Below are 288,358 nucleotides of genomic sequence, written 5' to 3' on the forward strand. Positions count from 1 at the left end.
GAATGTGCCTATCCAGACGCACGGGAAAATTAAAAATGTACCCCCGGCTAACACATTGGGTAGCAAGCCTCCGAGAGATTCTCCTACCAAGGCCAAAATCCCATCTGATAACCGAGGAACACTGACACAGCATCCGGTTCAACCAGGGGGCAAATCTGTTGTATCTCCCCCAACCCTTAGCGTGACTGGTCCCTCCTCGGAGTTGCAGACATCCTCCAACCATAAAAAAGTGAGCAATCAGCCAGCAAAGGGTCCTAATGGCTTGGATGCAAACCCAACATCAACTTCTTCCTCGAATAAGTCTCAGAATTCAGGGGCAAGGCCGGCCCGTTTCAAGACAATCAATTTACCACCTGAAGTCTCCCCCTTTGTGGTTGTCTTGACGGGCTTACCCCCACTGAAGGAGGGAAGAAGAGAAACCTTCACTGAACTGAGAAATAAATGTGCCCAGGGGCTCCAGTTGCACAAACCTCTACCTGTTCATATGAGTGGTGAAATCCTCACAGTGCGCAGAGGTGACTGGGTGGGTAGGAACACTAAGACCATAGCAGGGGATGTTATTACTGTCAAATTTAGGGACATAGGGGCGGTGAATTATATATGTAATGCACCCTCTTGTGAACCTCCTACCCAAATTAATTCTTTTCCCCTGTCCTATTTTCTACCTATGCCCCCAAGACAAAATCCTCCTAGATTTGGCTTTCCAACTACTAGAGGGTACACGCATGTTCCACATCATATCACTCACCAGTGGCAGCAACCATGGCTTGGTCCACCTCCTCCATTTGACCCTTTTCTTTCCCAGTTTGCCCACTGGAATAGATTCTGCGCACTGGACGAAGTTGACTGACTTAATTCTGACGAAGCTTCCTCCGCACACCTTGGTATTAATAGAGGTGAGGAGGAGGCCTCCCTGGTCACATCCCACCCCTTACGCCCTAACCTCCCAGTTGTGGTGGGTACCAGCCTGACCAAGTCAACGCCCCCAGTTCTAGATGCAGTAAGCACAGCTCCCTGTAATCCTAGAGACACCAACGGTACTGGAGGAGAAATCACTAAGGACAAAATAAAAATTCTTAGTTGGAACCTCCCGGGGATTTACAGGAAACTAGGTCTGCCTGAGTGGAGCGATTTGGTTGAAGCACACAAGATATGTGTGTTTCAGGAGACCTGGAGCATTGAACCACTCTATCGAGTTGGGTTTGTCACCTATTTTGTTCCAGCAGCAAAACCCAGGCAAGGGAAGGGGCGTCCCTCGGGGGGGCTAATTATTTGGGTAAGTGTCTCCTTAATTGCCGGATTACCTCTAAGCAGACAAATAACCCAGACATCTTGGGTATTTCCCTGTCTAACCACTGTAGGGGCCTGACTTTAGATCTCTACAACGTCTATGCTAGAGGCACTAAGAATGGGTGCACCTCGTCTGTGATTTCTGACCTTGAAGTGCAACTTAGGGATTTCAAAGAAGCTGACCACACCATAGTAGCAGGCGATTTTAATTGCACTTTTAAGCCACTTCCACTGGATGGAATTCCTGACCTAGGCGAGGAAGACAGCAGATGGGGTATCCCTACACTCTCCATCCCCCCGATCAAACGGTGGACTCGTAGTGCAGTGCAGTTAAATGCACTGACCTTGGAGTTTGGGCTAAGAGCCACCAATGGCCGTACATCTTCTGACCGGACGGGCGCCCCAACGTTCAACAGGGTTGGTCATACCTCAAGGATTGACTACATCCTGCTGGACTTGGGGCTCTGGGGATCGGTCGATGATATGGTAATTACTCCGACTGTGGAGAGCGACCACAATTCGCTCTCCTTAACCATCACGAACCCTTGGTCTAATGGAACACTCTTGGCATCATCTAAATGTAGACAAAAGGAGACCGTCTCCTCTTGTGGGAGACGCCTAAAGTGGAACAAAGTTGCCTGCAATGCTGACAAACTTTCTACTATAGAAGAGGTCCTTATATCCTCACTAGCTGAGATCGATGCCATTGACTTAGCCACGGTAGTCGATAGGGAAACACCCATTTTCGAGGCAGCTGTCAAGACTATAGGAGAAGTCTTTTGGGTAGAGAGCACTACGGGGAAGAATATGCCCCAGAACAAACCTAAAGGGGCACATGATTGGTACACTGTAGCATGCAGGAAAGCCAAGACTAGACTAATCGAGGCTGTCAAGGGCAAGTCCCAAACCCTTATACAGATAGCCAGGAAAGAACATAAGAGAACACTGGGGCTAGCAAAAAAGGAGTGGGAGGAGGCCTACTGGTTTACCCTTAAAGAAGCCAGCACCAAGAAAGATCCCAAATGGTTTTGGGATACTATAAGAGCCCGTAATAGGCCTGATAGTGACCTGATAACTTGTAGCATCCCTAGTCAAGCGTGGGTTCAACACTTTTCAAAGCTATACATCCGTCAAGATGATCATATTATTTCTACTGTTTCTTGTGATCCTGATGGAGGGCTGGAGGCTCCACTATTGTCCCCCCTAACCTGGGTCATTCAGCCTAACGACTTTGACTTTACAATTAAGGAAGTGGACTATGCTATAAGCACCATTATTCCCCAAAAGGCGGCTGGTCTGGACGGCATTCCCGGTGACCTCTTGAAATCTGATACCACGAAATGGGGGAAACTGATCCACTCCCTGCTTGTTGCCATCTGTAGGGGCGCCCTATACCCTCCTCATGGAAAAGGGCTGAGGTGGTCCCTATTTATAAAAAAGGCCCCAGAGACGACCCATCTAATTATAGGCCCATCAGCCTGTTAGACATTAGCCAAAAAGTAGTCGGCAAAGTCTTGTTGGTCAGGATCTTAAACTGGATAGAGGAAAACAAAATCCTCCCTGACTACCAGGCGGGCTTCAGAGTGGGCACCGGGACAGTCTAACAAGCTTTTAGACTCATGATGGTGTACTGGAAAGTTGTGGTCATAGGCAAGGGCAGTCTTTATCTAGCGTTCATCGACTTAAAGACTGCCTTTGACCTTGTACCCAGGGAGACCCTCTGGACTGTACTGGCTGATATGGGGTTGCCTCACTACTTGTTATCCCTACTCGTGAGGCTGCATCAAGATAATTTTGCCCAGGTTAGGTGGGGCCCTGGGGGGGAAAAAACAAATAGTATCCCGGTTGAGAGAGGTGTCCGCCAGGGATGTGTGCTAGCTCCCACCCTTTTCTCCCTCTACATCAATGGGGTGGTTGAGCATCTCCGGAAATATCCCTCTGATGAACCATCCCTGGCTGGCGAACGTATACCAACCCTCCTCTTCGCGGATGACACGCTTTTAATTTCTAAAACCCCCACAGGACTCCAAAGGCTCCTTGACAACTTCCAATCCTTTTGCACCAAACGCGGCTTGGTAATCAACACAAGCAAAACTAAATACCTTGTGTTGAACCCTCCCAAAAAACAAGCCCGCCCTCCTACCCTGAATGCTGAACTCTTGGAGAGGGTAGAAGTTTTCGATTATCTTGGGATACGCCTTTCTCACAAAATGGATTGGACTCCCCACCTGGACAAAATGCTGCTATCGCACAAAAGGATCACAGGAGCTCTTCTGAAAGAACAACGCTCCTGTACAATAAGACCAATAGCTACTGTTCTAGAGATCTATTCGGCTAAAGGGGTCAGCTCTGCCCTCTATGGGGCTGAACTCTGGGGGTCATCTATTACTGACGCCTTGCCTGGATCAGAGAGGAAATTTTGTAGAGCGATTATGTCTCTCCCGCAAGGCACCCCCACTGTTCCCCTAATGTTGGATCTAGGTTGCCGCACAATTGACGACCTTGCTAAATTTCGTCCACTTCTGCTATGGGCACGCCTGTGGCGTGTGGAGGAACTTAGCAGATATGTGCATGGTCTAGCAGAAATTATGTCACTACCAGGGTGGCACAAAATTAAATGGCTAAAGGACATGAAGCTGTTGTTAGCAAATTTGGGCTTGAACGAAGCATGGGTAAATAGAACTTCACCCCTGAAGCTAGTTCTTAAGAAACTCTATTGGGACTGGATCCTATCCCGGAGGAATACCAGCTCCACTATGGGCAGACTCACGGAGGACTTCCTGAAGTTTAAAGACCAACTCAAACGGGAAGTGTATCTTGATATCATTGAAAAACCTTTTGACAGGGCCTTGTATTTTAAATTTCGAATAGGAACTCTTCCCCTCTATTCTTTTATTTCACGCTGGAAATCTCGTGCACAAACCATAGAGCCTTGCCCTGCATGCCTAGACAAACCAGAGACACTGGCACACTTCATGTTTGAGTGCAGAGAATACACAATACCCAGGAGGATTTGGCTCAAAAACTTATGTCGGCAACTGGGCACCAGGAGCCACGCGGCCGCAATCAGGATACTAATGTCCGACAGCCGTGCATCCTACGTTTGTGCTATAGCCAAATTTTTATCATTGGCTTGGTCCATTCGAGCCAAAAGGCTAAAACTCTCTGTTTAATTCTATTTTTAACCTACTGTTTGATTGAACTTTTTTACCTATTGCTTGCTAACTGGAAAAACCAAAACATCAAATGGACTAAAAAAATTTAATATTGATTGTCCAAATCTTCCAACATAACGATTACCTATCGCACTGTCTTGACAAAACTTTTTTAATACTCCATTTTCCTGCCGAATGCTTATGCTTGCTTTTAACTGCTTTTAATTGCTCTAATTGTTGCACTGCGATCATTGTCTTGCTTTTATGATAAATGTTTTATCGAAATAAAGCCTTTTTGACTTGACTTGACTTGACTTGACAGTACCCCAAACTTTTAGCAAAAGACGATGGAGTGGCTGCTGGTCTGAGATCACTGGGCCTGAAGTTATTGCTTCATTAATTAATCCCATATTTAAGTAGAACGATTTCCATTCCATTGTGTCTGCATTCTGCTTGAACTGGTTAGTTGCTATCCAATTTTCAACAAATCTTAAAGTGCTTTGAAATTTAAATATAACAATCAGAAGTGTTGTCCATATGAAAGAGGAGTTGTGACTCATACACATAGTTATAGACCCTGCATCCAAAAGTTGAAAGCACCTCGATTAAGGATTCCAAATACAAGTTAAGAACAAGTAATATGAGATGGGTGTCAAAAAATTGAGTATGTGTACTAGAGAAACAGTGGGATGGCACAAATGCATTTCCGTAAGAAAGTGTTCTGTGGATGAGAGTGCAATAGGCCACGATAGCACATTAAGGGATGGAAAGCATAAGATTGGGACAGGTTTTCACTGGAAGATTGCTAAACCCAAGAAATACCACAACAGCATAAGTGGTATGTGTTTTTATTAGGTCGAGCATTCAAGTCCTTTTGTACATACTTTAGTATATATACTTATATGTGTATTTACTTTGTGGGCTCTGGAGATCAGCCCTAGGACTTGTCTGCTTCCACTTAGGGCAGTGTTCTTCAATCTGTGGGGTGCGCCCCCTGGGGGAGCGCGACACCATCCCCGGGGGTCGCGCACTCCACCGACGGTAAAACCTTTGTTTACCACTACCGCTATTTCTTCAGCCCTTTTAAATGTGACCTTTGGATTAGGGCATCTGCTCACCTAAGATAAGTCTGTTCACTTTCGGTTTGACCGCACAGGAGCCTCCGTGCCTTCCACTTCAGCTGAGGCCTTTCAGGGGTGAGAGGGGGAATGATGCTCATACAAGTCAGCTGAGAGTATCTTATTTAAACTACTTTTTGGATGTACATTGTCTGCCCACGAAGCACACATCAGATCCTGTGACATAACGGGGTTCTGCTGATACTATTTAGCACTGGTCCCGACAGTCCTAGAAGTTAATTGGACCTCAAACTAATATATAATAAATGCAGAACTGAAAATAACTCTCAGATGGGGCACAGTACAAAGGGGAACTCGTACAGATCCTGAGCTATGTGCGGAGAGCCAAGGACAGCTCTCGGGTAGGGCAGGCTGTTGAGGACAAGCGCTGCACTCCTGGAGTTGTGTGCACAGAGCTCGTGTGGGTTGTTTAAGGCAGGCGCTGCACTCCTGGAGTTCTGTGCGCAGAGATGATGCGGGCAGTTGGGGACAGGCGCTGCATTCCTGGAGATGTGTGCACAGAGCTGGTGTGGGCTGTTAAGGACAGGCACTGCACTCCTGGAGTTGTGTGCGCAGAGCTGGTGTGGGCTGTTGAAGGAAGATGCTGCACTCCTGGAGTTCTGTGCCCAGAGATGATGTGGGCAGTTGGGGACAGGCGCTGCACTCCTGGAGATGTTTGCACAGAGCTGGTGTGGGCTGTTGAGGACAGGCACTGCACTCCTGGAGTTGTGTGCGCAGAGCTGGTGTGGGCTGTTGAAGGAAGATGCTGCACTCCTGGAGTTGTGTGCGCAGAGCTGATGCGGGCTGTTGAGGACAGGCGCTGTACTCCTGGAGTTGTGTGCACAGAGATGGAGCGGGCTGTTAAAGACAGGTGCTGCACTCCTGGAGTTGTGTGCGCAGAGATGGTGCGGGCTGTTGAGGACAGGCGCTGCATTCCTGGAGTTGTATGCGCAGAGATGATGCGGGCTGTTGAGGAAAGGCGCTGCACTCCTCAAGTTGTGTGCACAGAGCTGGTGTGGGCTGTTGAAGGCAGGTGCAGCACTCCTGGAGTTGTGTGCACAGAGCTGGTGTGGGCTGTTGAGGATAGGTGCTGCACTCCTTGAGTTGTGTGCACAGAGCTGGTGTGGGCTGTTGAGGACAGGCGCTGCACTCCTGGAGTTGTGTGCGCAGAGCTGGTGCGGGCTGTTGAGGACAGGTGCTGCACTCTTCGAGTTGTGTGCACAGAGCTGGTGTGGGCTGTTGAGGACAGGCGCTGCACTCCTGGAGTTGTGTGCGCAGAGATGGTGCGGGCTGTTGAGGACAGGTGCTGCACTCCTGGAGTTGTGTGCGCAGAGATGGTACGGGTTGTTGAGGACAGACGCTGCACTCCTGGAGTTGTGTGCACAGAGATGATGCGGGCAGTTGAGGACAGGCGCTGCACTCCTGGAGATGTGTGCACAGAGCTGGTGTGGGCTGTTGTGGACAGGCACTGCACTCCTGGAGTTGTGTGCGGAGAGCTGGTGTGGGCTGTTGAAGGAAGATGCTGCACTCCTGGAGTTGTGTGCGCAGAGCTGGTGCGGACTGTTGAGGACAGGCGCTGCACTCCTGAAGTTGTGTGCACAGAGATGGTGCAGGCTGTTGAGGACAGGTGCTGCACTCCTGGAGTTGTGTGCGCAGAGATGGTGCGGGCTGTTGAGGACAGGCGCTGCATTCCTGGAGTTGTATGCGCAGAGATGATGTGGGCTGTTGAGGAAAGGCGCTGCACTCCTCATGTTGTGTGCACAGAGCTGGTGTGGGCTGTTGAAGGCAGGTGCTGCACTCCTGGAGTTTTGTGCACAGAGCTGGTGTGGGCTGTTGAGGACAGGTGCTGCACTTCTCGAGTTGTGTGCACAGAGCTGGTGTAGGCTGTTGAGGACAGGCACTGCACTCCTGGAGTTGTGTGCGCAGAGCTGGTGCGGGCTGTTGAGGACAGGTGCTGCACTCCTCGAGTTGTGTGCACAGAGCTGGTGTGGGCTGTTGAGGACAGGCACTGCACTCCTGGAGTTGTGTGCACAGAGATGGTGCGGGCTGTTGAGGACAGGTGCTGCACTCCTGGAGTTGTGTGTGCAGAGATGGTGCGGGCTGTTGAGGACAGGCGCTGTACTCCTGGAGTTGTGTGCGCAGAGATGGTGCGGGCTGTTGAGGACCGGCGCTGCACTCCTGGAGTTCTGAGCACAGAGCTGGTGTAGGCTGCGGAAGGCAGGTGCTGCACTCCTCGAGTTGTGTGCACAGAGCTGGTGTGGGCTGCTGAAGGCAGGTGCTGCACTCCTCGAATTGTTTGTGCAGGGCTGGGTCAGTCTGTTGAGGACAGGCGCTGCACTTCTCGAGTTGTTTGTGCAGGGCTGGGTCAGTCTGTTGAGGACAGCTGCTGCACTATGCTTAATGTCTTGTCTTTCCATACTCAATTTGACTTTTAACTGGGGAATCAGGTTCCAGAAATGTTGCTGGATATGGCCTGGGATGTGCGGACGACGGTCGATTTATGTAGTGTACCAGGTTCCATAAATTTTGTCAGGTGGTGGGGGGCCCGACATCTAAAAAAATTCAGCTGGGGGCCTCAACCTAAAAAAGTTTGAAGACCTCTGTTCAACTGCCTATATGTAACTGTCTTTATAGAAAATGACCAGCAGAGGGCAGTAAAATACCAGAATTGCTTTCTGCTGAGAGACTTTATTTTTTAAAATGTTTCTAGCAACTGGCTCTATTTAACTTTCTTGATAGAAAATGACCAGCAGAGGTTAGTAAAATACCAGAATCACTTTAGCATTCTCTAAATTCCAGTCCACGAGCACCCTTTGACAATAATAATGTTTTCAAATCTTGTATTTTCAGCGATATGACCATCGAAAAAAATTAAAAAATTAAAAACCCAACTCTTCCCTGAAAAATAACTTCCCAGCACTGTCTCAGCAGTCTCCTTTTTCTTACAGCGCCGTGATATCCCACGGGATGAGTGTTGCGCTTTACAAATACAAAAAAAAAATTTAAACAAAATAAATCGAAGGCCCTGCTTTTTTTATATTAAAAACAGAGCTTTGGACAAAACCATTTCCAGCTGAAAGGCGAATATTTCTCTCTGTGGGCTCCCACACCTGGCATATCACACAGTTTGGTGCTTATTTTGCCTCCATGTTTAAGAACAGTAGATGTTTCAGCACTCAGGCTAATGTGCTGCATAGCTAAATACATATAAGGTCCCAAAGGCGAGACCAAATGCATGGGAAATGCTTGTTAAAAACGTCTGTGCATAAATCAAAGGATCAATGGCTCCATGCACATGCATGGCAGAGGACATGCTTGATCCATTTGACAAGATTATGCAGGAAATGAAAGGTAAGCTTTATGGTTGCTGCAATAAGTATCTGTTCTCTCTCATGTAAAGTTTCGCTGTTCCCTTAACCTTTGGAACCTTGCAGTAACAACCCTGATGCATGTTAAGTGTTTGTGTGTGCAATGAATATGTTGCACCTATTATGTGGTAGGACTCTATGTGTAGTATGAGGACTGGATCAGTGGGATCCATTTGGATGACCCTGGCATATTTATATGATTCAAGATAGAGAACAGCTTCACCAGACAGTGAAAAATGATTGCCTGCATTCCTCTGACAGAAGGATGGAGATCCAGACACTACAGTGAGGAGGATGGTGACAGGGCTTCATTTAGAAATTCAATGAGAGACTAGATAGCAAAAGACTGCTGAATAGGTCTTTCTGAACACTGCTGTTAGGTCTGACAGCGTTAGGGTAGTCTTCCCCCAAACATTTTGCCTTTCCCTCCACATTTTGCAAAAATTCGTACCACTACTAAGCAGTGCTAAAGTGTTTGTGCCCCTTGCCCTAAAACATGGTAACATTGACTTACACCTGATTGGCATCTTTGATTTACTTATATATCCCTGGTGAAGTGGTGTACAATAAAGCAAGGACCTGTAAATTAAATGGTAACAGTTGACCTGCAGCACGTATTATGCCACCCACTTAAGCAGCCCCTTCAAACATGTCCCAGGCCTGTCATTGCAGCCTGTATGCTCTTTTAAACTACCAATTCAACTTGGCAATAGAGCCACCTTGCCTGAGGTAGCCACTAGGGCAGGGTGCAGTATAAATAAAAGTCTGACCATGTACTTTTACTTTTACATGTTCTGGTAGTGAAAAATGTCTACATTTGTTTTTTCACTACTGCCTATCCCTCCCATTGAGTTGCCTTATTACATTTAACAGTTGCTAAAAGATTTCGTGTTTGGTCCCTGAGAAGTTGTAATAAAAAATCCTCTTTCATGGTAAAGTCAAATTTTACGTTACAATTTTGAAACTTTTAGAACTTTTAGAAAGTTAGCATTTTCCTGCCCTAACTATTTGATACCGGCAGCCTGTCCCTGGGTCACATAATTGAGTGCAGTTGGCAGATAGACTTTGTTTATTCCTCCCAGACAGCCACACAATAGAGGGTTAGATGTTCATGGATGTGCCATCAACTGGCATGATGGGGGTGGAGCTGGGAAACTGAATAGCCTGTGCTGTGCCGTCAGATAAAGGTTTATGCTGTCAACTTGGAGCCAGGGCACAGGAGCCAGGAAACTTCAAGCACTTCGAAGGGAATTCTGTAAAAATCTCTCCTGCGTCAAAGGAGGCACCAGGCAATAAGTTAGGACCCTCTGACCCACTTTTGAAAAGACCCCTGAACCTGTGGAAGACTCAGATGGAGTGCTGTGCTGCTCTTTAAGAAGGACTGGTGCTCTGCTACCCTATTGCCCTGCATCCCTGCTGTCATTCTGCCCTGCTGATTTGGCAAGAAGGACTGGACCTGCACCTTGAACCTAGGACCCTCAGAGTGACTCCAAGGGCTGATTGCTGGAATCCTGGTCAGAGCCTCAGAGACAGTAGGGGCTCCAACAACATTGAACCGAGCACCTGGGCTAGGGGCTTTGAGTCATAACACCCATGTGGTACCACCCCCTCTTCAACGGGGGATCCTGAAACGCTTGGGCAACCAGGATTTAAGGTCATTTTTTCACCGGGCCTAACTGGGTCCCTGTATCTGGCTAGTGCTCACCGCAGTCAGTCTCAACTTGTGACTTTGTCCCAGTTCTGCGTGTCAAAGCACATTCAAAGCAGCTCCTCAGGGTCTGTAAGCCATTTTATATAAAATCATGTAAACTTGAGCACCCTGAAGGTGTTGAAGCGGTTTACATGAGCGCTAGTTACACTACAAAAGATCAGATAGAGTTTTGGGGGCATTATTGTAGATCAGGAACTCAGTTTTACAAAATCGCTAGTTGTATTTCACAAGGACAGACTAATTGTATTGTTTTTAGGTACACGGAGATTAAGTGATGCCAATGCCATCCCTGTTTCTTCATTATTTCCTCGTAACCTGGCACATGGGAGTATTTTGTTGTTTCTATGTTCAGTGCTCCTTATCCTAGGGGCTGGGACAGAGGTCGGGCCGGGGGCTTCCTGTTGAACAGATGATGTGAGCAGTGTTTTCAATTGAAAACTCTGAAGAAGGGTGCCTGGTGAATAGAGACTAGGCGAAGGAGGGATGTGACGTCTCTGCCACTGGAAAGTACTTCACTGCTTAATTAGGCCTAGACTAGGCAGTGCATGTGCTTTCTCTTCAGGGCATGTTGTTTCACTCAGTGGGCTTCTAGTCCTCCCTTTGCCTTTTTATATGTCTTTTCCATTGTCATTAAAAAATGCTTGCTTGCTTGTGGTAATCCTTCCTCTTTAGCTCTCCTTTTGTGTTTAGTTTCCTCCAACAGAGCACCGCCCAATTACTGTTCACAATACTCATCTGTGTTTATGTGTTGATTTGGGGGACTATTGTTTTCCTTCATTCCTGCTTGTGCCACCGTTTGCCCCTCTTCAGTGGTTCAGCTTCGGCACCCGTCACTTAATTTCTCAGATCGGTTCAAATACTGAGGTAAAATGTAATCATGTGCGTAAAATCCGTTCCGTTCGCGGAATTTGCGAATTTTTGACAAATTCGCGTTCCACGAATTGTGCGAATTTGTAAAAAAATTCGCAATTCGCAAGCTTGCGGATTTTTTTGCTTGGTCGCGAGACTTTTTGTCCGCGAGCACACAAAAACAGACACGACCACGCAATTGCACAACGCGAGCATGCAACTAGCCCATGTATGACTGCATGGGTAACCTCGCGGTAGCCGCGCTGAAAAAATCCCGCGAACATGCAAAAAGCCCCGAAAACACGCAAAAAGCCTCGCGAACACGCAAAAAGCCCCGCGAACACGCAAAATAAACAAATTTCGCAAATTAGCGGATTTCGCGGACCGCAAATTTGCTTTCACGTGAATTTGCGTACCGCGAATTCCCAATTTTCGCTCATACTTAGTAAAATGTCAAATGCTTCAGACGGTGTTTTTTCAAATCACCTCTTTAATTTTCATTGACTTCAAAGTATGAGGATTTCCCCCAAATCTCTCCCGCCTCACTGCTTGTTGTTTTAGTGAGCCTCAGTCACTGGACCTTCAGCAGCCATGCCTTGCAGCACAGTTAAGGGCTAGGCTTTAGTAACTCCTGTCACATTTTCTCTGGTGCTTATTTATATAATGTGAACTCAAGCAACTCGAAGGAGCTTCTTACATGAGCACTAGTTACATTACACGATGGCAGATCAATTTTTGGCAGCATTTGTATAGAGCACAAACTCCCTGAATGGGCATGCCAATGCCTCCTTCTTCTGCAGCCTCAGGTGGCAGATCGCGTTAGGAGCCCCTGATCTGCCTCCAGCAGGGTCAGAAGACCCTCTAGGCACAGGGATTATTCCTATTTTTTAATATGTAGGGATGAGGGCTGACCAGAATGGGCATGCCAATCCCCCCGCCCCAAAGAATTGCCACAGTCTTTCTGCCCCTTCAGGGGAGCAGATGGGGAATTAGCCCCTTTTCTGCCCCCTAAGGGGGCAGAAAGCCCACTATGCATCAGGGATTATTTTTTCTAAAGTTCAGGGGTGGGGGCTGCCCAGAATAGGTATGCCAATGCCCCTACCCCCCCCAAAAAAGAAATGCCACAGTATTTCTGCCCCCCCCCCAGGAGGCAGATGGGGGCAGTAGCCCACTAGACACTAGGATTTTTTTAATACTTATGGTTGGGGGCTGCCCAGAATGGGCATGCCAATGCCTTTACCCCAAAAACAATTGCCACACCCTTTCTGCCCCCCAGGAGGCAGGTGGGGGCTATGGGCCATTATCTGCCCTCCCCAGGAGGTGTACTAGGCACTAGGGATTTTTTTTTAAAGTTCAGGGGTGGGGGCTGCCCAGAATGGACATGCCAATACCCCCACCCCCCAAACAAAATATTACCACAGCCTTTCTGCCCCCAGTAGGCATGTGATGTATTCCTATAGGTTCTGAATCGATCCCCCTATTCCTGACCCTATTCTGGTTAAGCAAACTAACAAGTTAACTAAGTAGTCAGCCCATGAGACAGAAAACCCCCATGATGCAGATACCGTTATCTGACGCAGTCACACTACGGCACAGGAACGTGTTATCTGATTAAGTCATAACGCTTGCGATCTAATTAGACAAGCGATATTCCCCCAGCCCCTGATAAGGCATACGGAGTTGTCATAAAAAATCAAACCTATGACAACCTGGGCAAAACCGTGCGGCCATTGTTTTGATTTCACCGAGAACTTCAGTAAAAGAATGTGCTAACGAGCAAGTCGTATGACATCCTTACTGACGTGTCTATGTCCATCCTTACGTCAATCTCGGCACCTTAAAGGTATAAATATTACCGATATTGCCCTATGCAAACACACGCGTGGTGACGAGACGGAGCAGCCATACTTGCCGAAGCGAAGAGCAGAGCAGACCCCGCTGGCGCAGCCCCGCCTTTCTGACGCGCTGAGAGAAGCTGCTTTCTCCTGCCGAGAAATCCAGCACCGGCGTTTCTGGGTAGCCCTCGCAGGCAGCCTGGAATATCGAGACGAGAGATACCATCCCTCATTCAACCTAGATTCCAGGTACAGAACTGAATAACCCCTCACAGAGAATTCTTTAGTTATTCACTTGGCAAAAACAAACTTAACTTAAACTGTAACTTTCTATTCCCGCCCACGTATTAGACTTAGGTCAGGTACACGGGGTAGGCGTATTTAGAAACACCAGTTGAGTACGTTTAGTCAAATGTATATGTGTATGTAATATATTTTATTCATTTTAAACATCTTATGGCTTAGAAACCATGTCAATGTTTTTACAGTATTATTTTATACTATTGCTTTTAATGTATGCACTTTACTTAACTATAAGTATTGCAATAATATCGATCCATTTCTCTTGTATGAGAAAAGAGACTGATCAATAAATAACACCCTTTTATTGAACACGCCCGTCTCTTCCTTTTCTCTACATTCTGATGAGACTAAGAATGCACGTACTGACTGAGTAAAATAAATTGCCTTTTGTTCACACGACTCTCGAGATATACTCTTGATTAGGGGAGAGCAAAGTTGTCATGTTCTATGGTTGTCAGAAACTAAATCCCTTCTTGTCTAATCAGGGAAGTTAAGTCCTCCTTGAACATTCGAGAAAGTTTCTAGTGAACTCTGAGCTAAGCTGGCAAACCCAAAACTTTAAGTCTAGTATCGACAGTAGTAGACCTAGTTAACGTCTGGTCTAGGCCTTTACTGCTGTAGGTATTATTCCAATGCGCAGAGCCTATTGGGATGATAGGAACTACACTACATGGCGCCCAACGCGTTTGGAAAGGGCGATAAAACTAACGTAAGACATTTAGAGTAACTCAGTCGTGCTTTCTCATTCAGACCCCTTTTCCCAAATACTCCAAAGACGTCTGGAGTGGGTGAAAGGTTATATCCGCCAGACCTTGCAGGAGGGAACTCCTATGTATGGTTCTTGGTACAAATCAACGTTGAAGGATACACGGTTCCAAAATATTGTGCATCTAATCTTTGTTTCCATAAGAAACCTGATCTGCAAACAAACAAAATAACCATTCTGTCGGTAAAATGTCAGACAATGAGGATGAAAGAGAGGCAGTTAGATTAGCAACTGAACTCGCAGCAGCTGATGCTACCATGCAAGACGCAGACCCGGATATAATACTCATCCCGGTCATTAAAAGAAAATCTATAACTTTAAAACTTATAGAAAATGGACTGACACCTAGAGGTGGTACAGTCATATTCATAATTGAGGCACACGAATATCGGCAGACAGAGGTATACTATTCATGGATACATTTTCCAGCAGCAAATCCTGTAACAAAGTACTTCCACTATTACAAAATAGAGGAACCTCCTGAAACGTACACTCCTTTCGAGGAGGTGGAAGTACCACTCAAATTTCAAGAGCATTTGCTCTTATTTGATGGCGCCCTAAAACATAATAATCACATCACCAGGCTCGGTCCTTTAGGTAGACCAGGAGCAATGTGGCCGGTCCTAGCCGGATACACACCACATCCAGACATCGATGGGATGTCTGCACCAAACCTTTTAACACAGCTAAAACAACTAATAAAAATACACAGACAATTAGTCCAATATGTGATGCGGACTTCAACAATTCAGCCAGCGATTAAACTCCCACAGCTGACCCCTCACCAGGGGAACACAAATAAAATTACACCACAGAACATCCAGTCCTGCCTAGGTAAAGTACCGGCTAAACGGGAACAAATACCATTCTGGCTAGCGCAGAAAATCACCCAAATAGAGGCGGTGTTTCCAGACACCACCCCGCTAGAAAAGCACAGGATTCTGACTATCTGTCTTCCAATGGGAATCGCACCACACATTGAGGACTGTGACACTTGGGGTACAGTCTTTGCTTCCATCTACACAAAAACGCACGGTGTTCCATCCATTTCGGTAATACCAGATGTGCTAAAACAAATTCAAGATGAATATGGTCATGAACCCGCTTTAACTCTTGGTATGAAATTACTAATAGACTTCAAGCAGGTCTCGGCTATATTATTAGCCAACATAAAGGGAGAAGCAGCAAACGTGGCGATCCGCCAGAGGTTAAAAGAGACAGATATAGCAGACCAACCAGCTGAAATTGCCAGAATCATAGAAAAATCCTATGAGGAACTAGGTAGAGATAGTTTAGGTGGAATACCAGTAAAACCGCAACTAATTGAAAGTCCTGAAAAAATATTTTTTAATAATAATTCTACATCACCAAAAAAGAACTGGGATGGAAACAAACAATCCAATCCTAAAGAAAAGAAATTCCAGTCCCGAGGAAGGTCTCCTAGGCGAAGAGAAAAATCTCCGAACCAAAGACACAGGTCACCCCAGAGTGACCCCTCTGGGAAAAGATATAACCTTAGAAATTAGGATAATATTAAAAAGCCTGATAGATATCAAGACATTGATACACGTCCCTCTCAATCTTTTCAGACTTCCTCGCAGAAATCGGAAAGAAGAGGACGATCAGAACAAAGAGAAGAGCACACCAAGTCCAAAGACAAGGAACCTGCTCAGCTAAAAAAGAAATTACAATTTCCAAAAAAGAAGGTAGCCAGTATCAAGGTAGTTAACAATGCCGAGAATACTGAGGACACAACTGAAAAACGGAGAATGGGCTCAGACAATGCTAGACAGCGCAGCAGAAGTGAGCATAGCTCGCAAAGTCCTTATGAATCATCTGGAGACAGTGGACACGAATGAATATCTTCAAGTGGAAACTGCGGACACCAGAGTTAGCAAACCTCACAAAATATACGAAATAACATTGCGTATAGAGGGAGATAAGACTAGGAAAATAAGGGGACTATTTTGGGATAATCTCTCCAAGGGCTATGATATCCTTCTAGCTGAAAAAGACTGGCCACCAGAGTTTGTCAGGGAGTGCCCTCATGGCGAAGAAGTAATTATGCCTGCCTTCTCAAATCAAATTCCAATTCATAAAAAATACACACTTGCCAGAAAGTGGGCAGTAGCTCTAGCTCCTGCTTTATATAAAAATCACGTGGGATGGGATGAGGACTCTCCTCCTCACAAAATCCAGTTAAAATCACAACCTACTGCACAAAGGCAGTACCCAATTAAGCAAGAAGCTAAAAAACAGGTAAATGAAATACTAGATCAGCTAGAATACCAGGGGGTGATTGAAACTTGCACCTCACAAATGAACAACCCTTTGTTTCCGGTCTCCAAACCAGACAATTCATATCGTCTAGTTTTGGATTACCGACACCTTAACACATGTTGCAAAACTTTTGCAGTGCAAAACTCACATAGTGCTGCACTAATGAATAACATAGTGCGCAAAAAATACAAAACAACATTAGACATCTCTAATGGATTCTTTTGTCAAAACATAGCACCAGAGAGCAGATATTTAACTGCATCCTCAATAAATGGCACTCAAAAACAATTCTGTCGGTTAGCCCAGGGGTACAAGAACAGCCCGGGAGTATTCTCAGCGAGAGTAACAGAATTACTACAAATATATGATGATGAAGCATTATCTTATGTCGATGACATTTACTTAACAGATGATGACTTGGAGACTCACTTGAAAAGAGTGAACACCATAATACTTGGGTTCGCTGCAGAGGGTTACAAATTCAACTTTAAAAAATCCAGAATTGCCCATCTGACAGTCCTGTTCTTAGGATATGAATTATCAAGTGAAGGCAAAAGCCTGGCTGACAATTTCCTAGAGAAATGTGCCGTAATCCAAGCACCTAGAACACTAAAAAACCTACAGTCGATTCTAGGCTTCCTAAATTTCGGAAGAACATACATTGCAAATTACGCAGAAAGGGTCAAACCCCTTTATGATCTGATAAAACCAGATTTTAAAAGATCCAATTGGACTCAAATACACACAGAAATTTTGAGATCCCTACAAACAGACATGCTAATTAAAACAAAATTAGAAACACGTGATAACACACGCAATCTTGTGATTCGAGTCATCCCAGGGAGATGCGGATTCACATACCTGACCTCTAATGAGGGAGAAAAGGTACCAATTGCATTCAAATCACACTTGTACACTAAGGCTGAAATGAAATTCAGCCCAACGGAAAAAATTCTTACCGCAACACAGACAGCTATAGCAAAAGAACGAGCCCTGGCACAAGGTAAACGAATAATAATCGTGACACCAATACCAGCCCTAGAGGCGGTAACAAAGGCAAGCATTCCAAATGCTAAAGCACTCCATCCGAGATGGATACAATGGGCTAATTCTCTTGCTGCAACAGACGTGGCGTACGAATTTGATCCTTACTTAAAAACACAAGAATTTCTCCAATATGAATTTGAATGTCCTCCGCCGACCGAAATTCTGCCTCTAGACCACTACGGCTGTATAATATATACAGACGGATCAGCACAACCCGCAGTGGGGGGTAAGCAAGCTTACAGTGCTGCGTGCGCGATCGTTAAAGGTCACTGGCACGAAGGAAAATTTAAACCAGCAATCACTAAAACACAATCTTTAGGAGATTGTACAGCTCAGCGAGCTGAACTACTGGCGTTCAAGATGGCGCTTGAAAATACCGATCGAGAATTCCCCACACTCATAGTGTGCGATTCGTATTATTGCGTTCAGTCCTACAATGAATACTTGCAGATCTGGCTTCAGAATGGTTTCAAGGATGCGAAAGGTGGCACAATCAAGCATAAAATGCTCTGGGAACAAGTAGTTCTTTTACAAAAAGAACTACCAAAGACTCACGTGATACATACGCTGAGTCATCAACGTGATGGCGTCCACGTTGCAGGGAATTCATTGGCTGATGAGGCCGCGAAGGCAGCTGTGCAAACGGCTTCCGTAGCTGCCATCACCCGGTCAAAAACAAAAATAGACAGCGAAATATTACAAGCTGTCAGCGCTTCAGAAAAGGATCCGATAGAAACACTCCCGAAAGGCTTTCCAGTAAAATACTCATACATAACTGATGCAAACAATGTTCCTTTTGCTCGAATCCCTGGAGTGGGGGATAGGGCAATTCCAAACATGGAACATAGGTTAGGACTAATATTAGCGGCACACGAAGGGCTTGCTTCCATCCATGCTGGCGTCTCAGCCACAGTATCATTATTAAAACAGAGATACTGGTGGCCACAAATGAGAAGACAAACAAGGAACTATGTTCTAGAATGTGAAATATGTCAAAAAATGAAAGTATCAACGGTGAGACGTCCAGCGCAGACGCCCCTCCTAATCTCGGATAAACCATTAGCCTGTGTTTATCTAGATCACTGCGGTCCCTTACAAAGGGACGGTAACTATAAATATATCTTGGTCGCAGTGGATTCATGCACGAGATTCATATGGATGTGGCCCCAGCGAACGGCTGACGCCAGAACTGTTATAAAAGATTTGCGAGTCTTTATCGGCACATACGCAATTGGCATGCTGCATTCGGACCACGGTCCTGCTTTTAGCTCTAGAGCTTATAAGGAGGCCATGGTCAGCATGGGCGTGGCATTGCGGTACTCTTGTCCATTTCACCCTGAGGGGAACGGAATTGTTGAAAGAAAAAACCGTGACATAAAGCAATCTATAACGGCAAAGGTATTAGGTTCGGGAGCTGGGTGGGTCAAACATCTAATAAGTGTCCAACGTAGTCTAAATAACTTGCCAAGAAATTCTCTGAAGGGATTCAGTGAGTACGAATTATTATTTGGAACTAGGATGTTGATCTCTGACATTGATAGTCAGACTTCAGTGGTAGGAGAAAAAAGCTTTGATATCAAAGACCGTTTGGCTATTTTGCAGGACTTAAACAAAACAAGAAAAGACCTGAGCAACATAAAGTTGAAACAACAGAAAACAACCACTGAAGAACCACCACCTGTCCCAGCAAGACCTGTCTGGATTCCAAAAGTCGGGGATCTAGTCAGGGAAAAGATCGCGGTAAAGAAGGAATTTGGGCCTTCTTACAGAAAAGTAGTTCCTGTCTTGTCTATCAACGGGACAAGATCAGTTGTACTACCGCCACTTGCTGGAAAAAAGGAGAACCGAGTTGTATCCATCGACCTGGTAAAACCACAACATGTGGCCGATAACAAACAGTAGGCCAAGTGGACTCCCAATAAGTAGCAGAACACCAAGGTTTGCTACCAGTACAGAGGTCCTAACGAAGAGGCTCATCACATTCGAAACGCCTACAGAAGAACAACAAGGACTATGCAGCAATGCAATAGAACTCAGACCTCTGAAAACCCAAATAAAAACATTTAGCAGAGACACACCAATCTATAATGAAGTACCAAGTGAAAATGCAAGAAACAGAAATCCTGAACCAATTGGAACAATTGACAGAACTGCATCCGGCTACTTCATAAACTTCGATGATTCCTCTGAGGGCTTCAGTGAATCAAAGACACAGCCATCATCAAAAACCTTTAAAGATAAAGCTAAAGAACTTTTGAAACAACTGAAAGAAACATATCTGATTTCCCCATGGATTGAATTTTGGGTTGGTTTTGGTGCATTTATCCTCATACTTTGGCTCATCATGGTACTTACTTTGGGACGCTTCATTGAGGGAAAATATGCAAAAATGGACACAGCAAGTCAGAAAATCAACTTGATCCTCAAACCACACACATCTTCACACATCGAGAAAAGAGAACTTTCTTCAGTCAACTTCACAGCCAATCCGATACCGGGTGGGGTAGCCTGGGACAACACTGACTATGAAATTTATGGTCCGGTCGAAATCCTGAAATATCCACACCAAATTAAGATCTCCTTGAGTGACTTTGTAAAACCAAGCTCATTTGCTGATGATTGGGACTTCGAAAGCATTAATAATATGATGTCTGACTTAGTAATGTCTGCTAAATTTACCAAACATGATTATTTGCAGGGTTCTACAAATTATGATAGTATGTACTGTTATAACCACTATGGTAACCATTTTTTTACATAGATCTGCACAACCTAGAAATGTTTTAAATTATAATCAATGGGAACATTGTGCAACCCCTCCAAAAGGAAGCTCAAGGACCTTCTATGACAAATATTCATACTTTTCAGGTTTTAACACAAGTAATGCTGAAGCATTCTATTTTAAATTGTCAAACACGACAGGGACAAAGACCATGATAACCAACACAAAATTGATATATTCAGACTCATTCTTTGAAAAAATGAATACTTTTGGTTTTGATTATTGGGACAAAAATGTTGAATTGAAAAGTGTCTGGGGTACAAAAGAATGGCAAGTGCAGGGTATAGAATCTATGTTTAGAGCCTGCATGATCCCAGAACAAATGATATTTTTAAATGACACTGTTCAACAAACCACCTGTCTTGGCCTAGCCAAAATCAAAGACTTAAATAAACCGTCTATTCCAAAGCCAACAATGTTCAGCAATAGCTCTACAGATGAAGAGATAGACGAAAATTATGTATTAAACCAAAACAGAACACATCCTGATTGGAAACAGTGGTTGATCTGGCCCACAGATACAAATAACTGTCAAGATAGATTCCTGAACAAAACACAGGGGTTCAAAATGACCAGGCCAGACCCTAGATATCCCCAAAGACATCACCCAGGGATAATAACCACCTACAGTGTGGGCAAATTATGCCTTCAATGGCTACAAACTTCCACACTGGCAGAAATTAAACAACACCTAACTTTACTTACTGATGGTGCTGACTTGCGTGATTTCATAATGGGACCACGCAAACAGCGTCAAAAACGTTTCATAGCAGCCTCTGTATATGCAGCATACAATGAGGCCTGGAAGGTTACTCAAATTGAAACAGCAGAGAGAATACGGGAAATTGACCGAATTAATTTGGAAAAATCACTTTCTGTAGTGGACAATGGGTTAATGACTCTGTCCTCCAGAATTTTTTCTTTGGACAGCATTGTGTCTTCAGCAATCGACATATTGTCGCAAGACTTACTGTTATTACAACACGGTCAGTCACAATTGCGCTCTATTGTACAGCTTGGCTGGACGTTACAAAATCTGCGTTCAGGCTATGTGCCTTGGCGTTTAATCAACACAACGTCACTATTCCAAATCTTTAACCTTACTGATAGACAAATCAGTATGGTACAATCTTGAGCATTGAAAAACTCGAAAGATTACCAGTGACAATGTCAGAACGACCTGTCAGTGAATGGATAATACATGGGATAATAAATATTCCAATCTCAACCTTCAGGTTTCAATACTGCCAAAAATATATACAGGCTGGCATGTACGAGAAATTGGGAAAGGGGTACCTTAAAACAACATGGAACCTGCCCTATTCACATGCATGTGTCAGTAATAAAGGACAGAAAGTGTTTCTTAGTGGCAACAATTGTGCGATGTCACTAAGTGGCACACTTCTGTGTAACGGAATTAGTTTGCATGGAGCCTGTGAAGGGAATTCATACAACCTTTCATGTCACCAGCAAGGCGCACCTGCAACAGAAATAGAACCATTCTTTCAAAGACTCTATAATGGGAGTTACATTCTAATTGTAGACCGCAGATGTTGTAGTCTTATGCCCGGGACTCCTTATCTAGTAACTACGACTGCGAAGGTCAAGTGCTGTGGACGCTCATTGTTCCCCAGCTCCTTTCCAGACAGGGAGGCAAGGGCATGGCCCAATTTGAAAATTACTTCTATTCGAATAGATACTTTAAGCAGAATGAAAACAGTGCTTCTTCAGACGCCTACAAGGCTCACGTCATCAAAAGAAACGTATGATCTACAAGTCGCAAGGACGACTGCAGAGATGCATTCATTGTTATCAACTAATTCCCCCATACATTTCGCGGAAATTCTAAACGAAATCTTAAATATTTCTGATACCAATGGGGTCTCAAAGGTATTTAAGACAGTATTTTTGATGGCATTAACACCATTCATAGCCATACTGGGTATTTTTCCAGATTTCGTCCATTCGATTTTTGGCGGACTTCCACTGATCTTGGGACTAATTGCAGGAATCCTATTCTTAGTCCTTATTTTTCGGTATGGCAACCCATGTCACAGACCAAACTCTTGCGACAAGGGAAGAAACAATCCTAGCCATTGGATACCGGGACCGGATATCAAAAATCCTGGGACTCTCCCGGCTTAGAGACCTGAACATGACTTGGTTTCTATCATTTCGACCAATGTGGCAAAGATGTGTTTTACCTGTATTAAGGTGTCTGCTATGCGGAGAAGAATGCGTGTTAGACACTTGTCTGACGCTACAATCGGATGCGCCAATGGATGCAGAAACATTGTTGGGCCCGATCAAGGTTCATGCTTTGTGCTGCCCTCAAAGGCTACCAATCCTGATGACGGCATTCGTGGAAGCTTCACCACTACGATTGATGGGTAGTGAAGTTCAAGATGAAAGCAGCATCGACCAGGTACGACCTTCTGTCAGCAATACGAATCAGAATGTCAATGGAGACAATCATGCGCACGAATGCATGATTACACCTATATCCGAGTTAGTGGAACTTTCCCAAGAAGCTGTTGACAGTTTTTTCGAAAGCCTAAATGATATGATGTTCTCACCAGAGCAGAAATAGAGACTTTTGAACAAGCTCGCACACGGCGTTCCCTGAATTCGGCCTTCAACTTTAAAAATAAAGTCACATGAACAAATTTCCCTCCAGTTCACGGACAGCAATTTTTCAGCAGCCCCAAAATATTTTTGCATATTTTTCGGGACACTATCTTCTGCTTAAAGTAAGAACTATTCTTAAAGAACTAAGGTTTCTAAATTTTAGATAGCTTATAGATATAGCTTATAGACATTACCTGCCCGCTGGTATGTTCGTAAATATTTTAAATATTTTATTCTGTGATGGAATGGTCTCGAACTTTTTTTTTTTTCTTCTGTATTAAGAGCCATTTCATGTGTAATTCTCATATACAAAATAGCAATAATGTATACAAATGCGATTACTTTGGCATTATTCTACAGCTTGGGTGCATACAATACATATGACTGCAATTTTTCCGTATATTTGAAAATTTCGAAATGCATTTATGTATTTTGGGGTGGTAAGGTATACACTATACTCTGTAGTATGTTGTACTATGTTATACTATGCATAGATTAGTAAATATGACCATAGTTAGCGTGGAGTGGGTGTGATGTATTCCTATAGGTTCTGAATCGATCCCCCTATTCCTGACCCTATTCTGGTTAAGCAAACTAACAAGTTAACTAAGTAGTCAGCCCATGAGACAGAAAACCCCCATGATGCAGATACCGTTATCTGACGCAGTCACACTACGGCACAGGAACGTGTTATCTGATTAAGTCATAACGCTTGCGATCTAATTAGACAAGCGATATTCCTCCAGCCCCTGATAAGGCATACGGAGTTCTCATAACAAATCAAACCTATGACAACCTGGGCAAAACCCTGCGGCCATTGTTTTGATTTCACCGAGAACTTCAGTAAAAGAATGTGCTAACGAGCAAGTCGTATGACATCCTTATTGACGTATCTATGTCCATCCTTACGTCAATCTCGGCACCTTAAAGGTATAAATATTACCGATATTGCCCTATGCAAACACACGCGTGGTGACGAGACGGAGCAGCCATACTTGCCGAAGCGAAGAGCAGAGCAGACCCCGCTGGCGCAGCCCCGCCTTTCTGACGCGCTGAGAGAAGCTGCTTTCTCCTGCCGAGAAATCCAGCACCCGCGTTTCTGGGTAGCCCTCGCAGGCAGCCTGGAATATCGAGACCAGAGACGAGAGATACCATCCCTCATTCAACCTAGATTCCAGGTACAGAACTGAATAACTGAATAACCCCTCACAGAGAATTCTTTAGTTATTCACTTGGCAAAAACAAACTTAACTTAAACTGTAACTGTAACTTTCTATTCCCGCCCACGTATTAGACTTAGGTCAGGTACACGGGGTAGGCGTATTTAGAAACACCAGTTGAGTACGTTTAGTCAAATGTATATGTGTATGTAATATATTTTATTCATTTTAAACATCTTATGGCTTAGAAACCATATCAATGTTTTTACAGTATTATTTTATACTATTGCTTTTAATGTATGCACTTTACTTAACTATACGTATTGCAATAATATCGATCCATTTCTCTTGTATGAGAAAAGAGACTGATCAATAAATAACACCCTTTTATTGAAAACGCCCGTCTCTTCCTTTTCTCTACATTCTGATGAGACTAAGAATGCACGTACTGACTGAGTAAAATAAATTGCCTTTTGTTCACACGACTCTCGAGATATACTCTTGATTAGGGGAGAGCAAAGTTGTCATGTTCTATGGTTGTCAGAAACTAAATCCCTTCTTGTCTAATCAGGGAAGTTAAGTCCTCCTTGAACATTCGAGAAAGTTTCTAGTGAACTCTGAGCTAAGCTGGCAAACCCAAAACTTTAAGTCTAGTATCGACAGTAGTAGACCTAGTTAACGTCTGGTCTAGGCCTTTACTGCTGTAGGTATTATTCCAATGCGCAGAGCCTATTGGGATGATAGGAACTACACTACAGGCAGATGGGGACATTAGCCCCTGATATACCCCCACTGGGGGGCAGAGAGGCCACTAGGCACCAGGGGTTAGAGCTGCCCAGACTGGGCAAACCAATGCCCCAATGCCACTCAACAATTACCACAGTCTTTCTGCCCCCCTTGGGGATATATCAGGGAAATAGCCCTCCGTCCTCCCCCTCCCAGGGCAGCAGAAAGCCCACTAGACACTGACCTTTTTTGAGCAAATGTGCCTACCTGTTTATTTTGGGCCCTAGGGCAGTCGGCACCTAGGGAAACCCACTAAACCTCTACATTTTTTAAATTTAGACATCCAGGCAAATCTGGTATGGGGCGACTTGTGTGACTCTCACCAGGTCTGTTACCCAGGATCCCTTGCAAACCTCAAACATTGTAAAAAGCAAAACAAAACATTTTTCTCATTTCTGTAATGGAAAGTTCTGGAATCTGCAGGGAACCACAAACCTCCACCCACCCAGCATTTCCCCAAGCCTCCTTATTAAAATCGCTCCTCACTTGTGTGGTTAGGCTTATTGCCCATGACAGGATATGGCCTAAAACGCAACTTGGACACATCACATTTTTGCACAGAAAACGGACAGTTTTTTTTGCAATGTGCCTAGATGTGGATTTTGGGCTCTAGTTCAACCGGCACTGAAGGAAACCTAGCAAACCTGTACATTTTTGGAAACTAGACATCCTGGGGAATCCAGTATGTGTAGCTCTCACTGGGTTCTGTTACCTCAAACTTTGGGAATAAAAATACATTTTCCTCACATTTCTGTGATGGAATGTTCTGTTATCTAAGGGGAGCTACAAACTTCCACAAACCCAGCATAACCCATAGTCTCCTGATAGAAATGGTACCTCACTTGTGTGAGTAGGCCTAGTGCCCGTGACAGGAAACATCTCAAAATATACTGTGGAGACTTCAAAATTATCGATAACAAAAATACCTTATTTTGCAAAGGAGTCACCTGTATGTTTGATCTCGGGCTCGGCGGCCCTCTAGGGAAACCTACCAATCCCAGACATTTCCAAAAACTAAACACCAAGGGGAGTCTAAGGAGGTGTCACTTGCGTAGATTCCCCCAAATTTTCCTACCCAGATTCCCCTGCAAACCCCAAATTTAGCTGAAAAAAATGTGAGAAAAATTTGATTTATTTAGCTAAATTTGAGGTTGCAGGGGATTCTGGGTCTGCAAAACTTTTAGTGGCAGATTTACAAGAAACTGTGCCAGCCTGTGATACCCTTGCTCCACCGTGGATGTGCCATTTTTACAATACAGTGCACTATGGCACAAGGATTGACAGATGTGTCAGAAATTCTGACGCATCTGTTGGCCCAAAAGTCACACATTACTAGAGTTGAGTTGCAAGCACGACGCAACTCCAGCAAAGCTTGTTGAGGCCTATACTTATTGTACTGCTCGAAGCAGGCATAATATTTTGACGCAGTAGCGTTTCAGAAGTGGCGGCGTGAAATCTTGTAGATTTCACTGTGTCACTTTTATTAGGCTTTCCTGCGTGGGACTGCCCACCCTGCATACATCATTCGTGATGAGGTATATTGTAACGCTGGACTTTACAACGTGGCGCACCATCATAGATGCATCACATTGTAAATTGGCCGCATTGCTTACGTCGCCACTGGGTCTCAAAAGTGATGCAACAGGGGCGCAAAAGTATTGCAAGAGGCTTGTAAGCTGCCCCTAAATGCGCACTACAGCTCTGGAGCTGTGGAGGATCACAACCTTCCTACTACAACATGTTACATGTTAGAAATTTCTGAAGGAAGGGTTGTGGCCTGAAGGACTTGCAGAATCTAAACTGCAGTGCTAAAAAAAAAAACATTTGTGATTTCAGTTTCAAGGCTACCTGGCAAGAAGGGGAATGTGCCTCAACATTTGTGTGTTGGGTTTATGGAGAATATGGGGGGAGCTAGTTGAGATAAACATAGGGCTATAATGCCAAAAATGCAGGTTTCAGTGTGGTCCTTAAGGTTTTTTTGGGATATGGCCAGCTGTCAAGCTATCCTTATATTAACCACCACACATGGCAGGCCATGATAGCAAAATGTGGACTAGGTAAACACACTAAAGGCCATTGGAATTAGGAATGCAATCTTTCAGTTGTCTCACCTCCATATCACCTAGATAAGTAGCACACAATCTCCCAGGTTGCCAGTTACCAGCCTGGCCTATGGTGAGAGTGCCAGGGGTTAATCAAAAGTTTAGGGACATAGTTATCATAGTGGACTCTCCAGCCTCCCATCCCAGGTCTTGTGGTAAGCAAGGGAGGACAGGCTTTAAAACTTTGGTTTGGCCTCTGGTCATCTTGGGCTGGCTGGGGGCTTCCACATAGGAAAGGCAGCAGCAGGGAAGGCCATCAAAGCTTTAGCAGAGCCTTTTGGGTCAGCCTAACAACATTCTGGATATAAGGTCTGCCTAGGGTCCACAGAGATCCAGGTCCAACAAATGTTCAGTGAGCTGCCGAACAGCTCCAGGTTCTATGTTCGAAGAAAAGATGTGGTGCAGAGGTCCATTGCATTCTTGAAATGTAATTGTCCCGAAAATATATTTTCCCTTCAATCAATGAATTAGTAATCTTATAAAGTGCATCTTCCCACCGTGAGGGTCTCAAAGCACTTTAGGTGCCGTAATCTAAATTAAAAGGTGAGGGTAGACCTTTTAGCGGGCTGCACTGGTGGGACCAGGTTGCCAGCAAAGATAAATAGAGATGTAGAAGATGGGCATTAGGTAGTTACCTGTGGGCAGCTCTCACCTTCTGTCTTGCAACTGCGTTTCTTACATATATAAGTAAATGGATGCTCCCAAATATGGACAACCCTAATGGCAGGTGCATTGGTACTGTTTCTCAGCATTTACAACCCAGACTCATACTAATGTCCATGAAAAGGTTATGTCAGCAAAGACCAACATTTTTAAAACATATGTACTTTCAAATAAAGTAAATAAATACAAAATCTCTGCACTTAATTTATATAATGAGGCCAATGGGCAACTACTATGTGTGCTTGTGTGCAAACCAAAATGAAGAATAAGCAGCCGCTATTCAGGGGCTGTTGAGAGGGACTTTAGGGGACATCCCCTTGGGACTACAGGGGGGCAGGGACTATTCAAAGTTATCCCCATTTCATCTTGATGCATGCCTCAGGTGCCATAAGTCCTTGTTCAAGAAAGAAAACTTTACACCCCAAACCCAGTTTGGCAGTAAAACCCACCCGTACTTGGTGTACATCGGACCCCTCACAGGCCTGGGCTTGGTGCCACTGCACCGACTCTGTATTGTGAAAGCTGCCCCCTGATTATGGTACCCCAACCCAGATGTGATAATTATTGTATATCTGATACACCAAGCTAAAAAATGTAACAGATGCACTAAGTCTCTCTTTTCCCATGTTAAGCTTTAAAATGGTGACTAGCATCCAAATATTCATGTGCATTTCCTGGTATTTTATGGACGTTTTCCCTTAGGGAAATATTGCCATGTTTTACTTACCAATATCTACCTGTGGAAAATATTGGGGACAGACTTTATTATGCACAATAATAACTCTGGGCCAGATGTAGGATCCTTTTTTGCGTCCGCAAACTGGAGATCCTCCCGTTTGTGACCCTAAAGTAAGGGTAATGGCATGTACAAATGCTATTTTGTGAAACACTGACTCGCAAAATAGCGTTTGCGACTCTCGCTGTTAGGAAGGGGCGTCCTTTCCTAATAGCGAGCCACCATGCCATGTGCTATTGTTTTGCAACCGCATTTGAGGCCGCAAAATACTTTTACTTTAGTTTAGTAAGAAACTTTGTTTTGAGAAAAACAGAACTGGACAATTCTACTGGAGCATAGCTGGTCTTTTCTTTGTTTGAATGACATTTGTAACAGGGAGGACCTGGCCTGGCAATTCAGGCTGGACTTTTCCCATTGTGTTCAGGGCCAAGACTGATTTGCATATGGCTGGGTTCAAACTGGAATGGCATGGGCAGCACAAAAACAATGGATTTAGGCCCAGATATATATACATATAAATATATGACATTGTTCTGCATTCTGTCCATCAATTGCAATTGTTCTTTTTGCACATGTAACAGTGGCAACCATTTTGAAAGTAGGTAGTGTAACAGAATTGCAACATGAAATCTCTAACATACACTAAAGCAGCGAATGTTCAGAGAAACATGAAACACATAATAACATGAAAACACCCTCTTTCCTTTCCAACTCACATACAATCGATATCCCTTGTCCATATCATGAATGATAAGATAGAAATTACTTTATTGGTTATACATTACAATTGTTAGACCTCATCCAGTTGCACTGCCATCAGGCACACGCTGCACAAGGTAGGTGCCTGTAGTCATATTACTGCATGTAATTATTATCACCTCTGTGCAGCACCTATTTTAGAAAACCAGACCATGTGTGAAAGCACTATCACTGCTCCTAGGCCCTGTGCACACATATTGTCTTGTGCAGCTGCAGATCTCCTCCCATCAGATGTCCTTTGTCTCTATGCACGTCACTTCACAGCTCACCGGAGCAGCTCGGCTCAGCCTGTCATGAACTGGTCAATCAGAAGAGCCTACTGGAAGGCTGGATTGTGACACATTAGAAAAGCAAGTTTCATAACTTCTTTTCTGTAATAGTTATAATAAATGTAGCATTGGCATGGTGTTGGTTTTATAATAACTATTCTTTTAAGTCTTTAAATTACACTTTTTGCTCACTCCTGTCAATAGTTATACTTTATTAAAGTATTCCCATGTTAGCCCATGGACCCAATGTCCTACAATGGAGAAAAATTGACTTGGCAGTTATTCCCAGAGCGGGGCATATAAAACATAGTTTAAAATGTCCCTACTTATTTTTACATGGATAACTACCCTGGGGGCACCTAGGGTAGACACAAGGGATGATTTAGATGCAAATAATAAGGTAGTTAAAGATTTTGAAAGTACCTTTAATTCCAAAATCAAATTTGTATATGAATTCATTTTAGAAAAAGCCTCTAAAGCAGATCTGCCTTTAAAATGACAGCAGACAACACAGCAGTGCACACTTATGTTATGGTATGTTATCTATATATATAAAAGCGAATGTATGTCTGTCTGTTTGTCCTTTATGCATTACTACACCATTGATCCGATCAGCATGAAACTTTGGGAAGTTGTGGAGTACACTCCCGCGAAGGTTTCTGGCAAAAATAAAAAATAAATTGGTAAAAGTTGTTGAGTACACTCACGCAAAGGTTTCTGGGGAAAAAATAAAAATTGTTAAATATCGGCCCCCTTGCCCCCAGGGCCCTCATAAACTTTCCAATACTGAACGTTTACAAGGACAATCGCTGCAAGTGTGTGGACTAGATTTGGAGAATCCGTGCTTCTCACATGGACAACTGTATGTGGCCAGCTCTCGCGGCGGAAAGCCTTCTGATTTGTTCGTGTACGCACCAGACGGAAAAACAAAAAATACAGTGTATCCACAATAAGTTTCAATAAAAATGACACAATGTAAATTGAATGTTATCATAACAAGTTTCCTTAAATTTCCTTTCTTCTGAGATCGCAGCAACGCTCGACGGGTAAGCTAGAATGTTATAAAAAGACTTCTATTGTGCACAAATACTCTCGAGTGCCCTGGCGTAAGTGAACTGTGGTGGAGCGGGCAAGAACGATTTAAATGAGCTGACTAAAAATATGAGTTTTTAATTGTTTTAAAAAGTCAGAAATCCTAGGTATGCTGTAACTCCACAGGGAGAGAACTCCAAGCAACTGCTGCTTTGACAGAAAGGGACTGACCCCCCCAGACATGAGCTGCGAAACCTCGGAATGACCATCTGACTTTGAGAGGCAGATCGCAGGGCTCGGCTGGGTGCATACAGGGCAAAGCACCTCCTAAGATACACAGGCCCTTGGCCGTGGAGGGCCCTGTGAGATAAGGTAAGGGCTTTGAATTGCACCCGCTGGACCACAGGAAGCCAGTGCAGATCCTGCAAATGCTGCTGAACACTAGATCTCCTGGAGGTGTCAAACAGAAGTCTAGCTGCGGCGTTCTGTATGATTTAAAGTTTTTTTTTTAAATAGCCGGGAATGCCAATAAACAAAGCATTGGCATAATCAAGGCGGGAAAGGATAAGGGCACGGGCTACCATTTTTTTAGCCTCTCTTGGGAGCAGGGAAAAAAACCTTCTTAAGGCCTTAAAGTTGCCAAAGCAGACTCCGTTGAGTTTTTTAACATGATCTGAAAACCGGAGATCTTCACCAAACCACACCCCTAAGTTCTTTTGCCGGGCCTCCCTCTGAATTAGGGCAAGGGAAATCTGGAGAACACAAAGATTCTCTGAAGGCCGGGGGAAACCGGCCATACAGGAGTACCTCCGACTTGTCCTCATTGCACTTCAATTGGGCATGTGCAAGCCAGTGGAATACGGACACAAGGCACATCTGGGAGATATTAGTGTCCAGATCAGAGCTCTTCCAGATAAATAGCAACTGGGTGTCGTCCGCATAAGCTATAATTTTTACTCCCAGCTCCTCCACTAGAAAAATCAAGGGGGTCAGATATATGTTCAAAAGCAAAGGCCTCAATGTGTAGCTCTGAGGGACCCCCGTTGAGAGTTTCCTGACCGAGGACGAAAAAGGGAGACATCCAGACCTGCTGAGTGCGTTCGTACAGGAAGGATTTTATCCAATCCTTATGTGCATTACATCTTCTGGGCATCCCAATCTACATGCCCTACCATACACTAGGGACCTACAAGTAGGCTGTCAGTACCAATTGTAATTATACCTAATTATGTTGTACTTTTGATCAGAGTACATGCCCTGGGTCTGGTAGGCAGAGGCCAGGGCACAATCAGAGTCAGAAAACCAGCACCCAGCAGACAAAATGGGTCCAATAACATGGCGGGACGCTGCAAAAAGCCATGGTTTCTTACAGGACTGCTGCTGCGCACTGCATCCTCAACGCAGGACCCGTCATGTCATTGGAAATCCAGCCTCACAATGCATCCTTGATGTGGGATTTTGCATTGCAGCTCCATGGAACAGTTGCAGCGTGGCAAATACTCATCGTAGGACTTTATATTACTCCTCAGTAAATGCTTAGAACGCTGCTGTGCAAAGAATTGTCAGCGCAGGATCATGCATCTCAGTGGTGAACCACTTCTGTGCAATGCATCCTCAGTGCTCCATTGTGGTCAATCCGAACATGTGAGTTTGTCCTAGTTCAGTGTGACCAGATATCCACAGTTGGTGATTTTTGTAATTCAGCCCTATACTTACTGAAATCTTTAAAATTACACATTTCAGGTTCTACCAATTGATTTTTTGCTCTTTTGGCGATAAATAATGTATTAAATGTTACTCTATGTTTCTAAATTGGTGTGTGATTTTTCTTGTGTTGTGTTTTCACTTTATTAATAATTGAACTGCTGCAGAAAAACTTTACAAATTTCTTCTAAGTTAAGCCTGACAGCTTTTGCGCCAAGCTACCAAAGTGTTAAGCACAGGTTAATTTGAGGTTTACTTGTTTTTCACCTTGACAAGAATTGTGGTTGCTGTTTGAATAGGGTTTCACCCCACTCAACTAGTAACTCAATTTCCTACAACTGTGATTGAAATTTTCGAATAGATGACTCCAACCCTCAGTTCGAGATTAAGTTCCATCCAAGTAAGTGCAACAAGGACAGGGACTGTGCCAAGTTTACACAGTGCAAATACCATCCTTCTCTTCAAGAGCTATCACTTGTGCCATCAGTCACTCCAGTTGCTGCCTTGATAACATGAAGTGCTAAGTTCTGCAAAATTCAAGGTGTAGTCAAGACACAGCAACTACCACTTGGCTTCAGCCATTTTTAGTACTCATCTCACCACCTTCTATGGTCAAATTACTGCTGGATAGACCGAGGGGCCTGCCTGAGCTGTTCAGAGACTACATTGGAATTTGACCAAAGGCAAGATGCCCAAAACTAATTCTCATCTCAGGAAGGGTGTGTCAGTATACATAATACATCACCCTAATAATTGAAGCTGTTAGTAGAGAGAAGTACATTACATCAGGACAGCCTGTAATTTCAATAATGTAGTGGGTGGAATGATAGTTGAGAGGCCTGAGAGTTGCGCCCAATCACTGACCAGTGGAAAATAACGAGACTGCTACATCAGCGTTTGTCTCCTCATGAGGTGCTCAGGCAGGACCTCCCCTCCATGCAACTGAATAAATACAATGGCCAGATAATCAGATGTGGAGAAGGCCTGAAGAACTGCTCAAACCCTGATCTTCTGGACTGCCCAGCTCCAACCTTCCTCCAACACCATGCAGATGTTCCTCGCCGCCGTCATCTTTCTTGCTTTTGTGATCACTGGAGGTGAGACCTCAGAAGCTTCTCTATACTTTTTAATTGCCCTTGTAGAATTCAGGATCACATAGTCCAAAACACAAACTTTAAGGCCTTCTGCCAGAAAACAACTCTGACAGGAGCACCAAGAAAAGGCACAACAGTCCATGCTTACGACATGTACCAGAGTGTTAAAAACCCGACAAATGAAGTACATGCCAACTCATCCTAGCAACACTCGACAAATGGGCAGGAGACCATTTTCCTGTGTATGTTTGATGATGAGAATGCCCTGAGAATAAATTCAATTAGTGTGAAATAATGGGGATAGAGCAGTTTCGTGCACAAGGTATTTCATCTAATAGAGTCTGTGTGGGTACAGGCAAATGAGGGGGTAAGTACAAAAACAGTACTTTAATTAACTAATTGCTTTCCAACTTTTAACACTGATGTTTTTTAAAAGGCATTTACTTCTAATAATCATGCATCTGAACTAACTGACCGTTTTCCATGTTTGCTGATTTATTTGACCTATTTACAGAAAGAAAAAATGTTCTCTGCATGTTTATAACTATAAAAATGGCACAAATGAAAATTAGGCTTATAAAAGGCTAGCTCCTAGGCCTTTCAGTGGCTGTGCAGTTTCACTGGATGGAAAACATGGGACCTTTACACCCGATTGTCAGACTGACGCCTACAATTGTCATTCAAATGTTTTTTCCCATCACTTTAGACATAATTATTAATTCACCTTTTCTAAGTCAGGTGTCATCCATGCCCAACTATATGGTACCTCCTTTGCAGTGTTAGTCTATTTGTTATCACACTGTCTGAGCTTTTGGCGCTTTACAAAAGAACTAAAAATGAACAAATAAATGAATAAATAATGCATTGTAAATGGCTACTTAATTAAACCGCTTACGGTTATTCTGGTGAAATTGTACATAACAGGACAAAAGAATACAAGTTAATTGTTTTGCACAGAACAAAACGTAAATGTTGACGAATGCATAGAAAATGGTAAAAAATGAATGCAGGTGGAATTTTCAGAAAATTCAAAAACATTGAATGGGGACTCTAATCAGCAGCTAACCAGCAGGCCCTGAGCAGAGTGAAACTCCAGGTAGTGGCAAAAAATCTTTTTCAAGCTATGCAGAGTTCCACGAGCAGCGGAGTGTGTTACCTCGGGCTGCTCGCACTGATTTTTAGCTCCGGGTGTTTGTCCCACGCTGTTAAATTGTGAACCGCATCACGTGCAATGCAAGAGATCACTGCTTCTTTCTGCAGGTGTAGTAGAAGTTCTACTCAAGGGGCAGCTTCCTCAACACAAACAGATGGTTTCTCAACGCGAGAATTGAGAAATCTTGCTGGTAAGCGGTCTTGCAATGGATTTTCCTTGCTCGCCAAAGTACTGTTGGCGAGCGAGAAAAAAACTCTGCTCTAGGTACAGCCCTCAAACAGAGCGGAGTTCAACGCCCAGGCCGACTAATCAGATTGAAAGAGGATATATATTGTAGCTTGAACCTGGATTGTCAGTCTGAAATTTGCACAGTAAATGTGGATGACAATGAAACACAAAGCAAACAGGATGAGGTAATGATCTTCACTCTAATCTGAAGGTGACTGTAGAAAGTCGGTGCTCATAGTCTGGAAGTGATTGTAGAATGTGGGTGTTCATAGTCTGAAGGTGATTGTAGAATGTGAGTGGGCCCTCTGAAAAGAACTCTAGGTGATATTTAACACACCGGATGAATAACAATTCCACGGGGCATGTTATTTATCGTGTGGGAAAGTTGGTGGGGAATAATATATGGGTTTTGGTGTTTTTACTCACCAAAACCCGCATGATACAGTAAATATTGTATACTTTTCCCCTGTTAAATTTTGGCAAGTTTGACCAGCTGAAAATGTAACAAAGGTTGGGGTATTTAACACATTCGATAATTATCAGCTGTGTTAAATAACTACCAACTTGTAATTGCAACCAATGTGTGAACAGGGTTTACGTGCTATAAAAAACCGAAACATGATGTAATTGAACTGTCAATGTACCTCTCATCATCAGTGCTAAGAGCAGTCTAATATACTAAGTAACTTCCAGGCAAATGGTATACTTTGTTAATCATGAAAATTGATACAGCCACCAAAGTGAGTTTGTAGCAGGGAGGAGCACTTTACCCAACAGCAGAGATTACTTTCAAATTCTGGACACAGCCCCTATTTCAGACCTCCAATCGTTGGTGGTGTCGATAAACTTTGAGAAGTCCTTCAAAATTATTAGCTGGACATACCTGTTTGCGCTGTTTTAGAGAAAAAGCTATAAAATGGAATCATGCGGCAAGAGAGGGACAAATTATGCAGCAGGGTTGAGTAAATTATGCAGCAAATAAAGGCAAACTATGTGGCACAATGAAGCACATGTTGTAATAAAACTTGTGAAACACTCTCTGGGCATTGGTTGCACCTCATTAGTAACAGTTTGACACCAAAATATAGTAATAAGCACCAGAAAGGTGACCAGTCCAGCTTTGCAAAGAGCCTTTCACTGCGAGTCAACATGTGTCATCCCATTTTTAGTAACTTTTGAACCAATTGAGGTAGAAACAAATCTTTTTTAATGACAATCTGCAGAATATGAGGCAGATGAAGGATTTTGTAGCAAATGCAGAAAATCTATAAGTATGGGAAAAGTGCCTCAGCCGCACAATTACATAATTCCTGTGGCAATCATACGATGATGTTATGCACGGAATACATATAATAGAAGGTGTTGGAAATTGGGCTATTAATTGTGTGGCCATTACAAGTAATAGGTCCACAATCGTCCTAACCTCATTGTAGCACTTAACTCTTACAGGGTAGCAAAGCAGAGAAGTTTAAGGCCTACTGTAGGCTTTTAAGCATCAATCACTGGCACGCAGTAATAACACTGAATAAATCATTGTTCACTCAGTACTTTTTTCTTCAGAAAAATGAGAAGTGCATTTATTACGCACACACACACTACTAAATGCTACGCAATAATTTACAAATGTGTAAAGTGGCAGATGGAACATTCAATATATTATATTGTGTAACCACTGGTGACCTCGTAGAGGGGTCGCCCAAACATACCAAGTGAGTTGTATCATACCTTTAGCAGCGATCATTGTCAATATTGCAGTGATCAACAAAGCATTTTGCATCATTATAGTAAACCTATACAATATATGAAATCATGATGGTGAACCTATAACCAATAAAAACGGAAAACAGGGAGTCCTATTTAAAATGCATGATAGCATTTAAATGATACACAAGTGCTTCTCAGCTCTCACGCAGGAGAACATTGTTGGACAGTGTGTGCGAGGACCCAATGAAGAATTAGCAAAACCAGCAAATAGAAAGAAGCATCAAGTAAAAAACAAACATTTGCAATGCAATAGGTCTCGAATTTCTGAGAGTTTGAGCAATTGGCATTGTAAATGACATTGCCTTTTTATTTATGTGTTTTGAAAACTTTCAGGCAATGCGTAAACAGGCCCATTGTACTTCTAGTCGTCGCTCACGAGAAGCAAGACTGGCAGTAATTGTGCCTCTTTTACTGCCAGCTTTGCTTCTCGTAAGCAAGGACTAAAACTAGCACAGGCTAATAGTAAGTAAGTAAGGGACTGAGTGATGATGAAGCCAACCGATAGTAAACAATGGGTGGACTGAAAGCAAATAAAATGTATGTGTACAGTCCATGGATGGAAAGATTCTGAGGCGCCTGCATCGTGATGGCAGTCAGTGGAGCCCTAGTCAAAGGAAGAAAGAACATTTGGTAGCAGGCTTTCAAATCTTCATAGAAAAAAATGGAGCAAGCATTTAGCACAGGGTGAGTAAAATCACAACACAGGAAACATTTAATTTAGACTTTATCACTCTCACTTAGCAATATATATGCCAAACCTAAATCCTCACATTCACATGCATGATTATGAATATGACTTGTTACTAGGCGAGTCAAAGCATTGCATGGCATTCCAACGCAACAGCGGTGTTACCATGCAATGCCATTACTACGTAAGTCATTACATCGACTTGCAGTACATGGTGCGCTCACTTTAGAAATATATAATTTACTATTCCAACTCCAGCCTACGAAACAGTAGGGAAAGTGTTGGAATAGTAAACTATACTATTTCTAATGTTACCACACCATCTACTGCAAGTTGATGTAATAACTTGAGTAGTAATGACATTGTGTGCTAACAACGCAGTTGTTGTAACGACCACATTGTAATGGCATAGTGGTGTAATCACCTCGATGTAAATGTTCTTTCTCATGATTATTACTAATTAAAACCTGGCACAAGAGCAGCACTACAAGCATGAAATTGATGATTCGAAAACAATCAACTGGAATGAAATATATTAGGTCAAAGAGTGCCAAATGAACACCAAGACAAATTAGGAAACAAATTATTCAATTCCTCACAAAAATCAGGAGGTAAAAAGGCCAATTCATGTTTTGTGTTGGAAAAATGCATTCCAATCACCTATACAGTTTTATCTAACTAAAGACCGTAAATTCAAATGCTATTTTTTAAACAATGTATATGTTTACATCAGTTTACAGTGGGTATACACCAAAATTAATTGCTGTGTGAGGAATTTTCAACTTCTTTTGGGGTGTGAAATAGCAATGCCAATCTCAGTGTGGTGAGGCCATTCTTTATTGGAAAAAAAAACTAATAATAAAAAGAGATGTAAATGGGTGGAAGTGACGAAAGCAGCTTGTAGCGGCAGGGATGGCACAGCGGGAACATTACTCAATTAACCAGATCCAGTGAGGTGACCGCCACCCGCAAGGCCAGCACTCTCTGGAAGTGTGCTTGTGATAATAGAGTCATCAAAAAAACCACAATGAATGAGGAAACTGAGAATTCAGAGTTCTAAGGAGGTTAGAGCCCTAAATGAATGAATCAATCAATCAAACATATTTGTAGAGCGTGCTACTCACCCGCTAGGGTCACAAGGCGCTGGGAGGGGGGGCAGCCGCTACTACTCGAACAGCCAGGTCTTGAGTTGTTTCCTGAAGGAGAGATGGTCCTGGGTCAGCCGTAGGTGGGTGGGGAGGGAGTTCCATGTCTTGGCCGCCAGGTAGGAGAAGGATCTTCCTCTGGTGGTGGCTCTGCGAATTTGTGGGACGGTGGCGAGGGCGAGGCTGGTGGAACGGAGCTGGCAGCTGTGTGTGTAGAATGTGAGGCGGTTGTTGAGGTATTTGGGGCCCATTTCATAGAGAGCCTTGTGTGTGTGGGTGAGGAGTCTGAACGTGATCCTCTTGCTGACGGGGAGCCAATGCAGGTCTCTCAGATGGGCGGAGATGTGGCCGTGACGGGGGATGTCCAGGATGAGTCGTGCAGAAGCGTTCTGTATGCGCTGGAGTCTTTTCTGTAGTTTGGCTGTGGTTCCAGCGCAGAGGGTGCTCCCGTAGTCCAGTCGGCTGGTGATGAGGGCCAGGGTGACCATCGTTCTGGTTACGGTGGGGATCCACCGGAATATCTTTCAGAGCATGCGCAGGGTGTTGAAACAAGATGACAAGACGGCGTTTACTTGTTTGGTCATCGTGAGGGAGGAGTCCAGGATGAAGCCCAGGTTGCATGCATGGTCCGTGGGCTTGGGGGCAGTGCCCACTGCAGGGGGCCACCAGGAGTCGTCCCAGGCAGAGGGGGATGGTCCCAGGATGAGGACTTCCGTCTTGTCTGAGTTCAGTTTCAGACGGTTGAGCTTCATCCATTCCGCAACGTCTTTCATTCCTTCCTGGAGGCTGGCTCTGGCGGGGTTGTTGGTGAGGGAGAGGATCAGCTGGGTGTCGTCAGCGTAGGAAATGATGTTTAGGTTGTGTTGCCATGCGAGGGGGCTCATGTAGACGTTGAAGAGGGTGGGGCTGAGTGAGGATCCTTGAGGAACGCCGCGGATGACTTCGGTGGCCGCGGATCGGAAGGGGGGGAGGCGGACTCTCTGGGTTCTTCCAGAGAGGAACGAGATGTGTGTAAATGTAGGTGTACTTATATAGCGCAAACCTGTCACCCAAAGGGCATCCTGGCGCTTGCTTAGGGAACCCGTCCTGGTATTCCCCTGTGAGAAACCCCGGCAGGGTGTCCACAAGGTGAAAGCCAGGCATCCCGCCGCGAGGGGCCGTAGTGGAGATTAAGCAAGCTATTGCCCAGAGTTGCAGAGTGTGACCCCGTGATTCGAGTAGGCACCGGAGCGAGAATTGTCGAGTCGGTGGAATTTTGAGCCCGAGACCCGCCGAGGTGGGGAATCGAACCCTGGTCCACGGTTGATCTCAGCTTCCGGGTCTGCCGCCTCTAACCACTGAGCCACGCTTCTCCACCAGATGGTCCACTCCAGGGCCTTACCTTGGATTCCGGTGTTGCTGAGGCACTGTATTAGTGTGCGGTGGCACACGGTGTCGAAAGCTGCTGAGAGGTCCAGGAGGATGAGGGCAGCTTTTTCCCCATTGTCGAGCAGGGACCTGATGCCGTCGGTAGCTGCGATGAGGGCGGTCTCGGTGCTGTGGTTTGCTCGGAACCCGGACTGCGAGGGGTCGAGGGATCCATTTGTGTCGAGGAAGGCGGAGAGTTGTTTGTTGACGGTCTTCTCGATGACTTTGGCAGGAAAAGGAAAGAGCGAGATGGGCGGAAGTTCTTGAAGTCCGTGGGTTCCGCGGTGGGTTTCTTCTGGAGGGCGCTGAGCTCGGCATGTTTCCAGCTCTCCGGGAAGTTGGCAGATGTGAAGGAGCTGTTAATGATGTCCCGGAGTTGGGGTGCGATGATGGAGTCGGCTTTGTTGAAGATGTCGTGTGGGCAGGGGTCGGTTGGGGAGCCCGAGAGGATGGTGTTCATCATGCGGGTGGTGTCTTTGGTGCTGACCGGGGTCCAGGTGCAGAGGGTGGTGGTGGGGGGCGCTGGTTCCAGGCCCGGACTGGCCATAGCGGGCACCGGGCAATCCCCAGGTGCACCGCAAGGGTGGGGGCCGGTTTTGAGCCCCTGGGGTCCGATTTTGTTACAGGGCCGTTTTTGCAGCATAGCTGTAAAATCGGCTGTGCAACAAAATCCACCAAAAACCGGCCCTAGCAAAGCGCTCAGCGGCACCACCACCCCCCCACGAGTGGTGAGGGGGCCGGCCGAACACTTTGCCAGGGCCGGTTTTCGTTCCTAGTCCGGCACTGGCTGGTTCGGTGGTTGGGTGCGTGGTCTGTGCGCCGAAGCTGTTGTGTATGTGGGCGATCTTGCGGTAGAAGATCAAGGCGAGTGAGTCGCAGAGGTCTTGCGAGGGTTTGATGTCATTGTTTCATGGTGCTGGGGTTGGAGAGCTCTTTAACGATGCTGAAGAGTTCATTGCTGTTGTGGGTGTTGTTGTCTAGTCGTTCTCTGAATGTTGTCCTTTTGGTGATTCGGATCAGCTGGTGGTGTTTGCGGATGACGTTCTTGAGGGCTGTCATGTTTTCTGTTGACTGTTCGTGGCGCCAGGCTTTCTTGAGGGTACGACAGGATTGCTTGGAGTTTTTGAGGTCGTTGGTGAACCATGAGGCTTTCTTGCTGCCGGGTCTGCTGGGAGGATTCTTCAGCGGTGCAAGGTCATTGGTGCAGTTGGTGAGCACTGTGTGAGGTTCTGGGCTGCTTCGTTGGGGTCCGTCGTGTTGGTGGGAGGGTTCTGGCTAAGGGAGGTGGTGAGCTGGTCTGCCTTTATCTTGCTCCAGTTTCTTCGCGGAGCCTGTTGCGGCTGGTGGTGGGTCGTGGTTCTCCTGAAGTTGAAATGGACGCAGCTGTGATCTGTCCATTGTAGTCCGGTGGAGTGGCTGAAGGAGATGTGCTTGCAGGAGGAGAAGTCGGGGTCAAGCGTGTGGCCGGCATAGTGGGTGGGGGTGTTCACCAGTTGCTTGAGTCCGAGGTTGTCGAGGTTGTCCAGCAGGGTGGTGGTGTTGTTGTCGTTGTTGTTTTCCAGGTAGAAGTTGAGGTCCCCTAGGAGGATGTAGTCTGAGGAGGTGAGGGCATGTGGTAAAGTGGGAGGAGCTGGGAGGCAGGAGCGGGGCGGCGAATGGGAAGGGAGTACCGAAGTAAAAGGGGAAGGGCCGCAGGGGAGCAGCGGCAGGGAGCGGGGGGGGAGAACAGAGCGGTAAACGGTGGCGAGGGGGCAAGTCACGAATACAGAAAATACAGCGACAAATACAGGCACAGAGAAACCAAAAACACAAGGGGGCAAATCACGAATACAGTAAATGCAGCAAAAAATACAGGCACAGAGAAACCAAAAACAAAGCCCAGAATACTCAGCAACAGGGCAGTGGCGAACTCGCGGCAGTAGGGGGAAGCCTGGGAACACTCACGGGGAGTCGCGCAGTGCGAGGAGCGACCGGCCCTGAATCAGGGTCAATGAATCAGATCCAGGTGACTGAGGAGGGCGAAGATGAGTCAGCCCTGATATAACCTGCTCCCACATATTAAATCAGTGCTGGGGGATGGGGGAAGAGGCATGAAATGTAACAAGGCTGAGTTCCACTTGGTTTTCAAAACATTCTATGAATAGAACTTCAAACAGGTTAACTAACATCATGCTAAGAAATGTTACATTGGTTGAAAAGAAAAAAACTGCTAGAGGCTTTCATGAGTATTGCACCGGAGCTGCCTCACGGTTTGCTGCAGTAACTACCTCATACAAAACTCCTTCGCATAAAGAGAGACTTCAATACTGACCTGCAAGACTAGTCGTGTTCCCCTCCTTTCCATGCATGCAGCCACCAAATGTAGAACTGCAATGGCCACCAAAGATGGACAGCTTCCATTCTAGGAGCGATGATAATTTACTCCTAAAACCCTCGTTTCAAGAAGAAAAAAACCTCTGAGAGAGCATTCTCCGGAGTAGCACCAAGAATATGGAACTCGCTTCCTCCCTTCATCAGAAAAACCTCCTCTACTCCTTTGTTCAAAAAAGAAGCAAAATCATTCCTTATGTGCAAATTCCTCCCGTAAACTATCACATGGACCATTCCAGGTCTACATCCTTAAACTTGCCTCTTCTATCTCTCTAAGGACACCTTCGCTGCTCATGACCCATTGCTCAGAAATACTCTCATGTCTGCGACCCTCTGAACTTTGTAAAATTTTCTGATTTTATGTATGCTATATTTTGCTAATTGTTTCTATTTGTACTGTGCCCTCATTGTAAAGCGCTCTGATACCCTACCCTGGGTCTGGTCCTCGCTATAGAAAACTCTAAAAATGAAATAAATAAAATAAAATCATCAAAATAAAAGTAATTTTTGACATACACGACCTAACAAATGAAGATTACCCCAAGACCTCTATAGCTCTAGGAAAAACAGGTCAGGGAGAGTCTCTGTGTTTGTGTTTTAAAAGCAGTTAGCTGTGGCAATCCTTGGCGTGTGAGCTAAATCACCGGTCTTTGCCGCCAGCTCCTCAGCTTTAAGGTGAGGGCATTGTAAACCAGCAGCAGATCCTTCTGTCTCCATCCACCTGGCTCAGCTGGGAGGCAAGTGCAAGCTGGAGCCCTGTGACTGATTAAAAAGCAGTGAGAGGGATATCAGATAGAGTGGGGTGGAGGAGCAGGGGAAAAGACATGAGAATGAAAGCAAAACAGGCATGGCGTTCGGGAAAATGGTGCCACTGTTAGAAAGAGCTCATACCTGCAGTTCTCGGCAGAGAAGAGAGCCACTCCACATTTGGGGCATCTGCGAGGAGCAGGCACAGACAGAAGTGCCCCCTACTCTGAGGAAGGCTGCAGCACAACCCTCCTTCTTGTCCGCCTGGCTCCACAGCTCTCCTGTGAGGCAGGTGAGGCTGGAGCCTGCTGACTGATGGGGAGGGAGAGTTGAGAAAGTAGGATGGAGAAGCAGGTAAAATACACAACAATGTAAGCAAAATCAGTGCAGCACTTGTGAAACAGGAGCATCACTGATAACTTATGCTCACAAATATTAAAAAATACACAACAACAAAAGCAAAACCAGCACAGCGCTCTGAAACGGGTGCAGAGCTGATAAAGTATGCTCACAAATATTTTAAATTACACAACAATGAAAGAAAAACCATTGTAGCGCTTGTGGAACGGGTGCAGCGCTGATAATGTATGCTCACTATTATTTTAAAACAAGCAGGGTGCAGGGCGGTAGGGAAGTGCACGGAACGGAACAGGCACCTTCCAAATGCCTCTGATGATGAGCAGGAAATAAATGCTGTAAGTTTTAGCTAGGAAGTGAAAAGTGTGCCTGTAACAACAGTTAGGAGAAACTCATTTAAGAAAATAGTGCTCACAGACCTTAACTGAAACATACTGAGTGACTACACAAGTAAAAATGCCAGTCGTCATGGGAGGTTACAAAAGCAATAAAGATGGTACTAAGGCGGGACTACTAAGCCTATTCCTGAATCAAAAGCAACCATTTAGAATGGACAGCTACAGGAGCCAATTGAAAATATCAGCAGAAAATGGGCGGAGCTTCAAGTCCATACCTAAATACAGCATGTCTCGAAGAGAAAGCGCAAACACTGCCTACGCCAGACCATAAAAAGTGCAAAAGTAATGCGTGTCTCCAATTCCTATCAATTACTTGCCTGATTAAAAAAGCCTGTTACTTGCAATATAGTGTATGAAACATCATTGCTTTACAATATAATATTGAATAAAAGGTTACCCAGATTGCACTAACACTTTAAAGCACAATATAGCTTGTAAGTGATGTTTGACTGTTCACAGGAAACGTGTAATCATTAGCTGGAGTGCACAAAGACACAGGGGTAATTAAACAGTCAACAAATAGAAAGCAGTATTTAGAGAAATAAGTATGTTAGTTGTGCATTTCACAAGACCCTGCCATAACTTGCCAGCAATAGATTCATTGGTTAAAAAACAAAAGTACTCAGTGGGTGCCATGTCCCCATTGCCTTACAATGGCTTGCATGATTATTAAAACCTATTGCTCATACTGGAGTGTATTAAACATCATTACCATGGCATATAGTATTGATTTAAAGGTTTCCCATATTGCACTGACAGTTTAAAGCGCATGGTAGCACATAAGAGAAGTTTGAGTACTTGTCTGTTCCCAGGCAGGATGAAGTCATTAGCCGGAGTGTGCAAAGACACAAGGGTAAGTAAACCAAGTCAACAAATAGAAAGCAATATCAAGACTGAAAAGTGCATTAGTTCCACATTTCCCCAGTGCCTGCCAGTCCCTTACTGGCAGTGAGTTAATTGGTGAAAGAGTACTCAGCAGGTGCCACACAAACATGGAGTGGTTTATTGCTACTGGGGCCATCCTCAGCTTCTGAGGTCAAGGCAATTTCACTGAGTGACAGAGGTGGTCCTTAGCTTATCTTCCCTTTATGCTGGCATGCCTTGGCTCTCTTGCTCACTCTCAATATTATTGTTAGCTGCCAGTTTTCCTTCCACTTAATTGAGGTATCTCTCAATGAGTCAATTTAGCTGCAAGTCCTCCGGGGCAAAGCATGTCATGACTGCATGTCTACATGATTAAATTCCTCTTTGATTAAAGAGAGCTTTTAGCATTGCTCTGTGGTCACTTAGTAGTTCTGTGCTCACCCTGCTCAGCACAGCCGACAGCTGGTCATGGCTGGATGATGCTTTCAAGGTGGTAAATGGAATAACTAGGGCAATGCACAAATACGATAGTGCAGATACTTCTCTTTGTCTGCTTTGGTGAACCCTGTGAGAGGGTACGGTTGAGATGATGTTGTAAAAGCAACTATGAGCTCTGGTTGCCAGTGTTGCTTTATCCTCTAATAATTAAGTCTGCGTTATGGTCTTAGTTGCGAGGGTTTTCAAGCTTGCATGAGTAACAAACATTTCCCACAGGTAGCCAGGAGAGTTGTCTCTGGTTATTAATTATATCATAAGGTGGGAGTTCAAGGTGTTCAATTGTGCCCTCTTTATGCTATGCCAGCATTTTATATATGCACTCCTTCTGGTGTGTGTCTGCTTCTGCATTAAAACAACATAGAAATTCACTGAAAAAAACAAAGGTTACAAGGAAATTATAGTTAGGAAATAGCTTTGAAAAAATATACTTTCACTGAAAAAAACAGAGGTTACAGAGGTGTTATTGTTAGGAAATAGTATTAAAAAACACTAGAAATTCACAAAAAACGAAAGTTACAGGGACGTTATTGTTAGGTTCAGATTTTTAAAAAAACACAAAACAATGGAAATTCAGCAGATATAGTTATCTCAAGTAACTATGGGGCATATTAGCAAGAACCTTGTTAAAATTATCACAGTTTTAGAGGCAGGAAACTGCCTCTAAAAGCGATAATGGGCTTGCTAATAGTGGAATTCTATGATGCATATTAGCCAACCCATTATCGCCATTTTAGCGGCAGTTTCCTGCTGCTAAAACGACAATAATTTTAACGAGGTTCTTGCTAATATTCCCCTATAACTATTGCCCCAAGGTAACTATAACTCACGGCCTCACCATGCAGTGCTAACTTACTTATAGGAAACAACAGAAAAGGCAGTGGTTATAGAATACTTGGTCAGCACCTCGCTCGCAGTTTAATTTCTGCGCTGTTAATTGATGAGTGTCATTTTGGTGTGCTCTTGTTGGGCACCATGCCATTAATCAGTGTCCTCTCCTGTAGACGAGAGGGGAAAACCCTTCTCAAATACAACCTAACTTCCAAAGTTCTATTGATGCATTGCTGTCCAACTGGGATTTATTAAAATCTTATTGACTACTAAGTCAAACCTATTACATGTTAATGGTTGTGCTCTGTTAAAAAAACTTTCTAACTTACTTATATATTAGATTACTCCATTGTGTAGTTCCAATAGAGACCTATACACGATCTGGGTGTTCGAACGACATATACTGTAGGTTTGGTATCAGACTGATTCTAAACATCCTCACTGGGTATTTTGGCCTTCTGTATCAGCCAGCTCACATTGCCACTAGAATCTCCTCTTATCAAGGAGAGAATAGTTCTTCGTAACCTTCAAACATGACAACCCTGATCCTTCAGACCGTGGAAACAGTACTTTTCACTCAGTCACTCGTGCTCACCTGGTTTCAGAGAGATACACAGAATAAATGGTCTGGACGTTTTTTCAATACGCATTTATCGAACAGTTTTTATTCTAGTGTAAAATAGATGAGCTGCAACAACCACTAGACAGTAATGGATATAAATAATTAGAAGCACTATGAAAGTAAAAGGAGAGTTCTACCATCTTGCAATAATCATGAATACATACGAGTATACAAAATACATGATAATACAAGGGCGTACTCTTATGATGCCTCCCTAACTAGGTGTACCTAAATGTACCTAGCATGTGTGTAGGTATTGAACCAAGCATCCCTCTAGGATAAAGTTAACCCCCTTATCTGGATTGAGAGACTGTGGGACCCCATCCTGGTGTCGGGTTGGACTCCCTGCAAGGAATGTTAGGCCACTGCGAGCTGCAGCGTCTGCATGCAGGAACTTCAGCAGCTTTGGTCAGTGTGTTGGCAGGGAAGTCCTGGTCTCCTCTCCCTGTCTTAGCAAGATGTGATGTATATATACCCGTTGGTCTCCCTGGGAGTTCTACCTCACTGTATTACTTTGTCAGATTTAGGATGATGTTGTGAATGAACTTTGTGCATAGATATAATACAGGAGATGGTAGTCCTGCTGTGCTTCCAAGAATCCTCCTACATAATGTATGAGGCTTTTACCAGGGAAAATCCTGCATTATGTATGCAGTGTTGTCTCTAGGTAAAAGGTCAGTCCCTATGAACCGTTATGTATGTAATATATGGGAAAATATACGTGAAGAGTTATGATGTTACCTGAGCCTATATTAGGGTACCTATATGGAATATAACAACTCCTGACATCTTTTACAACATCATTGATAATTTCTCTGAAACACTTTAATTGAAAATATTGGTGAAAAAACTGTGCATGGAAGGGCGCGAGTTCAAGGTACCTTTGGGTAAGAGTTACAGTTACAGGGGGGGCATGGTCTGGCCACCCAGGAAGATGGCTGCCTGAACGCTGAGCTCCATTGCAGGTGGAACTTCGGACTGAGACGGCACTCTCCTCAACGCGCCTAGGACCTTGGCACCAATGTTTTTATTCAGCGGAATGTGGGGGTGGCGTCTGCGCTGATTTTTGCAAGTCTTTGTACTTGCTAGGTGCCCGTATTCACCGCTGCAGTGTTCTCCTCACGAGACGCGTGCTCGGCCTTTTCAGTCAGGCGAATCCCCGGCTCTGGCGTAGCTGGTGCGCGCCTTCCTAGATTTGTATAAGGCATTTATCATCGCGAGCGCAATTGGATATGTCTCGTTCTTTGGCTTTCACCACTCATTACATCCTGGTAACGCCTTTCATTAATCTATTTGCACATTAATGTGTCGCTCATGGCCAGCTTCTACAAGTCTCTCTGGAGCTTCCACAAAATACCTTCTGCCAGCAACTCTTAAACATAGAATTGTTTCCTCAGCATGCATGCCTTCTTTGGAGCTTCAATTTACCACAATAAATTAATGCTTCTCCTGTACTATTTATTAACTGTGGTACTCATGGTGTCTCCTGCAATGCTCCATTAACCTCTGATACTACTGATTCTTGTCCTGAGGTGACTTTTCCGGACTATTTTCACTCATTATTTCTGCAATATATTGATAAGAACATTTATTTGTGACGCATCTCCCATGTTATCTTCTCATGTGGTTTTTTCCTTAGCTAATGTGCAATATACCAACAGATACTTAGTCTCTACAAAGTGAATGCACATTATTTCTGCATTTATGTGATAAATACTCCTGCGTGTGACTTGAAGGTTTCTTTTTTGATCCTGTCGCATTTTAATGTTTATTAATATTGTTCTCTTGACTTCTTTCAACTACACATTTTGTCAGATTTAGTTAATATTATTATTCTGTCAAGAGGACTAGCGCTACTACAATCAAGATTCTCTCAATATATGGCAGTTAATTTCCAAATGCCTAATCAAAAAAGTGAGCACGAAACTTTCAAGCAACCTCTCTTTGCAGAAGTTCTCAAACAACCACAAAGTGTTTCGACGGAAGGTCCCGCCTCATCAATGTCTACTCCGTCTTCGGCCACCTCCTCTGCACTGACAGGACAAACTATGGATCATATTTTACAAGGGATATCAACTATCAGTTGTCGCTTGACAGATATGGACAATAATATCTCTTCTCTCACAACTGAGGCCACGTCCATTCGAGCAGAAATTACACAATTTAACACCAAGACGGATGAACTAGATCAACGCTTATCAGTGGTAGAATCCAAACTTTATTCCACACAAACCAAGGATCAGGATTTCTTGTTTCTTCGCAGTAAGCTAGTTGTTTTAGAAGACTGAAGTAGACGAGGCAATGTCAGTTTTTTTGGTTTTCCAGAAAAGATTGAAGGCCAGAATGCCAAACCATTCTTATTCAATGTCCTCCCTAAATTTCCGGGCATCACCTTCAGTCCACCGCTTTAAATCCAATGTGCTCATCGAATCGGTGCCCCACATACTGCCTCAGATTCTCAACCACGACCCCTTATTGCTTGCTGTAGGAGAATAGGATCTGCTTACTATGGTTATGGTTACCCCCCACTTTTTGCTGGTGTTTCACTGATTTGTCGACTTAAGTCAGGCTGGGGCCCTGCTAACCAGGACTCCAGCCTAGCTGCTTCTTCTCTAAATTGATTGCATGTACTTTAGGTACCCTTTAGATTGGTTACTGGGTTACCCTTGTGAGTCCCTAATATATATGGCACCCTAGGTACCCAGGGCATAGGTACCCCAGAAGCCTACCAGGGGCTGAAGCATGCATTATGCCACCCCTGGGAAGCCTTCAAAATGGCACCACAGGTTTGCTACTGCAGCCTGGGTAAAGTGGTGCTTGCACCACTTACTGAGACATAGGCTACCTATATCTACCTTAAATACAGACACATATAAACCTATATGTCACTCCTAGGGCAGGCCTTGACAATCCTGAAGGCAGAGTCCTTGGTTTTGTGTGAGAGGGTGCACAAGCATGAGCTTAGCCCCTCTGCATCTTTTGGAATCACTTCTCTGTAGCTGTTCTGTGATACAGCCTTACCATATACTCGTAAGTGCTTTATAACCTTGTGGTAAATGCTAACTTTGGAATGGCTGCATCAAAGCATGTCGTGTTTGTTGTCAAACACTTTGGAATCCTGCCCCTCGCCAGTCCTGGTGGCGGGGGTAGAATTCCACCCTTCTAGAGGGAGAAGACATGTACACACTTACCTGACCAGTAATAGTTTAAAAGAACCCCAGCATCACAAAATGGATGCTGCTCCCACAGACACGAGTCTGACCTCCTGCTGCTGGACGAAACTCTGGCAGGAGAGACCTGGACAATAGGTTTCTTGTTAAAAGGAGGTGTAACCACCTTCCCCCGACAGGATTTAGTGTATTGGGGCTGGGCGGGTGCAATCAGGGAATGCTTTTCAGACAGTGCTGGGGGCACACTTGGTGTCCCTGTGCATACCCCAGTTCAAACCGGTTGCAAGGGGCACCCAGCCAGTGATCTGGCACAAAACTGGACAAAGGGGAAGGGGTGTAACCACCCCCTCCCCAGGTCCTCCCATAGGTGGGACCTTAGAGTAAGTCCAACCCCTAAACTTAGTATAAGTATAGGAACCCAGGGGCACATTATCAGGGGGGTTTATCTCCGCTTTTTTGACTTTAAAAACCAAGAAAGCGGAGATAAAATGATCTCCCTATTACCTAGCTGTCGCTAACACCAGTTAGCGACAGCTAGTAGGAGATAGCGACCATCTTGGGCCCCACTTTGCATGTCAGTGATATTTATCTCTAATGACATGCAAAGTGGGTGTGCCAAGATGTTAGTGACTGGAAACAGTGGCTAACATCGCTATCGCCTATTACCAACTATTGGAGATATTCGCGCTAAGCGCGAATATCTCCAAAAGCTAACACCTGCCCTGAGCAGTTCTTAGCCATGTTATCCAATGGGAGGTGGATAACATGGCTAAGAGCATTAGCTCGATAATGCATGAATATCGCTGACTTTTCAGCGATATTCATGCATTGCGGCCATTTTTTATCGCATTTGCGATAAATCTTGGTAATACCAAGGTTTATCTGCGATAAAAATCGCCGCAGCTCAGCGGTACATTTTTGTCTCTAACCAAGCAATAGCGATAATTATCGCTATTGCTTGGTAATAAGCCCCCCGTCCTTTAGATTACCCTGGACGAAACTCTGCAACATATATTCCACATTCTATTTTGACTAGAAGACGCAAGGATCTACCTTGGGGTCAAGGAGTGACTCCCCTGTTCAAACAGGCACCAAAGTTGCATCTTGCTGGTCTGCATCTCCAAGGCTCCCGCTGGATCCCGAAGGATTTGTGACACAGGACATGGACTTCCAGACATCTTCGAGGCCGACACAAGATCACAGCAAAGCTGAGTCCTGTAGCCATCACGAGAGACGTGGGACCGGAACTCCTGGACACCGTGCACATTTGCTAGTGCCCCTACTTATCAAGCTTTCCTGGACTTCTGCATTGGGCTACTTGTAGTCCAAGCCCTCAGCACCATCTGCACTGAAGATTGTGGGCCTACACTCCACGAAGGTTTCGTGGGCCCGCTTCTAGCATTTCTGCTTGAGGACCCTTTGTGATCCCCGATCCGTCAACTGGTGGGTCCCCACGAAGGTAACTCCTTTGTTTCTTGGGCTTCCCTGATTGCTCCAGACGTGCCCTGAATCCTCTTCAAAGGGTGAGTCCCTCTGACCTTGCTGCTCTGCTACGAAGCCAATCTTTGCATTCTGCATGGGTTGCTGTTGCCAAGACTTATTGGGTCCAAACAGGATATCACCACCGCAGCACTCAACATCCAATGTGGAACAGCTTGAATCCAGCTCCTGGTTGTTGTAAATGCCTCCTGGTCCTCATGGCTGAAGAGTCAAGCTTCACCTTCTTCACCGGAAATCACCCGACATCGGTGGGCATCTTCTTGTTGCCTCCCAGGTCACTGGCAAGTGACCCAGACTCTGTCCCCTCTGCTGTCAAGTGTCCGGATGGATCCACCCTTGGATCCATCCGGACACTTTCACCTGGTCGCCTGCAGCACTTCTTTTCAGCTCGCCATAGGAAACAACGACGAAACCCGACACAATAAGCCACTTATGCCGCCGGCTTCCCTGGGTGAGGTAACACGAGTACTTTGGTGCTCCTGTGGGTCTTGACTCTTGAACTGACGAGTTCTCAAGGGGTTTACTCCTAGTCCACTCCTAAGTGTCCCTAACCTTTAAAATTCTAATTGTAACTTTCTCCATATAAGTCAATAGTGATTCGCTACTGTGTTTAGACACTGCATGCGTCCCCCGTGGGTCTCCTGCATCCCTACCTTGGGTGGTTCCTGGTTGCCCCAGTGGTTCTACAGGCTCTAGGACGTGTCTCTATGACTGTAGTGGTTGTTATACGGTTTGTGAGGCCCCTAGGGCTAAATGTAAATGTATACTGGTCTAATTTACTGAATGCTAAATAGGTTTACTGTGTTTACTTTGCCTCTAGCCTCATAAAGATACTACAGGGATGTGTTTAGATTAAATACATATATTTTATATACATACCTGGTGTGGTTCTCCTTTCATTTCGTCATTCACAAGATTATAGACTGGTAAAACACGCTGCTTTACATTCCTTCAAGACTTAGCCTTAAGGCTGCTCTCCACAGCTACCACTAGGACAGCGTTCTATATAGGTTGTCTTTAAACCTACCATCAATAGGGTCATTTGGACTTGTGCAAGGTGCCCACTAGAATAGTGGACAGCATATGCCAGACCAACTTCTCACAGTTGCTTCTTGAGGCATGAACAAGTACGACAAATACTAATGGCAGCACGCTCACAATGTTCATATATCTACACTGGCCATGAAATCCGCATTACAGCTCATTTTTCGCTAAAAACTAATGAATGGAGGAATGCTTTTCTCTATGAGGCCACAGTTGGGGAGATTGGACATCAAATATGGTTTGTTTGACCCTGCCCGTTTTCGCATCACCAAAAATGACAGATCCTGAAGACCTACAACATTTTATAGATGAACAACGCATTCAGGACATGGATGTACAGTATGCTCCTAATGATCAGTCTTCTCTTGACTCTCAACATCTTACACAGCCATCAGATTTACGGCGACATAACACTAGTGAAGTTCATCCTTGAGGCAGAGATGTAGAACGATCAATTCGAGGCCATGAAGACAAAATCTCTGCTCTTCAGTCCGTTTCTACCTTCACACAAGATTCACATAAGGACAAGTCCCGTCTTCCCTTAAAATCTGCATCGGAGGAAGAATGACTTTCATAATATTCATATTTCGTTATAGATATGTCTGGTAGCTTATATCCTCCAGATAACTCTTTTCTTGAGCTACACGTTGGAGTTTTACTCTTTGGTCTTATCCACATACTTTTTTCTCAACTTAGAATGATTATAGGATTATCTACTACCTGTCATTTATTGTAGAGCATTATTGGATTTTGCCTTGCGAAATATTTATTCTATTTAATATTTAGTGCTTTGATTTATTGTTTAATTTTCTACATGCAATGTATTTACTCCTCTTTACGGTTTTAGAGCCATAGTGCTTTTAATGTATCCTTATATGTCTTATTAGCCTTGGTCTTTTCACTTTAAAAAAAAAAAGTTTATAATATTATTTTTGATACAAACATATTTATTACTTGTATCTTATTTAATGCTATAACGTATTAGTCATGTGTTCAATATTAAGTACTTTCACATTAATGAATTCATATATCTTTCTAAATTTTACCTTTATACTATATTCTATATGATAGATTATATATAGGTAGAATTGCATATATATTTCAATATGTATATTTATGTATTCAATTAGCCTTTATCTCTTCCTTCAACAGTCATTATAATACATGGCTCTTTACATCTTTGTTTGGCGCACTTTGCTCTTTAGATCTTTACTTTATTTTTCTATACTGAACTGCCAAGCCATGTCTTCCTTGGAGCAGAATCAAGCATCCTAGGACCGGTTTCTGGCTATCAGCCGTCTTCAGCCAGGATAGCTTGACTCCAGTGGTGTGGAGAGCACCACTGGAGTCAAGCACTGGCTTAGCAGTTCGGGCTGGACTGTTCCCATGGGGCACAGGGTCAAGACTGATTTGCATATGGCTGGGCTCAAACTGGAAAGGCATGGTGAGCAAAAAAAAGATGGATTCAGGCCCAGATCTCTGTACTGGGGGTGAATGTATTACATTGCTTTGCATTCTGTCCATCACCTTGTGGAAAAGTAAATTTTGCCATGTTTTGTGTCTCTACGTGTCATCCATCATATGTTATGTGTACATGACCAATATGCATATGTTATTCCCCATGTCCGATTCAGGACGCAATTACAGTTGTGTCCTCCTCTAGTATGCCAGTTTCCAGTCCTCATGAGTAATATGAGTATCAGGCCTATGTAAAGCTACTTTGCCACGTTTCCCAGTGTGCACGTTATTTCATTATAAAGTCCCCGTTTCTAGGCCTCAAAAGGGCCTGGACACCAGATTCAGCTCCTGTCTCCTGAAGCCTCGCTGAGGAGCGATACAGCCCCCACCTGTATCCTCGACCCTTCACTTACTTCCTGCCTCGCAGTGCCCGGTGCAGCTTGGCTCTGCCTCTGAGTCTGCCAAGACTATGTTATGATTCCAGTTATCAGTTCAGTCCTCCTTCTCTGCATTCCTAAGCTACTGAACTGCATCAATAGTTTCCGTCATTGTCTAGCCTATTCGGCCCCATGTTAGGAGAAATACTGTATTTAATGGTCATTTAATATTCTTCATCACGCACTACATGTAGAATAAATGCATGCTCTAGTCTTAGAGTCAGTTAGCTTTTCCCCTCATGACTTCTAGTTTATATCAACATGTTCCCTAAACATCAGATACTAGATAGGGTTTAGGTACATGTCGCTCCGACCCTCCAGACTTTAGTCTCTGCTCCTAGCACAGAGTTCATAGCCCCCAGCTTCTCCTAGTAACACGTCATTGCCAGTTTGCGCGCACCACCAGGTTAGAGGCCCCGGCTCCTTAGGTAGCCCCCTCCAATGTTTCCGCCCATTTATGACATATTCTGTTACGTTTGCATCACATGTCTATGTATACGCCCTGTTACACCTCCTTCTCACTCTTATCTTTCGCGACTGCTACGCGTCACGCCTTCTGCTCCACCCACTGCTACGCCTACTGCAATGTAATGCTATGTGTTTGCGTTATGTATATATGCTCATGTATTGTTATTAAAAGTCAGCGCGCTCATCCCAGACCCAGCCCCAGCAGCTGCTGGGCCCTGTCATCCTATTCCTATGCAGGTTGTCCTGTTCCTGTCCTTATGCTGTAATAAACCTGCAAAACTCCTACTACCTCGAATCTTGACTCTTATTTATTGAGCTATCTGTTATGATATATGTCTAGTCAAAAATAGGGTATTATTTATTTATTTACCACATAATGGCGCCCGAATAGGGACTTGCCCTTTCCCCACGCGTCGGTGAAGCCACGCCGACCCCCTGACCCTCTGCAGTCGTGACGGAACTCTTCTGCGCAGTGGCAGATATTTCTGCTCAAGTATCCCTCAGGCCCACGGAGGAGACGGAGGAGGCGGTCCAGCATCCAGACGAGACGGTGGAGGAACGCGGCGAGTCCCGACCAGAGCCCAAGCCAAGAGTCCAAGGTCCGAGGTATCCGGAGGTCCACCCGTAATTGAAGTCCGAAGTTCGTCGTCATCGTCGTAGCAGTCCAGTCCAGTCCGAGGCCTTCCGTTCTTGCTGCCCGGTGAGTACCGTTACTGGGGTGGTATCTAGACAGGGTCAATTTAATTGACTCTGGTCTGTGGGTTGGTGGTACACAGTCCCACAAACGAAGTGTCCACTTCGGTGGATGCGGGTCCTGACGTGTCTCTTTAAGAGACCGGTAAGTTTCGTACTGTTTCAGCAGTGCATCTAGTTTCTGTTCTAGTCAGTTCTGTTCTCGAGAAATTTCAAGTATTTTCAGGTGGTATTCTGTTCGAACTGTTATTCATAATGTTCTTCATGTATTTTAATGTTGTGGTATGAGTGCGACGTGATTTCGTGTTTTCATTGTGTATTGTATTATGTCCAGATTATAGTCCAGTCATGCCGCTCTTCTCAAAATTACGTCAGTTAAAAACTAGAAAGGGTCTGCTGGAAGCAGCAGTTCCCGTCCCGCCCAGGGACAGTCCAGGTCACTTTATGTATCAGAAGCATGGCATAAGCGCCATATTGTATCTAGATTTATGGGTAGAGTATACCAAACAGTTAGAAGAAAAGTATAGATGGCCCGTATCGGGTACATGGGATGCCGAATGCATCATGCGAGTAGAAGAAGCATTATGGAAAAAGAAAGCCAGACAGTCACAGAAAGATGCCATCGAGTTATGGCGTAAAGAAGCTCATAAAAGAACCGAAAAAGAAATCAGAAAGACAGAACTAAGTAGAGAATCCCAAGAACGAGCCCAAGAAAGAGAATTAATCGAGATAGGTGAACGAGTTAGAACTGAGCAATCAGACAGACAGAGGAATGCCCTCATTAAGGGTATGTATCCTCTTCTTGCTGAGGGCTTGCCAAAAGCGACCCCAGAGGCATCCAGTAATTTCCCGCCACCATTAGTTCCGACCAAGCTACGTCACAAACCGACCGCAGCTGATATTTTTATTTCGTCCTATCTGGACGACACAGTCCCCGAATATGCAAATCCTGTTCGCGCTCCGCCAGTCCCTGTAAATCAGGTAATTCCTGCTCCTCCAGACACCGGGGTGCCCTTAACAGCCCCCCCGGGTCAGCCCGCCATACAAGTCCAGCCCACGTTACAATTACCCACCCTGCCAGGACGGAAAGCATCAGTTGATGATTCTAGTTTAGGGGCCGCAGGAGGAGGTCTTCCTCAAACCCCGCCGCCATACAAGCGTTTATCAGCACTCGAATTACATGCTCAAGCATCACAGCGTACTCCTAAAAGTAATAAGTCTGTTGCAGAGATCAGGCAAACCCTTGGCGAATGTGTCTATGACCCAGTTCCAGGCGAGTTTAATATGGTTTTATATTCCGTACGCGTAAGGAGAGTGACCGAGTATCTAGTCACCCTGCCGAATATGAAAGAAGATCTAGACAGGATATATCGTTTTATCCGAACAGGGGATGACCCACAAAGTATTAGTGATGCCATGTCTCAAAGGAAAGCCGAGATTCAGCGCATGATATTAAAGTTCTTAATTAACTGTCTAATAAGAGAACAGGATTACCCGTCTAAAGACCCGGAAGAAATGAAAACTCTAACAAAGTGGAGTGATAATATAGCCGAAGGAAAGCACAACACCATTGGTGCCATGGAAAGTATGTACAAGAAAATCCGTAGAGAGATAATAAAGATACACGAACAGCGTAAAGCAGCACAAGTAAGCGAGAAAGAAAGTACCTCCGATCCCGAAGAGGAAGACGACGAGAATACCGCCAGAATAGCGTATGTAGGAAAATCTAGATTTCCAGATCGCCATTTACGTCTAGAACACAAGTCAATTTTCCATCATCCAGCACCAGAACAAGGTTCCCTAGAACAAGTATTCCAAGCTACCGATCACATTCTGAAATCACGAATCGGTTATAGTGAGTTAAGTACTATGCATGAACAAGAACTAGTCCGATCAGCAGTCAGATGGATTACTGATTCTACCACTTTTCCAGACGAAATAGTGGCACAAATGTTTCTGAAAATGCCCCCAGCCGAGCAACGACTGGTGGGTATGTATATGATTCAGCACCTCATTACACTGTATGAGGGTCAACATTCTGATCCAGGCCCGTTACATGATATCCTGAACGAGTTACTCCAGTATAGATGGAGAGGTCTAGGTACCGATTTAATTAGTGTCATTTTAGAACAACGTCATAAATATAGAACATTCTTAAACCCGCATTTTGTTCATGTCTCCCCCCCAGAAAGTAAATCATTCTACATAGACAGACAGAATCCGTTACGAGAAGTCCACCCAGTCAGAGGAGCGGGTGGCGAAATGCAGCGAGTGTTTGTATACACTCCGATCACAAAGATGGAACTCCTCGAAATGAAGAAATTAATTCCCTGTCATGACAAAGATCCAGCAGGGTTCCATAGAGAATTAAAAGACATGCTCCGTATGGGAGAATACACGTACCCAGATATCATTAAAATGTTAAAGGTCCTGTTGCCCGCAGGGGTGTATGAAAAGCTAAAGGAAAAAGAATGGGAGGTGGGAGAGAAAAAGATAGATTGGGCAGTCCTAGAAGCAGAAGATAAGATACGTGTACCAGGTACTGGTCTTGGAGAGAAATGTAAAGAATTACCAGAATTATTAATTCAAGTTTTACCCAGATTATTAACAACGAGAAAAGAAGACTGGGATGCAATCTCAGCCTGTAAACAGAAACAAGAAGAAGACATTAGTGATTTTTATTCTAGGTTTGAAAAGTGCTTTAGTATCAACAGTGGTCTCAAGACAAGTAGTGAGTCATACCCTCACCTTTTTGTTACTAAATTAGTTGAGAATTCAAGCCCACAAGTTAAAAACCGAGTTTTGAAAGTCGAAAGCACCTGGCAAGCTAATACTCCGTCCCAGATGCTCCAGATGCTCCAGTATCACCAGAATAGAATCAGGGAAGAGCAAGAACACGAGAGAAAACGTATGAAAGACACGAAAATGAAAGTGCTAGTTGCACAATCTGTTCCTCAAGACAGTCAGAAGAGGGGTCCGAATCAAGCCAGTCATCCTGCAGCTCCCGTTAAAGGGAATTGCAATTATTGTAAACAGCCAGGTCATTTTATAAATGAGTGTGCAGTTCTGAAACACAACATAGCTACTGGTAAGACTAAAGAAAGACCACGTCCGCCTAGACAAGAACAAGTTTCACAGATTCCTCAGCCACAGAATGCACAACAGACAGTTACAGTACCGCAGCCTATTGCTGCAACCCAGCATGTTACATCGCAGATGTACCAGTATGCACAGTCTGAGTATCCAGAGTACCAGCCATATTCATGAAACAGCCTAGAGAGGGAGGTAGGCTTGCCTCTCATCGAGATACCTGTAGATCAAGAAGGTCCCTATGTTCACAGTCAAGTATTAGGGAAAGACAGAAAGTTTTTGATTGATACAGGGGCAAGTAGGACCACAATTAGTCATGCCGAAGTTCCAGGGGCTCCGCTCTCAGGCTCAAGAAATGTTTCCCTTGGATTTTCAGGAAAGCCTATCGTTAATGAGATTTCAAAGCCAGTCACTCTAGAAGTAGGTCCATTGTCCCGCACTACTGATCTGTTACTTACTAAGTCATGTCCAGAAAATCTATTAGGCATTAAGACACTGAAAGAGTTAGGTGCAGTTATATGTTGTTCCCCGGAGGGAATACGTCTGTTCCTACGTGACTTTAAGGGTCACTATGTATTACGAGATTTTGATTCCAGACTGTCTAAAGTTCCGCAGCATTTATGGGCGCAAGGTCCAACTGATGTAGGTTACATGCAAATCACACCCCATCGTGTGACTCTCAAACCAGGTGTAGTGTTACCACGAATCAGGCAGTATAGATTGCCACCTGAGGCTGTAGCAGCCTTATCCAAAATTATAGACGAGCTCATGGCTCAAGGAGTAGTTGTAGAAACTGACTCCAATGTATGTAATTCTCCGATCATTCCAGTCATGAAACGTACTGATCCAAATGCACTCCCAGTATATCGATTAGTGATTGATTTACGGGAACTTAATAAATGTATTATTCCGCAGTACCCAGTTGTCCCAGATATCTCTTCCCTGTTAACTGCTATTGATTCCGAAGCCACGTTCTTTACTGTCATAGACCTCAAGAACGCATTTTTTAGTGTTCCCATCCATCCAGACAGCCAGTTTCTTTTCGGATTTTGTTTAAATGGAAGGAGCTATATGTTTACACGAGCTCCTCAAGGTTTCACAGAAAGCCCTAGTATTTATAGTCAAGCACTTAAGAGACAACTAGATAATATTCACATGCCAACTGACACTGCCCTGCTCCAGTATGTCGATGATCTACTGATCACAGCCCGTTCTGAACGTGACTGCGAGCGAGCGTCACTGACGGTTCTGTATTTCCTAGCCGAGATGGGGCACAAGGTGTCCCCTTCGAAGCTTCAATTCTGTGTCCAGCAAGTGGTCTACTTAGGACACTTACTGTCCAAGAGGGGTAGGCAGTTGACACCAGACCGTATCCAGTTAATAGTGAGTCTTCCTCAGCCCAGGACCCAGAAGGAGGTACGTGCCTTTATCGGCCTTACTTCTTATTGCAGACAATGGATTCCTCAGTATGCATTTCTAGCCAAGCCACTGATACAGTTAACGACACAGGAGGCAGCCGTATCGACTGTTCTCCCTTGGACATCTGAACATACACTTAGTTTCAACGAGTTAAAGAAAGCCCTATGCCAAGCTCCAGTTCTAGCTACACCGAACTACAGTAAGCCTTTTACACTTTTCGTTACTGAACGTGAAGGTACAGCATTATCTGTTCTTACACAAGATCAAGCAGGACAATACAAGCCCTGTGCTTATTTTTCGAGCACACTAGATCCAGTCGCCCAGGCTCTGCCTGCGTGCCTCAAGTCAGTTGCAGCCACAGCACTAGCTATCAAACAAAGTGATTCCATAGTTTTAGGACACTCCTTGACAGTACAAGTCCCACACTCCGTGGAAGTTCTTTTAAACCGAACACAAACACAGCACTTGACAATTGCACGTTTAACAGGTTATGAATTGACACTGTTCCAGCCACACATAGATATTAGACGCTGCAACATCCTGAATCCTGCTACACTGTTACCATCAGTTAGTTCAAATCCTGCCACACACGACTGTGTGGAAGTAGTCAACATTACGACAAAGCCAAGACAAGACCTGACAGACATTCCGTTACCAGATCCTGACCTGACACTTTATGTGGATGGTTCATGTATGAGAACTAGTACAGGAGAACTAGTCGCCGCGTATGCAGTGACTACTGACACCGAAGTTATTGAGACACACCGTATTGATACCCTGTCCGCTCAAGCAGCAGAGCTAGTTGCTCTGACACAAGCCTGTATACACGCCAAGAACCTGAAAGTTAATGTTTACACAGATTCACGTTACGCATTTGGAGTTGTACACGACTTTGGAGTGCTCTGGCAGGAGAGAGGTTTCATGACTTCTCATGGAACCAAGATTCAGCATGGTTTCCTTATCCAAGCTCTGTTAGATGCAATACATTTACCGACATCTATCGCTATTATGAAATGCAAAGCACATACGAAAGTCACTGACATTATTTCTCAAGGTAATGATCTAGCAGATCGCACAGCCAAGCTTACAGCACAGACTCTAGACAGTCCAGTTAACATGACACACACTCCAGATCTGACTACATGTATGACAGTTAAGGACCCTACTCAAGATGTCATAGATATCCAGTTACATGCTACTCCCGATGAAACCAAGAAGTGGTCTGAACAAGGAGGGGTCCAGACAGATCAAGGATGGGTGACGAAGGGTAGGACCGCATGGTTTCTCCCCGACTCTATGGTTCAAGTCATCATTAATACCGCACATAGTCCAGCACATTTAGGAGAAAAAGCTATGTTAGACAGTATCCAGAACATTTGGTTCAACAAGCATTTACGAGCTGCAGCCAAGCAGAAAGTCCGTACCTGTATGATATGTTGTCAGTTTAATCCAGGTAAAAGTGTCCCGGTGGAACAAGGTGGTTTCCAGCCTCCTGACCACCCTTTTGAGGTCCTCCAGATGGATTATATTCAGATGGAGCGATGTCGAGGTTTCAAGTATGTCCTTGTAGTTGTATGCGCTTTGTCCAGATGGACAGAAGCATATCCAGTCCCAGATTACACAGCCGCGACCACTGCCAAGCAGTTGGTTCGTGAGTTTTTCCCTCGATATGGACTCCCTAGAGTCGTATATTCTGATAACGGTCAGCCATTCTCATCTGAATTGATGAAGCACGTTTCCCTGTTGTTAGGGTACCAGTGGAAGTTTCATTGTGTACGCCATCCTGAAGCAGCCGGTCTAGTCGAGAGACATAATCAGACTCTGAAAATTCGAATTGCCAAAATATGTAAAGATAAGGGTGTGGACTGGCTAGTAGCTCTGCCAGTTGCTTTGTTTTATATGCGCATGGTCGCACATTCCAGATCAGGTCTGTCCCCGTATGAGGTCGTATTCGGCCGCCCCCCTAACATGTGGGGTACTCCTAGACCCCGAAGTATTACTGATGTTTCATGTAATATGCTGACAGATTACCTAGCTTCCTTGATGTCTGCCCTCAACTCATGTCGTTCACAGGTTGCCGCCGCATTTCCAGACAATACCGAGGTGGCACCGCATGAAATCGTTCCAGGTTCGATGGTGCTCGTACGCAACTTTGACAGATCAAGTCCGCTGGAGCCACGTTGGAAGGAGCCCCGTCAGGTCCTCCTCACCACCCGTACAGCTGTGAAATTGGAAGGACGCCGCGGCTGGGTGCACCTTTCGCACGTCAAGAAATTCTACGGATTGAAACCGGTCTCTAAGAACATTTCCCAGGATATCAAGACTTGTCAAAACATTGTTTCTAAGGACTGTCCCGCAAATGACATTGACACAACCCCTCCCCTGTTAGAGAAAACTCCGCAACAGGAGTATAAACAGAAATTAAGGTCTAGTAAAATAAGTCAGCCAGTTTGATTGTCTAAGTCCTCCCCTAGGTGAAACGGTTAGACTGTTTCTGACATGTATAAAATAGACCCCCATAGTGAGAGAGTCAGTCAAAACTCAATCCGATGTATCGTTTTTCTAAGTTTCATATTATTTCTCAGCCTTTTGATTTCCTGCACTAGTTACGCATTTTTCCTGTGTTTTCCAGTTCCTCATGTAAATAAGCCTTCTAATGTTACAGTAGAACACACGTTTAGTGATCTGCCTCCTCACGAATATTCATACCGCCTCGCTATGCGTAACAATACATTTATCCGCATGTTGCATTATTCACATCAAACCAGCAATGCCACTAATTGTTGGGTGTGTGGTCGACTCCCCCCTTTCCAGACGTCAAAGGGAGTTCTGCCACTTTTTCCTTATCCTTTTTCACATAATGGTTCGTGTGGAGCATGGTCCACGTTAACGTCATCCTTAACAGATATGTCTTTTCTTAACAGCACATGTTTCCCAGACAAGCAAGGTTTCCCCCACAGAACAGGTTTAGATCCAGAAAATGAAGTGTATAATTTAGGTAACTATTCTTCGAATTTCATGGTCCTGAATGTTCAGTCTGATACTACTCCAGACTCACCTGCTATTTCAGTATTACCAGTCAAAGGCGAATTATGTGTCCGTAATTATGGTTCTGTACACGTAGGACATAGTGATTGTACTACTATTATCCAGTATAGTGACAGTGGGAAATCTATTTTTAAAGCTTCACGTCATTCTTATTTTGTTTGTGGTCAAACTGCATATGTTCGTCTGCCCCTCGATTGGGAGGGAACCTGTTACATTGCCTTCCTACTGCCACCTGTTTTCCTAGCCCCACCTGACTACCATAGGAATTCCTTCCTAGTACATACTAGACACAAGAGAAACCTCCCGATTGTCGATTATACTGAAACTGCTGCAGAGCAATTCATTGATATTGATAAAGGTGTTTTCCCTTATTTAGGTACAGTTGTAAACAGTAAGCTAATCCGTAGGTTAACAAGAACCCTTGAAGCTGTAGTAGATGAGACTGCCTCCGCTCTAGGTAACTTAACCGAAGAACAATCCTCTATGAGAATTGTTGTGCTCCAGAATCGTCTCGTCCTTGACGTCATACTGGCCGATAGGGGCGGGGCCTGTAGAGTCATCGGATCCAGTTGTTGCATTTTCATTCCAAATAACGCGCCGTCTGTTTATTCAGCTATAACCAGACTTCATGAAATTGCCCATCTATTACACCAGGATCCAGGCACCTGGACATGGTCCGGTTGGTTCTGGAATATAATTTCCGCCTGGGGATGGAAAGTCCTGTCCTTCCTAGGTATTGCAGCAGCGATCATATTCAGCTGCTGCCTCTGTATACAATGTGGCCCTGCGATTTGCGGCATGTGTGCTACCTCTTGTATTCCTAGTCCCAAGCCCCGTTCTAAATCCCGTTCCAAGACAATTCGAGATGAACAAATGGTACTGTATGAAATGATAGATGGTATCATGAATATTGATGTTTCCTGATGGAAACGTAGTGACAAGGAGGGAATGTGGAAAAGTAAATTTTGCCATGTTTTGTGTCTCTACGTGTCATCCATCATATGTTATGTGTACATGACCAATATGCATATGTTATTCCCCATGTCCGATTCAGGACGCAATTACAGTTGTGTCCTCCTCTAGTATGCCAGTTTCCAGTCCTCATGAGTAATATGAGTATCAGGCCTATGTAAAGCTACTTTGCCACGTTTCCCAGTGTGCACGTTATTTCATTATAAAGTCCCCGTTTCTAGGCCTCAAAAGGGCCTGGACACCAGATTCAGCTCCTGTCTCCTGAAGCCTCGCTGAGGAGCGATACAGCCCCCACCTGTATCCTCGACCCTTCACTTACTTCCTGCCTCGCAGTGCCCGGTGCAGCTTGGCTCTGCCTCTGAGTCTGCCAAGACTATGTTATGATTCCAGTTATCAGTTCAGTCCTCCTTCTCTGCATTCCTAAGCTACTGAACTGCATCAATAGTTTCCGTCATTGTCTAGCCTATTCGGCCCCATGTTAGGAGAAATACTGTATTTAATGGTCATTTAATATTCTTCATCACGCACTACATGTAGAATAAATGCATGCTCTAGTCTTAGAGTCAGTTAGCTTTTCCCCTCATGACTTCTAGTTTATATCAACATGTTCCCTAAACATCAGATACTAGATAGGGTTTAGGTACATGTCGCTCCGACCCTCCAGACTTTAGTCTCTGCTCCTAGCACAGAGTTCATAGCCCCCAGCTTCTCCTAGTAACACGTCATTGCCAGTTTGCGCGCACCACCAGGTTAGAGGCCCCGGCTCCTTAGGTAGCCCCCTCCAATGTTTCCGCCCATTTATGACATATTCTGTTACGTTTGCATCACATGTCTATGTATACGCCCTGTTACACCTCCTTCTCACTCTTATCTTTCGCGACTGCTACGCGTCACGCCTTCTGCTCCACCCACTGCTACGCCTACTGCAATGTAATGCTATGTGTTTGCGTTATGTATATATGCTCATGTATTGTTATTAAAAGTCAGCGCGCTCATCCCAGACCCAGCCCCAGCAGCTGCTGGGCCCTGTCATCCTATTCCTATGCAGGTTGTCCTGTTCCTGTCCTTATGCTGTAATAAACCTGCAAAACTCCTACTACCTCGAATCTTGACTCTTATTTATTGAGCTATCTGTTATGATATATGTCTAGTCAAAAATAGGGTATTATTTATTTATTTACCACAACCTGTTGGTTTGCATTTGTCACCCCGAGAGGGACGGGTATGCTCAGACGTGAGTCCCGTGCTTTCCATGCCACTGGAATCAAGCTATCCAGGCTGAAGAGGGCTGAAAGCCTGAAACCGGTCCTTGGATGCTTGTTTCCAGTCCAGGGAGGACCTGGCTTAGCAGTTCGGGCTGGACTGTTCCCATGGGGCACAGGGTTAAGACTGATTTGCCTATGGCTGGGTTCAAACTGGAAAGGCATGGTGAGCAAAAAAACGATGGATTTAGGCCCAGATGTCTGTATTGGGGTGAATGTATGACATTGTTTTGCATTCTGTCCATCACCTTTTGTTTTGCATTTGTCACCCAGAGTGGGACGGGTATGCTCAGACGTGAGTCCCGTGCTCTCCATGCCACTGGAATCAAGCTATCCAGGCTGAAGAGGGCTGAAAGCCCGAAACCGGTCCTTGGATGCTTGTTTCCAGTCCAGGGAGGACGTTGTTTTGCAGGACCTTGTAAGAAGTCCCTTAAATCAATGCCATCTTTAAGTAAAGATAAGTGTTGTTTAACCTCTGTAAGCGTAGATTTTTGTAGCCACTCAACGCACAGTTTTCCTACACTGTATGTTGTTACTATCCCTGGATGTTGTCTCTGGATATATCTTGGATCTGGCCTACTTACTGTAAACCCTTGTGTCTTATTCAAGAATCTATCTTGACAGTTATTCATGTCTGTGGGCTAGATTAACCATTTTTTCCAATCTGAATCTGTTCTGGTTTTTTTTATCCGCAGCACGATTGTAGGGTTCAGCTTCGAGGAAGATGGGGTACCGTAACAATATCAACCACGAGGGATAATCACAAGGATCAATGTCACATCCGTGAGTGTCTCTGGGATGATTACTCCCTCTATGCTCTCCATTCCGACCAGTTGCCAGCATGTGTAATTAGCAAGTGTTGCCCCTCGAGAGCTCAAAGAAAATTGAAAGTGGATAATACACCAAGAATCAAACGATAAAAACCCAGCCTACCCCCCCCCCCCCAACTCCCTCTCCCACCCCCCTCCCAAGTGGTGGTGTTGCAATACAATACAGTTTCGACCGTATGATGTTCCTCAGAGTTGGAATAGATGAAGGGCCCTGAGTGTGGGAGGGCAAACCGCCGATGGCAGGCCCTTCGAGAGGAAAGAAACCAAAGGGCCCCATCGGAATTCAAAGTTCTTAAAGTCCTCTCGGGATATATCAGACATGCGTTCTAAGCTCATCAGTTGCCACAGGCGGGAGTGCCACAGGGACAACGCCGGTGCTTCCCTCTTCTTCCACGCCGCCGCTATAGCCAGCTTGGCAGCTCCCAGACCTAGCCACATAATTCTCTTATCGGCCCTAGTTTGATGTTCTAGCATAGGGTCTCTAATGCCAAGTAGGGCCTCTGTCAATGAAGTCGGGACGGGGTACCCCAGGATGGTTTTCCTCTGTGCCAGGATCTCTTCCCAGAATGGCCTAATGGAGGGGCAGTCCCACCAGATGTGTTGGAAGTCTCCCAAAAGGCCACACCCTCTCCAACATCGATCTGATGTGCCTGGAAAGATTCTAGCTAATTTGGACGGGTATATGTACCAGTCCATCATTACTTTCAAATGGGCTTCTCTAAGAGCTGTGGACTGATTGAACTTAAAGATGTCTGTCCACAGATGGGTCCATTCTTCCTCTGAAATGTCGCACTGGGCCATCCCCTCCCACCAAGACATATATCGTGGACGAGGGGTAATCTCTGTGGAGAGTAAGAGCTTGTATAGAGCTGAAATAGCACCCTTCATGGACGTAGTTTTAATGAGGAGTGATTCAAACGTGGTGAGAGGTCTGGTGGCACCCTCCCTGATTCGTGGGCCGAGAACCTAGTGCAGCAGCTGTGCGTGATGGTATCGCTCATGGTCCCCCACCCCATAATCTTTTTTGCAGTTCTCAAATGTAAGGGGGTCATAGTTGTGGAATAAGTGTGTCAGTGCGAGACAACCTCCTTCCCTCCAAGCATTGAACGGCCCCTCTAGAAGCACGGGAGGAAATGAAGAGGAGAAGTGGATAGGTGTGAATGGTGAGGGGAAAGACGTCCAACCCTCCCATATCGTTCTACCTGCTATACTGCGGTCCATGTGGAGCCAATGTTTCTCTGATTCCTTTTGCGTCCATTCGACCAGTATTCGCAGTTGGGCCCCCTTATAATAGAGTCTAAGATCAGGGAGTCCTGCTCCCCCCTCCCTCTGTGGACGTCGGAGCATGGAAAAGGAGAAACGGGCCCGCCCTCCCTGCCAAATAAATCGCAGGATCATTGTTTTCATGCGTCTAAAAAAATCCTCTTCTAGTTCTATGGGGAGCGCCTGAAATAGGTATAGCAGTTTGGGGAGAAGTGTCATCTTTATAGCATGGATGCGTCCCGACCAGGAGAAAAAGAGCGGCTTCCACCTCGTCAGTTCTGTTTGAATGCGGGAGAGAATAGGAGGAAAATTGGCTGCATACAGTGTCTCTATCTTTGGTGTCAGATGCACCCCTAGGTATTGTATGGAAGAGGGCGCCCACGCCAAAGGCGTTAGTGATCGGAGTTGCAAGGTTTCTGCGTGCGAGAGGGTAAGGTTCAGTATATAAGACTTATCCAGATTGATCCTGAAGCCTGCTGCTTTTTCGAAGGAACTAAGCACTTCCTGTAGGCGTGGGAGCGAACCTATCGGGTTAGACAAGGAGAGGAGGACGTCATCCGCGAAGAGGGAGATTTTATGGGTTTCACCGGTGAAAGGAAGACCCTCGATCCCCTGGTGCTCACTGACTGCTATAGCGAGGGGTTCTATACTGATGGCGAACAGCAGGGGGGGACAGGGGGCAACCCTGTATGGTCCCTCTGGAGTGGCAGAATGAGATAGATTGCACGCCGTTGACTGAGACTTTGGATTTTGGGCGTTTATAATTGGCCTGGAGCATTGTTATGAATTGGGGGGAGAAGCCAAATTTCGTGAGTGTGGCTAATAGGAAGTTCCAATCAACGCAGTTGAATGCTTTTTCAGAATCGAGGCGGACTAGGACCGCAGGAATTTTAAATTTGATGGCTTTCTCAATTAAGTGGACGATACGACGGGTGTTGTCATGTGTTTGGCGTCCCTTAATGAAGCCAGACTGGTCGGGATGAATAATAAGTGGCATGAGTTCATACAGTCGTTTGGCCAGTATGGAAGAGTACAGCTTTGCGTCAATGTTTAGGAGGGCAATGGGCCGGTAAGAAGTACAGCGAGAGGTGTCCTTACCTGGCTTGGGGATCACTGAGATCACCGCCTCTGCCATAGAGTCAGAGGTGTCGCCGTCCGAGGCCATCCGATTAAAGAGCCGGACCAAGTGGTGACTAATGTCGGCCGCAAAAGTCTTATAAAAGACCGCAGTATACCCATCCGTGCCGGGCGCCTTATGGGGTTTCAGTGCTTTAATAGCTGTTTGTACTTCCTCAAGGGTGATAGGAGCAATGAGAGCCTCATTCCATTCTGGGGAGACCTGTGGGATTGGCAAGTCCCTAAGGAAGGCATACTGATGCTCAGTGTAAAGTGTGTCAGCTGAGTATAGGGAGCTGTAAAAGGACCCAAAAAGTCCCGCCTTGTCCTCGTCTTTATGTAGTAGCTTCCCTGACGCGTACTGAATACCCCCTATGTATTCTCTCTCTCTTTTGTCCTTCAGTTGTCCGGCTAAGTGTTTCCCCACCTTGTTGCCCTGAGTGTAGGACAGGTTGCGCAATTTGAGAAGGGTGAATTCTGCCCTGTTATTATAAATGGCCCGTAATTTGATCTGTTCTGTTTTTAAGTAAAATAGTTTTTACGTCGCTCACCCGCTCTGTAGTGTTCTTACTATCAGGTGTAGGTATAGGTATGGACGGTTTGTTTAAATCTTTTGTCTTGGCCAGGCCAAGACAAGATGTTTGTTGCACAGTGTCATTCAAAAACATTATTTGTTCAGGGATAATGCAGGATCGAAATAAGGCTTATATTCAATGCACTTGCCAGTCTTTTGTGCCCCAGACAGTTTTTGTCTCAATGTTGTTTTTCCAAAAGTCAAAGCATAAAGTAGATAACTGTGCATAAAAGGCCACAGAATAAATTTGCTTTGTATTGGTCAACATATTTTTCATTCCTGTCTTATTAACATTTTTAAAGTAAAATGTTTCTGGATTTGAGACATTAGAAGTATGGACATTTTTCATTGAATGTTTTTGAACTACCCTTTGGTGACGTAGGACAATGTTCCCATTGATTGAAAGTATAAACATTTCTAGGTTGTGCAGATTTGTGCAAATAATGATGACCATAGTGTTTATAACAGTACATTTGTTCATAATCTGATGAACCTTCTAAGTATTCATGTTTCGTTAATTTTGCAGACATCTCTAGATTTGACATCATATTATTAACAGTCACAAAGTCCCAATGTATCAGAAAATGTGCTGGGTGAAACAAAGTCACTCAAGGAAACCTGGAATTGATGTGGAATCTTTAACAGATCTGCAGGACTATAAATGTCATAATCAGTTCTGTTCAATGCTATACCACCAGGTTTAGGAACGTCTGTGATGTTCACTGATGTCATGTCTCTTCGTTCACGATGAGATGATTTGTGTGGCTTCAGGAGCAAGTTGATGTTCTTACTTGCTGTGTCCATTTTACTATATCTTCCATTTATCAGCATTCCAAATTGCATTGGCATTAATACAAGGATTAGCGAAAGGAGGAGAAAAAGTACGCCTGGCACAATCCCAAAATCCAACCCATGATGAAATAAAATAAGTCTTTTCAAGTTGCTGAAAAAGTTCTGTTACTTGGTCTTTAAAAGTTTTATTTGCTGGCGTTGTTCAGGGCTCACTGGGATCCTCAGAAAACGTATCAAAGTTGATAAAATAGCCAGAGGCAGTTCTTCCAATTGTTAGTATTGTATCAGGATTATTTGAAATTGCTGGGGCTACCTGATCACCTGTCATATTAGCATAGTCAGATGTTATATCATTGTAGACAGGCATGTCTTGACAAACTGTTATTTGGGTTTCAAGAGGCACAAGTTCAATGGCTTTGTTGCATAGTCCTTCTTTTCTTACTGCTGATTCTTCAAAGGTGATGAGTCTCTCAGTTTGAACCTCTTGGATAGTAGCAAGATTTGGTCGTCTGCTACATCTTTGGAGTCCACTGGGCCTACGACTTATTATAGGCCACATGATGTGGTTTCACCAGATCAATGGACACCAACTGGTTCTCCTTTCTTCCAGCAAAGGGCAACAGTAACACTGTTCTTGATCCGTGGATTGCTAACACAGGTCATGGTTTTCTGTAAGAAGTCCCAAATTCCTTCTTATCCGCGATCTTTCCTCTGACTAGATCCCCAATCTTTAGAATCCAGACAGGCCTTGCTGGGACAGGTGGTTTTTCTTTAGTAGTCGTCGGCTTCTGCAATGTGTTGCTTAGACTTCTTCTTGTTTCATTTAAGTCCTGCAAAACAGCCAAACGGTCTTTGATCTCAAAGGATTTTTGTTCTTCCACTGAAGTGTGATGATCAAGGTCCTCGATAAGCATTCTAGTACCAAAAAGGATTTCATATGGAGTGATTCCACTCAGAGAATTTCTTGGCAGATTGTTTAATCTACGTTGGACACTTATTAGATGTTTGACCCACCCGTCACCCGAACCTAATAGCGTAGCTGTTATAGGTTGCTTTATGTCCCGTTTTTTTCTTTCCACTACAGAATTGCCCTCAGGATGGAATGGACTCGAATACTGCAATGCAACGCCCAGATTAGCCATGGCCTCCTTGTAAGCTTTTAGAGCTAAACGCAGGACCCTGGTCAGAATGTAGCGTGCCGATTGCGTATGTGCGATAAAGACTAGCAAATCTTTTATGACAGTTTGGGCATCAGCCGAGCGCTGAGGCCACATCCAAATGAATCTGGAGCATGACTCCACTGCAACCATGATATATTTGTAGTTGCCATCGCTTTGTAAGGGACCACAGTAATCTAGGTAAACACATGCTAAGGATTTATCTGAAATTAGAAGGGGCGTCTATGTCGGGCGTTTCACGGTTGAAATCTTATTTTTTTGGCAGATTTCACATTCCAAAACATAGTTTCTGGTCTGTTTCCTCATGCGTGGCCACCAGTATCTTTGTTTTAATATTGACACTGTGGCGGAAACACCTGTGTGTGCAGAGGCATGCCCTTCATGTCCTAATCTACGTTCCATGTTTGGAATTACTCTATCCCCCACTTCATGGATTCGAGCAAAAGGAACATTATTTGCATCAGTTATATATGAGTACTTGAGTGGAAAGCCTTTTGGTAATGTTTTACCGCTGTCTTTGTTGGAAGCGGAGATAGCCTGCATTATTTTGCAGTCTATTTTTGTTTTAGAATGAGTGATTGCACCTACGGAAGCCGTTTGCACAGCTGCCTTCGCGGCTTCATGAATTCCCTGCAACGTGAAGGCCATCACGCTGATGACTCAGTGTATGGATCAGGTGAGTCTTTTGTAGTTCTTTCTGTAATTGAACTACTTTTTCCCAAAGCAACTCATGCTTGATTGTGCCACCTTTTGCATCTTTGAAACCGTTTTGAACCCAGTTCTGCAAGTATTCATTGTAAGATTGCACGCAGGAATATGAATTGCACACTATGAGTGTGGGGAATTCGCGATCGGTATTTTCAAAGCCATCTTGAAAACCTGTAGTTCAGCTCACTGAGCTGTACAGTCTCCGAGAGATTGTGTTTTTGTGACCATAGGTCGGAATTTACCATCGCGTCAGCGACCTTTAACAATCGCGCACGCAGCACTATAAGCTTGTTTACTCCTGATTGTGGGTTGTGCTGATCCGTCCATATAGATTATACATTCCTACTTTTCTAGAGGCAGAATCTCAGTGGCCAGAGGACAGGAGTAACGACCATTATGCGTTTTCCCTGTGCGAGGGCTCTCTCTTTTGCTACTGCAGTTTGAACCGGTCAGAATCTTTTCTGTTGAAGTGAATTTCATTTCAGCTTGTGTGTACAAATGTGATTTATAAACAATTGGTGCTTTTTCACCTTCATTAGAGGTTAAGTACGTGAATCTGCATCTTCTTGTGATTATTCTGATTACAAGGTTACGTACGTTTACGCTTGTCTGTAATTGTGATGTTGCTAACATGTCTGTTTGCACTGAATGCAACATTTCTGTGTGATTTTGAGTCCAATTAGTTGTTTTGAAATCAGGTTTGATTAATTCGTAGAGATGTTTAACACTTTTTGCGTAATTTAGAATGTAAGTTCTTCCAAAATTTAGGAAACCTAGAATTGACTGTAAGTTTTTCAGCATTTTTGGAGGTTGGAGCAGCGCACACTTATCTAAAAAGTTTGCTGCCAGGCTTTTGCCTTCACTTGATAACTCATATACTAAGAATAGGGTGTTGAGGTGGGCAATTCTTGATTTTTTTTATTGAATTTGTACCCTCCAGAGGCAAAGCTAAGTATTATGGTGTTCATCCTGTTCAAGTGCCTGTCCAAGTCATCATCTGTTAGATAGATGTCATCGACATAAGATAATGCCTCATCATCATACGTTTGTAGTAACTCTGTTACTCTGGCTGAAAATAACCCCGGACTATTATTCTATTCTTGAATCTCTGGGGGAGACGACAGAAGTGACACTGTATCCCCATAATTGAGAAAGCAGTCAAGTACCTGCTTTCAGGTGCAATGTTTTGACAGAAGAAATCGTTAGAGATATCTAATGTGGTTTTATATTTTTTACGCACAATGTTATTCATTAGTGCTGCACTGTGTGCATTTTGTACTGCAAAGGTTTTGCAACAAGAGTTTAAATGTCTGTTGTCGAAAACTAGACGATATGTATTGTCTGGTTTGGAGACAGGAAACAAAGGATTGTTCATGGACGAGGTGCATGTTTCAATCACCCCTTGGTATTCAAGTTGATCTAAGATCTGCCTGAGCTGTTTTTTAGCTTCTTGCTTAACTGGATACTGCCTCTGAGCAGTTGGTTGATTTTTTAACTAAATTTTATGGTGAGGAGATTCCTCATCCCATCCTACATGATTTTTATATAATGCCGGAGCTTGGGCTACAGCCCATTTTTTGGCATAGGTGTATTTTAAGTGAATTGGAATATGGTTTGAGAAGGCTGGCATAATGGTGTCTTCGCCATGTGGGCACTCCCTGACAAATTTTGGTGGCCAGTCTTTTTCATGTAGACAGATGTCATAACCCTTAGAGAGCTTCTCCCAAAAGAGTGCTCTTATTTTCCTAGTTATGTCCCCCTCCATCTGGAGCATTACTTCATAGCCATCGTCCATAAGAACACCATCCGCATCACAACCTGCTCCGACGACAACCTCGCAGCCGCCGAACACCTCCACTTCCAGATTCACACCGACCCTAAGACCACACTAAGAGGCACCCTCATCTACAGACCACCAGGACCCCGCACACAATTCAGCGAAGACATCACCGACTTCATCAGCCCACACGCCCTCCCCTCCGAGGAATACATTCTACTAGGGGACCTCAACTTCCACCTGGAAAAGAACAACGACAACAACACCACCACCCTTTTGGACAACCTTGCCAATCTCGGACTCAAACAACTAGTAAACACCCCCACCCACTACGCCGGACACACGCTCGACCCAATCTTCTCCTCCAGCAAACACATCTCCTTCAATCACGCCACAGGACTCCATTGGACAGATCACTACTGCGTTCACTTCAACTACAGAAAGACCACGACCCACCACCACCCACAACAAATCCCCCGTAGAAACTGGAACAAAATTACCACCAACCAGCTCACCACATCGCTATACCAAAACCCTCCCGCCAAATCATTGGACCCAAATCAAGCAGCCATCAACCTCACACAATGGATCACCCACAGCGCTGACAAATTAGTACCCTTGAAAAACCATCAAAACAAACCAGGTAGCAAAAAAGCCCCCTGGTTCAATGACAACCTTAAGAAATCCAAAAAGATCTGCCGCACCCTCGAGAAAGCCTGGCGAACAAACCCAACCACAGACAACATGAGCGCCCTCAAGAACGCCACCCGCAAACACCATCAGCTGATGTGATCCACCAAGAAATCTGCATTTAAGGATCGACTCGACAACAACGCCCACAACAGTAAGGAACTCTTCAACATCATCAAAGAGTTTACCAATCTCAGTTACAGCTCCAGCGACATCACTCCCTCTCAAGACCTCTGCGACTCTCTAGCCTCGTTCTTCCACAGCAAAATCACTAACATACATAACAGCTTCAGCGACCAGTCCACCCCACCTACCTCCGAACCGAAGCCCCCCACCACCAACCTTTGCGCCTGGAACCCAATCAGCACTGAAGACACCATCCGCTTGATGAACTCCATCCACTCCGGATTGCCAACAGACCCATGCCCCCACCACATCTTCAACAAAGCAGACTCCATCATCGCACCCCATCTCCGAGATATCATCAACTGCTCACTCAACACCGCCACCTTCCCGGAAAGCTGGAAGCATGCCGAACTCAGCGCCCTCCTGAAGAAACCAACAGCAGACCCCACCGAACTTAAGAACTACCGCCCCATTTCGCTCCTCCCATTCCCCATCAAAGTCATTGAGAAAACCGTCAACAGTCAGCTCGCCGCCTTCCTCGAGGCTAACGGCTCCCTCGACCCATCACAGTCCGGCTTCCGAGCCAAACACAGCACCGAGACCGCCCTCATCGCAGCCACAGACGACATTCGAACACTACTTGACAACGGAGAAACAGCTGCCCTCATCCTACTGGACCTCTCCGCAGCTTTGGACACGGTATGTCACAGCACCCTCATAAAACGCCTCAGCAACGTCGGAATACAAGGAAAAGCATTGGACTGGATCATCGCGTTCCTCACCGGAAGAACCCAGAGAGTCCGCCTCCCCCCTTTCAGATCAGAGGCCACTGAAGTCATCTGCGGCGTACCACAAGGATCATCGCTCAGTCCCACCCTCTTCAATGTCTACATGAGCCCCCTCGCATCCATCGCACGCCAACACAACCTCAACATTATCTCCTACGCTGACGACACACAGCTGATCCTCTCCCTCACCAAAGACCCAAACACCGCCAAAACCAACCTACACGAAGGAATGAAAGACGTAGCCGAGTGGATGAAGAACAGCCGTTTAAAACTAAATTCAGACAAGACGGAAGTCCTCATCCTAGGATCTTCCCCCTCTTCTTGGGACGACTCATGGTTGCCACCGGCCCTGGGCAACGTACCCAAACCAACGGACCACGCACGCAACCTGGGCTTCATCCTGGACTCCTCCCTCTCAATGACCAGACAAGTCAACGCCATCTCATCATCATGCTTTAACATCCTACGTATGCTCAAAAAAATCTTCCGCTGGATCCCCACTGAAACAAGAAAGACGGGTACCCAAGCACTTGTCACAAGCCAAATGGACTACGGAAACACCCTCTATGCCGGAACCACAGCCAAATTACAGAAAAAACTTCAAAGTATCCAGAACGCCTCCGCCAGACTCATCCTTGACATCCCCCGCCACAATCACATATCCGGCCACCTAAGAGACCTCCACTGGCTCCCTGTCAACAAGAGAATAACATTCCATCTCCTCACCCACGCACACAAAGCCCTCTACGACCTAGGACCCAAATACCTCAACACGCGCCTTACCTTTTACACCCCCACCCGCCTACTACGTTCGTCCAATCAAGCCCTCGCCGTGATCCCACGCATCCAAAGATCCACCATGGGAGGAAGATCTTTCTCCTACTTAGCGGCCAAGACCTGGAATTCTCTCCCCACTCACCTCCGCCTTACACAGAACCACCTCTCCTTCAGAAAACAACTAAAAACTTGGATATTTGATAAATAATGTACCACCCCTCCCTCAAGCGCCTTGAGACCCACTGGGTGAGTAGTGCGCTATACAAAATTTAACTTGACTTGACTTGACTTTACATATGGGGTATACTAACCCTGGTATTGGCAGTTTCAACTTGAATGTACTCATGCAAGTCCACTGTCTCCAGATGATCCTTCAGGATCTTGCGAGTTATGGTAACTTCTGCTGCGCTGTCCAGCAGTGTCTGAGCCCACTCCCTGTTCTTGAGGTGTGTCCTCAAGATCCTCGGCATGTCTGATTTTTAGACCTGCTACTTTTTTTTGGGTGAATTGGGTTTTCTTATTTTTTGGAATGTGTTGATCGTCTTTGGACTTCACGCATTCTTCTTTCTGTTCTGACCGTCCTCTTCTATCAGGTTTTCTCAAATTTTCCCTATTCCTGAGGTTATACCTCTTTTCAGAGGGCTCCTTTTGAGGAGACCTACCTCGGGATTGAGAACGCTTCTCTTTAGGAAGTGTCTGTTTAGTATTTTCCCACCTCTTTTTAGGAGTAGTGAGAGTGTTTTTAATAAAGACCTTTTCAGGACTTTCTGTTAGTTGGGCTTAACTGGTTTCCCACCCAAACTATCTCTACCTAGTTCTTCATAGGATTTTTCTATTATTCTGGCCAGTTCATATGGTTGCTCAGTTACATCAATTTCTTTTAATTTGTGGCCGATCACCATGGATGCTACTTCACCTTTAATATTAGCTAATAATATAGCTGAGACCTGTCTGAAATCTTTAAGTAATTTCATACCCAGATTTAAAGCAGGCTCTGCCCCGTATTCCTTTTGAATTTGTTTCAGGACATCTGGTATTACCGCCATAGACGGAACACCATGTGTTTTTGTGTAGATTGCAGCAAAGACTGTACCCCAAGTGTCACAGTCCTCCAGGTGTGGTGCAATCCCCATTGGTAAGCAGATTGTTAGAATTCTGTGTTTCTCATGAGGTGTACTATCTGGAAATACTGCCTCTATTTGAGTGATTTTCTGAGCTATCCAGAATGGAATTTGTTCCCTTTTTGCGAGTAATTTACCAATGACTGATTGTATAGTCTGTGTTGTGATTTTATTTGTTTCCCCTGGTGAGTGGTTTGTTGTGGAATCCTTATAGGAGGTTAGACTGTTACAGTCCGCATGACATATTGAACCAGTTGTTGATGTATTTTGAATAATTGTTTTAGTTGAACTAATAGTTCTGCACCTGACATTTCTTCAATGGTAGGATGTGGTGTATAGCTGGCTAGAACCGGCCATGTTGCTCCTGGTCTACCTAGTGGACAGAGCCTGGTAATGTGATTTTGATGTTGTTGGGTGCCTTTAAACCAGAGCGCATGCTCTTGGTATGTTAATGGAATTTCAATATCCTTGAAAGGAGTGTATTCCGCTGGAGGTTCCTCTACTTTGTAGAAGTGGAACACTTGTTTAGTATTTTCCCACCTCTTTTTAGGAGTAGTGAGAGTGTTTTTAATAAAGACCTTTTCAGGACTTTCTGTTAGTTGGGCTTAACTGGTTTCCCACCCAAACTATCTCTACCTAGTTCTTCATAGGATTTTTCTATTATTCTGGCCAGTTCATATGGTTGCTCAGTTACATCAATTTCTTTTAATTTGTGGCCGATCACCATGGATGCTACTTCACCTTTAATATTAGCTAATAATATAGCTGAGACCTGTCTGAAATCTTTAAGTAATTTCATACCCAGATTTAAAGCAGGCTCTGCCCCGTATTCCTTTTGAATTTGTTTCAGGACATCTGGTATTACCGCCATAGACGGAACACCATGTGTTTTTGTGTAGATTGCAGCAAAGACTGTACCCCAAGTGTCACAGTCCTCCAGGTGTGGTGCAATCCCCATTGGTAAGCAGATTGTTAGAATTCTGTGTTTCTCATGAGGTGTACTATCTGGAAATACTGCCTCTATTTGAGTGATTTTCTGAGCTATCCAGAATGGAATTTGTTCCCTTTTTGCGAGTAATTTACCAATGACTGATTGTATAGTCTGTGTTGTGATTTTATTTGTTTCCCCTGGTGAGTGGTTTGTTGTGGAATCCTTATAGGAGGTTAGACTGTTACAGTCCGCATGACATATTGAACCAGTTGTTGATGTATTTTGAATAATTGTTTTAGTTGAACTAATAGTTCTGCACCTGACATTTCTTCAATGGTAGGATGTGGTGTATAGCTGGCTAGAACCGGCCATGTTGCTCCTGGTCTACCTAGTGGACAGAGCCTGGTAATGTGATTTTGATGTTGTTGGGTGCCTTTAAACCAGAGCGCATGCTCTTGGTATGTTAATGGAATTTCAATATCCTTGAAAGGAGTGTATTCCGCTGGAGGTTCCTCTACTTTGTAGAAGTGGAACACTTGTGTTAATGGATTTGCTTCTGGGAAGATAATCCATGAATAGAATACCTCTGTCTGCCATAATTTGTGTGCTTCTATGACAAAAATTACCCTACCACCTCTTGATGATAGGCCATTTGTTATAAGATTTATAGTGATTGTTTTCCTTAAATTTTCTGGGATGATTATAGCATCCGCGTCGTCTTCATTAAACCGTGTAACGTCAAAGTCCGGCCTGGCTGCAGCTGCTGCAGCTCCACCGGTTGCGTTGTTGTTTCTTGTAGGTCTACCATTCTCGGTGTCGCTATCCGAAATTTTTGTTGAAAGTTTGCAGAGCAAGTTTCAAGGAAACAAAGATAAGGTGCACAATATTTTGGAACACTGTATCCTTCAACGATGAGCAAACCAAAAACTAATACATAGGATTTTTTTCCTACTTAGTTATGGCGGATATTTTATCCTTTTACCCACTCCAGACGTCTATTGGAGTATTTTAAGGGAAAAAGGCGACTTTGTGAAAAGCACGACTGAGTTACTTTAGAATCTTGCGTTAAATTAGTGCCTTACCAAACGTTGCGCGCCATGTAGTGTAGTTCCTATATTCCCAATAGGCTCTGCACATTGGAATAATATATCCTATAGAATTGACGTAGGACTTATGTCGACTAGGTCTCTATCGAATATATTAGTCTTAATTGTGAGTGCCAGCTACGTCAGAGGTCACTAGAAACTTAATCGAATAAACAAGAGGGGATTACTTTCTGACAACCGCATAAACATGACAACTTTGTTTGTCAAGAATAAGAAGTATCTCTAGAGTTGTGGAAACAATAGATAGATATTTCACTCAGTCAATCGGGCATGCTTTGTTTCACTAGAGGTGCAGAGAAATAGAGAGACGGGGTTTTTCAATAAAAGCATTTATTGAACAGTCTTCTTTCTCATGCAAAAGAAATGAACTGCTACAATCGTAATACTGGGTGTAAAGTATAATGCATACAGCAAGAAGAGTATTATAAAATAATACTGTAAAAGCATGGTATGGTTTCTAAGCCATAAAATAACAAAGACTAAAAGTACTTGACTGGTACTTCTAAAATACGCCTACCCCAATGTACCTAACCTAAGTCTAGTACGAGGGAAGAAGTGGTGTGGTGTAGCATAGTTTTAGTTTCTTTGCCAAGAATCTATCCAAGATTTCTCTTAGGGTCTAATCAGCTCCGTACCATGGTGTTAGAACGAAGGAGGTCTGGTATCTCTGTCTCCGACTCGATTTCCCAACACCCCGCAAGGGGAGCTTGTAAACACTGGAGCTGGATTCTCAGTGAGAGAAAGGCAGCCTCTCTGTCAGTGTGTCAGCTGGAGGGTCGGCTTCCTTCGGCACTTGCTGTAGCGAGCTGCGTCGGGCAAGTAGATAGTCGAGCTGCTCCGAACCACCGTGTGTTTGCTAGGGCAAGTGTAGGCATATTTATACCTTGAAGGTGCCTAGTTTGACGTAAAGTTGGACATAATAACGCCACCAAAGAATTTTCAAAGAATTGTTGTTCTTTGAAAATGCCATGATTTCTAGGACAAATCAATATTCAAGAAAGGTGATGTCCCTGACTGCTGAAGCCGAGTTTTCCAGGAAATTGTTGTGGCTTTTTGGAACTAGTGGAAATGTCCATGCCTGTATTTGAACTGCATGGGCTATGTCTAAATATGGTTATGATTCCTAGACCTATATAAGGGTAATGTGAATTATACCTGTATAATGGCATGAATCGGGAAAATTTTACTTGGGTCCTAAAACGCTATACAACAGGAGCACTGTCTGCACCCTTATTAAAACTTCTAGATAAATTATGTCCAACTCTGCATGACACACTAAGTTTGAGCAACTGGTTGGGAGCCCCTAAAGATTTTTAAGATACCCATTTTTTACCAGCATTAAGGAATCGACATCTTCGTTTCCCACAACTCAGAGCCGTACATCGCTACTGATCGGCAGTTGGCGTTATAAATGCTCATCATATCCCTGGGAGATTTACGTCCCATTTTTCTAGAAAAATTATTCAGACCCGCAATTGATCTGAGGAGCTGCATTAATCTCGATTTCACTGCGCTTTTCCAGTTACCATTACTATCGAACTGGAGTCCCAAATATGAAATAGTTGATGTTTGGGGTAAAATCTAATTTCCTACTAAAATCTTGCATCCCTTGGCTAGCTTTTGACCAGCATTCAAAACGTATGTTTTACCTATATTGATTAAAAGACGGAGGTTCTCCATAAAATTTACAAATTTATCTAAAAGATGCTAAAGGGCATTGGGGGTGCAGGCCATAAGTACTGCGTCATCCGCATGCAATAATATTGGCACTGGCCTATTGCCAATTTGGGGCAGATCGACACAGAAGTCCACAAGGGTGCTGCCCAAACCATTGATCTATACGTTAAATAAGAATAGCGCAAGCAGACACCCCTGACGGACCCCTTTCTTAATGTCAACAGGGCTTGTGCATTCACCATTCATAGCATGTCGAATCTTGGCTGAGCTCTTTGAATACAACTATCTGAGTAAGTTGACGATAGCACCGTCAACGCCCCTCGCGGCCATAATAGACCAGAGTTTATCATGGGAATGCGGAGGTCAAATCCACAAATGCCAGGAACAGGTTGCCCCCTTTTATTTGTGTGTACTTGCTCACTAGCAAGTTCAAGTTGATGGCCTGCTCTGTGGTCCCAACACCCTGGCGAAAGCCATATTGGAAGTCGGACAGAATATTGTTACAGCCTGCCCACTCCTACAATCTATCCAGTACAATACGACCTACCACCTTGGCCAGCAAGTACAGCAAGGAGATGGGTCTATAGTGTGCGGGACAGTTGCGGTCTCCCTTTTTAAATATTGGCATGATATGTGATTTCAACCAGGATGCAGGAAAACCAACTTCCCGTATTCTCTCTAATTTATTGTTCTCTTTACTCTGAAATTATAATAAATCTTGAGCCACTAAACCCAATTTGTAACTGCTTCACTATGACAAGTACTCATCCTCTATGCACCATCACATGGAATGTAAATGGCCTCACTCACTACATGAAAAGGAAGAAGGTACTTTCTTATCTCCAATCCAAACATGTAGACGTGGCGTTCTTACAAGACACTTATTTAGATACATTAGAATCTGACAAACTCTGCAGGGATCGGGTGAGGAAGGTCATCCACAGCAGCATTCGAAAAGGTGATCCCACAGATACTAATACTATACGCAAATGTGGAGTTGCAATTCTTATTCGCAAATCCCTCCCAGTCAAGCTCTCCAAAATGTGGTCAGTTCCTGATGGCCGATATGTATTTGCTAAATTACGGATTGGGAATTCCCATATCTGCCTTGGATCAGTGTATGCTCCTGCAGGAACTAAAAAATCATTCTTTCTTCAGTTGAACCGTCTATTAACAGAGATTGATGCCTCGCAGTATCTTATTGGTGGAGATTGGAATTTGGTGCATGATTCAATTCTAGACAAAATAGGTCCATTAGATAAAGGAAATGCGGTGGACAGAGCTATCCTAGAAGATATGATTTCAGACAATGGATTATTTGATCACTGGCGTCTTAATCACCCAAAAGATTTGGAATACACATTCTTTTCTCCTATTCATGGCACATTCTCTCGCTTAGGATTACTTTTTGACATCACATAAGGCGGTTCAATTGGCCACGGAGTCTCGCATATTAGACGCAGCCCTGCCTGATCACTCACCTGTCCTCCTGTCTCTTGGTCTAGGGTTATCGCGGCTAGGGCGCAAACTATAGCGTTTAAACATCCAACGGCATAGGACGCCCAAGGGTAAACTTCAACTACAATCACATCTCCAAGATTATCTTTCCAATAATCAGGGCTCTGTAATCTCCAACAGGACTATGTGGGGTGCGGCCAAAGCCACTAGTAGGAGTCTGGTAATGCGTGACATGGCACTTGCTAATAAGCAGAATGCTGCCCAGCAAATACAGCTAGAATGTGTGATTCAATCTTACTCACGCCTACACAGAACAACCCCAAACTTGCAGAATCGTAAATCATTAGAGCAAGCACTTATGGCCTTAAATAGCCTTTTTACTTCAAAAGCTGAATATGCGCTGCAGAGAATGAAGGGGCGACATTATGAACAGGGAGAAAAGACAGGGAGATTATTAGCTGCACAACTGCATCAAAGGGAGGCTGCAATGGCCATTCAGCTATTTGATCAGCACAAGTTGACCTACTCAAAAAGACATAGGAGATTGTCAAGGAATTTTCTTCTTTCTACCAATCCCTTTATACTCCCGACAGCCAAATAGATTTTGATAAGATGAATTCCTTTCTCTCAGAAGTGACACTTCCCTGCCTCTCTGATGGGGGTAGAGCATTACTTGAAGGTGAAATCACCAGGGATAAGATTTCCAAAGCCATTTCTGCCCTGCCATACCACAAAGCTCCTGGGGAAGATGATTTCCCTGCTAAATTTTACTGATGGACAGGACACATTAATATTGATACTTTACATACTGCATTTCAGGAGGCAGATAGTGAATCTTCACGGGGTCCTCTTTCTAACAAGGCAGTTCTTGCTGTGCTACCCAAGCCTGGTAAAGGTCCTCTGCTATGCAGCAATTACCGTCCCATCTCGCTATTAAACTGTGATATCAAAATATTGACCAGCATACTAGAGTCCCGCCTCCGCAAAGTCTTACCTTACCTAAAACATTACAATCAGGTGGGTTTTGTCCCGGGCACTCTTCTCTGAATTATCTCTGTACATTAGCTCATACATTGTGGTCTGCCAAACATCTATCAGAGTATTCATTAGCTCTCTCCCTTGACGCAGAGAAAGTGTCCGATCGCATTGAATGGGACTACCTCTTTACAGTAATGCAACGCTTTGGGTTAGGTGAAATTTGTAATAACCGAAGTGAGTTTATTATATTACGATTCTTCTGCCCAAGTGAATTGCAGTGGTTTTCTATCTGATACTTTTTTGATTTGGAGGGGAACGCTCCAAGGTTGCCCTTTATAACCCCTATTTTTCTTATAGCAATGGAGCCAGTATCTGCCACAATCCACCAATATTCTGAAATCACAGGTGTTCCCCTTCCAATTGGACATTCTAAAATATACAAATATGCAGATGATATCCTCCTTACTCTTAAAAATCTCCCCCGATCTCTTCCATCCCTTACTTCAAATTATTGATGACTTTTCTTCCTTTTCCGGTTATAAGATTAATTGGGACAAGAGTTAGGCTATTACCCATTTCTGATGGGATTACAAAAGCAGCTGTATATGGTTTCCTTTTTCATTGGCAATCTTCACGCATTCAATATCTAGGAATTTTAATTAATAAGGGTTTGGATAGCATGGTAACAGACAATTTAGCTCCTCTGTTTTCTCAAATGCAATGTGATTTTGACAAATGGAGGACTTTGGGGCTGTCCCTTTGGGGCAGAGTCCAAGCAAGTAAAATGGTCACTCTTCCGTGTTTCCTTTATATTTTGGTTATGCTCCCTCTTCAAATCCCTTTACCTACGCTTCACTCAATAAAATCCAAGATTAAGTCCTTGATATGGGGTTCAGCTAGGCCTTGTCTCGCAATTGGAAAACTAAAAGTTCCTCAACTATATGGTGGAATGGGTCTCCCATAGATAGAACACTATTCCATTGCATTGCCCATCTCTCATTTCTCTTATTTTTTGCCAGGAATCAAAGAAATTCTTCAATGGGTTCACATTGAGCGCCATCTTCTATCCAACAATTCAGGTCTTTCTCTTCTGTATGGCAGCAGCACTTGCTGTTCTGATCCGAAAAATCTGATTTTTTCAGCTATGCATAAATCCTGGAAAAGAGGACATTGTTTATTAGCTTCAAATTCACATATTCATGTCAAGGCTCCCTTTCGGTAATGGTCGTACATTATCTTGGCCTTTGCGGCAAACAGTGGACATCCATTTTCCAGATCAACTTCTTCATAATGGTGACTTTATATCCTTCTCACAATTAAGGGAGGAATTTAATCTTCCTATACAACATTGTTCTAAATAACTCCAACTGGAACAATGTTTGAAAAAAACATTTAGGGGCACCCCCTTGGTTGCTTCAAACATCTCCTATATTGTCCTACATAACTATATGGGGGAAACATAATGGAGTGATCTATGGACTTTCATAAAACCTTTACGCTCCAACTTTTTTCACAAACCCATTCTCATAATCTTCAATTTAACCCCTTCGCTGCTAGGCCTACCCCCCGTGCTAAGCCTTTTTTTTGCTATTTGGAGTAGTACGCGCTTAGGCCCCTGTAACATTTTGACCACATAAGGTATCCACACCAAATTTCCGTCCTTTTCTTCCAACATCATGGGGATGCTCAAGGTACCCAGGCTTAGTGGATTCCCCTGGTGGGGTACCAGAAATTAGCTAAAATACAGCAAAATGTTTTTTGGGGGGAAAAATGGGGAAAACAGGCTGCAACTGAAAGCGTCTGGGTTTTTCCCTGCAAATGGTATCACAAAAGGATTTATGGGACTGAAATTACCATTTTCCCAGCTTTTAGGGAATGACAGACTTTTGTCAGAAACCCCACATTTTTTAAACAGTTTTGGCATTTTTCTGGGACACAGCCGATTTTTGCAATTTTTTGTGCTTTCAACCTCCTTCCAGTTAATGGTAGAAATAGGTGTGAAAGCAATAATGGATCCTGGAAAGCTATACTTTTTAGAAATATAGACACAATTCTGAAGTCAGCAAGGGGTCATTTGTGTAGATCCATCAAGGTTTATTACTAGAAACTAACAGTTAAATACAGGGAAAATTGAAAACTAGTTGAAAAAACAGCATTTTGTGTCAACGTTTTCACTTGTAACTTCTAATTATGACAACTCTTTGAAAGCAACATACTGTTACATCCGCTGGACCTTACAGGTTGTGGGGATATATAGGACTTGTAGGTTCATCAAGAACCCCACGAACCCAGAGTCAAAAACTGAGCAGCAATTTGCAAAGGCATTTTTTTATGTCCTAGGTATTTTGCAATTATTGTGGGAAAATGTATACATGGAAAAATCGGTATAAAAGACACTTATGTATTTCTGAAATGGGAACAAATCATAGAGTTTAGAAACAGTAGATATTTGCACATTTTCGAAAGTGGGAATACTCATACTAGCATGAGAATTATTGATAATTTTTCAAAAGGACTTCTTTTTTACACACTGTCTTTCATTTGGAAGGCAGAAAAGCATCAAAAGTCAATAGGTAATAACAGTTGCTTTACAAATCTGAATTACCCTAAGTCTCCCGTTAGAAATTATACCTTACTTGTGTGGGTAGGCATAGTGCCCACGAGAGGAAATGGCTCAAAACCCAACGTGAACACACCATATTTTCACAATGAAAATTTACCCTTTTTTTGCAAAGTGTCTAGCTGTAGTTTTTTAACCCTAGCACTGCCGTCACATAGGGAAACCTAGCAAACCTATACATTTTTTAAAACTAGACACCCAGGGAAATCCATAATGGGGTGACTTGACTGCCACCCACCGGGTTCTGTTACCCAAAATCCCTTGCAAACCTAAAACATTGTAAAAAAAAAACACATTTTCCCCACATTTCTGTGGTGGAAAGTTGTGGAATCTGCGTGGATCCACAAATGTCCAACCACCTTGTGTTTCCCAAAGTCTTCCTAGAACAAGCATTTACAATGCAATATGTCTCGCAGCATTAAAGTTTGAGTTACTGGCATTGTAAATGACAATGCTTTGCATTAATTTTTTTTTGATTTGCAATTTGGTATATAAACATTGTTTGTGAATGGTTAGCTGATGTGGTGGTGTCCCCGAGTGATGTGGTGGTGTCCCCGAGTGATGTGGTGGTGCCCCCGAGTGATGTGGTGGTGTCCCCGAGTGATGAGTGGTGGTGTCCCCGAGGGATGAATGGTGGTGTCCCCGAGTGATGTGGTGGTCTCCCAAAGTGATGAGTGGTGGTGTTCCCGAGTGATGTGGTGGTGTCCCCGAGTGATGTGGTGGTGTCCCCGAGTGATGTGGTGGTGTCCCCGAGTTATGTGGTGGTGTCCCTGAGTGATGTGGTGGTACCCCTGAGTGGTGTCTCTGAGTGATGTGGTGGTGTTCCCGAGTGATGTGGTGGTGTCCCCGAGTGATGTGGTGGTGTCCCCGAGTGATGTGGTGGTGTCCCCGAGTGATGTGGTGGTGTCCCTGAGAGACGTGGTGGTACCCCTGAGTGGTGTCTCTGAGTGATGTGATGGGGTCCCCGAGTGATGTAGTGGTGTCCCCGAGTGATGTGGTGGTGTCCCCGAGTGATGTGGTGGTGTCCCCGAGTGATGTGATGGTGGTGTCCCCGAGTGATGAGTGGTGGTGTCCCCGAGTGATAAGCGGTGGTGCCCCCGAGTGATGAGTGGTGGTGTCCCAGAGTGATGAGTGGCGGTGTCCCCGAGTAATGAGTGGTGGTGTCCCCGAGTGATGTGGTGGTGTCCCCGAGTGATGTGGTGGTGTCCCCGAGTGATGTGGTGGTGTCCCCGAGTGGTGTGGTTGTGTCCCTGAGTGACGTGGTGGTACCCCTGAGTGGTGTCTCTGAGTGATGTGGTGGTGTCCCTGAGTGATGCGGTGGTGTTCCTGAGTGATGTGGTGTGTGAGGGTGAGGGTGTGAGGGTGAGAGGGTTGTGAGGGTGAGGGGTGTGAGGCTGGAAGGGTGAGTGAGCGTGTGTGAGGGTGAAGGGGTGTTAGGGTGACAGGGTGAGGGTGAGGGTGGGAAGAGACATGCGCTGGTTTAACCTAGCCAATACATCTCCGTAAAGAGTGCCCCACCCCACACTTAAATATAAGTAAAAGTTCAAGGCATCGAGTGAAAAATTGGTCTTGCTTTTTTTTCATTTCATTTTTACTGGTAGCATATTTGCTTTGGTTAAATGCGTACCCAGGGTCTATTTTAAGATGTTCTTATATGCATATGAGTAGTTTGAATGTGGTGCAGCATAGGTAGTACAATATATGATCATCGTTGGTAGCCATGGGATAAGCATGTGGCCAGCTAAAGGGTAACGCTGTCAGATTTCCTTTACCCTAATGATAATGAAGTGCGATGCCCTTTTAGAAAAATAAGAGGTGAAATAATTAGATGGTAGTACTGTCCCCAATAATGTCTGAAAGTACTAAGTCCAGACAAACTTTTAAATATTTTTCACATTTGCACCGTTGGGCCTGTATTTTAATCGAGACATGACATTTTCTTGATGGCTCCCCTGTTACCTCAGTGTATTTAGGGCTGGCAATAGCCATCATTCTTTAGGGGGATCACATTTCCTAGTGCTTTTTTGCTAGCCTGCTGTTTCTCTGCTTGGTCTATTGTGAAAACTATACTTCAAAACGTCAAAAAAATTCAGTGATTATGTATAGAAAATGCCTGGGCCTTCTGCTAAAACATTTTACTAGACGCAATCAAATAACAGCAGTCCATTATAAAAACAGCTCACTGCAAAATTCCCCCAAAAATAAGCTGCAGTTGCACCGAGATAATACCTGCTTTGAAGTAGCCATAAACTGACACACAGGCACTGTATATTAAACTAATACAAATATTTAAGTGAACATTAAAATTATATTCACAGGGAAGGAGTGAACATTCTTCAATTAAAAGCATCATCCTGGGAGGAGAATCACATTAAAGCAATTGTAAAAATGAATTTTGTGAAGCCAAGTGGATTATCCCAAAATGAGTCATGACAAGGTTTTGATTAACATATTCATCTCTGCACTGAGCCACAACAGCAACAAAGCTGGAAAATCTCCTTAATTTCCCATTGAGGGAGGAGACAGAGCTGTACCAGAAAGTCATAATTAAATAGGAAAGCCATTTTTTTTTTAAAACTCGAGAACGGGAGGGCTTGTTTTATCTAAGAAAACATACTATTTGGCGATGTGTTTTATATCTATTGTGACGTAAATGTCATTTTTAGGTCCAATGATAATTACATTTTTATGCTTTGTGCCACAGCAAGCCTCTGTCATTTACATAGAATAACAGATGGGTACTGTTGGTAACAGGGATGTTGACCTTCCCGTAGCTCACAGTTACCCATCTATAATTCTATGCACTGGGCGTGGCTCTTATATTTTAAATCCAGTAATTCACTGCTATCCCACAACAACAGGGGGTCACAGAGCAACTGTTGCTGTGTCACAAAGGAATTACAGGGTTGTTTTTTACCTGGCACTCTGAATGACATCATAGGCAACTCAAGCTTTACTCTAGTCTAACTGATACCACTCAGAAGCGATAGGCAAAAAAACATTAGCATAATTGATTGTTACCCATTTATAATACTATATGCAGCATTTCGAAGGTTTACACTTCCACTATCCCAACAGCAAGTTTTGCAAATGGATTCTTATGCAGAGAGGGTGTAGGCAGCAGAGTATATTCTACTGTATACAGAGAACAAAATACACCGAATTCAGAAGAGCTATCCACAATAATGTATCTATAGTTTTATATTATACAATCATTGTGCTCATGCTAGAACTTGTTGACTAGATGTGCCAAATTATAATCTGCAACAACACTTCCTTCAACAACTGTATAATTAACGTTCTCCGAAATTAAAGTAAATCATCACAGTATTTGAGGTTCTTGAAATCGACGTTTACCGCAGCATAAACAAGAGGGTAAACACAATGGAGAAATTGAAAGGGACTGGGCAGCAGGAGCTAAGAACAGGACGAAAGTAATAATGTCTAGAATAGAAATTGCGGTAAATTAGAAGGCACGAAAGACTCTGTATAACTAAATGAGAAGACGATAAGGGGGATGCCTAAAATGCGACAGGTGAATGTAGAAACAGGGGGGAGGATTAAATGGGAGGAGCATGAATAAAAAGACACAAGTGAAAAGAAGTGTAAGTGAAAAAATGGTGAAGTAAATGAGGGCGCAGAAAGAAAACGGTGAGGCAGAGTGAATAGGAGCGTATAAGAAAAAGAGGATGCTAGTGATAACGAAGGTTCATAAATACGTTGATGGAAGGTGTTGGGGAAAGGTGGGTGAAAGGACGGGCGCATAATGACATTTTTTAAGCTACACGTTTAAAGGGAAATAGGAGGAAATGGGTGAGAGTGGCTGAAGTCCGAGGTGGCAACATTGAGGTTCCGTTATAGAATTAATTGGTGATATGTACATAACAGGGAGAAGATCGAAAGACAAACAAGACGTGCGCTCGCAGTGACCAAAACGAAACCTATCGTGGGGCGGGACTTCCGTCTTGGGAAGCCCGCGCCCACGGAGTGCCTGGCCAGAGGAGCAGCTGTGACACGGGACTCCCATGCCCGAGGGAGAGCCCCGCGGACACAGAGTGCCAGTGAGTGGGGCTTAGTTGCAGAGGGGAGGTGGTGCGTTTTGGTGCGCTCGCATGTGTGTGTGTGCACGCGTGTGTGTATGTGTGCGGCGGGGGGGCGTGTGTGTATGCGCGGCGGTGGTGGGGGGCGTGTGTGTATGCGCGGCGGGGGAGGTTTTCTATGTGTGTGTGTGTGTGCGTGTGCGCGGCAGGGGGGGTTCTCTATGTGTGTGTGTGTGTATGCGCGGCGGCGGCGGGGGGGTGGTGGTGTTCTGTATGTGTGTGCGTGTGCGCGGCGGCGGGGGGAGGGGGTTCTGTATGTGTGTGTGTGTGCATTCGTGTGTGTCTGCTTCCAAGGAGCCATGGGAGACAGGAAGTGCGGGCGACCTGATCCGTTTACACGCGCGTGCACATCACTTGTCTCCTGTCTCCCTTGGCTCCTTGAAAGCAGAAATTATCACAATAGAGTCTTGCAGCGACGATCGATTCACGATCGATTCGCAGTGCGAGACCTAAAAATGGTACCTCACTTCTGAGGGTCGGCCTGGTGCCTGCGACAGGAAATAGCGCAAAACGCAATGTGGACACACCTCAATTTCGCAGTGAAAAATGACCCTTTTTTGGCAAAATGCCTAGCTCTAGTTTTTGAACCATAGCTCTGCCGGCACCTAGGGAAACCTAGCACACGTATACATTTTTGAAAACTAGGCACCCAGGGATATCCAGGATGGGGTGACTTGACTGTCTCCCACCAGGTTGTAAAAAAAACAAGTTTTCCACTCATTTCTGTGGTGGAACGTTCTGGAATCTGCGTTCCCCCAGGTCTCCCAAAATCTCAGGTGCCCCCCCACTCAAAAGCCAGGTAGTTATGCTATAGGTAATTTTGAAGTCTCCACAGTACAAGTGAGGTAACATTTTTATCGGGAGATCTGGGGGAACGCTGGGTGAGATGAAATTTGTGGATCCATGCAGTTTCCAGAACATTCCCACACAGAAATTTTTTGGCATAATTATCGAGATTTGCAGGGGATTCTGGGTAGGAGAATGACGAGGGACCCACGTAAGCCATACCTCGCTGGACTCCCCTGGGTGTCTAGTTTCCAGAAATGTGTAAGTTAGGTAGGTTTCTCTAAATAGCCGTTGAGCCCCATACCAAAAACTCATGGGGCCCCCCTTGGTTTGTGATAGGTAGTTTTGATGTGGCCTCAATAGGTTTTGGGCCCTTGCCTGTCACGGGTCCCTGACCCACCCATGCAAGTGAGGTACCATTTCTATAGAGAGACATCGGGGAACGCTGGGTGGGAGGAAATTTATGGATCCACCCAGATTCCAGAACTTTCCCACCAAGAAATGTGAGAAAAAAGTAAATTTGTCAGCGAAATTTGAGGTTTGCCGGGGATTCTGAGTAGGAGAATGATGGGGACCCACGCAAGCCATACCTTGCTGGACTCCCCCGGGTGTCTACGTTTCAGAAATGTATGGGTTAGGTAGGTTTCCCTAGATTACTGCCGAGCAACCAGTTGGTTGGCGATAGGTAATTTCGATGACGCATCAATATGTTTTGGGCCGTTTTCTGCCACGGGTACTTGGCCCACCCATACAAGTGAAGTACCATTTCTATTGGGATAATTGAAGAAATGCTGAGTGGTTGGACATTTGTTAATATTTTCTGCAATGTGAAAATTTGGGCACACTAATGCAAGGAAAATGTCACAGTCACATTTTGAGGTTTGCAGGACATTGTAGGTAAGATAACTTGTTGGGATCCACAAGAGAGACATCACAATGCACTGTGTGTTTAGTTTACAACAAAAACTACAGTTGTTAGATTATTCTTAGATGAAATGTACAGCTTGGCAGAGAGACAAAACAGACAAAGATTACTGCACATCCATCTATTCCTCAAGCACACACACATACCGGTTGGATTAGGCACGAGGGCGAGTGATGGTTCAGTATATAACATTTTATTAACAAGAGATTTCACAAAAATAAAATGCACTGTCAATATTTGTATCAAACAAAAAACTGAACCAGTGACTCACAGCTCGTGAGCTGTAAAGTCACTTCAAGGCACAAAGTGCTTTACAGGTCATTCACACATCTTTCATAGATGACACACACAAGGCCATTCACACCACCAGGCACAAAACCAACACATTACAATATTCTCAAAAAAGGACAAGGTACACCCTGCTTGACAAAATCAAAAAAGACACATTTTTATGCACAACCACCTATTCCTCAAGCACACATACATACTGGTTGAATTTGGCACAAAGGTGAGTGATGGTTCAGTATATACAGTTGTTTTAACCAGAGATTTCACAAAAATGAAATGCACTGTTAATTGAAAGGACGAGAAACTGAACCATTGACTCACAGCTTGTGAGCTGTAAAGCCACGACAAGGCAACAACCTCTTTACAGGCCATTCATACACCTTTCATACGTGTGACACATACAAAACCATTCACAACGCCAGCCAGGGGCCCAGCACATTACAACACTCACACCAGCAGACAGCGCCATTCCAGGGCCCATCATTTTCACACGCACACATTCCTGACACAGCAACCACACCAGATTACGGATTGCAGTGTGTGTAGTGACCAGCAGCTAGTCACTACTCACACACCGCCAGCAAAGCAACAGTCCACGCACACCACCAGCCAAGCGCCAGTACAAACACACTGCCAGCCAAGCGCCAGTACAAACACAGAGCCAGCCAAGCGCCAATCAAAACACACAGCTAGTCAAGCCCCAGTCCACGCACATCACTAGCCAAGCGCCAGTCCGCGCACACCGCCATCCAAGTACCAGTCCAAACACATCGCCAGCCAAGCAGCATTACAAACACACCGCCAGCCAAGCGCCAGATCCCGCACACCACCAGACAAGCGCTACTCCACGCACACCGCCATCATATTTAGGATTTTTTTTAAAGATAAATAAGAAAACATAAACAAATTGCAAATAGATACAAATCTACTAACACAAAAACTGAAACTAAATACACTACACAAATGCTAAACCTTTATCGACAAAATTGCATCATCCAAAGCAGAAGCAAATACCTATCATGACTCATGACTGCCGGAAATATAGAAGTTGCAAGGGACTAGTAGACGAATATGAATACATTGATGGCTTCCTTAGCAAGCCCATCAAAAAATTTAAACCCAAGAACTTCTTCATCTCTTCAAGATTTGTGGGAGTCCACCGGGTAACTCTAGAGTGGGTGTTAAGGCTGGCACTGTTGTCCCTCAAAAACTGTTCGGCATACAAATTAGTCTGCTCAACAATCTCTGCCAAAAATACATCATCCATAAATAGGTGAAAAACAATTATCGGCAAAACGTTTTCAGTATTCACTCTACACCCTGGAACACCAGTTAAGTCTGGCAATGCCGGCTGTACCATCCCTGGGGCCACCCCGACCTCAGCACTTTCAACGGGAAGCCTTGCAGCCCCAGGCTGCAGCCCAGATGCCTCTTGCCGCACTATATCAATGGGAAGCCTTGCAGCCCCAGATGCCTCCTGCCGCACTACACCAATGGGAAGCCTTGCATCCCCAGGCTGCAGCCCAGATGCCTTTTGCTGCACTACTCCAACGGGAAGTCTGGAAGCCCCAGGCTGTAGCCCAGATGCTTCTTGCCGAACTATCTGCACATCAATGTCCTCCTCTAACACAGGCACTTCATCTACACTAAGATTAGCTTCATCCACACTGAGACTAGCTCCATCATCCGATGATGCAACGTGGAAAGAAAACTCACTACCTTAATCTTCCCCTCCCTCCTCTGTCTCAGAATCAGAGTCAGTCTCTGGACCATTGTCAGAGGAAGACTCAAAAAGCATACCAACAACCGGCTGAGCAGTAATACTGCGGCTAGCCACTATCCTTACTAAAAAAGGAAACTGCACAAACAAGTCAACAACAAACAGCACTGTGCAAAATAAGTAAGTAAAAAAAATGGATGCCTTTATCACAAAGATCAATATACTCAAAAACTATACGATCCACTTGCAGGAGACTGCTACACTCACCAGCAGCTACTCTGCAGAGAGAAAGTAAAAACGATATCCCACTAGAAAGAAAACAAAAAAACAATTACTCACAAAACAACAAAATACACATCAAGCACAAATGCAAAAAAGTTTTTGACACTCAAAAAACAGAAGCCAAACATCCTGCAATTAATATTTGCAAAAAACACATTCATGCAGAGAAATGAAAAATATTTACATTGTACAAAAAAAAGTAACTTACCAAACACAAGCAACTACACAAACAGCAGAACCAAAAGTAACGAAACCTCAACCTGGAACAGTCTAAAGAGCAAAAGACTTCAACTAGAACAAAAAGGGAGGGGAAAAAAGCATTATAATTGCAATTCCCAAAAAATAAAAGTATTAACATTATAACACACTATCAGGCACATGCATCAAAGGAAAAAACGGTCGCAAATGGGCAGATTCTCAGAATCCGCCCCTTTGCGACCAGTATTTTTGCATTTGGAATGCATCATCCCAAATGCAAAAATCACAATTTAAGGAATCTCTAAATTGCGATTCCTTAAATTGCAATTGCATTTAAGGAATCCTACATTGAGATTCCTTAAAATCAATGCATGAAAGTAAAATAATTTGCGATTTCGCTAATAGGAGTAGCAAATTACCATGAAGTTGAACTTCAGGGTAATATGCAAAAACTTTGAAAAATGCACTTTTGTGCATTTTCCAAAGTTTCATGTTGCGCACACATATGTCCATAGGGCATGTGTGTGTGCAACATATGTGCACAGATCAATTGCAGGGGTGCAGCAGGGTGTAATTTTGACACCCTTGCACACTTGAAATTGCATGAGCAATTTGCGAGTACCTTCAGGTACTCGCAAATTGCTCATGCAACCTCCAATTCATTCCTATGGGCCTGTAGGCCCATGAGAATGAATGGGACAGCATTCCTTAATTGCGAGTAGCAATTAAGGAATGTTTAGGAATCGCTATTTTTATAGCAATTCCTACATGCATAGGCTTTTGAGATTCTATAATAATCGCAATTAAGGAATCGCAAAAGCCTACGTTGATGCATGTGCCAGTATGTCACTACCCAATTGGTCAATCTGCCAGATGGGCCTTTCAATAGGGCTCTGCAATATTGGGGGGGAACTTGCCCAAAGGATCGGGTGAGCTTGTCTGAGGGTGGGGCAGAAAACAGCAGGAAGAAGTATGCCCCCCTTGCAAAAGAAATAAATCCCTGGGGCCTAGCAGGGTTTTATGCCTCCCGCCTAGGGCAAAAAGGCCACAAAAAGAGGGGCAGATCTGCCCCCGGAAGGAGGGGCAGAAAAAACATCATGAAATAAATCTGCCCCCTGGGAGCGACCCTTGCCAAAGGGGTCGCTCCCATTTTAATTTCAAATATGTCCCTGGTGTCTAGTGGGGTATTCTGCCCGCCCCCCTTGGGGGCAGACAGGCAAAATACATGGGCCAATCTGCCCCCAGGAGCAGCAGAATACACATTAAAATAAAATGAGGCCCCTGGAAGCGACCATTCCGCAAGTGGTCACTTCCATTAAAAAAAAAAAAGATCCCTGGCTCTAGTGGTTATTTCTGCCCACCGGGGCCAGAAACACTAACAAACCAAGGCAAACAGTCCCCAGGGGGGGGCAGAAAAGACTCTTAAAAATGTGCCCCCTAAGGAAGCGACCCTTGATCAAGGGGTCACTTCCTTTAGATAATAAAAGGACTCCCTGGTGTTGTGTGGGGTGTGCTGCCCCCCCCCAGGGGCAGAAAGGCAAAATACACGGGCCGATCTGCCCCCAGGGGGGGCAGAATACACATTTTCTAAAAATTAGGATGTCATGTTAAGATATGACATAATAGGAATCTCCCAGAGTGCTTGATGCTCGCCCATAGTTTTTCTACCAACAGGGCATCGGAGTCTTCGTTTCTGTCAGTCAATTCTACGCCATCTTGCAGTTCAATACCTACACCATGCCCCAGTTAGATGAACTCTTAGAAAGGCTGAAAGTAGCGGGTATGATGTCCATCATTGACCTCACAAAGGGGTTTTGGCAGATACCCCTTCTGCCTGAAGCACGAGAGAAGACAGCCTTTGCAACCCCTTCAAGGATTTATCACTTCAAGGTTCTGCCATTAGGCCTTCATGGGGCCGCTGCCACCTTCCAGAGACCCATGGACGTATTGTTACAGTCCCATGAGGCCTAAGCAGTGTGTGTGTGTATTGTATTGCGACTTATATAGCGCACGTATCACCTGAAGGTATCAAGGCGCTTGCTTAGGGAACCCGTCCTGGTATTCCCCTGTGAGATACCCCGGCAGGGTATCCACAAGGTGAAAGCCAGGCATCCCGCCGCGAGGGGCCGTAGTGGAGATTAAGCAAGCTATTGCCCAGAGTCGCAGAGTGTGACCCCGTGAGTCGAGTAGGCACCGGAGCGAGAATTGTCGAGTCCATGGAATTTTTGAGCCCGAGACCCGCCGAGGCGGGGAATCGAACCCTGGTCCATGGCCGATCTCAGCTTCCGGGTCTGCCGCCTCTAACCACTGGGCCACACTTCTCCACTGGTGGCATACTTAGACGACATAGTGGCATATAGGCCTGTTTGGGGAACACACCTGAAGTGCCTAAGCCAGGTTTTACATACCCTGAATCAAGCGGGGCTCACTCTGAATCCAAAGAAAGTCATGGAACACATCGAGTATTTAGGGGTCACCATAGATCAGTGGTTCCCAAACTGTGCGCCGCGGCACCCCGGTGCGCCGTTAGGAGTAGCCAGGGGCGCCGTGCACGATGTGGGAAAGATAGCGGTGGCCGTGTGCTGAGCAAGCATTATAATCATGTTGTGAGAATGTGGGCCAATGAAATAATGTGCAACTTTTGACGCCTACCAGAATGCAGCCAGTGAACCTTATTCCAGCCGCAGCCAAACTCACGGGAGAGTTACAAATGTCACCTCACCTGCATAATCCGGCGTTTTGTCCAGGAGCGCAATGCTGCCATAGTGCCTACGTGCTTTCACAGACGTAGCCTCCGCATGCACAGCATGACTGTCGAACGATATTGCTGCCCACCGTGTTCTGCCATCGGGCCATCGGACGACCCTCTTCACAAGTTACAAGTAGGTAAGATGGCTGAATCGCTGTGTGAGGGTGAAGGGGTGTTAGGGTGACAGGGTGAGGGTGAGGGTGGGAAGAGACATGCGCTGGTTTAACCTAGCCAATACATCTCCGTAAAGAGTGCCCCACCCCACACTTAAATATAAGTAAAAGTTCAAGGCATCGAGTGAAAAATTGGTCTTGCTTTTTTTTCATTTCATTTTTACTGGTAGCATATTTGCTTTGGTTAAATGCGTACCCAGGGTCTATTTTAAGATGTTCTTATATGCATATGAGTAGTTTGAATGTGGTGCAGCATAGGTAGTACAATATATGATCATCGTTGGTAGCCATGGGATAAGCATGTGGCCAGCTAAAGGGTAACGCTGTCAGATTTCCTTTACCCTAATGATAATGAAGTGCGATGCCCTTTTAGAAAAATAAGAGGTGAAATAATTAGATGGTAGTACTGTCCCCACTAATGTCTGAAAGTACTAAGTCCAGACAAACTTTTAAATATTTTTCACATTTGCACCGTTGGGCCTGTATTTTAATCGAGACATGACATTTTCTTGATGGCTCCCCTGTTACCTCAGTGTATTTAGGGCTGGCAATAGCCATCATTCTTTAGGGGGATCACATTTCCTAGTGCTTTTTTGCTAGCCTGCTGTTTCTCTGCTTGGTCTATTGTGAAAACTATACTTCAAAACGTCAAAAAAATTCAGTGATTATGTATAGAAAATGCCTGGGCCTTCTGCTAAAACATTTTACTAGACGCAATCAAATAACAGCAGTCCATTATAAAAACAGCTCACTGCAAAATTCCCCCAAAAATAAGCTGCAGTTGCACCGAGATAAAACCTGCTTTGAAGTAGCCATAAACTGACACACAGGCACTGTATATTAAACTAATACAAATATTTAAGTGAACATTAAAACTATATTCACAGGGAAGGAGTGAACATTCTTCAATTAAAAGCATCATCCTGGGAGGAGAATCACATTAAAGCAATTGTAAAAATGAATTTTGTGAAGCCAAGTGGATTATCCCAAAATGAGTCATGACAAGGTTTTGATTAACATATTCATCTCTGCACTGAGCCACAACAGCAACAAAGCTGGAAAATCTCCTTAATTTCCCATTGAGGGAGGAGACAGAGCTGTACCAGAAAGTCATAATTAAATAGGAAAGCCATTTTTTTTTTAAAACTCGAGAACGGGAGGGCTTGTTTTATCTAAGAAAACATACTATTTGGCGATGTGTTTTATATCTATTGTGACGTAAATGTCATTTTTAGGTCCAATGATAATTACATTTTTATGCTTTGTGCCACAGCAAGCCTCTGTCATTTACATAGAATAACAGATGGGTACTGTTGGTAACAGGGATGTTGACCTTCCCGTAGCTCACAGTTACCCATCTATAATTCTATGCACTGGGCGTGGCTCTTATATTTTAAATCCAGTAATTCACTGCTATCCCACAACAACAGGGGGTCACAGAGCAACTGTTGCTGTGTCACAAAGGAATTACAGGGTTGTTTTTTACCTGGCACTCTGAATGACATCATAGGCAACTCAAGCTTTACTCTAGTCTAACTGATACCACTCAGAAGCGATAGGCAAAAAAACATTAGCATAATTGATTGTTACCCATTTATAATACTATATGCAGCATTTCGAAGGTTTACACTTCCACTATCCCAACAGCAAGTTTTGCAAATGGATTCTTATGCAGAGAGGGTGTAGGCAGCAGAGTATATTCTACTGTATACAGAGAACAAAATACACCGAATTCAGAAGAGCTATCCACAATAATGTATCTATAGTTTTATATTATACAATCATTGTGCTCATGCTAGAACTTGTTGACTAGATGTGCCAAATTATAATCTGCAACAACACTTCCTTCAACAACTGTATAATTAACGTTCTCCGAAATTAAAGTAAATCATCACAGTATTTGAGGTTCTTGAAATCGACGTTTACCGCAGCATAAACAAGAGGGTAAACACAATGGAGAAATTGAAAGGGACTGGGCAGCAGGAGCTAAGAACAGGACGAAAGTAATAATGTCTAGAATAGAAATTGCGGTAAATTAGAAGGCACGAAAGACTCTGTATAACTAAATGAGAAGACGATAAGGGGGATGCCTAAAATGCGACAGGTGAATGTAGAAACAGGGGGGAGGATTAAATGGGAGGAGCATGAATAAAAAGACACAAGTGAAAAGAAGTGTAAGTGAAAAAATGGTGAAGTAAATGAGGGCGCAGAAAGAAAACGGTGAGGCAGAGTGAATAGGAGCGTATAAGAAAAAGAGGATGCTAGTGATAACGAAGGTTCATAAATACGTTGATGGAAGGTGTTGGGGAAAGGTGGGTGAAAGGACGGGCGCATAATGACATTTTTTAAGCTACACGTTTAAAGGGAAATAGGAGGAAATGGGTGAGAGTGGCTGAAGTCCGAGGTGGCAACATTGAGGTTCCGTTATAGAATTAATTGGTGATATGTACATAACAGGGAGAAGATCGAAAGACAAACAAGACGTGCGCTCGCAGTGACCAAAACGAAACCTATCGTGGGGCGGGACTTCCGTCTTGGGAAGCCCGCGCCCACGGAGTGCCTGGCCAGAGGAGCAGCTGTGACACGGGACTCCCATGCCCGAGGGAGAGCCCCGCGGACACAGAGTGCCAGTGAGTGGGGCTTAGTTGCAGAGGGGAGGTGGTGCGTTTTGGTGCGCTCGCATGTGTGTGTGTGCACGCGTGTGTGTATGTGTGCGGCGGGGGGGCGTGTGTGTATGCGCGGCGGTGGTGGGGGGCGTGTGTGTATGCGCGGCGGGGGAGGTTTTCTATGTGTGTGTGTGTGTGCGTGTGCGCGGCAGGGGGGGTTCTCTATGTGTGTGTGTGTGTATGCGCGGCGGCGGCGGGGGGGTGGTGGTGTTCTGTATGTGTGTGCGTGTGCGCGGCGGCGGGGGGAGGGGGTTCTGTATGTGTGTGTGTGTGCATTCGTGTGTGTCTGCTTCCAAGGAGCCATGGGAGACAGGAAGTGCGGGCGACCTGATCCGTTTACACGCGCGTGCACATCACTTGTCTCCTGTCTCCCTTGGCTCCTTGAAAGCAGAAATTATCACAATAGAGTCTTGCAGCGACGATCGATTCACGATCGATTCGCAGTGCGAGACCTAAAAATGGTACCTCACTTCTGAGGGTCGGCCTGGTGCCTGCGACAGGAAATAGCGCAAAACGCAATGTGGACACACCTCAATTTCGCAGTGAAAAATGACCCTTTTTTGGCAAAATGCCTAGCTCTAGTTTTTGAACCATAGCTCTGCCGGCACCTAGGGAAACCTAGCACACGTATACATTTTTGAAAACTAGGCACCCAGGGATATCCAGGATGGGGTGACTTGACTGTCTCCCACCAGGTTGTAAAAAAAACAAGTTTTCCACTCATTTCTGTGGTGGAACGTTCTGGAATCTGCGTTCCCCCAGGTCTCCCAAAATCTCAGGTGCCCCCCCACTCAAAAGCCAGGTAGTTATGCTATAGGTAATTTTGAAGTCTCCACAGTACAAGTGAGGTAACATTTTTATCGGGAGATCTGGGGGAACGCTGGGTGAGATGAAATTTGTGGATCCATGCAGTTTCCAGAACATTCCCACACAGAAATTTTTTGGCATAATTATCGAGATTTGCAGAGGATTCTGGGTAGGAGAATGACGAGGGACCCACGTAAGCCATACCTCGCTGGACTCCCCTGGGTGTCTAGTTTCCAGAAATGTGTAAGTTAGGTAGGTTTCTCTAAATAGCCGTTGAGCCCCATACCAAAAACTCATGGGGCCCCCCTTGGTTTGTGATAGGTAGTTTTGATGTGGCCTCAATAGGTTTTGGGCCCTTGCCTGTCACGGGTCCCTGACCCACCCATGCAAGTGAGGTACCATTTCTATAGAGAGACATCGGGGAACGCTGGGTGGGAGGAAATTTATGGATCCACCCAGATTCCAGAACTTTCCCACCAAGAAATGTGAGAAAAAAGTAAATTTGTCAGCGAAATTTGAGGTTTGCCGGGGATTCTTAGTAGGAGAATGATGGGGACCCACGCAAGCCATACCTTGCTGGACTCCCCCGGGTGTCTACGTTTCAGAAATGTATGGGTTAGGTAGGTTTCCCTAGATTACTGCCGAGCAACCAGTTGGTTGGCGATAGGTAATTTCGATGACGCATCAATATGTTTTGGGCCGTTTTCTGCCACGGGTACTTGGCCCACCCATACAAGTGAAGTACCATTTCTATTGGGATAATTGAAGAAATGCTGAGTGGTTGGACATTTGTTAATATTTTCTGCAATGTGAAAATTTGGGCACACTAATGCAAGGAAAATGTCACAGTCACATTTTGAGGTTTGCAGGACATTGTAGGTAAGATAACTTGTTGGGATCCACAAGAGAGACATCACAATGCACTGTGTGTTTAGTTTACAACAAAAACTACAGTTGTTAGATTATTCTTAGATGAAATGTACAGCTTGGCAGAGAGACAAAACAGACAAAGATTACTGCACATCCATCTATTCCTCAAGCACACACACATACCGGTTGGATTAGGCACGAGGGCGAGTGATGGTTCAGTATATAACATTTTATTAACAAGAGATTTCACAAAAATAAAATGCACTGTCAATATTTGTATCAAACAAAAAACGGAACCAGTGACTCACAGCTCGTGAGCTGTAAAGTCACTTCAAGGCACAAAGTGCTTTACAGGTCATTCACACATCTTTCATAGATGACACACACAAGGCCATTCACACCACCAGGCACAAAACCAACACATTACAATATTCTCAAAAAAGGACAAGGTACACCCTGCTTGACAAAATCAAAAAAGACACATTTTTATGCACAACCACCTATTCCTCAAGCACACATACATACTGGTTGAATTTGGCACAAAGGTGAGTGATGGTTCAGTATATACAGTTGTTTTAACCAGAGATTTCACAAAAATGAAATGCACTGTTAATTGAAAGGACGAGAAACTGAACCATTGACTCACAGCTTGTGAGCTGTAAAGCCACGACAAGGCAACAACCTCTTTACAGGCCATTCATACACCTTTCATACGTGTGACACATACAAAACCATTCACAACGCCAGCCAGGGGCCCAGCACATTACAACACTCACACCAGCAGACAGCGCCATTCCAGGGCCCATCATTTTCACACGCACACATTCCTGACACAGCAACCACACCAGATTACGGATTGCAGTGTGTGTAGTGACCAGCAGCTAGTCACTACTCACACACCGCCAGCAAAGCAACAGTCCACGCACACCACCAGCCAAGCGCCAGTACAAACACACTGCCAGCCAAGCGCCAGTACAAACACAGAGCCAGCCAAGCGCCAATCAAAACACACAGCTAGTCAAGCCCCAGTCCACGCACATCACTAGCCAAGCGCCAGTCCGCGCACACCGCCATCCAAGTACCAGTCCAAACACATCGCCAGCCAAGCAGCATTACAAACACACCGCCAGCCAAGCGCCAGATCCCGCACACCACCAGACAAGCGCTACTCCACGCACACCGCCATCATATTTAGGATTTTTTTTAAAGATAAATAAGAAAACATAAACAAATTGCAAATAGATACAAATCTACTAACACAAAAACTGAAACTAAATACACTACACAAATGCTAAACCTTTATCGACAAAAATGCATCATCCAAAGCAGAAGCAAATACCTATCATGACTCATGACTGCCGGAAATATAGAAGTTGCAAGGGACTAGTAGACGAATATGAATACATTGATGGCTTCCTTAGCAAGCCCATCAAAAAATTTAAACCCAAGAACTTCTTCATCTCTTCAAGATTTGTGGGAGTCCACCGGGTAACTCTAGAGTGGGTGTTAAGGCTGGCACTGTTGTCCCTCAAAAACTGTTCGACATACAAATTAGTCTGCTCAACAATCTCTGCCAAAAATACATCATCCATAAATAGGTGAAAAACAATTATCGGCAAAACGTTTTCAGTATTCACTCTACACCCTGGAACACCAGTTAAGTCTGGCAATGCCGGCTGTACCATCCCTGGGGCCACCCCGACCTCAGCACTTTCAACGGGAAGCCTTGCAGCCCCAGGCTGCAGCCCAGATGCCTCTTGCCGCACTATATCAATGGGAAGCCTTGCAGCCCCAGATGCCTCCTGCCGCACTACACCAATGGGAAGCCTTGCATCCCCAGGCTGCAGCCCAGATGCCTTTTGCTGCACTACTCCAACGGGAAGTCTGGAAGCCCCAGGCTGTAGCCCAGATGCTTCTTGCCGAACTATCTGCACATCAATGTCCTCCTCTAACACAGGCACTTCATCTACACTAAGATTAGCTTCATCCACACTGAGACTAGCTCCATCATCCGATGATGCAACGTGGAAAGAAAACTCACTACCTTAATCTTCCCCTCCCTCCTCTGTCTCAGAATCAGAGTCAGTCTCTGGACCATTGTCAGAGGAAGACTCAAAAAGCATACCAACAACCGGCTGAGCAGTAATACTGCGGCTAGCCACTATCCTTACTAAAAAAGGAAACTGCACAAACAAGTCAACAACAAACAGCACTGTGCAAAATAAGTAAGTAAAAAAAATGGATGCCTTTATCACAAAGATCAATATACTCAAAAACTATACGATCCACTTGCAGGAGACTGCTACACTCACCAGCAGCTACTCTGCAGAGAGAAAGTAAAAACGATATCCCACTAGAAAGAAAACAAAAAAACAATTACTCACAAAACAACAAAATACACATCAAGCACAAATGCAAAAAAGTTTTTGACACTCAAAAAACAGAAGCCAAACATCCTGCAATTAATATTTGCAAAAAACACATTCATGCAGAGAAATGAAAAATATTTACATTGTACAAAAAAAAGTAACTTACCAAACACAAGCAACTACACAAACAGCAGAACCAAAAGTAACGAAACCTCAACCTGGAACAGTCTAAAGAGCAAAAGACTTCAACTAGAAGAAAAAGGGAGGGGAAAAAAGCATTATAATTGCAATTCCCAAAAAATAAAAGTATTAACATTATAACACACTATCAGGCACATGCATCAAAGGAAAAAAACGGTCGCAAATGGGCAGATTCTCAGAATCCGCCCCTTTGCGACCAGTATTTTTGCATTTGGAATGCATCATCCCAAATGCAAAAATCACAATTTAAGGAATCTCTAAATTGCGATTCCTTAAATTGCAATTGCATTTAAGGAATCCTACATTGAGATTCCTTAAAATCAATGCATGAAAGTAAAATAATTTGCGATTTCGCTAATAGGAGTAGCAAATTACCATGAAGTTGAACTTCAGGGTAATATGCAAAAACTTTGAAAAATGCACTTTTGTGCATTTTCCAAAGTTTCATGTTGCGCACACATATGTCCATAGGGCATGTGTGTGTGCAACATATGTGCACAGATCAATTGCAGGGGTGCAGCAGGGTGTAATTTTGACACCCTTGCACACTTGAAATTGCATGAGCAATTTGCGAGTACCTTCAGGTACTCGCAAATTGCTCATGCAACCTCCAATTCATTCCTATGGGCCTGTAGGCCCATGAGAATGAATGGGACAGCATTCCTTAATTGCGAGTAGCAATTAAGGAATGTTTAGGAATCGCTATTTTTATAGCAATTCCTACATGCATAGGCTTTTGAGATTCTATAATAATCGCAATTAAGGAATCGCAAAAGCCTACGTTGATGCATGTGCCAGTATGTCACTACCCAATTGGTCAATCTGCCAGATGGGCCTTTCAATAGGGCTCTGCAATATTGGGGGGGAACTTGCCCAAAGGATCGGGTGAGCTTGTCTGAGGGTGGGGCAGAAAACAGCAGGAAGAAGTATGCCCCCCTTGCAAAAGAAATAAATCCCTGGGGCCTAGCAGGGTTTTATGCCTCCCGCCTAGGGCAAAAAGGCCACAAAAAGAGGGGCAGATCTGCCCCCGGAAGGAGGGGCAGAAAAAACATCATGAAATAAATCTGCCCCCTGGGAGCGACCCTTGCCAAAGGGGTCGCTCCCATTTTAATTTCAAATATGTCCCTGGTGTCTAGTGGGGTATTCTGCCCGCCCCCCTTGGGGGCAGACAGGCAAAATACATGGGCCAATCTGCCCCCAGGAGCAGCAGAATACACATTAAAATAAAATGAGGCCCCTGGAAGCGACCATTCCGCAAGTGGTCACTTCCATTAAAAAAAAAAAAGATCCCTGGCTCTAGTGGTTATTTCTGCCCACCGGGGCCAGAAACACTAACAAACCAAGGCAAACAGTCCCCAGGGGGGGGCAGAAAAGACTCTTAAAAATGTGCCCCCTAAGGAAGCGACCCTTGATCAAGGGGTCACTTCCTTTAGATAATAAAAGGACTCCCTGGTGTTGTGTGGGGTGTGCTGCCCCCCCCCAGGGGCAGAAAGGCAAAATACACGGGCCGATCTGCCCCCAGGGGGGGCAGAATACACATTTTCTAAAAATTAGGGGCCTGGAAGCGACCCGGGCCCAAGGGGTCCCTTCCGTTTTTATAAATAAAAAATCCCTGGCTCTAGTGGGCTTTTCTGCTCCCCCCCCCGGTGCCAAAACTGCCAAAAGTCCAAGGCAAACAGTCCCCTGGGGGGGCAGAAAAGAGTTTTAAAAAATGTGCCCCCTAAGGAAGCGACCCTTGTCCAAGGGGTCGCTTCCTTTAGCTAAAACAAGGACTCCCTGGTGTCTGGTGGGGTATTCCGCAAAAAGGCCAAATACACGGCCCGATCTGCCCGCAAGGGGGGGGGCAGAGTACACATTTGTAAAAAATTAGGGGCCTGGAAGCGACCCTTCCCCAAGGGGTCCCTTCCGTTTTCATAAATAAAAAATCCCTGGCTCTAGTGGGCTTTTCTGCCCCCCCCCCCTGGTGCCAGATATGCCAAAAGTCCAAGGCAAACAGTCTCTTGGGGGGGCAGAAAAGACTTTTAAAAAATTTACCCCTTAAGGAAGCGACCCTTGCCCAAGGGGTCACTTCCTAGTTCTCCCTGGTGACTAGTGGGGTATTCCGCCTCCTCCTGGGGGCAAAAATGCCAAATACACGGCCCGATCTGCCTGCAGGACGGGCAGAGTACACTTTTGTAAAAAATGAGGGGCCTGGAAGAGACCCTTCCCCAAGGGGTCGCCACTGTTTTTCTAAATAAATAATCCCTGGCTCTAGTGGGCTTTTTTGTCCCCCCTGGCACCAGAAACGCCAAAAAAAACGAGGCAATCTGGCCCCAGGGGAGGGTGAGGGGGGGCAGAAAATTCTATTTATATATTTCATATTTATGTTTGTTTCCACCATCATATGCTATATTTCCAATGTTATCTTTCATTTTATAATATTTCTCAAGTATTTAAAGTTTTGCTGCTTTCTTATCTTTCTTATTACCATGTATTTTACTGTAAAATTCAATACAAAATTTCAACACAAAAAAGTGGTATAGTTACTTGAGTTACCTATAACTATAGCTGCTGAATTTCTATGGTTTTGTGCCAGTAAATCTGAATTCTAACGGGGTTTACTGTGAGGGAGAAGGTTCAGCTAATACTACTGATGACTGAAATGAAACTCCTAGCAACTTGGCAAGATCCTTATCATGTACTGGAAAAAGTGACCCTAGTGATGTACAGGGTATCCATCCCACACAAAGGGCGGGTGGGACAAATGTATCACATAAATCTGTGGAAAGCATGGGAGGATCCACCTCAAATGAAACCGGTAGTCTGAGTAAGCTACATGAACACCTGTAGCCCCCTAGATATTCCTGTTCAACCATGGCAAATAGGATGAGTCAGTTAAAATGAGAATTACTTCAATTCAGAGCAAAAACAACACCTAGCTAAATTATTGGACCATCATTTCAGGTATTTACCAGACACACGTCCCTAGTGTAACACAACATCATCAAGGATGACACCTCTGTGGTTATGCTTAAACCTTCCTGCATACCAGCCGCAAGAAGGCAGGCAGTGGAGCAGGATGTCATGTTAAGATCTGACATAATAGGAATCTCCCAGAGTGCTTGATGCTCGCCCATAGTTTTTCTACCAACAGGGCATCGGAGTCTTTGTTTCTGTCAGTCAATTCTACGCCATCTTGCAGTTCAATACCTATACCATGCCCCAGTTAGATGAACTCTTAGAAAGGCTGAAAGTAGCGGGTATGATGTCCATCATTGACCTCACAAAGGGGTTTTGGCAGATACCCCTTCTGCCTGAAGCACGAGAGAAGACAGCCTTTGCAACCCCTTCAAGGATTTATCACTTCAAGGTTCTGCCATTAGGCCTTCATGGGGCCGCTGCCACCTTCCAGAGACCCATGGACGTATTGTTACAGTCCCATGAGGCCTAAGCAGTGGCATACTTAGACGACATAGTGGCATATAGGCCTGTTTGGGGAACACACCTGAAGTGCCTAAGCCAGGTTTTACATACCCTGAATCAAGCGGGGCTCACTCTGAATCCAAAGAAGGTCATGGAACACATCGAGTATTTAGGGTTCACCATAGATCAGTGGTTCCCAAACTGTGCACCGCGGCACCCCGGTGCGCTGTTAGGAGTAGCCAGGGGCGCCGTGCACGATGTGGGAAAGATAGCGGTGGCCGTGTGCTGAGCAAGCTCAGGGCCGGACTGGGAACTGAAAGCAGCCCTGGCAAATTTTGCAAGACCAGCCCCCGCCTGGCGCGTAGCAGACCAGCCCCCGTCCAGCGCGTAGCGAGCGAGCGAGCCCGACAGCCACTAGGGGGGTTTGGGGGGGAGGGAGAGGGAGAGGGAGAGGGAGAGAGGGAGAGGGAGAGAGAGAGGAGAGAGATCACACGGTTCCCTTTTCTGTTCGCATTTGGCTTTTCTTCTACCTTTCATCTCTACACCCCGACTGGCTCAGCTTCAGCCACCTATGGGGCAACATGCATTCCAGACAGAGCACGACTGTGCTACCTGTCCGTCTCAATATTGACAGCAGGCAACACTTAAACCAAAAAGTACATAGTAATACAGACGTTTTAAGGTTATGGACATGAGATAAATGCACATCCACAGAGTCTGAAAGTGGAATGGAACACATTACACAGTCTGTGCTCATTCCAACACCAGCCAAGGATCCAGCCTTCCTGGACCAAACTTGGACACCTCTGAGTCAGCATTTCAAAACTTGTTATAAACTGCAGCAGATCCAAAGGAAGAGACAGCTTTTTTGACATTACGTTTGTCAGCCTCACTTTCCTTTGCTCCTCAAAGTACAAACAAATGCGTGATCACATGATTACCTCCAAGATTTAAACACAACTGAATTTTTAGTCATATGAAATACCACAAAAGACCTGAACATTTGCTCAAAGTTGCGTGAAAAACTTTGAAATCCACAATTGTCTCAACTTTATACAAACATATTTTGACTTGAACTTATGTAGGTTGTCTATTTACTTATATATTATTGCGGGACCTCCTCTGAAAGCCAGCTCAGCGCCCCTTTAGGGTGAGTAGTTAGCGCTTCACCAATACCGGATTTAGGAGTGTGTGCACTCCACAACCACGCTTCGGCCGGCACAAGATTTCTATCTGGGCATCGAGCAATCTTTTAATTACAAGTAATTTGTCTGAGCATTTCTTATGGAGGCAAGCAGCACAAGGGAATACATAATTAGCCTGTGTACTGCATCCTCATTGAAGTCACCGTTCAGATATGCTATCAGAAGGGCTGTGCAGTTCATAAAGTGCACGCTCTCATGGCAGGCACATTACACAGTCTGCTGCGAGCCAGAAGACGCTATTAGTTTCACATCATAAAGTGCCATTTAACAAATTGGTCTACTGGAGAAAACTTCTTAAGAGCCACTGCTAACCGAGCTTACTAGCATTTTATTAACTTTTAAACCTTTGTAATTCATCAAATCGGTTTTAAGAGCCTTATTTTACCTTGGGCAAGAGAGCAGACTCCGAACACAGCATATAAGAACAAAGCAAAAACTTGCATTCGGAACACAAAATTATGGGACTAATCAGATAACACTGTGGAAGAATGAACAATGAGAAAATAGAGTTTTGAAGGAAAATAAATCTATAAGAGCTGCTTCCTGCATGACGAAGAGGGCAAGAATTCATTCACTCCAACCACCACAGTCCTACTAGGCCCCAGGCATGCCTGCCTGCAAAGGAGGACTAACGCGGATAACACAGGGATGACCATTTAGGCCTTCAAGGTGCGGCATTAAGCATGAACTCAAGAGTATTGGAATTGGATTTAAATAGCACTTATTACCCCTACAAGGTGTTGAGAGGTGTTACAGAAAGGAGTCCGCCCGTCTGGAAAGCAGGGTTAGTGGTTAATGCAGTAGTTATTGAATAAGGTTCATTCTTAGGGAGCAACCAGGGACGTCAGACTTTCTCACAGCATAACCAAAGTGAAGAACAAAGGAACATTCACTTTTTTTTTTTTTAATAGGGTGCATAAGGAGAGCAAAACACTTTTCGAACACGGAGTATACACTTCAAGCAGGCAGTAGCAATTGAGGGTACTCACAGATTCCCTGGAACCCTTGCTGCCCATCACAGCCCTGGCAACATTCTTGCAAGCATTCCTCACACTGAACAGGTATAACATGAGCAGCAACAGAAGGTACACACACACACACATCCACTTACCATGACGATGTGCATACCATCAAGACACATATATGTTGAATTCAGAATAGTAATATTCACTTACCTAGGTTATGTCCTAAGTGATGGGCTCTTTAGTGGAATAACATATGGCATTGCAAAAAAGATAGTAGGTGAGATATGTTTAATTTTCTGGTTGTTTAACCGAGATTATTTTCTTGTTTAATGTGGGTAAGTCTTGCTGTCACGTTTTTTATTGGTCCGCTGTGCTGATGTGGACGTGCCAACGCATGTAGAGTAGATATATTTCGGGGACAGTGAAAAGTATTAGAAGATATTTATATAAGCTGAAAGACTGTTTTGGGACGAATCAACTTTGATTTTAGTATAATCATACATAGACATAGAGCAGACAATTACAACCGTTTAAAAGTGTAATTTAACCAGAGCTACTGGAATTATCCATAAGGAGAGCAACAAATAATGTTTAATGGGTGATTAAATTAGGCGGCAAAAAAAGATAAATCATGTGGCATAACGCAGCCCATTTTTTAATAATATTACTTGATAATTTTGTGATTCAGACACATGACGATACTGTCTGGGTAATGATTTCACTTTATTAGTACTATTTTAACAACCAAATACAGAAATAAGCAACTGAAAGTAGACCAGTAAATCTTTGTGAAGGGCCTTCCACTACCGCGACCACATGTTGCCATGTTTTTCGTAACTTTTGATCAGTTTAAGCTAGAAACAAATTATTTTTGATAAAATCTGCAGATTATGCAGCAAATGGTGGATCATGTGTCAACATCTATATAAAACTCTTTAAAAAATGTGACAAATATATAATTGTTCGGGAAAAGCCACAGCCGGATGATCGCATAATTTCAATGGCCCTGACATTGACCCAACAAACCAATGAAAAACGTGGCAGCAATGGCAGCATGATGTAAACATCAAAAAAGAAAACGGCCTCGGCATACTTATATTCGCATGTGACTAAGTAATCAGACAGATCTAGATCTAAAGTTGTTGGGACTGGAGAGACGTAGGGGGTGCAAACTGGAAGACTCAAAACCTTGTAACACGGAGAGGAAGAGACTGACCGACCCTGAAGATGGCTGCCATCTGCTGCGCTACTGCTCACCCTGTTCTTGCAAAATCTGTTTACTGTCTGCCAATGTGGGCACCATTGTAGGTACCAGAGGACCAGGGCCTGGCCTGGTCACGTAGCGCTGGCTGCGCTGGAGAAGCAAGCAGCGCTGCTTGCTTCTTTACTTTCTCGGGGGGCCGCCGGCCGGGCAGAAATTAAAACTGACTCAGTCAGTCACACTCACTCACCTCACTCAGGCCTGGCTGCCGTTTCTGCTGACTGCTGTTCAGGATCGGCAGGCAGGTCACCACGGACGGCGGGGGTGGCACAGGCAGGCACAGGGCAGGGGGTCGGGCTAGGCGGCGCCGGCGCTAGTAGCCAGTCTACTGCCAGTAGCCACTACCCTGCCAGCCACTCTAGAATAAAATTAATTTATGGGCAGGCCTGGCGGGAGTCGGGACTCACTCCGACTCCCTGCGCACTGACTGGACTGCTCTCCTCTCGTCACCACGCGCAGTAAATTGCCAATGCGCATGCGGGAACTCCAGGAACAAGGAGAATTACACCAGCCTCCACCCTAGAGAGGCGCGCCGCGTGCAGACACGGCAGAGGAGGGGGCGGGCATAATTCTGCGCGCTGCGCACAGGCACCTCCCCTCCTCCTCCTCCATTTGTTTATGTCATGTGACTGTTTACTGTTGTAACGGTTACAGTCGGAGGTTTGCTTGCTTGCTACTTGAATTGAATGAATTGCTTGTTGTGGCGCTTGGGGGGCTAGGGGGGTGTTCGTGCAGGCTGAGGCCTGCAGTGCACTGTGCATGCATAGAGTCAGTTCAGTTGTGCGAGAGTGCGTACCTGAACAAAGTGAGTGACGCACGCGGCAAAATCGGCCCCCAGACACAAAACCGCCCCCCCCGACGGAAACCGGCCCCCAAAACCCTCCAGCCGACCGGGGGATTGCCCGGTGCCCGGACTCACCAGTCCGGGCCTGAGCAAGCTTATAATCATGTTGTGAGAATGTGGGCCAATGAAATAATGTGCATCTTTTGACGCCTACCAGAATGCAGCCAGTGAACCTTATTCCAGCTGCAGCCAAACTCACGGGAGAGTTACAAATGCCACCTCACCTGCATAATCCGGCGTTTTGCCCAGGAGCGCAATGCCGCCATAGTGCCTATGTGCTTTCACAGACGTAGCCTCCGCATGCACAGCATGACTGTCGAACGATATTGCTGCCCACCGTGTTCTGCCATCGGACGACCCTCTTCACAAGTTACAAGTAGGTAAGAGGGCTGAATCGCTGCACGCTCATTAACGGGTTTAATTTGATCAGTGGAGATGGAAAGGGACAAGTTAAATAAATGGTTTGTGACCCACAGTCTCATCGAAAAACAGGAGTGCATCTTAATGAACACGTAGGCTCCTCGCAGAACAACTTAAGCAAACAGGTGCATATGAATGAAATTTATGGCGCAGTAAAGCTTCCTGGAGAACCAGAGTTATGTATGGGGGAAAACACAGACTTGTGACATGTTCACTCGAGTCAAGATGAAGATTTCAAATATTGCTACAACTTCACACAGCCCGTGTATTTATATGCTGGCTGCTGTTCCGCACTTTGTTTGTGTGAACTGGAAGAAACGCTGTGCCAGAATTTATAAACCAGAAACTCCAGTGGGTAAATTCGCTTTGGAAATAGGCCGCATTGCAGCCAGGATTAATTTCCCGACCCCGTCTGATCATCAGCCAAGGCCAGGCAGCAAGCATGTAATAACTCAAATAACCGGTTTCCCTTTCAGCCTCCGTGAAAGCAGTTCTTCATTGTTTCCTCCATTTATTTATCCATGTTATTGACAACATAAGAGGCCTCCCATATTAAATAAGTATAAAACATTTTCTGGAACTGGTACTACCCGTCTCTGTTTCTTACACTACTAGCCTAGCGCTTACCTTTTATTTCCGTGAAGAGGAGTGCAGTGAGAGGGATGGGAAATACAGGAAACTAAAAATGACACCTAGTTTGAGAAAACAAGAGCAAGCAGCAGGTGGAAGAAGGAATGCACGGGGGTAAAACAAAGTGTGAAAGAATTAAAGGGGGGAGAAGGAAAGCAGGAAATAAAGGCAGAGCGAGGGGAGAAAAAAATGTTGAAGAGCAAAGGCAGCAACAAGAGGTAGAGAAATGAAAAGGATGAGGGAATAGAAGACACTTGAGCAGGTTTTTCATAATTTAAAGTGTCATTAACTGACCAAAAACAGATACAGCAGAGGCTGCAACTATGCAAGCTTTCTTAAAGCACCGAACGGGCACACATATAGCTGCTCTTTTTTTTAGCTTTTAGTCGTGCATTCTTGGGCTTGTAGTTTGCCTTTTTTACAATATGATGCTGAGTATTTCTCGCAACTCATGGCTAGCAGGAGCTTTTAGCAAAAATGCCTGGACTGCTCGAAGGTGTCATACTCACAGAAGGTGATGGCAGGAATGCTTCGATCTGACTAATCATGGTACACTTGATAAAGCATATTTTTTGGGTTGTAACTGTATTCTTTTGACAGATCACTCCCCATCACATGGCTGGCACTGCATAATAATTCCGACTCTAAGGTGCTCCATTGGTTCCTGGCCTCACATGTCTTTTTAGTTTCAGGCCTCGATAGATGGTCTTCTCCAAGAAGGGGAGTTATGTAAAATAATAAAGCAGACCAATCTCTAGCTCTTCAGTTTCAGATTCACTTTAAGGCCAATGGGTGCCTCAAATGGCTTTGTGGTTGCAGGTGGCCCATTTTATGGACCAATCGTCCTCCGTGAGTGGAATCTTTTAGAAAGCAAATCCTTGTCCATCAACTTGGAGGACTTTTTAACCACCGAGTTCAATGCTTTTTTAAAAAAAAACCCTGACTGACAGAAAGCACCCATAGTGGTTCAATCTGCAGCCTTTGCATGGCTAAGATCATGTATTCACCTGGGGAGCGTCTGACCAAAACTTTGCCACTTGCCTAAACCTACCTGCTGCTGACCTCTTTCTGGCGCCCTAGACCCCCGGGACCACCGCAGGATCACTGCAGCAACTCGCCGGACCCGCTTCGCGGGTCCCGCAGCGCGGTCATTACCGCGGGAGCTGCTGCAGCTAGAGTGGGGTTATTTGTAGCTGATTGCTGACGGCGGATACCGGCAGGGCTGCGAGTAGAAGGCAGGGACTCCGTGGACCAGGAGTCCCTGCGTGCCTCATCTGTTCCACCTGGGCTGCTCTCCCTGCCGGCCCCGCCCACCCGCCCACGGAGGTAAAGGGGAGCGATTGGCCAGCGTTGTTGGGAGCGTCTGACCAAAACTTTGCCACTTGCCTAAACCTACCTGCTGCTGACCTCTTTCTGGCGCCCTAGACCCCCGGGACCACCGCAGGATCACTGCAGCAACTCGCCGGACCCGCTTCGCGGGTCCCGCAGTGCGGTCATTACCGCGGGAGCTGCTGCAGCTAGAGTGGGGTTATTTGTAGCTGATTGCTGATGGCGGATACCGGCAGGTCTGCGAGTAGAAGGCAGGGACTCCGTGGACCAGGAGTCCCTGCGTGCCTGATCTGTTCCACCTGGGCTGCTCTCCCTGCCGGCCCCGCCCACCCGCCCACGGAGGTAAAGGGGAGAGATTTGCCAGCGTTGTTGGGAGCGTCTGACCAAAACTTTGCCTCTTGCCTAAACCTACCTGCTGCTGACCTCTTTCTGGCGCCCTAGACCCCCGGGACCACCGCAGGATCACTGCAGCAACTCGCCGGACCCGCAGCGCGGTCATTACCGCGGCAGCTGCTGCAGCTAGAGTGGGGTTATTTGTAGCTGATTGCTGACGGCGGATACCGGCAGGGCTGCGAGTAGAAGGCAGGGACTCCGTGGACCAGGAGTCCCTGCGTGCCTCATCTGTTCCACCTGGGCTGCTCTCCCTGCCGGCCCCACCCACCCGCCAATCACATCCTGCATAGGCTACTTTAGAAGGTCGTGCACACGCTAAGCCCGGGCAAAGGGCGGGCCGTTTGAGGCCGTTCGAGGACTGAAGAGACTGGACTGGGCCCCATCCCTTTTGCCCCTCTTGTGCCCCCTGACCACCCTTTTGCAATTCTTATTGTCGACTTTGTTTTGTATATCCTTGTAGGAATATGTGCACACGGGTAAGCCATAGTAGGGCTGCTAAGGGAGGGTTGAAGCAAAAAGGGAGCCTCGATGACTTTATTACGAGAACGAACATTGCCATAGACAAGGAAATCACTAAAATGCAACACCGTGTGTCCCTAGACTTGGAGGCAGCTAGAAGATTGTCTCAGGATTTTGCCAAGTCTAAAAAATCATCCCTGGGCCATATAGCGTCTGCAATAACCCCGGAGAGATTGCCTAACCCGCGACACATTACAACGCAGGCTGACGTTCACCACACTCTAGCTCCCCTGTGCCATTTCCAACCCCATGCTCCCCCCGCCAGCACGCCAATCAGATCCCACCCGTTGTCACTCTTGAACTAGATCAAGGTCATCTGAACGCTAATAAACCACTGATCACTGAGAACCCCCTATGCACTGATACTAAGGGCACAGCACACAAAAGAAAATGCAACACTAGATCCGCCTATTCACGCAAGAAGGCTAAAGTTGCAAGGGCCCACCATCTAAATGTTAGCAATTTGCCTGTGCCTACTGCTGAAGGTAGGACTGCTCTCCCTGTGCAGATGCCCCTCGGAGCAGATGAGAACGTCGTAACCTTGGATATCTCCAACGAGAACGCAGCAATAGAGGACATCGGGACACAATTAGATGAGCAGGAGGGGAAGGATGTGGATTTTATAAAAATAGTCTGGGAAACCTTAAAAAAGCTGCTTTCCCCTCTGGACTTAAGACTTTCACGTATTGAAAACCATCTCTTAGCGGTGGAAAAGAGTATCCTAACCCTAGCATCTCTTAGCCTGCGGGACAAGGAGAACACTAACGTTCCAGATGGTAAACTAGCCGCACTAACAACCACTATCATCCCTCCAGCACCGCTCCTAAACAGGCCAGTACCTAAACCACTCACAAAGGGCTATGATCACAAAGCCTCCAAACCCCCACCAAAGTCACCGAAGCACCCTACCCCACAACCTATTATACAGCACAAACCAGGAGCTGCCCCAAGGCTAAATGACAATAAGGCCGATTGTTCTATCCCCCAGGGCCCACAAAGTAGAAATAACTTTAGCGGGGGTTACATAGATCTTCCCCCAGATGTAAAGCCATATGTGGTGGTATTGACAGGTGTACCGGAAATTGAGAGTGACCTTCAAGAAAACCACTGGTCCCTAAAGAATAAGGTTATCCACTGGCTGAATGTAAATAGACCGATTCCTAACCACACGAGAAGTAGAATCCTAATGGTGCGCAGAGTTCCTTGGGTAGGTCCTTCTCATAAATCCACTCCAGGTGACTGTATTGTTGTGTCTTTTGAGGACCCACATACGGCTCACCATATATGCTCGTGGACTACCTATGGGGAAAACTCATCCATTGTAGCCCGGCCTTTAACATTCTTTTACCCCCCTCGCTCTAACTTAAATCATGGGGGGGAATGGTCATTGGTGCGACACCAGGTTCGTGGAGGGGCACGAGACAAATGTCAAGGCCCAAATAGAAGGTGGTTTGGGGCACCAACATCTAATAGGTTTGGTTGCCTTGAAGAGGTAGATTGACTTCCCATGCCTCCTGGTTTTTCACCTTATGCTAAGGATTCTTTGTCTCCTGCGGCCCTTGCCCTTGCTCCTCTGGCGCTTAAACCTAGGGGAAGCAGCCCCTATCCTCCAGGTCAATTAATCGTGGGCGCTTTGGAAGAACAGGGGGTGCTGAGCATTTCTTTTACCAAAGCAGCTCATGTGATAGACACCCTTCCACAGACCTCCTTAACATCACAGCCATTGGTCCCGCTTATCAGCAAAAGGTTTAATGTTGTTAGCAACTATGATACACGGGTAACTGTTCCTATCAGGGGGGAGGACATTCTATCTTTAACGGGGGCTGACGTTGAGGCTACAGTGTTGCCACACGGGACAAGAAGGTTTAGTTCTGTTTCCGTCCCCCCTTCATCTGCCCCCTCATTGGGGTTGAAGGCAGCTGGAAATCCACTGTTGAGGGTCCTTAGCTGGAATGTAGCAGGACTTGCTTGCAACATCGACATTCCCGACTGGAACTCCCTTGTGGAATCCTTTGGGATATGTCTTCTGCAAGAAACTTGGTGCATGGAACCCCGACACAGGGTGGGTTATTCAACTTATTTTGTGCCCGCATCTCAACCATCTGGTAGTAAAGGTCGCCCTTTGGGCGGCCTCCTGACCTGGGTTAGCATTACATTAGGGCTAACTATAAGGCATATACCCACAAAATCACTCGATTTGCAGAGATTATCAGTCAAATGCCACGGGGGAAAAAGCTAGAAGTTTTTAACCTCTACCTAAGGGGGGCAAGGGGTGGTGTTTCTATGTTATCTGAAACAGGAATTGAGGAGGAGCTCAGATCCTGTAACGCAGACTCCCTTGTTCTACTGGCTGGAGATCTCAATTGTTCCTTCGAACCACTAGCCAGCGAGGATATACTAGACATCTGGGAAGATGATGTTAGGAGAGGTTTCCCCTTGCTTTCACTCAACCCGATCAAAAAATGGACCCAGAGTGCCATGGACATTAATGTATGGAACATGACCTCAGAGCAACTAATGGCAGATCCAAGTCTGATACCCAAGGAGCACACACTTACAATAGGGTGGGGCACACCTCACGGATCGACTATATACTGCTGAATCATAGGCTCTGGGCACATCTTCAAGATATGGAGGTCCTGTCAACTTCTGATAGTGACCACAACCCCTTAGCCCTGACTCTCACTCCCCCTTGGCAAGACATGATTCCAACTTCACCACCACATATATGGAAATCATCGCATGAAATAGACCCCTCGAATTGTGGCAGGCGGCTAAAATGGAACAAAGCTGCCGCGGATGAGGGAAGGATGGCTTTAGCAAAATCTATAATGTCAACTGTAAAGCTGCGGCTAGACTCCCCGGATTTTAGTAAATCTGATGTCTCTAAAGTTTTTATAGAAACAACCAAAGCATTAGGTGAGCTGTTTATTGTCCAGCGAGCAGGAGTAAGGGTCATGAATAGAGGTACATCTAAGAGCGGCGCAAAATGGTACTCTCCTACCTGTTGCGCTGCAAAACGTGAACTCATCAAAGCAGTTGAAATCTAAGGTTCCTGGTCAGATCAGTTTTGCTAGAAAAAGTTACAAAAAAGCTCTAGCCATGGCTAGGGGTGCCTATGACACTAAATTTTGGAACGATCTAATGACGGCTAGCTCCAAGAAAGACTCGAAGGCCTTTTGGGAACTGTTAAGAGTTAGGTACAAACCCGCCGATTCTCTATTGACATGCAACATCACTGGGGAGGCGTGGTTTGCCCACTTTTCCAAGCTTTATTCCCTTCCTGGGGGTTCTTCAGATAGTCTGACGGTCCTGCCACCCCGAGTACCTACTATCCACCAAAATGAGGACCATTTATTTGTTTCCAAGGAAGTTGAGGGGGCAATTAAGTGCCTGGTTGCTAACAAGACTGCTGGACCAGATGGTATCCCAGGCGATCTCTTACGGGCCAATCCAGAAGTGTGGAGCAGACTCATTGCTCTACTCCTGAACGCAGCCTTGATGGGCAGGTTCTGCCAGACTCCTGGAGGGGTGCGGAGGTCGTCCCGATTTTCAAAAAAGGAAGTCGGGATGACCCCGCTAATTACCGTCCAATCAGCTTGTTGGATTCCACTCAGAAGGTAGCTGGCAAGGTGGTCCTAGGTAGGGTCCTACAGTGGGCTGAAGAAAATCAAGTGCTCTCAGATTTCCAGGCTGGCTTTAGATCCGGAACGGGGACCATCGAACAGACATTCCGGTTACTGATGCTATACTGGAAAGTGGTTGTACTGGGCAAGGGCAGTCTGTACCTTGCATTTATAGATTTACGGACTGCCTTTGACCTGGTCCCACGTGCCCAACTGTGGAGTGTCCTTGAGGCCTTGGGAATTCCCTCTTACCTGCTTAATATGCTTATTAAACTGCACAAGAGTAATTTTGCACAGATCAGGTGGGGTGATCAGGGTCAAAAAACATCACGTATCCCTGTAAATAGGGGTGTCCGCCAGGGTTGTGTGCTAGCCCCCACTCTGTTTTCACTATACATTAATGAAGTGGTGGAGTATCTACTTAAACATCCAGCAGATGCACCTTCCCTGGCTGGTAGGAAAATTCCTACCCTCCTATTTGCAGACGACACCCTCCTGATCTCAAAAACTCCAGCAGGCCTCCAAACATTACTCTCCAGCTTTAAGAAATTCTGTGATTCTAGGGGTCGTGCCATTAATGTAGGTAAGACTAAATTCCTGGCCCTAAACCCCCCAAGGAAAACTGTCATCCCCCCTTCCTTGGATTCAGTCTCACTAGAAAGGGTAAAAGAGTTTGATTACTTAGGTATTCGCCTCTGTGACTCTATGAGCTGGAAAGCCCACCACCAAAAGATTTTGCTAAACCACAAGAGGGTGACAGGGGCCTTGTTGAAGGAACAACGTGCTTCGTCCCTCAAACCAATTGGTCCTGTATTGGACATTTACAGGGCAAGGGGGTGAGCGCGGCTCGGTATGGGTCTGAACTGTGGGGCGTGCAGAAAGTTGACTTCTTGATGCACTTGGAAAATAAATTCCACAAAGACCTTATGGGCTTACCGCACAGTACACCTTCTCTTCCACTCCTCTTAGATGCGGGCACACGTCCAATAAGTGAGCAGGCGAGGTTACGTCCCCTTCTCTTATGGGCACGAATATGGAGGGTACCAGAATTGTCCAGCTATGCTGAAGGCCTAAGGGAACTCCTTTTAACATCTGGCTGGCACAAGGTCCGTTGGCTTAAAGAAGTTAAGCGGCTTCTTTATGACCTGGGCCTTGAAGACGACTGGGTCAACAGAACTGCTCCGCCCAAACAGACCTTAAAGAAGCTATATTGGTCTTGGGTGGTAGACGTTAGAAACAGTAATTCTAAATTATGTAGATCCACCGTAGAATTCCTGATGGTTAAGGAGTTGCCCTTTAGAGAACCATACCTAGATATGATTTGTAAACCATGGGACAGGGCACTGTACTTCAAATTTAGGGTGGGTCTATTGCCATTAGGATTGTTGACTGCAAGTTGGAAGCCACCGGTGCAAACTACACCATATTGCCCTTTTTGTGACAATAGGCACGAGTCAGTTGCCCACCTAATATTTGAGTGCCCAGCATATGCAGCCCCGCGCCACGTTTGGCTAAAGTCACTATGCAGGAGCCTCGGCACTAGATCTCATCTGGAGGCATTACGCATCTTAAGATCTGATTCCCGCCCTCTGTTTGCTTGCTGCCTGGCAAAATTCCTGGGTTGGGTATGGCGAGTCAGATCGTCTAGGCAACTGAGTCTCCCTTAACATATATTGCACTTTTTTTTATTGTTAAATTACATGCTGTTATCAGATTCTCTTGGCAACTGAGCCTCCTGTAATTTATATTGTGCTTTTCCTGTAGTTATCTTACATGTTTTTAACAAATGCCTGATTTGTATGTTTTGAATTAAGGAACAAAATGCTAAAGTTCATTGTATTTTAAATGTTTTCTTTCATGTACTGTAATGCTTTTTAAGATATGACCAATATATCGAAATAAAGCTTGTTTACTACTACTACTGTATTCACCTGCTTGGGTTTTGCCTGAAAGGGGGCCTGCTTTACACAAGATGTTGTTTAGTGTGCCTTCCTTGCTCTTTTCATTTTATAACACATTTTCTAGTAAGCAACTAAGCTTGCCAGGTCTTGTCTGCACAGTTTGAATTCTAGCTTGAGTTGTACAATGGATGTATGTCACAGCTACGAGAACACTCGTCGGTAGCTGTCTATAATCAATATATTTCAATAATTCTAAGTACCTTCCCCCTTGAATGCCAACGCACCATATTCTAGCGTGATGACCTCACCCAGAGGTTAAAGTGATGGGCCATTTAGAGAGTACCTTAATGTGTAGAACGCAGTTAACTGGGCATTTCTCCTTTTTGCTATTGAACATTTACATGCTACAAATGTCCCTCTTGCTATAAACATTATCCCCTGGTACTTGTACTCTAGTTCTGATTCCAGCACATCACTATTTAAATAGTATACTGGTGCTGGAAATCTCTCCCTTCTGAAAGACATTGTTTTCGTTTTTGGAGATTGACTTCTAGCCAGTGTGTTTCTTAGAACTTCACCATGAAGTTTATTAACCTCAGGAGGCCCACCTTTGTTTGGCTTAACAAAACAAGGTAATCAGCATATATCATGTTTAAAGCATTAAAACCTGCCTCCTTTAGGGAATGAGAGTTTACCTTCTTAAGTGTAGATTTCAGTTCTGCCAGATATAACTTGAAAAATAACAGCCCAATGACACAGCCTTGTCTCGAGACATTGCTAATGTGCATTTTCCGCAAAAGTGTAGTTCCAGTCCCATTCCTGGTGTTTATCAATGTGTTAGAATATAAGAGCTGAATATCATTTAGAAGTGTTGGTGCAATATCACCTAGCTGGAATTTGTGACAAAGTAAGTTACGCTGGACAGTATCAAATGCAGACTGAAAGTCCACAAAACATAGATGTAGGTATGGCACTAGAGCCTTACCTAGTTAATTATTTGGAAAAGCATTAAGTTATTAGTTTACGTTCCTGTATCTCTGATAAAGCCAGTTTGGTTCGCAGGCACTAGGGGCCTCATTTATGAGGCCTTGCGTGAGTTTTGCGCTTCCGATGCGTCACTTTTTGTGACGCATCGGCGGCGTAAAACATGCCTCCTGATGCGCACTATTTACAAAGTGACGCATCTAAGCAGATGCGTCACTTTGTAAACCCCTGTGCTACATTATACCTGCGTCAGGTATAATGTATGCAGAGGGGGCGTTCATCCGCAAAAAGCCTCGTAATAGTGACGCAGTGAAATCTATGAGATTTCACTGCGTCACTTTTAGGATTCTGTTGCGTCAAAATCTTGCGCCTGCCTCACAGCAGACGTAAGACTGACGCAAGCCCTTTCACATGGGGCTTTCCCCATGTGAAAGGAAGCATTGCTGGAGTTGCGTCACTTTTGTGACACACTCCAGCAATGCGTCACTTTTGCGCCTACAGATACGTCAGAAATACTGACGTATCTGTAACTCCTTGCGACATGATGCGTCATATTATAAATATGACGCATCAATCATGTCGCAGGGAGAGCGCAGTGAAAAGTGACGCATCGCTGTTTTCACGCAGCGATGCATCACTTTTCATAAATGAGGCCCTAGGGATTTTTTCTCATTAGCAAATATCACTGATGCTAAATATTTTGTCTCCCCATCCACCAAGTCAATCAGCATTTAATTTGTAGGTAGGGACTTGTTCACAGCTTTGTAAATTCAAGTTATTATCAAACCCCACCAGCTGTCAGGGATTGCCTGATGGAAAAGAGTGAGCATAAGATATTTTGCAGAGTATTGCAGATGTTCTTTAGAGATGGCCTGTAGTGGGACATTTGGGACAGGAGCCCTGTCTCGTGCCCTGGCATGACTGCTTTTGTGACAGCTTTCAAGGTGATAGGTTATTGAGCAGAGGAGAGTGCTGGCCTTGAGGGGGCAATAGCCATGTTTGTATCCTACCTGTAGTGTTTTAGAAATGGCACATTTACATTACTAAACATTCCCTGCAGGTAGACACCTACATTTCTTTATTATGTTGAATGATGCTGGAGGAAACGTTGTTGCCTGCTATTGCTGCGAGTGAACTTGTTGCCACATCTCCACCCTGAGACCGGACCCCCCCACCTGCCTCCCGCTGTCTCGCCGGTTTTGTCAACTTACCGGCCCGACCGCCGAGTGGAGTGCGGGTAGGGGACCACAACTCCCAGCGAGCCCTGCTGCACACGTGCCATCGGACGGCGCCAGGCGGCGCATAAAGGTGCTGTAAGCCCCTGCTGAGTGGGGAAACGTAGTTGCCTGCTATTGCTGCGAGTTAACTTGTTGCCACATCTCCACCCTGAGACCAGACCCCCCCACCTGCCTCCCGCTGTCTCGCCGGTTTTGTCAACTTACCGGCCCGACCGCCGAGTGGAGTGCGGGTAGGGGACCACAACTCCCAGCGAGCCCTGCTGCACACGTGCCATCGGACGGCGCCAGGCGGCGCATTAAGGTGCTGTAAGCCCCGCCTCGCGGGACGCCGGGCGAAGCCCAGGCAAAGGGCGGGCCCTCTAAGGCCCTCAGAGGCCGAAAGAGACCAGGCTGGGCTACCTCCCTTGGCTTTGCCATTACACCGTCAAAGGTAACCACTCCCTATGTTCTTGTATAAACTGGTAGTGGCTAACTAAGTCACTGATGGAGGCCAAAAGCAGGGCTACGGCCAAAAAAAAAAACATGCATACAAGATCAGTAACCAGGAAATTGACATTGGCGCCAACCCCACTACCTACTCTAACCGCAATTGACAGAATGCTGCAACAAACTATTGGGGTCGTTGTTAATGCTATTGAAAATACTGAGAGACGATTATCTCTACCACCAAGTATGTGTCTTATAAGCCAATCCCCACAAGTAGTAAACTCACCCGTAAATACATCAAGTGTGACAGATTTATTACATGATTCAATGCTGCTACAATCCTATGTAGGTTTGCCAGGGAATGAGTTGAACCAAGCTGATACACCGCAACCGTTAGAACCTACTGTGTTTGCTGCTAGGGAGAGTAGACTGTCATTAACTCCGAACCTGATAACAAGTGAGATAAGCCAACCCTTAATATTGAATGATGTGCCTAATGTCACAGTAGAGATGGATGGCTGTGGCATTAACGACATTATACCCATAGCTGATTCATCTAGCATCAGTCTGCTAAGTAGTACGAGCAATCACGGGTCTAATCGACCTAAACATAAATCTGCTCACAGTAGGAAACTGTTGGTTGTTATCAGATTGGGCAAGGGATATAGACACAAACGAAAGAAAGATTCAACATTAACTAATACAGAGGGACTGGCTCAACAAATAGAGAGCATGATAAAATTCCACATTGCACCAGTGACCGAAAGATTAAAGGCCTTAAGTGAAAAAGCGGAGAACTTGGAAAAACTGGGTATAGCTAACTTAGATCTATTAGAACACCTTGGAACACAAGTAAAGTTACCTGTAATTAACGTACCAACTGGGAAACCCAGTAATAATAATATTAAGCTAAGTAGTGCAAACAGAGTACCTAGCATTCCAACCCCAGTAGCAACAGTAAGTGAACAGAAAAAGCTACTCACCATTGGGCCAAATACAAAGATGGGTCAGAAAGCCAATGTGGGACAAAGGGAGACAGGCGGCGCCACTCATAACAACAAGAACATGTCAGCACCTATGCGACACTTTAATAATATTATCCCAGCTATGATGAACCTACCACCAGAATGTAGATCGGATGTAGCTATCCTTTCTAATGTCCCTAAACTGATGCCCACCCAATTCGAAAATCAGGAAACCCTGAAAAACAAAATTCTGTACTGGCTTGCCAAAAACTGTGGATTTCCAACAAGAGGGGCAAATCATATTATTTCCACGCAGAGAGTAGGATGGGTGGGACCGAGCAAAAAGGAGATAAATGGGGACTGCATAGTTATACATTTCAGGGTTCCCGAATGGGCTAGAGACTCGATTTTAAATGCACCTATGCCTTCTAATCACAAATATAACACTACCCTGCTTCCCCTAGACTATTTTTTACAGGAAACAGTTAGAAAGACAAGTCACAATGCAAACTTCTAACCACCCCGGGGCTGTACATCCTAATCATTTCAATGTAGCTAATGAACCAGCACCATTGTATAATGTATGGGACAACTTCACAATCCTGACCTTCAATAGATTCCAGGTGTTTAACTCACTAGATGAGAATGATTGACTGAAGGAAACACCTATAGTTTTGCATCCTGAAATTACTGTATCTGGTGGAATAGCCACAAACGAACAAGGGCTACGGGGTAAAAATGGGGCAGAAGGTGATAATGTGCCAAATATGATTAATAGTGACCAGTGTAAAAACTATGATACAATCATGCCCAATGTAACCATCACTATGGACATAGATTTGAATGTGAGTCTAGAAACACCAAGAGTGACTGATCACCCTGAACTTTTACATGGCAGCCCGGTTGACTCTTTAAAGGTTATTACCTGGAACATAGCGGGGATTGCTGCTAAAGTATCTACTCCATTTTGGGATAATTTAATCAAGCAGGGTTACAACATAATATGTCTACAAGAGACGTGGCATAGAGCACAAATTGAAGTTGACGGATACACTACATAAAGCGTGAATGCAGTAGCATCTTTGGCAGGCAGAGCAAAGGGTGGTTTATTGACTCTGGTATCCACTACCCTAACGGAGTTCAGCCCTGGTGGATATATGGAGGTGGGTCAGCATGCATCAGTTCTACGTCTGGTGCATAGTAAAAGTAGGGATCTAGTGATAGTCAACTTCTATAACAATATTGTTGGACCCAACCGTGGTATGATTGTATCGGACGCAGAGCGGGCAATAGAAGAAACACTTGCGATATAAAGTAACCGCCCAGTAATTCTCTGGGCAGGAGATTTTAACATTAAAGCATGCAGGTATGCCCAGAAGGGGGTTTGTGGACATCGTGAAGAATACTCTGGTGGCAACAGCACAGTTTTTAATCACTTTCCACACACCAATTACGGTAGTGCACTGAACAATCTAGTAGCCAAATTAGATCTGGAGCTACTAGATTGTACAAAGAATAAAAATAATGAGAAGTGCCCAACATTTAGAGGGAGAGATGCCCATACAAACATTGACCATATCCTGGTATCTAACGGATCTGTTTATTCTAAGGTCTGGATTAGAGAACAGCCAGTGAGTGACCACAACAGCATTTTGCTGGAATTAATGGGTTGGGGCCCAAATACAAATGTGTACGGAAGACCTATCCAAAGGATTACGGCTGTAAGACCTAATGGCATGAGGATCAAGTGGATTAAAATAGACCCCATACAATTTATGGCAGATATAATTTTCTAAATGCAGTAGTGAGGTAGGCTATTGCTTAGCACCTAATGTGATCCCGTCCATTTTACTTTTCAACTTTCAGCAAATAACTAAAACAATTGAAAACTCCCTTGTGGTTAGAAATAGGAAGCCTAGGAGAATTAAAACTGTGTGGTTTGACAAGCACTGTGCCCAGTCACTAAAAAAACAAAAAAAAGCACTTGAAGTTAAGCCCAGAGATATAGATACAATTAGAGAAGAGCACCTTAACTATAAGACTGCCCTAGCAACCAAAAAAAGAGAGCTGCAAAATGATGCGTGGATGAATTTGGATATGGCTGCAGAAACAAAAAATCATAAATTATTCTGGGAAATTGTAAATAGTCCCTTTTTAAAGAATGATGACATCCCTGAGATTACTTCTCATGTCAGCTGCCGCGCATGGATCGCCCACTTTACTGGGATTTTTAATTCTGATTTTAACCTAGATGGGTCAATTTTTTAACTGTAGAAACAGTACCATGTTCTAAATGGCAGAAAATGCAGCTATCTGTGACCTTAATTGAGGTTACAGAGGCAATCAATCAATCAATCATAGACATTTATAGAGCGCTCTACTTACCCGGAGGGTCTCAAGGCGCTAGGGGGGGGTGCTGCTACTGCCCGAACAGCCAGGTCTTGAGCTTCTTCCTGAAGGCGAGGTGGTCTTGGGTCAGGCGCAGGTCGGTCGGGAGGGAGTTCCAGGTCTTGGCAGCCAGGTAGGAGAAGGACCTTCCTCCTGTTGTCGTTCTTCGGATGCGGGGGACGGTGGCGAGGGCGTGACTGGCTGATCGGAGGTGTCATTTGGGAGCGTAGAAGTTGATGCGTTTGTTGAGGTAGCTCGGGCCTTGATCGTGTAGGGCTTTGTGTGCGTGGGTGAGGAGACGGAAGGTGATTCTCTTGTTGACCGGGAGCCAGTGCAGGTCTCTTAGGTGTCCGGAGATGTGGCTGTGTCGTGGGATGTCGAGGATGAGTCTGGCTGAGGCGTTCTGGATCCGTTGGAGTCTCTTCTGGAGCTTGGCGGTGGTTCCGGCGTAGAGGGCGTTGCCGTAATCCAGTCGGCTGGTGACGAGGGCCTGGGTGACAGTCTTCCTTGTGGTCCATTGGGTTCAAATCAGGCCTACATACTCTGCTAAACTCTCGAACACCTTAGTATAGAAGTTGGCACGGACACTGGAAAAGGTAAAAGACAATTTTATTAAGACCCCATGGGGTGGTGATACATTCCTACAGCACCCTTCGGTAATGTAAGAAGTAGCACACCGAACATCGGTGCGCGACCTCTTTTATATAGTTTAATAGCAATAAAAAGATAGGCGGTTACAAGTTACACATTTTAGGTACATATAAGGTCATTTTTGGAACACAGCCAACATGTGGGAGGAGTTTCAACAGCACTGGTCAGTTAGCATGAACATTCCTGAAGAGTGACCAATTGGTGCGAAATGCGCATGTGCGCTTGACCAGTACTAAAAATAGCCTGTTGCCGAGCAGACTAGTGACCATGGGTATCGAGAAAGGACAAAAGGGCACACTGACCACGAGGCAGCGTGTTCATTGAAACGGAAGTCAGAGGGATTCAAAATGGCCCCCGTTCGTTTTGGTCAAGTTAACAGAAAAAGACCGTGTAGCTGTGCTAAACGCTAACTCAGGAGCTGCCAAAACACGACAGACGGCCCTTTTAGCGTTTAGCAAAAGCTACCTCATAGTGGACATAGTCAGAACGTTCATCCTCAATGTTAATAGCCATAATTTTCAATACTTCATCATTGCTCAGTTTCTCTTGCTTGACAATAGTTCGTTTGGACGGAATGCAGGCTGTGATACATATAGAACATAATGTAGGGCCACATTGAATACATAGACAAAGAAAAAAATAGTACTCCAATAAAAACACAGAGAATCGTTAACAATTTCCAGCCCCAAGTACTAAGCAGGGTCCAGAACCAACCAGAAAAGGTCCATGTTCCATTCTCTGGGTGGATCTCAGCAGCTATCTTGTGTAATTGTGTAATCGAATCATATACAGAAGGTGAATTATCTGGTACGTACACGCAACAACTACTTCCGATGACGCGGCATGCTCCACCTCTATCAGCTAGTATCACATCTAGAACCATTCTATTCTGGAGCGCTACAATTCTGGTAATTTGCAATTCCTCAGTAATGTTCCCTAAAGCAGAAGCAGTTTCGTTGGCAACGGCTTCCACCACACGTGTAAGCCGCCTTATCTTTCTACTATTTAATGCAGCTCCTACGAATGAAAATAACCCCAAATTGAAATCTACATATTGTTGTAAAGTGGTATCAGTCTGGTCTATTTCATCAAGGTCTATTGATCGTTTCACTCTATTCAATATGAAATCATGGTACAAAACATAATCATTGTGATACATGGGAGGAGCGATAAACACAGGTGGTAATACAAATGCTACATAACACGTTCCTAACCAACCCAATGGTAGACGATGGTATCCCTTATTCCCACAAATGAAATATGTGTTATGCGAAGCTACAAATGCAATTCCAGTTGGTGTATCAAAGGTAAGTGTAATATTACATTCACTGCGACCTACGGGGATTGTACCTTTATTTCTAATACACAAATCTGCTTTTGTATCGATGACGGTTATTATATGCATGTTCGTAACATTTATAAATCTTTGATTCGTATACACATGAGGTGTAGAAACATTGTCCGGACGATATTCTTCCCATTCAAATTTAGTTCCTTCAGCGTGTGGATAGCCATCTTTATCGTTATAGCATATTTTATTCAACCGAAAAAGTAATCCACCTTTCGTTGGCCATCGCAAAGTAAAAAGAAGAGTGTACCAAGCATGACAAGAACCATTATGAGAAAACGGGAGGGGAATGAGTGGTGTTCCTCCCTTCTTCTGGTGTCCGGGCAACATTCCACATACCCAACAATTGGACGTGTTGGTCATGTTATGAGTATGATGCAGAATCTTAATAAAACTGTTATTCAAATAAGTCTGCCTATGTCTTTCTTCGTGAAAAGGCAGAGTGAAATGAAAATGTTCAGACGGACTTGGAGTGGTGGGCAGTAAATGTTCTCGTGCAGGAAACAACAGTTCTATAGTCCAAGCTAATACTGCGATCACCACTACGGTCAAGACAAACAAAACAGCACCAAGAATTCTCCCTTTTCGTGTCGAAGGAGATGCCATAGTTCATAAAACAATACTCTTCAAAAAGCAACACTAAGCGAGAAAAAATAAAACGATGGTTCTGAACCGAGGCTGCCGTTGATTTGTTCTCCGGGATTCAAGACGGGTGTCGCTACACTGGGCAGAACTGATCCCCCCCCCTTGATATTCCCGGCTTCCGTTTTACAAACCTCAGAGCGGTTACCAACCAGTTTCAAAAACACAAAAGGATGCTTATTTCCTGGGTCGTAGATTGTACTTCACTTTATCCGAAACAACGTGGTCCGGGAAGGCTCCCTCCAATTCATCAGGCGTGACAGCTGGGCTCTTTTCTGTATCCAAAATCTTTCTGTAGTCGGATAGCACCACAGGGCTCACCAGATCCGGAGAGACACGTCGGCAGTGCGTTGAATGAATCCACCGTTTCTTATTGGTGACTCTCACAGCAGTTCGCGTAGCCAGCAGCACTTGCTCAGGGCCATGCCATCTCGGTTCCAAACTGCTGGATCGCTCAAAGATTTTGACCATCACGTGGTCCCCAGGACGGAGATCGTGAGCCTCACCAGCGGAGTTATCAGGGAGCGCCTCTCGAACCTGTTGATGAATAGAAAGCAAATCATTTGTTAATCGTGCCAGATAATCGTTCATCATTATACAAGGCATATCATGTATCAAACGAGGTTTTGGAACTCCCCAGATATTCATAGGCCTTCCAAACACTACTTCATAGGGTGTGAGGCCAGATCGAGAATGTGGCACTGATCGAATGGACAGCAATGCCAGAGGCAACGCGTCCGGCCATTTCAGAGATGTAGATGCCACTATCTTTGCTAGCTTCAGCTTCAGAGTTGCATTGTATCGTTCTACTAAACCTGCTGATTGCGGATGAAAGACAGCATGGAATCGTTGTTTGATTCCCAATCCTTTCAGGACATATTCCACTACTTTTCCAATGAAATGAGGGCCATTATCACTCCACATAAGTTTACAAACACCGTAGCGCGGGAAGTACTCCTTCAGTAACACCTTAGCTGTTGTCAACGCTGTATTGTCTTTCGTAGGGTAAGCCTCAATCCATTTGCTGAAGGCACACACCACTACTAGAACATACTTGAGATTATTACAGCGTTCCAGCTGGATGTAATCCATTTGTAGTACTTCGAATGGTGCAGTAGGTGGAACAAACCCACCTTTAGGAGTATAAGTCCCTTGTCCAGGATTGTGCTGCAAACATATCAGACAGGTCTGCACTACTCTCTTAGCCGTGCTAGCAATGTCAGCATTTTCCCAAACTCGTGTAAGCAATTTAGTAATTGCGAGAGCTCCAATGTGTGCCAGTCCATGTGTCATTTGCACCATTGTTTGTAAATAGGCCATGGGTAGTTTCCATCTCTCCATATCTTTACTACGCCAGCAACCCTCATCATCCAATACTCCCTCGGTGGCCCATTTCACAAGTTCTGCCTCTGATGCTGACTTCTGTATATCGAGTATTTCTTCTCTAGCATCATGCCACCGCTCAGCTTGTGACTTCACCACATACATGGGGAAATTATTTTGTAGCATAGCGGTCTCTCTCGCAATGCGATCTGCAAAAGCATTGCCCTGTCCTATTTTATCCGTCACCTTTTTATGTGCACTGCACTTGACTATTGCAACTTTCTTTGGGCATAACAGTGCATTCAGGAGATCGCGTACCAATTCTCCATGCATGATGTGTACTCCGTGTGAAGTCAGGAATCCTCGTTCCTTCCAAAGTAGGCCAAAATCATGCACTACTCCAAAAGCGTAACGACTATCCGTGTAAATGTTCACACATAACCCAGCACTTAACTCACATGCCTTCGTTAAGGCTATCAACTCAGCCGCTTGAGCCGATTTTTGGGGTATCCGTGCTGCTTCTACCACAGTCTTAAGTGTCGTGATCGCATAAGCTGCGGAAGTCGTACCATCTGGTAGCCTCACACATGACCCATCAACCCACAGTTCCCCATCTACATCTGGAAATGGCGTATCCTGTAAATCGATACGACCCTTTGTCTGTTCCTCAGTCAGAAAAACACAATCATGTTGTTCTTCCTTCTGGGTCTCAGCAACAGGATCCGGCAGTAAAGTAGCAGGATTTAGTGCTGCACATCGTTTTAGTGTGATGTGCGGCGCCAACAACGTTAGCTCATATCCTGTCAGACGGGCACTGGTTAGATGCTGTGTTTTCGTTTGATTTAGTAACGCATCTACCGCATGGGGAACTAGCACCAACAATTTGTATGACAAAACTATTCCCTCACTTTGTCGTATCGCAACTGCTGTTGCTGCAACTGCTCGAAAACATCCAGGCAACCCTCGAGCCACAGGGTCGAGTACCGCCGAGAAGTATGCACAAGGCCTCTGCTTGTCTCCGTGTGTCTGCACTAACATTGACAATGCGCACCCATCCTTCTCGTGTACATATAATGTAAAAATCTTCATGTAATCAGGTGTACCTAACACTGGTGCAGAACAAAGAGCTTGTCTCAATTGCTCAAAAGCATTCTGACATTCATCCGTCCATTCAATGGGAATCGGTGTATCTTTAGACAACAATGCTAACAATGGTTTAACAACATGTGAAAAACCCAGTATCCATTGCCTACAAAAAGACGTCAGACCTATAAAGGCGCGAACATCCTTCTGAGTGCGAGGGACTGGAGTATCTAGGATTGCTTGAATTCGATCTGGTGTCAATGCACGGCCCTCCTTAGACAAAAGATGACCAAGGTAGGTCACCTTTGGTCTACAATATTGCAGCTTTTTCTTCGAAACTTTATGATTATGTTTGGCCAGGAAGGAAAGCAAAGCAAAGGTGCTCTTCTCACATTGTTCTGGCGTGTCTGCAGCAAGTAAGATATCGTCTACATATTGAATGAGAACCACTCCCTCTTGTAAGTCAAAAGAATCAAGTTGTCTTTTTAATGCTTGACTATAAATGCTAGGACTTTCAGTATAGCCTTGAGGAATTCGACAGAATCTGTACGATTTATTATTTAATGTAAAGCCGAATAGATATCGACTGTCAGGATGTACAGGGATCGAAAAGAAGGCATTCTTCAAATCGATAACTGTAAAAGTAGTTGCCGTCGATGGAACCAACGTAAGCAACGTGGTGATGTCAGACACCACTGGGTACTGAGGCACTACTATCTTGTTTATTTCCCTCAAATCAATAATGAAACGGTAAACCTTAGCATCTGTATCTCTTTTAAGAATCGGTAAAATTGGGCTATTGCAAACATTGTAGGGAACTTCCTCAACTACTCCTGCAGAAATCAAATCATTTACAATGTGTATCAAAGCAAGTTCACCTTCTCTAGAAATCTTATATTGTGGGACACGTGGTAAAGATACTCCCTCCTTTACAGTAATTCGTACTGGAGGGATTAACATCTGCCCCACATCCGTGTCAGAAGTGGCCCATAACGTATTTGGTAAGGAGGCCAATACTTCAGATTCATGGAGAAAACACACTCGCTCAAAGTCTGGGTAATTCTCATTCAGCACAACTCGCACTCCTTCTGGGGCACAGCGAATAGTAGCTCGAAAGTGTTTTAACATATCGAGTCCAATAATATTATCGGGTGTATTTGGGGACAACAAAAAGGGACAAGGGGCAGCAAATTTATCAACATGAAATGCAACAGGTTGAGACAGTGGGCTAGAAGTAGGTGTTCCATCGAACCCTATTGCTGTAATTACCTCGCCAGACAGGGGAGCCCTTGGAACCAAGTGTTTGGACAAAGCGCTACGAGTAGCTCCTGTATCGACCAGAAATTGATCAGTAGAACCCAAAACATGTGCTTCTATGTATGGACCCCTCTGATCAACTGGTACCTCAACCGATTCCACACCCCATCCTACGCAATCCTATGCGTAATGCTCATCCCGTGGTTCAGCAGGATCACCCTCATTTATCTGATATTGATTGCGGTTATCAAACGTATTATAATCTGACTGACCACGACCCCTTGCTCCATATCCTCCACGGTCATTCATGCCATAACCTCCTCGATCATTCGTGCCATAACCTCCTCTTGACCCTCCATAATAATTCCTAGATCTCCCACTTCCTCGTCCCCTCAAATTACGCTGCTCTCGAAACACCGGACAGTCTGCAATCCAATGCCCAAACTGTTTGCAGTATGCACATTGATTCACAGAAATGTCAGAACGAGGGGGAGGAGCATTACTATATGATCCTCGCCCTCCTCTATTAGTCCCTCTCGTAGCCTGAACCTGAGCTAACATTACCTTCGTCTTCAATTCCTTCGCCTTCTTTTCGCTGCTTTCTTTCGCCTCCAATTCCTGTCTTTCATAATATTGAGCCATAGTCAATAAAGAAGCAGGGGTTGCTGTGGTCCATGAACTTTCACTCGCTTTTAATCGTTTCGCAATCTCCGGTAGGAGATTAGCTACATACTTATCAACGAATAGATGCCTGCCAGTATCTTCTGTCAATGATTGACCACTGTAATCATGGAACGCTTCCTCGAAGCGAGAGAAAAAATCAGAAACTGATTCATCCGCTTTCTGCTTACACGAGGCTAATATAGTCCAATCAATCTTTTTAGCGGGAGCAAGAGTCTTTAATTTTGTTAGTATGGCACCTGGAAGGTCTAATATTAATTGACACGGTTTACATGCTGGTTCTCTATCTAAATCAGCCCGAACAATATCTTTCCAAGTGGCCCCGAGAGTCGTCTGGTCATCAAACCTACGAATTACTCTCCACATATCAGGGGGCAATATCAACCCGAAAAATAGATCAATATCAACTAACGTCATGATACATGAAGAAATTGCACTTTCAACATTTTCATAAAAAGCCGCAGGGTTTTTACGGGGATCAGGTAACGCATTCTTAAGCGCCATAACATCTGCTCTATTCCAAGGCGTATAAACCCAATTATATACAAAATACCCTTTCGCGTCTTTGGAGCTTTTATCATCATCTGTGCCATCCCCTTTATGAGGGACATATAAAGGCGCAGCTTCTCGCATAGGTCTAACATTAATCGCAGCGATCTTATCTGTTTCAAAGATAGGGCATTCTTTGGATATCCCCGTCGCTCCGGACGTAGACAAATTCTTCGATTTTTCCAATTCCCGTAGCCGTGTCGTCTCACTACGCAGTTCAAGCAAACGCTTGAAGAAGTCGTCCGCATCTGAAAGAACAAAAAGACCTTTACGAAAATTCTCACGAGCCTTAGATATCTCCTTAGGTTCTAACTCGAGAGAATATTTTCTATATCGCTCAACAACTTCATCTCCAAAATGATCTAAAAAATACAGTCGTTCCTTATCAGACCACTGTTCCATTTGTTTAGTAACATCAGAAACAGTAACAGTATTACTATTTAGCTTTCGCGCAATCGAGCGCAATTCCGTAGCTCGTTCCGTATATAACCTGGTACGCTGTGTTCGATCACTATCCTCGTCCGAGTCCTCGTTCGGAGCCGTAGGTGCGACGTACGGAGGCGGACAACGATCTAGTAATGAAAAATCATCCGTTTCATTAGTAAGGACTGGATAGAGAGGACGCCTGATAGGGAATTGACCATTAACCTGTAGATTACGTTCTCGTCTCTCCCTCTCTTTCTTTTCCTGTAATTCCTTCTCCTGTAGCTGTAAAGCTTTGTCATGTGCAGCCTTCCGCTGCACTTTCTCCGCCAAGGCTTCCTCACGCTTCGCTCGTTCACGCACCTCTTTCTCCCACGTACGCACACAATCAAACATATCTTGTCTAGACCTTCGCTGAAACAAGCACTGCTCTACATATTGTACCTTTCGAAGGTCAAATGACCCATATAGTGGCCACTGTAATTCACGATCAGTCTTAGTATACTTATGCCATAATGTGCTATACATTATAGGTGGAATACCGTATTTAACATACATTTCACGATTTGGAGTCCCCTCTGGGGGAGCCGGCTGTTTTTCACTTAATCGATAATTGGTACCATTTTCAGAACAGCACATCCTACGGAGTGTGCTAAAAACAGGCATGTTTCAAAAAGTACCACGAAACCGCGATACTACAAAATGACACCTAACACGGTGCACTATTCAAATCAAATAAATCAGAGAAATATCCCTACATGCCTGCCTATGTGAGGTGCACTTCACATATTCAAATTCAAAATTCAAAGATTCAAAACGTTAGCTAACAGATTCAAATTCAAAATTCAAAGTTTCAAAAAAAAAACACAGTAAGTGTCAGTAGACTACCTCACCACTCAAAAGCTTACCAATTTTCTTTTCAAACGTCCAAAGTCCAACTGCCAAGTTCTGTGGTTGAATCAGCCAAAACGGCACATCACGACAATCCAAGATCAGAATCTCAGTCGAGGACCGGCGCCACCTGGAAGGTCAGATCGGAAGGAAGGGAAAACACACCGTGGGTGCCGAGACTCGGGTCACTCAATGGCAGCGATCGCGTCCATGGCGAGTTTCCTAACCTTCGTCACGACCTTTCCTTCGGGCATCCGAGTCGCCGATGAGTCCCTTCGTGGTCGCCAATTGTGGTCCATTGGGTTCAAATCAGGCCTACATACTCTGCTAAACTCTCGAACACCTTAGTATAGAAGTTGGCACGGACACTGGAAAAGGTAAAAGACAATTTTATTAAGACCCCATGGGGTGGTGATACATTCCTACAGCACCCTTCGGTAATGTAAGAAGTAGCACACCGAACATCGGTGCGCGACCTCTTTTATATAGTTTAATAGCAATAAAAAGATAGGCGGTTACAAGTTACACATTTTAGGTACATATAAGGTCATTTTTGGAACACAGCCAACATGTGGGAGGAGTTTCAACAGCACTGGTCAGTTAGCATGAACATTCCTGAAGAGTGACCAATTGGTGCGAAATGCGCATGTGCGCTTGACCAGTACTAAAAATAGCCTGTTGCCGAGCAGACTAGTGACCATGGGTATCGAGAAAGGACAAAAGGGCACACTGACCACGAGGCAGCGTGTTCATTGAAACGGAAGTCAGAGGGATTCAAAATGGCCCCCGTTCGTTTTGGTCAAGTTAACAGAAAAAGACCGTGTAGCTGTGCTAAACGCTAACTCAGGAGCTGCCAAAACACGACATCCTGGTCTCGGAGGGGATCCACCGGAAGATTTTCCGTAGCATGCGCAGGATGTTGAAGCACGACCCCTGGGCCTGATGGGGTGCCAATGGATTTTTACAAATATGAAATGACACTATGGGCCCCAATACTGACACGCTACTTTAACGCGGCGATAGAAGACAAGCTTCCTGTAACGTGGGGACAGTCAATTATTGTGCCGCTCTACAAAAAAGGCTCCAGGTCAGAAGCACAAAATTATCGTCCTATCTCACTTCTGGACTCGTCAGTTAAAATCCTTAGCCGAGTTCTATTAGTGAGATTGGAAGCCTGGGTTGAGGAAAATAACATCTTATCCCCAGTGCAGTATGGGTTTCGTAAGGGGATGGGTACAATGGAGCAGTGTGTGAACCTGGAACTTATAGTCAGCAAGTACACTAAAGCTAAAGATGGTAATCTGATCCTGTGCTTTGCTGACTTGAGTTCAGCATTCGATCTGGTGGAACACACACTGCTCTGGCCTGTTTTGCTGACAATGGGTGCCCCAATTGAAATTATCCATCTTCTGGCCAGGTTGTATGAAAACTTATCCAGTAAAGTCAGATATGGATCAGATGGAGAGTGCACCCCCCTTTTTAAAATCAACAGAGGTATCCGACAAGGATGTGTACTTGCCCCACTCCTGTTTTCCCTTTTCATAAATCAGGTAGATCAAATTTTAAGACAAACTAACGCAGATGCACCTACCATTAATGGTAACTCAATTCCAGTCCTTTAATACGCGGACAACGCGGTTCTTCTCTCCAGGACCCAAAATGTATTGCAACAATTGATTAATAGGTTTTATAAATTTACCGAGAGTAGGACGTTGATAATCAATAAAGGGGAGACATTTACAATGACATGTGGTAAGAAACCAAGAAAATGTAGGTCCTTTTTTCTAGATGGGGAGAAATTAGAACTCGTTAGGAGTTTTTGCTACCTAGGCATCACCTTTTCAGGAGACGGGAGATGGGCCAAAGAACAAGATAGTGTCCATTTTAAACTGGCTAGGAATACATGTTGCGTTTTTAGATTTGCTGCTAATTTAGGGGGCCGCAGAATCCATGAGATGTTGTCAATATATAACTCAAGATGTATAACATCAGCCCTTTACGGGGCCGGGATAGGGGATATCACACCCAGAGTGTTAACTTGATTCAGCGTGAGGAGAATGCCTTCCTGAAACGATTACTTTGTGTCCCGACTATGGCCTCAACTGAGATAGTACATAGGGAACTGGGCATAAAACATGTCAATGAGTTAATTGCTCTACGCCCCTTGTCCCTATGGCGCTCGATCTGGGCAAAAGAAGAGACGAAATTCACTCAGGATGTGATTAAAGATTGTCTAAAGCTCGACCGCTGCTCAAATATTCCCTGGTTATGTCATATACAACACTGGTACAAGATGCTGTATGGCTGTAACATCTTTAAAAACCCAACAATGGGGCCAGTGTTGTCTAAGCAGGAGCTTAAAGTCACATTCTTTAAACATACAGACGGGACCAGAATGAATAGATATGTAAAACAAAGTACGTTCAATTCCTATTTGGAATATAACATTAATGAAGGCTTTCAAACCTATCTTACCATTGTTAGCACCAGTTTCCACCATTTTGTATTAACCCGCCTGCGGTTGGGAATTGTGCACCATTTAGTGGCATTCCCTACAATTAAGAGACCCGGGACCTGTCTCTGCCCATGTGATGGTAAATCTAAACAGAGTGGTGGTCATTTTATGCTATTTTGTAATTTTTATACTTCTTTTAGAAAATGTTATCCGAAACCCATCCTTTTAAAAAACAAAATGCGTAGTACAAAAACAGCGATGCAACTGGTGTTTAATTTAGAGACCCCAGATATATGTTTCCATGTGGCCACTTATATTTTAAAATGTATATCTGTACGGAAATCAATTATCGTTTGAATTCAATCCATGACTGTGATTATTAATCATTTTTCTTGTTGGTGGTTCTGCACTTGATCAAAATATTTTAACATAGCTAATTTTTGTACATGTATCAGAAAATGAGTACCTTGACCACTTATAGCACTTTATATTGCGAATTTGCACATTTACCAATAAGAGAACTCACTGGTATACATTTTTAGATTATTCAGGCATGTGTCGTTAAATGTATGTTTATTCCAGGAAGGATGGTATATAGCTTTTGCACTTTACTTTGCTAATTTGCACGTGTACTACTAGACGTATGCACTAAATAAGCACTTTAAGAATGTTGGATATGCGCTGCTAAAATGTATAATGCACATTAGTAAGGCACCTTATATTGTTAATTTGCACATGTACTAGTAGACAAACGTATCAAAAAGCACTTTAAGACTACCGGACACGAGCTGTTATATGTATATCGCATTCGAGTTAGGATGGCATTTGGTAAACTAAAACTGATACAAATGAATGATGTATTACAATTTTACTTTGCTTGTTGCGATATGGTTGTATTTATACATACCGAATAAAGCATTTCGAAATTGAAATTGAATGATGCTGGAGGTGATCCGAGTTCCACGGTCTTGTTCACGAGTCTCCACAACTCTTGTGCATGCTTCATTCTTGTGGCTACCAACAGTTTCTGCCAGTACTGATCTCTCTCTTTCTCATAGTTTTCATATATTGATTTTTGTACAAGCTTCTCAGCTTGCTCAAGCTAGTTGTATGGGACAGTGATATGTGCTTTGTTTAGGTGTCGTCAGGGAATGATTTAGTATTGTTTTGCTGTTGCAATCTCAGTTGATCATTTCTTGGGGCAGGCATATAGGCAAAAATGTGTGCCTCTGTGGTCGTATGTTTTTTCAGGCAATAGGGCAGCTGGAAAATGGGTTCATTGTGCTATTGGATCTATGTAGACCTACCTTATATTTTCACATACAGTTCTTGCATAGGCTTAAGTGTGAGTAATTGAGCTTGGTGTCAATTTGAGCTTTCTGTTCTATGTGATGGTGACCTTGCTGATTTTCAGCTATGATTGGGCATGCTGTCGATAGCTTAAGTTAAGGTGGATCCCTTGTGGTTGCTGATCACTTTCAAGGCAAGTTTCGATCTTACAATATGTTAACATTAGGTAGAGAGGTAAGCCAACTAAACTGTAATCAAGGGTCGAATGTTCCTTGCTCTGATGGAAAGTGTATTCGGCTGATACCTCACTGCTTTTTCTTCTGTTTAGGGTCCTCATGCCCAGGCGCTCCATAACTTCCATAAAGGCCAGGTCCCAATTGTCCTTTCTTGGAAGCCGAGATTTTAAGGTTGTATTTGCCAAATTTGGTTTTAGATACCCAGCACTTGAACACCTGGCTTTCCTGTAACAGGTTCATGTTGAAATCCCATCAAGAGGATGTATGATATGCGCTCATTTGTCATATATCCAATGATAAAGGCATTTGAGGTTTCAATTGTTTTTATTTTTTGACAACATGTGCATATAAGAGTTCATTATTATATAGCAGTGGTTAACATTGTCTTGAAAACACTTCGACAGCTACTCAGCTTGTATGTTTGGATGATCAACTTGCATCTGTTACTTTTTTGTTAATACCAGCTGATATGTAGAGGGCTAGGCCACCAGCTGGGCCGCCCAGTGTGTGAGTTTTTACTGCCAACTTGATAAATTCTATGTATACCCAAATGTGTGACGGAGTTAGTGCCCATGTTTCCTGCAGTGCTACTAAATTAAAGGCGTTCACTTTTGGTCTATATTGCCTTTGCATTCCATGATCAAATTTGCAATTTTTCCTGTTACTGGGATATGGGAATTATATTCTCTGGTCAGTGGCTAGCACTGCTCTCAGAACTACAGTGCAATGCTCCCGGGAACCATGCCCAATCCAGTTGAAGCACAGTTAGTTTGCATTTACTCTCGTTTTGCTGGCAACATTGTAAACCTCTTCAGCTGATGACAATGATAGAGCGCGCAGGTCACCCGACTATAATTTCACCATACTCACCTGGAACCATAATCATTTACACATTTACTTAATCAGGTAACCCACGCTCTACTACCAGATATTTTATTCGGCTAGGTCCTATACCATTGACTTACCAAATCTTTTCACTAGAACCTATGACCTATTGGATCCGGGAGTTAGTTTTAAAATAGATAGCCAATAACACAATAACATTTGCACTCATATAATAACCACAGACTCGGGAAATTTTTAAAATCTTTATCTAAATTTCATCATAAGTCATGATCCAAAGATTGAAAGCAATAAGACTATCAATAACCAAGATCAGAAATAGTGTATAACTATGCAAAATATATATTATGCCAACCATTTAGCAAAATGAAATAAGGGGAAGGTAAGAACAAGGAACATGCTATTCAATAACCAGACATTCACAATTTTACTAAGTGTGGGTAAAGAAAAGGAACATACTAAATGACAGTTTAAGCAATTATCAATGGGTAGGTAAAAAGAGGGAACATAATATGCAACTACGAAAACAATTTGAGCATATAACTATAGGGAAGGCAAGAAAAGGAACACACTATTAAATTGAATAACCAAGCTTAATTACTTTCAAAGGAGGGTAAAGAAAAAGGGAAACATTTATGCAATCATGTAAAACGTTTTTTTTGCATTCAACTATAAGGAGGGTAAGAAAATGGAACACGCTAGTAGAAGGGTAAGAAAAAAGGAACATATTCAATCAAAGCTTTAGAAAATTAGGGAGGGTAAAGAGAAAACGACGCAAATTATAACGACAATTACCCACACAGATTTATATTTACCTAGAATGGTGTGAAGACCAACCCTGGCCACGGGTCAGTTAAAAGGACAGAAGAACCCCAAAGAATGCAATCGCCAGTAGGCCAGCAGGTGCAGATTAGAATCAGGACAGGATAAACCAGATTTGGATCAGGACAGGACCATCAAAGGTTAAGACCAGCACCCGCAGTTCAGTTGCAATGCCTGCGCTACTTCCTCTCTGCAAGGAATCAGTCAGAACCCCGATTGGGTTACAGCATATACCAGCAAAGTGCTTCGCCAGCACTTCAGCTTCCCAGAACCCTGATTGGGTCAGCGAATCTTCTGACAGAGTGCTCTGCAGCCCTCTGCTCTTAATCACCTATTGAGTGCGTTGGGTCAGTGACAGGTCAGCTATTCGGACAAGTCGGACGATTTCTCTAGCTAAACCTACCCTAGTTATACCGTTTTCCTGGTCAGTGTACCACCCCCCAATGTTGCAAGTGTAAGGATCCCCAATTTCGATTGGACAAAAGAGGAGGAGAGGTCGTCACACCACACCATATTTTAGAATTTTGCCGGCTCCTATTCAAATTTACGTTCCCGACCATCAATTTCAGGTTCTCATGCTGGTTTTATTCCACCCAACAATGGATGTTCTATTGAAAAATACATTGTTTAACATTGTATAACTTTGAGTTCATAAGGGCACGTTCCCAGAAGCATCTTCTCAGTCAGTCAGCTCCTTGGCTATAGTCCAAAGGTGACTGTTCCAAAGACTTGCGATTTTCGCGCAGTCGCAGTTTCAACAAATATGGAGTACAGCGTTGCGAGACAGGCCAGTTTTCAAAGTGTAACATGAAATGGAAAAGAAACAGTTTTAGAACACAGAATAAATGAATACACTGTATACCATGAATTTCTACTCTATCTCCATTATCTTAACTTTAACTATAGCATTAGGATTAGGCAGAACGAACAGCTTAGCATAAGCAGCAGTGCAAGCTTCTCGCATGTGAGAACATAGAGCAGCCATATTAACACTAGTGCGCAGAAGAGACAGTTTCCCTCCAAAGCTGAAAGTACGTCATGTCACATGAGTATGACAGACGCATGCGCAATAGGAAATCCCACGTAGCAGCAGCCATATTAGATGCAAGCTTATTAGGATTAGTAATAAACATAAGCAAGCTTCTCTCTGACGCCTGATGTCAATGTAAAAGGTGCAAAATTAGTAAGACAAACATGTTGGTTAATTCGTTAACGTTATTAGAGGTTCATGAGTACGAGCAAGTCGCTTCACATGCAAATCCTTGCTCCATCAATCCCCTCTTTGATGATATTTTATGTCATCACAAATTAATGAACACAGATGCCAACTTGTCACATTTCACCCAATGCAATCTCTTCAAACTTTCTGTTTTGCTTTTTCTCATTATTACCATGAGAGTTTTTCATATTCTTATATATTTTGCTATTCATTTCTTCTAATTCAAGCTCATCAGTGTTTTTCTTTACTCCTCGCCTATGCATAGAGTATTTCTTTTTATGCTTTCGACATTTGCAACAAGTCATTATTCCTAAAACTAGTAAGCTATTCCCACCATTGGCATCAGTATTTTACCTACAATACTTACAATACATTAGAAAGCCAACCACCTACAGAGGAGAGACCATCAGTAAGCCTCCTCCATGCACTATCAACCTCCAGTGGTTTAAGCTCTTTTTCAAAATTAGTAATATTCCTCATATACTTTTTAAATTCAACACTTTTGTCTGGTATGTAAGTGCAACGATGTTGTGCCTTCAACATTCTACAGACTCCACCCTCTTTTGCCAATAATGTATCAAGAGCAAGTCGATTTTGTAAAACCATTGATCTGATCACAACCAATTCGGTATTGACCATCAAGAACCCTCCAGCAGTGTCAGTTGATAACTGATCCACTAATGTTAACAATTTGCATCCTGTGTATATTCAGAACCACTCCCACTGTAGGTATTAATGCACTAAATATATCACCTACTATTTCACCAAAACTAGCTCTTTTACTACGTACTAATTCATTATTTTCTTCATTGCTTCTAGTGATTTTGTCCACATGATATATTTTTTGGAAGACAATACCAAAATAACAACTCCCATACCAGTTATCTGTAATTTGTAATAAGTCTTGTTCCCACATATATAATAGACTCCGGGAAACACAGGTTCAGACCCATTTTTGAAACCCCAACCCCCAATTACCTTGTAATTGTGTTCACATTCACTGGAACCAATGAACACATTGTTATAATAACTAGTTTTCTCTCTGTGGAGACAGAGTTTCCCTTTCCGTTCGAAATCCAGCAACATAGCAGCATTAGCCTCACCATTTGAGGTGTTCCCTATGCTTTCAGCCCATTTAGGAATTTTATGACTCTTATCATTTGCTTTTCTTTGGAAACTCTCTCTCCTCTTCTCAACCATATTCAAAAAATCTTTTCTTTTTCTTGTAATAAACATGTTATATTATTCTTGTGTGCGTCAGCTATATCTATTTTACCTATGGTTAGAAAATATTCACTCATGTTACGTGCTACATTTCTTGTAGTATGTACAGGATTCAGGTCTCTACGTATAGGAAGTTCAGAAAATATCACGTCTAGATTAGAATAGTAATACTGTAAAGGTCCTTTCTTGTAAAATAAGCTAGCTAAAACACTACAGGAACTTTCACCTGTTAGTGGCAAATAGTGGTAGGTTAGACCTTCAGCTACTGACGTAGGCAGCTTCATACAGACGTAGCAATCTTCTATTTCCATAGCTTCTACATAGTGTACTAATAGGTTTGCAAATACATTTAAATGTGTTCTGTTTTTAATTCTACTATAACGCAGTCCTTCCTCATCTGGTGCTTCTAAGTCTACTTTAGCTTGTCTAATGCTAAGTGCTTTCTCTTGTGTATCTACTCTTTTTGGCGTATCTCTTGTTTGTAGCTCTTTTGTGTCTTTTGGCAATTGCTCATTAGTGTACGCTTTTGTGTCTTTACTCATCATAAAAGGAATAGCTATTGTTAGTCCTATCCAAACTACAAGTACTATTGCTATACTACATCAACATACTCTGCAGCATGTCTTTAAACAATTTCTTTTCGGTCTTCCATTAACAGTATGATCAGCCATTATAGACTAAAGAAGATTCAACCCCTCTTTGCAACTTTTACACAGCTTTACCCTGTGCAATTTTCAGGTTGGTTTCACGTCTTCGTCAGTTTGATCAGTAATTAATTCTTCATCATCTTCATTACTTATTTCCAGGTTTTCAAACTCTTCCAAAATAATGTAGGTCCACTCAGGGCCCTTGTATTTATTATTCAGTCTCTTTAAACGTGGACTTCTCCTTCTTGGCTGTACCACTTATTGATCAGTTTGACTTGTTATTTCATTTAGTTGTTCAGGTTCTTCATTAATTCTCTTTAAACGCAGTCTCAGTCTTTTGACATACCTAGGCCATTTGTCTCCTTTTCCGAGTCTTTTAACTGGCACTGTGCTTTGACCTTCTTCAAATGCTCTTTTATTTTCATTCAGTTGTGGCACATCAATTTCAATGTTTTCTTATGTTTCCCTCTCTATCTGACTTGATCCAGGTCTTATTTCGGTTTCTTCTGCCTGGTCACTAATCTGGCCTTGTTCAGGGATTTGCTGAATTTGGCTTTTGTCTGTTTAACCTTCTTCGCCCTGAACATAATTTTCTATTCCTATCTGACCCTGCTCAAGCTCTTCAAACCCTTGATTTTCTTCCGCATGAGCCTCCGCCCTAATTTCTATCTGTCCCTTTTCAGGCTCAGGAGTTCTTGGTGGAGTGTCGATTATTTGATCTTTCCCTATCTGGTCCTCCTCAGAATCACTTTTGACTTGAATTTCTATGATCTGAGTACCTTCATCTGCACCTGTCTCGTCCTCACTATCACTTTGTCTATCTTGATAAGTTTGACTTCTGGTTCTCACATATTCTGCAGGTATGTTGATTACTGGAATCCAATTATCCTGACTGGTGCTCGGTTGTTCCTCTTCAGCTACTTCAGGATCGATGTCTTGGGACCCCTCAGCTGCACAATCCTCAGCCTCAGTTTCTTCAGGTTCAGTCACCTTTTTTGTTCAGCTGCACAATCCTCAGCCTCAGTTTCTTCAGGTTCAGTCACCTTTTTTGTGTGACTGGCACGAATCCAGTGTGGAACCCCTGCACACTTTACAGCTGTGGTGGTAACCAAAATTACTTGTCGTGGTTTTCCCCACCTTGGTGCAAGGCAAGATTTTCGAGTATGTTTCTTCAGCAACACCCATTCACCTGGGTTCAAGTCATGTGCTGGAGTTGCTGGTCTGGCGACAGCGTCTTCCCCAACCTGGTGAGAGAATAAACACACTTGGCCAGCCAGTTCTTTGCAGTACTCCAGTACTAAATCATCAGATATATTTAGCAGCTTTTGTCATGGCACCCATGCTTGCCTCATTGCTCTTCCCATCAGTATCTTGTGGAAAAGTAAATTTTGCCATGTTATATGTGCCTACGTGTTCCCCATCTTATGTTATATGTGCATGATCGATATGCATGTACTCCCCTCTGATCGATTAAAGACACAATTACAGTTGTGTCCGTCTCTAGTACGCCAGTTTCCAGTCTTCGTGAAAACAACGAATATTAGGCCTATGTAAACCTACGTTGCCACATTTCACAGTGTACACGTTAATTCATTGAATTGCCCCCATTTCTAGGCCTCAAAAGGGCCCGGACTCAGATTCAGCTCCTGTCTCCTGAACCCTCTCCGAGGAGCGATACAGCCCCCACCTGCATCCCTGACCCTTCGCTCACTTCCTGCCTCGCAGTGCCCGGCCCGGCCTGGCTCTGCCTCCCAGTCTGCCAAGAGTATGTTATGCTTCCAGTTATCAGTCCAGCCCTCCTTCTCTGCATTCCTAAGCTACTGAATCGCATCAATAGTTTCCGTCATGGTCTAGCCTTTCTGTCTCCATGTAAGAGAAATACTGTATTAATATTCATAGAATATTCCTCGCACACACAATACATGTAGAATTATGCACGCATCAGTCCTAATGTCTAGTAGCCTTTGCCCTGATAACTTTTGGATTCTATCAATATGTACTCTAAACACCAGATACCAGATATGCCTTGGGTACATGTCGCTCTGACACTCCAGACTTTAGTCTCCTCTTCTAGCGCAGAAGTCATAGCCCCCAGTTCTCACTGTTAATACGTCATTGCCCGTTTGCGCGCACCACTAGGTTAGAGGTCCCAGCTGCTCAGGTAGCCCCCTCCATGTTTCTGCCCCGTTTATGACATATTCTGTTACGTTTACATCACATGTCTATGTACACGCCTTCTTGTTACATCATTTTGCCCTTATCTTTCGCGACTGCTACGAGTCACGCCTACTTCTACGCCTACTGTATTGAATGTAATGCAATTGTTTTGATATATATACTCTGCACCCATATTAAAAGTTACCCATTATTCCCAAGCTAGCCAATTCCCAGTTTCCCTTGTCCCTTCCCGTGCAGCTGCCGTCCCGTGCTTCCAGGCTGTTCTGTCCTTTTCTCTTATGCCTGATTAAAGCCTGAAGACTCAAGATACCTCGAATCCTGACTCTTATTTATTGAGCTACCTGTTTTATTGCTTATACTGAAAAATAGTACCGGTAATTAATTATTTATTTACCACATAATGGCGCCCGAATAGGGACTTGCCCTTTCCCCACGCGCCGGAGAAGCCACGCAGGCCCCCTGATCCTCTGCAGCCGTGACGGAACCATACCGTGCACGTGCAGATATTTCTGCTTCAAGTATCCCTCAGGCCCACGGAGGAGACGGAGGTTGCGGTCCAGCATCCAGACGAGGCGGTGAGGAACGCGGCGAGTCCCGACCAGAGCCCAAGCCGAGAGTCCAAGGTCCGAGGTATCCGGAGGCCCACCTGTAACTGAAGTCCGAAGTTCGTAGTCCGTCGTCGTAGCAGTCCAGTCCAGTCCGAGGCCTTCCGTTCTTGCTGCCCGGTGAGTACCGTTGCTGGGGTAGTATCTAGACAGGGTCAATTAATTTGTCTCTGGTCCGTGGGTTTGGGTACACAGATCCAACACGAAGTGTCCACCTAGGTGGATGCGGGTCCTGACGTGTCTCTTTATGGGACCGGTAAGTTCGTGCTGTTTTAGCAGTGCATCTAGTCATTCCAGTAAGTTCTGTTCTCAAGAAATTCAAGTGTTCTGTCCGAACCGTTATTTTAAATGTTATTTCATGTGTCTTCCATGTCGTGGTATGAGTGATTTGTTTTTCCAGTTATTATTGTGTTTACCGTGTATTGTATTGTGTCCAGACTTCAGCCTAAACTATGCCTCTATTCTCGAAGTTACGTCAGTTAAAAAACAGAAAGGGATTGTTAGAGGAAGCAGTTCCTGTCCCGCCGAGGGACAGTCCAGGTCATTTTATGTATCATAAGCATGGCTTAAGTGCCATATTATATCTAGACTTATGGGTGGAGTACACCAAGGAATTAGAAGAGAACTATAGATGGCCTGTATCAGGTACGTGGGATGCCGAGTGCATCATGCGAGTAGAAGAAGCATTATGGAAAAAGAAATCCAGACAGTCCCAGAAAGATGCCATCGAGTTATGGCGCAAAGAATCTCACAGAAGAACGGAAAAAGAAATCAGAAAGACAGAATTAAGTAGGGAATCCTCCGAAAGAGCCCAAGAAAGGGAATTAATCGAAGTAGGTGAACGAGTTAAAGCCGAACAGTCAGACAGACAGAGAAATGCCCTTATTAAGGGTATGTATCCTCTTCTGGCCGAGGGCTTGCCGAAAGCAACCCCGGAAGCACCATGTAATTTTCCGCCGCCATTAGTTCCGATTAAGTTACGTCACAAACCAACCGCAGCTGATATTTTTCTCTCGTCCTATTTGGACGACACAGTCCCAGAATATGCAAATCCTGTTCCGCCAGCTCCCGTAAATAATGTAATTCCTGTTCCTCCAGCCACCGGGGCACCGGTTACAGCACCTGTTACGGCACCCCCGGTCCAGCCTACAGTACATGTACCCGCTACATCAGTCACTCTCCCAGCACGTACAGTACCCGTTGACGATTCTAGTCTAGGGGCCACGGGGGGAAGTCCTCCTGGAACCCCGCCTCAACCCAGACGTATCACGCTACTCGAGCTACATGCACGAGCGTTACAGCGTTCGCCCAAACTTCAGTCAGTTGCCGATATCAAGCGAGCTCTTACCGAATGCCGTTATGATCCAGTCCCAGGCGATGATGATATGGTCCTATATTCATTACGTATAAGACGGGTGACCGAGTATTTGGACACCCTACCGAATATGAAAGGTTATCTAGACAGAATATATTGTTTCATCCGTACAGGAGCAGATCCAGGAAGTATTGGCGAGGCCATGATTCAAAGAAAAGTCGAGATTCAGCTCATGCTTTTAAAATGTCTAATTAATTGTTTAATAAGAGAACAAGATTATCCGGATAAAGATCCGGAAGAAATGAAAGTCCTGACCAGGTGGAGTGACCATATAGCCGAGGGAAGACACAAGACACAGAACTGTATAGAGAGTATGTACAAGAAGATCCGTAGGGAAATAATAAAATTACACGAGAAACGAGAAGCAGCACGAGTAACCGAGAAAGAAGACAACTCTTCTACTGAAGAGGTAGACGACGAGAATCCCTCCAGAATAGCGTATGTAGGTAGTACTAGACTTCCCGACCGACATTCACGCCTAGAACACAAGAAAGTTTTCCCTCCTCCAGCACCAGAACAAGTTTCTCTTGAGCAAGTATTTCAAGCTACCGATCACATTCTGAAATCACGAATCGGTTATAGTGAACTTAGTACCATGCATGAACAAGAACTAGCCCGATCAGCAGTCCGATGGACTACTGATTCTACCACTTTTCCAGACGAAATAGTGGCACAAATGTTTCTGAAACTGCCCCCAGCCGAGCAGCGACTGGTGGGTATGTATATGATCCAGCACCTCATTACATTGTATGAGGGACAGCATTCTGATCCAGGTCCGTTACATGATGTTCTGAACGAGTTACTCCAGTATAGATGGAGAGGTCTAGGTACTGATTTAATTAGTATCATTCTAGAACAGCGCCACAAATATCGAACGTTTCTGAATCCGCATTTTGTTCATGTCTCACCTCCAGAAAGTAAATCATTTTACATAGATAGACAACATCCGTTACGAGAAGTACACCCAGTTAGGACAACGGGTGGTGATCTAGAACGAGTATTTGTTTACACCCCTATCACAAAGATGGAACTCTTAGAGATGAAAAAGTTAATTCCCTGTCACGACAAAGATCCAGCAGGGTTCCACCGAGAATTAAAAGACATGCTCCGTATGGGAGAATACACGTATCCTGATATTATTAAAATGTTAAAAGTCCTGTTGCCCGCAGGGGTATATGAAAAACTCAAGGAAAAAGAATGGGAGGTGGGAGAGAAAAAGATAGATTGGACAGCTCTAGAAGCTGAAGACAATTTACGAGTACCAGGTACCGGTCTTGGGGGTAAAGTTAAAGAATTGCCCGAGTTATTCATCCAGGTTTTGCCAAGATTACTAGCCACGAAAAAGGAAGATTGGGATGCAATCTCAGCTTGTAAACAGAAACAGGAGGAAGACACTAGTGATTTTTATTCTAGATTTGAAAAATGTTTTATTATTAATAGTGGTCTGAAAACGAGTAGTGAATCGTACCCTCATCTTTTTGTTACCAAACTAGTCGAGAATTCAAGTCCACAAGTTAAAAATCGAGTTTTGAAAGTCGAAAGTAGTTGGCAAGCTAATACTCCGTCACAAATGCTCCAGATGCTCCAGTATCACCAAAACAGAATCAGGGAAGAGCAAGAACACGAAAGGAGACGTATGAAAGACACGAAAATGAAAGTATTAGTTGCACAATCTGTTCCACAAGACAGTCAGAAGAGGGGTCCGAATCAAGCCAGTCATCCTGCAGCTCCCGTTAAAGGGACCTGCAATTACTGTAAACAGCCAGGTCATTTTATAAACGAGTGTGCAGTTCTGAAACACAACATAGCTACTGGTAAGACTAAAGAAAGACCACGTCCGCCTAGACAAGAACAAGTTTCACAGACTTCTCAGTCACCCCAGAATGCACAACAGACAGTTCCAGCATCGCAGCCTATCGCTGCAACACAGCATGTTACACAGCAAATGTACCAGTATGCTCAGACAGAGTATCCAGAGTATCAACAGTATTCATGAAACAGCCTAGAGAGGGAGGTAGGCTTGCCTCTCATCGAGATACCTGTAGATCAAGAGGGTCCCTATGTACACAGTCAAGTATTAGGGAAAGACAGAAAGTTTCTGATTGATACAGGGGCAAGTAGGACTACTATCAGTCATGACGAGGTTCCAGGGGCTCCGCTCTCAGGCTCTAAAAATGTTTCCCTTGGATTTTCAGGAAAGCCGATTGTCAATGAAATTTCGAAACCAGTTATTCTAGAAGTTGGTCCATTGTCCCGAACTACTGATTTGTTACTCACGAAATCATGTCCAGAAAACTTGTTAGGCATTAAAACTTTAAAAGAATTAGGTGCAGTAATTTGTTGCTCCCCAGAAGGGGTCCGTTTGTTTCTGAGAGACTTTAAAGGTGATTATGTATTACGTGATTTTGATCCAAGATTACTGAATGTACCACAGCATTTATGGGCGCAAGGTCCAACTGATGTAGGTTGTATGTATATCACACCCCATCGTGTGACTCTCAAGCAAGGTATAGTTTTGCCACAAATCAGACAGTACAGATTGCCACCTGAGGCTGTAGTAGCCTTATCCAAAATGATTGACGAGCTCATTGCTCAAGGAGTGGTTGTAGAAACTGAATCCAATGTATGTAATTCTCCTATCATTCCGGTCTTGAAACGTACTGATCCAAATGCACCTCCAGTATATCGATTAGTGATTGACCTTCGAGAGCTTAATAAATGTATCATACCCCAGTATCCAGTAGTCCCAGATATTTCATCCCTATTGACAGCCATTGATTCTGAAGCTAAATTTTTCACAGTTATCGATCTCAAGAACGCATTTTTCAGTGTCCCCATTCATCCAGACAGCCAGTACCTTTTCGGTTTTTGTCTAAATGGAAGGAGCTATAAATTCACACGAGCTCCTCAAGGTTTCACAGAAAGCCCTAGTATTTACAGTCAAGCACTTAAGAGACAACTAGACAATATTCACATGCCATCTGACACTGCCCTGCTCCAGTATGTCGATGATCTACTGATCACGGCCCGTTCTGAACGTGACTGCGAGCGAGCGTCACTTACAGTTCTGTATTTTCTGGCCGAGCAGGGGCACAAGGTGTCCCCTTCCAAATTACAATTCTGTGTCCAGCAAGTGGTATACTTAGGACACTTACTGTCCAAGTGGGGTAGGCAGTTGACACCAGACCGTATCCAGTTAATAGCGAGTCTTCCACAGCCCAAGACACAGAAGGAGGTACGAGCTTTTATTGGCCTCACTTCTTACTGCAGACAATGGATTCCTCAGTATGCATTTCTAGCCAAGCCACTGATACAGTTAACGACACAGGAGGCAGCCGTATCAACTGTCCTCCCTTGGACCCAGGAACATACACTTGTATTCAATGAATTAAAGAAAGCCTTATGTCAAGCACCTGTTCTAGCAACACCCAACTACAGTAAGCCTTTTACACTTTTTGTTACAGAACGTGATGGTACTGCATTATCGGTTCTCACACAAGATCAAGCAGGACAGTACAAGCCCTGTGCTTATTTCTCGAGCACATTAGATCCAGTAGCCCAGGCGCTGCCTGCGTGCCTCAAGTCAGTTGCAGCCACAGCTCTAGCAATCAGACAAAGTGATTCCATAGTGTTAGGACATTCCCTGACAGTACAAGTTCCACACTCCGTGGAAGTTCTTTTAAACCGAACCCAGACTCAACACTTGACCATTGCACGTTTAACAGGTTATGAACTGACACTGTTCCAGCCACACATAGAAATCAGACGCTGCAACATTCTAAATCCAGCCACACTGTTACCGTCAGTTACTTCAAATCCGACCACACATGACTGTGTGGAAGTGGTTAACACTATGACAAAGCCAAGACAAGACCTGACAGACATTGCATTACCTAATCCCGACCTGACACTTTATGTGGATGGTTCATGTATGAGAACAAGTACAGGAGAACTAGTAGCCGCGTATGCAGTGACTACTGAAACCGAAGTTATAGAAACACACCGTATTGACACCCTGTCTGCTCAAGCAGCAGAGTTAGTCGCTCTGACCCAAGCCTGCATACGTGCCAAGAACCTGAAAGTAAACATATATACAGATTCACGTTATGCATTCGGAGTCGTACACGACTTTGGAGTGCTCTGGCAGGAGAGAGGTTTCATGACTTCTCATGGAACCAAGATTCAGCATGGTCTCCTCATTCAAGCTCTGTTAGATGCAATACATTTACCGACAGCTATCGCTATCATGAAGTGCAAGGCACATACGAAAGTTACTGACATCATTTCCCAAGGTAACGATCTAGCAGATCGAACAGCCAAGCTTACAGCTCAGGCTTCAGACATTCTAGTTAACACGACACAGACACTCACTCAAGATCAGACTACTTGTATGACAGTTAAGGACCCTACACAAGATGTCATAGACATACAGTTACATGCTACTCCCGAAGAAATCAAGAAATGGTCCGAACAAGGAGGGGTCCAGACAGATCAAGGGTGGTTGACGAAGGGAAAAGCCACATGGTTTCTCCCCGACTCTATGGTTCAAGTCATTATTAATACCGCACATAGTCCAGCACATCTAGGAGAGAAAGCTATGTTAGACAGTATTCAGAACCTTTGGTTCAACAAACACTTACGAGCTGCAGCCAAGCAGAAAGTCCGTACCTGTATGATATGTTGTCAGTTCAATCCAGGTAAAAGTGTCCCGGTGGAACAAGGTGGATTCCAACCCCCTGACCACCCTTTTGAAGTCCTCCAGATGGATTATATTCAGATGGAGCGATGTCGAGGTTTTAAGTATGTCCTCGTAGTTGTATGCGCTTTGTCCAGGTGGACAGAAGCATATCCAGTTCCAGATTACACAGCCGCGACCACTGCCAGGCAGTTGGTTCGTGAATTCTTTCCCCGCTATGGACTCCCTAGGGTCGTGTATTCAGATAACGGCCAGCCATTCTCATCTGAGCTCATGAAACATGTTTCCCTTCTGTTAGGGTACCAGTGGAAGTTCCATTGTGTGCGCCATCCTGAAGCAGCCGGTCTCGTAGAGAGACATAATCAGACTCTGAAAATCCGCATTGCTAAAATTTGTAGAGAAAAAAGTGTAGACTGGCTAGTTGCCCTGCCAGTTGCTTTATTTTTTATGAGGATGGTTGCACATTCCAGATCAGGTCTGTCCCCGTATGAGGTCGTATTCGGCCGCCCCCCAAACATGTGGGGTACACCTAGACCCCGCAGTATTACCGATGTTTCCAGTAATATGCTGACAGATTACCTAGCTTCCTTGATGTCTGCCCTACACTCTTGTCGTTCACAGGTTGCCGCCGCATTTCCAGACAACACCGAGGTGAAAACGCATGAAGTCATTCCAGGCGACCTGGTGTTGGTGCGGAATTTTGATCGTTCAAGTCCGCTGGAGCCCCGCTGGAAGGAGCCCCGCCTCGTTTTACTAACAACAAGGACCGCAGTGAAGCTCGAGGGGAGAAAAGGATGGGTCCACCTGACCCACATAAAGAAATTCCATGGACTACCAGAAAAGACTTTTGCTAAGGACTGCCTTATTCCGAAAGACTGCCTAAAAACAGACTCTGAACTTGACTCTGAACTCAAAATTCCCTCGTTAGAGAAAACTCCGCAACAGGAGTATAAACAGAAACTCCGGTCCAGTAAAATAAGTCAGCCAGTTTAATTGTCTAAGTCCCTCACGGGTGAAACGGTTAGACAGGTTCCTGACATGTATGAGATAGACCCCCATAGTGAGAGAGTTAGTCAAAACTCTATAAGATGTATCATTGTTCTAAGTTTTTTATTATTTTTGAGTCTTATGGTTACCTGCACAAGTTATGCTTTACATTTATGTTTTCCAGTTTCACATGTACATATGTTTTCTAACACTACAGTAGAGCACACATTTAGTGATCTGCCTCCTCACGAGCTATCCTATCGTCTTGCTATGCGAAATAATACATTCATCCGGATGTTGCATTATTCACACCAGACCAGCAATGCCACTAATTGTTGGGTGTGTGGTCGACTCCCCCCTTTCCAGACTCCGAAGGGAGTTCTGCCACTCTTTCCTCATCCGTTTTCACATAATGGTTCGTGTGGAGCATGGTCCACGTTAACGTCATCCTCCAATGATATGTCCCTTCTGAATAGAACATGTTTTCCAGACGAGCAAGGTCTCTCCCATAGAACAGGGTTAGATCTAGAAAATGAAGTATATGATTTAGGTAATTATTCTTCGAATTTCATGGTCCTGAATGTTCAGTCTGATACTACTCCAGATTTGCCTGCTATTTCAGTACTACCAGTCAAAGGCGAATTATGTGTCAGAAAGAATGGTTCCGCACATGTAGGACATAGTGATTGTACTACTATTGTCGAGTATAGTGACAGTGGGAAATCTACTTTCAAAGCCTCACGTCATTCTTATTTTGTTTGTGGTCAGACCGCATATGTTCGTCTGCCCCTCGATTGGGATGGAACATGTTATATTGCCTGCCACCAGTTTTTCTAGCCCCATCTGATTATCACAGAAACACACATCTAGTACACGTCAGACATAGAAGGGAGATCGAGTCCCCAATTGTGGATCAAACTGAAACTACTCTAGAACAATATCAAGACTTCAATAAAGGTTTCTTCTTCTTTATAGGACCTATCCAGAATAGTAAGCTAATACGTAGGTTAACCAGAACCCTTGAAGCAGTAGTGAATGAGACTACTTCCGCTCTAGGTAACTTAACCGAAGAGCAATCTGCTATGAGATTTGTCGTGCTCCAAAATCGTCTCGTTCTTGACGTCATACTGGCCGATAGAGGAGGAGCATGTAGAGTCATCGGATCTAGTTGCTGCATTTTCATTCCTAATAACGCGCCGTCTGTTTATTCAGCTATAACCAGACTTCATAAAATTGCCCATCAGTTACACCAGAATCCAGGCACCTGGACATGGTCCGGTTGGCTCTGGAGTATCATATCTGCTTGGGGATGGAAAGTATTGTCATTCCTAGGTGTAGCAGTAATGATCATATTCAGTTGCTGCCTCTGTATACAATGTGGCCCTGCGATTTGCGGCATGTGTGCTACCTCTTGTATCCCCAGTCCTAAGTCCCGTTCCAAGACAATTCGAGACGAACAAATGATGCTATATGAAATGATAGATGGTATCATGAATATTGATGTTTCCTGATGGAAACGTAGGGCACAAGGAGGGAATGTGGAAAAGTAAATTTTGCCATGTTATATGTGCCTACGTGTTCCCCATCTTGTGTTATATGTGCATGATCGATATGCATGTACTCCCCTCTGATCGATTAAAGACACAATTACAGTTGTGTCCGTCTCTAGTACGCCAGTTTCCAGTCTTCGTGAAAACAACGAATATTAGGCCTATGTAAACCTACGTTGCCACATTTCACAGTGTACACGTTAATTCATTGAATTGCCCCCGTTTCTAGGCCTCAAAAGGGCCCGGACTCAGATTCAGCTCCTGTCTCCTGAACCCTCTCCGAGGAGCGATACAGCCCCCACCTGCATCCCTGACCCTTCGCTCACTTCCTGCCTCGCAGTGCCCGGCCCGGCCTGGCTCTGCCTCCCAGTCTGCCAAGAGTATGTTATGCTTCCAGTTATCAGTCCAGCCCTCCTTCTCTGCATTCCTAAGCTACTGAATCGCATCAATAGTTTCCGTCATGGTCTAGCCTTTCTGTCTCCATGTAAGAGAAATACTGTATTAATATTCATAGAATATTCCTCGCACACACAATACATGTAGAATTATGCACGCATCAGTCCTAATGTCTAGTAGCCTTTGCCCTGATAACTTTTGGATTCTATCAATATGTACTCTAAACACCAGATACCAGATATGCCTTGGGTACATGTCGCTCTGACACTCCAGACTTTAGTCTCCTCTTCTAGCGCAGAAGTCATAGCCCCCAGTTCTCACTGGTAATACGTCATTGCCCGTTTGCGCGCACCACTAGGTTAGAGGTCCCAGCTGCTCAGGTAGCCCCCTCCATGTTTCTGCCCCGTTTATGACATATTCTGTTACGTTTACATCACATGTCTATGTACACGCCTTCTTGTTACATCATTTTGCCCTTATCTTTCGCGACTGCTACGAGTCACGCCTACTGCTACGTCTACTGTATTGAATGTAATGCAATTGTTTTGATATATATACTGTGCACCCATATTAAAAGTTACCCATTATTCCCAAGCTAGCTAATTCCCAGTTTCCCTTGTCCCTTCCCGTGCAGCTGCCGTCCCGTGCTTCCAGGCTGTTCTGTCCTTTTCTCTTATGCCTGATTAAAGCCTGAAGACTCAAGATACCTCGAATCCTGACTCTTATTTATTGAGCTACCTGTTTTATTGCTTATACTGAAAAATAGTACTGGTAATTAATTATTTATTTACCACAATCTCATGTGGACTTAAGCCTGTGTTCCGGTCTGCAATACTTCTAAGTCCCATCAGAACAAGTGGCAAAGCATCTGGCCACTCTAATCGAGTAGACTCATACATCTTTCCTAGTCTTGATTTGATTGTGCCATTCAATTGTTCTACCACTCCAGAAGCCTCTGGGCGATAAGCACAGTGTAATATTTGCTTAATTTTGAAAGCTTCACAAATTAGATCCATTATTTCACTATTAAAATGTTTTCCTCTATCTAATTCAATTGTTACTGGAAAACCGAAACGTGGTATCAGCTCTCTAAGCAGCAGTTTGCCTATGTGTGAGGTAAACTTCCACCCATTTTGAAAACCGGCAGACAATGACAAGTACGTATTTCAATCCTCGACAAGGGGGTAACTGAATTAAATCAATCTGTAATCGTATGAATGGACCCTCTGCTTTCCCAATCTTTCTTGGTAACACTACTGTTTTCTTTCCTGGGTTCATTTGCTGACAAACCAAACACCTCGGGCAGAGTGCCTCTGCTACGTTCCTGAATTTCGTATTAAACCATGACTGTCTGAACAGATGTATCATAGCATCTCTTCCCAAATGAGAATCTCCGTGAATCATCCTAGCCATAGGAGCAAGCAGACAGTCTGGTAACACTGGCATTTCATCAAGATAAACAATGACACCATCCTCAGCCCTTCGCTGACAACCTGATTTCCTCCACTCTTCCTTTTCTTTTGATTCTGCAGCACTGTGCAAATCTCTCACTTCTTCCCATGTATTCACACCTTCTAACAACATAAGTTGGTAGCTGTTTCCGCTCACCTCAACTTCCTTGTTAACAGCCATTTTATATTTTGCAAAATGTTGGGCTAACTGGTCAGCATATCGGTTACCTGCTGTCACTTTATCATTGCTAGATTTGTGAGCAGCACACTTGACCACAGACGCTTCTTTTGGCAATTGGATTGCTTCCAGTAAATCTTTCACATATTGACCATTTCTGATTGGAGTACCTGAAGAAGTCAGAAACTCCTGCATCCATAACTGGCCATAGTCATGCACAACCCCATAACCATATTGGCGGTCAGTGTATATGGTTACTTTCCAATTTTTCCCAAATTTACAGGCCTTTGCCAGGGCAACCAATTTGGCTACTTGTGCAGACTTGACTCCAGGCAAATGGGATGCTTCCACTGGACCTCCCAATGTGCACACTGCATAAGCATTGCTTAGACCTCCTTCCTCATGTCTCATACATGAGCCATCTACAAATAGCTCATAATCTGAATCAATTAATGGCTCTTCTCTTATATCTGGTCGTGGTTTTGTGCTGTATTCAGTCAGGTCAATGCAGTCATGTTCAACTTCTCCCTTCACTTCTGCAGTATATGAATTAGGTAACAGGGTTGCTGGGTTCAGATTATTACACCTAGCAATGGTTACGTTTCCTGCACCTACAAGAATTCTCTCGTACTTAGTCAGCCAACTAGGTGTGAGGTACTGGGTCTTAGTCCTGGTTAGTAAAATTACAACTGCATGTGGAACATACACAGTTACAGGATGTCCCATAATAATGGACTCACTCTGCTCATGGCTCATGCAAGTTGCAGCTACTGCTTTCAGACATCCGGGCAATGCAGCTGCTACTGGGTCTAATGTGGAAGAAAAATATGCCACAGAACGTCGCACTAACCCATGAATCTGAGTCAAAACCGAAAGTGCACAATTATCTCGTGTGTCACAGAACAGTGTAAACTCTCGTGAATAGTCAGGCATTCCCAATGCTGGTGCTGTACACAGACATTCTCGTAATTTTACAAAAGCAGTCATACTTTCGTCATCCCACTCTACTGGGTCTTTGGCTCCCTTCTTTGTCATTTGTATCAGGGGCTTCGCTAGGACTGCAAATCCCACAATCCATTGCCTGCAATATCCTACAACTCCAAGAAACATTCTGATCTATTTTTGAGTTTGAGGCAAATTCATGTTTCTAATTATTCTGATTCTTTCTGAGGTAACTCTTCTGACACCTTTCTCTATCTGGTGCCCCAGATACTTCACTGATGTGGCACAAAATTGCAACTTTTCTGGTGACACTTTATGTCCTCCTTCACCTAAATGGTTCAGTAAGGCAATGGTATCGACAACACAATCCTTTCGAGTTTTAGATGCCACCAATAGGTCATCTATGTACTGAACCAGGACTGACTGTCCAGGCAGTACCAAAGACTCAAGACACTTTTTCAAAATCTGATAAAAAAATTGAGGGGCTTTCTGTGTACCCTTGAGGGACACGATTCCAAACATAAACATGACTGTCGAATTCAAATGAGAAAAGAAATTTGCTATCTGGGTGTAGTGGAATCGAGAAAAATGCGTGACATAGGTCAATGACAGTAAACCATCCAACTCTCCCACTGTATCAGATATAGAATCACTGCAGGATTTAGCACAACTGGACAGCAAGGAACAACAATCTTATTAACCTTTCGAAGGTCTTGTACAACCCTGTACTTACCACTCGGTTTCTTTATACCAATTATGGGAGAGTTACATGGTCTGCTCATCACTTCTTGTAAAATGCCAGCTTTAACCAACCGCGTTATTTCTACTGCAACACCTGCTTTTATTTCTGAACTCATTTTATACTGTCGAGTATTTGGGTAAACTGCATCTTCTCTTATTGTCACTTTTATTGGGTCAACATTTGCCATTAATCCTACATCTTTTCCAGTAAAGTCCTATACCTCTGGTTTTACTGTCTGTTGCAGTTCTTCTGGTAAGTCTTCTATTGTCAGTCTTTTAATTTCCACCTCTGGTCTCGCTAACATTAATTTGTAAATTCCTTCTTCGTCTGGGGTTTGAATTACAACACCATTTGGAGTACAGAAAATAGTGCAATTCATTTTGCACAGTAAGTCTCGACCTAACAGGTTTACTGGACTTGAATCACATACAACAAATCTATACATTTCTTTAAAAATGCCTATTCTAACTTCCATTGGTTTTGTAACTGGGGTACTAATCTGTTTATTAGAAACACCCACTACTTGGATTGCTTCTCCCGAGAGGGGTAGGTTTGGTACGTCTGCTGTTCTCAAAGTAGAACGGGTAGCTCCAGTGTCCAACAGAAAGGTGACATCATTTCCTTCAACCTTTCCTTCAATGTATGGCCCTCACTGGTCTACCGGCAAGGAGGCGCCAAGCACGCACTCCTCGTCCTCCCCCCTCAGGCACAGTCAGTAAGGTTCATCCCAAAAGAATGTATCACTCAGAAGAAATTGTGAAGTTGCTGTATCTCTTCTTTCCCTTCCTTCCCAATTTGTGGTATCTACACTATGTTGTCCTTTGCTCCTGTATTTTGGCATAGGTGCAGGGGGCAACAGATTCTGTATTACCTGCTGCTGGGTCTTCCGTGGCACCTCATTCTGCGTCTGTGGATTTAAATCATTAATTTGCACATTAACACTCTGCACAGCCTTACACTCGTCTTTCCAGTGCCCAACTTGCTGCACCCGTGACATGGGAATTTCTTTTTAGCATCCTCCCTATTGAATTTTCCCCTTGGCTTTCCTCCATTTCGATCACCTTGCTTCTGATTACCATTTATCTGGTTTAACTGTTGTTCTTATTGTTCTGCTAATTTTACTTGTGCCCACATGACCTTTTTCTTTGAACTCTTTTCGTTTATTTTCTAGCTCATCTTCACAATATTTGGCATATTTAAGGACTTCGTCTACGGGCTTTGCCTGCCAACAAATTTTATTATCTTTAATCCATTGTGAAATTTCAGGTCTTAATCCTAACACAAATCGATAAATGAAATGCGTCATATCCTTCATATCAATGTTATCCAGTCCACTGTACTGTTTGAATACCTGCAATAACCGTTCATAATATGCATGCACAGACTTGTCTCTATTCTGGGTGGTTCTATCTATTCTCATTCAGTCTGTCCCTTTTGCAGGCACCTTTCCTTTAAGGTAAATTATTACCTGATTGTACTTCTTCATGACATCCTCGGAAGGTGCCCCTGTCTTTGGGTCTCTAGGGTGCTCATCACCAGGCCAATCAACAGCAATTTTACATTCCGTCCATAAATCTACTGGAACTACAATATCGAATAATCCATCTAAGTCTTTTAAAATACACTTGGAAACTTTTACAAATCTATCGACTTGTCTGTACCACTCTACAGGTTTTTCACGAAGTTTTGGAAAATCATTTGTAAAGGACACAATCAGCCTGATTCATGTACAATCCGTTTTGCGTGGCCCTAATAGCGAATCATAGCGACTCGCTATTGAGGACACGCAAAACGGCATTCATGTAGGAATTGCTAATTAAATAGCGATTCCTACATGTTCTTTATTTGCGAGTAGCAATTTGCTACTCGCAAATACTCCCCATTCATTCCTATGGGCCAAGAGGCCCATAGGAATGAATGGGGAGTATCCCTTATTTGCGAGTAGCAATTTGCTACTCGCAAATAAGATAGCGATTTTAAGGGTGCCAGGGGTGTCCAAAGGACACCCTGTTGCACCCCTAAAAAGCACATTTGAACAGGTGTTGCGCACACACATGTCCAAAGGACATGTGTGTGTGCAACATGCAACTTAGAAAAATGCTTTTAAAAGCATTTCTCTGAGTTTTTGCTATTTACCGAGAGGTCTGACCTCTCGGTAAATAGCGGCCCCAAAAGTGCTAAATCGCAATTTCTTGATGTGTCATGAATAGCATTTGAGGAATCTCTAATAGAGATTCCTTAAATGCTATTCCTCGCATATTTGCGACTTCTTAAATAGCGATTTTTGCATTTGGTATCATGAATACCAAATGCAAAAATCGCACTCGCAAAGGGCCAGATTCTCAGAATCTGGCCCTTTTGCGAGCGCTAATGGCTACATGAATCAGGCTGAATGTCCTGTCGGGACCATGGAACATGCACATAACCGCCACCTAGTACCTCTCGCATAGGACATAATTTTTCAACTTTTTCTGCTTCTTTTAAAACATACTCTGAAGTCGTTTGTTTTGATCGAACCTCTTCATTTTTCTTTGCCCATCTGGCATTCCATTTGTCCAATTTTCCTCATTTCTGTAAAAAGGCTAGTAACTCTCTGATTTGCACTTTTCTTCCTGACACATTCATGTTTTCTAAATCTTTGTCAGAGAATTATTCTCGATAGGGTTTTTGCAATACTTTTGATTTACCAATGTCAATTCCCATGCTGGCTGCGGTGTCCATTAATTTCTCATGGTACACCCTTGTATTTCGAGTAATGCTTTTACAAATAAATAATAATTCATCTTAACTAAGAGTATTTAGCCTATCCAATCCCACATTCCCAGCCATCAATTCCTCCAATTCGATTCTCAATTTATATATGTCTAATGGCTTCGGCTGTGGCTTTGGCTTCTCTATTTCTCGGGTCCATCTGTCTATCTCTTCAGGAGTTACTACAATTGCACTTCTCGTACCAGAGGACGTCTCCATCTGTACTTCTCTGGAATTTAAAGGTGTGGTTTTCCTAATTGAACTACTCTCTGGTTCCCTAATTGGTAATTCCATTAAGGAGATTACTGACTCGCATTCACTTGCCTGGTCATCTACTATCAATGGTTCTCCTTTTGGCTGTACTACCGAGGTAGTTATAACTGGAGCTTTTGGACTAGCCTGTTTCTCTCCGTACAATGGAACAACTGGGCCAATAGTTACTGGAATTGTCAGAGCTTCAGGACTTGTATTGAATTGGGAATTTTTTTTAATTAATTCACTTCGCTGTTTATTCAGTGCTTCTCTTTCTCTTTCTTGTAATACCCTTTCAGTGGAGGTCTCATGTATCACTTGCGGAATCAAAGGTGGTTTTAAAAATGGGGCATTTGGATTTACTGTACTTGGTCCCTCATTATAAGGTGGTGGATTTTTCATTAATAAATCTTCCATATACTCATCGTCTGAATCACCACTAGTCATTACATGTTTTGTTTTCTCCGTCATTTTACCTCTAATGGGCTCTTCTAAAGTTAATACAGGATATAATCCTTCTACTAACATGTTCAATCTCCATTGTTTCATTTGTTTATCTCTGGTTTTTCGTTGACATTTTGGGTAGAATTTACTCAATCCTTTGTCAGTTCAAGGTCTGTCTCGCTCAAAAGCCTCAAACTCCCATTCTTCTAGTGCCTCATATTGCGTTAGTCTAGGTCTAGGATGTAAATCATTCATTCGAGTCCTTAAATTGATCAAAATTCTGCCATTAAATGTGCCATTCAAGGGAAATGCTCAAATTCCGTTATTTTTAGTGTATTCCACCCAGTTCTCTAACCATACACAAGTGTGGTAACCCCTGTCAAACATCATAAATGATGCAGGAGTATTTGGTGGTGAAATAATAATTCCTTCTCTAATTTTAATCTGCTTATCTTTTTTGAAGTAATTCTTAACTCTGCTTACGAGTGACAATTTTCTTTTGCTTCCATACATTTTGCAAGGTCTGCCCCTTATCATCCGTTCCCTAGCAAACCCTAAATATCTTCAATCAGGTCAAGTTCTGGACTATTTAAATGCCACATATATTTTGCAAAAATTTAACTTGCACAATAACAGTCAGCTTTGTTTACAAATTTCTCCCAATACTAGTGCGTCTTTTATTGACCAATCAACAATGCAGTTTCAAATAAAATGTAACCACAGGAGCGTGAAACGAGTTCCCACGCTCCTGTGCTCACCCCTCCTTTACAATCACTATCTCCGCTACACGCCTACTGGCTCAACCAATACCAGCGCGGCTCTGAGTGACGTCAGCGCAGCTCCGCAACTGACTCCCTCCTTCGCAAGGTAATAAAAAACTAAATTCTTTTAATTTTGAAGTGCAATTCTTTTTTAACCCCTTCCATGCTCATGACGGAACGGTTCCGTCATGAGCGTCGGTTGAGCTGTGCTCATGGCGGAACCGTTCCGTCATGGTTCCATAAGCTCAATGGAACGTTCAGCACAGCGCGAAAATTCGCGCCGCGCTGAAGCGGTTAATCAACAACGTAGAAACATTTGCCACTGTACCCGAGTGACTAGAATGGAAAGATATGTTTCACTGCAAGTAAATCCCTTCCGTTTACTTTTCAAATACTACGACTAGATCTCTTCTGCCTACCCTTCACACAAGCATTAGAGAGCCTGCTACTCCTTCGGACTAATCCACTCCGGGATATATACTTAGGCCAAAGTTTCACCAGCAAACCCCTTTGCTATCAATCAAGCTCAGACGAATCTGCTACTCCTTCTGTGTGACCTTTACTAGGTGATATCACACTAAATGTTTTGCTAGCGAACTCTTTGATATCATTTATTCACACATTCATACAGAAATCCCTAAATAGTGCTTCCGGTTCTACCTAACCATGCACTAACTTCCTGCGAGTAAGTGACCTCACTGTGATGTGGCTTCCATTTACCACCCGCTATTCTGCCCCGGGGATTCCAGACAAACATATAACAGGTACGAACAATTCTGGTTAATACATAAAATGCATGAAATATCAACAGTCAATACAATTTCAAACAATATCATATTTGATCGATCAATCACAATAATGATAAAAATCATAACCAACTAACTAACTACCTATCTTTAACTAAACCCTAACTTTTCCTCTGCTACCAAAGAAATATACTGCTAGAGCGCGCAGGTCACCCGAATATAATTTCACCATACTTCACCTGGGCCCATAATCATTTACACATTTACTTAATCAGGTAACCCACGCTCTACTACCAGATATTTTATTCCGCTAGCTCCTATACCATTGACTTACCAAACCTTGTCACTAGAACCTATGACCTATTGGATCAGGGAGTTAGTTTTAAAGTAGATAGCCAATAACACGAGAACATTTGCACTCATATAATAACCACAGACTCAGGAAAGTTTTAAAATCTTTATCTAAATGTCATCATAAGTCATGATCCAAAGATTGAAAGCAATAAGACTATCAATAACCGAGATCAGAAATAGTGTATAACTATGCAAAAGATATATTATGCCAACCATTTAGCAAAATGAAATAAGGGGAAGGTAAGAACAAGGTACATGCTATTCAATAACCAGCCATTCACAATTTTACTAAGGGTGGGTAAAGAAAAGGAACATACTAAATGACACAGTTTAAGCAATTATCAATAGGTAGGTAAAAAGAGGGAACATAAATTGCAACTACGAAAACAATTTAAGCATATAACTATAGGGAAGGTATGAAAAGGAACACACTATTAAATCGAATAACCAAGCTTAATCACTTTCAAAGGAGGGTAAAGAAAAAGGGAAACATTTATGCAATCATGTAAAACGTTTTTTTTGCATTCAACTATAAGGAGGGTAAGAAAATGGAACACGCTATTAGAACAGCAAAACACAACTTTTCATTTACCAAGGGAAGGGTAAGAAAAAAGGAACATATGCAATCAAAGCTTTAGCAAATTAGGGAGGGGAAAGAGGAAAGAACGCAAATTATAACGACAATTACCCACACAGATTTCTATTTACCTAGAATGGCGTGAAGACCAACCCAGGCCACGGGTCAGTTGAAAGGACAGAAGAACCCCAAAGAATGCAATCGCCAGTAGGCCAGCAGGTGCAGATTAGAATCAGGACAGGATAAACCAGATTTGGATCATGACAGGACCACCAAAGGTTAAGACCAGCACCCGCAGTTCAGTTGCAACGCCTACGCTACTTCCTTTCTGCTAGGAATCAGCCAGAACCCCGATTGGGTTACAGCATATACCAGCAAAGTGCTTCACCAGCACTTCAGCTTCCCAGGACCCCGATTGGGTCAGCGAATCTTCTGACAGAGTGCTCTGCAGCCCTCTGTTCCTAATCACCTATTGAGTGCGTTGGGTCAGTGACAGGTCAGCTATTCGGACAAGTCGGACATTTTCTCTAGCTAAACCTACACTAGTTATACCGTTTTCCAGGTCAGTGTACTACCCCCCCAATGTTGCAAGTGTAAGGATCCCCAATTTCGATTGGACAAAAGGGGAGGAGAGGTGGTCACACCACACCATATTTAGAATTTTGGCATCTCCTTTTCAAAGTTACGTTCCCGCCCATCAATTTCAGGTTCTCATGCTGGTTTTATTCCACCCAACAATGGATGGTCTATTGAAAAATAAATTGTTTAACATTGTATAACTTTGAGTTCATAAGGACACGTTTTGGCGCAGTCGCAGTTTCAACAAAAATGGAGTACAGCGTTACGAGACAGGCCAGTTTTCAAAGTGTAACATGAAATGGAAAAGAAACAGTTTTAGAAGACAGAATAAATGAATACACTGTATACCATGAATTTCTACTCTATCCCCATTATCTTAACTTTAACTATAGCATTAGGATTAGGCAGAACGAACAGCTTAGCATAAGCAGCAGAGCAAGTTTCTCGCATGTGAGAACATAGAGCAGCCATATTAACTCTAGTGCGCAAAAGCGACAGTTTCCCTCCAAAGCTGAAAGTACGTCATGTCACGTGAGTATGACAGACGCATGCGCAATGGGAAATCCCGCGTAGCAGCAGCCATATTAGATGCAAGCTTATTAGGATTAATAATACACATAAGCAAGCTTCTCTCGGACGCCCGATGTCAATCTAAAAGGTGCAAAATTAGTAAGACAAACATGTTGGTTAATTCGTTAACGTTATTCGAGGTTCATGAGTACGAGCAAGTCGCTTCACATGCGAGTCCTTGCTCCATCAACAACACTGAGTGGCTTCTTGCTCCTTTTGAGCACTGATATTGTAGGAGCCCCTTCCTCCATTGGCTTTGGGACCGATTTCTCATAATTGCCATCTTCTACCAGCAGGAGTTCAACAATATATCTTTAGTAAACAAAATCATGCATCAAATGCAGACTAAAGAGACGGCACTTCACTCAAAATTCCAAGGAATTGCGGCCCAGTGCACTTCTTTTACGGTACCCGCTGTCAGTCAGTACCTTTGTCAAGTAGAAATAGATTAGAATTTCGAATGGAAAGGTGCACCCGGTAATACTGTAGTCCATATAGATCATGTAAATGTTTCAAAGAATATGTTTTACTCTTTCTTTACTTTATGTCGGTACAAAATTTTTTCTCATACAAAGAACATCCAACCAACGTGTTTTGTTCAAACAGGATTTTGAACTTCATCAGGGCTGTAAGTGATATACAAAAAAGAAGAGTAAGACAATACTTACTGGCATATTGCGACAATACAACACTATGTACAAATACAAGAAGAGAAACAGAACAAGAGATTCGTCAACAACCATACATATATCAAAACATAATAAAAATAAAACATGACAATACTTAGAAATTAATTTAACCTTAGAAAAGAAGAATTGCAAAAGAACACACAAACATCATCACATTAAACAATTATGACAAGATTATAAGGTTCAATGGGCCTATAGAATCGCATGTGTATGGAGGGAAACTCAAACATGCAAAATAATATGCTCACTCCCATCATCAACTGCTTAGTTCTTTGTAACTCAAGCAAAGTAATGCACTAATAAGGAATCTTATACAAAGAGTAGTTGGATAGTTTATGAGTTACTGAATCCACAGTCATCATGTTGTGAGTACCTTCACTACCTATTATTCTCAACCACAGAGGGATCAACCACATTATATCTACTTGTCCCCATAAGAGGTTTAAATGGAACATACCTCATATACGTTTGTTAACTTTATACTTCTAGCATGGATAACTTTTTCTTCTCTTTGTGAAATCTTTCCAAGTGTGTTGGATAAATATCTAATGTAAGAAACAGCTGTCAGATTCATGGATCAGATCGTGAGATCCATCCAAGGAAACATGTTAGCTTTATCAGAAAATATTCTGAGAGGAATCCCTCCAGAGATGATACCTATAAGGAGTATACACATGTTATATAAATGAATGATGAAACACAAAAATAAGACATCAATATCCTGCAAATAGCACACAAAATATCATAAAGATTATACAGGTAAGGAGCAAAAAATTATTATGATAACCTCATGTGGCAACCCCATTGGGGCTCTTAATCAAATCCCTACTTCATGAAGATGCACACAATTCAGTAACATAAGGATAAATCCATAATAGTACAATCACCGCCAGTGCAATTAGTCCTTGTGAGCAATAGCACATAACAAGCATAAAACAACAATTGTGATGAAACAAAATAACTCGAACCGCAGTATGACAAGCAATAAATCGTGAACAAAAAACCCTCCTGACCTCACTTAGATGTATACGGTGAGGCTAAAGTGCTTGCACTGTGTGAAACCACACAAGCACCATCAATAAATAATTCACCAGATTAAACATATCCTTCAGAGGATTCCAAAACTTGACCATAACGGGTTGATTTAATGTGCGTGGGTCGTAAGATATAAAACTATGTACAAGAATAAAACTGCCCGCAAAACATTAAATCTATTTATAAGAGAGGAAGTATGGACTCAAGAGGGTCCTAGATAATAGAGATTGATTGCTCTTTACCCATATAATCCTTCTGACATTTTGTGTGTTATTTGCAGGATATTGATGACTTTTGTGTTTCATCATTTATTTATATAACATTTGTATAATCCTTATGGGTATCATCTCTGGAGGGACTAATGCCAGGATGGATCTGATTCTTGAATATGAGAGTTGTTTCCTACATGAGACATTCATCCAACACACTTGGAAGGACTTCACAAAAATGAGAAACAAAATCTCCATAGTAGGAGTCTAAAGGAACAAATGTATATGAGGTATGTTCCGTTTAAACATCATATGGGAACAAGTATATATCATGTTGTTGTGTATAATAGGCAGTGATTCAACTCACAACATGATGACTGGGGTTTCAGTGATTCATTATAAACTATCCAAGTACTGTTTGCATAAGAAGCCTTATAAGTGCATTAAGTTGCTTGAGTTACTAAGAACTAAGCACTAGATGATAGGGAGTGAGCTTATTATTTACGCATGTTTGAATTCCACTCTATATACTTGCAATTGTATAGGCCCATTCAACTTTATAACTTTGCAATAATTGTGTAATGTAATGATGTTTGTTTGTTCTTTTGTAAATCTTCTTTTATAAAATTAACATTTTGAAGCATTGTCATGTTTTATTTGTTTTGATATATAATTGTTTTGTATTATGTTTTAATATATGTAGGGGGTGTAAAAAAATCTCTTATTCTGTTTCCCTACATGTATTTGTACATAGTGTTGTACTGTTCCAATGTGCCGGTAGGAATTGTCTTACTCTTATTCTATGTATATTACTTAGAGCCCTGACGAAGTTCTAATTCCTGTTTGAACCATACGAGTTGCCTGGATGTTCTTTGTATGAGAAAAATGATTCTAGGGACATAAAGTAAAGAACAAATAAAACATATACGTTGAAACGTATATGTGATCTTTATGGACTACATTATTTCCGGGTACACCTTTCCATTTGTAATGTCTACTTCTGCTGGACAGTAGTACTGAACTACGGCGGGTTACCGAAAAGAAGTGCATGGGGCCTCAATTTTTTTGAACTTTGATCGAGGTGTGGTCTTTTTAGTCCACTGTTGATGCATGTTTTTGGTAGTAAAGTTATTTGACTTGACAGTACTCACCATCAGTGATTGAACTTAAATGATGCTGAGAGTTAAAGACAGGAGAGAGAAACTGGCACAATATAGTTTTGACAGCGGGTTTACCTCATCACCATCAGTGCCTAGGGACCCACAGAATGTAGGATTGCGACCATGTTTTTTTAAGTTAGAACATTTAAACATCTAAAAAAATAGGAACTAACACAGTGGTAGGATGTGGTCACCCTACAACAGTATGCAGAGAACAAAAATATCCTGTGAGGGGTGCGCATGCTAATATTTCTCACTAGTAACGTAGAGAGGGCGTCATACACTTTAATGCAGAGCTTAATTAAACATGCTGATGTATAGGGGGAAAAACTACAATGTGAAATAGAAATTCTAGAAAAAGAAATTGAGACAATTGTTTGTAAGAGCTTATTGAGATGAATTAGGATATCTCTAACAAGGTGGTAGAAAATCCCCAGCAATATCTTAAAGACAAATACATGAGAAAAATCAAACAAGGTGAACGTGTCTGTAGAGAAGGCCGCCTATAATCCTTTGTGAAAAAGTACAATAATGTATGCATAATTTAGGATAGAAAGAGGGCCAGAGAGGAGAGTGAAGAAACCAAGTCAGCAATTAATAGCTACATTGCTTCTATGAGTAGTACCACCGCTAGGGGAAGGAAGCTTGTCCTTTCAAACAGAGTTGGAAAGGTTATGAATACGCTACAGACAATGTAAGAAGGAAGTAAAAAAAAAACAGATGGGGTGAAAGGAGGTGGAAAGGGAATACAGGTAGAAAGAATGGGTGTCCAGACCCACTCCAAGAATAACTAGCTGGTATGATCCCTGTTAATGCTATTGCTTGCAATACTAAATTTCTCAACTTAACTTGAAACCCTCTGAATGATACTTGCACACACAAGGGTTTAAAAGATTTTAATTTTCAGATAGATTACTTGTCCAGAATGAAACGGATGTTTTGCAAAAGGGTTTACATTTTTGTCCAACACAAAAGGGGGATGTGGTTGATATACATATGGATCTGTTAAAAATCACAAGAGCTGTGAAATTAAAAGAAATGTGTGTTTATCAACATTCACATAAATCTGATGTTTGTGTTTCTGAGCAGATTCCCAGGGCCATTTCAGATATACTTGATCTACAGTGTCTTCTGTCTATTGAAAATGATGAAGTCAAGTACATGAAATCATTACTGTGTGATCTTGATACAAAAGCGAGTTTGGATCTGTAACGTTGGTTGAGGACTGAATTTAAATGTATTCCCTCAACAGCATAACATCAAAATATTGATGAATTCAATGAAAGAGTGACCTGTGAATTGCATCTTTTGAATACCCCTGCTAGGTTTGGTCCACAACCTCAAAATAATCTTTCACATGAGGAGAGAGAAGCGCTTCTCAGATTACAGAATGATTCCCTTATAGTAATCAGTGAGGTGGACAAAGGTGGAAATATGGTTGTCATAGATGTTGACGACATGAATGAGATTATCTGGCAGTTAAATGATGTCAGTGTTATGAACGTACCAAAACTAATCCCACCAATGAGGTCACAATATTCAACCATACGAAAATGAAAGAATGGGGAGACACATGTTTACTATCCGATTATGAGTACTGTAATCTATTGGTTGGGAAAGCAAAGTTAACTTACAGCTATGGCTTGCCTAAGGTTTACAAGGGGGTGATTTTCCCATATGGAGACCCATCATCTCAGGGATGAGGTCCACCACCGAGAGGCTATCTGAATTTGTGAACATTAAATTACACAAATATGTGGCCAAACTGCCATCATATATTAAGGACAGCAAACACGTTCTTGTTAAGTTCAACAACTTTTCATTGTTAGAGGACATTCAATTTGTAATGTTAGATGTAACCAGCCTGTATACATGCATGCACAAGGATATTGGACTTACAGTAGTTCAATCCTTTTTGGATGAGGATGGAGCAGACCACTTTGAGTAGAATACCATGATTCTGGATATGATTGACATCATCTTATCCAGGAATTATTTCATTTATGATGGCCATTGGTATCATCAACTGCAGGGGACAGCTATGGGTTCCTGGTTTGCTACCTATTATGCTTCCCTCCTTATGGGATGGCATGAGAGGGAGCATGCCTCTGGCAAAGGTGCCTACTCTGTAGTGAACATATAGTCTTCTATAGGAGGTACATCAATGACATCATCTGCTTTTGGGCAGGTTCCACTGAGGCGTTGTATGATTATTTTCTCTATCTTAACCATAATCTCTATAACATCAAATTAACATTGCCCCATCACAAAGATAGAATGAACTTTCTGGACCTTTAATTTTATGTTAGAGATGGTAATATTCATAGCACCATGTTCTGTAAGGAACCTGCCTGTAACAGTATCCTACATGCATCTAGTGCACACTCAACATCAATCATTAGAAACATTTCATATGGCAAAATGGTTCGCATAAGATGGAACTGGAGTGAGGACACTATTTTTAAGAAAAACCTGATAGACATCGGGAGACGTTTCCTAAACAGAGGTTATAATGCCTAGGCTTTGACAGAGGCAGCAAGGAGAGTGTATCAACTACTGAGGGAATGGACTCTACAGACTAGTATTTACACCAGAAAGAATACACGAGGAAGAGAAAAAGATAAACATGCCTTCATTTTGACATACTCAGTACATAGTGACAATATTTTTAGGATCTAACAAAAGCACTTGCATCTTCTTTTGGATATTCGGAGGCACGCAACACAATTTTCAGAAATCCGCAGGTGGTATTCAGGAGGGGACACACATTAACGGATTCTCTGGTCCCAAATTACATTACCTCAATATAACAAGGAGGTAGTTGGTTGCTATGCAAACCATATGTTTTGTTTTGTACTTGTTATGCCTGTAATGCATGCCCATATGACAAAAATAAGACAAACAAGTTTAGGTTCAATACATCATAAGAACACAGTTTAAAATATTTTATTAATTGCAACACATACTTTGTAGTATCTGTAATTGGCTGCTAATGCAGGCACAAAAGCCCATAATCTTAAGACACACATACAAGACTACTGCAGAGCTTTAAGGAATGGAGATAGCAAATATCCCATGACTGACCATTACAGGCTGACTCATTCAAATGAGTCGAGCTTTAAGTTCCTGAGAATTGACCACAATATTGAAAACTCATGAGAGAGGAACAACTTGAGGCCAAATGGATGTGCCATTTGAAAGCTATCACTGATGGCCATATCGAAGAGAATGAATTTCATCACTTCTTCAGTTAAGATCAAGACCTTATATACCATTAGTCTATGAGACTTTATTACTTACCTACTCCAACACTTACCCACCGCCATAGTATCTTGTGACTATTAAATTGTAAGTTTCCTTTTGCTTAATCATTATGCCCGTCTAATATTACTTCCAACCTTCGTAATACAATTTTGACATGATTATTATTCTGAGCCTTCAGCATTCTGCCATTGGAATTTTTAGCTATATCATTGTCTTTTTCTTATTGTATTTGTGATAATGTGAATGGGATCCCACTTATTTCATTTCGCCTTTTTATCACAAATGTTTGCAATACACTGTTTAGTGGCAATGCATATGAATCATGGGGAATGGTAATACCATTTCGACTCATCCTAAAGATCAATATTTATAAATGTATGGCATCTGGAGGGACCTACAGTGCTGCATCATTATTTACAGTTCATATTTAAGTGATTCTCTCAGCACAATAGTATTCTGTGAGTTTATTCTTAATATTTTTTCTCTTGGCTACTATGCCCTTCCAGTATCACCTCAATTGGATATTGGCAATTTGATTGTTTATATCAGGCAACATGTCTAAGGAGTATATTTCATTAGGGCTAAACAATTATGATATTTCAATATTTGAAATAGCACCATGACTCGCCAGTGACATGTTCTTTTATGCCACACTAAAATGGAAGCCACCTATGTGTTAGTCCCTGATATCCGGGAGCCATGGTTTTCCGTGAGCTCCATGAACCAGCTGATCACTTTTAGCATTTCCAGCTTTCTTTAAACAGGGCGCTGTAACCTGGGGCAGCGTTTACACAACCAATAAGGCACCTGTTACAGGATACGTATCAAGTTACATGTGGTTACTGGGCGCTAAGCTAAGGTTTGGAACAGTGTCTTTAATATGGTGTACAGCTCTAACAAAAAAAGGATCGCTTGAATGGGGGTTTGTTCCTGCAACCCAAGTTTGTTCACCTGTGTTTAGTTACATTGTGGGACCTGCTTGAGTCCCTAGTTATTCTCTTATGAATAGATTTAATTGTCCGTGGGCAGTTTTATCCTTGAACATGTTTTACAAGTTACGGCCCACACACATTAAAGTAGTCAATTGCGGTCAAGTTTTCAAATGTTTTGAAGGATGTGGTTAATCTGGCAAACTATTTATTGATGATGCTCGTGTGGTTTCACACAGTTCAAGACCTTAAGCCTCACTGTATATGACTAAGTGAGGTCCGGAGGGTTTAATGTTCAAGACTTGCTGCTTATCATATTGCGGTTGGAGTTATTTTGGTACACCACACATGTTGTTTTATGGCCATTATGTGCTGTTGCACACAAGGCATAATTGCACTTACTGGGATCAAACTATTGGGGGATTTACCTCTTCTTAACTGAATTGTGTGTGTCTTCATGAAGTAGCTATTTATTTAAGAGCTCTGTTAGGTTTGCCATATGAGGTTTTTATAATAGAGATTTTGAGCTCTTTACAGGTATATCCTTCTGATATTTTGTGTGTTATTTGCAGGACCTTGATGACTTATTTTTGTTTTACATCATTCATATATAACATCTGTAGAATCCTATAGGTATCATCTCTGGAGGCATTCCTCCCAGAAAATCTCCGATAGTACTAATTTGTTTTCTTAGATTTATCTTATCCATGAATATGAGAATATGAGAGCTGTTTCTTACATTAGAGCGACCCTTGACTCTACCAGGTAGGTCGATCCCCCTCCGCACAGCACCACCTGTGTCTCCCTGCCCCAACTGCCGCTGTCGCTGCTGAGGAAGTTCGAGGCCCTCTACCACCCGCAGGCGACCACCTGCGCCTCATCCCTGGTGGCCAGTGGTAGGCCATTGGTAGGTTTGTTCATCCTCCGCTTTATTGCTTTTATTGTATTGCCTGTATTTTCATTGTTGTGTCTGTGACTGCTGTTGTACGTGGTCCGTGCCCCTTTTTCTTCCCTCTGTTCCCCTCGCTCTCCCCGTGCTCTCTCTGCCCGGTCTTTCCTTCTGTAGCCCTCGCTGCCCCTGTGTCCCTGCCCGGTTTTCTCTTCTGTTCTTGGCTACCCCTGTATTTCTGTATTCTGTATGTTGCCTCTGTGCCACTCATTTTTCCGGTATTTCTGTGCCCTTTTTGCCTTCTGTGCCACTCGTTTTTCCCTCGTTTTTGTGCCCCTTTTGCCTTCTGTTCCACTTGTTTTTTGTGCCTGTCTGGCTTCTGTGCCACTCGTTTTTCCCTTGTTTTTTGCCTCTTTTGCTTTCTGTTCCACTCATTTTTTGTGTCCTTCTGCCCTCTGTTCTACTCGTTTTTTTCTGCCATTCTGTCCTCTGTGCCACTCGTTCTCCCTCGTTTTTTGTGCCCTTCTGCCTTCTGTTCCACTCGTTTTTTGTGCCCTTCTGTCCTCTGTTACAACCATTTTTTTGTGCCTGTCTGCCCTCTGTGCCACTCGTTTTTCCCTTGTTATTATGCCCCTTTTGCCTTCTATTCTTCTCATCTTTTGTGCCCTTCTGCCCTCTGTTCCACTCGTTTTTGTTGTGTCCCTCTGCCCTCTGTGCCACTAGTTTTTCCCTTGTTTCTGTACCACTTTTTCCTTCTGTTACCATTGTTGTCCCTCACCGCCCTTGCTGCTGCATCCCCTGCGGCCCTGCCCCCCTGACTGCTCACTGCTCATTCGCTACCCCCACCTCCCAGCTGCTCCTCCCTCCCACCTCCCCATATATGCTGACCGCTGTGCGGCCATGCCGGCGCGCCTGAGGCAAGCCCGTCCGCGCCCGTCTGTGCCTGAAAAACACCCAGTGCCAGAACCCCTGGCCCTCGCACCCACCACGATGACTGCCGCCACTATAACGGCAGCACTCTGCACGCTCTCAACTCCGGATGGAGCCACACCTGCTTCAAGGCCGCCCCGAAACGCACACACGGTCCCTTCACCTGCTGGAACTACAGCTACACCAGCCTCAGAGCCGACAAACCACCCACCAAGTAAGACCCCAACCACCTCTGATGCATACTACTGAACACCCGCTCCCCACGCAAGCATGCCGTCGAGCTCTGTGACCTGCTTGACACAACATCCCCGGCGTCGCCTTCCTGACAGAGACCTGGCTTAACGACTCCTCCGCACCCGATATCGCCATAGCCATCTCAGACGGCTACAAGATCACCCACAGAGACCGCACCAACGGAGTCAGAGGAGGAATTGCCATCGTCCACAAGAACAGCATCAGGGTCTCGACTAGCACCGACGACGTGCTCAGCACCGCCGAACACATGCATTGCCAGATTCACACAGACCCTAACTCCACCCTCAGAGGCACCCTAGTCTACCGACCCCCCAGACCCCGCCCCCAGTTCAGCGACTCCATCTCCGACTTGATCAGCACGCACGCCCTGACCTCCACCGACTACATCCTCCTCGGAGACCTGAACTTTCACCTTGAGAACAACAACGACAACAACTCCACAACCCTGATCGACAACCTCGCCAACCTCGAATTGAAGCAACTCGTCACAACGCCCACCCACTCCGCCGGCCACATCCTCAACCCTGTCTTCTCCTCAAGCCTGCATGTCTCCCTCAGCAACACCCCCAAACTCCTCTGGACCGACCACCGCTGCATCTACTTCGCCTTCCAGAAACCTACCACACACCACCGCACCCAACAGATCCCCCGCTGCTGCTGGAGCAAAATCACAGAAGACCAACTACATGCAAACCTCGCTCTCAGCCCACCCACCAAACCCTCCAACACTGACAACGCTGCCCACAGTCTCCGAGATCCTCCCTTAGCCCGACGATGTTCAACATTTACATGGCCCCGCTTGCACACGTAGCCCGACAGCACAACCTCAACACATAATCTCCTACGCCGACGACACTCAGCTGATTCTCTCCCTCACCAATGATCCCATCCCCGCCAAAGCCAACCTCCATGATATGAAGGCCGGCACCGACTGGATGAAGACCAGCCGTCTGAAACTGAACGCAGACAAGACAGAGGTCCTCATTCTCAGCTCCAACATTTCAGCCTGGGATGACTCCTGGTGGCCGACGGCACTGGGGGCAGCCCCGACACCCGCCGACCATGCACGCAACCTGGAAATCATCCTTCACTCAACGCTCTCAATGACTAAGCATGTCAACGCCGTCTCCTCCTCCTGCTTCAACACCCTCTGCATGCTCCGCAAGATCTACAGATGGATCCTGACAGATACAAGAAAGACAGTCAACCAGGCCCTCGTCAGCAGCAGACTCGATTACGGAATCGCCCTCTACGCGGGAGCCCCGATCAAGCTCATCAAATGACTACAACGCATACAAAACGCCTCGGCACGACTCATCCTTGACATACCATGCCACGGCCACATCACCCCGCACCTGAGAAACCTGCTCTAGCTCACCGTCAACAAGAGGATATCCTTCAAGCATCCGAAGAACAACCGCCGGTGGGAGATCCTTCTCCCACCTCGCCGCCAAGACATGGAACACCCTCCCACTGAGCCTACGACAGACCCAAGACCTGCTAACCTTCAAGAGGATACTCAAGACCTGGCTGTTCGATCAGTAGCCCCCCCCCCCAGCGCCTTGAGACCCTCGCGGGTATGTAGTGCGCATTACAAAAGATTGATTGATTGATTGATTAGACATTCATCTAACACGCTTAAATGGGGACAAGTAGATATGATGTGGATGATCCCTCCCTCTGTGCTTGTGAATGATAGGTAATGACTGAACACACAACATGAGGACTAGGGATTCAGTGACTCATTATAAAATGATGGGAGTGAGCTTTTTAATATTCACATGTTTGAGCCTCCCTCTTTACACAATTATTTACAACAAGGGGTGGTGATGGACAGAGTCTCTGAATTAAGCAGAGTACTCTCACCCAGTCAAAAGATCAGGGCTAGATCCAACACCGTTTTTTAGCTCATTGCACCATCCCAGTTTCAGAACCTGGCTGTATGCAAATTAGTCTGTCCCTGGCCCAGTGCATCATGGGAACAGGGCAGACCAGACTACAAAAGCCAATTCTTACACTGGGAAGGAAACAAGCTTCCGGGGACCGGTTTCTGGCATTACAGCCGTCTTCGGCCCGGCTTGCTTGAATCCTGATGGTGCAATGAGCAAGGGACTCACATCTGAGTATACCCTTCCACGCTTAGGGTGGACAAAATTATTTACAACAAGCCCTGATCTTTGGACTGGGTAAGAGTGGTCTGCTTAATTCAGACACTCTGTTCATCACCACCCCCTTTTCTGTATCGTTTTTGGCCACTATAGGTGTGGCAGGGTATACTCAGACATGAGTCCCTTTCTCACTGCTCCATCAGGATTCAAGCAAGCCGGGCCGAAGAGGCTGAAATGCCAGAAACCGGTCCCCGGTAGCTTGTCTCCTTTCTGGTGAAGAATTGGCTTGGTAGTTTGGTCTGCCCTGTTCCCATGATGCACTGGGCCAGGGACAGACTAATTTGCATATAGCCAGGTTCTGAGCTGGGATGGGGCAGTGAGATAAATAACGGTGATGGATCAAGCCCTGATCTTTGGACTGGGTAAGAGTGGTCTGCTTAATTCAGACACTCTGTTCATCACCACCCCCTTTTCTGTATCGTTTTTGGCCACTATAGGTGTGGCAGGGTATACTCAGACATGAGTCCCTTTCTCACTGCTCCATCAGGATTCAAGCAAGCCGGGCCGAAGAGGCTGAAATGCCAGAAACCGGTCCCCGGTAGCTTGTCTCCTTTCTGGTGAAGAATTGGCTTGGTAGTTTGGTCTGCCCTGTTCCCATGATGCACTGGGCCAGGGACAGACTAATTTGCATATAGCCAGGTTCTGAGCTGGGATGGGGCAGTGAGATAAATAACGGTGATGGATCAAGCCCTGATCTTTGGACTGGGTAAGAGTGGTCTGCTTAATTCAGACACTCTGTTCATCACCACCCCCTTTTCTGTATCGTTTTTGGCCACTATAGGTGTGGCAGGGTATACTCAGACATGAGTCCCTTTCTCACTGCTCCATCAGGATTCAAGCAAGCCGGGCCGAAGAGGCTGAAATGCCAGAAACCGGTCCCCGGTAGCTTGTCTCCTTTCTGGTGAAGAATTGGCTTGGTAGTTTGGTCTGCCCTGTTCCCATGATGCACTGGGCCAGGGACAGACTAATTTGCATATAGCCAGGTTCTGAGCTGGGATGGGGCAGTGAGATAAATAACGGTGATGGATCAAGCCCTGATCTTTGGACTGGGTAAGAGTGGTCTGCTTAATTCAGACACTCTGTTCATCACCACCCCCTTTTCTGTATCGTTTTTGGCCACTATAGGTGTGGCAGGGTATACTCAGACATGAGTCCCTTTCTCACTGCTCCATCAGGATTCAAGCAAGCCGGGCCGAAGAGACTGAAATGCCAGAAACCGGTCCCCGGTAGCTTGTCTCCTTTCTGGTGAAGAATTGGCTTGGTAGTTTGGTCTGCCCTGTTCCCATGATGCACTGGGCCAGGGACAGACTAATTTGCATATAGCCAGGTTCTGAGCTGGGATGGGGCAGTGAGATAAATAACGGTGATGGATCAAGCCCTGATCTTTGGACTGGGTAAGAGTGGTCTGCTTAATTCAGACACTCTGTTCATCACCACCCCCTTTTCTGTATCGTTTTTGGCCACTATAGGTGTGGCAGGGTATACTCAGACATGAGTCCCTTTCTCACTGCTCCATCAGGATTCAAGCAAGCCGGGCCGAAGAGGCTGAAATGCCAGAAACCGGTCCCCGGTAGCTTGTCTCCTTTCTGGTGAAGAATTGGCTTGGTAGTTTGGTCTGCCCTGTTCCCATGATGCACTGGGCCAGGGACAGACTAATTTGCATATAGCCAGGTTCTGAGCTGGGATGGGGCAGTGAGATAAATAACGGTGATGGATCAAGCCCTGATCTTTGGACTGGGTAAGAGTGGTCTGCTTAATTCAGACACTCTGTTCATCACCACCCCCTTTTCTGTATCGTTTTTGGCCACTATAGGTGTGGCAGGGTATACTCAGACATGAGTCCCTTTCTCACTGCTCCATCAGGATTCAAGCAAGCCGGGCCGAAGAGGCTGAAATGCCAGAAACCGGTCCCCGGTAGCTTGTCTCCTTTCTGGTGAAGAATTGGCTTGGTAGTTTGGTCTGCCCTGTTCCCATGATGCACTGGGCCAGGGACAGACTAATTTGCATATAGCCAGGTTCTGAGCTGGGATGGGGCAGTGAGATAAATAACGGTGATGGATCAAGCCCTGATCTTTGGACTGGGTAAGAGTGGTCTGCTTAATTCAGACACTCTGTTCATCACCACCCCCTTTTCTGTATCGTTTTTGGCCACTATAGGTGTGGCAGGGTATACTCAGACATGAGTCCCTTTCTCACTGCTCCATCAGGATTCAAGCAAGCCGGGCCGAAGAGGCTGAAATGCCAGGAACCGGTCCCCGGTAGCTTGTCTCCTTTCTGGTGAAGAATTGGCTTGGTAGTTTGGTCTGCCCTGTTCCCATGATGCACTGGGCCAGGGACAGACTAATTTGCATATAGCCAGGTTCTGAGCTGGGATGGGGCAGTGAGATAAATAACGGTGATGGATCAAGCCCTGATCTTTGGACTGGGTAAGAGTGGTCTGCTTAATTCAGACACTCTGTTCATCACCACCCCCTTTTCTGTATCGTTTTTGGCCACTATAGGTGTGGCAGGGTATACTCAGACATGAGTCCCTTTCTCACTGCTCCATCAGGATTCAAGCAAGCCGGGCCGAAGAGGCTGAAATGCCAGAAACCGGTCCCCGGTAGCTTGTCTCCTTTCTGGTGAAGAATTGGCTTGGTAGTTTGGTCTGCCCTGTTCCCATGATGCACTGGGCCAGGGACAGACTAATTTGCATATAGCCAGGTTCTGAGCTGGGATGGGGCAGTGAGATAAATAACGGTGATGGATCAAGCCCTGATCTTTGGACTGGGTAAGAGTGGTCTGCTTAATTCAGACACTCTGTTCATCACCACCCCCTTTTCTGTATCGTTTTTGGCCACTATAGGTGTGGCAGGGTATACTCAGACATGAGTCCCTTTCTCACTGCTCCATCAGGATTCAAGCAAGCCGGGCCGAAGAGGCTGAAATGCCAGAAACCGGTCCCCGGTAGCTTGTCTCCTTTCTGGTGAAGAATTGGCTTGGTAGTTTGGTCTGCCCTGTTCCCATGATGCACTGGGCCAGTGACAGACTAATTTGCATATAGCCAGGTTCTGAGCTGGGATGGGGCAGTGAGATAAATAACGGTGATGGATCAAGCCCTGATCTTTGGACTGGGTAAGAGTGGTCTGCTTAATTCAGACACTCTGTTCATCACCACCCCCTTTTCTGTATCGTTTTTGGCCACTATAGGTGTGGCAGGGTATACTCAGACATGAGTCCCTTTCTCACTGCTCCATCAGGATTCAAGCAAGCCGGGCCGAAGAGGCTGAAATGCCAGAAACCGGTCCCCGGTAGCTTGTCTCCTTTCTGGTGAAGAATTGGCTTGGTAGTTTGGTCTGCCCTGTTCCCATGATGCACTGGGCCAGGGACAGACTAATTTGCATATAGCCAGGTTCTGAGCTGGGATGGGGCAGTGAGATAAATAACGGTGATGGATCAAGCCCTGATCTTTGGACTGGGTAAGAGTGGTCTGCTTAATTCAGACACTCTGTTCATCACCACCCCCTTTTCTGTATCGTTTTTGGCCACTATAGGTGTGGCAGGGTATACTCAGACTTGAGTCCCTTTCTCACTGCTCCATCAGGATTCAAGCAAGCCGGGCCGAAGAGGCTGAAATGCCAGAAACCGGTCCCCGGTAGCTTGTCTCCTTTCTGGTGAAGAATTGGCTTGGTAGTTTGGTCTGCCCTGTTCCCATGATGCACTGGGCCAGGGACAGACTAATTTGCATATAGCCAGGTTCTGAGCTGGGATGGGGCAGTGAGATAAATAACGGTGATGGATCAAGCCCTGATCTTTGGACTGGGTAAGAGTGGTCTGCTTAATTCAGACACTCTGTTCATCACCACCCCCTTTTCTGTATCGTTTTTGGCCACTATAGGTGTGGCAGGGTATACTCAGACATGAGTCCCTTTCTCACTGCTCCATCAGGATTCAAGCAAGCCGGGCCGAAGAGGCTGAAATGCCAGAAACCGGTCCCCGGTAGCTTGTCTCCTTTCTGGTGAAGAATTGGCTTGGTAGTTTGGTCTGCCCTGTTCCCATGATGCACTGGGCCAGGGACAGACTAATTTGCATATAGCCAGGTTCTGAGCTGGGATGGGGCAGTGAGATAAATAACGGTGATAGATCAAGCCCTGATCTTTGGACTGGGTAAGAGTGGTCTGCTTAATTCAGACACTCTGTTCATCACCACCCCCTTTTCTGTATCGTTTTTGGCCACTATAGGTGTGGCAGGGTATACTCAGACATGAGTCCCTTTCTCACTGCTCCATCAGGATTCAAGCAAGCCGGGCCGAAGAGGCTGAAATGCCAGAAACCGGTCCCCGGTAGCTTGTCTCCTTTCTGGTGAAGAATTGGCTTGGTAGTTTGGTCTGCCCTGTTCCCATGATGCACTGGGCCAGGGACAGACTAATTTGCATATAGCCAGGTTCTGAGCTGGGATGGGGCAGTGAGATAAATAACGGTGATGGATCAAGCCCTGATCTTTGGACTGGGTAAGAGTGGTCTGCTTAATTCAGACACTCTGTTCATCACCACCCCCTTTTCTGTATCGTTTTTGGCCACTATAGGTGTGGCAGGGTATACTCAGACATGAGTCCCTTTCTCACTGCTCCATCAGGATTCAAGCAAGCCGGGCCGAAGAGGCTGAAATGCCAGAAACCGGTCCCCGGTAGCTTGTCTCCTTTCTGGTGAAGAATTGGCTTGGTAGTTTGGTCTGCCCTGTTCCCATGATGCACTGGGCCAGGGACAGACTAATTTGCATATAGCCAGGTTCTGAGCTGGGATGGGGCAGTGAGATAAATAACGGTGATGGATCAAGCCCTGATCTTTGGACTGGGTAAGAGTGGTCTGCTTAATTCAGACACTCTGTTCATCACCACCCCCTTTTCTGTATCGTTTTTGGCCACTATAGGTGTGGCAGGGTATACTCAGACATGAGTCCCTTTCTCACTGCTCCATCAGGATTCAAGCAAGCCGGGCCGAAGAGGCTGAAATGCCAGAAACCGGTCCCCGGTAGCTTGTCTCCTTTCTGGTGAAGAATTGGCTTGGTAGTTTGGTCTGCCCTGTTCCCATGATGCACTGGGCCAGGGACAGACTAATTTGCATATAGCCAGGTTCTGAGCTGGGATGGGGCAGTGAGATAAATAACGGTGATGGATCAAGCCCTGATCTTTGGACTGGGTAAGAGTGGTCTGCTTAATTCAGACACTCTGTTCATCACCACCCCCTTTTCTGTATCGTTTTTGGCCACTATAGGTGTGGCAGGGTATACTCAGACATGAGTCCCTTTCTCACTGCTCCATCAGGATTCAAGCAAGCCGGGCCGAAGAGGCTGAAATGCCAGAAACCGGTCCCCGGTAGCTTGTCTCCTTTCTGGTGAAGAATTGGCTTGGTAGTTTGGTCTGCCCTGTTCCCATGATGCACTGGGCCAGGGACAGACTAATTTGCATATAGCCAGGTTCTGAGCTGGGATGGGGCAGTGAGATAAATAACGGTGATGGATCAAGCCCTGATCTTTGGACTGGGTAAGAGTGGTCTGCTTAATTCAGACACTCTGTTCATCACCACCCCCTTTTCTGTATCGTTTTTGGCCACTATAGGTGTGGCAGGGTATACTCAGACTTGAGTCCCTTTCTCACTGCTCCATCAGGATTCAAGCAAGCCGGGCCGAAGAGGCTGAAATGCCAGAAACCGGTCCCCGGTAGCTTGTCTCCTTTCTGGTGAAGAATTGGCTTGGTAGTTTGGTCTGCCCTGTTCCCATGATGCACTGGGCCAGGGACAGACTAATTTGCATATAGCCAGGTTCTGAGCTGGGATGGGGCAGTGAGATAAATAACGGTGATGGATCAAGCCCTGATCTTTGGACTGGGTAAGAGTGGTCTGCTTAATTCAGACACTCTGTTCATCACCACCCCCTTTTCTGTATCATTTTTGGCCACTATAGGTGTGGCAGGGTATACTCAGACATGAGTCCCTTTCTCACTGCTCCATCAGGATTCAAGCAAGCCGGGCCGAAGAGGCTGAAATGCCAGAAACCGGTCCCCGGTAGCTTGTCTCCTTTCTGGTGAAGAATTGGCTTGGTAGTTTGGTCTGCCCTGTTCCCATGATGCACTGGGCCAGGGACAGACTAATTTGCATATAGCCAGGTTCTGAGCTGGGATGGGGCAGTGAGATAAATAACGGTGATGGATCAAGCCCTGATCTTTGGACTGGGTAAGAGTGGTCTGCTTAATTCAGACACTCTGTTCATCACCACCCCCTTTTCTGTATCGTTTTTGGCCACTATAGGTGTGGCAGGGTATACTCAGACATGAGTCCCTTTCTCACTGCTCCATCAGGATTCAAGCAAGCCGGGCCGAAGAGGCTGAAATGCCAGAAACCGGTCCCCGGTAGCTTGTCTCCTTTCTGGTGAAGAATTGGCTTGGTAGTTTGGTCTGCCCTGTTCCCATGATGCACTGGGCCAGGGACAGACTAATTTGCATATAGCCAGGTTCTGAGCTGGGATGGGGCAGTGAGATAAATAACGGTGATGGATCAAGCCCTGATCTTTGGACTGGGTAAGAGTGGTCTGCTTAATTCAGACACTCTGTTCATCACCACCCCCTTTTCTGTATCGTTTTTGGCCACTATAGGTGTGGCAGGGTATACTCAGACATGAGTCCCTTTCTCACTGCTCCATCAGGATTCAAGCAAGCCGGGCCGAAGAGGCTGAAATGCCAGAAACCGGTCCCCGGTAGCTTGTCTCCTTTCTGGTGAAGAATTGGCTTGGTAGTTTGGTCTGCCCTGTTCCCATGATGCACTGGGCCAGGGACAGACTAATTTGCATATAGCCAGGTTCTGAGCTGGGATGGGGCAGTGAGATAAATAACGGTGATGGATCAAGCCCTGATCTTTGGACTGGGTAAGAGTGGTCTGCTTAATTCAGACACTCTGTTCATCACCACCCCCTTTTCTGTATCGTTTTTGGCCACTATAGGTGTGGCAGGGTATACTCAGACATGAGTCCCTTTCTCACTGCTCCATCAGGATTCAAGCAAGCCGGGCCGAAGAGGCTGAAATGCCAGAAACCGGTCCCCGGTAGCTTGTCTCCTTTCTGGTGAAGAATTGGCTTGGTAGTTTGGTCTGCCCTGTTCCCATGATGCACTGGGCCAGGGACAGACTAATTTGCATATAGCCAGGTTCTGAGCTGGGATGGGGCAGTGAGATAAATAACGGTGATGGATCAAGCCCTGATCTTTGGACTGGGTAAGAGTGGTCTGCTTAATTCAGACACTCTGTTCATCACCACCCCCTTTTCTGTATCGTTTTTGGCCACTATAGGTGTGGCAGGGTATACTCAGACATGAGTCCCTTTCTCACTGCTCCATCAGGATTCAAGCAAGCCGGGCCAAAGAGGCTGAAATGCCAGAAACCGGTCCCCGGTAGCTTGTCTCCTTTCTGGTGAAGAATTGGCTTGGTAGTTTGGTCTGCCCTGTTCCCATGATGCACTGGGCCAGGGACAGACTAATTTGCATATAGCCAGGTTCTGAGCTGGGATGGGGCAGTGAGATAAATAACGGTGATGGATCAAGCCCTGATCTTTGGACTGGGTAAGAGTGGTCTGCTTAATTCAGACACTCTGTTCATCACCACCCCCTTTTCTGTATCGTTTTTGGCCACTATAGGTGTGGCAGGGTATACTCAGACATGAGTCCCTTTCTCACTGCTCCATCAGGATTCAAGCAAGCCGGGCCGAAGAGGCTGAAATGCCAGAAACCGGTCCCCGGTAGCTTGTCTCCTTTCTGGTGAAGAATTGGCTTGGTAGTTTGGTCTGCCCTGTTCCCATGATGCACTGGGCCAGGGACAGACTAATTTGCATATAGCCAGGTTCTGAGCTGGGATGGGGCAGTGAGATAAATAACTGTGATGGATCAAGCCCTGATCTTTGGACTGGGTAAGAGTGGTCTGCTTAATTCAGACACTCTGTTCATCACCACCCCCTTTTCTGTATCGTTTTTGGCCACTATAGGTGTGGCAGGGTATACTCAGACATGAGTCCCTTTCTCACTGCTCCACCAGGATTCAAGCAAGCCGGGCCGAAGAGGCTGAAATGCCAGAAACCGGTCCCCGGTAGCTTGTCTCCTTTCTGGTGAAGAATTGGCTTGGTAGTTTGGTCTGCCCTGTTCCCATGATGCACTGGGCCAGGGACAGACTAATTTGCATATAGCCAGGTTCTGAGCTGGGATGGGGCAGTGAGATAAATAACGGTGATGGATCAAGCCCTGATCTTTGGACTGGGTAAGAGTGGTCTGCTTAATTCAGACACTCTGTTCATCACCACCCCCTTTTCTGTATCGTTTTTGGCCACTATAGGTGTGGCAGGGTATACTCAGACATGAGTCCCTTTCTCACTGCTCCATCAGGATTCAAGCAAGCCGGGCCGAAGAGGCTGAAATGCCAGAAACCGGTCCCCGGTAGCTTGTCTCCTTTCTGGTGAAGAATTGGCTTGGTAGTTTGGTCTGCCCTGTTCCCATGATGCACTGGGCCAGGGACAGACTAATTTGCATATAGCCAGGTTCTGAGCTGGGATGGGGCAGTGAGATAAATAACGGTGATGGATCAAGCCCTGATCTTTGGACTGGGTAAGAGTGGTCTGCTTAATTCAGACACTCTGTTCATCACCACCCCCTTTTCTGTATCGTTTTTGGCCACTATAGGTGTGGCAGGGTATACTCAGACATGAGTCCCTTTCTCACTGCTCCATCAGGATTCAAGCAAGCCGGGCCGAAGAGGCTGAAATGCCAGAAACCGGTCCCCGGTAGCTTGTCTCCTTTCTGGTGAAGAATTGGCTTGGTAGTTTGGTCTGCCCTGTTCCCATGATGCACTGGGCCAGGGACAGACTAATTTGCATATAGCCAGGTTCTGAGCTGGGATGGGGCAGTGAGATAAATAACGGTGATGGATCAAGCCCTGATCTTTGGACTGGGTAAGAGTGGTCTGCTTAATTCAGACACTCTGTTCATCACCACCCCCTTTTCTGTATCGTTTTTGGCCACTATAGGTGTGGCAGGGTATACTCAGACATGAGTCCCTTTCTCACTGCTCCATCAGGATTCAAGCAAGCCGGGCCGAAGAGGCTGAAATGCCAGAAACCGGTCCCCGGTAGCTTGTCTCCTTTCTGGTGAAGAATTGGCTTGGTAGTTTGGTCTGCCCTGTTCCCATGATGCACTGGGCCAGGGACAGACTAATTTGCATATAGCCAGGTTCTGAGCTGGGATGGGGCAGTGAGATAAATAACGGTGATGGATCAAGCCCTGATCTTTGGACTGGGTAAGAGTGGTCTGCTTAATTCAGACACTCTGTTCATCACCACCCCTTTTCTGTATCGTTTTTGGCCACTATAGGTGTGGCAGGGTATACTCAGACATGAGTCCCTTTCTCACTGCTCCATCAGGATTCAAGCAAGCCGGGCCGAAGAGGCTGAAATGCCAGAAACCGGTCCCCGGTAGCTTGTCTCCTTTCTGGTGAAGAATTGGCTTGGTAGTTTGGTCTGCCCTGTTCCCATGATGCACTGGGCCAGGGACAGACTAATTTGCATATAGCCAGGTTCTGAGCTGGGATGGGGCAGTGAGATAAATAACGGTGATGGATCAAGCCCTGATCTTTGGACTGGGTAAGAGTGGTCTGCTTAATTCAGACACTCTGTTCATCACCACCCCCTTTTCTGTATCGTTTTTGGCCACTATAGGTGTGGCAGGGTATACTCAGACTTGAGTCCCTTTCTCACTGCTCCATCAGGATTCAAGCAAGCCGGGCCGAAGAGGCTGAAATGCCAGAAACCGGTCCCCGGTAGCTTGTCTCCTTTCTGGTGAAGAATTGGCTTGGTAGTTTGGTCTGCCCTGTTCCCATGATGCACTGGGCCAGGGACAGACTAATTTGCATATAGCCAGGTTCTGAGCTGGGATGGGGCAGTGAGATAAATAACGGTGATGGATCAAGCCCTGATCTTTGGACTGGGTAAGAGTGGTCTGCTTAATTCAGACACTCTGTTCATCACCACCCCCTTTTCTGTATCGTTTTTGGCCACTATAGGTGTGGCAGGGTATACTCAGACATGAGTCCCTTTCTCACTGCTCCATCAGGATTCAAGCAAGCCGGGCCGAAGAGGCTGAAATGCCAGAAACCGGTCCCCGGTAGCTTGTCTCCTTTCTGGTGAAGAATTGGCTTGGTAGTTTGGTCTGCCCTGTTCCCATGATGCACTGGGCCAGGGACAGACTAATTTGCATATAGCCAGGTTCTGAGCTGGGATGGGGCAGTGAGATAAATAACGGTGATGGATCAAGCCCTGATCTTTGGACTGGGTAAGAGTGGTCTGCTTAATTCAGACACTCTGTTCATCACCACCCCCTTTTCTGTATCGTTTTTGGCCACTATAGGTGTGGCAGGGTATACTCAGACATGAGTCCCTTTCTCACTGCTCCATCAGGATTCAAGCAAGCCGGGCCGAAGAGGCTGAAATGCCAGAAACCGGTCCCCGGTAGCTTGTCTCCTTTCTGGTGAAGAATTGGCTTGGTAGTTTGGTCTGCCCTGTTCCCATGATGCACTGGGCCAGGGACAGACTAATTTGCATATAGCCAGGTTCTGAGCTGGGATGGGGCAGTGAGATAAATAACGGTGATGGATCAAGCCCTGATCTTTGGACTGGGTAAGAGTGGTCTGCTTAATTCAGACACTCTGTTCATCACCACCCCCTTTTCTGTATCGTTTTTGGCCACTATAGGTGTGGCAGGGTATACTCAGACATGAGTCCCTTTCTCACTGCTCCATCAGGATTCAAGCAAGCCGGGCCGAAGAGGCTGAAATGCCAGAAACCGGTCCCCGGTAGCTTGTCTCCTTTCTGGTGAAGAATTGGCTTGGTAGTTTGGTCTGCCCTGTTCCCATGATGCACTGGGCCAGGGACAGACTAATTTGCATATAGCCAGGTTCTGAGCTGGGATGGGGCAGTGAGATAAATAACGGTGATGGATCAAGCCCTGATCTTTGGACTGGGTAAGAGTGGTCTGCTTAATTCAGACACTCTGTTCATCACCACCCCCTTTTCTGTATCGTTTTTGGCCACTATAGGTGTGGCAGGGTATACTCAGACATGAGTCCCTTTCTCACTGCTCCATCAGGATTCAAGCAAGCCGGGCCGAAGAGGCTGAAATGCCAGAAACCGGTCCCCGGTAGCTTGTCTCCTTTCTGGTGAAGAATTGGCTTGGTAGTTTGGTCTGCCCTGTTCCCATGATGCACTGAGCCAGGGACAGACTAATTTGCATATAGCCAGGTTCTGAGCTGGGATGGGGCAGTGAGATAAATAACGGTGATGGATCAAGCCCTGATCTTTGGACTGGGTAAGGGTGGTCTGCTTAATTCAGACACTCTGTTCATCACCACCCCCTTTTCTGTATCGTTTTTGGCCGCTATAGGTGTGGCAGGGTATACTCAGACATGAGTCCCTTTCTCACTGCTCCATCAGGATTCAAGCAAGCCGGGCCGAAGAGGCTGAAATGCCAGAAACCGGTCCCCGGTAGCTTGTCTCCTTTCTGGTGAAGAATTGGCTTGGTAGTTTGGTCTGCCCTGTTCCCATGATGCACTGGGCCAGGGACAGACTAATTTGCATATAGCCAGGTTCTGAGCTGGGATGGGGCAGTGAGATAAATAACGGTGATGGATCAAGCCCTGATCTTTGGACTGGGTAAGAGTGGTCTGCTTAATTCAGACACTCTGTTCATCACCACCCCCTTTTCTGTATCCCTCTTTACACAAGCAATTCTACATGTTCATTGAACATGTACATAAGTTCATTGAACTTTATAATTTTGTAATAATTGTGTAATGTGACTTTTTTTGTTCTTTTGTAATTCTTGTTTCTAAATTTAGATTCATTTCAAAGCACTGTCATGTTTTATTTGTGTTGATATATAATTGTTTCGTATTATGTTATATTATATGTATGGTAGTGAACAAATCTTTTGTTCTGTTTCCCTTCATGTATTTGTAGATAGTGTTGTATTGTCTCAATGTGCGAGCAAGAATTGTCTTACTCTTGTTTTTTGTATGTTACTTACAGCCCTGACAAAGTTCAAAATCCTGTTTGAACGAAATGCGTTGGCTGGATCCCCTTTGTATGTGAAAAAATGTTTCTATGGATATAAAGTAAAGAAAGAATAAAACATATACTTTGACACATATACATGATCTTTATGGACTACAGTATTTCCAAGATTACCTTTCCGTTTGTAATTAAACATTGCATGTTTGTTGCCTTCGGCTTGGGGCTAAGAATGATGGATATGCAAGTTCCATGTGTTGTGCAATTTCCATGCCCCACTTCTCAAATGCTGTTTTCTTCTTCCATACCTGGTGTGCGATTTGATTATTTGCCTAAATAATAATGGTAATAACTTCCATGTTATTCCGCGCAGGTCATCAGAATGCAACAGTTAAAATGTCAGTGGTAGTGATGTGCTGTAGAGAAGGGCTTTCCTGGGTCATAAGTAACATTAAACCTTTGTTAATTACCCCATGCTGTTCCCGGGACTTGTATTTAGGGGTGAAAAGTAAATCCAATCTTCAAAGCAGGCAGTAGATCCAACCCAGAGAATTACTGACTAACCACGCTATCCACATTGAAGCCAAATTGTATGCCTCCAATCTACTATTAGACCTTGAGGCTTGGGCTGCAGCCAGCAACATTATTCCAATTACACAAATGAGGTTTAGAGCTGTAATGAGCACAATGAGCAAACTTTTTACCATGAGTCTCCGCATTGAAAAAGCTAGTCACAAGACCTCTAAATTATACACCTGCTTTGTTGACTTAAATCAGCCTTGGGCATGGTCTAGCGAGAGTTCCTTGGGCAAAGATGGCCATATGAGGTGCACCACCGAAGCTACAGGGGGGCATAGTCAACTTGTACTCCATACACACCTTCTGGAGTGCACATCACACTCCCATCTACAAGTAATAGAAGTTACGTGTGTCCCTACACTTAATTACGGTTTGAAACTTTTAAAGGGAAAGGATGCTACCACTCTAAACCAACTTCAGTCTACCCTGTTCAAATACATTTTTCGCCTTTCGCAATAAACTTCTCAAGCTCAGGTTGGATTGAAATTTGGGTTATTCCATCCATCCATCCCTGGTAAGGATGGACGCACATATAAAACTGTTTTGAATATTGAGATCGGCAAAATCAGATTCACTGGCTGCCTTGTACTGAACAGAAATGAAAAACCAGCACACAATTAAAAATGACTGGCTATCGGTGCTTCAGCAAGCATTAACCACCCTTAGCGTGTCCAAAGTATGGGGCATAAGCATCAGTTTTACTGCATTTAAAAAAATTGTTACTAAAGCAGCAAAATTACAAGCCTATACACTCAACAAAGCAGCGGTGGCTAAAAAAAACAGGTGGATGATTCTGAAAACCTATGCAGATTGGGCCCACAACCCTATTTCAGAAGTAATATGTCCCCATCAATACAAAATATTCTTCTTCTAATCCACCTGGGAGTCTCCCCATCAAAAGACCAGGCTCCAGCCTGGAAACAAACCTGGTTGGTCCTTTACTGTAATTTTTGCAGCAGTTACAAGAAGACGACACTACATGTTTTTGCATTAGTCCCGCCGTCAGCCAGCTGAGATGGAAACTGCCCTGACTAGCCCACCAGAGCCTCCAGATAAGAACCTGCCACTCCGCCATAATGACACTCTTTAACAGTCAGTTGCTTCATCTCTCTCTGCAGGGCAACAAACTTCCTGGTACAAGTTAATAGACTGTTACAAGCACAGCAGGAGCTCAGTGTGGGGACTGTGAGTGGCAGCCCATCACATGGAATGAAATTGCAAGCTCACTCCATACCGTTTTTTGCTCAGAAACAACTGAACTGCATCCTAGGAATCATGGGTACCCTCTGCCCCAAAAGAGTTTTAACCGGTTATTAAATTAATTTTCCTTTGTAAACAAAACGCACACTGTATCAATTGAAATTGTGCCTTATCTGTTTTTTAATGTTGTACTGGTCTGTCTTTTTTAATGAAAAATTATTTATTCTTCAAGGTACAGATGTTTTGTGCCTTCACTGCGTTCTGGTCCTTGCTTTCAGCTTTCAAGTGACAGGCTTCATCATTCGATGGACGTTTTACTGTTTTATTGTGACCTGAAGGGTGGACACCATTGCTTGGTTCTATTAACTCCATGATGCCTGGTAGGTCTGGACGTACCTGACATGCTCTACTGCAAGTATAACACCTTCCAGCACTGATAGTTTTTAGAGGTGTAGGACTCTTTGATCCAGACTTAAGATCGGTTAAGATCGGCTGTGCTGCCCATTTGGTGGTTAAATTTCCCACTTGTCTAATTGCAGGTTGTGGTCACTGGAACCTGTTTCCTTCTGGATAACCCAGGGATCTGCTTGTATCTCGTGTATTCTTGGTGACTTCTTTTGTGCTGGAAGGACGAAGCTCACCCACTTTTTTTTTTACCTTACTGATATTTTGCAAGGTGGACCTTGCTATTATTGGAGAACTCCATCTTGCTCCTGTTGCTATGGCTTCCATTGGTGACTCCGGAGCTGGCTCTGCTTTTTTAGATGCTCTTTATGATTTTAATCTGATCGAATTGTTTGGTTTTGCCCCCTTAAGAGGGTTGCTTGTTGTGGGCCTTTCTTGGTTGTTTTTGTTGCTTTTTGACAGAGACTAGTTAGCCCTGGCCCAAAAAACTTTTGTTCTTAGGAGATGAAGAGGTCTCTTTAGAGAGGTCTAAAGAGTCAACTTACTCTGAGGTTGAGGTCATTAGGTACCATCTTTAACTGGTTATCATTGCAGGTAGTTTTTGGATTACTTGTCTTTTTAGTTGTGAATTTCTCTTCATCAGTCGGAGTTTCATGTTGCTTAGTGCCAATCAGTGGACCGCAGGTAGAAGCCACTGCCGATTGTGCCACATCTACTTGTGGCCGCTATAACTGATTAATTAAGGCCCCTATTTTGGTTTTGATCGCAGTGACATGGATTGCCAAGGTATTAAGAAAATTGACCCGCGGGCCAAGTTTCTTTGACTGACACCTTAGAATGTCTACTGCCACTTGGAATGAATTTCACAGAAACTCCCATGTCCCCTGCATTTCAACTCTTTGATGTGAATGTGTGACATTATTCCACTGTATTTCTCCTCGCAGGGAATCACAACGCGGTCGTTACAACAACCGCGTTGTGATTCCACATAGCATTACTCCGTAAGTCAGAACAACGACTTGCGGAGGGGGGCTGGATGTTGGCTCCGCAATTCATTGTTCGGACTTGCGGAGTAATGGTAGAATCACAACGCGGTCCTTGTAACAACCGCGTTGCGATTCCCTGCCGGGAGAAAGATACATGGTAAACGTTGTTTACGCTTTGATATTGCTGCATTGGGGAGTTTTGAGTGTTGTTTAATATTACACTGGTTTCAGCAAGATCAGGAGATCTATCCCAAGAGACCAAAGTACACGCTATTGTACCTGTTTCTACCAGACTTGTTTCTTGCAACTGGGGGGTAGCTTCCAAGGTAGAGGCAAATGAAATGGTGAAAAAGGCCAGGCTGCCCAACAACCATCTAGAGTCATTTGTAGGTTAGTTAAGTGTATGTTCCTGGGGCCAAGGTGCGTTTCCTGGTGGATCCTGTTTGCTTATCACTTCATGGAATGGAGCAATGACTGCTGTTACTTTTAGCAGCTTGAATGCACCTCTTCTGAGTAGTTTTAAGTGTCACCAGTGTTCTCCCCGACCTCATTCGACCCTAACCAGTGAGTTAGGTTTGACACCACCTGGTACTTTTGAGTATTAAAGGAGATGTGTGGGAGATGGACTCCACTCCCAAAGAGGCACCTGTCTCTGTTTCTCTAATTGTTCAGCAAATGTTAGGATGTTGCCCTTGTATGGTTCTTACTGGGATCGCAGAAGGGAGCAACTTTTCTGTTGACCGTGAGTCATAAGCAATAAATTGCGTGCCTCTGAATAGTTAGTCATGTACAGTTCTTGTCAATCGCCGCACTCTACAGCTGAAAGTGAAACAGTTTTTCTAGAATAAAGCTGACAGTGCCTTCGTAGAGCGCAGATCTTGGTTTTAATGGAGCACCGACTTTCTTTGCACTATGCAGTGTTTTTTATGGCTTGGAGTTGGAAACTATTGGAAGACTACTCAAATCTTGTATAGCACAACCATCAAGGACATGCAAGGAAGCTTGTGGTACTTTAAGCTAGGAACAGGAGTGGGGGAGCACACAGCGGAAGGCAAGCTGCACCACAGACCTAGCTGGGCCACTTCTACCCGCTCGACCCCCAGAAACAGTGCTAAAGTTCTGACCCACGCTCCAAGGTACCTAGATGCGCAAGGAGTACTGCTGCCTACTTCTGCCATCTCACTTCTTGTGCCCTATTAGGTTCTAATTTCCAACCACAGGTACTATTGCTGTATGGCTGCATGGCCAGCCATGCCGCCTCTCTACCTCTCACTGCTTCTTCTTCCTTGCCATTGGCGCTGAGGTGGGTCTTCAGGTGGGCTGACTTACAACAATCTGGTAGGCCTGCAGGCGGAGGTGGTCTATCCTGTTGGACAATAGGATTCTCATTACCCCCTAGAGAGGTCCCAAAGAGCCAAAATTATGGGGCATGGAGGCAGCCTTGATTGTGAAGGGCCTCGAGCCTCCATGTACTAGTAGTGCTCGCAGCAGCCACAGCTGAGGTAGCGCCGGCAGAAGCTTGAGTAGGCGGTACAGTGCCCTACCACTTTTCCTGCACATCAGCAAGCCATCCATCTGCCTCTGGTATGCTTATCATGAAAAGTTATGACCCAGGCAGTAAGGCTGACTAATTTATTGTGAAAAGTGTTGGTTAATGCCAACAGGCCCTTAAGTGTGGATAGTCACTACACTTAGCTAAAGGCTGCAGACAGAAATTTTATTACAAGGAATATCACAGATGTACATTGCATTCAAGGGGTGCAGTTTGGTTTCTCACTTCGACAAACACATGTAGTTGAAGATTTGCCAGGTGATAATCCTTGTAGGTCGATTTCATTTGGGTTGTCTATTGCTTTGCTAAGTGTAAGTTTGTATATATTTGTTATTCTTCAACTGTTGATGGTTGCCGGCGTATGTGTGAGAAAGAAGACTTTGTTTTGGTATGGTGGTAACTCAATAATGAAGACTATAGTCTGGATTGGTTCATTAGGAAACATTATGTCAGATGCTACAGGTCTGATATGTTTATTATTAAAAGTTACAAAGGGAGTAGGCCTGCCCTACTTAATATGAAATGCATTTATTAACTCCAATAGGTCTTTATGGGTGGATTGTTTTGACACCATATTGAAGGCTGTAGACTGATATTTATTTTGTTACATAGAATCTCACAGATACCTTGGACAAACCTTTGAGAAGAAGACTGGCATTGTAGTAATCCTTGTTAGACCTTAAGTAGGGTGATGTCTGCCAGGTCCTTGTACAAAAAAAACTCTCCTTACATACATCCATAAAGGGCATTTGGGCCAGGCCTCTTCTATCTGTTCAAGTGTCATTCTTATTCTGCTTCTCCCCATGACAGCATAGTGCATGGGGCATTTGTTTCCCCCATTTCTGTAGTTGGCAGTGAGTAACAGTATTTGTCCTGATTGTATGTGCACATCCATCTGAAAATGAGGGCACTTTTTTGTCTGGGCTTGTGACCGATCCATTAGTTTTCATGTTTCCATGTTTTTATTTCATAGGTCAGCTTTCATTTCTTTCATTCTTTTTCATGAGCATCCTGCAGCTCACCCACACTCCTACCGGCAGCTCGCTTGCCCCAGATTCCATTTGCTGCATCCTACTGCAAATCACTATTTCTAAAATGGTTTCCCATCTTGAAATGGTATTGTCTATAGTGTTATTTGCTTTATAGTTCCCAGATGGTCAACAAATTTAGAAGTGTTATGTCTTGGCTTAACATGCCTTTAGCATTTTAAGATTGTATTCTGCACACTGTGTCATAGCTTTTACTGCTCCAAGGTGGCCAACACATTGTTACTTAATGTGGCATCTATGTTGAATGTAAAGGAGTTGTACACTGGGTACAATACCATTGAAAGATGACCACCTCTTCCTATGTTTAATTTTATATTTGCTTTTGCTCACCAAATTTAGGAGGTGGTATGTTTTCATTTTTTTATGTGCGCTCTTTTTATTTATCGTCCATATGGGCATTTGTCAGGATGTTTTATTGTGGGTGGATAATTGGCTAAATGCAAGAATGACCCATTGGGTGGATGAATCGATCTATCAGTCCAGGAATGAGTGACAGAGTGCATTAATGGTGACTTAGTGAGTTCCTAAAGTACATCAATGACAGAAGGGAAACTTTAAGTTATAAGCCAGACTTATTAACACTCCCGGTGCAATTTCCTTCTCATGCCAATATTTATGGTCCATAATGTATAGAAACTTATTCACCAGACTGTGGCTCAGCATCATTTGATGTACACAGTCCACAGATTGGACAATAGTCTCAAAGTGAGAAATTTAGGTGCAGTTTATCCGGATACCAATATATATCCTGCAGTATGATGCACAATAGAACTAGGGTGTACCTTTGAAAACGTTCTCAGAGCCAACATATATCATACATATACGTCTCTGAAAAAACATGCTGAGCCCAGTAGTAAAATTGTTGCCTAATGGAAAACCTAAATGCACACAAAATCTGGCTATCTAAACATTCTTTTCTTTACAGGGAGTTCCCTCACGTGTGAGAAGTGCTACAAAGACAAAAGCGAAAGTTGCTCTGGCATTTTTAGACTTTGCCAAAAAGGAGTCACTCACTGCGTCAGTGGCCTGCGGAATAAAACAACAGGTACGTGTCAATCAATACATGGATGAATTGCCTCTTCATTGCTGACCTAGGCTTGTTTTATACATTGTGCCCAGGGGGCGCAAAAGGCATGTGCACCTGGTTTGAACTCCACCCGGGCAAAATGGTACTACAGAAGGAGCCACAGATGCTTGTGTGTCCTCTTCTGTAATACAGTTAGCGCTGGTGCACAAGTTTCTCCAGTGTTATCATGAGAGGTTGTTTCCACATTTGCTTGGGGGCGTGGCTCCATCTAAATGAGGGAATCACTTTGCGTTGGCGCCCGTGCCTTATTACCGACGTAGGTTTAGACGTGATCATGACTTTATGAGGTGTACTGAAAGTGAGTCAAAAAAGGTACTGCACTTTCAGTACGCTTCCTAACCGCAGCCTTCTCCAGGGGGAGGAACTGGGTCCCATTGACCTCAGACGTTACCCTGCATGAGGGTGCAGTCACTGACTGCACCGGACTGCAAAGGGATCTCCTAATGTCCCTTAAAAGTGCAGGTGGGTTGCCGCCTGCACTGTGAAACACGAAGCAGCTTTTAAACAGCTGATCCATATTTCACTTGAGTGTGCTGCCCTGGCAGCTGCTCTGGGGCAGTACATTCATTCAAATATTTTGGACCTATTTGCTCAGGGTGCAGTTCAGCACAGCATGTGATAAGTAAGACCATGCTAATTTCACAGCAAGCTTATGTAATTTTATGGCACGACACGGAGGCCATATTATGCAAATCTCCTTTATTACCACAGCTCAGCAGCCATAATGAAATAGAACTTTGTGAACATTCTGAAGAGAAGACTAGTCCCTCTCTGACCAGGCATCTTCCTTCTTTGTTGCTGCTGCTCAGAAAGATAAGTACTGCTCTTCAAGCTTAGCAACTTAACTTAAGATTAGCTTTAATGATAACACTTGGTGTTTGCCTGTTTGCTTGTTAAACGCTATATATATATTTTGGTCATAACTATAATGGTTTGAACTATAAGTTTTTTATTTACCTTAAGCGTATTTAAAAAAAAAAAATTGTATCAGCAGTAACTATGTACTTTATGGCTATGTTGTATTTGATCCCTTAATTCACTCGCTGTCCCTAGACCTCTATGTGTCAGTCTCGGCACACTTCAGTGACCTGAGTACTTTTTCATTGCCAACTCGTGACCTTGTCCCATTTCGTTTGGAATCGCACCAATCCTTTCCTCAACTAGGATCGCTTTTGCCTATTTTACACCTTGATCACTAAAATGAGGGTCTCCCCTAATTCGCCATACAAACGGGTATCTTTGTTCTCTCTAACGGAGATACTTTGAAAATAAATAACACGCACAAGTAACAACCCTCGCGCACCCCATGCCTCGCTAACGGCCTACCTTCACCCTTCCGGTCCCCGACTTACATTCACCCGACCTTTTTCGAGCCTCGACCTAGTTCCAAACTGCTTGGCTCACACACCATCGACATCGGGATTCTCTTCGGACCCAAAGTGGTAAGCCACGAACCGAGCAATGACGCGCACGCGCGTTAAAGGAAAGGCCCTTAAAAGGCACGTACGCCTCGCAACACGCGTGACAACCATTTTGTGCATCATAGCAACCAGCTACACCGCGGAGCAGTTATTTTAACGGTCTTCACCTACGGTCTTCTCTCTACACGTTTTTCTTCGCGCAATTAATCGGTAACTTTTCCGATTTACTTCAAATTTAGATCACCTCTGAGTTTTCGTTTACATAAAAAAAAAGGGGGAGCGATATATCTAATTACCATGACTACTCCTCCTTCTATTGACCAGAAGCTAGAGGAGCTCGTCAACAAGGCTCTAGAGAAGGCCTTGGGATCAATTGACGATGCCATTAACAAAAAATTGAACTCTATCTCCAATTTATCTATCCCCTCAACTAGCAAGGTCAATGGGGTATCAAAAACAAATAAAAAGAGAGCTAATACTGGGGTTAACTCAAATAAGGGCGCAAAGAAGCCCAAAAGCTCCACCTTTTCAGGCCTTAAGGGCGCTGACCAGACTGGTGCCTCAGGTACCCCAGATGGGCAAGATAAAGGCCCAGAAATTCCTATCCACATCAACAGCGATGAAAGCTGTGAAGAAGAAATTGAGCTATCGTGCTCTTCAGGTTTCAACACCGATGTGGAAGATGATAATATTAGAGAAAGTGGAAGCTTAGAAGGAGCTTCTAAGGCCTCAGGGTCCAACAGTATGCCTCTGGACCCATTTGGGGAAGAAATGTTCGATCCCCTTCTAATTAAGCACCCACTCTCTCCAGAATGGACCCCCTCACAACATATCGTTGACTACCTTTCATTCTGGCTTAGAAAGGAAATACCCCAAGAAGTCAGATCTAGACTCAGATCTGAATGCCCACGCCCATCCCTACCGAATAAGATCTCAATGACCCCAGAATTAGACCCTAAAGTTGTGGCTTTTATAGCCATAAACAACAGGGACCCAAGAAAAGGTCTAGATAAAGGGCTAAAATCATGTCAGGATCGCCTTCTTGATGTGATAGGACCTCTTACTAAAATATTCGAAATGACAGAATCCGCATATGTAGGGAATAACCAAATAGATGTCAAGGAACTAAGAGAATGGGTGCAAAGGGCGATATGCCTTGTTGGCAATGCCAATACTGCCATCTCCACTGAAAGGAGAAAAGGAGTCCTACTTAAGATAGATCCTAAACTCATTGAATTAGCTAAAAAAGATGGAGGTGCCGAGTCACAAGGACTACTCTTTGGCGAAGACTTCATCAAAGAAATGGCCAAATATGTGAGCGCATTCAGCTCAATTCAGAAATCCCAGAAAGAAATCAAAAAAGTATTCAGTGATAGAGTTTTTACCAGGGCCGGGAGAATGCGGGGTCGTTTCCCCGGCCGCGGAGCACAATCCTCAAGACCCTTCAACACCCGCGGAGGAAGATTCTCCAACAACTACGGCTCCCAATTCTTCCCACAAAGACAGAGAAACCGAGGACGCACCTTCAGAGGCGAACGGAGACAACGTTCTTTTTCTTCAGGTAGGAACCTTGAAAGACCATTCAGATATCCCTCCAAAGGTGGGAGGGAGATTACGCCAGTTCGCTGGGAACTGGAACTTAGTAACACAAGACAGTTGGGTCTTAGATACAGTGAAGGGTTACAAAATAGACTTTCTAGGTATTCCCTTTCAAACACATCGCCCTCACGAGATTACTTTCTCTCTCAAAGACCGAGACCTAGTCTCCAAAGAAGTACAAGAACTATTACAAAAAGGGGCAATAATCGAAACGGAAACAAAAGGTTTCCTCAGCAATGTTTTCCTAGTGGAGAAGAAGAACAAAGAACAGAGACCTGTAATAAACCTAAAAGACTTAAATCGTTGGGTAGTCTACCAACATTTCAAGATGGAGGGTATATACCTCCTAGGAGACATTTTGAGAAAAGGGGATTGGCTCACGAGGTTAGACTTGAAAGACGCATACTTAACAATTCCCATCTGGGAACCCCACCAGAAATTTCTCCAGTTCACTTGGTTAGGGAAACTTTACCAGTTTTGCAGTCTCCCGTTCGGTCTATCGTCCGCCCCTTGGTGTTTTACCAAGGTACTACGCCCTGTAACCGCTTGGCTAAGGGAGAGAGGGGTAAGACTGATCACATACCTAGCCTTAAAATTGGCTCAATCGAAAGAGACTGCATCTCCCCATATGAAACTTACAATCCGGATTTTAGAACATCTAGGTTTCATCATAAATATCAAGAAATCTTGTACTATTCCCAACCAACAAACACAGTTCCTACGCTTTACGGTAGACACTCTCAAAGTGGAACTGAAATTACCCTCTGAAAAAGTCAGGAAGGTGAGGAAAGAGTTGAGGAAGGCCCTCGCAAAGAAGACCTTCCCTCTAAGAGTACCAGCAAGAATCGTCGGCCTCCTTTCCTCAACGATCCAAGCTATCTTCCCAGTACCCCTCCATTATCGAGCACTCCAAAGACTAAAGGCGAGTGCTCTAAGATCAAACCATTCATATTCCCATATGATTTCTCTAAATCAGGAGTCGAAGTCAGAACTCCTTTGGTGGCTCAGGAATGCGGAAGCATGGAACGGCCGAGCCATTTTTGTGGAACAACCACATCTGATAATAGAATCAGATGCGAGCTTGGAAGGATGGGGAGCGAGATGTGTGAATTACTCCACAGGCGGTCGTTGGACCACTCAAGAGAAGAGATTGCATATCAACTGCTTAGAATTACTAGCAGGTTCATTTGCAATTCGCTGTTTACACCCAAAACAGCGAAATGCTGTGTGACATTACGCATGGACAATGTTTCAGCAGTCCGTTATGTCAACAAACTGGGCGGTCCACATTCCAAGGGCCTAACGGACCTTGCAAAGAGTTTTTGGAAATATTGCTTTAACAAAGGTAGTTCGGTTGTAGCGGAACACATTCCAGGCCTGAGCAATGGTGTCGCAGACTGGTACTCCAGGAATTTCAGGGACTCAAGCAACTGGAGTTTAGACAGACAAACCTTTCTGACCATTCAATCAAAATGGGGTCCATACAAGACAGACCTTTTCTCGGACCGTCTGAACAACAACTGAAAGAATTCTTCAGTTGGAGGCCGGACCCTCAAGCTCAGAATGTGGATGCCTTTCTACAAGATTGAAGAGGACTGAAACCTTATGCCTTCCCACCGTTTGCTTTACTTCCTCTGCTTCTCCTTCATGCTCGACGCTACCACGACATTATAACTGTAATAGCTCCTCTTTGGAGGTCCCAAGCATGGTTTCCAGTCATTCTGGAAATGAGCATAGACTTTCCAATTCTGATACCCTCGTTCAGGGAAATACTTTTGGGTCCAGAGGGAGACGTTCATCCCCTCGTGGATCAGGGTCTTCTAACTCTGACGGCTTGGAGGATTTCAGGAGACAATGGCAAATCCCTGGGCTTTCGCCAAATGCTTTCAGACTCATCTCTGAGTCGTGGGCTCAATGTACAAGGAAGGCATATCGATTGGCGTGGAACAAATGGGTTCGCTGGTGTCTTCAACGAAGCCATGATCACATTGTCAACTATTTTTCTGAACTCTTTACTTCAGGACTCTCTTATAGAACCGTAAATGTCTATAGATCTGCAATTTCTGCAGGTCATTCCCTCATTGATGGTCTCTCCATTGGACAGAACTTACTTACTAAAAAAATTATGAGAAGCATGAGAGTCATTAGTCCACCAACCGCTAAATATACCGCCCTTTGGGACGTAACATTGGTACTCCGAACCTTATCATCCTGGGGAGAGAACTCTTCCCTTTCTCTAAAACGTATCTCTTTCAAACTTACCGTTTTATTATGTCTGGTATCTTTCAGAAGAACCTCCAATGTCAAAACTCTAGATATTTCTAGCAGATCTTTTCAACCAGAGGGCGTATATTTCTATCTTAAGAGAAGAACTAAAACTTTATCTTCCTCTATCGTCTACCCCTTCTTTCCTCAGAATGAAAGACTCTGTGTGGTTAAATGCCTGAAAGAATATGAGAGGAGGACTGCCAATATAAGATCAAATGAAACTCAATTATTAATTTACTTTAGATTTGCCCATAAAGGAGTTTCTTCTCCAACTCTAGCCAGGTGGGTGAAAGGAGTTATGTGTGAAAGTGGTGTGAACACCTCTATTTTTGGAGCGCATTCCGTTAGGGGCGCTTCTGCTTCCAAAGCCTATTTCCTTGGTGGTGGTTTACAAGAAATTTTTAAGGCGGCAGACTGGTCTAATGATACTATGTTTAGATCTTGTTATTTTAGACCAATCTCTAATGTGATTGATAATGTTCTTAATGCACTTTAAACTTGCATAATATGGCCTCCGTGTCGTGCCATAAAATTTAGATTTTTCACAGCCTGGTGGGCAGAAAATCTGGATTTTATTAGGGACACGGAGGCTAATATTATCCCGCCTCTATTTTTAATATGATTTGTAACCCACCCTTTTATTTGAACAATGTCTTGGAAATGTATTCTTCTTCTTTCAGAATAAGAATCTACTGGACTTGGAGCTGAAAGTTTATTCATTGGAATCTTGATACTGAAAGTTTATTTGTTGGAATCCTGTTCCTTTACGCTGGAATCCTGTTTCCTTTTCTTCACGTTGAACATCTTTCTTCGCAGCCTGACAAGAAGGAAGATGCCTGGTCAGAGAGGGACTAGTCTTCTCTTCAGAATGTTCACAAAGTTTTATTCCATTATTGCTGCTGAGCTGTGGTAATAAAGGAGATTTGCATAATATTAGCCTCCGTGTCCTTAATAAAATCCAGATTTTCTGCCCAGCAGGCTGTGAAAAATCTAAATTTTCCTTTATGCAATCTTTACAAAATGTCAGAGGTAACGCCACTGTGCAATTTGTTGCATTTTCTGGGGTGAATATGTTCAACCATAAAAGGTCTTCTGGGAGAGAGATTCTGGCAAAAAATGTGCCACAGGAGAAATTTCCAATATGAACCATTCCCCTTGTTGGAGACCTATGAATGTGAAGTTCGCACCTGCGTTCAGTGTTCACTTGAGATAATCCGAAGTGCATTTTGTGTACATTATGTGTAAATTTTCACAATTTTCTGACATTTCACATAATTTTGGGATAACAAGAACGAGATTTTACGCTCCTTTGGCATAGTATTTATGGAAGATACAAATTTGGCAAAGTACTGGAACATTGTTGAGAAAGTCAGTTCAAACATATGAGCGGGCTGGTCCGATAACAGCAATTAAACCTGAATGCATTCGAACTTGGTTTAAAGAGCATAGCTGAGAAGATATTCTGAAAACTAGGTTAGAAAGACCATTTACAAAATGCTGAAAGAAGTTGGCAAACAGTGCAGAGGGAGACCAGCTAAGGTTCTTGAATTTGCTAAAAATGTCTTGGGATTTATGGTTAGGAGAAGTGTGTGTTACTCACCCACACACTACTAGCTCAATATTTAAATGCAATTGTATGTCACTTTATTGGTATTGCACATCAATCAGTTGTGCCCTCTTCCACTTATTATGACATCATTTTAACCTCTGGAACACTTATAGAACTTTATTGCCATGCCAGAAGCAAATGTTGCTGCTGTTAGAACTCACAAGAGTAGATGTTGATCTCAACAACACACATTTCACTGAAGGAAGCAAGTTCATAATGTAATGAGGAGCTGTAGAAAGGAATGAAGAAATTCTAAAAATGCCCAAGGTTGCAACAGTGTCATTCAGAGAGAGCCTCTGTATGTGTTAGATATTAGGCTGCTTGTTGCTGCTGTTCCCTTTTATTTTAACCAGAAAATGTGTTATTTTCACATAGGGCGCAAAGTCATTTTAACTGCGTTCAAGAATTGCTTGAAGTCTGGCAAACAGGCCACCTGTGGAAAAGAAGTTGTGGTCACCGGTGCTGAGTTTTTCTTTCAGATCACACGAAAGTGCTGTGACTCGGACAAATGTAACCGTGAAATAATGAATGGTAAGGAACATGCCTGATTTGACCATCCAACCTGTGACCGGGTTCTTGAAAATGAAAAAGGTATACAAATGTTTAAAGGGGACCTCAATTTGTATATTTTGTACTTACAAATTCACTATACTAGCATTACCAACACATACTTTTAAGATCTAGGGGCCATATGTATCAACATACCCTTTAGCGATTTCTTAATAGCGAATTTTAAGGAATCGCTATTTAGAAATCGCAAAATGGTATGTATGTATAAAATCGCAATTTTTTAGCAATTTCTAAAAGTTCCTTAATGGCGATTAGCAAATTACTAATCGCAATTAAGGAATCATTTCCCATTCATTCCTATGGGCCAGGAGTCCCTTAGGAATGAATGTGAAATTATTCTCAATTTGCGATTCACAATTTGCTAATCGCAAATTGAGAATCATTTCAAGGGTGCAGGGGTGTCCAAAATAAGCATGGGGGCACATGTGGTGCACATACATGCCCCAAGGGCATGTATGTGCATCACATGGCACTTTGAAAAATGCTGAAATGTGCATTTTTCAAGGAAATCGCAACTTACCACCAACTAGAAGTTGGTGGTAATTTGCGATTCCTTAAGGGCATTTTGAAAATTATTTTTGCTTTATACATTGCATTTAAGGAATCGCAAAATTTGCGATTCCTGAAATGCAATCGCAAAATAAGGAATGGCAAATTTTGCGATTCCTTATTTTGCACCTAAATCTTTTCATACATACCATTTTACGAAAATGGGTACGCAAACACTGGTTTGCGAACCCATTTGGCCTTGATACATATGGCCCTAGGATGGCTGCTATTTAGAAGCCCAAGAAAAGCAATGCACCTACTATCACCGAAGAATCCAGGAGGGAGCTCAATCCGCAGACTCATTATTTGATGAATCTGCAGCTATTTGGCATAAATTAACCGCATGCGTGCGGCGGCTTTTTTCGCGCTGTGCGGCAATTTACAAAAAGCCGCATTACATGACGAGCTGAGCTCGTCATGAGCTTGCGTGCGGCGCAACTCATGACGAGCTCAGCTCGTCATGAGCATGGAAGGGGTTAATAGGACTGTCAAAGAAGAACCGCAAATGCACCAATTAAAGGACAAGTAATCAGCTGAAAGCACCTAGTACATATATGTGTTACATCAATATGAATTTCAAAACATTTAATAGTGAAAATATCAACACAAGAATAGAAACAGCATTAGGTATAGTCTCGTCAGCTTCTAACTCTCCACCATTGCTATTCCTGTGCTCCCGTTTTCCCACACTGGGTACATACCTAATCCCGCAGCATTGCTTTCCCCTATAGATAGGGTTGCACACTTTGAAAGATAAACGGAACGGTGGAGGTTCAAAGAGGGGGAGTGGGATATAGAGTTTCAAATCAAGAAACAAAGGCTTACTAGTGAAAAAGAAGTAAAGGCAGGCAGGATAAAACAGAAAGAAAGGGACAGAGAGGAAGACATTAAGCAGAAAGAGGAAGATACAGGAGATGAAGCTTGCTAATGCCCTAGAATTGAGACAGTACCCCTCCATGTTCAATAAGTTCATGGGTGAGTGTTTTTTAACTGGCACCTCGCCTGTTTCTGTTATGTATAGATGAGAAAATATAGCAACGTGGCTGCAATGGAGGGTAGTAGAAATGCCTGAAGGTTTCTATCATTTTCGGAATTGGGTGGAACATTATTATATAAAAAACAAATGATAAGAGGAGGGTCCAAGGGCATATTTATAGACCTCAAAACAGACACAGCCCCCAAACTAAATCCATTACTAACAAAAGGTGTCTGTGGGTCTTAAGAGTCAACTATACGTCCTGTGTACGGCATGAGAGGAACACAACTAAATGTGAAAAGAGGAAGAAAGCCTGCTACCCTGTGTGACTGAAGTGCAACAAGATATCTCTAGGGTATAAAAAATACAGTTATCGTCCGATACCGCCCTTGTCATCATCTGGGTCTCCTCACACCAAGGAGAATATGCTTGTGGCCACAGGATGCTAGTGTGGATACTCCTGAACCAGTGATGTAAAGTGAGCTGGGGGTATCTGGAACGGATGTGTTGGGATAACTGATTTGCAGTGCGTGAAATAGTGAGAGTGAATAAGTGATAGTGTGTAAAATTGGAGAGATGAGGGGAAAAAAGTTTAATAGTGCCCCTCAGTCTTCCAATGTTTAAAAACAGTGCAGAAAAATAGCAGGTGGAAATGCTATATCGACAAAATTTTTGTCGTTTGGCGAGGAACCACAGAAGATTTGTTGCAGTTGCATCAATGGTTGAACATGAGGAACAACTTCTTGCGCTTCACGGTGGAGCATGACAAACATCAGCTAGCATTCTTAGATCTTCTAATAACAGCAACATCTACAGGGCTCAGATCGGAACTATACAAAAAACCTATGGCACGCAATTCATTACTGTTCTACGATAGTTGTCATCCAAGAGCCTTGAAGAACAATCTGCTGTACGGACAGTTCTTACTTATCCAAAGGCATTGCTGGACTAAAGACACTTTTTATGAGCATGCATACACTTTGGAAAATCAGTCGAGAGCAAGAAAATATCCAAAGAAATTAGTACGACAATCGTTGAAAGGCGCTGCGAATAACAACCGGGAGGCTCTCCGTGAACCTGCAATCCGTAAAGATAAAACTCAAAGGATGACATTCGTCAACACATACAGCAAAATGTCCAACCATGTGCAGAAAATTGTTAGAAAACATTGGTCCATTCTTAACACTGGTTCAGACACCTTACTGCCCCCGCTTTTTGCCTTCAAACGGGGTTCTAACCTCAAAGACAAATTGGTGCACACTAGACCCAAGAGTAAGATCCCATGGGCCGTTGGGACCCTGTGGGACCTACCGGCAATGGAGGGCACCATCCTTGCGGTACGTGTGCTGCCTGCCCCCAAACCTGTAGATCTGTGAGTATAGATATTGGTACCAATCGTCCCTGGCAACAGAGGAGATTTACCAATTGCAACAGTGAGAAATGTATTTATTTGATAACATGCCCTTGCCAACTGAGGTATGCTTGGTATAATTCGTAAAACCCACAGACACCTTTTGTTAGTAATGGAACATTATTATAGCCTTAGAGCCTGCCATAGTAGTCTCTACTTGGCCAGTAAAGGCTTACTTCAGTGTTGAAGGCCCAAGCAAAAGGCAAGGGACCAGTACAGAGGGCTCTAAGTCTATTAGAACATTCCACCCCTAGAGGGCCAAATATTCTAATTTGTAAAAACAAAGGCCACATGGAGTCGAGTGGTTTGAAATACCCTTGGGCATCATGAGGCCTTGGTGAAACATTAAACATAGATTTGGACATCTTTGCATCAGCTCAAAACAAGTGCATTACTTTGAAATAAACTTTTTTAGGTTTTTCCTACCCCAGTTGGGGACAAAATGTGTACTCTTAGAATATGCTTGGATTGTGTGACCAGTGAGGAGTAAACAAGCTGACTTCCTCCACGAAAGGGGGAGCTGTAATAGATGCTGTCCTAATAATGGGATGATCTGCACAAGGCCCATCAGGATAAAGAACATTGAGGAGGCAAGGCTAGACTAGCCCTACCTGAGATCACTGCTTCCCCTGCAGGATGGATGGGTGACAGGGCAGTTTTGTTAGTGGGGGCTGGTTTCAAAAGCACAGCAAGTTTCTTGTGTATTCAGAAGTTGTCAGGTAACAATAAAAGTATCAAGATTACTCTAGTGATTAAAGTACCTGCTGGCGAGAGAGAGGAGTTTTGTCTAGTGGTCGTTTTGACTTGAGGAAAGGTAATACAGAGGGTTAATATGCCTGCTGCAAACAACATGTACCATGCATTTTCACAGAACAGTATTTTATGTGCATAGCTGATTTGGCTGCTTCGTTCGTCACAGAGATTCTTTTGTAACTGTGCAGTTCATAAATTGCAATGGTAATCTAGAACAGTGAGCTATGAACTTCATCAAAGAGCTGCATGCAAGCTGCATGGTATAGGTTAGAAAATTATGTTTTCCCCAGTCTTTCGTTATCCTGATGTTGCTAAAAAAAAACAGGTTTGATTGGGTAGAATTAAGTTCTTATTATAGTCAACCCTAACCACTGTGTTATGTTCTGAATCTTGGATTTGTGCTTCTCCAGACTAAGCACCCTCAAAACCTGCCTAGCAGCATAAGTAGCATGTGAATCCTACATCTTATAGTCCCCTTTGCCTTATGTAACATTTTCTATACTCCGATTACACATGTATGATACATTGTCTCTGTACGTGTGTGTGTGTGTGTGTGTGTGTGTGTGAAGTGCTCCAACAACCTGCAATGGTATGAGAGGTGCTATAAAAAATACATGTGAGAGAGAGGCTGTGCATAAATGACAGCCTTAATAGGTTTTGAACAGTGTTCTGACTGAAAACTGAGTAGCTAAAGCTTCTACCAGCAGAGTAGTCCTCCTGGGCCAGAGCCTTTAGAACAGAGTCAGAAAGATCATAAGATTGTTGCAATAATGTGGCATTCCATCACTTGTAGCAAGTTCCAAATGTCCCTGACTCAACTCAAGCATAGCCCACTGGGTCACTAATATTAGAGCAACCAAGTGCATGCACACTATCTAAATGGTCTAGGTTGTTCCTTGACCCAAGAAGATGTTGGGACCTTTCACGGTTCTATATGTAGTGTGTTTAATTTACTATTTAACACACCTGTAAATATAAGCCTTTGCAATCTTGAGTTTGTTGAGTGATATTTACTTTATCGTGCTATATCTTAGTCCATATTAAATACTTCTCCAAGAATAAACCTTGATGGTGTGGCTTTACTATCCCAGTGGAGAGTGAAAATGCCTCACAGTCGACATTATATGAAGTCTATGGGGTTGGCTCCAAAGTTTATCATGTGGAGTCCACAGGCCACAATGTTGTGATCAGAGGTTCTGAGGAAAATGTTAATCCATTCATTCATAAAGATGCTGGGACAGCCTGCATTGCAGGTGAGACCGGCAGGAGCTTTGGTGCTGCATGTTCCCAGTAGAGGAGATGTACAGATGGACTTGCTTATCCCCTGTCTGGAAATGTATGTTTCTCCAGGAGTTTACCCTGGGCCTCCTTTTCAATTGGGGATTTGAGAAGTGAGTAGCTACCTAGTGGAGGTAGCTAGCTGGGACAGTCTTACAGGAAGTGATGTGGTCCATGTAATGACAGGTCCTCATATCCCCTTGACGGTCGACAACGTTTACAACGAAACTTTTACCACGCACTACCATTACAACGCAGGCATTACAACGCAAACCATTGCAACGCATTGCGCTGGGGGGCGCTCTAGGATAGGGAATAAGTTTAATTTTCTATCCAACACCTTCCCTAGTGTCCACGGGGACTGGAGTTGGAATAGAAAATTATACTTACCACTATCCAGCACCTCTAAGCGCTATGCGTTGTAAAGGTTTGAGATGTAAAAACCGCGTTGTAAAGGTATGCATGGTAAAAGTATGCGTTGTAACGTCATACATCCCCCATTGACATTGGGTCCAACATCATCACATTTGTGATATTTTTTATTTCTCAAATGTGGTGGAAAAAATCTTGAGATGTACTTTCTTGTTCCTTTAGTACCTCCTGTAAATCGGACACTGAACGGATACAAGTGTCCAACCTGCTACAAGAACCGGTCGTCTGATGAATGCAAATCAGTGGCGGACAATCCCTGTGTAGGCAAGGAGGACAAGTGTGCCAGCTACATTAGATCAAGCTCAAAACCAGGTAACCCTCATGGATGATGCATCATCATTATCAGTTATTTCATATGGTTACTTATTAACAGGTCCCAGTAAAAAGCTGTGCATCACATTGTATAATTGTACAGTGTGCTGATGGACTGCGGATACATGTACTAGATAAGATTGCTAAAATAAAAAAAAGTGTTTATTTATTAAATAAAATATGATATGCATTTATTTAAATGCAGCAGCAATTAACATTTTGAAATACAGTGTTGTACATTATAGAAACAATACACTTAGTACATGGGAGTGAAAATGGGTAGAGTGAAATAGAAAACAACATGGTCATAGATATGCGAGTACCGTCGAACCTGAAACATGTTAACAGGTCAATGCAACCGGGCAAATGACTGCTTGCTCGAGGTACATAGGCACAACTGACAGAGCTATAGTCTTAGGAAGAACTACAAGCAGATTTCAAATGGGTTCTAAGGTGGGGGATCTCTAAAAGGGGCATGGCCTTTGCAGTTATAGTCGTGACTTAAAGACAAACAGTTTCTGTGTGTGTGTGTGCTACCCGACCAGTGTTTTGGTTTCTCTTTGTATTGTATCCCATATAATAACACAACAACATAAATGCACCTTAAATGAGACTGTTGGTTTTGTCAATAGTTGTTTTCGTGGAGAAAAGCCAGGGATTGGTTGACCATGTATTCTGAGCATCCAATAGACAGGTATTGTGAGAAACTCACTCTGTCTTTAGTCTCAAGCTCAGAACTCTCAGTCTCAACTGGTATAAACACCTGAAGATGGCTTAGTCCAAAGCATGCACCATACAAGAGTAATATTCTACAAAAACATACACGAAAAGCAACATCCCGGAAAAGCAACACTCTAATGGGGTACAAGATTCAGGACAAGGGGGCATATTACCAACAACTAGCGATTATTATCGCTAAGTTGGCCTAGCGGGAATATTTCTATCGCCGCCCTTCCCCTTTTTATAACGCTGAGATACCTTGCTATTAGCAAGGTTTATCTCTAAAACGATAAAAAACAGGCGAAATGCGTGAATATCGCTGTAAATACAGCGATATTCACACATTATCGTGACAATGCTCTTAGCCATGTTATCCACCTTGCATTGGATAACATGGCTAAGAGCTGCTCTGGGCAGGCGTTAGCTTTTGGAGATATTCGCGCTTAGCGCGAATATTTCCAAAACTAAGCCATTGTTGGTAATAGGAGATAGCGATATTGGCGACTGTTTCCAGTTGCTAACATCTTGGCATGCCCACATTGCATGTCATTAGCGATAATTATCGCTGACATGCAATGTGGGCCCCAAGATGATCGCTATCGCCTACTAGCTGTCGCTAACTGGTGTTAGTGACAGCTTGGTAATTGGGCGATAAAATTATCGCTGCTTTAGCAGGAAAAAGTCCCGCTAAAGCGGCGATAATGGCCCTTGGTAATATGCCCCTAGTTGTGAAATATAAACCAGAAGATAATCACTGACATGGATTACCTAAAAGTCTATTACATTTATTGCTCAGAAATTCCATGAAAGTCAAGGTCCTGAATATAGGCCCCAATAAGGATCTGTTTCACCGTCTGTCCTAAAATATTATTGGGTCTTAGAGCCAAAAGGACCCGGGCCATTTAAATGCTGTGACTTTATAAACAGTTAAGCACAAGACCTTTGCAATCCTATCCTGTTTGGCTGGCCCTGGTAGCCAGTGGAAGAGGGTTCCGGTGTTTTGGTCCCAGAAGGACTGGACTGGACTCCGAGGTACAGGGCAGAGTTAAGCTGCGGTTAAGAAGCAAAGAATAGCTGATATTAAGTGGCAAGAAGATGTTTGACATCATAAAGACAATTTTGGGATTAGCATTAATTGCTTTGAGGACTAGTCCAAGCAGTTTGTAGAGGGAGGGCCCTGTTCTTAACAAAGAGCCAGTCAGCTTGACAATAGTGTAGAGGTGCCCGATTTACAAGGATGTTGATGTGTTTACACTTGTCACACTCCTTAATTCCAATAGAGTGCCAGGGGTACTCCTGGTTCACTTGTAAAATTCTTGAGTAGGCTAGAGGTACTACAATAGTAAGTCACACATACCTATGCATCAATCTTTCTGAATCCAGCCTGGGGTGTTCAGGGCAGAGGGCTTTGGACCAGATGTACAGCAGTATTTTACAGTTGCAAATGGGATCTGCCAGTTTGCGACCTCAATATTGATCTGTCCCATGTACACACCCTATTTTGCAAGTGAGTAACCTATTACCGACTCGCAAAAAATAGATGGCGACTCGCTTTTAGGAAGGGGCATGCCAGGAGCTTCCCTTCCAAACAGCGTGTCGCATTTCAATATGCAATAGTTTTGCAACTGCAATTCTGGTCACAAAACACTCACAGTTTTCCACCTACTTCAAGTAGGTGGTAAGCCACTCGCAAATTCCCCTTTGTGAATGTATGTGTAAATATTTTTTAGGAGCAGGGAGTGGTCCCATGGACCACTGCCTACTCTTAAAAAATTAAACAGGAACGTTTCATTTTTCCCTTTTAAAGTCAGCGCGTTTTCCTTTTAAGGAAATAAGGGCTCATATACAAAGCAGTCTCAGACATAGTGGTCTGCTGACCCCTGCAGGCCACCATCCTTGTGAGTGCCAGCCATTCCCAATGGGGTCACAAATTGCACCTGCCTCATGAATATTAATGTTGCGGGCAATTTGCGACCACATTAGGAATCGCAGTCTCTGAGACACTGTTGTAAATTACACTTTGGGAGTCGCAAATTGCTAGATGCAATTTGCGACTTGAAAATTCGAAGGGTAGTGCATCATCTGCCCCATAGTGCAGTAGCGGTGAGTATGTGATATGGAAGGGTCACTAAAGTACTAATGCTGTAGCCCAAATTCTTGATAACGAATGAGTTAATTACAACCTTGACTGTACATAAGGGGGACCTCTGCGCAGAAGCAAATATCTCCACGGAAGTGGAATTAGAATGCATTTTATATAGATTTATGATTTTAGGCATGGCTTTTGTGGTGATAAAATTGTGGGAGTGGTAAATGCCCTTGTGTCAGAAGGAAACTATATATACCTAGGAGTAGTTGTAATAAAAGAAGAGGACTACTGATGCTCTGTGTGGGGGTACTGAGCCCCCTGCCACAAACATCTCTGCATTCCTGAAAGGCACCTTCAGTCCCAGATATCCCCGCACTGTCAGAGCACCAAAGCTCTGAGAGGGGCTGGGCTGCCTGATTATTAGCGCTACAAAGTGTTGCACCTGAGACTGTGGCACTGGAAATGTATGCGTTGTGCCTGGGCAAAGCCTATCCATGCCTGTCGTAGCCCAGAGAAGGTTGGGCTGGGTCCCCCCAATTGTTTTTTTAAACTTGGCCCATCTACCTGGATGAACCCACTAGAGCATCTGTGTGCCACCTTTATTGTTTACTTGCCCGAGTGGCTTTCGGTAAGGAATCTTGTTTGCGTGCATGACCGAATCCCATGAGCTTATCAGGGAATGATATGGTTTAAGGCAGTCACTTGGGGATGGGGGTTTGCTTCTGCCTCCAGATTACACTGGTCATCCTATCCGCCTCCAGAACCTTCTTAGATATAATTCCATTTCAAGTTTCCACGACTATGTAGACATGGACTAGTGTGGGTTGGACATTACTGCTAAACTTGTTGTTGCTGCACCAGTTTGGGATTTGACTACCTCCCCCAGACATTTCCAGTGCAAGGCGGGGACCCAGGAGCAAAGGAGGTGATGTGCCACTCTAAGTGTCCTGTGGGTCTCGTATTGCTAGAAGAGGCCAGGCCTATTTTTTTTTATTTGTAGCTTTTTGACTCTCCTCTTGGTAATGTGTAGTGCCCTGGCTGTGCTATCTCGAGATGGTTGTCGGCTCTGGTGCATTTAGCACTTTAATTTCACTCCTACCCTACATTTTATTGTGCTCCTTGCATATCAAGGAAAGAATAATCATCAAAAAGAAAAATCCAAGGGACAGAGTCGTGACTTCTGCCAATACCTCGGGAGGTACACAACTGGACTCTTTTTTTGATTTGTGTTGTTAATTTTGTTTAAAGGGTAAGAGAACAGGCCGAACAGTGTCTCTCTCTAGATGTTGCCTCTGGTGGTCCTCTAGCTTCCCCGGCAGGTCCATTTCAGTTCATACCTTTCCAGTCCCACCTCTGGATTAATGCCGGATATAGCTACAGACCAGATGGCTTCCCTGCCCACTCCTACATCTTTCTGCAATCCGGACGTTATGCAAATCAGTGACAGTGAATCTAGCTCCAAAAGGAAGCAAAAAACGAAGCATGGGGGACATGCTAAATAACAAGTCAGTTTCAATCATAGTACTGATCACAAGGAGTCTGTAGACCCCCCTTGCTGCTGTCTGGGCAGGCTTCAATTAGACCTACAGCTGATGATGGTGTACCGCCACCTATCAACTGAGATGGGATTTTGGACAGATGTTCATCTTCTGTGCATGCATGTATTTCTCCGTTTTTGGATAAAATGTGTTACCATGAACATACTGTTAGCCATTGGTTTATTCTTCTCCTTTGAACGTTGCCTTAGGGCAGCAGGTTTCGACATAGGCGCAGTTGACCAGCAATGTTGGTAATTGTACTCCTTCAGCTGTCCCCTCAAGGATACTGGATAACATAGATCCAGTCCTCCCAAGTTCGAGGTGATTTGTGAGTGGAGTAGATGGTTAAGAGGTTCAAACTTTAGAATTGGGTGTCTTGTACAGGGCACATTGATAAAGGCCTAACTCTCAGATTCAAGTGAGGCCCCTCAGCCTCAGTCCTGCCTGAACCTCCCCCCTGCCTGCTGTACCTATGTGGTCATTCTAACTGGTGTATCCCACCCCAGGGATGAAGTGAAGGGTCTTATAGGCACCTTAGAAATAAGGTATGTCATTGGTTGATCAATCTTACAGAGTTCAAAATCCCTGAATATGATGACTTACTATTGGTAAGGAGGGTGGGTTGGGTGAGCCCGGGTTGGGTGGGCCCATCACCCAAAAACATTAGAGGGCATTGTGTTGTTATCAATTGTGGGAATCGTGGTCTGGCTCAGAGGTTGGTTAAGAGTGGGACTAGGGCCTGTTTAGTGAGAGACAACATTAACCTTGTACCCCTTGGATTTTTTTATACAGATTGGCACTCAGGGAAAGGGAGGGATCCAACAGATTCCTTCCTCTCTCTGACCTTGATAGTTTAGACTGACACCCTTTCTGTCTACCAGCAATATTGATATTCTGGCTACTAATCTCTAAATTCCTTCCAACCAAGGTGCAGCTTTCTCCCCACTAATCCCCCATGTTCTGCCCCTATTCCTTCTGGAGTGTGTATCCCTACCCTTAGGTGTGTTGGGCCCCCTCTTTCATCCCCCATTGCCTTGGAGTCCCACATTTTGGGCAACACTGTGCCGCACCTGTAATCTCATACTAAGATTATCGCCTGGAATGTTTCTGGCTTGGTGTCTAAACGTGAGTACCCTGATTCGGGTCTGTCCACAGAATAATTTGATATCTGCCTAATCCAAGAGACTTTAGACAGATTTACCAATTTCTCATGAAGCGCAGTAAAGCAGCTGCAAATTTTGTGCTGCGTGAGCAGGATAGAGCATGAGAGCACCACATTTACTGAAATATGGCACTCTTCTACCCTCTCCCTAGTGCGGCGCTGAAATTAGCTGCAGTACACCACAAAGATACCTTCACGCCAAAGTGCAAAGGTGCCTCAGTGAGTCAAGCATAGGTTTTGTCCTGGAAGTATACCCTTCCAGTTCAAAATACTATGTTTGGACTCATTTTAAAAATGTTCACACTTTGAATGTTTCCTGTATAGTGTATCCAACATACAAAGTTGGGAAAACAAGGAGAAAAAAATTATTTCTCCTTCATAGCGCTTGGTTGAAGGGTGCACTATTTTCTGATGCTAAACTCTGTCTACTTTAGTTAGGAAATTGGGTATGCGTCAGAAACCTTGAAAGTCTGCATAGGAATGGCGATGCACAACCCATGGTATGCCCCTTGGCGCTTGGTGCTGCTTCGAGATACGTTCACAGTTTTTACAGTGCTAAACAAGTTTAGCCCTGGAAAGAAAATTGGAAAAAAAGATTTAGTGCCGATATGCTTCACTTTTGTGAGACAAACACGGCATAAAATCTTAGTAAATCTGCCTCTTGGTCAGTTGCCCCAGACGCCGAGCAGGGTTAGTCATTTTAACCTGACTGCTACCACCCCAGGGAAGGGAAGACCCTCGGAGCATTGTCAGTTTGGACAAAAACTACTGTTTGCTGCATGTCTAGGGAGTTTGCATTGATAGTGCTGACGCTACTTTCCTACAGTTGGGGTACACTGCTTATTTAATGTGTACTGCAGGCATGAGGGTATTGGTGCTCACCTTTAAGTAACTGATTTGATTGGTTCCCATATGGCTGATCGGCCCACAGATTATTTTAAAATAGAATCAGTTACTTTTTGATTGAAAATGTGAGCTGTTGTCCGTCCTGCTAGAAGATCCTATTGGTGATGGGGATAAAGCCTAGAGTGTTCCTAGCCTCAGACTCCCCCTAGTGAAGAGGTGGTCTGCTGCTGTCTTACAGCTAAATGCTTTTACATATAAAAATGGTCTCTGGGCGTGCAATGGGAGAATCAATTCTGACTGGGAGGGGAGCAACACATATTACCGCCCACAATGCACCAGCCTTACTGGCTAAATCGTATTAGTCGTTAGGTGCTGGCAATCCTTGGTAGATATGGCAATAGTCCCCAGGCAGGATAGTTATCGTAAAGCCCTAGGGCTGGCGTTGGGTGCTTTGGGAAACACCCTTCTGAATACTTTTTATGAGCCACTAGACAGAAGGTTGGTTCCAACCAATAGGCTCAAGTGGAAAACTCTGACAGAATCAGAAGTAGCACCTGCTGAGAGGCCAAGTGTGCCTTTCCCCGATGCTGTAAGAACAACAAAAAGAGGCACAACGGCCTCTCACCTCTACAAAACTAATATGTAATAAGGTGATTTTGCTATCCTCCCATCCCCGTGAAGTACTGGAAACACTCCTTCCAAGTTTCTCAGTTTTTCCTCGCCTGACTAGGCTGTGAAGACACAAACTGCAAGTATACGGTTTGGTCACTGGGACCGAGGGTTGGGTACACGTTAGAGTGTGTAGACCGCCCCGGTTCCATTTTTTGGTCCTGACGAAAACCTGGTAGATCCCAACACAGGTTGAAACATGTAGACCTAATCACACATAGATACAGTTGGTCATTACAACCAACACTAGTGTCTCTTCACTGATTTTAATACTGCCCAGTAACTTCAGAATAAAATTGTTTCATAGAAGATATATTTGGACAGTTTTTAACCCCCTTTTTTTGCACCACTTTCACTAAAAAACCCGCTCCACTGTAATCAGGTGTCGCAGCACACCCGGACGGCATTCGGCTGTCCGGGTGGGACCCCGATGATGAAGCATGTCACCAACCAGGTTGGTGAGTGAGGGGTCTTCTAACAAAATATAAATCTTTTTCTTTTGCTATATCTCCATTTTCCCTTTCCTTCCATTAGAGACCATGTATTTGGTCCTATGGTGATGCTCTTTGTGTTGTTCTTACAGTCTAAGGTCCAGGGCACCAGGAGTATCTCCTTCCACTCTTGTGGATATTCCCTTACTCTCTCCCTTTGTTATTACCTTTCCCGATGCATCAAAACTGGGTGTAGAGCCCCCATCTGGATGGCCAAGCCATTCTACAAAAAACAATTGTTAATTCTAAAAGAGATTAGGAACCTTCTAAATGGTACTTGAGTGCCATCAAATGCAATTATTATCGTTCTGTTTGGTGCTCCATCGCCAATGTGTACTCTGGCATCCGTGCCCCATTGGATAGGAACATTTTGCTGCTGCTTGTGTTGAGCATTTCTCCCAGTTATATTTGGGAGCAGTTGACCAGGGATTGTCCCAGGCTGCCCTTTATACCCAAACCACCGGGGTGGCAAGTATTAACCTCTTCCGTAAATTCATGGCGAAGGATTCCATTGAGACGGTGACGCAAACAGCCCACAGTATTTCCAACATTGATATATCTAAAGCATTAGATTGGATCGTACCAAATAAAGGCCCAGGTTTGGAAAAGATGCAGGTAATCTTTTCAAGACTTATTGAGATGTATGGGGTCCTTATTTTTCTCTGTTCTTTAGTGCTATGGTGATGGGTGCATCTATGCCTTTCACTTGGGGGGGGATAGTTCTCAATTTGTGCCAGTGGTTTCAGGTGCTCAGCCCCTGCACTTATTTCACAGGGTTAGGTTAACTGAATCTCAGGACACTGGTTGTGACTGCCGATGCTTGATGGCCACTAACGTGTATGTTTTCATGGTCCATTTTCTATCTCTTGCATCCCACATTATTATCTCCGCTTCAGAACGGAAGCAGAAACTGAGTGGTAACTTGCAGTGTGACTGACAGGGAAAGAGAAGTTCTGCTGCTCGGACACTGTGCATTTTCGGGCCAAGCTCACTTGCGAGGGAGAGAATAAAGCATTGGTCCATTTTGTCAGCACTTTTTAATGCAGTGGCATAACATAAGGACCCGCAGCCCTGCAGTGCGGGGTGGCGGGCCAAAGTCTCCAAGAGGGGCCCCTCTCAGCCTGATTTTTGCATTACAAAATTATTGTGAAAAACAATTTGTAGCTGCTGCTGCCAGGCTGGACCCTGCTGGTGCTGTCATTTCAGGAACAGAAATGTATCTATTTGTGAGGCAGGAGGCCAGGACTGTGGATGGGGCCATCCTAGATCCAGTGGATGAAGTAACCTAGCTCCCCTTGAAGCTACAACTTATTTTCATGTACATCTCTCTTTACCAGCCTTCACCACAAACTGAAGAGTTGGGTTGTGCTAGTAAAGCATGGATGTATGATGGTACAACACGGTCAAAATGATAGCGGTACATCACAACGCATCTTTTACAACGCAAGTCGTTACCACGACTTGCGTTGCAGGGTGCTGGACTTAGGAATAGTAAGATTTACTATTCCAACTCCAGCCTACGTACAGTAGGGAAGGTGTTGGAATAGTAAATCTACTATTCCTTAGTCTAGAGCGCCCTCCAGCGCAAGTCGTAGTAACGACTTGCGTTGTAAAAGACGCGTCGTAATGGCACCGCGGTGTTTTGACCGCATTGTGCCATCTGTTCACCGTAAAGCATATGGCCTGACCTTCAGACACTCTTTCCATCCGCACAGCACTCAGAGGTGCTGCAAGAACCGGTGCTCCGCCTTCCTGCTATGAAATCAGGTAAATCAAAGTAACAACAGCTCTGTCCTGCTGGCCTCATTTCATTATTTTAATGTTCTTGCATGTGCATGGTGTTGCCAACATTCCCAAAGAAAAGTAAAGATCATCAGTCCATGTTTTAACATTCTACAAAGGCCTAGACATGATTTCTAGGAAAACTGTCATATGAAAAGGTGTCTACCAATTCTAGAATTGGATTTCTATCTATGTTTTCATTATTTATCAGTCTGGGTCAGTTGGGCAACAGTAGAACATGTTTGTGGATCTGAAGAAGTAGATGTTCAGGCAACACTTTTGTTTCCACATTTGGTGGATGGTATTTGATTTCCAACTCAATACATTTACATTGAAATCAAGAATGAAAGCTTGACGTAGCACCCCAAAGATTTAACTGTATGCCATGTCAAAGTTAGGTATGAATAACATCAGCAAGCACATGAACCTGCTAATATATGATACTTGGATGATGGCGTGTGACGTTATCTTTCACACTGCTCAGAAAGAGGCATGTTAATATTCCAGGGCTTTTTATGATGATGTAAACATGTGATCAGCAGGTTCCACACAGATATCTGCAGTAAGGGCGATAGTCACCCTAGCTATATTACTAGAAGTGCAGGGACCTGCTTCACACAGAAGAAGTACAGTTGCTGCAATGGGACTTTAATCCTTTGTGCTAGTCTTCTATTTTTACTATTTTGTTGTATTCTTTATTTCATCACAACAAGTAATAGTTTTCTTTGTCAATACAGTACAAGAATAACAGAACCTGTTTTCCAACCCACCCTTCTCAACCCTCACCCCACCCTTGAATTGGATCCAAAAATGGTAATGCAGAAAGAAAGAAAACAAAAAAACAATAAAGAAGAAAACTAACTACAGGAGCACTTCAGTAGATATTCGCCAAGAGATTCCCATATCACTCACCCAGAGAACCATTACGCAGGGAGCAAGAGGAGCACAGACACCTAAATGAGCTTTCAGTAGTTTTCCCACCTCATATTTCAATTTTTCAAGTTTGGGACACTTTGCAAATAGGTGAGTGAGATCGGCAGCAAAACTGCTGTACCCCGGACAACAAGTACCAGTGGATCCTCCCCACTTAACAATCTTCACTGGGGTGATGTAAAGATTGAACCAGGTTTTGTAGCAATGAATGATATCTGAGCAAGATAAAAGGAGTCCTCACATTCTCCTGTACCAATGTGCAAGAGCTCTGACCAGCGAGCCATATGTTTCATAGGGTCATCCCCCCTTTCTTGTTGAGCAGTTGATACAAAGTAGCTAAAGAGGGTGGAGATTTTAACATTAGATTAACAAGTACCACGTGACTAAACTCTCCCTCCTTTTTTTGACCAAAAAATCCATAATTTGCAAATACTTAAAGAAGTGGATATTACTAATGCCTGATTCATCCTTCATTGTATCAAAGGAGAGAATCCCTCCTTAATCTACCAAATTGCCGATCACCCTCAACCCATCTGATCCCACTGTTTCTTATATCCATCTTTAAAAATATCAGGGAGTAGATCATTATTGCATAAAGGAGTGTAACTGTTTACCCGACCTAGACCAAATTTCTTTTGGACGATTGTCCATACCTTAAATGCGGCCATCAATACCTTAAACCTGACCCTTTTGAAATAGCCGTAGTCAATCTGTCGCAGGAGACAGCTTCTAGCCTCAACACCCATTAATAATTCATAGATAGACACCGAATCCCCCCTCCTCAGAGCTCGTTCCCGCTGATGTTAAGAGTATTGCCATTTGCTGTAACATTGATGCCTAGTAATATAATAGAAAATTGGGGATGGCCCATCCCCCTTGATTTTTTCGTAGAGTTAAACATTTTAGGGCCCTTTGGGGGTGTTGCCCCACCCATAAACACCAAGACATCATCTGATTTAAAGACTTAAACCAACAACTTTCCAACTCCAGTGGGATAGCCTTAAAAAAGCACAGAAGTCAGGGAAGAAATACCATTTTATTCACATTGCTTCTCTCTATTAATGAAAGCGTGAGATTATTTATTCAAGAAAAATCAGCTTTAAACTTAAGTAAGAGAGGACACAGAATTAAATCAACGATACTCACCACATACGCTGTTATATCTACCCAAAGATATTTCGCCTTAGGAGCTACACAAAAGTCATCAAACTGGACAAAACTATTTATCACGGCTTGTGCCTTACTTTGATTAAGTAGATATCCAGAAAACCATCCAAACCGGGCAGCTTCCCTTTCAATTTCTTCCAGGGCATCAGCAGCGTTGGGGGTGGTAATGGCCAAATCATCAGCATATGCAAGGATCTTAGTTTCTCCCCCCTTGTTATGCATAGCTGCATGTTGTTAATCTGTTCAATCTTTCTCATAAGGGGGTCAATATATAGCGCAAATAGTAGGGGCAAGCAAGGACACCCTTGTCGGGTTCCGCGGCATATCCTGATCGGTTCGAACATGTCTCCCATAACGACCCCCCGGGCAACTGGGTTTCAATACATTGTCTGAATAGCCTTAATTAAACCGTCTCCCAAACCATTTCTATCCAATATAGCCCATAAGAAAGGCCAGGAGACACTATCAAAAGCTTTCTTTGCATTTAACAGGATTTAAGCCGTAGGGTCTCCGGCATTCTTCGAGGTGTCAAACAGAGCGATTGGCTGCCGAATATGATCAGTCATGCTACGCCCGCAACAAAACCATGCTGAACAGGAGAAACCAGCCTACTAATCACTTTAGCTAAGTGATTAGCTAGTATTTTAGCATAGATTTTGATATTGCTGTTAATCAATGTAATGGGTCAATAAAAGCCTAACTCATTATTAGGCTTATCCTTTTTTCGAAAAAACACTATGGTGGCTGATCTCCAAGAATATGAGGCCTCCCCACCTACTTGGGCACTCAAAAACATCTCTCTCAAGATCTCATTTAGGCATGAGTAAAAGATTTTATCAAATTCCCCCAAATTGAGTCAAGTGCTGTCGCTTTCCCTGTCCGTAAAGTATTCACCGCCCCATACTTCCCCCTCTGAAATTGTCACCTGGAGAAGCTCTAGCTCCTCCAGAGTTGAAACTCTAAAAGAAAAATCTGTAAAATATTTCGCCAATTCTCTCTCCTCAAAGCTGGTGTCTTCCATATATAGCTGTTGGTTAAACCTCTGGAATGACGAATGGATCGCTAAGGGATCAGATAATGAGTCAAGGATAGGATCTTTCATTTCTGAGATATCCCCCTGAACAATCCTCTCCCTTGTATGTCTGGCTAATAGCTGTCCCGCCCTTTTGTTGTTCTTGTATAATTTACTACGCCAGGCCATGCATTTTCCAACTGCCTTTTCGGCCGAAAGATCAATCATTGCTGATTTTCCCACTGCAACTTTGGCCTGTGCTTTATCGCGATCCCCTCCCATCGCAATAGTCATAATTAATTTACCTTTGGCTTCTGTTAATTCCCTATATAAATCCTGTTCTATTTTCTTGTTCTTTTTCTCCTCAGCCCAACCATAGCTAGAAGTCTCCCCCTTATCCCTGCCGTGAGAGAGTCCCAGACGATATCTGGTTGAGCACCCCCTTGGTTTTCCAAAATAAATCTGGGAATCTAGGTCTTCATGTGTTGAATATATCCACTATTGGAGAGTAGTGCCCTATCAAAAGTCCAGCGTGAAAGAGATGGAGAATTAGCCTGTGCAGTTATTTCAAGAACAAGTGAATTGTGGTTGGACACAACTCTAGAGTACTTATAAATCTGTACTTTCTGTGCAATCAATGGAGATACAAAAAAAATAATCTAATCTAACATGAACTTGACAGGGGGCAGAAAAGAAAGTGTAACCAGGATATCCGGCTTTGTGTGTAGCCCACATATCTAGAAGACCATGAAGCAAATATAAATGTGCTACGGACTTGAATACCTTAGGCTTACGACCTTGGAATGGCCTTTCCCCAAGATGACCCCCTTGAGATGTTATATTTATATTAAAATCTCCACAAATTACAAGAGGTAATGGCCATGCTACTAACTCGGTGTTCAACCAATCAAACAGAGCAGGGTCTTCTAATACTGAATCATAAACAGACCATAAAGTAAAGGAGCATGCATTCATACAGCATTGAACAATGGCCAATCTCCCCATTTTGTCCAAACTTAGGCATCGGAACTTGGCCCTGCTCTCCGGTCCATAATGGCTACCCCGTGTTCGTGTCCCTTGGGAGGTACTGACAAATAATTGATAACCGGCCAATTCTGCAACCTTCTGACGACTCGCTTCTATGTGGGTCTCCTGAAGACACACAATATCTACCCTTAGATATTGAATGTCTTAATTAATTCTGTGTTTCTTCTGCTGGTTATTTAAACTGCAGATATTAACAGAGGCTATCCTTACCTAGCCCATACCCATTTATCCCTGTGTCGTGCTGATGTTCCCATTCTCTGAGTCAAAACAGACCATTTCTATATAAATGAAAAAAGTAACTATGGACCCTTCCCTCCCCTCCACCCCCTGAACGCGGCAAAATAGGTCCGAAAACCCTTGTGATGCCTCCTGCATCCTGCCATCTCACATTGTCGCCTGCCACCCCTTTAACGAAAAACATCATTAAGACCGGCCTGTTCTCATGGTGTTGAAGTCTATTTACAAAGTTTAAAATAGTGGTGCATCTGTAGTAGTGGCGGATTCCACTTTGGAGATCCAGCATGTTTTCTGGTTCCGGTGGACGACAAGCCACCAGCTGTTGATAAACTTGGTGGATGCAGCCTCTCCTTGGAGGCGATGTACTTGATGATCTTTCCAGCTCCTGACAGCCAGCAACTTTGGACTTGCCTCTCGTGCCTGGAATCTCCTCTCACTGAAGTTCCCTGGGGGGCCTTCCGGCCAGGCTGCCATGGGACCATGTGGACTGTGGGTGCTTCATGTAGATGTGCGAATTTGTCGCTGAGGCACTGCCAACAGAACCATAGCCAAGTCGCTCATGTAGCCACAGATGGTATTGCCTTAGTCTGAGTGTTCGCGCCATCAGGACACAGTTTCTATTCCTTCCTCCGAGGGTCTTTGGGTGACCCATCTTCCTCTGTGACCTCCATGCTTACCCTGCCTCTCATTGAGCCGCTGCCGACACATCTCCCATTTGAACTCCCCTCTCACAGAAAAGCCATTGAGGCCCTTACCCCTAAATTGCCACGCGGCCACGTGGGCGGTGCGGGCCTTTAATATGCCGTGCTGAGGGGTCACTGCAGAACTCCCAACAGGGCTACTGACAAGCCTTTTGTAACCTCATGCATGCATATTCCACTGGTCGGGTATGCTCTACTTCAGCAGGCTTCAGGTTGACAGGGGTAAACAGAAGCTTCCTGGGTGGCTAGCCTTGTTGAACTTAGGTTGTCTGGAGTGTTGGGATCCACTCTGGTGGTGCGATGCTCCTTTGACGTCCTTGGTGAGGATGCACCAGGATGACGATAAAGAACACAGTCATTTTCCTTTGGTTGTGCAACAAGTGACAATCTCTTGCCTTGGGTAACCTTGTGGAGTGAGAAAGATTGGAGAGAGTTTGTGTCCACTTCCAGTTGTCTTCCAGCAGGTGCACTTTCTATGCATGGTGATTCGATGCCAAGCAGCCATTGACAGGTAAGAGGACGTCGAACTGCGAAGCGTGGAGCCTGCTAGCGGCTTAAAGTTGGTCTTCCCACAAAGCTGTCTCTAGTGACATTTCTGCACCCTAGTGGCTGGCTTGAGGTGATGAACACCTTCCCCAGTGCTGGCACAAGTCCTCTGTCCTGTCGCTCTTCTCCATTCCTCCTTGCACACCTGTGGTTGTTATCTGCCCTGGGGCATTGTGCCACTGTCCTTTCTTCCTTCCTTCCCGAAGTGGCGTGATGCCACGCTCTTCTTCGCTAAGTGGCATCCAGCCACACTATTCTACTCCTTGTGACCAGGTTCCTCACGTGAATGTGTTTTCCTGCCACCTGTCTCATGTTTGCACCACATGGACATCTCACTGGTCGTTTCCGGTTCTTGGGACAATCTTTTCTTTTCTGCAGACATGTCACAGCTCTGTCATGTTGGTAGGACTTGCTTCTTCCTCTTGAGCACCTTTCAGGGGCACCATCCCCTTTTCAGGGATTTCGCGATGCTTCTCTTCTTGTCACTCAAGGCCATTGTGCTTGTGCCTCGAGGCTGTGCAGTCATGGTGCTTGATCCTGCCTCTGTCCGGGCATTCTAGGCAGGGTTGGTCGCTTCGAGTGACGTGCTCCATGCTTGCTATGTGACTGTGGCGTCCGGCCACATGTCACCTTTGTTGAGTTGCACCTTGTGGTGGCGGCTTGGCACATGAGGTCTTGCCTGTCTTGGGCTTCTCGTAACTCCGTCTTGCGGCAGTGTGAGGGAGGACACTCTGCTATCTTTGGCCCATTGTGGGGCTTTGTAGTGTAGTTACTATATTCCCAATAGGCTCTACTCTTAATATATCCTATATATGTGACGTAGGACTTAGGCCGACTAGGTCTCTATCGAACATATTAGACTTAATTGTGAGTGCCAGCTAGCTCAGAGGTCACTAGAAACTTTCTCGAATTCACAAGAAGGGATTAGTTTCTGACAACCGCATAAACATGACAACTTTGTTTCCCAAGAATAATAAATATATCTCTAGCGTTGCGGAAACAATAGATAGTTATTTTACTCAGTCACTCGTGCATGCTTCATTTCACCAGAGTTGTAGAAAAATAGAAAGACAGGTGTTTTCAATAAAAAGAATGTATTGAACAGTCTTCTGTCTTATACAGAAGAAATGAACTGCTACAATCGTAATACTGGTTGTAAAGTACAATGCGTACAGTATGATGAGTATTGTAAAATAATACTGTAAAAGCATGATATGGTTTCTAAGCCATAAAATACATGGAATACATTACAATAATAAATAAGGATTAAAAGTACTGAACTGGTGCTTCTAAAATACGCCTACCCCAATGTACCGAACCTAAGTCTAGAACGAGGGAAGAAGTAAGTGAGGTGTAGCTTAAGTTTAGTATTCTTTGCCAAGAATCTATCCAAGATTTCTCTTAGGGTCTAATCAGCTCCGTACCTTGGTTTAGAATGAAGGAGGTCTGGTATCTCTCTGTCTCAGGACTCGATTTCTCAACAACCCGCAAGGGTAGCTTGGAAACACTGGAGCTGAATTTCTCGGCCGGAGAAAAGACAACGTCTCTCTCAGTGCATCTGCTTGAGGGTCGGCTTCCTTCAGGCACTTGCTGCAGCGAGTAGCGTCGGGCAAGTAGATAGTCGAACTGCTCCAAACCACCGTGTGTTTGCTTGGGCAAGTGTGTGCATATTTACAACTTGAAGGTGCCGAGTTTGACGTAAGGTTGGACATAAGAACGTCATCAAAGGGTCCCAGTTCTTTGAAAATTCCATGAGTTCTTGGATAAATCAATATTCAAGCAGGGGGAAGTCCCTGACTGCTGAAGGCGGGTTTTTCCGAAAAATCGTTGTAGATTTTCGGAACTAGTGGAAGTAGCCATGCCGTATTAGGACTGCATGAACTATGTCTTAATATGGTTATGATTTCTATGCCTATATAAGGATATGGTACTTTATACCATATAAGGGCATGAATGGGGGAAATTACACTAGGGTCCTAAAATGCTATACAACAGCTTCACTGGCATGGTGGAGATGTAGAGGATCTCCCTGCAGTCTTCAGCATTGCTTTTCTTTGACTCTCTCTTTCTTTAGGTGGTGGCTGTTCACAATCAGGGGCGAGTGGCGCAGTTTCCTAGCTTGCAGTGGCGGCAGTTTGCCACTGGTGTTGTGTATTGCTCACTTCTCTCCTCTGGTATGGTTCATCCTTGTTGTGTGACCTCTTCTCTCTGGCCAGCACGTAGTGTGCCTTCACAGGGAAAGCAGATCTCTGGCTGCCAGCACTGGCAGCGGAGTTTGCAGGCTTTCACAGTCTCTGGTTAACCACCATTACTTCCACTGGGGGCATGGCAACTTTGCTGGCGTAGTGAGCTATGCTGCTCCTTTTCTTCTTTGAGCTTTCCCAATTGCGTGGAGTTACAGGGCCTGATTCACAAAACTAACTAAAGACAAAATCCTAAACTTACTACCATTTTGCTATTAAAAAGAAGGTACTTACTCATTTTGATATTAACAGAAGGCACTAACTCATGTAGGTATTCACAGAAGTTAGAAATCCTAACTTTAGGAGTCCTAAATGCCTTCTGTGAATACCCAAAGTCTGAAAGTTAGGATTTTTCCCAGTTTAGGAGTCCTAACTTTACTACTCCTAAACTGGGAAAAATCCTAACTTTAAGACTTTCGGTATTGACAGAAGGCATTTAGGAGTCCTAAAGTTAGGAGTTCTAACTTTACTACTCCTAAACTGAGAAAAATCCTAACTTTAAGACTGTTGGTATTCACAGAAGGCATTAAGGAGCCCTAAAGTTAGGACACCTAACTTCTGTGAATACCGAAATGAATAAGTGCCTTCTCTGAATACCAAAATAGTAGTGTTCAAAATGAGTCAGATGATCATCCTCTTCTGTTTCTGAGCCATAAACACCACGCCCAGCTAATGGACAAATGCTAACATTAAAGTCACCTCCTCGGATGGTAATCATATTGGTACCTTTAGGTACCCTTACTTTATCCAGATCATCGCCAAGTGACTTTAAAATGTAACTCAATTGTCCCTTTACTGTATTATTATACAAATGTATTACAAACACAACTACATTTGAATCCAGATGAATAGATACAATTTGGTCAAATGCTGGCGATTTTATCATCTCCATTTTTTGTACCCCCAACAGATTAGAAATATAAACACAAACCCCTCCCTTATGTCTCTCATGTATTGACCGGGTTGCTGGCATATAATACGTCTTATATCCATCTATGTGGACTTCATCCAGCAGCCAAGTCTCCTGACAACAAAGGATATCAAATCTACAAATAAAATCAGTCCAAACAGAATTGCTCACTTTAGTTCGAAGACCAGCTACATTCCAATAAAGCATACTAATATTCTTGGGGACTGGTAATTTGGAAATAGGTACGGTCTGACAATCTAAAATATGGCCAGGACTCTCAGCCCTCCTTAGATCACTGTTTGTACTTAGTTCCAATGTTTCTCTGAGCATTAGCCCAGAAAATTCTTCCCTATCATCCATATTCTCACTCTGGCCTTGGTTCAGTACACTCGTATTTTCGATCAGAGTCAATTGATGGGGGATTTGATTTTCATGACTGTCTATAAGGATACACTGGTCTTCATTAGCAGGAAGTCAATTGTTCTCATCCATATATTGGAGAAGTCCAAATCTATTTGAGACCTCTAAGTTGTAGATCATATGATCATTAGGCTGTATTTGGGGATAGTTATTTTTCAGCCAGTTAGGGACATTAGGCTGATAAAAATAACCCAGAGGGAGGACTTTTATATCTGTATCAGTGATATTTTTACCCCCCGTTCTGATAAAAAAATTCCCAATCCAGTGACAGAATACCTAAAGAGTGAACAAGGCCATTCCCTCGAAAGGCTATCCAACTTGTTCCCACCCATGGGATATGCGTAACCATCTTGAAGGCTCTAAACATTTCCATAGTCAGTCCTGTTTTATTCCTCAGGTGAAATCCAAGTTTTTTTTCCCTTTCAGAGGATAGTGGAACATTGGCCAAAATCACTATAAAAGGGGTGGCTCCCGGAAGTAAATTTAGGTTTTGCAATTTAGGTAGGCATTCATTTGAATTAAAAGTGGTAGAACCTGTACTTCAACGCAAATCCCATGCAGATGGTACCCCCGCAGTACTTCTGTTCTTTCTTTCCCTATCTCTCTAGGCTCTCCTCCCTTTATTAACAAGCTGCTTTGCGTAGTTGCAATTAGTTTAGCTGGTCCCATAGCTCTATTTGTCCTGACCCTCTCATCTATCTGGCTGCCAGTTCTCACAGGGATACCATTTGGATTTAGACTTTGGGGTCTAACTACACTATCTACATTGTTATATGTGCTCAATTTACTCATCTCCTCCTTTTGAGGAATGATATTTTGATTCCCTATAACTCTTTCCAAGCCTAACTCTATTTTGTCCAGTCTAGCTTCCAAAGTACCAATAGATTGTTTAATATACTTCGTTAATTCTGTAATCAGACTTAACATTTTATTAATTTCATTTATAGGGGAAGCGTTGCCCTTATTTTTTGTTCGTGGTACAATTACTTTAACCTTTTGATTCAGCAAATTACCTTTACCCTGCTGTGTTTTAGTTTTACACTTGGACATATCTGTCTCAATTGGGACCTGATGTATTACTGGCAACAGGTTTTTAGGAATGTCATTATTTTCGGATTACAAGGTCTTTTTGGTGGGGGCAACAATTCAGTATCCAGGTCATTTATGTTGCTCTATAATCACATTTTCTGATGTACAGACTTCCACTATCTCATTATTAGATAAAACTTTAACCTTGCTATTTTGTATCAAACCTTGTGATTCAATATTCATGACTCTTTGACTGTGGATATTGGTTTTTCAATGGCACCAACTCTCCCCGTGAGATAGTTTAACAGAGTCATGTTAGCTTCCCTGGGCTTACTGGCTAGTTGCCCTGAATTGTTAGTGGGCAATTTCCTTTTACCCACTTTTGATAAGCCAGTCAAAATAGATCTACAAAGGAAATGAACAACAGCTGTCTCTAGATGGTTACATAGAATAGTCCACCTACTAGAAAAAACACTGTATGACCCAATAAATCTCGGGGTACGTTAAACACATTATATATAGGTAGAAAATCAATTTACAATCAAACCGGGAAAATACCCAAACACTTTTCCATTCTCTGTACAGCAAAATCAAAAGACATGGCTCAGCCCAGCCTCCTTCAGTCTCTGACGGACTCAGATGGGCCAGCCCTTGGCCCGGGCTTAGCCCGGGCACGTCCCGCGCAGGGGTGGTGAGTCTCGTTATATGAGCCACTTGGTGCAAGTTCTCTGACGTGTGCAGTTCCTGCCGCAACGCGCTATCGGCAATGTGGTCCACGTTGCTTCCCTACGGGGAAGGTAAAATGCAGCCTGCGTCTCACAGAGGCAGGGATAAATAAAAACACAGTTCCCCAGTCTTTTAAAAGATGTAAAGTGGATGGGGCGTGGCTAAGATGGCGGCCTGACCAGACGTGTCTCCCTCAGCTCCCCGGCCCTGAACTCCTTTACACCCCTAAAATTAGCCGGTAAACCCCCCTAATCGGCGGTATTCCACCCTGGCGCCCACCGCTTCTAGGCGCCTCTCCTTGGACTTGCCTGCGAGCCCGGGGGCGGGACCCGACGCACCCGCTGCCGCGGCAGGGGGGCCGTGCCGGAGACCGCGGGACAGGATCGGCTGGACGCCGGAGCGGGTGGAGACGGAGTGCGGGCGCAGGCACCCACCCACACCTCACCTGCATGCTGCGGCCCGCACGCTGACCGGACCGGGGCCGGGTGCGGCCGCCAAGATGCGGCGGCGAAAGGAGCACTAGCACAGAGTGCGGCGGCACCCTCCAGGGCGTGGAGGGCCGCAGTGAAAATCTAGATCCCGGCTTCGGGCCTCCCCTGGAGGGGGGCGGGTCTTGCCGCGGTGCTGATTGGGCTGGGGGCCCCGCAGGGGGACATCGCGGAGGGAGCAGGCCCTGCTGCGGAGGAGCGGACCCCACCGACGGCCCGGCTGCTGAGAAGCCGCCGCGGGCAAGCTGGGACTGACCCTGTATCGAGCCCGGGCTTTAGGCCTGTAGTGATCTGACGCCAGCCTGGTGCACAGCAATCTACAGGCGCCGACCGACCTGCGCGCCGGCAGGTGAGAAGGGACACCGAGAAGGGCAAAGGGGCCCTGCAGCAGCAAGTGGCTGTCCCAGTGCCATGGCCCACACACCGACTGGGCCCGGTGCGGCCCCACAGCGGGGCAGCGGGCGGCAAGCGGTGGCACCCCCCAGGGCCTAGCGGACCACCATGAAAATTGAGGCTCTGGCTTTGGGACTACACGAGGCCTGTAAAGGTGCTGCTTTGGCGGGGGCCTAGTGCGCGGGACCCCAAAGAGAGCTCTGGTCCTGCCACCGGAGCAGACTACACCGATTGCCCCACACTGAGGATCGGTCACCTGGAGACCGAGATTGACTCTTGAGAAGCGGGCGGTCGCGGGGACCTGAGCCCGGGCGCTGGGCCTGGGAGTGCCCGTCGTCCGCCAGGCAGCGGGCGGGAGCAGCATCCTAAGATCCCCAGAGACAGGAGACGCCCGGGCAGACAGGGGAGCACCAAAGACCTATACCCCTGGCAGTGACCGACCAGTGCACTGGCAGGTGAGGAGAATCACAGCGAGGGCTGGGGGACCAAGCAGCAGCACGCATCTTGCACTAGCCAACGGCAGCCGGGGGAACCCAGGGAGAGAAAGTGTGGCCCGACTCACCACTGAGGGACCCTCAAAGACCGCACACTTGGCAACACCAACGACACCATCGTTGGGGAGCCTGCCTACCCCGGGAGAGCCCTCCGTGGCGCACGCGGGAAGAGTCGCCGCAGCCACTCAGACCCTTGGACGCAGCGCCCTCGAGGCGCGATTGCTAACCAGAGGCGCAGGGGTGACCGGACGATAACGGACATGTTGGCAAAATCCACCCCGAAGCCAGAGAAACACCAGGTGTCCTCCTCCCCGACGACATCCACTGCCGCCAAAGTGCATGAGGATGGGGGGTCCCCCATCACTAAGGCCTTCCTAGAGATGCTCTTCAACACTCTAAGGGAGGACTTCCAGACCCTGAAGCAGGAGCTGGCAAGTGAGCAGCACGAAATACGCCGCGATGTCGACGGCCTAGGGGACAGCGTGGCGACGATGGAGGAAGCGGACCAGGCCAGGAGCGAAGAGATAGAACTCCTACAGCAAGAGGTCCTTACCCTCCGAGAGCAGCAGGTGGACCTCCAAGCACATGCGGAGGACCTCGAAAACCGTTCCCGGAGGAATAACATACGGATCCGAGGGGCGCCATCGCAAACAGAGGGGAACAACATCAATGGCTATCTGCAAGACCTATTTAGAGACATTATCGATGAGCCAGCCTACTTTTACATTCGCATTGACCGGGCACATAGAGTCGGCCTACCAAGACGAGCACCTGCGCCCCCTCCGGATATATTGGCCTTCCTCCCAGACTTCCCCCTGAAAGAGCAAATCCTGAAAGCAGCCCGCCAGAAGCAACCCCTTCACTTCCGCGGCCAGCCTCTGGCCCTGTTCCCGGACCTGTCGGCCATCACCATCCAAAAGAGAAGAACTTTGAGGGTGGCCACTACATTCCTGTGAGACAATGGGGTGCCTTATTCCTGGGGCCACCCGTTCCGACTGGTCTTCAAATGGAAGGGGACCTTGCACCAGCTCCGGTCGCTCCATGACACCTGTGCCCTACTGGACATCGACCTTCCCGAGGAGGAGCACGGACGAGAGACGTCGCCACGGCCATCGCAAAATGGACACACACAGTCCTCCCATGGAGGATGGTAAAAGTGAGACGCCAGTGATCCCGGAAGGCGAATCTGAAACCGGATCCTAAGACTGTGGCGCAGGAGCGGGCGGCAGCCATAGAAGAAGTGGTCAAGGACACGTCGGCTTCGTCATGAGACTTTCTTACCACGGGATTTACCTTCTTTGCATTGCATACAAGGGGCGGGTGGACGGGCAGGGGAGCCACATGGGTTGCCACTGCCACACACTCCTCCGAATCGAGACTCTACAGGCCTGGACTGCGGTTGGATAGGCCTGGGACAATGGTTTGGTTTTGGGGCTTTCCAGGTGGGGATAGGGGGAAGGGGGTAGTTGGGGTCGGTGGACGGGGGGTTTTGTTGGGGGGAGGGCTCCGGTGTGGCGAACTGCAGGCAGCGCAGGAGTGGTGATACAACTCGTTATGGCTAGGCGGGCGGGATGACCACTTGCAACACTCAGGCGGCGGAACCCACTATGCAGATTCTTTCCCTCAACATCAAAGGGCTGAACAATCCCATTAACCGCAGAGCTGTCCTATCCTTTTTGGAGCACTCCGGAGCAGAGGTCTGCCTTCTGCAGGAAACACACTTATTACCTAGGGACTGGCACCGCATGCGATCTAGGGCATTTCCGGCACAACACTACTCTTCCACCACTGAGAAGAAGGCGGGGGTGGCCATTCTGTTTGCGCGCCACTTTAGGGGTACAGTGGGGGACAAAATCGCGGATATTAAGGGGAGGCTCCTTGCGTACAAAATACAGCTATGGGGTTGGTCAGCCGTGATAGGTACCATATATGCACCCAACACCAAGCAGGAACCCTTTCTCATCGGGGCTTTGGCGGATACACTCGTTCACAACGTTACTTCCACGCTCGTCGGGGGCGACATTAATTTAGTAATGGACACTCATAAAGACAGGTCTGGACAGAGATTTGGTTCCACAGGCGCAATCTCCAAAGAAGGGGGGCAATGGCTGGAGAGTAGGGGGTTTGTGGACATGTAATAATAATAATAAATAATAATAAAGTAGTTTCTAAAGCGCCTGGTGACGCCTCCCGGCGTGTCCCCGCGCTGTGGAGAACAAGTTATCCGCAACAGACAGCCCACATCCCTCCGCCTACTAATTGCTTATAGTTTATATAGATATGTTTTCAGCAGAGTTCTAAATTTAATTTCAGATTCTTCCAGTCTTAGGGAAGTCGGGAGAGCATTCCAGTTTTTTGCCACTACAGCTCTAAAAGAGCGACCACCGAGTTTCGCTTTTTTTACACGGGGAATCGTCAGCAGACCCATCCCCACTGAGCGTAATGCTCTGGTCGGCTCGTACCTCACTACTAGATCCTGAAGGTAGTGTGGAGCTTTGTGTTGTAGTATTCTATGGCACATTAAAAGAGCTTTGAACATCACTCTTTTCCTGACCGGTAGCCAGTGTAAGGCCGCTAACGCTGGTTTGGATGCTGCTCTTCTAGGGAGTCTTAGAACAAGACGAGCAGCTGTGTTTTGGAGGACTTGTAAATGCTCTAGACTGTGTTCAGTAGCACCCAAAAACAAGACGTTCCCGTAATCCATGCGGGATGTTACCAGCGCCTGAGTCATAGTGCGTCTGGCATCCAGCGGGAGTAAATCAAGGGTGCGATTTAGTGTTTTCAGAACCCCAAAACATTTTCCCACGAGGCGACGGATGTGGCCTTCGTAGGACAGAGTGGAATCAACCCATATTCCCAAGTTCTTGGCTTCCTTACAGGGAATTGGCGTAGGACCCAGACATGTTGGCCACCAGTCTGGAGTCCAGCTCAGGTTGTTCCCACCCACAACCATTACCTCCGTTTTGGATCCATTTAGTTTCAAGCAATGGGCGTCCATCCATTCTGCTAATGCTTGCATGCAAGCCTTAAAATTGGATGCCGCCTTTGATGGTCCTTGAGACAGAGAGATCAGCAGTTGAGTGACATCTGCATAGGAGACCAACTCTATTCCATACGCTTGCACCACTTCGGCCAGGGGGGTCATGTACAGATTGAAGAGAGTTGGACTCAGGGCAGAGCCCTGAGGAACCCCCTGTTCTAAGGCCATCTCTGCTGATCTACAAGCGCCTCGTTGTACCTGTAAGCTTCTGCCTGTGAGGAAGGACTTCAGCCACCCCAGTGCGGACCCCGTGACACCCGCTTTGGCTAGACACTGTAGCAAGATGGAATGAGCTACAGTGTCAAATGCCGCACTGAGGTCAAGCATCACCAAAGCCATGGTGTTGCTGGCATCTGCCCCACGTCTCAGGATTTCAGTAGCTCTCAAAAGGGCCGTCTCAGTCGAGAAGCCCGCCCGAAAGCCCGACTGAGAAGGGTGCAAGATATTAACTTTCTCTAAGTGTGTCATTAATTGACAATTAGCCACTTTCTCTGCCACCTTAGCTAAATACGGGAGCACAGAGATAGGTCTCAGATTTTCCAGTGTGTCATGGCTTATGTTGGGTTTTTTCTTTATGGGAAGCACAATCGCTTGTTTCCAATCCTCAGGTAGCTTTTCTGTAGAAAAGGAAATCAGGAGTATATGTCTGATGTACGGTTCCAAAACCGAGATGCTATCTCCCATCATCCTAGGAGGGGCCGGGTCCCGAGGGGAACCCGATTTGATCCCCTGACAGAGGCTACAAAGCATCTCTGGGGAAGGAACCGAAAAGAGTTTCAATCCCCCTTCTGTGTTATCTGCAGCTCTGGTTACTTCGAATTTTGTTCCATCCTCTGGTTTGTTCGAGAAGGTCGCATATATATTTCTAACCTTTCCTGCAAAGTACTCAGCTATTTTGTTCGACTCTGCTACCGAGTAACTATCATGAGTGCTAGGGGTTAGTGCCACCGAAATCTCTTTAAAAATTTTAAAAAGCTCTTTTGAGGAGTTTTCTGCCTCCCCAATACGTTTTTTATAATGGGTGGCTATAGCTCCACGTACCATAATTTGATACTTTTTCTGCGCTACCTTGTAATTTAATTTGCTCAGAGGGCAGAAGTCTGTCCGCCATCTCCGTTCCATTTTTTTACAAACCGATTTAGCCGCTTGTAGATCGGATGTAAACCACGGAGCAGATTTCCTGGCTCTGTTCTCTATTTTAGCAAGATACATCGGGGCTGCCTTATCAAGGGCCCCGAGAATGCGCTCTTCTAACCTTTTAAGTGCGCCTTCACAGCCGTCACCCCCCGGTGGACCCCCTTCAAGCAGCAGTTCGTTGAATGCATTTTGTGAGAATTGTTTCCATTTGCGGCGGGGGTATCTCTGATTCTCTACTCTACGAGTGTCATTGGTTGAGATTATAATTTTAAAAGGGACCAAGTAATGGTCTGACCACGGGACAGGAAGAGGTATATCAACCCTTACTCCGTCCCAGCTACAGAATACCGGATCTAATAGATGGCCCAGTTTGTGGATGGGGGTACTATTTTTCAGATCGATTTGTAGTGCCTGTAGGTCTAGCCTTAGATCAATCGATTCCTTATCCTGCTCATCTTCAAGATGGATATTGAGATCTCCCAATACCAGAAGTCTGCTCTTTCTAGTTGCCAAATGAGCAATACCCTCCACCAAACTAGTTTTAAAATTCTTTAGCCCACCTGGGGGTCTATAGACAAGAATCCCCGACGCAGAATACTGAGGCCCGAGTTTAAGAGAGAAACAGCCCGCTTCACAGTTGTCTATATTTAAGGGCTCTAAGGTGCATTCCATCGGAGATTTGATAACAATGGCAATTCCCCCTCCTCTTCCTTCACTCCTATCTATTCTGGCCAGGGAGTAAGCCGGTGGAATAGCTTCTATTATCTCTGGGTCTGAATGTTCCCCTAACCAAGTCTCCGTTAGGAAGAGAAAGTCAAGTTTCTCATCCAAAAGGAGATGCCAAATCTGACTGCTATGTTTACTTAGTGACCTGCAGTTAAGCAGACCTCCCTGGACACTCTTATGACCTGTCCCACTATCCGGTTCCCTTTTACCTTTGAAGGAGCATAAGGGACAATCTCGGATTGTAAGAGCTTCCATAGAGTGCCAACAGGGCTCCTCCCTGTGGGACGTAATTTTAGCAGTTCCTGTTTACCATACTGAATGTAGGTTTGCTTAGTTGGTGCAGAGATCCTGGCCCTGGGTCCTGTCCAGTCGCAGACGAGCGCAGACGGGCTTAACTTTGGCGCGCTTCCGTCGCGCCCGCTGCACGCGTCCGCTGCGCGGTCGCTGCCCTAAACACATATGTAGGAGCTAAGGGCGGGACTAGGAGGGGCAACTAGAGCGCTGACCTGCCTGCTCTGGGCCCGGAAGTGTTGGGCTCCTCCTCACCCTCCGCAACAAACACCCTGAATGGACGCGGCGGACCGGGGCGGGAGTGCAGTAGGTGAGTGTCTCCCCCCGAACTCTTAATCAGCCCAGAAGTGTAATGGACACAGTTTTAAAGGAAATATTCCCAGCTCGAGTGCAAATAAAATGTTTGCGCATGCTAATCTCAGATGCTCACACCATGTATTTTTAAAATAGCCATACAATCGCTAGTGCATTAAAAATATAAACGCTCTCATATCAACGCCCACAGTGCGATACATGCAGCTCCCAAGCGGATCGAGTCTGCCACTGCCACTGGCTTCCTTGTCTCCACAATGTGGCCGCGTTCTTCCCCACCTTTTATTTGGTTTCAATACAGCACGACTAGAGAGCTGACCTGCCTGCTCTGGGCCCGGAAGTGGTGGGCTCCTCCTCACCCTCCGCAACAAATGCCCAGAATGGACGAGGGGGACCGGGGCGGGAGTGCAGTAGCTGAGTGTCTCCCCCCCAAACTCTTAATCAGCCCAGAAGTGTAATGGACACAGTTTTAAAGGAAATATTCCCAGCTCGAGTGCAAATAAAACGTTTGCGCCTGCTAATCTCAGATGCTCACACCATGTATTTTTAAAATAGCCATACAATCGCTAGTGCATTAAAAATATAAACGCTCTCAAATCAACGCCCACAGTGCGATACATGCAGCTCCCAAGCGGATCGAGTCTGCCACTGCCACTGGCTTCCTCGTCTCCCGTCTATGGAGGTCGAGGTACCCAAACACCCATAGATATACATTATATTCCCATGTTCATCACACATATGCCCAGATAGATCATTTCCTGGGATCAGAGGAGGTGGCGGCCCTGATCACGGATACCGAGATCGTCCCTGCTGCACTATCTGACCACGACGGGCTAACGGTACATGTGCGGATCCCCAAACCGAAGGTACATAAGGGCAATTGGCGCCTTAAAGAAACTCTGCTACACCGCAAGGGGGGACACAACAAATCAACGCGCGCATTGCCGAGTACCTGGCCAAACGATATGGCGGAAGTGTACCTGGTAGCGTTGTGGGGGGCGCTGAAAGCGGTGGTACGAGGGGAATTGATAGCGATCGCGGCGGCCGAGGCACTTGAGCGACGGGAGAAGCAGAAATCACTATCTGAACAGTTGCTTGAACTCGAAAGGGTCCATAGCCGAACTGGGGCCCCGAGAATTTGGCATAAGCTTAAAGCGGCCAGAGCCCAACTGGTGAGCCTCAACCAAGATCGGGCGGAATACACGGCACTGCGGTTACGGCACACTTATTACGTGGGCGGCGACAAGACAGGCCGCCTACTGGCAAGCAAACTCTAGGCTAAGGTCCTGCGCTCGAAAATCGCATCTGTCCGGGATAGCACAGGGCAGGACCAAAGAGACGACGAGCAGATAGCCGCGACGTTTCGGACGTACTACGCGTCATTATATGCCGCGGAATCCACTCAAGGGGAGAGTCCGCGGACTCTTATCTTGCCACGGCCAACATCACGGCCCTCAACGAGGCAAATGCGAGCTCCCTCGAGTCGCCGATCAGGACAGACAAGGTAATCTCGGCGATAGCGCACCTCAAGCCGCTCAAGTCGCCGGAACCGGGCGGATTTTTGGTGGGTTTTTATAAAAAAAATTGCCCCCTGATAGCCCCGATCCTGGCCAGACTGTTTTACTCTTTTGAGGGCCCTGGTTCCATTCCCCGCGACATGCTGGAAGCCGATATCATAGTTCTACCAAAGCCCGGCAAGGACCCCACCAATTGGGCGGCCTATAGGCTCATATCGTTGCTAAATCTTGACCTAAAGCTCTTCACCGGCATCCTGGCCGCGAGACTAGACCCTTGCCTCCCCCGCATCATCGAACCGGACCAGGCGGGTTTTATTCCTAACCGGCAATGCGTAGACAATACAAAACGCCTACTGCACGTCATCGATAAGGCCACTTCAATGATTCGGACGCGGCTCTTCTTTCGGTCGACGCAGAAAAGGCGTTTGACCGGGTCGACTGGGGGTATCTGGACACCACCCTGACGCGCTTCGGAATTGCGGAGCGCTTTCGCGCCTGGGTGGCAGGTTGTTACTCTGCCCCACAGGTGGCCATTAGGGTCAATGGGGTGTGCTCCAAGCCATTTACCATCCAGAGAGGGACGAGGCAGGGGTGCCCCCTATCCCCGTTGCTTTTTGCTCTTTACATAGAGCCATTCGCACAAAAGGTCAGGGATAATCCTGAGATCACCGGCATCAAGTTTGGGGGAGAGGTGCAAACAGTTAGCCTCTATGCCGATGACGTCCTCGCAGCACTGGAGAACCCTCTAAACTCGGTCCCGGCCTTTGTGGCAGAAATGGAGACATTCGGGAAGGTGTTGGGGTTCAAGATGAATGTTGGGAAGTCGCTGCTCCTACCGCTTGGTCCGTAACGCCAGGGTGTCTGGCACCCTTCCCAGCAACTTGGGGGGCTTTCCTCCAGCATGTCCGTGCCTTACTTGGGGATAGCGCTAACACCGTCCACGGTGCAAACCGTGGAGCAGAACTATACTGCCCTCCTAAGCCAAGTATTGGGTGATCTCACGAGATGGCGCCAACACTCACTTTCCTGGTTGGGGCGAGTTGCGGCACTCAAAATGTCTCTACTACCGAAGGTCCTCTATCTGTTCCAGACGCTGCCTGTCACTCCCCCTATAGGCCTACTCACGAAGCTGCAGGATGCTATCCGACAGTTCATTTGGGCAGGCAAACGACCGCGATTATGCAGAGATCTCACTAGCCAAGCCACGTCAGTGGGAGGCCTGGGAGTCCCGGACCTTTTCCGATACTTTCAGGTGATGCAACTTAGATACCTCCTGGAATGGAGCCGCCCAGAGTCTGAGAAGCGATGGCTTTTTCATGATCGCGCAATGGCCCAGATGCCACTGTGGAGGATCCCCTTCCTTAGACGGCGGGACCGGGCCACATATATGAAGAGATCACCAATCATGCGCACTACCTTACAGGTGTGGGATAGAGTGGCGGTGACCCGGGGTCTAACCACTTACCCCTCACCCTTGACGCCCCTTTTCGATAATCCGGCCTTCGCACCGGGCACAATTCGCGGATCCTTTCCCCGATGGCGGTCGTCCGCTTGCAGATCTGCAGGTCACCTATTCGACCCTGAGGGTTTTATGACACTGCCGTCTCTGCAAGATGCCTATGTGCTCCCACACCTCCCGTGCTTTGAGTATTTACAAATTTGCCACTGGCTTACGGGTAGGGACATGTTACCACAGGTTAGCAGACACCTCACCCCTTTTGAAAAATGGCTCCACACCAAGAAATCGGATAAGCAAGTAATAACGGAATTATATGCAATGCTATGGCCCCCGATACCCTCCCCCTCGCGCTCTGCTGGTCAACGGAGATGGGAACGGGAACTAGGACACACCCTCACTAATAAAGACTGGCAGGACATATATTTCAGGGCACATCACACTGCTAAGAACGTCGCTAGCAAGGAATCGGCAGTCAAGATCGCTTATTATTGGCACCTAACGCCAGTACGATTACATCAGGGCAACCCGCGCCGAGACCACTTGTGCTGGGGTTGTGGGCAACCGGGCACTCTGACCCATATACTATGGGACTGTGTAGAGTTACAAGAATATTGGGTCCAGGTGCTCAGGGACATTGACAAGTATTTTGACACCGAAGTCCCTCGCTTCCCAGCATACACATTGCTAGGCTTACCGAACAAAATCACCTTCCCACTGAAATCGCCTAGAGGCAAACAAATGGGCTTAGCGATGGGGGCAGCTACACAACATATACTGTCGCTCTGGGGCTTCCCGCGCAAGCCCACACACACCGGCTGGCTTCACAAGCTGTGGTACACACTGGGTATGGAAAGAATACAAGCCTCCCTAACTCAGACGCAAGATACATTCCTCGAAACCTGGCAACCCCTGGTGAACTTACTAGCCGAGGAATTTAACGAGCTAACCTTCCCGAAATACCTCAGAGTCCTACGGCTGACAGACAAGTTCCGGTCGGCTACTGGGATTCCAGCCTCCAGCTCCTCTGCCTGAAATGCTGACATGTAGCATAACTATGATCGTCCACACCGGGGGGGGGAGGGAGGGGGCAGGGGGTTGGCGGGGTTGGTGGATTCAAGGGTGGGGGGGTATTTTGGTGGGGTTGTTTGGGACGTGACCGGTCCGCATCTAGTCCACGCCCGTCCATTTAGACAAGCTGTTTTATTCAACAATCTTGGCTTCTTGTGGGGGCGGGGGATGCAAGCCTAAATGGGGGCACACCCCCGACGTGCATTTTGTCCTACCGATGTCATGTCCTTCCTGTTTGTTTGAAATACAATAAAAATGATTTAAACAAATGATGTACAGTGCAGCATGCAGCATGCAGCGTGCGGGTCAAGATTCAGCCTTTCCCGCTCTTCGATTGATCAGCCCCGTTATATGCGCCACCTGGCGCGAGTTCTCTGACACGTGCGGCTCCTGCCGCAACGAGCTGTGGGCAATGTGGTCCTTGTTGCTTCTCCACGGAGAAGGTAAAGTGCAGCGTGCATCTCACAGGGGAAGGGACGAAAAAAAACACAGTTGACCAATCTTGTAAGAGATGTAAAGTGCAGTGTGCAGCGTGCGGGTAAAGATTCAGCGTTCTTGCCCAGTGTAAGGCTCGAGTGGCTGACATCTTCCTCAGGTGGATCAGAGGTCCTGTTGACAATGCTGCCTTTCCACGTCTTGCCATACTGGCTTGCAGATGTGTCTCTCACAGGGTAACCTCCCCTTCCTTTATTATTACCATACCATTTTGCATGGAAGAGGCTTGTGGTCCTTCTCCTGGGTAGTCTCTGTGGTGCCTCGTGTGCCTTCACTGTGGCACAGGGAATTTACTTTAGGCAACAGCTGTCTATTTTTACATAAAGATGCAATACAGGGAGACACAACCTGGTGGTGCTGCAGCAACCAATCCCCCCTTTGTGAAACTACAGGTCGCATCTTCCGCTGGCAGAGTGGTAGGCAGTGGCGTAACAAAAGTTGAGAGGGCCCCCCTGCAAGGTACACTGAGGAGCCCCCTGCTCTTTATTTAATCTGGAGCTCTCAGGCCTGAGTTCTGTGCTGAGGGTACCCCCTGCAGCTCGCGGGGCCCCCACACTGCAAGGGCTGTGGAGGCCTGTATTACGCCCCTGGCTAGAACCAAGAACCACGTGCACTTGAATAACTATTTGTGGGATCTTGTCTTAGAAGTCTGACTAGACTGAGAGTCCAAAGATAGGCAGGCAATCTAGGATGGTGACAGTTTTGACTGAGTTTGAGATGGTCAGCCTCACCCAGTAAAGGTCTAAAGCTCCCTTATGTAGGGTGCCAACTGTGGTGCAGTTTATGCCTGCCTCTCAGTCTGTGTGTGTAAAACCAGTGGCGTTGTCTACACCTCCTCGTCTGCCCTCCCTCACAGCTTAAGTGGGGGTGATGTGGACACAATTTGTCATAATTATTTATGAGGTTGTTCTGTCTGCAGCTCTGCAGACAAATAGGTTTAAAAGCAATAAAATAGGGAAAACCATAATGGATAGGATGCCAAGTCAGTCAAAGCAAAAGGGGCCCAAAAAGTGAACAGGTGAAATAAAGACTGCGCAGGGGACGTAGCTTTAATTGGTGCAGCAGGTGCAGGGGCGCTGGGACACAGAGTCCTGAGTTGCTCACTGAACCCTGTTTATTGCTGTATTTTATCATTCAAATTGCAGCGGGTGGCCTACTTCCTTCCTTGCACTACAGCCCATAATAGGCTATTGAGAGTGTGAGAGAGAGGGCTAGAAGGAAGAGTGAGAGACGAAGAATATATGAAGAGAAGAAAGAAACTGTGACAAGAAGGAAGGGGCAAAAGGATGAAAAGATTAATGCAAGGGTGAAAGGATTGGTGGATGAAATGTGAAACAACAGTGCATTGGTGGGTGGAATCAAGAATGACTGGAATGATGAAAGGTTGGATTAATGTGTGGATGGATGAATGGATGTTTGGACAAAAGGGTGAATTGATAAAAGGAGCTGAAATGATGCATTGGTGAAATAGAAGGGATTATGGATGAGAAAAAAAGATGGATGAATGGCTGGAAGTGTGACTGGAAGGTTAGAATAATGGATGAAAGTGCATACGAAAGGGTGTATAGAAAGAATGGTAAATGAAGGATGGATGGAAGCATGAAGAGATGAATGGGTGGAAGCATTAACAGAAGGATTGATGGAAGAAAGCATGAAGAGATAGATGGAGGATGGATGGATGAAAGCTTGAAGAGATAGATAGAAGTATGGAAATATGAAGAGGTAGATGGAGGATAAATGGATGGATGAAAGTGTGAAGAGATGGATAGATAGATAGAAGTATAAAAGTATGAAGAGATAGATGGATGGATGAATGCATGAAAGATACATGGACAGAAGGTGGGAAGAAGGGACCTAATTTCAAGTGTCTTGGGCTTTCTTTCTTTGCTCAGCCGATGGCATTTGAACTATTGATCACAGTGTGGGATGTTGTAATATTCTGCCTACTCCCTTGTGTAAAACACTGCCCTTTCCAAAGCACTACTGCAGTGCTCTTGCTCTCAGTGTAAAGGTTGCACAGAGTTACCGCCTACGTGCCCGCTGGAGGCTTCCCAGTCATGTTCTGCCTTCTATAGTGAGTATGTCGGCTTTACTCCGGTATGTGTTGGAAATAGCATTACACCTGGCAACATCAGAATTATGATGTAGCCTTCTGTGGTAAAGTGTCAGGTAATCTCAAATCTCCCTTTCCTTCAATAATGCTCTGAAGTAGACATCCGGCAGAAGAGGGGTCACAAACACAATAAAATAAAAAATTCAAGCACTACATTGATCTACTTGCCTTTACCCTCTGTGCTGTACTGTGTGTGCTTGGGTCAATTAATCCCTCTGTGTCGAATCAATGTAATGCAAATTGAGAGCAATGCATAAACATTGTTTCAGATGTGGTAGCGCTGGCTCAAATCAACCTCAGTAGTAGTGATGGCTCAGAACAGGCATTGAATGTGGGGCAGCAAACGGGGTCTCTTATACGACAAACCGGAGGGCACCGATGATACGCAGCTCAGTCAGAACACCCCAATAGATGAAGACACATTGAAGGCACACCTGCCGCTTGGCCGAGTCTTCCCGATGGCCCATCACCTGTTGGACAACCCATGTCACTCAACCGCAACGTACAACTTCAAATGAGGCCTTCGCAAGCGCTGACTGACGTCCCGGGGTGGCGGTGCTCTGTAGTGCCCGGGATGGAGGTGTGCTGCTGTCATATCTGGCTGACGGCATAAGACATGATTTACATATGTGGGGCAGGCACCATGTTTCCTTCCATACTGCTGTGAATGAATGAAATGAATGAATGAATGAATGAATGAATGAAATTATTTGTAGAGCGCACGATGGCCGAACGGCTTCCTGGCTCTGAGAGCTCTAAGGAACAGGACAGACAGGGCCAGGAGGTTTAGCGGGGGTAGGCCAGGGCAAACAGAAAAGTTTTAAGCGCTTTACGGAAGTGTGAAAAGATAGGGATAGAACGCATGGAGAGAGGAAGGGAATTCCAAAACCGGGGTGCAAGAACAGAGAATCTAGTTCCACCAGTGCGAGTTTTGTGGAAACGGGGAACAGTGAGGAGAACAGAGGAAGATGAACGGAGAGTGCGGACAGGGGTGTGGAGGGAAATCAGAGAGTTGATAAAAGCCGGAGCAGAGCTGTGGCCTAGTTTCTGAAACAACAGCGAAAAAATAATGAGGACAGGCGGAGCATGAATAAAGAGCACTTCCGAGGGTGCAGTGAATCATATGGATATATTTACAAGTGAAAAATCCTTAAAATACTTTTTTTGTGCTAAAAACTGCTAAGGTGAAGGCAGCTGCCAGAAAAGTTGGCGATGTCCCAGCAGGTGAAACACTGAAAGGCCGAGTCAGGCACACAGTCTTTTTTTTTGGTATTTTTTATATTTGGTGTAATCCACATATTTAAAAACAGCTCGAAATATTCTTAGCCTTGCTGATTGTGCTGTGTGTGTCTAATTTGCTAGGAGCTTTGGACTTTCGCCAGGTGTGCTGACAACATACCTCATACGTGGAAATATAGTAATGCTATAGATTTGCACATGAGACAAGCTTACATGCTTATCAGTAGCATATATGAACGATTGCGTTCATGACCTAGAGACAATCAGGGCACGAGTCGGGGTACCACGCGGGTGGACGGCATCCCCCCACTTATTTTCGAGGGTTTTCCAGGGTGGACGCTGTCCACCCTGCTCAATCAAAAAGCCGTCCACCATTTACAATCAAAACCGCGTCCACCCTTACAAAAAAGGTGCACGCAGGTGTATGGCTGAAATCGGAAGTTTCTCGGACTGCTGCAGGACACCACGCCGGTCACCACGCCCCTTCACCTACCAGGTTCGCCGTTGCAACCAATGGATGGACGCCGTCCCCCCTGCGCAAAAGCGCTACAACACATACCTAGTGGGAAATAAGTGCAGTGCATCAGTGAGATTAAAATTGAATTGTGACAGACCCTATATTTATTATTGTCTCTCGCACTTCAAACAAAAAACAGTGCAAACAACAGTTTTACCAAATAGCTGTCTGCTATTACAACGTGGTCAACATGTTTCAGCACACCCGGACATCGATCTGTCCAGTGCCTTCGTCAGGACCAACCCAAATTATTGCTACTGCAAAATATGAAAAAATATATTAGAAAATTAAATAATACAAGTACACTTGAAGCGGTTGGAAACGATACAACCGAATCACCTGTAGTGCGGAGTGTACAGTCCTTCCTCAGCAAAACCTGTACACCTGAAGGTATCTGTAACATAGGAAAGGAAAAAGTGTGCGACACATTTGGGTTCATTAACATAGAATCTAGTGTTCTCAAAACTAGCAAAGTAGTGACATAAACATTGTCATCTATCAATCTCAAATAATGGATATATGCCACTTGTTCTTACACAGAATATATGAGAAGGCTACCTCACCTCACCTGGCTACGTCTCAGGGAAAAGGAGGTACTGCTCTATAAGGAAAACATAGAACAATTCCTTATTTATTGTGGTGTTCTACCTCTCCTAACATTCTATCATTGTGCTCCAATCACCATACAAAAGCAGAGGTAAAAACTGCTTATATAAGCTTGTCATGCTTCTCTCAGCCTAATATTTAGCTCACAAAGGAAGAATATTGCACCAAACAGCATGATCAGCATAGTGCCCTATCTTCCCTCGCATTTACACATTCCGAAGTTCGGCTGAGACTTCTACAACTTCTGATTATGAAACCACATTTTGGCAGAATGGAGAACTTCAAGATCTTTCTGTAGTCCCCAGTGAGACACAAGTGTGTTTACATAGAGTGAGAACATTACCCTTCTCTGCCAATTGCTCTATTAACTACTACTCAGCGACTCAATCGCTTTTGCATCAAACATATGGCATCTCACAAACGTTTGAAAAGCAACTTCCATGCTCTTAAGGATGTCTAGAAACAACTTCTGTGTTTTCAAGAACAAGCGTCCTAAAGCAGCGGTGTCCCTCGGTATTCAGGCCTGTCAAGTGTCACGCATCAGGCGTGACACTAGCGCATTTCAGTGCGGTAATCCGCATTACCACACTGAAATGCATTGTCACGCATATCTCTGTGTGTCAGCGGTCACTAAAATTGTGTCAGCTGTCACTAAAATTGCTGATAAAACTGTCTGTGGCAGCGCGCCGCCCGTGGCTTCCCCTTGCTGCTGCAGCAGGTTTGGGCTCGCATTCCGTGTGGCTCTCATTACCAGCATGACGTCAATAGGAGGAGACATCACATCCTGCTGCCAGAGCGTGCGCGGGGAATTTATTTCGCGAGCTAGAAGGCAGTTTGTGGTGCATATAATAGTCATGGCGCCGGCCGGAGTGCTCACAGCCCAGTTTTCTACAACAAGCACCGGTTCGTGCCACTGCCTCTCATCACTGTAGTGCCACTGCCTCTCATCACTGTAGTTAATAAGTTGTCCCCGGCTTTATTCAATATTACAGCAGCCGACGGAGAGAAATGACACCGGACGGTCTTGTGGGCCGGAGTCATGGCAGAGGCACTGCAGGAGCAGATGATTGTAACAAGAGGTCCGGCCGGGGTAGTTGAAGTGTCGAGCATGCTGCCTCTCGCACCACCGCGGCCTCTCCGAGGTCACCTGGGAAGCAGCAGAAAGCAGTCAAGAAAGCCATTATTTAGGTAAAGCTTTTGTTTCCGTTTGTCTCAGCAGAAGAAACTAAAGCGGAGCACAAAAGAGGGGGAAATGGAGTCTGCACCTCGGCTACATTCAGTACCCCAGCGATCGATGTGTGCTCTCAAGTGAGCACCCTCTCCCCCAGCATTGCAGTCATGTTATTTTCCCTACTCGAGGTGAAAAAGTGGCAGGCACACTGCGCTGGTTTTCAAAACAGGTAATCTGACCCTGCTACAATAACTGACTTCTGAAATTTACAGAAATGTTCTTTTGTTTGTAGTGGTGCAGCGTGCACGGTCAATGGAGAGGGGTGCAGATATAAGTCCGTGTTTTATTTTTTTTAACAGTACGATCAGTTTAGGAGGGCAGTAGGTGCTTCAGGTTCTGGTGCTTTCCATCAGTTTTTATGTCTTCTTAGAGTGTCTTGTTGCTCAGATGGGTGTAACTGCTGATATGCATGACGTTCCAGTCTTCATTGCATTATTATTTTGCTTCCGAAAAAGTATCACTCATAGTCGTTGAAATGTCACTCATAATTTCACAAAATTATGAAAACGTCACTCATAGCAATCTGAAACCTTGACAGCTATGGGTATTAAAGAGCCAACCTTGCCGTTGGTATTATTGCAAATAAACTACTCAAATGCATGCAGGCTTACCTATCCGTCGGTACCTCATGATGGTTGTCCGAGCCGCTGGGGAAGGACCGATCGGGTAGTTGTTCCGTTCATTTATTCACAATGCGGATTGTCAGCATCCTGCATGCCGAGGGCGTCAATGTTATGACGTCACCGCTATACGTCGAGGGAATCATGGGAAGTGTAGTTCCCTGCAGTTATTGCCGATCTTTATTGAAACCACTCCACTTTGTTGACAAAAAATCCTATTGCGGTGTGGTATGCAGTTTAATGTGCCTAATAGTACAGGCCAGATAGATTTTTTAACACTGGAGTTATTATGTAGCTAATCATCGCTGGTGTTCATTGAAACCTACATCTAGGGAATCACACAAACGTAGTTCCCTGCAGTTAATAACGCTGATCTTATTTAAACTACTCAACTTTATTGACCAAAAAAATCGGAGTTAGTAGATGGCCAATAACATGTGTAGTATCTCTTTTATACGGTGGGACCCTGCATGTCTAGGTCAAATATAGGTCTAAAAAAATATAGGTCTAAAAAAAGGTGGGAAGTCATTCAGTAGCCCTCAGGACATATAAGGATACCTTGATTCAGCTAAGTTGCACTTAATGTTCCTACCCAATGCAACTGTTCCATTGCATCTTAAGAGATTTCAGTAAATTCACACATACCATGAGTTGGTGGTTTTTTATGGCAGAATACAAGGCATTACAGGGAATGTATCAGACATAGATGTCATGTCAAATAAGACATACGCTGGTCTTGTGTCACCCCCCTATGGTATCAAATCTGAAAAATCAAAAATAATTGGATATCAAAAACCCTGAAAGCTCATAATCGAGGGATTAAAAAAACACCTTTGGGGAATGTTTAGGCGTCAGACTACCCGGGTTACGGTCTAATGCTTCCAGGCGCAATTGTAGTTCCTTTACACAACACAATGTTAAATGTATTTTGTTTGCCTCTTCAGGCGTTTTTTGTCCTTTTAGAAAGCAATTTACTAGGTTCCGCTGTCTCTTCAAAGTTGTCAATCGTATGTTTGCTCCTAAGCACGGCTTTGCCCGTTGCTGTTGAGTCAAAAGGGATTTTATTTGGACTCATCGCTGTTGCCTGCTGTGGCGAGGTAGGAGTAGTGTCAGGGCCTGCAATAATACTAGCTTGTTTCTGCTAGGGAATTTTAATTGTCATTTTAAATGTCATTTATGTTTAAATAATGGGCAAAACACTGGGGTTACTCCCAGATGTATGGAAGCAGAAGAATTGCACATGGAACACTCTGGGGAGAGTCGGGAAATAAATGCGCTCTTAAATAATCATGATCTAACGTTTACACTTCAAAAGGCTGTTATACCACCCAACACTCTTTATCCTCCTACCTCTAAAGGTAGGGGTTGTACATACACTATTGACTACATCTTTGGTATATCAGCCTTGACACATACTATAACATCTTTTAGGACAATAGAAAGTCCTTTCAGTGATCTAGTTATGGGGATGTGGAGCCAGCAGCCGAACAAAGCCAATAGTCAGAGGGTGGGAGGGACATTAAATTCAACGGGCCAGGGGAGACATTTGCGATGGTCACTTGTGGAAAGTAACAATTTTTATTCTTCGCTTTTTAAAGAGAGGCAGCAGGAGATTCTGAAGTGACTAGATATCCTACCTTCAGAGGAGGAAGTAATCAGATCTTTTGACACCATACCAATGTCAGTGAGGATTCTTCTACCTGTCCCAGTAGTCATGTCTCAGCCAGATATCCCAAGGTGGTTTGATAAGGAATGCTCCCAAGCACTGAGGTCCCTTAAAGTGGCACTGAAAGAGACACCCTATAGCAGATGTAACATTGCTAAGTGCTGTAGTAGATATAAAAATGTTTTATTGGAAAGGAGGTCAATTCTACAAAAACTGGCTTGGGACGAACTGGCTGAGGCCAGTGAGCTGAATGATAGCTCTCCATTTTGGAACATTATTAATAGAGCCTGCTTCTCTGAACCTGACAAATCATCTATATGTCATCACATTACACAAGCCAATGGAAGAGCCACTTCCAATCATTTTTTAATGTTGGGGAGGAAGCTTATTGTAATAGTGAATGGGAGGCTCTCCCATGTGATTTGTACATAATATTTCAGTTACACGGCATAATAATAGGCATGGAGGAGCTGACCAACAATAAGGTGTCGAATCAGATGATATCCCCCATGACCCGTTTAGAAGTAAAATCATGGAGTGGGCCCCTATTTTAACCAGGGTTTTGAATGCGGCATGTCAATGGCAATGCCCTGATCTTGGTCAACAGACATTATTATCCCTGTCTATCAGAAGGGGGAAAGGGATAACCCTAATTGCTAAAGATTCATTTTGTTGTTACCATTAGGGTCATGGGTCAGGTCATCCTTAACAGACTAGTAGAAAGGGCAGAAAAAAATCAAGGTATCTCGGAGGTCCAATATTGCTTCCGAGCAGGCAAATCCTTGGTGGGCCAATGGCTGAACCTCTACCCAATACACAATTGCTAAAGCGGGATCCATTTACCTAGGTTTTATGGATCTCACTGCAGCATTTGACAAGGTAAACTGTGGTTAACTATGGGCCCTGTTAGATGATCTGGGTATAGAGCGCTCAATTATAAATGCCTTGATGTCTTTATATGCCCATACCACCGCTGCAGTCTGTTTTACTCAAGAGGTTGATCTCATAAATAGTTTTCAATGCTGAAGAGGGGTGCGGCAAGGCTGTATTCTTGCCCCTATTTTATTCACGTTGTACATTAATGGGCTGGTATCTTAAATGATATCTCTGCATGCCGATACTCGGAGAATATGTAGTAGATCAGTACCAGTTCTGCTTCATGCAGATGATGTTGTGCTCCTCGCACTTACACCAAGAGCATTGCAAAGTTTAATTGATGGTTTTGTCTCCTTTATAAAGGGACTGGACTTATCTCCCAATACGCTTTACAAGGTAGGCTCCCAACGCATAGCCAGGGATGTCATTTGATGCCAAACTTAATCAGAACACACTGAAAGAAGAGAAGGTGGAAGAGACAAATTGAATTGGTACAATTGCGTCCTTTGCACATAGACTAGGCACATGGTTTCCAGGGGTGATTTTAAAATGATATCGATCAGTTTGCATTTCTTAAGCTGTGTATGGGAGTGAAATTTGGGCTCTACGGGTATGAGGGAGCTTCAGATGACACACAATAAATACCTGAGATGTTTATTAAAGGTCCCTCAAGGTACCCACACCTATTCAGTCCACGAAGAACTCAGGGTGAGGCATGTGGGGGATTTAGTAGCAGTTAACCCCCTTCACTGTTGGTTGAGCATCTGGGCAAAGGAGGAGGTCGCCCTTAACCATGAGATAATACTATATTGCCTTATATTGAAGCACGCCCTTAAAACACCATGGCTAAGATATATTAAAGACACGTTGGATAGCCTTGGAAGATCAGATATGTTTACAAATTTTAGATCGGTGAAGAAAGGCGATACAATCTAATTAATGATCTTTCTATCAAAAAGGTTAGCATGGAACGAGAAGATAAGGAATTGCTTAAACCTTTAGTTAGAGTGTAAAATCAGTGCAAGGAATAGAACACTATCTTACTGTTTTAACCAGTGTATATGACTGTTTTTTAATTACTCTTTTAGATTCAATATGTTCCATCATCTAGTGGCTGTCTCAATTGGATTTATAATGAGAACTGAAGATAGAGAACACTGTGGCTGCAATAAGTCTCCACAGGACATTTTACATGTTGTGTTTTTATGCAAATATTTTACGCATCCCCGGGGACTATATCGTAAACCATATCTAAAAGATATAGGATTTAGAGTCAATCATTTTTATTATGCGGGAATGAAGTATGGTACACAGTCCAGCTGCCTACATCAACTAGCCGGCTGGGCGTAAACTCAGTGCAATGACAGAGCGTCTGGGCCTACATCCCGGAGGACGACCCCGCGTATCACTATGAACTTAAGAAGCAGCCCCACCTGTGCTGTGGCCTCCACCTTATTTCAGATAACAAACAAGAAGAGAAGAAAAAAGAAAGTCAAAAACCCTCCCTCAACCCTCCCTTCCCCAGAACAGCCCCCTCCCAATCCCACCCCGCCCCGCATCAGCTTCTATCTGCGCAGATTGCTTCCAGGTATCCACCAGTTCTATAAGGGAAAATTCAACCAACAGGCTTAACCCCCTCAGACTCTAGTGGAATGAGTTGTAGGATCTGTAAGTACTTCGGACAAGGTACCTCTCGAAGGTCTTTGGATAAGAGCTGTAGGAACGGGACCCAAAGTTTAGCATACTCCGAACCCTTCCCATCCATTCCCATCAAGAGTCCTTCCATCGCTAAGATATGCCAGAGCCTTTGCAGCCAATCTCGGAGGTCAGGTACAGTCGGGGAGCCCCAGTGCGCCAGGAGCACCTGCCTAGCAGCTAACAGAGCCAGCGCAATCTGCCTACCCTTCAGTGAGCGCAGGGGAAAGAACGTGGGATGGGGAAGCCCCAACAGAGTATGCTCTGGCACCCGAGCGAATGTAATCTGAAACACATCATCCAGCTCGTCCATGATCGCGGCCCAGTACCTCCCCAGCTTTGGGCAGTGCCATAACAAATGCGCCAATGTCCCTGACACGCCACACCCCCGCCAGCAGCGGCCCGACTTGGAGGCATCCCATGCTCTAACGTGCGCCGGTGTGTAGTACCAATATGCCACTACTTTGAAGCCCGCTTCGGTACCCGCAGTATTAGAGGCCATGTGCTGTGCGCGGTAAAAAACTTGCTCTCACTCATTTTTTGTCAGCGGCCGTCCCAGCTCCGTTTCCCACCAGACCTGTGCAGGTGTACGCTGTCTCCTGGGTTGACTCAGAATCATCGCATTGAACTCAGAGATGAGTCTCTGGTTGTCTTTCTTGCAGACCAACCATTTTTCAAATGCCGTCAACAGCCGGGACATGGAGACAACGTTCGCTGGTTGGGTAACCCAATGTGCCACCTGTGAGTAGTGGAATGCATCCGCCAACGGCAGCCACAAAAACTCTGTGCGCAGCCGGGGGAACGGGATCAAGCCATCTAAGTCAAAAAGGAAACCCACCCTCTTACAGCCTTCCTCCCTCCAGTGATGGAAGACCGGGGACGCGCGGCCCGGTGGGAAGTCCAGATTATCGACGATTGGGGTCATCGGGGAGGGGAACGAGGTCCACCCATTGCGTTGCGCTAGTTGGTCCCATGCCTTGAGAGTCGGGGACATCACCGGGGAAGAGTAGAGGCCCCAGGCTATGTGTTTGCGCGGCAACCACAACTCACGCCAGATATTGAAACCTGCCACAGTCTGGTCCATAAAGTTCCAATGTTTACTAGAAATGGGATTATTCCATTCAACAATATACCTCAGACTGGAAGCTTGAAGGTAGGCTGACAACAGAGGGAAGCCCAGTCCCCTGGCTGCCTTCAGGGTGACCACCACAAACAACGCCTGTCGGGGAAGCATCTGAAAAAGTTACAGTATGCGGGGTAGTACAGTCATTTTCAAAGCCGCTAGTCTACCATACCAGGCCAGCTTAAGACGGGACCAATCCGAGAGAGCTTTAGTAACCTCTTCAACCAGCGTTTGATAGTTCAAATGGAAGGGGCCAATCGCATACCCAAATAAGGGATGTCGGATGGTGCCCACTGGAACTCAAAGTCTCGCCTCAGGTCCAGGACGTATGCCTGAGGTATGGATAGGTTGAGGATTTGCGTTTGATGAAGTTAACCTTCAAACCCGCCACTTTCCGAAACTCCGCCAACTCCTTCGAGACGTTCCGCAAGGAGGAGTGAGGGTGGGTGAGCGCGAGAATAACGTCATCCGCATACAGACTAAACTTATGCGTATCAGCCCCAAATTTAATCACGGCGATGTCCACATTAGCCCGAACACACTGTGCAAAGGGCTCCATAGAGAGCGCAAAAAGCAGAGCGGAAAGGGGGCACCCCTGTCGCGTTCCCCTCGTAATGGGGAAAAGTGCGGATCTGAAGCCATTGACACGCACAGCCGCCTTGAGGGCTGCATAGAGGCCCCGAATCCACCGTATGAAGGTATCCCCCACCCCAAACGCCCTCAACACGGCAAACAAGTAGTTCCAATCTACACGGTGGAAGGCTTTCTGCGCATCTATGGGGAGCAGGAAAGCCTGCATCTGGGAACGCTGGACTAAGTCCAGGAGGTGGAGTCGCCATTTAGTGTTGTCTCCTCCTTGCCGTGTAGGAATAAATCCTGCTTGATCGGGCTCGATGATTCGTCCATCAAGGGGCTAAGCCTAGCTGCCAGCACCCCTGCAAATAACTTGGCGTCAATGTTGAGCAGCGAAATCTGCCTATACGATCCGCACTCTTTAGGGTCTTTGAGAATGACCGTGATGGCCGTGGAAGGAGCCTTCGCCCCCGTGTCAAGAAAATAATTAAAAGGTAGGTCAGGAGTGGAGCCAGCTCCCTACAGGTGTTGTAGTAAAAGATAGCAGAAAAGCCATCCGGCCCCGGCGATTTTGCCACCTTCAGTTTTGCAATGGCCGAGATGACCTCCTAAATGCGGATCGCCGCATCCAGGGCCTCCGCCGATTCCCGAAGGAGAGCATAACCCCGCACGATGCAAGATAGTCTGCCACTCCCGTAGAGGGAACTCCCTATTTCTGGTATAGGGTCTGATAACATTTCCGAAAAGTGTCTACGGTTGCAGCATCTGTCGTATGCTCCATCGCTTGCGAGCCCCTCACAGAATGTATAGTGGTCAACTGAGTGAGTGCCCGCAGCCTGTGTGCAAGCATCTGCCCGCTTTATCTCCACAGAGATAGAACTTGTGTCATAGGCGGAGTAAGGCATGCATAGCTCTAACCATGTCGAGATGTTTCAACATGCGCCGTTTCGACTCCAATGCCCGTCAAACCCTCGGCGCCCCAGTCCTTTTATGATTTGCCTCCAGACCACTAACCCCCATCTAACTCCGCTCATTTTTCCTTGTGCAAACAGGAGTATGTCGCTGCAATCGCTATAAATTTGCCCCGTACTACCAGTTTCAGGGCCTCCCAGACCGATATGAGGGATGTTTCCCACACCTCGTTTTCGGCAAGGTAATGCACTGTGGTCTCTCGGATCTTCGCCACTACAGAGTCTGAATGGAAGAGGAAGTCGCAAAGGCGCCAGCCTGCCGACAGCGGCCTAGCACCACAAGAAATGAGGACTACAGAAACGCGGCACAATGTCTGCTGCAGACAACTGAGGCATAAGGGAGGACATGGCCAGGAAGGGATCTAAGCGCGCATAGGTCTTGTGGGCCGCTGAGAAGAGGGTGAAGTCGCGCTCCTGGGGATGCTGAAAGCACCATACATCATGCAACCCTCCCTCCCTCTAACAGCCACTGCTTCCCCCCCTGCGACATTGCTCCTGCCTGGTGAGATCGCTAATTTCCGACCTGTCAATCCCCGCCTCCATCATAATGTTCAGATCACCACCAACCAGAATCAGGGGATCCGGAGACGCTAGTACCTGCGAAAGCGCTGATTGCAAGAAGGACTCTTGGTTAGTATTTGGAGCATAAATGGACCCAACAGTGAGCTTTGTCTCACCCCATTACACTCGTACAGCCAAAAATCTACCTTTAATGTCCACCACTTGGGAGATAATTTTGCACTGCGTGGGCAGTACAAAATTTTATTTTATTAGGCCCCGAGGACCACAGCTGGAGCGGGAAGCGCTTATCTGCCATGCTCCGTGCATCTTTAGAGAGGAGATTGGTCTCCTGTAGCAGGCACACACTACCCTCCGCACTTTCCAATAAATCACAGGGCTATTGAGGCCTCGGACATTGAGACTCACTTCCTTCAGCTCCTTACCCAGCATGTCAATACATGGGACTGATCCTCTATGCACATTCCCATTCCGAAGCTCCTATGGGACCACATGACCCAAACTTCCCCTGGATCCTCGCTTAGTCCTCCCCAGGCTGATGCGGAGCCCCCAAAACAACCCCAGAACCCCCAACTCCCCTTCCCCACCTCCTCCCTCCACACAAATAAGCCCCAACAATACAAGATTCAACATTCGTAGTAGAAAAGAGCAAACAACAGTCCGTTAAACAGGCCCTAGTAGCAGGGGAACATGGCGACAACCTCCCACTCGTCCAATTCCTCCATACATGGACAAAAGAGCGTCAACAATCCGAACCAAGTAGACAGTCTCCCCCGGCGCCGGCTACCGGCCCAGTTAGTGCCAAGCTACGGCCCCACATCTCAGGGACCCCCAGCCATGTCTGTTACCAGGGCCACCGAAGCGACCGCAGCTCCTCTCTCAAGCAGGCTCGCTGATAGATCAGGCTTTGCAACAGATGCAGGCTTACCGACCCGTTGCCATTCTGCGGAGCGCCGGCGCTGTCTGCTGGGAGACCTGACTTCTCCTGACGAAGGAGCGGTCCCTTACAGTCCCAAGATGCCGTGGGCCGACTCCAAGGAGCGAACCTGGATCAGCTTCCCATTAAATTTAAAAATAAGCCTGAACCGATGCCCCCATGAATAGGGAATGCCTTGCTCTCTCAGAAAGTTAGTGACAGGTTTGAATTCCCTTCGCTTGACAAGTGTGGACGCCGCTAGGTCCTGAAAAAGTGCAGGATGGTGCTTGCGGAATTGGAGGGGATTGAGGTCACGGGCTTTCCACAAAATCTGTTCCTTGATCTGAAAGTCATGCACGCAGACCAAGATGTCAGGGGGAGGAGCTTTGGGCCCCCATGGAAGACCTACTCGGTGGACCCGGTCCAGTTGAATATCTTGCAGGTCCTTCTCGTCCAAGATATGTCGAAACAAGGCTTCACGTACTCGCGAAGATCCGCACCTTCGCCTTTCCACGGAACAGCCCGAATCCGAATATTATTTCTGCAAGATCTGTTCTCTGAGTCCGTGGCATGTGCCTGGAGGTCCAAGTTCTGTTCCGTCAGGCGAATCACATCTTGCTGGAGTTGATGTTCATCCTCCGCTATCCCCAGATCATGTTCCTCCAGCATCGCTACCCGCTCCCCCACTGCATCCACATCACACCTCACCTCCCGCAGGTCAGATGCGAGCTGAGCGCAACTCCGAGATATCTTCCTTGATAGCAGAAAACAACTCTATCATGAAGGCTTTTGTGGCCGGTGCATCCTTATCATCAGGCCGCGGGGACTTATCAGCAACCTGCGAGGCAGACTGTCCAGCTAGTTTCTGGGGTGCATCTTTCGGGGGCTTGTCTTTCTTATTTCTAGCCGCTGCCATCATGCCCCTGGATGGGATCTGCGACTAAGCAGGTAGGACCGTGGAGGAAGCGCCGCCACCAAGCTGGGCCCCAGCCGGGCTCCAACCTCCCCACTCTCAGGCACAAGTCCAGCCCTGCCGAGATCTTCAAAGCGCAGGATGCGGGAGAGGGCTGGCCCACAGCATGCTCGAAGGGTCAGGTGGCACCGACTCAACCCAGTGGCCCGCTTTGCTCATCTCGACCAGGAGAAGGCCAGCACAGCCAAGGGCAGATCAAAGACCAAACCTCCCGCCCGTAGGCTGAAGCTGTCAGCGGACTTTCGGCTCCCCCCCTCTTGCGGATGCAGCTCTGCAGACTCAACACCAGGGCGAGAGGCACACTCCCGCCAGGTCCCGCGTACAGTTAGGCCCTAGTCTCAGCTCAATGAAGTGCCACTCTACTGTGCTGTGGTTTAGAGGTGGGCTGCTTGAAGGGAAGCTTGTTGCCTCGGCGTCTAGAGGTGGATTGTGTGGGGGAAGCTCGCCAGTGTCCACAGGCAGGCCACGTGTGGAAAGCTTGCCGCGCTGGCATCTATAGGCGGGCTGCGTGTGGGAAGCTTGTCGCCCTGGGCCTTAGAGGTGGGCTGCGTGGCTGTACCAAAGGCTAGGGGGCGAGGGCCTCTCCCCTGCAGGCTCCTACAATCACTGACCCCCCCTCTGACCACGCCAATGAGGCCACCAGGCTTCACCCCAACCCACGCAGTCAGGCGTTCTGTCCCTCTACTACCTCTGTGCTAGGCCTCCCTGCCGACATGCGGGCCAAATGGCAAAGAACTAGACCGCTGCACCCAGGCTTCCCGGTCAATGAACTACTGCTCGAGCCCGGCGAGGCCGCTCCTGATTGTGCTGTTGATTCCACCGCCCAGCCTGGGTGCCGTACTCTGCTCGCTGCGGCACCGATCCGCTAGGGCAAGCCTCCGCCCCCTTCTTCTGCCCCGTGGGTCGCCCGGTCTTGCACCGATCAGGGCCTCACTGGTCCGCGTTGCTCGGCATCTGCCGCTCTCCACAAAATAGCCGCCCAAGGAATGTCCGTACAGTTGGGGGACACCGTCACCTGTCAGCACTCGTGGAGATGGGCACGAGTAGGGGTGATATTCAACACTTGATGTCGGACGGCGCCGGAGGGACTGAAATGCACATCCTACTCCACCGCCATCTTGGCCACGCCCCCCAAGATAGAGGCTTTAGACAGGCTCAAATTGCACTTTTGCATGTGCAACTTTTACAGACTGAACATACTTTATTTGTGGTTACACACTTTTTAAGAGCAATTGTGAGATCTAGGAAATCTTAGGAAGATTAAGATAGAGGGGTGTTTTATGAAAAATTGTGATATGCATCAATTAGGCCTCTATAAAAAAAACAGCCAGTTTTGAGACCTATGTGTACATTTATGACCCATTAAGAGGAGTGCTTAATGTGCTGTTACTTTTATATTGGTGACAAAATGAATTAGCCCATTTTTTATGACTCAGTTAATTTGTTTTTAATGTTTTTATCTCTTTTATGGCTGTATGCAATGCCGAATAAAGATTGTATTTATTATTATTACTAGCTTGGTTTTTAACATGGGGAGGAGACTTGACTTCTAAACATTGATTTTGGGGAGCATGATTTGGGCTCTTCATTGTTATCGAGAGTGGAATGGTTGGTAAGATTTTTGCCTCGGCTGTCTCATTGCTTGCGTTGTTTTTTACTTTGGTTGGAGCCCTGTCCTCTATGCGATGATCATGATTGTCTGTGATCATATTTGTCTTTGTTTTAATTCTGTGACTAGTGAAGTGAAAACTTCTGGCAGAGAGATGAGCTTCTGAAAGATTGGAAGACATGAACACCTCAGAGAGTGCTGCTTCTTCAACATTTTGTGATACCCATCTAAGTTATCAATTTTGGCACCTATGTTCATTATAGCTGTTGCTTTTGCCTGCATGGTGTCCATTTGAATTTCAAGTTTCTGTGTTTGCCGTGTGAGAGAATTAATGGCAGTTGTTAATGTTGAGTTTATAGAGGATAAGAGCGAATTTTGGTGGGAGCAGCCAGATTGAGTTGTGAGCTTGTCACGCCAAGTAGATAGTAGGAGTTCTGGTCCCTCAAGGGGCTATTGTCTCCCATTCCAAAAAGAGATGAACTTTGATTGAAACTCCATTGCTGACAAATTTAGTAAAAAGTGACAGATTATAATGAGGGCTGCTGCTGCTCATCCATTGGGTCGCCTTGCTTTTCCCTTCGGGATTTGCAAGTCATCTTTCGGGAATTCCAGGGCTGATGATATTCCTAGGATTTTGGGTTGTCCTTGCCCTGCCTCGCCCTGCTGGGATTTCTGGATCAAGGGGTGATCAACTCCACTGGTCAAAGGGCAGGTTGAAGGTTTGAGGTGACAGAAGTATATGTCCACACCTCAACAACAGCAGGGCAGACTTCATTGAATTTTATGATTTATTAGTTCCAAAGTGCATGTGGAATCCTCTCTGAATGGAGTTTAATTTCTGACTTCAATTTAAAATAGGTGGCAATGAAATGTTGTGTCTCATAGCCTGATCATGTATTAGAAATATTTGTTTGACACATGAGAGTTTTTGTAAGAAAGAGTCCAATAAAATACAAAAATAAATAAGTTTAATGATGAGGAGCACAGTAGAGCATCTGTTCCAGTCAAGCACTGCTTAACTTCTGTTAACTGGAACTTAGAACTTATAACACCATAGCAACAGATGGCAAACCTTGTTTCAAGTGTAAACTTCTAGCAAACACAAATAAAGAAATTGTATATAATTAATTAACTTTAAGCATAAAACACATCTTATCCCTGTAAAAATATAATAACACTGTCATGCTAAAACATTATCTATAGTCTCTAAATCTAACAGGAGCATTTATAACTCTTTTGCTGTTTTTTACTCTGGAAGTCACAGTGTTGTCTTTAGACACAATTGTAGAATGAATTTCACTTCCTGGGCTCTGATTGAGTCTCAAAGGATGCAACACATTTCCAGAAGGAAATATATCCTTCTCAGGAACATTTTGACATTTAACCACATATCTGATATTCCATACTTTACCGTCATTTGTAACAATACTATGAAGATTGAAATTAACCACTCTGCGTATAGGCCCATATTTCGAACAACCCTTGACCAGAAAACCTGGCTTACATATTTTAACAAAATCACCAATCCTAAAAGAAGGAATTTTTACCCAGTGTTTTACATCATGATATTCTTTCATTTTATCTTGATGACGTGTGACTCTCAGAGAGGTGCTGTAACTATCAGTAGCAACAGAGCAATGTATTTTTTCCTTAATCCACCATGGACACAATTTGGAAGCTGTTTCTCTTCCTCTCAAAAGACGAAACGGACATCCACAATCTCTCTCATAAAACACGTTTCCAATCACTTCCACTCATCCCAGCCCATTCCACACATTCTTTAAGCACACAATTACATCTTTTCCACTTGGCCATTGCCTTGTGGTTCATACATAGGAGTAGTAATGTCTTTAACTCCACAAGAACAAAGAAAACCCTTTACCTTCTTAGATCTCAATTGCACTCCATTGTCAGTGATGAGAACTTCTGGACTTCCATCACGAGCAAAAACGTCTCTGATAAATTTCACAATAATCTGAGAAGTGGCATGTGAAACAAACTTTACTTCAGGCCACTTAGAGTGATAATCAATTAAGGCTAGAGCAAAACGAGCATCCTAACGTACGCAATGGAAAGGACCTAAGATGTCAAACGCTAATTTGCGCCAAGAATTTTTTGGCCGTGCAATGGGTATTAACCCCTCCGCTGTGCTGAACGTTCCGCGCTGGTACGGAACGTTCTATTGCACGGCGGGGCCGCGACGTTCAACGGACATGCGCAGCACTACCAAGGTAGTGCACGCGACGTCCGCTGAACATGGCCAGCACTCAAGGGGTTAAAGGAGCAGGATGGACCTTCAACATTTTGTCACTATTGATAAAGATGGGACATACTCGGACTACCCTGTCAATCATCTTATCTATCCCAGGCCACCAAAAACTAGATCTTATCAACCTTTTCATAGAAGACATTCCCAAGTGAGACTCATGAGCAAGCTTAAGAATCTCATCTTGCATCCCTCAGGAGGAACACATTTCCCTCCTTTAAAAATGATGTCATTGTCAATTTTTAATTCATTCAGCACTTGCTGAAAATACTTCAACTCATGAGGAATCATATTAATCTTAGGCCAACCTTCCAAAATATATTTCTTCAACAACTCCCAATGTTGTCTCCTACAGTACAATTCTTCCAAACATCTTCAGAAATGGCAGAAAATTAATTAGCAACAAAATCACCTAAGGATGCCACAATTTCCACATCATCTCCTCCAACTATCACTTCCTCCGAAATACAGGGTAATCTGGAAAGGCAGTCAGAATTTACATTTGTTCTACCTGGAACATACTCAATAGAAAAATTATATTCTTGTAACCTAGACATCAGCCTTCCAATATGTGCAGTGGCATTTCGACCTCCATCTGGAGACAATATTGAAACCAACGGTTTATGATCCGTTTTCAAAAGGACTCGATTCTCCCACAAGTAATTCCGAAAGTGCTCGATACCCCGAACACAACCTAAAAGTTCTTTCTCAATAACTGAGTACCTCCTCTCCGTTTCACTAAGAGTCCTAGAGGCAAACGCCATACACCACTCAACTTTTCCACATTTTTGAGATAGCACTCCTCCTAGCCCATACTCACTGGCATCAACTGTAACCACACTTAACCTATTCACACAAAATGGTTTCATAGTAGGAGTAGGAGAATGAGCAATATAATTTTTGATTAACTGAAAAGCGGATTCTTGCTTTTCCCCCCAACTAAACTCAACATTTTGTCTAGTAAGCTCCCTCAAAGGCTCTATCTTCGTAGCAAATCCCCTAATAAACTTACTATAATATTCACATAATCCTGTGAAAGATAGTAGTTTATCCTTGTTGTCTGGATGGGGAACATTCAATGAGTGATTTTTTAGGTAAAACACCATCTCCAGAAAAGGTGTGTCCTAAATACTCTATTGAATCGCAAAACATCTTGCATTTTTTGTCTCTAAGAGTAAGCCCATGTGATTCCAAACGTTTACAGGTGTGTAGGTGTGAAGTCCCCAAGGCGCTCATATGAAGAGCCATGGCTTTAGTTTCATGCAGAACTCAAGAAGGGAGGAGGTGGCTCTGATGTGTTAAAGTTTGTGGTAGAGTGTGGAGCTATTAAATGAGGAGGGTGGAGACGGGGAAGTGGGTGTGGCTTCCCAAAACACTGTGTGCACCTGTACATAATATTTTACAAACTAAGCACCGGCTGAAATGATCCCAATTTTTAAAAAGATTTCTAGGTTCCTACCCTCTAACTACAGACCAATCAGCCTCATTGGTAGTTTATAAAAATGGTTGAGTTGGACCATTTTGAATAGGTTGAATGAGTGGATGTCTGATTCGAATGTACTAACTGCCTTGCAGGTTGGTTTCACGAATGGCTTAGGAACAATTGACGAGGTGTTCCGCCGGCAATTGTTATACTGGAAATACATTCACGTGGGGTGGGCAGGCAGACTTGATGTTATATTTTTTGACCTTCTGTCTGCTCTTGATCTAGGCTCCAGATAATCTCTGTGGAAGTTAATGGCAGAGTTGGGGGTTCTAAGTTTCTCATAGACATTTTAAATAGATTACATTAAACCAATTATGCCCAGGTCAGATTCGGTTCCCAGGGTAAATTAACCCATCCCATCCCATATAATCTGGGAGTAGGGTAGTGGTGTGTGCTGGCTCCTATCCTCTTTCTCTTATATTTGAATGTTTAGTACCAAAGCTTGAGAAATGTTAGAGTGACGCCCAAAGTCTTGCCGGGGTTAAGATCCCAACCCTATTGTTTGCAGACAATACCCTTTTATTTTCAAAAATTCCTATAAGGCTCTAGATTCTTCTGGATTTTTCTGGGTCCTTCTGCAAGCAGCAGAGGCTGATGAATAACCTCAGCAAGATAAAATACATGGTTTTCAAACCCTGGCCAACTACCAATGCAACCCTGACTCTCAGTGGATTGGCTCTTATTGAGAGATATTAGATATATACGATGATCTGGGGGTTACACTCACAGAATGATTTGATTGGTTATCCAGATGCGTGGGCACAAACTACATTGTGGGGTTATTTTGAGGGCTCACCGCAGCTCCTTTTTTCACCCGGTAACTCCAGCCCTTGAAATCTACAAAAGTCAGGCACTAGGAGCCACTCTGTACAGTGGAAAGCTTTTGGGCTTCCAGGACACTAGACCCTTAGAGATTATAGAATATAGTTTTAATGAGTAACCTAAGTAGCTTACCAGTTAGCATCCTATGTGTCCCCCTACAACTATATTATGGCCTTAGATGCAACAATGACACAGCTGGGATAAGACTGTTTTTATCCTGGCTGAGTTACCCCAGAGTTCCTGAGATTTCATATGGCCAAAGAGGACAGGTTAGATTGCTTGGCTTCGGATAATGAAAGATCGGCTTGCCCAGATTAGGTACAAGAATTTGGGGGTTTTCCCTGCCAATGCTGAGTTAATTTCAAATCTGAGCTAAAAGGCACCTATTGGCGTTTTACTGACAACCAAACTCCATACCCTCCTATGGCTGGTTCTCTTACTCTTTCCTTTTTAGTACGATGTAGATTACCACCTGGAACCATTCTTGAATGAGATCAAACCCCCCTTTGTAATGCCTTTCTATGTTAAATTCCGCAAGGGGATCTTGCCTATTTGCTCTTTTGCAGTCAAACGGAATTAGCACTCTAGCAATTGTGACAGATTCGCCCTGTTCTGCCCTGAGGTGGTCGAATCAGCTGTGCATGTCATAATTTTTTGTTCAACATGCATTAGCGTCATAAGGAAGGGGATTTGCTGCAATCTGCGGATTAGGAATTTTAGGATTGCATACATAATTGTAAGAAATGTAACGAGACAATGCATTGTGTTCTATTTCTCACTATTTTTTTGTCAAAGTTTTGTACATTATCTTTTCTCACAATTTTTAATGTATACGTGGAGGCTATTTCTCCTCATTTCGCCATTCTAATGCCTGCTCTTGTAAATCTGGGGCAGTAGCAAAAGCAATTGATGTTGCAGTGGAAAGCCCACAGATATGCCCCTGTCACTCTAAGTGATGTGTGTAAAGGGGCCAACTTTAAAAGGCGGCGTTAAGCCACAAAAAGTGGCTTAATCCTACTTTGTAAGTATGGAGAAGGGCATATCGCCACCAGAACATCGCTAAAACTAACATTCCAGTGGTGATATCTTCCTGTAATTGGACTAATAAGATTTCCGATCGTGTGTACAGTATTTGATGGTTGCCTATTGTGTGTTCAGTTTTTGAAGGTTGCCTATTGTGTCTGCAGTTTTGTGCAATTTTTATAAATGTGGTGGAAGTGAGGTATTGAGTTTTTGTAAGTAGAGTATTAGATCCGAATGCTAATGTGTGTGACATATTCTCTATACAAGCCATGAGCACTGTATCACATTTAGTATAAGACCCGATACTGACTAGTTTACCACTTTACTTCGCTGTACCTTGCTGCAAATCTCAATTGCCTCTTAGTGCCCTTAGCGCCTTGACTTGTTTTTAAAATTGTAGAATATCTTAAAGTTTGTGTGCCTTACTTATGATTTATTCTGTGTGGGAATCTTTGTTCGACGGTGTAGTCTAGTTGTTTTGCGTTGCCCTCACGGTTGCCTTATTTAAACGGGACGCGGCGCGAGCTTGCGAGACCCGATACTGACTAGTTTACCGCTTTATCTCGCTGTACCTCGCTGCAAATCTCAATTGCCTCTTAGTGCCCTTAGCGCCTTGACTTGTTTTTAAAATTGTAGAATATCTTAAAGTTTGTGTGCCTTACTTATGATTTATTCTGTGTGGGAATCTTTGTTCGACGGTGTAGTCTAGTTGTTTTGCGTTGCCCTCACGGTGGCCTTATTTAAACGGGACGCTGCGCGAGCACCGCTGGCGCGCAAGGCAAGGCCTTCAGCGTCTCGGAGAAGGCCGGGGCCGGGCATGCTGCTAGACTGCTATTAGAACATCGACCTATGATCAAGTGTAGCTTCCAACGTCTTCTTGACATTGGCAGGTGTATGCTGTGTAGCCCTCATTAATATGTCCCTGGGAGTAAGACCCCTTCCGGCTGCAAAGACTGCAGCTGGGCAGTTTCATCTAATCTGGGGCCACCTGATGCTTCACCTGCCATTTGCACACATAGGCCTTCGCAGGAATACTCTGATAAACATCTAAAAGCTTTTTTATTAAATATCTGATCCGTAAGGAAACACGAGCTTCAACTATATGATGTTTTAGTTGATCTCAAACCAGATGTGGTTTTTTTGACAGTCATGGCTCACTGAAGCCTCTAATCCTACCATCGCAAATTCTATTCCACCTGGGTACCTGATTTTAAGGAAAGATCGTTCTATGGGTAGGAAAGGTGGCTTAGCCGTAATTTTTAAGAGTTCTCTCAGCTGTATTCCCCGCCTACTGCCAGGTCTAGAAGGTGCAGAGAGTTTGGGTTTCCTTTTAACAGTTTCGGCACATCAGTCAATCGCGGGGGCCCTGATCTACCGCCCTCCAGGCCCGGCAGGAAAGTTCCTTGAGTCTATCGGCCAGGTGTCAGCTTTTATTGCTGCCAATCATAGCCAATGCCTTGTTCTGGTCGATTTTAATATCCATATGGATAATGTACGAGATCCAGATACTATAAAATTGTATGAATCATTGGACATTTTTCATCTAATCCCGTATTTTATTTACCCACGCACGATAAAGGGCACACTCTAGACCAGGTCTTCTCCTCTATGAAAATTGAAACTGAGGCCCCCCTTGCCTTAATGTGGTCGGACCACTATTTAATACATTTCAATATGTGGAAGGAACTGGATACATCGTGCCCTCTGAGAAAAATTATTTCCTGTTGTAGTAGACCTTTCCACCTGATTTCACCGGAGGCAGTACCCTATCCATCTTAGTGGCCAGCCTGAGCAGGATGTACTCTCTCTAGAGGATTGGCTAAATCAGCAGGTGCAGGAACTTGCCCCCTCTACTATGAAAGAACCTACATTTACCAGAGTTTCAGCTCCATGGTTTACGCCTACTAGCAAAAGTGTGTGTAAACATCTGGAACGAGTATGGCGAAGGCATTATAGGCCTTCAGATAAAGCCATTTATAATCAAGCTCTAAAACAACAGTATAAGAAAGTTTGAGAGGGGAAACAATTGTTTCTTGCCACCAAAATAGAACGGGCAGCTAATAAATGTCGAGAACTTTTCACTATTGTTAAAAGTTTCTCGTATCCCTCGTCCATTAGCCGCCCGTTTATTCCTACTAGCGACTGGGTCAAGTGGGTGGCCAGCTTCTTCCACGAAAAAATTCTCGGTGCTCAGGACTTCTTAAAGACTAAACCCTCAGATGTGGAGGTAGTTGGCCATAGCAGGGACATCCGTCTAATGCAATTTCCAAATATCAGTCTCAATCAATCTCTTTCTTTTATGAAAAATCTTAAGTCCGGTTCACCCTCAGACCCTTGTCCGGCTAAAGTTTTATCATCCATAGCGGAAGTGATTAATCCGGCTGTCAACTCAATTTTAAACATCATATTGCAGGAGGGCCTTATGCCTCAAAATCGGAAAAACACCAAAATCCTTCCTCTCTTAAAAAAAACCTACGGCAGACCCTGAGGGGATTAGTAATTATAGGCCCATCTCCCTCCTGCCCTTTTTCTCCAAAGTATTGGAGAAATATGTGAATGATGTCATTATGAATTTTGCAGAAGCCAATAATCTCTTTCACCCCTAGTCAATCGGGCTTTAGAGCCAACTTTAGCACTGAAACTGCCCTGCTGGAGGTTGCTGAGACGATTAGAGCCACGTTAGATAGAGGCAGGGGTACAGTTCTGGTGCTACTCGACCTTTCCACGGCCTTCGATACCGTCCCTCACAAGCGACTTTTGCAAAGACTTGAGGAGCGCGGGTTTGGAGGCTTAGTATTGAAAAGGTTGACATCCTTTCTCAGCAACCACTCCCAAACAGTCTGGGCACCACTTTTTTCGGCAGAGATCGGCAGGGATCGACTCTCAGTCCCACGCTGTTTAATTTGTACATGGCCCCTCTTGCCCTTCTCGCCGAGAAGCATGGCTCTATAATAGTGGCATACGCGGACAACACTCAACTGTTGTTCACGTGCGAGAAGGGCTCTGATTTTGATGGGACCTGCATAAAGAACTGCCTCTCTGAGATCTTCTCATGGTTTAACTGTAATCAATTATAATGTAACTCTGATAAATCAGAGATCATTTTTTTTGGTTCCCATCCACATGAAGCCTGGCACTCTCGGTGGCCACAAGACATGCCCCCCCCCCCCCATTGTCTGAGGTCACTATTATGAAAAATCTGGGGGTAAAATTGGATTCTGCACTCTCTATGAAGGTGCAAGTCCAATCAGTGGCAGGTTCATGTATTGGGACTTTGAAAATGCTGAAAAACTTCCTCCCACTTTTACCAGTCTCTCACCGTAAAACAGTTGTCCAGGCCTTAGTGATATCTACACTGGATTACGTCAATTCTTTATATTTAGGACTCCCTGAGTATTTACTAGGTCGTTTGCAGACCATTCAGAATATGGCAGCCAGGGCTCTCTTGTCCTCGCTTCACTGGCTTCCAGTGCAAAAATAAATTTATTTCAAAGCATTAGTTCTGGTTTTCAAGGCTTTCCATGGGATCGGGCCCCATATCTAAGGGAAAGATTTCAGCCTTATATGCCTCAGCACTCTTTAAGAACTTCTACCCAGTGCCTGATCTTTATTCCAAGGATCCGGCGCTCACGGATAGGAGGAAGATTTTTCCAGGTAGGAGCATCCCGACTCTGGAATAACCTTCCTCCCTTGCTGTGACAGATCCCGGACCTTCTGACTTTTAGGCGGAATCTGAAGATGTGGCTTTTCCAGGATTAGGCTTTTTCTTGCACTGTGATTAGGGGTATTTGTTTGTTAGTTGTTATGGTGGTCTCTTCCTAGCGCCGGGACACTCTTTGGAGTAGCTGTGCACTCTACAAATTCCAGATGACATAACATAACATAACAAGGTACAGCATGAGAGGGTGTGCTACCATTCAGAATATTGTCATCTAAATCATCTCATTTTGATGTAAAGTGTTTTCCTGCCAATAAAGTTTAAAATGGACCTAGAAGTCTACAATCCCTCCTCAGCCTTGTTAATCATTCGTAGCATCATCGATAATTTGCTGTGGCCACTGGAACCATCTGATGCCAATCCCACTTCCATTGGGCCAGCTTTGTCTGTAGGTTAGGTTCCACCTGCAGCCACATCGAAGCCTTCAGCATTTCTTAATTGTAAGTCATTTATAGAGAGGGATGGAGTGATGTGGATGGTGGAGTTTGACAGTACAGAGCTGGCAGACAAAGAGGAGATGGAATATTTGAAGCAAGGATACTGCCATGAATAGTGAACTTTGAAGAGCCATGAAGATGATATCGACCATGAGCATTATAGCGAACATGTATAATATTAGTCAAAACGTAAGTTATTTTATAATGTCCAACATTTGTGATGCCAATAGTCCCAGATGTCTCAGCGGGAGCCGCTGGGTTCATGGGGCAGGTTTGACCAACGAACCAGAAGTGGTTTAACTTCCTACTGACATTGTATGTGAAACAAATGAGAATTTGAAAGAGGGATACCATGAGGGATCCTGATTAACCTTGAAATATGGTGCAGGCTGCATGGCTAGCTAACTGCATCCCCATCTTCCCAGTATCATCTCAAACTTGAGCAGCTTCTTCCGAGGACTAGCAAGGAAAGACCCACTTACCTCTGAGAGAGCACTCTTTGAGGAAAGTAGGATCTGCTTTTATAGTCCCGCCCACTTTTGCCTTGTTCTATGCTGATTCTGACTAGTTTGACTGGGGTCCTTCTTATCAGGACACCAGTCTTTGTGCTTTCTCCCCTAAATTGGTATGGGAAGTACTTAGGTACATTCCAGTTTGGACACTGGTGCACCCTAATAAGTCCCTAGTATATGGTACTGAGGAACCCATGGCATAGGTACACCAGGGGTCCCCCATGGGCTGAGGCATGCATTATGCCATCCGAGGGGAATCACTCAAACTGTAACTACAGGCCTGCCATTGCAGCCTGTGTAAGCTGGTGCCAACACTACTTCTCACATATATAGGTTTCTTTATATCTGAGATCACTGTACTTAAAATCTATAAGTCACCCCAAAAGCAGGCCTTTCAATCCTAAGGCAGGGTGCTCGGTTTTAAGTGTGAGGGTGCACCTGTATGAGCAGGACACCCCTACAACCTTTACGGTACATGGAGTGGCCATGCAACATTACGCAATGACCATCGTTCAACTGACTGTATCGAACCCTGTCATGTTTGGTATCAAACATGTTGGAATAATAACCCTACAACTATGATTCCATGCACTGTATAGCTCCTCTGGGAGACCCTTAGTGCTCCCATAACCAGTCTTCTAGACCCGGATAGCACAGCATGGCAGCTGCTGACCAGAGAAACAATTCTTCCCTCCTGCTGCAGAGCCAAGCTCTAGCAGGGAAAGGCAGAACAATAGGTATCCTGTCATAGGGAGGTGTGGCCACCAACCAGATAGGGTTTAGTGTATTGCAGCTGGTGGGAGAGCTTGCCAGAGCCACACAGTCTGCTTGAGGGGCTCATTTTATGCCCTCCTTGCATAGCCCCGTTCAAAGCAGATCAGGGAGCCATTGGCTCCCTCTCTGGTGTGAAACTAGACAGTGGACATGGGAGTATCCTCCCAACTGTCCTACCCCTCTCCTGAGAGGGAACCTTGAATTGTCCCAACCCTTTCCTTAGGGTACGTAAGGCCTTAACTGAAGGTAGGTCCCTAGATTCATCTTGGGACAAGATTAATTTCAAGACACCACTTCTTCTGTGACCGTCTGGAAACTCTGGACTTCACTGGACTTCGCTCTGGGCCTCAAGACTGCAACTAGGAAGACTCCTGCTGCTTCTCGCCTTGTCGCCCTGCTTGTCTGCTGTAAGGTCCGTGCCTGTGCTCTATACAGGACCTTTCCTAGGCCTGTAGACATCCGTGACGCCTGAAGGAATCTCCCTTGAAGTGAAGGAGTCACTTCCCTGCATCTGCAGGCACCGCAACTAAGCTGACTGGTCTGCTGATCCTGAGCTCCCATGGACTCCAAAAGGCTCATCAACACAGGTGGTAGTTCTTCACATCCCGTGAGGCCTGCCCTGTCCTCTCACCAAGCAATAAAAAGAAATTGAAATTGAAAATTGTGAGATCAGTGGAAACTTTGCTTTGCTAGTTGTATCTAAAGTTGGAACTTTCCGCAACTATTTAGATGCAGCTCTTCTGAATATATCTGCTTTCTAAAGTCAACTTGTGAGTCTGTTGCATGTTGTGAGGCCTTTTCACCAGGCTGTGCAATTAGGCGGGTGCTAGTGAACTCTAGATATGACTGGGGCGACATTAAGATACCTTGCAGGGAGGCCTCCTAAAATTTTGTGACTCCACTGTTTTGATGGTTTGAGAAGGGAAAGATGCACAAAGTTAAGCTTTGCGATTTTTGGCATCTCCTTTTACTTTGAGCTCAAACACAGTGCTTTGTTTCGAAGGTGAGAAACTAAAAATCTTTGCTATGCAACGCTTGAATGTAGTGCTTTATGTGAGAGAGGTGGGTGCAGGACTCAGCCATTCTGTGAGCTTTCAAATGTGTGCCTTTTTTCTTGGAGAGGTATAAATAACCCCGTGTGGAATAGACTGCATAAATGGAGGGGGTTTCATTGGAACATGTGGGTTGCTACATTTCTAGGAGTATGAATGAATGAACAAATGTATTGATTCAATTAATAAAAATTGTTACCGAAGGCTGTGCATGGTATGTCCTTCCACGCACCTTCTTCGGTCATTAATAACAATAATATCATATCATTTCATTTAGTACATTTCAAACAGTTACACAGGGCAAAAAATAAGAATCCAGAAAATGTAATACATGCAGCAAAATTGGGCCTAAGTTCTGTCTTTAGACCAAGGCTCAATCTTTGCTTATAAGGTCTTTAAGTTGACGTGCAGATTTTGCTAATCTGGCCAGTTCCATGGGGATCTCTAAGGAGTTTCATTGTGTCTAGGCAGGTACAGGTGCCCTATATTGAAATCAAAGGTTTTAATAAAGTGCAGCGAGCCTGACTCAATTGAGGCCAAATACAAACTAGGTGGGCCAGAGACTCATCGTTGTGATGACACAATCTGCAAGAGATAACTGCCTCTAGGGATTTCCAGTGAATATTTAAGTCTCTTATTGGCATGACCATGAGCCTGACTGACTGGATTTCCTTTAGAATTGATTCGTTCAGAGCTGGCTCAATTTATACTTGTAGGAGGTGGCTAAAATCCACAATGTTGCTACTAGAGGACTCTATAAACCCCACATCGTCTTGCTTAGGAAATAGTCTTACTCGTTTCCTAAAACTGTTTTTTAGAAATCCCAGTTGATGAATAAAATTCCCCCAGTTGGACAAGTCAAGGTGCAATTCAGTGAGTGAGAGCAGTAGATAGAGCGTCTGCCCAGGTATTTTTGCCATTCGTGAAAATGTCTTTCATGGTTGCTTTCATTGTGTTAGGGGGGCTACACATGTCCCTCGGTAGTAACGGATGATTGAGGCCCAGTGTTCGTAAAATGTTTGCTTAGTCTGAATTCTAGCTGTGTTAAAGCATTCAGGGTATGGGCAGGTATCTTGAAGATCTATTTAAATGCTCAGCAGTTGGCATACTACATAGTGTTAATTAGTGCCCCAGGAAAGACTAGTTGCCCATAAGAAATTGAAGGAAGTAACTTGGTTTTTATAACCTGTTGGATAGGCTCGGTTGTTGGGATACGCAGTTTGGAGTTGAGTTTGCAGACGGCGTACGTCATTGCCTTGGCTTTTGATTCTACGGATGCAATATGTCCTATCGGCCTGCTATTGCACGTGATTCTAACCCTCAGATGGATATACTTAGTTGTTGTAGTTATTTTCAGGTTACCTATTCTCCATTGGTAATGGAGTTTGTTAGCATATTTTCTAAAGATCGCTACTTTTGTTTTACCCTTTGTTTTACTAGCAGTTAATATCAATTAGTTTTCGTTATTGTAGGTGTTTAGTGTGTCCAGTGCTCTTTGCAGGTAAATTTTCGTGTGGTCTATCAAGGCCATGTCATCAGTGCGTTGCATTAGGAACAGTCGGGTTAGCCTAATTTTGGGCGCTAACAAGCTGGCTTTTGATATTGATTTGCCAAGGCCTGCAGTATATAAGATAACAAGTAAAGGTGCCAAAAAGCAACCTTTTTTCAGCTCTCAATCCATGTACACCTTCTTTTTTGCTGTGTTCCGAGTTAGTTTAACCCTTACCCAGGGTCTGGTGTAGAGGGAAACTATGGGGTTTACAGCATGGTTGGGATCTCCCAGTTTTGTAGTTTTTGAAAAAAGAAATTCCTATTGACACAGTCGAATACTGCAGAATAGTAAATGATGCATGCAAAAAACTAGCATTTTTTTCCCCAGGTGGATTGTTCTACCAGGTAGGCTAGGGATAGACTATTATCCAATTGTAATGCTTCTGCCCTAAAGCCAGCTTGGTTGACTGGTAGTGTTCCCTCCTCATTTGCCCAGTTTTGTAGATCTTGTAAGAGGAAACTTGTGTATGCCTTTCCCTCAATGTTCAGAAGGGAAATCATCCTGTAGTTGGTTGGATCTCCAGTGTCACCTTTTTTCTGGATTGGTTGTAGTAGGGAGCCTTTCGAGGTCACAGGGTTGTGGAATTAATAGCAAAGGACTTGTATAACGGGGTGAGTATAGTTTCCCAGAATGCACGATCCTCTTTGAATAGGTGTCCTGGTAGGCCGTTGGGCCCTGGGGACTCTGTTGCATCTAATGGTATTTAATATTATTAGCACACAGTTGTACAGTTCACATCAGGAGGTTCACTTGTTTCTTCCATGATTATTTGATTTGCCCCAATGCTGGCTGGTGCTTGTAAGTGATCGTTGATACTCTGCAAGGGTATTGTAAGAAGACTTGCAGTAGAGTGTTTCCATATCGTTAATCCATATATGACTTGGAACTCTGTTTCACCAGTCATGGCCGTGCCTGCACTGCATGTTGATGTATAGCCAAAATCCTGCTTGTCCACTTGGGATTAAAACACTGTGGATCTACAGCCATTGGGAATCTTTTGAAGTTCCATATGTTTCTTGACTGACTGACTGACGGAGGGTATTTATGAAGCGCACTACTGCTGAGGCGTCTTGGCGCTGAGTAAAGCTGCTAAGCATAACAGCTGGCATGTTTAGGGTTGGGAAAAGAGCCATGTTTTAATTTCCTTCCTGAAGACCGATCTATTTGGTAACCTTCTCAAGTGTGTAGGCAATGAATTCCAAAGTTTGGATGCCAGGAAAGAAAAGCGTTTTCCTCCACACCTTACTATTTTTAGTTTAGGGAGTTATACCAGGCCCAGGGTGGCTGACCTTAAGGAACGTGATGGCAGGTAATGGGAAAACAAGGATTTTACATCCTCAGCCCCACCACCAAACAAGGCTTTGTGCAACAAGCAAAGTGTCTTAAAGTCACACGTTGTCAGACTGGGAGCCAGTGAAGTTGTTTTATAGTATTTGATGGGGGGTGATGTTTATGTGACTTGAGCAAAACTCTAGCTGCTGCTTTCTGAATTGATTGAAGTTTAGCAAATTGGGCAGCACCTGCTCCCAGATAAAGAGCATTACCATAATCTTTAATCAGAGTGTGGCTTGTACCTCTTGTACGGACCTTAGTCTGTCAGTGTTCAGAAATGTATTAAGCAAATTACGAGCGCGATCCCTTTGTGGTAGGACGTCTATTTCTGGTCCCAGGTTATGAGTATTGAAGTCACCTACCATCATTTTCCCACACTTCCGGTAGTTTCTTTAAGAGTGTAGACCATTTGACTTATCTTGCCATGTCTCGGGCTATCTTTGCACTTGATGTAAACATTCAAGTGCAGGATCGTTATTGGGGACATGTTCACTTTCAGGCCTTGCAAGTGTAAGGCTTGGACCATGTCTGTTCTTATTTGGGATTTTTCTGATGTTATGGTAGTGCCCAAGCTTACATATATGGATAGCCCCCTGATGGTTTTCCGAATACATCATGCTTTTTAGCCTGGCTTTTGGATTTCCTTGAATCTTTGGCTAACCAGTGGGGCGAGTAGCCAGGTTTCCTGGAGACACAGCATGTCCCCTGTCTGTAAAAATTCAAAAGCATCTCTGTTCTGGAGTTTGGTTTTCAGCCTGTACACGTTCCATTACATTATTTTTATGGTCTTGTTCTTTTTACACCAGGCCTGTTGAGTCTTTTCCTGCTAGGAGCAGTTTGGCAGCCAACATGACAGTGTTATGACTGCTCCATCCTGATTATATATGTGCAGCTCGGCGTTTAGAGATATATGAGAAATGTATTCTCAAGTTGGAGAATGATTTAGGATAAGCAGCTTGAGTTGTGCCTCTTAAAATGGATTTTCTCTGCGACTGTGTATTTCTATTTCCGGGTCTGCCCATTAGCTTGTTTGGATATTTTTCTTCTTCATGTTTATGTACATTGATCCCCCATATTGGTAATAATATTTTGCACTATTGTGCTGGTTTTCCATGTTGCTATTGTTGATTCTCTTGTTGTGCAGCACCTTGAATTGAACTCAGATTAGATCTTTTGTTGTGAGATGTATTATAATGGAGGATTTGCAAAATATTAGCCCTTTTTAATGCATCTAAACCAACGCAAGATGCATTTTCGGGTGTAAGCACTATGATGTTGTTTTCTGATTCCTGTCTGGCGTGGATCATTGGGCTTATTGTAACAGCGTATGTTTCCGGGCAGTATCTGTTTGTTATATTTGCTCTGATATCCGTTTGGGTTGCAGTGATCTTCCGCAGCCCTACACTGCTTATTTAGGTAACAGGTGTTCTTGTGCTATCCATATTGAGTGGAGGCACATCTTGCACCTGCCTGTTTAGATGCTGTGCTATGTCGTTGCGCTTTCTACGGTCAATTTGCAGAGGGTGATTGAACTCCTATGGGGCTTGCTTCCGCCCTTCTTCAGCCGGGCCATCTCTTTTGTGAATAGTTGTGCTACAGATGCTGTGGTTGGCTGGTCAATCCCTGTACTCACGGTGGACCTCTCCTTTTAAAAGATTGGGTAGAGTTTCTGTGGCCTAAGTGATTTTTTGTTGTTGGTCGACCTTTGGGTACAATTTGCTACCTGGGTTACGGTCTAATGTTTCCAGGCGCAATTGTAGTTCCTTTACACAACACAGTGTTAAATGTTTTTGTTTGCTTCTTCAGTTGTTACTTTGCCCTTCTGGAAAGCAATTTAATAGGTTCCGCAGCCTCTTCAAGGTTGTCCATCGGACTTTTGCTCCTAAGCACGGCTTTGCCCGTTGCTGTTGAGTCAAAAGGGATTTTATTTTGCCTCATCGCTGTTGCCAGCTGCGAAGAGGTAGGAGTGGTGTCTGGACCTTCAATAAGGTTACTAGCTTGTTTCTGCTAGGGGATTTTAATTGTCGTTTTTATTGTCATTTATGTTCAAATAATGGGCAAAACACTGGGGTTACTCCCAGATGTATGGAAGCAGAAGAATTGCACATGGAACACTCTGGGGAGAGTCTGGAAATAAATGCTCTCTTAAATATTCATGATCTAACGTTTACACTTCAAAAGGCTGTTATACCACCCATTACTCTTTATCCTGCTACCTATAAATGTTGGGGTTGTACATCCACTATTAACTACATCTTTGTTATATCAGCCCTGACACATACTATAACATATTTTAGGACAATAGGAAGTCCTTTCAGTGATCTGGTTATGGGGATGTAGAGCCAGCGGCCAAAAAAAGCCAATAGTTGAAGGGTGGGAGGGACATTAAAGTCAACGGACCAGGGGAGACATTTGCGATGGTCACTTGTGGAAAGTAACGCTTTTTAATCTATGCTTTTTTAATGGAGACAGCGCGAGATTCTGAAGTGCCTAGATATCCTACCTTCAGAGGAGGATGTACTCAAATCTTTTGACACCATACCAATGTCAGTGAGGATTCTTCTAACTGTCCCAGTAGTCATGTCTCAGCCAGATATCCCAAGGTGGTTTGATAAGGAATGCTCCCAAGCACTGAGGTCCCTTAAAGTGGCACTGAAAGAGACACCCCGTAGCAGATGTAACATTGCTAAGTGCCGTAGTATTTATAAAAATGTTTTAATGGAAAGGATGTCAATTCTTCAAAAACTGGCTTGGGACGAACTGGCTGAGGCCAGTGAGCTAAAAGATAGCTCTCCATTTTGGAATGTTATTAATAGACCCTGCTTCTCTGAACCTGACAAATCATCTATATTTCATCACATTACACAAGCCAATGGGAGAGCCACTTCTAATCAGTTTATAACTTTGGGGGAGGAAGCTTATTATAATAGTGAATGGGAGCCTCTCCCATGTGATCAGTATATGATATTTCAGTTACACGACGTAATAATAGGCATAGGGGGACTGACCAACAATAAGGTGTCGGCCCAGATGGTATCCCCATGACCTGTTTGGAAGTGAAATCAAGGAGTGGGCCCCTAGTTTAACCAGGGCTTTGAATGCTTTATGTCAATGGCAATGCCCTTATATTGGTCAACAGCCATTATTGTCCCTGTCTATAAGAAGGGGGACAGGGATAACCCTAGTTGCTAAAGACCCATTTTGTTGTTAGACTCGACCGCTAGGGTCATGGGTCTGGCCATCCCTAACAGACTAGTAGAAAGGGCAGAAAAAATTATCTCGGAGGTCCAATATGACTTCCGAGCATGCAAATCCACAGTGGACCAGTGGCTGAACCTCTACCAAATACAAAATTGCTAATCAGGATCCATTTACCTAGGTTTTATGGATCTCACTGCAGCATTCGGCAAGGTAAACCATAGTAAACCATGGGCCCCGTTAGATGATCTGGGTGTAGAGCGCTCAATTATAAATGCCCTGATGTCTTTATATGCCCATACCACTGCTGAAGTACGTTTTACTCAAGAGGTTGATCTCATAAATAGTTTTCAATGCTCAAGAGGGGTGTGGCAAGGCTGTGTTCTTGCCCCTTTTTTATTCATGTTATACATTAATGGGCTGGAATCAGCCATGATATATCTGCATGCCGATACTCCGAGAATATGTACTAGATCAGTACCAGTTCTGCTTTATGGAGATGATGTTGTGTTCCTAGCAAGCACACTAAGAGCCTTGCAAATTTTAATTGATGGATTTGTCTCCTCTATAAAGGGAATGGACTTATCTCCCAATACACTTTACAAGGCAGGCTCCCAAAGCATAGCCAAAGTCCCAGCTTTTAAATATCCAGGGGTGTCATTTGATGCCAAACTTAATTGGAACACACTGAAAGAAGAGAAGGTGGTAGATACAAAGAAGTGAATGGGTACAATTGCGTCCTTTGCACATAGACTAGGCACATGTTCAACGGGGCTGATTTTAAAATGATATGGATCAATTTGCATTTCTAAAGCTGTGTATGGGAGTGAAATTCGGGGCTATGCGGGTATGAGGGAGCTTCAGACGACACACCATAAATACCTGAGATGGTTAGTAAAGGTCCCTAAAGGTACTCACACCTATTTAGTCCACGAGGAACTCAGAGTGAGGCATGAGGGGCATTTAGTAGCAGTTAAACCCCTTCACTGTTGGTTTAGCATCCGGGTAAAGAGGAGGCCGCCCTTAACCATGAGATAATACTATATTGCCTTACATTGGAGCATGCCCTTAAAATACCATGGCTAAGATATATTAAAGACACGTTGGATAGCCTAGGAAGATCAGATATGTTTACAAATTTTAGATCGTTGAAGAAAAAAAAATAATTAATGATCTTTCAATCAAAAAAGTTAGCATGGAACAAGAAGATAAGGAATTGCTAAAACCTTTAGTTAGAGTGCATGTCTTAGTAAAATCAGTGCAAGGAATAGAACACTATCTTACTGTTCTGACCAGTGTATATGACTGTTTTTTAATTACTCTTTTAGATTCAATCTGTGTTATCATCAAGTGGCTGTCTCTATTGGATTTATAGTGAGAACTGAAGATAGAGGATACTGTGGCTGCGATATTAAGTCTCCACAGGACATTTTACATTTTGTGTTTTTATGCAAATATTTTACGCATCCCCGGCGACTATATCTTAAACCATATCTAAAAGATATAGGGCCAGATGTAGGTCGGTCGGTAACGGCCGAAAATCGGTATTTTCGGCCGTTACCGACCGGTATTTGAGAAATGGTATGTAGGGCCCTCATTTTACAGAATCGGTAAATTTACCGATCGGTAAATTTACCGATTCTGTAAAATACCGAATCGGTATTTTTACCGATTCGGTAAAATTGATATGTAGGTGGGACTCTTCTGAGTCCCACAAGCCTTACAGAATCGGTATTTTACCATCAAATTTAATTTGATGGTAAAATACCGATTCCGGTGTGCATGCACATGTGTGCATGCACACCTGTGCCATATGACAGGCAGACCTGCCCTTAGGGCAGGTATGCCTGCCACATGGCACCCGAACCTGTTTTGGGGGTGCTAGAGGGTGTCAAAGTGACACCCCCTGCACCCTTGTGAAAATCGGTAATGCCCATTCATTCCTATGGGCTTCAAAGCCCATAGGAATGAATAGGCATTACCGGTCGGTATTTACCGAATCGGTAAATACCGACTTTTACAGATTCGGTAAATCCACATCTGGATTTACCTGCATCTCCCTCCTTATATTTTACCGATTCATAAATACCGAATCGGTAAAATTCGGTATTTATGAGTCGGTAAAATATATTTACCTACATCTGGCCCATAGGCTTTAGACAGGCTCGAATTGCACTTTTGCACGTGCAACTTTTACAGACTGAACACACTTTATTTGTGGTGTTTTATGAAAATTGTAATATGTATAAATTAGGCCTCTAGAAAAATCAGCCAGGTTTGAGGGCTATGTGTACATTTACGACCCATTAAGAGGAGTGTTTAATGTGCTTTTACTTTTTTAGTGGTGACAAAATTAATTAGCCCATTTATATGACTCTGCTAATTTGTTTTTTAATGTTTTGTATCTTTTATGGCTGTATGCAATGCCGAATAAAGATTGTATTTATTAATATTACTAGCTTGGTTTTAAATATGGGTAGAGGACTTGGCTTCTAAACAATGATTCTGGGTAGCATGATTTGGGCTCTTCATTGTTATCGACTGGAATGGTTGGTAAGATTTCTACTTTGGCTGTCTCATTGCTTGCGTTGTTTTTTACTTTGGTTGGAGCCCTGTCCTCTATGCGATGATCCTGATTGTCTGTGATCATATTTGTCTTAATTCTGTGACTAGTGATGTGAAAACTCTGGCAGAGAGCTGAGCTTCTCAAAGATTGGAAGACATGAACACCTCAGAGAATGCTGCTTCTTCAACATTTTGAGATTCCTTCTAAGTTATCAATTTTGGCGCCTATGTTCATGACAGCTTTTGCTTTTGCCTGCATGGTGTCCATTTGAATTTCAAGTTTCTGTGTTTGCCATGTGAGAGCATTAATGGCAGTTGTGAATGTTGAATTTATTTGAGAGAGCATTTTGGTGGGAGCAGCCAGATTGAGTTGTGAGCTTCGTCACGCCAAGTAGATAGTAGGAGTTCTGGTCCCCCAAGGGGCTATTGTCTCCCATTCCAAACAGAGATGAACTTTGATTGAAGGTGTAGGGCTCCATTGCTGAAAAAGTTAGTAAAAAGTGACAGATAATAATGAGGGCTGCTGCTGCTCATCCATTGGGTCGCCTTGCTTTTCCCTCCTGGGATTTGCAAGTCATCTTGCAGAAGGCGCAGTCAGGAGTACGCCTCTTTTCAAAAATGCCTCCAAGCTTTGGAACTCCCTCCCCCTCAAAATTCGCAGGGAAACCCACCTATCAAAATTCCGTAAGCTCTTGAAAACCTGGCTCTTCCCCTAAGTCACATCCGTTTCCTAATTAATTCCACGAGGTCAGCCCTGGGACGCCCCTGGGTAGCCACACGCTTTACAAATCCACTTCCAATTCCAATGTTTCGGGGAGTCCAGGGCTGATGATATTCCTAGGACTTTGGGTCGTCCTTGCCCTGCCTTGCCCTGCTGGGTTTTCTGGATCAAGGGGTAATCAGTTCCACTGGTTAAGGGGCAGGGTGAAGGTTTGAGGTGACAGAAGTGTATGTCGACACCTAAACAACAGCAGGGCAGACTTCATTGAATTGTATGCTTTATTAGTACAAACGTGCAAGTGGAATCCTCTCTGAATGGAGTTGAATTTCTGACTTCACTTTAAAATCGGTGGCAATGGGATTTTGAGTCTCATAGCCTGATCATGTATTAGAATTATTTGTTTGACACATGAGAGTCTGATTCTCAATCGAAGCTTAAACATGATGGTATAACTGAAACAGTGTTTCCTTTTATCAAGAATTCTTATTTTGATGCCACTAAACATCTTTTGATGGCATGCATCTAAACACAGTTAAATAAATGCTTTTGTATGCCTTGGTGCAGCACCGCTATGCATTGCTTAGACAGGCCCAAGAATAATACAGCCCTGTCCCCCCTTCAACTTTACAACATCAATTACTGCAATTACTACAGAAGAGGTGTACTCTTTTCTTGCTCTCCCTCAGTATCTGCTTTTTTTCCTCCCCTTCATACGTCACTTCTTTCCTTGTCTCCATGCTCCCTTCACTTTCTGACCCACGTCTGCGTTTCCTCTTAATTGCCGTCTCCCGCACCAACTGCTTTTAATTTTCTACCTTCCCATCTTTCCCTTTCACTCTCCTTTCATGCCCTCCCAGCTATCTGATCTTCTTCCTTTGCTTTCTTCCTCTTTCCACTTTTAATTCTCATCATGTTCCACTCCAATATTTCAGTCCCAATCTCTGCTTTCCCAACTTCTCTTCACACTCTTTGTCTCCTATATCTACCTTTACCTTAAGACCTTCCCTACTTCGTCACTGTACATTTTATGTTTTTGCTTCTTGAACATATCTTAATATCCACTCCAGGATCCACATTTGAGCTCAGGGTCACAAAATTAAATCTTGGTGTAAACACTCAGTATTTCATCTTTCTGAGGTCGATAAAATGAGTGCCATTGAATTGGATAACAACATTTTTAATTTGGTGTCAAGCCCCTCTCTAGTGGATATATGTGCTTTGCAAACATTACGTGTTAAGAACATAGAAATGCATTTTTATCTTGTGTTTTTTAATATTATTTCCAATGTTGCACTGTTTTTATTCCCTCTGTCCTTCTGTGACCCAGTACCTCCTTGCCTCTTTTCTTCTTCCCATTCTTGTTTCCTTACATCCGCATTCAATCTCCATTCTTCCTCCCTCAGTGCATTGTTTCATTCATCCTTCATTCGTTACTTACTTCCTTTTTTTTCTACTTCTTCTTCATCCCTTCTTTAATTTCTACCTTCCTTATCCTTAACCCTTCTCCGTGCTTTTCTACTTCTTTTCATTTTTCTATTGATCCATTACACATCGTTCACTTCCTTTTTCCCTCTAACCCATCATTTCTTCCTTTCATATTCTTTTCTTATTTCCTCATTTTTTCATCCATTACTTATTCATTTCCTCACTCCGTACACCCCTTCCTGCCTGCATTTATTGCTGACTTCTTTAATGTATTCCTTCCTTTATCCCTTCCTTTCTTTTAAACAGCACAGTACAAGCACATTTTCTTTAGTTTGTGAAGCTGTTTCAAGTCCTTGAATGACCTTTCCAAAAGCTGCATTTTGAAATGTATACACGTTCTCTAATATGAGTTAACTTTTGAGTTGTTGTCATGGGTATTTCATATATTATATTATGAAATGTTGTGTTGATTTATTAAGTGCACTAATCACCCAGGAGGGTATCCAGGTGATAAGGCAGGTGTGGTTTCTTTCAGAACTCAAGAAGGGAGGAGGTGGCTCTGATGTGTTGAAGTTTGTGGATGTGTGTGGAGCTATTAAATGAGATGGGTGGAGCCGGGGAAGTGGGTGTGGCTTCCCCCCAAAAAATGTGTGCACCTGTACTTAATATTTTACAAACTAAGCACTGGCTGAAATTATCCCAATTTTTAAACAGATTTCTAGGTTCCTACCCTCTAACTAAAGACCAATCAGCCTCATTGGTAGCTCATACAAATTGTTGAGTTGCACCACTTTGAATAGGTTGAATGAGTGGATGTCTGATTCAAATGTACTAACTTGCTTGCAGGTGGGTTTCATGAATGGGTTAGGAACAATTGACGAGGTGTTCCACCGGCAATTGTTATACTGGAAGTACATTCACGTAGGGTGGGCAGGTAGACTTTATGTTATATTTTTTGACCTTCTGTCTGCTCTTGATCTAGGCCCCAGAGAATCTCTGTGGAAGGTATTGACAGAGTTGGGGGTTCCTAAGTTTCTCATAGATGTTTTAATTAGACTACATTAAACCAATTATGCCCAGGTCAGATGCAGTTCCCTGGGTAAATTAACCTATCCCATCCCATAAAATCAGGGAGTAGGGTAGAGGTGTGTGCTGTCTCCTTTCTCTTTCTCCTATATATGAATGTTTAGTACCAAAGCTTGATAAATGTTAGAGTGACGCCCAAAGTCATGCTGGGGTCAAGATCCCAACCCTATTATTTGCAGACAATACCCTTTTATTATTGAAATCTCCAATAAGGCTCTAGATTCTTCTGGATTGTTCTGGGTCCAGCCCTTGAAATGTACAAAAGTAAGGCACTAGGAGGCACTCTGTATGGTGGAAAGCTTTTGGGCTTCCAAGACACTAGACCCTTAGAGATTATAGAATATAGTTTTGATGAGGAACCTAAGTAGCTTACCAGCTAGCACCCTACGTGTCCCCGTACACCTATATTATGGCCTTAGATGCATCAATGACACAGCTGGGATAAGACTGCTTTTGTCCTGGCTGAGATTCTGAGTTACCCCAGAGCTCCTGAGATTTCATATGGCCAAAGATTGCTTGGCTACGGATAATGAAAGCTCGGCTTGCACAGATTAGGTACAATAATTTTTGGGTTTTCCCTGCCAATGCTGAGTTAATTTTAAATCTGAGCTAAAAGGCACCTATTGGCATTTTACTGACAACCAACCTCCATACCCTCTTATGGCCGGTTCTCTTACTGTTTCTTTTTTAGAGTACAAAGTAGATTACCACCTGGAACCATTCTTGAATGAGATAAAACTCCCCGTTGTAATGCCTTTCTATGTTGAATTCCGCAAGGGGATCTTGCCTATTTGCTCTTTTGCAGTCAACTGGAATTAGCACTCTAGCAATTGTGACAGATTCGCCCTGTTCTGCCCTGAGGTGGTCGAATCAGCTAGGCATGTAATATTTTTTTGTTCAACATGCATAAGCGTCGGAAGGAAGTGGATTTGCTGCAACCTGCGGATTAGGAATTTTAGGATAGCATACAGAATTTTAAGAAGTGTAACGAGACAATGCATTGTGTTCTCTTTCTCACTATTTTTTTTTGTCAAAGTTCTGTTTATTATCTTTTCTCACAATTTTTAATGTATACGTGGAGGCTATTTCTCCTCATTTCACCATTCTAATGCCTGCTCTTGTAAATCATCTGGGGCAGCGGCAAAAGCAATGGATGTTGCAGTGGAAAGCCCACTGATATGCCCCTGTCACGCTAAGTGATGTGTGTAAAGGGGCCACATTTACAAGGCGGCGTTAAGCCCAAAAAGTGGCGTAATGCTACTTTGTAAGTATGGAGAAGGGCATATCGCCACCAGAACATCGCTATACATGACGTTCCGGTGGTGATATCTTCCTATAGTTGGACTAATAAGATTTCCGATAGTCTGTACAGTATTTGATGGTTGCCTATTGTGTGTTCAGTTTTTGAAGGTTGCCTATTGTGTCTGCAGTTTTGTGCAGTTTTTATAAATGTGGTGGAAGTGAGGTATTGAATTTGTGTAAGTAGAGTATTGGACCCCAATGCTAATGATTGTGACACATTCTGAATACAAGTCATGAGTACTGTATCACATTTAGTATAAGTCACTTGGGTGCAACCACATATCATCTTTTACATTTAAATGAAGGAGAATAATAGATATGTGAAATATTGTGATTAATGAGTAAAAAGAAAATCTTGCTTGTTTAACACTACAGGGCTTGCAGCCAATTGAAAGAAAAAGGCATTTGTTTCCAGTAGATCATCTAAAATTGTGATGAATGCATTGACTTTAAAAAATGCAGTATTTGTATCTCTCAGGATCTATTTCACTATATTGCATAGGTAGGGGATTATGGACCTAGTGATTGGTTTGAGGTTCCATCAAATTATTGTCCATTCTGTACATTATTTTTTATGACAAACTCTTTTGCGGCACATATTAAGAAGCTTACCACCTGGTCCTTAATGCTTCAAGTGATCAGGAAAATTACTCAGTTCCTTCAGAGCTGCTGCAGAAAAAGCTATTTCAGGCCCTCGTCATCGCTAGGTTGGACTATTGCAATTCTCTTTTGTAGGTTTGTCGTCTATCTCCGCTAAAAACTACAAATTACCCAAATTGCTTATTCTGGGGCTGAGCAGAAAAACTAGCATGCCTGTCCATCTTCCTCTCCTTTACTGGCTCCCTATGAAAAAGTGTTGGTTATAAAAGATCATATGTTTCTGGGCCATACACTGCCTCACCACTTGGCTTCTCTTTTCTAAAAATCCAGATCTTTACGTTATGCTTCCCTACAAGACAAAAATATATATCTAACTTAGTCTAGTTCCCTTGTTGAACCCTTCTTGTGAACCAAGATCAAGGTGTATAAAACTGGAAAAAAAACATGCCCCAAGAGCAGACTAGAGACAGGTAGAAAATGCAAGTTTTGCACCCAAGCACAGAAAAGCACTAGCAGCCAGATCAGAATCTATGTAACTTTATACTAATTGGTTGAAAGCATGCCCAATCAGAATTGTTGAAAGATCATGTTGTTGAAGAATCAGATTGATGAAGCATTACCCCATCAGAAATAGGCCCTGCACTTGCACCATTTTCAATGGCTACAGGTAGCCAGTAGGAACAGCTGTGGCATGGACTACCTGGGGATTGCAAACATGTAGTCATCGTTAGACTGGTGTGAGATGCTAATAATGATTATTGCCTGGAAAGCCAAAGTGGATCTTCCCAAGATTTGCTTCTTACCATGAACTAAAAAAGCCCCCATATGTACAATGGGGGTAACAGTCGGAAAAATGCACCATGGTTCAGTAAATGCTGCCCTGAACAGTCACACCAGCTATGGTATTACAAACATATGTATGAAACATTATGCTTTGATAACCACGTACCAAGTTATTACCCCTTTAAGTGCACCTGCTGTCTTTCCACTAAAATATACATCACTGATATCCTTCTATCTCATTGTCCTGGCTGATGAGCATTTATTGCTGTGAAAGGTTGCGCTCTTAAAATATATTGCTAGGTAAGCCCATGATGTCTTAATTCCAATAATATACTTACTGCATACTTGAAGAAATATAAGATGAACTTTGGAATAAGGTTTTTATTTGTTTATTCTTTTGCCTCCTTGTTGTATTGCCCAATACAGCCTTCACAAAGCCTATTTTATCAATCCGAACACCAAGCAAAACATCTGTCAGCTTAAAGGTTTTAAGAATGTAGACTGTAGTACAATGAACAAATAATATAATACTGAAGTGACCTCTTGCAGCAAAAGTGTTCATTTTAGAAATGTATTATTTTCACCCTTTGAAACGTACCCATCAGGGTAGGAGGTTCCCAACAAATGCAGTCAATAGAACATTATGTTCTCTTATTAGGTTCTAAGTATCATAACTGAACATAAATAAGTCCATTGTATGGGTCTTTCTTGTGTAGAAAAAAGTCTTAGTTCAATCATCAAACATGCAAATTAAATGATGTACAGCTTTTCATACTCACACATTATTTCACCCAGTCAAGCATGTTATGCAGAGTTCTACAGTTTTAGCAACTTAACAAATACACTAGAAGATGGGAAACTGAGGTGTGCTGTCTTTGTGTTTCAGGTATGCAAGGAAAAAGGTACAGCATGAGAGGGTGTTCTACCACGGATTCCTGTGATGCTGGCCAATTCAGAATATCGCCATCTAAATTTTCTCATTTTGCTGTAAAGTGTATTTCTGCCAATAAAGTTTAAAGTGGACGTAGAAGTCTACAATCCATCCTTTTCTCTGCTTTGTTAATCATACGTAGCATCATCGATAATTCGCTGTGGCCACCGGAACCATCTGATGCCAAGAGTCAGGTTTTATGAACAGGACCACAGTTTGAACTATCCACATCCGTATCACCATCCTGGTGACTAACTAGGCCAAAGTGATGCACATTGGAAAGACACCATGCTGTCTGTGGGCCAATCCCACTTCCATTGGGCTAGCTTTGTCTGTAGATTGGGTTCCACCTGTAGGCACATCGAAGCCTTCAGCATTTAATATATGTAAGACACTTATAGAGAGGAATGGAGTGATGTGGATGGTGGAGTTTGACAGTACAGAGTTGGCAGACAAAGAGGAGATGGAATATTTGGAGCACGGATACAGCCCTGAATGGTGAACTTTGAAGAGCCATGAAGATGATATCCACCATGAGCATTATAGTGAACATGTTTATGATTAGTCAAAACGTAAGTTATTTTATTATTGCCCAACATTTGTGATGCCAATAGTCCCAGAAGTCGCAGTGGGAGCCGCTGGGTTCATGGGCCAGGTTTGACCAATGAACCAGACTTAAAAGGGGTTTAACTTCCTTCTGACATTGTATGTGAGACAAATGAGAATTTGAAAGAGGGATACCATGGGGGATGCTGATTAACCTTGAAATATGGGGCAGGCTGCATGGCCAGCTAACTGTATCTCTTTCTTCCCAGTATCATCTCAGACTTGGGTAGCTTCTTATGAGGACTAGCTAGAAAAAGCCCACTTACCTCTGAGAGAGGACTCTTGTAGGAAAGTAGGATCTGCTTGTATGGTTCTGACCACTTTTTGGCTTGTGCTATGCTGTTTCTGACTAATTTGACTGGGATCCTTCTGATCAGGACCCCAGTCTTTGTGCTTTCTCCCCTAAATGTGTATGGTAAGTACTTAGGTACATTCCAGTTTGGACACAGGTGTACCCTAGTAAGTCCCTAGTAGATGGCACTGAGGAACCCAGGGCATAGGTACACCAGGGGTCCCCCATGGGCTGAGGCATGCATTATGCCATTCAAGGGGAATCACTCAAACTGTAACTATAGGCTTGCCATTGCAGTCGGTCTAAGCTGGTGCTAGCACTACTTTATATCTGAGATCACTGTACTTAAAATCTATAAGTCACCCCAAAAGCAGGCCTTTCAATCCTGAAGGCAGGGTGCTCAGTTTTAAGTGTGAGGGTGCACCTGCTTGAGCAGGACACCTCTACAACCTTAACGGTACATAGAGCGGCCATGCAGCATTACCCAATGATCATCGTTCAACTGACTGTATCGAACCCTTTCATGTTTGGTATCAAACATGTTGGAATCATAACCCCACACCTATGATTCCATGCACTGTATATAGCAACTCCGGGAGACCCTTAGTGCTCCCATAACCAGTCTTCTAGACCCAGATAGCACAACATGTCTGTTGCTGACCAGAGAAACAATTCTCCCCTCCTGCTACTAAGCCAAGCTCGAGCAGGGAAAGGCAGAACTATAGGTATCCTGTCATAGGGAGGTGTGACCACCTCCCAGATAGGGTTTAGTGTTGGGGATGGTGGGAGAGCTTGCCAGCACCACACAGTCTGCTTGAGGGGATCATTTGGTGCCCTACTTGCATAGCCCAGTTCAAACCAGATCAGGGAGCCGTTGGCTCCCTCTCTGGTGCAAAACTAGACAGAGGACATGGGAGTATCCTCGCCACTGTCCTACCCCTCTCCTGAGAGGGAATCTTGAATCGTCCCAACCCTTCCCTTAGGGTACTTAAGGGCTTAACTGTAGGTAGGTCCCTAGATTCATCTTGGGACAAGATTAATTTCAAGACACCACTTCTTCTGTGACCGTCTGGAAACTCTGGACTTCACTGGATTTCGCTCTGGGCCTCAAGACTGCAACTAGGAAGACTCCTGCTGCTTCTCGCCTTGTCACCCTGCTTGTCTGCTGTACCATCCGTGCCTGTGCTCCATACAGGACCCTTCCTAGGCCTGTGGACATCCATGACACCTGAAGGAATCTCCCTTGAAGTGAAAGAGTCACTTCCCTGCATCTGTAGGCTCCATAACTAAGCTGACTGGTATGCTGATCCTGGGCTTCCATGGACTCCAAAAGGCTCAACAACACAGGTGGTAGTTCTTCACATCCCTTGAGGCCTGCCCT

The 288,358-nt window shown here is 44.6% G+C and overlaps 1 protein-coding gene across 1 annotated transcript; it reads left to right on the top strand.

Moving 5' to 3' along the window:
• The first annotated feature begins 33,335 nt into the window (after positions 1-33,335).
• Positions 33,336-209,576, top strand: LOC144769712 (phospholipase A2 inhibitor gamma subunit A-like). Its single transcript, XM_078653893.1, has 4 exons — positions 33,336-33,440; positions 196,220-196,339; positions 203,654-203,809; positions 209,410-209,576. Exons 1-4 carry the CDS (start codon positions 33,389-33,391, stop codon positions 209,574-209,576), a joined length of 495 nt encoding a protein of 164 aa, XP_078510019.1. The 5' UTR covers positions 33,336-33,388.
• Positions 209,577-288,358: the final 78,782 nt, after the last annotated feature.

The sequence above is a fragment of the Lissotriton helveticus genome, chromosome 7, assembly GCF_964261635.1.
Source record: "Lissotriton helveticus chromosome 7, aLisHel1.1, whole genome shotgun sequence".
In the NCBI taxonomy this organism is placed as follows: Eukaryota; Metazoa; Chordata; class Amphibia; order Caudata; family Salamandridae; genus Lissotriton; species Lissotriton helveticus.

Coding starts and splice junctions, on each gene's coding strand:
- LOC144769712 (XM_078653893.1), top strand. CDS start 33,389: ATGCAGATGTTCCTCGCCGCCGTCATCTTTCTTGCTTTTGTGATCACT. Junction 33,441..196,219: donor TGCTTTTGTGATCACTGGAG/GTGAGACCTCAG, acceptor TTTTCTTTACAG/GGAGTTCCCTCACGTGTGAG. Junction 196,340..203,653: donor CCTGCGGAATAAAACAACAG/GTACGTGTCAAT, acceptor ATTTTCACATAG/GGCGCAAAGTCATTTTAACT.